At 48.9% G+C, this 268,545-nt stretch overlaps 41 protein-coding genes and 1 long non-coding RNA gene across 54 annotated transcripts; 23 read left to right on the forward strand and 19 right to left on the reverse strand.

Annotated features, from left to right (window-relative positions):
- The first annotated feature begins 2,319 nt into the window (after window positions 1-2,319).
- LOC112893490 (GDSL esterase/lipase At5g45910-like) lies at window positions 2,320-5,225 on the forward strand. Its single transcript, XM_025960856.1, has 3 exons — window positions 2,320-2,904; window positions 3,054-3,692; window positions 4,671-5,225. Exons 1-3 carry the CDS (start codon window positions 2,667-2,669, stop codon window positions 4,904-4,906), a joined length of 1,113 nt encoding a protein of 370 aa, XP_025816641.1. The 5' UTR covers window positions 2,320-2,666; the 3' UTR covers window positions 4,907-5,225.
- Window positions 5,226-8,052: 2,827 nt separating this feature from the next.
- On the forward strand, window positions 8,053-9,529 carry LOC112893491 (GDSL esterase/lipase At5g45910-like). The gene is made up of 4 exons (XM_025960857.1): window positions 8,053-8,305; window positions 8,390-8,751; window positions 8,854-9,130; window positions 9,236-9,529. Exons 1-4 carry the CDS (start codon window positions 8,074-8,076, stop codon window positions 9,448-9,450), a joined length of 1,086 nt encoding a protein of 361 aa, XP_025816642.1. The 5' UTR covers window positions 8,053-8,073; the 3' UTR covers window positions 9,451-9,529.
- A 3,528-nt stretch (window positions 9,530-13,057) lies between these two features.
- On the forward strand, window positions 13,058-18,859 carry LOC112893723 (ABC transporter D family member 2, chloroplastic-like). 2 transcript variants are annotated; one of them, XM_025961186.1, is made up of 10 exons: window positions 13,058-13,568; window positions 14,195-14,381; window positions 14,461-14,528; window positions 15,034-15,360; window positions 15,470-15,634; window positions 16,148-16,376; window positions 16,452-16,693; window positions 16,767-17,088; window positions 17,815-18,062; window positions 18,290-18,859. In XM_025961186.1, exons 1-10 carry the CDS (start codon window positions 13,305-13,307, stop codon window positions 18,482-18,484), a joined length of 2,247 nt encoding a protein of 748 aa, XP_025816971.1. In that variant the 5' UTR covers window positions 13,058-13,304; the 3' UTR covers window positions 18,485-18,859. The 2 variants fall into 2 exon arrangements, with proteins under 2 accessions (XP_025816971.1, XP_025816972.1); XM_025961187.1 differs by lacking the exon at window positions 13,058-13,568 and having other exon boundaries at window positions 14,232-14,381; window positions 14,466-14,528.
- A 3,684-nt stretch (window positions 18,860-22,543) lies between these two features.
- LOC112891379 (protein RICE FLOWERING LOCUS T 1-like) lies at window positions 22,544-26,391 on the reverse strand. The gene is made up of 4 exons (XM_025958221.1): window positions 25,689-26,391; window positions 25,485-25,546; window positions 23,016-23,056; window positions 22,544-22,902 (listed from the first exon to the last, which is right to left on the reverse strand). The coding sequence occupies exons 1-4, from the start codon at window positions 25,881-25,883 to the stop codon at window positions 22,679-22,681; spliced, it is 522 nt and encodes a 173-aa protein (XP_025814006.1). The 5' UTR covers window positions 25,884-26,391; the 3' UTR covers window positions 22,544-22,678.
- Window positions 26,392-30,122: 3,731 nt separating this feature from the next.
- LOC112893790 (phosphoacetylglucosamine mutase) lies at window positions 30,123-33,068 on the forward strand. Of its 2 annotated transcripts, none has more exons than XM_025961284.1 (9): window positions 30,123-30,256; window positions 30,330-30,595; window positions 30,868-30,987; window positions 31,076-31,218; window positions 31,304-31,558; window positions 31,649-32,067; window positions 32,151-32,326; window positions 32,516-32,612; window positions 32,723-33,068. In XM_025961284.1, exons 1-9 carry the CDS (start codon window positions 30,184-30,186, stop codon window positions 32,863-32,865), a joined length of 1,692 nt encoding a protein of 563 aa, XP_025817069.1. In that variant the 5' UTR covers window positions 30,123-30,183; the 3' UTR covers window positions 32,866-33,068. The 2 variants fall into 2 exon arrangements, with proteins under 2 accessions (XP_025817069.1, XP_025817070.1); XM_025961285.1 differs by having other exon boundaries at window positions 31,307-31,558.
- A 620-nt stretch (window positions 33,069-33,688) lies between these two features.
- LOC112891790 (inactive TPR repeat-containing thioredoxin TTL3-like) lies at window positions 33,689-38,546 on the reverse strand. The gene is made up of 7 exons (XM_025958750.1): window positions 37,536-38,546; window positions 36,658-36,853; window positions 36,389-36,573; window positions 35,723-36,056; window positions 35,418-35,622; window positions 34,338-34,444; window positions 33,689-34,255 (listed from the first exon to the last, which is right to left on the reverse strand). Exons 1-7 carry the CDS (start codon window positions 38,381-38,383, stop codon window positions 34,103-34,105), a joined length of 2,028 nt encoding a protein of 675 aa, XP_025814535.1. The 5' UTR covers window positions 38,384-38,546; the 3' UTR covers window positions 33,689-34,102.
- Window positions 38,547-42,682: 4,136 nt separating this feature from the next.
- Window positions 42,683-45,223, reverse strand: LOC112895007 (transcription factor bHLH30-like). Its single transcript, XM_025962865.1, has 2 exons — window positions 43,699-45,223; window positions 42,683-43,348 (listed from the first exon to the last, which is right to left on the reverse strand). Exons 1-2 carry the CDS (start codon window positions 44,029-44,031, stop codon window positions 42,872-42,874), a joined length of 810 nt encoding a protein of 269 aa, XP_025818650.1. The 5' UTR covers window positions 44,032-45,223; the 3' UTR covers window positions 42,683-42,871.
- A 2,611-nt stretch (window positions 45,224-47,834) lies between these two features.
- LOC112895423 (protein DJ-1 homolog A-like) lies at window positions 47,835-51,404 on the reverse strand. 2 transcript variants are annotated; one of them, XR_003229188.1, is made up of 8 exons: window positions 50,915-51,238; window positions 50,634-50,783; window positions 50,358-50,540; window positions 49,967-50,047; window positions 49,269-49,472; window positions 49,043-49,183; window positions 48,271-48,658; window positions 47,835-48,192 (listed from the first exon to the last, which is right to left on the reverse strand). XR_003229188.1 is itself a non-coding variant. In XM_025963374.1 (7 exons), exons 1-7 carry the CDS (start codon window positions 51,236-51,238, stop codon window positions 48,458-48,460), a joined length of 1,284 nt encoding a protein of 427 aa, XP_025819159.1. In that variant the 5' UTR covers window positions 51,239-51,404; the 3' UTR covers window positions 47,835-48,457. The 2 variants fall into 2 exon arrangements, 1 of the variants encoding a protein (XP_025819159.1); XM_025963374.1 differs by having other exon boundaries at window positions 47,835-48,658; window positions 50,915-51,404.
- Window positions 51,405-53,711: 2,307 nt separating this feature from the next.
- Window positions 53,712-54,576, forward strand: LOC112892873 (transcription factor MUTE). Its single transcript, XM_025959975.1, has 2 exons — window positions 53,712-54,278; window positions 54,439-54,576. Exons 1-2 carry the CDS (start codon window positions 53,712-53,714, stop codon window positions 54,574-54,576), a joined length of 705 nt encoding a protein of 234 aa, XP_025815760.1.
- A 1,189-nt stretch (window positions 54,577-55,765) lies between these two features.
- On the forward strand, window positions 55,766-65,492 carry LOC112893040 (cleavage stimulation factor subunit 77). Its single transcript, XM_025960186.1, has 23 exons — window positions 55,766-56,060; window positions 56,192-56,290; window positions 56,372-56,434; window positions 56,512-56,621; window positions 56,747-56,847; window positions 56,934-56,995; window positions 57,109-57,249; window positions 57,455-57,583; window positions 58,324-58,370; window positions 58,813-58,876; window positions 59,427-59,547; window positions 61,018-61,076; window positions 61,160-61,228; window positions 61,312-61,452; window positions 62,243-62,307; window positions 62,524-62,620; window positions 62,931-62,990; window positions 63,546-63,698; window positions 64,303-64,366; window positions 64,444-64,554; window positions 64,774-64,884; window positions 65,030-65,206; window positions 65,284-65,492. Exons 1-23 carry the CDS (start codon window positions 56,049-56,051, stop codon window positions 65,490-65,492), a joined length of 2,265 nt encoding a protein of 754 aa, XP_025815971.1. The 5' UTR covers window positions 55,766-56,048.
- Window positions 65,493-66,075: 583 nt separating this feature from the next.
- LOC112893041 (protein DJ-1 homolog B-like) lies at window positions 66,076-69,332 on the reverse strand. Its single transcript, XM_025960187.1, has 8 exons — window positions 69,131-69,332; window positions 68,792-68,995; window positions 68,551-68,700; window positions 68,271-68,453; window positions 67,231-67,305; window positions 66,923-67,123; window positions 66,672-66,812; window positions 66,076-66,588 (listed from the first exon to the last, which is right to left on the reverse strand). The coding sequence occupies exons 1-8, from the start codon at window positions 69,155-69,157 to the stop codon at window positions 66,388-66,390; spliced, it is 1,182 nt and encodes a 393-aa protein (XP_025815972.1). The 5' UTR covers window positions 69,158-69,332; the 3' UTR covers window positions 66,076-66,387.
- A 531-nt stretch (window positions 69,333-69,863) lies between these two features.
- On the forward strand, window positions 69,864-71,967 carry LOC112895760 (protein transport protein SEC13 homolog B-like). Of its 2 annotated transcripts, none has more exons than XM_025963751.1 (2): window positions 69,864-70,008; window positions 70,835-71,967. In XM_025963751.1, the coding sequence occupies exon 2, from the start codon at window positions 70,892-70,894 to the stop codon at window positions 71,807-71,809; it is 918 nt and encodes a 305-aa protein (XP_025819536.1). In that variant the 5' UTR covers window positions 69,864-70,008; window positions 70,835-70,891; the 3' UTR covers window positions 71,810-71,967. The 2 variants fall into 2 exon arrangements, with proteins under 2 accessions (XP_025819536.1, XP_025819537.1); XM_025963752.1 differs by having other exon boundaries at window positions 70,003-70,132.
- Window positions 71,968-74,462: 2,495 nt separating this feature from the next.
- LOC112894876 lies at window positions 74,463-79,089 on the forward strand. 2 transcript variants are annotated; one of them, XM_025962707.1, is made up of 12 exons: window positions 74,463-74,786; window positions 75,183-75,332; window positions 75,455-75,743; window positions 75,968-76,027; window positions 76,196-76,288; window positions 76,384-76,491; window positions 77,024-77,110; window positions 77,220-77,402; window positions 77,509-77,691; window positions 77,797-77,916; window positions 78,299-78,477; window positions 78,718-79,089. In XM_025962707.1, the coding sequence occupies exons 2-12, from the start codon at window positions 75,222-75,224 to the stop codon at window positions 78,874-78,876; spliced, it is 1,572 nt and encodes a 523-aa protein (XP_025818492.1). In that variant the 5' UTR covers window positions 74,463-74,786; window positions 75,183-75,221; the 3' UTR covers window positions 78,877-79,089. The 2 variants fall into 2 exon arrangements, with proteins under 2 accessions (XP_025818492.1, XP_025818491.1); XM_025962706.1 differs by having other exon boundaries at window positions 75,183-75,329; window positions 77,024-77,164; window positions 77,232-77,402.
- A 3,105-nt stretch (window positions 79,090-82,194) lies between these two features.
- Window positions 82,195-86,273, forward strand: LOC112895583 (protein trichome birefringence-like 38). Its single transcript, XM_025963544.1, has 5 exons — window positions 82,195-82,557; window positions 83,004-83,327; window positions 83,483-83,666; window positions 85,019-85,353; window positions 85,606-86,273. The coding sequence occupies exons 1-5, from the start codon at window positions 82,442-82,444 to the stop codon at window positions 85,907-85,909; spliced, it is 1,263 nt and encodes a 420-aa protein (XP_025819329.1). The 5' UTR covers window positions 82,195-82,441; the 3' UTR covers window positions 85,910-86,273.
- A 1,006-nt stretch (window positions 86,274-87,279) lies between these two features.
- Window positions 87,280-89,281, reverse strand: LOC112894617 (GDSL esterase/lipase At5g45910-like). Of its 2 annotated transcripts, none has more exons than XM_025962382.1 (5): window positions 88,883-89,281; window positions 88,552-88,767; window positions 88,302-88,450; window positions 87,899-88,172; window positions 87,280-87,805 (listed from the first exon to the last, which is right to left on the reverse strand). In XM_025962382.1, exons 1-5 carry the CDS (start codon window positions 89,139-89,141, stop codon window positions 87,579-87,581), a joined length of 1,125 nt encoding a protein of 374 aa, XP_025818167.1. In that variant the 5' UTR covers window positions 89,142-89,281; the 3' UTR covers window positions 87,280-87,578. The 2 variants fall into 2 exon arrangements, with proteins under 2 accessions (XP_025818167.1, XP_025818166.1); XM_025962381.1 differs by having other exon boundaries at window positions 88,302-88,468.
- Window positions 89,282-91,490: 2,209 nt separating this feature from the next.
- On the reverse strand, window positions 91,491-93,125 carry LOC112894971 (GDSL esterase/lipase At1g28600-like). The gene is made up of 4 exons (XM_025962826.1): window positions 92,800-93,125; window positions 92,329-92,696; window positions 91,979-92,252; window positions 91,491-91,892 (listed from the first exon to the last, which is right to left on the reverse strand). The coding sequence occupies exons 1-4, from the start codon at window positions 93,059-93,061 to the stop codon at window positions 91,681-91,683; spliced, it is 1,116 nt and encodes a 371-aa protein (XP_025818611.1). The 5' UTR covers window positions 93,062-93,125; the 3' UTR covers window positions 91,491-91,680.
- A 2,796-nt stretch (window positions 93,126-95,921) lies between these two features.
- Window positions 95,922-102,874, reverse strand: LOC112892874. The gene is made up of 9 exons (XM_025959976.1): window positions 102,368-102,874; window positions 102,050-102,268; window positions 101,753-101,901; window positions 101,396-101,669; window positions 100,013-100,222; window positions 97,334-97,708; window positions 96,847-97,223; window positions 96,435-96,708; window positions 95,922-96,277 (listed from the first exon to the last, which is right to left on the reverse strand). Exons 1-9 carry the CDS (start codon window positions 102,633-102,635, stop codon window positions 96,054-96,056), a joined length of 2,370 nt encoding a protein of 789 aa, XP_025815761.1. The 5' UTR covers window positions 102,636-102,874; the 3' UTR covers window positions 95,922-96,053.
- Window positions 102,875-108,414: 5,540 nt separating this feature from the next.
- LOC112892155 (GDSL esterase/lipase At5g45910-like) lies at window positions 108,415-110,399 on the reverse strand. Its single transcript, XM_025959261.1, has 4 exons — window positions 110,117-110,399; window positions 109,771-109,986; window positions 109,242-109,664; window positions 108,415-108,969 (listed from the first exon to the last, which is right to left on the reverse strand). Exons 1-4 carry the CDS (start codon window positions 110,352-110,354, stop codon window positions 108,734-108,736), a joined length of 1,113 nt encoding a protein of 370 aa, XP_025815046.1. The 5' UTR covers window positions 110,355-110,399; the 3' UTR covers window positions 108,415-108,733.
- A 145-nt stretch (window positions 110,400-110,544) lies between these two features.
- Window positions 110,545-118,648, reverse strand: LOC112892154 (histone-lysine N-methyltransferase ATX4-like). Its single transcript, XM_025959260.1, has 23 exons — window positions 117,592-118,648; window positions 117,275-117,330; window positions 116,990-117,197; window positions 116,780-116,893; window positions 116,599-116,667; window positions 116,447-116,512; window positions 116,248-116,342; window positions 116,074-116,163; window positions 115,539-115,674; window positions 115,366-115,441; window positions 115,179-115,281; window positions 114,928-115,052; window positions 114,523-114,668; window positions 114,242-114,346; window positions 113,764-113,828; window positions 113,238-113,442; window positions 112,759-112,845; window positions 112,615-112,671; window positions 112,446-112,535; window positions 111,710-111,796; window positions 111,269-111,343; window positions 111,071-111,171; window positions 110,545-110,955 (listed from the first exon to the last, which is right to left on the reverse strand). Exons 1-23 carry the CDS (start codon window positions 118,291-118,293, stop codon window positions 110,865-110,867), a joined length of 2,949 nt encoding a protein of 982 aa, XP_025815045.1. The 5' UTR covers window positions 118,294-118,648; the 3' UTR covers window positions 110,545-110,864.
- Window positions 118,649-119,513: 865 nt separating this feature from the next.
- Window positions 119,514-120,783, forward strand: LOC112892156. The gene has a single exon (XM_025959262.1). It carries the CDS (start codon window positions 119,656-119,658, stop codon window positions 120,370-120,372), a length of 717 nt encoding a protein of 238 aa, XP_025815047.1. The 5' UTR covers window positions 119,514-119,655; the 3' UTR covers window positions 120,373-120,783.
- Window positions 120,784-130,716: 9,933 nt separating this feature from the next.
- On the forward strand, window positions 130,717-152,151 carry LOC112892875 (probable N-acetyltransferase HLS1). Its single transcript, XM_025959977.1, has 4 exons — window positions 130,717-130,800; window positions 131,224-131,472; window positions 150,724-150,981; window positions 151,074-152,151. The coding sequence occupies exons 1-4, from the start codon at window positions 130,717-130,719 to the stop codon at window positions 152,052-152,054; spliced, it is 1,572 nt and encodes a 523-aa protein (XP_025815762.1). The 3' UTR covers window positions 152,055-152,151.
- A 5,424-nt stretch (window positions 152,152-157,575) lies between these two features.
- LOC112893097 (vesicle transport protein SFT2B) lies at window positions 157,576-160,589 on the forward strand. Its single transcript, XM_025960262.1, has 6 exons — window positions 157,576-157,829; window positions 157,931-157,984; window positions 158,362-158,435; window positions 158,632-158,749; window positions 158,882-158,940; window positions 160,233-160,589. Exons 1-6 carry the CDS (start codon window positions 157,707-157,709, stop codon window positions 160,309-160,311), a joined length of 507 nt encoding a protein of 168 aa, XP_025816047.1. The 5' UTR covers window positions 157,576-157,706; the 3' UTR covers window positions 160,312-160,589.
- Window positions 160,590-161,307: 718 nt separating this feature from the next.
- On the forward strand, window positions 161,308-169,527 carry LOC112893096 (probable F-box protein At5g36000). Of its 5 annotated transcripts, XM_025960258.1 has the most exons (14): window positions 161,308-161,602; window positions 161,701-161,753; window positions 162,643-163,464; window positions 164,263-164,316; window positions 164,420-165,972; window positions 166,087-166,229; window positions 166,332-166,687; window positions 167,700-167,914; window positions 168,004-168,048; window positions 168,136-168,303; window positions 168,404-168,451; window positions 168,537-168,707; window positions 168,850-168,954; window positions 169,061-169,527. In XM_025960258.1, exons 7-14 carry the CDS (start codon window positions 166,362-166,364, stop codon window positions 169,144-169,146), a joined length of 1,164 nt encoding a protein of 387 aa, XP_025816043.1. In that variant the 5' UTR covers window positions 161,308-161,602; window positions 161,701-161,753; window positions 162,643-163,464; window positions 164,263-164,316; window positions 164,420-165,972; window positions 166,087-166,229; window positions 166,332-166,361; the 3' UTR covers window positions 169,147-169,527. The 5 variants fall into 5 exon arrangements, with proteins under 5 accessions (XP_025816043.1, XP_025816044.1, XP_025816045.1 ...); XM_025960259.1 differs by lacking the exons at window positions 162,643-163,464; window positions 164,263-164,316 and having other exon boundaries at window positions 165,586-165,972; XM_025960260.1 differs by lacking the exons at window positions 161,308-161,602; window positions 161,701-161,753; window positions 162,643-163,464 and adding an exon at window positions 164,038-164,104.
- A 1,090-nt stretch (window positions 169,528-170,617) lies between these two features.
- LOC112895521 lies at window positions 170,618-171,496 on the forward strand. The gene has a single exon (XM_025963473.1). It carries the CDS (start codon window positions 170,636-170,638, stop codon window positions 171,146-171,148), a length of 513 nt encoding a protein of 170 aa, XP_025819258.1. The 5' UTR covers window positions 170,618-170,635; the 3' UTR covers window positions 171,149-171,496.
- A 1,628-nt stretch (window positions 171,497-173,124) lies between these two features.
- LOC112892876 (non-specific lipid-transfer protein 1-like) lies at window positions 173,125-173,616 on the forward strand. The gene is made up of 2 exons (XM_025959978.1): window positions 173,125-173,495; window positions 173,595-173,616. The coding sequence occupies exons 1-2, from the start codon at window positions 173,125-173,127 to the stop codon at window positions 173,614-173,616; spliced, it is 393 nt and encodes a 130-aa protein (XP_025815763.1).
- Window positions 173,617-174,119: 503 nt separating this feature from the next.
- On the reverse strand, window positions 174,120-175,703 carry LOC112892878 (probable protein phosphatase 2C 8). Its single transcript, XM_025959979.1, has 3 exons — window positions 175,167-175,703; window positions 174,573-174,687; window positions 174,120-174,478 (listed from the first exon to the last, which is right to left on the reverse strand). Exons 1-3 carry the CDS (start codon window positions 175,701-175,703, stop codon window positions 174,120-174,122), a joined length of 1,011 nt encoding a protein of 336 aa, XP_025815764.1.
- A 9,780-nt stretch (window positions 175,704-185,483) lies between these two features.
- Window positions 185,484-186,876, forward strand: LOC112892879 (protein ALP1-like). The gene is made up of 2 exons (XM_025959980.1): window positions 185,484-185,731; window positions 185,814-186,876. Exons 1-2 carry the CDS (start codon window positions 185,484-185,486, stop codon window positions 186,874-186,876), a joined length of 1,311 nt encoding a protein of 436 aa, XP_025815765.1.
- Window positions 186,877-187,847: 971 nt separating this feature from the next.
- On the forward strand, window positions 187,848-188,996 carry LOC112892880 (alpha-L-arabinofuranosidase 1-like). The gene is made up of 4 exons (XM_025959981.1): window positions 187,848-188,045; window positions 188,241-188,297; window positions 188,394-188,539; window positions 188,941-188,996. Exons 1-4 carry the CDS (start codon window positions 187,915-187,917, stop codon window positions 188,994-188,996), a joined length of 390 nt encoding a protein of 129 aa, XP_025815766.1. The 5' UTR covers window positions 187,848-187,914.
- A 533-nt stretch (window positions 188,997-189,529) lies between these two features.
- On the reverse strand, window positions 189,530-190,866 carry LOC112892882 (glutathione S-transferase T3-like). The gene is made up of 2 exons (XM_025959983.1): window positions 190,327-190,866; window positions 189,530-190,195 (listed from the first exon to the last, which is right to left on the reverse strand). The coding sequence occupies exons 1-2, from the start codon at window positions 190,864-190,866 to the stop codon at window positions 189,530-189,532; spliced, it is 1,206 nt and encodes a 401-aa protein (XP_025815768.1).
- A 4,658-nt stretch (window positions 190,867-195,524) lies between these two features.
- Window positions 195,525-198,578, forward strand: LOC112892883. The gene has a single exon (XM_025959984.1). The coding sequence runs from the start codon at window positions 195,525-195,527 to the stop codon at window positions 198,576-198,578; it is 3,054 nt and encodes a 1,017-aa protein (XP_025815769.1).
- Window positions 198,579-199,691: 1,113 nt separating this feature from the next.
- On the forward strand, window positions 199,692-201,998 carry LOC112892884. The gene is made up of 3 exons (XM_025959985.1): window positions 199,692-199,724; window positions 199,893-201,471; window positions 201,784-201,998. The coding sequence occupies exons 1-3, from the start codon at window positions 199,722-199,724 to the stop codon at window positions 201,996-201,998; spliced, it is 1,797 nt and encodes a 598-aa protein (XP_025815770.1). The 5' UTR covers window positions 199,692-199,721.
- Window positions 201,999-205,080: 3,082 nt separating this feature from the next.
- On the reverse strand, window positions 205,081-208,238 carry LOC112893967 (endoglucanase 2-like). The gene is made up of 7 exons (XM_025961510.1): window positions 208,005-208,238; window positions 207,619-207,831; window positions 207,045-207,245; window positions 206,858-206,947; window positions 205,934-206,756; window positions 205,780-205,839; window positions 205,081-205,684 (listed from the first exon to the last, which is right to left on the reverse strand). The coding sequence occupies exons 1-7, from the start codon at window positions 208,236-208,238 to the stop codon at window positions 205,383-205,385; spliced, it is 1,923 nt and encodes a 640-aa protein (XP_025817295.1). The 3' UTR covers window positions 205,081-205,382.
- A 3,273-nt stretch (window positions 208,239-211,511) lies between these two features.
- LOC112893403 lies at window positions 211,512-216,654 on the reverse strand. Its single transcript, XM_025960711.1, has 9 exons — window positions 216,206-216,654; window positions 215,678-215,729; window positions 214,946-215,110; window positions 214,753-214,858; window positions 214,118-214,300; window positions 213,425-213,590; window positions 212,407-212,714; window positions 211,908-211,997; window positions 211,512-211,812 (listed from the first exon to the last, which is right to left on the reverse strand). The coding sequence occupies exons 2-9, from the start codon at window positions 215,690-215,692 to the stop codon at window positions 211,757-211,759; spliced, it is 1,089 nt and encodes a 362-aa protein (XP_025816496.1). The 5' UTR covers window positions 215,693-215,729; window positions 216,206-216,654; the 3' UTR covers window positions 211,512-211,756.
- A 4,883-nt stretch (window positions 216,655-221,537) lies between these two features.
- On the forward strand, window positions 221,538-224,614 carry LOC112895384. Its single transcript, XM_025963335.1, has 2 exons — window positions 221,538-221,877; window positions 224,055-224,614. The coding sequence occupies exons 1-2, from the start codon at window positions 221,695-221,697 to the stop codon at window positions 224,352-224,354; spliced, it is 483 nt and encodes a 160-aa protein (XP_025819120.1). The 5' UTR covers window positions 221,538-221,694; the 3' UTR covers window positions 224,355-224,614.
- Window positions 224,615-224,648: 34 nt separating this feature from the next.
- On the reverse strand, window positions 224,649-225,586 carry LOC112895382. Its single transcript, XM_025963334.1, has one exon. It carries the CDS (start codon window positions 225,342-225,344, stop codon window positions 224,859-224,861), a length of 486 nt encoding a protein of 161 aa, XP_025819119.1. The 5' UTR covers window positions 225,345-225,586; the 3' UTR covers window positions 224,649-224,858.
- A 1,719-nt stretch (window positions 225,587-227,305) lies between these two features.
- On the reverse strand, window positions 227,306-228,375 carry LOC112895219. The gene is made up of 3 exons (XM_025963152.1): window positions 228,131-228,375; window positions 227,906-228,053; window positions 227,306-227,774 (listed from the first exon to the last, which is right to left on the reverse strand). Exons 1-3 carry the CDS (start codon window positions 228,205-228,207, stop codon window positions 227,712-227,714), a joined length of 288 nt encoding a protein of 95 aa, XP_025818937.1. The 5' UTR covers window positions 228,208-228,375; the 3' UTR covers window positions 227,306-227,711.
- Window positions 228,376-238,916: 10,541 nt separating this feature from the next.
- Window positions 238,917-240,603, reverse strand: LOC112895041 (bidirectional sugar transporter SWEET3b-like). The gene is made up of 6 exons (XM_025962906.1): window positions 240,499-240,603; window positions 240,383-240,419; window positions 240,058-240,280; window positions 239,807-239,968; window positions 239,462-239,581; window positions 238,917-239,353 (listed from the first exon to the last, which is right to left on the reverse strand). Exons 1-6 carry the CDS (start codon window positions 240,536-240,538, stop codon window positions 239,162-239,164), a joined length of 774 nt encoding a protein of 257 aa, XP_025818691.1. The 5' UTR covers window positions 240,539-240,603; the 3' UTR covers window positions 238,917-239,161.
- Window positions 240,604-244,672: 4,069 nt separating this feature from the next.
- Window positions 244,673-250,156, forward strand: LOC112895055 (probable indole-3-acetic acid-amido synthetase GH3.12). Its single transcript, XM_025962925.1, has 4 exons — window positions 244,673-244,965; window positions 245,058-245,159; window positions 248,384-249,198; window positions 249,310-250,156. The coding sequence occupies exons 1-4, from the start codon at window positions 244,673-244,675 to the stop codon at window positions 249,846-249,848; spliced, it is 1,749 nt and encodes a 582-aa protein (XP_025818710.1). The 3' UTR covers window positions 249,849-250,156.
- Window positions 250,157-251,827: 1,671 nt separating this feature from the next.
- Window positions 251,828-254,204, forward strand: LOC112895329 (probable indole-3-acetic acid-amido synthetase GH3.12). Its single transcript, XM_025963277.1, has 3 exons — window positions 251,828-252,228; window positions 252,300-253,114; window positions 253,657-254,204. Exons 1-3 carry the CDS (start codon window positions 251,828-251,830, stop codon window positions 254,202-254,204), a joined length of 1,764 nt encoding a protein of 587 aa, XP_025819062.1.
- Window positions 254,205-256,913: 2,709 nt separating this feature from the next.
- Window positions 256,914-259,617, reverse strand: LOC112891822 (proteasome assembly chaperone 3-like). 3 transcript variants are annotated; one of them, XM_025958792.1, is made up of 8 exons: window positions 259,456-259,617; window positions 259,258-259,335; window positions 258,952-258,999; window positions 258,824-258,870; window positions 258,188-258,254; window positions 258,062-258,105; window positions 257,535-257,592; window positions 256,914-257,261 (listed from the first exon to the last, which is right to left on the reverse strand). In XM_025958792.1, the coding sequence occupies exons 1-8, from the start codon at window positions 259,612-259,614 to the stop codon at window positions 257,211-257,213; spliced, it is 552 nt and encodes a 183-aa protein (XP_025814577.1). In that variant the 5' UTR covers window positions 259,615-259,617; the 3' UTR covers window positions 256,914-257,210. The 3 variants fall into 3 exon arrangements, 2 of the variants coding, with proteins under 2 accessions (XP_025814577.1, XP_025814578.1); XR_003228611.1 differs by having other exon boundaries at window positions 257,245-257,261; window positions 257,535-257,651; XM_025958793.1 differs by lacking the exon at window positions 256,914-257,261 and having other exon boundaries at window positions 257,560-257,673.
- Window positions 259,618-261,383: 1,766 nt separating this feature from the next.
- LOC112894293 (jasmonic acid-amido synthetase JAR2-like) lies at window positions 261,384-266,805 on the reverse strand. The gene is made up of 4 exons (XM_025961951.1): window positions 266,630-266,805; window positions 265,411-265,859; window positions 264,293-265,110; window positions 261,384-262,222 (listed from the first exon to the last, which is right to left on the reverse strand). Exons 2-4 carry the CDS (start codon window positions 265,818-265,820, stop codon window positions 261,681-261,683), a joined length of 1,770 nt encoding a protein of 589 aa, XP_025817736.1. The 5' UTR covers window positions 265,821-265,859; window positions 266,630-266,805; the 3' UTR covers window positions 261,384-261,680.
- Window positions 262,129-262,992, forward strand: LOC112894294. The gene is made up of 2 exons (XR_003228974.1): window positions 262,129-262,245; window positions 262,423-262,992. It is a non-coding gene; the product is annotated as an uncharacterized LOC112894294 (long non-coding RNA).
- Window positions 266,806-268,545: the final 1,740 nt, after the last annotated feature.

The raw sequence follows: 268,545 nt of genomic DNA on the forward strand, positions 1-268,545 counted from the left end.
AGAGCGACAGAGGAAGCACTGCACAGCTCCAACCATACGAACCAACTAGCTCTGGGCACATTTTCTTTTCCGTCGTATTCGTTTTTGGGAGGAATCTCGTGCCGGTTTCTTTTTGTCCTTTGCTCCCTTATGCTGTTGCAGTCGCAGTCCGTCAGTCGCCATTCAGAAACTGAAAGTTCATTGCAGGGACCTCGACTTCCAATCGACAGCACCCGTGCGCCCGCCAGCCAAGCCAAGCTAGTGCTGCAACTTGCAAGCGTGAATCTTTCGTACCTGCCCACAGGTTAAAAAATCAAACGGTTTACTGACTTGTCAGCTTCACTTTTGTCTTCGAAGTTTCGTCACTAGCGTAACCACACAGCGCGCTTAGACGACCGAGCATCCTACTTATTGTTCGCAGGCCCAATCGTCCATGGCTGTCTCTCTCCCTCCTCTGCGTCTGCACCAAGCAGGCGGCACACGCAACAGATCGTGAACAGTCGCGCAGCTTGATTGCTGAATGGCCTCATCGATCAGTGCCGCTCCAGCGACCAGCAGCTGCAATCATGCGAGTTATTTAAGGGCAGGCAAAGAGGGACACGGCGAGGTCACTCACGGGCCTGTCTACCTGCACACGCTACGTATTCGTCCATCGACTCTTTGTATAACCACCACCAGGAGCAGGTCGATCGATCGTTGGCAACCACCACCAGCACTGATTGAACGAGCGAGCTACTAGTAAGCTAATCCTTTCTTTAACACGCATGTTGATCAACGCGACAGATGGACTGAAACCGACCTGTCTGTAGGGACTGTTTACAGGACACTACTGTAGCCGTGGCTTGTCAGCATGGCATGCAGCATCCAGCATCCATCCAGGAACCTGGAGCTTAGCCGCCGTGCAGGGCCTAGTTGCACTCGTATCTTTCTGCAGGAACAGAACGCTCGAGAGAGCTGAACTGGGGCGTGCCTGCCTACCTACAAGCGCACGGATGCATGGTCATCTCTGCAACACTTAACATCGCCAGTCCGATCATGCCCTTGTTAGTTATTCCTTTTCATTATTGTAACAGAGAAAAGAAAGAAGTAATTCCCCTGCTCTAGTCTAGAGACCATCAGCACAGATTCTTGCTCCATTCATGTCTCTGTCACTCAACTCTTGAAGTTGAAGCTTTGTTTAAGCGTAGCGAGTTTTAAAATTTTTGGGTAGCTGCCCAACACCACCCAGCTAGATAAGAGTCATGTACGATAAGCAGGCCGAGTATTCAACCTCTTTAATTCGTATTCATCACTGGCTGTACACTAGCACGATGTATATATATGAATAAATAATTTGCCGCCCACATGGCCTGCCACTCTTTCAGGACGGAGAGACGGAGGATGTTGAGAGCGAGGGAGCTGTACACTTGCAGGACGTGCAGAAACACAGAGAGAGGATAGAATACAGAGGATTCCATGAGCTACGCCAAGCAAACGATCGATGCCGCACGCGGCTCCGGTCCTCATCAGGGTCAATCCATCCCGTATGATGGAACGGATCAAACGTGGCATACTGTACCCCTGTTGCATATGGCCAGCTCGGAGGAGGCATCGTCATCCCTGACAGGAACGGCGCAACCACCGCCATGAACCCCTTTCCTTCCGGGGCCTCGTGTGCTGGTCGATCGTCAGACGTGCGCGAGCAGACTTCTTCCAGGCGGCGGCATGCGCGAGCAGACTTCTTCTAGGCGACGCGATGCCGCCGCCCCGCTTCCATTGGCTGCGCCGCGTGCGATTTAGAGGGAGCTTCCCCCCCTCGTCGATAGCGAGTCGCCTGTCAATTGTCATACAGGCTGCGAATTCACTCGCCAGCTTGCGCGAGTCGGCTTCCGGGTCCGGAACAGATGCTGCCTCTGACGAGGGGCACTAGTACAGAGTACACTTTCTTACATCAACTTGTACATGAGTACATCGACTAAGAAATATTCCAATGCGAAATTTTCTTTCTTCTTCTTCTTCTCTTAATCTTAATTAAGGAGGTTCGAAATGTTTTGGGCGAAGATAGGCTGGCAAAGTAAAACCCCCATGGCTTTGCAGGCCGAGATGCGATCGATCCATCCGAGCACCAATCGCAAGACATCCCTGACAACAGCTCAGAATGTCAACTCTTGAAATGAAGGTCAGCTCGATCATCCCTACAGACTAGAGAGAGAGAGAGAGAGAGAGAGAGAGAGAGAGAGAGAATAATTCAGTGCATGTTCTTGCCTCCCGTTCTCCCTCGCCACCACCGTAGATTCCTCCATGCATGTGTGCAAATCATCCATCCATCCATCCGTCCGTCCGTCCGTTCCTCAAATCGGATGACGTCGTGCTCACGACTGAATCCTTTGAGACTATTGACCCGGCAGCTATGGCATCGTGCTCATGACTGAATCGTCTCGCCACCACTCCGTCCCCGTCAAGACCTGATCAAACTAGCAAGCCCAGTTGCAGTAACCTAAACCTTCTTGCACTCCAACCAGCTCATTAGTTTAATTTGGCGCGCCGTACGCCCGGCGACCCAGCTCCGCGCGGGGATTTAAACGCTCGCGCAGGCGGGGCGAGCAGCAGACACGCGCTGGCCGGCACAGCTCTGCAACGCGCGCGGGCACGCAGCTGCGCGCCACCGTGCCGTGCCGTGCCGTGTGTGTCTCCGAGTTCCGTTCGCCATGGGGTGCCGGCGGCTGTCGTGCTTCGTCGCTCTCCTCCTCGTCGCGGCGGCGCCGGCCGCGGCGCGGGAGTACGCGGCCATCTTCAATTTCGGGGACTCCCTGGTGGACGCCGGCAACCTCGTTGTGGACGGCATCCCGGACTACCTCGCCACGGCGCGCCTGCCCTACGGCATGACCTACTTCGGATACCCCACCGGGCGGTGCTCCGACGGCCGCCTCGTCGTCGACTTCATCGGTAATTCATACAGTAATTAATTGTGCACGCCTACGCATTCATCGTTCGACCGAGCTGGCTGCTGATGACCGGCCGTCAGTTCTCGCTCGCTCGCTCGCGCGCGATCAAGTAGTCGTTCTCTCACTGACCTTTGTCTTCGTGATGAGCAGCCCAGGAGCTCGGGCTGCCTCTGCTGCCGCCGTCCAAGGCGAAGAACGCGACGTTCCACCGCGGCGCCAACTTCGCCATCACGGGCGCCACGTCGCTGGACACGCCCTTCTTCGTGGCGCGCGGCCTCGGGAAGACGGTCTGGAACTCGGGCTCCCTGCACACCCAGATCAAGTGGTTCCAGGACATGAAGCCCAAGATCTGCAGCTCCCCGGAAGAGTGCCGTGAGCTGTTCCGGCGGTCGCTGTTCATCGTGGGCGAGTTCGGCGGCAACGACTACAACTCGCCGCTGTTCGCGTTCCGGCCGCTGTCGGAGGCGCACGACTTCGTCCCGCACGTCGTGGACTCCATCGGCGAGGGCGTGGAGAAGCTCATCGCGGAGGGCGCCGTGGAGCTGGTGGTCCCGGGGGTCCTCCCCATCGGCTGCTTCCCCGTGTACCTGTCCATCTTCCGGAAGCAGCCGGAGGGGTACGGCGGGCGGAGCGGGTGCATCAAGGAGATGAACACGCTGTCGTGGGTGCACAACGCGGCGCTGCAGCGCAAGATCGCGGAGCTCCGGGCCAAGCACCCCGGCGTGCGCATCATGTACGCCGACTACTACACGCCGGCCATCCAGTTCGTCCTCCACGCCGAGAAATACGGTGAGCCTGCCTGCCTGATCGATGGTTTGGTTGTTTGGTTTTTCTCTCGTCCTGGTCGTGCGGTCGATTGATTCGATTCTTCCCGGGCGGGCGGCGGCCTGTTGGTCACGGCAGCAGTTTGCGTCTAAGGTTGTTGCAGCAGGCTAAGCTGGGTAGTTGGGTTCGTTACGGCAACGTGGACGGGCGCTGACACCTGGGGCCCGCCACCCGTCCACCTCACCTTCTCCTTTTCTCCTCCTCCTCGTTCCTGTTTTAAAACCCAAACAGAGACAAAGTTGAGTTGAAAATTAGCAGTCCATTCTAGAACTAGTTACGTTTTGTCTGGCCGATTTGATTGCGCTGAAATACAACTCAGCGAGAAAGCAACATCTATTTGATCCGGTCATGGATGTAGCTGAGAAAGATGGAGTTGAGCCTATCACTATCAGGCCTGGCCCGTCGACACGGGGGCGAGCGGATCCAAGGGGAAAACCAGCGCGGATGACGGGGGCCGTGCTGCGAGACCTGTACTAAGCTGTAGCCCCATGGGAGGTGCGTGGCGTTGACCTTTCATGGGCGACGTGCTGTCCAATGTAGAGCCAGGGACGACGAAGAAGAGCCAGGTTATAATTCGGAGGGAGTTTGTTCCAACGATCAGTCACCGGTCGAGGGACGGCTCTTAAACCTTCTTTACTGGTATAGGAAAAAATGCGGCCCATCTGTCTACTGGATACCGAACAAGCGAGACAGGCTGCTGCGATCCGGGCAATCCGGGTTTGGGAATGGAATCTTCTTCTCATGGCACATGCCAACAATCTTATCCACCACGCACTGACACACATGCACGTCAGGCATTGGCACGTCGCCGTCGACTACAGAAGACCGGCCCAATTCTCTCTGGGCCCGTCCCTGCTCTGGTTGGGCTTTTCAGCAATCCTCTCCTTCCCGCCGGTCGCAACAATGCTGATGCTTTCTCCTGTGCCTCTTCTTTCGTCGCAGGGTTCCTGAAGCAGACGCCGCGCGCGTGCTGCGGGGCGCCGGGCGTGGGCGAGTACAACTTCAACCTGACGGCCAAGTGCGGCGACCCGGGGGCGTACGCCTGCGACGACCCCTCCAACCACTGGAGCTGGGACGGCATCCACCTCACCGAGGCTTCCTACGGCCACATCGCCAAGGGATGGCTCTACGGGCCCTTCGCCGACCCGCCCATCCTCGACAACAAGCACCTCGGCTAACCTCCGGCCGGCAAGTACAGAGCTGTCTGCACGCCGGGAACGGGACAGGGCACGCACGCCTGCAAAATTCATGATCGCTGTAGAGGAAAGGAACGGAGACGACAAGGACAAATAAGGATGGCCCTCTGTTCAGATTAATTGGTTTAGATTCTGTTGTTTCTTTGCGTTGTTTTGGTCGGTATACATGCATACATCTGCTCGGTGTGTGATTTTTTCCCTGTTGATATTACTGTAGCTTTTGCGTAGCCTGTGTGCTGCTTCTCATAGTCAAGAAAATCGAGCAGGAAGGGGATCGGGCGCAATTTTGTTGCTTGCTTTTGCTTTGTCTTGCTCTGATCTGCTCTGGCTCAAATCCTGCTGGGTTTTATTTTGTCTGGGCCTAGTCACACGATTACTGGGCTTATCTGTTGGTTCTAAGCTGCCCAATACTCGTGCTGGGTTTTATCTGTCCCAAGTTCCACCCACAAGAGTGCCGGGCGATTATTGGGCTTATTGGGAGAGTATAAGTTGTATGCTAAAAATTTCTTAGCATACTTAAATTTAGAAAATATTAACTATACAAGGGGTTTGGCCAGTTATAAATTTTGAACGTATATATTGGTTAGAGAGATCCGATGCCAAATATGCACAGAAGAATTTTATTCTGAATTTTTTTTAGTGCTATATATACCATTAGCACAAACAGTAGCAAGCCAATGCCGATGTAAAATTGTCTCTACAAATGCTGACGTACCAGGCTCGGAATCATACAACTAGAATTTTTCTTGAGAGGGATTAAAACTGAATGCTCTGTTCTTCAGGACCTACAATGAAGCGCATAGTTTTTTGCCTGCAGATCGATGTGTTGCTCTCCAGCTTACTTCTCTTATCCGCCGCAAGCCCAGTACACCTCGATTTTTAGCTTCGGTGATTCCTACACTGACGCCGGCAACAAAGGCATCATCTCCGGGCCGGCGACACCCGATCTGTGGATAACCAAACCGCCGTACGGGATGACCTTCTTTGGGCATCCAACGGGCCGCCTCTCCGACGGCAGACGGATCATAGATTTCATTGGTAGGTTTACTTTGTTTTTTGCGGTTCCCACTGGATTATGCTAAGTTTAAATTTGTAAATATTCGTGTTGTAATTCTATTTGTTTCAATGGCCCTGGCGCGGCTCGGCGGCAGGCACCCCGGCGCGCGGGTCGCCTACGCGGACCTGTACGCGCCTGTCATCGGCTTCGCCGGCGCGGACGGCGCGCTGCGGGTCGGCGGCGGCCGCGGGAGGTACAGCTTCAACCTGAGCGCGGCGTGCGGGATGCCGGGGGTGGGCGCCTGCGGGACCCGGCGGCGTATGTGAACTGGGACGGCTTCCACCTCACCGAGGCCGCGTACCGCCGCGTCGCCGACGGCTGGCTCCGGGGATTTGGATTTGTGAGATGCGCGCCTGTTGGCTGTTGTTAGATGATCAGTAGAATTTGTGAGGCTGCCTAATTTCTCTCATCGCAGGTGACTTAATAAGGAAGTCTGGGCTGAGCTAGTCCATTTAACTAGACCGTAGGCCCACTCATGTAGTCATCTTAGATTGGAGGACCCATCCTTAGATATAAGATGGGCCATAAGCTCCTGCATATGAAACCCCAATGGGCCTTGTTGCCCGTATGTACGAATCTTAGCCCAACCCGGGGCTCTTGGCGGGCGCGCAGGCGTCGGGCCCGCACGGCGGCGGGGTCGCCGACGCCGGCCACCGGTACGTGTTCTGGCTCGTGTCGGACACCTTGGCCCGCGCGGCCGCACCCGCGGCCCCGGGCCTCCTCTTCTCCGGCGCGGCCGCCGGCACCACCGCGGGCGACGCGGACCTCGCCCTGCTTGTCTCCAAAGATATGCCGGGCTCTGCAACGCGACCGCGAGCGTCCGCGTCGTCGTGGTGGCGCTCCCGCCGGCATCGGTAGTGGCGACGGCGCTGGGCTGGGCCGGACGCGGCCGCTCGGCGGAGGCAGACGGCCTCGGGGCAGGGGACTTGGCGGCGGAAGGGGTGAGGTAGCGGGAGGCGACGGTCTTGGCCTTGGGCTTGCTGGGCGCCACGGCGACGGCGTTGGCGTTGGAGAGCGCGGCGGCGGGCGGTGAGGTCGAGCGGAGGCGCCGCGAGGGTGGCGTCCACCATTGCGGATGGCATCCTTGCTGCCGGGCGGCCATGCTGTGCTGTGGGTGGAAGGCGGCAATGCGCGCGCGCGCGAGTGGGACGCGACCAACTGAAAGTCTGAACCCAACCGGCGTCGATGGCGAGTGGCTTTGCTTGTTTGTAGGTGAAGGTGAAGTGAAGTGAAGCTACTATTTATGCTCTGCTGCGTGTATCAGTGTACGCATCTCTCGATCTTTCACTGCTTCGAATCTTTCGTCGCAGGGTTCCTGAAGCAGACGCCGCGCGCGTGCTGCGGGGCGCCGGGCGTGGGCGAGTACAACTTCAACCTGACGGCCAAGTGCGGCGACCCGGGGGCGTACGCCTGCGACGACCCCTCCAACCACTGGAGCTGGGACGGCATCCACCTCACCGAGGCTTCCTACGGCCACATCGCCAAGGGATGGCTCTACGGGCCCTTCGCCGACCCGCCCATCCTCGACAACAAGCACCTCGGCTAACCTGCAGCCATCCATCCACCATCCGCTCTGTACAGATATGTGGGCACACGGGCGGAAAATATTGATGTTGTTTCATGCTCTTTGATGTTATATAGATGAACCGAACATGAAACATAATGTTGCAGCTAGCTCCCACGTAATTAAGCTACCTATGTATAGGAAAATAAGTGGCCATTATTGTTATTGAGGAGTGGTGGCACAATGTCGGTCAGCTCGTCACTATTACCTTGCCATGATTCTTCCTGCACCCCAGATGCCGCCTGATGTAGATTCACACGGGACCATGGAAGGATAGAACCGTCCCTTCGTCTTTGTTAATTCGGCAATGGCCCGGTCACTGCTCAAAACCAGCCTGTTGTCCTGGCTTCGTCAATGGCGGCCAACCACCCCGCGCGCCGGTCCCATGTCGAGTTGTTTACGGCAGCGCTGGAATACCATAGCAAGGCAACAAACTCGATCGACGTCGACGTGCCCAGCTCCAATCTCTCCCTACCAACGATGAAGCTCCTCTGCGTCTTCTCGGTTCTCTTGCTCACGACGCCGTCCATGGTGGTGGGGGCGGCGGAGCCGGCCGAGCCGGCCTCCTTCGTTCCCATCACCCGGCGCTACGACTCCATCTTCAGCTTCGGCGACTGCTACGCCGACACTGGCAACGACGTCGTCGTCTTCGCCGCGCTCTCGCTCGATAACCCACTGGCCCGGGCCCCCTACGGCATGACGTTCTTCGGCCGCCCCACGGGCCGCAACTCCGACGGCCGCCTCATCGTCGACTTCATCGGTAAGCGCGCCCGCCCGGCTCGTGTCTAGCTAGTGTGCCGTGATGTCCTCAATCGCCTCGCTCGCCATGCGTGCGCGCGCGCAGCGGAGAAGCTGGGGCTCCCGTTCGTGCCGCCGGCCCTGCAGGCGCACGCCGGCAGCTTCCGGCAGGGCGCCAACTTCGCCGTGGCGGGCGCATTCGCCCGCGACGCCGGCCTCTACCGGGACATCCCCGTCGTCGGGCCGTTCGCCCTCAACACCAGCTCCGGTGTGCAGCTGCGCTGGTTCGAGTCGCTCAAGCAGACGCTGTGCCGCCCCGCGGAGTGCGGGGGCTTCTTCCGCAGGTCGCTCTTCTTCATGGGCGTGTTCGGGGTCAGCGACTACAGCTTCTCCGTGTTCGGGAAGACCCTGCCGCAGATCAGATCCTTCGTCCCCGATGTGGTCAACACCATCTCCGCCGCCACCGAGGTAACAACAATCCACTCAATCGCCTATGATCCTTTGCCCGGGGAACTGATCAGCAAGGCCGAACTGAACCACAAGCCTGGATCAACAAACAATTCTTGGCAGCGGCTGATCAAGCATGGGGCGAGCACCGTGGTCGTCCCCGGGGTCCCGCCGTTGGGGTGCTTGCCGCCGAACCTCGCCTTCTTCCCGAGCGCCGACCCGGCGGCCTACGACTCCCGGACGGGCTGCCTGGCAGAGCTCAACGACCTGGCCGCCTACCACAACTCGCTGCTGCAGGAGGCGCTCCAGAGTGTCCGGACAGCGCACCCGGATGCCAGGGTCATCTACGCCGATTTCTTCAGCCCAGTCATTGAGATGGTCGAGTCCCCCGACAAACTTGGTCAGTTTTTTTTTGTCAGTTCAATTATGGCATTACGACTAATCTCTTCTTGAAATTTTGTTATTGAAACATTAAAAATAGACAATCTGTTTATGACAATTGCAGGGTTCAGGAGAGATGTCCTGAGGTGCTGCTGCGGCGGAGGTGGGAGGTACAACATGAACGCCAGCGCCGGGTGCGGCATGCCAGGGGCGACGGTGTGCCGGGATCCATCAACCTATTTGTTTTGGGATGGACACCTCACAGAGGCAGCCTACCGCTACATTGCCGATGCCTGGCTTAGCAGCATAAACGATGGCAGGGGCAAACAAACTTACTGAGAACATCATCTCTATAGCAGTTCCTCAATAAATATCTTCCAATAAAATAATATAGAAACGTCCAAATACCATTTTTATAGATTACTAACAAATATATCCGCGCGTTGCTACAGGAAACCATATAAATATATTAGTTAGCATAGAAAAATATATATATTATACACCATATGTATTTTATAAAAATATAGTACATTTCGGTTGAGGATTTCAATCTTTTTCTATTTTACTTGACAATCGCTAATTTAAATGGTTTTACAGCCACCCGGATACCGATTACAACTCTGATTAACAGAGCAAGGAATCATTGCTTATTATTAATAGTAGATAGAGATAAAGATTGAGAGATATACTTTTACAGTTCTCCAATAACCTCATCCTAATACAAATAACATATTGAGAGAGTCAAAATTCTACATTTATTTGAGGGAAGTTGGGATAAAATATTAGGACAACCCAATAATTCTCAGGGAAAGGGAAAGGTTTTAGGAAACTGTTGTAGTATATCTTCTTTCTAAGTTTATTGGGGAAAGAGAGACAGCTGGAGATTGTCTAACATGTAGAAAAATATCCGAGTCGTTGCAAAAATTTCCATGGGTTGCATTCTAGCCTCGCTGAGGTCTAAGATTCACCGACATTTTCCTTACCTTTTCTATGTTTCCTGCCCCTCATTGCTCAGCTTGAGTTTGTTAGTCAAGAGAACTGCATTTGATGCATCAAAGTACAGAGGACTGGTAGCTGGGGGAAAACGGGGGGCTACTTCTGTATCTGCATGTGCTGGAAGCCGGATGACGATCAAACCAAAGCAATGCAGAGAATTTTTAGCATTCAGATACTGATCCGAGTTCTTCGGTTTGCCGCACTCGGGACGACGGTGAGAGACCGCAGAGCCTCCCGCTCTAATCGCGTCGCCTGCCTGAGTGCCAGGCTACTCTGCTCTGTTCGAAACGACCTCGACGCAGTGGAGACATGTGCGGTGGGGGAGCAAATCGAGCGTGCCCCTGAACCCCGACGGTGGCTGTAGTGAGGGTCGGCGCATCGGCCGCCATCCGCAGCCGCTGTCCTCGTCCTCCACGAGTCCACGGCGCCGCCGGCACCCGTGCACTGCACCCTGCCTCTCCACCCCTGGCCTCAACACGGCCGGCGGCAGCGGCACTGGGACAAGACAGCCCTCGCCGGAGGCCCGAGCGGCGAACGCACTTCCACGAACACGCCTGGCCGCTCCTCGAGCCACGGTTTGGCGCCTCCCGCCGCCGCCGCCGCCGCATCTCTGAGCCACCGGACCCGGACCACGACCACCGGCTGCCCCGCGCGCGCCTGATGTGGAAGACGCCTTCCGCCGTGCGCCGATCCTGGCCGCGCGATGACGATCGGACGGCTGGTAGCTACCCATGGGTGGACGGTCGTGGAAATACCGTCCACCCGGTCGGTATTCAAATGCGGTCCACCTGGGGTGTATCGATCGGGGCATCCACGCGACGGCGCTCCGGTCGCCGGAGCAGCGCCGGCCGCACTCAGCCCGTCCCCTATCTTCCATCTCCTTCCTCGTGGGCACCTTGCCGCCGGCCGATGTGGAGGCGGAGGGACCGACGGGATGCTGGGCGCGTCGCGCGGGACCGCATGGCAGACATGGCGCGAGCACTGAAACTCTGCCGCGACGTCGTGCTCCGTGCGCCAGTAATCTAATCTGAACACCCAGTGCAAAAGTCTTCTTGTTTTTGACTCGTCACAGTTAAGCGCGACAGGGAGTGGAGGGTGAACGCAGTGCTGCGACAACAGCGCGAGGTAGGCGTTGGCCGCGTCGTCGAGCAGCGCCCACCGCGGCCAGCAGCCGCCGCGCGGCGGCGACGAGGCTTGGGTCGGCGCGCCGCGTCGGCTTGGCCGCGGTCGTGGTTGCCGCACCTGTTCCGGCAGGCGCGCCGGTTGCCACCGCGCAGGAGAAGATGCGGTGGCCGGTGAGCACCTGCGGGGGCCCGCGACGGACACCCCCGGCCTCCGCGCGTGCTCAGCCCGCGGCTGCTGGTCCATGTCTGGTCTTATCTGAGGGAGCCGAAGGGGCTTCGTGAATTCCGGCCGGGAACACGGCGGCGGCCAGGAAGCCAGTAAGATATACCGAGATAGGGGGGTGTTTGCAAACTATAAGGGGCAATTTGCACATAGTCGGGTTGCGATCTATAATCGCGATCCATGAAAGGGGTCTATATGTAAATATAAGGGGGCCATATGCAAATAATCGCGATCCAAATCAGGGGGTATTTGCAATTATCAAGGGGCGGTTCTGCAAAACATCCGGTGCCGGGCTGGCAGAGGCGGAGGGGCACCCGCTGAAGCCGCACGCCCCGCCCTCCTCGCTCTGCTCGCCTCCGGCTGCTCCGGCCACCGGGGGTCGAGGAGAGCCCGCGGTTCTCCCGCGCGGTCGTCTCGCCGCCAGCTTGCTCTTGCTTCTCGTCGCGCTCCCCGCATGTTCCATGCTGCCACAGGGAGGTGGACGAACGGGTGATGCTTCGGTGAAGGATCGCTCGTTCCGTCGCTTCTCTCAAGACTCGGAGATCCCAAGAAAGCATGAGCCATGGCCATGGCCGTGAGCAAATTCTCCTGCCTCCTCTTTGAACAGATACATATACATCGGATGGATGGATCGTCTGATTATCCTCCAAGTGCAACGCCTGGCGCTTCGCTTCAGGCCGTTGCTTCCTTCTTCTGCTCTAGTCTACATACAGGAAGTACAGAAGCACTAGTAGTACTAGTACAGGGGAGGAGGAGAGGAACTGGACATTTTTTTCCATCTCAGCAGACGTGTCAAATTAGGAGCAGCAAAACAAAATCTCTATGCTGACAAAACCAAGCTATGCTGACTGAACCAAGCATTTTTTTTCCCACAACTATAACGGTTTGCCACACCTTCATTCAGTTTGAAGAGTGGAACTGCACGGCAAAATTCACTTCATTTACTTGTTAGCATTCTACTAGAAACACTCAGAAGGGCGAACTTGTCCAAATGATCGAGCAGCTTCCGGACACTGCTTGCATTGTTCAGACACAAGATTCGCATGATGACAAGAGACGCAAGTTTGAGCTGCAGATGAAGATATTGAGGGTGCCTTCAGGCTTCTACTCCCCCATATGTGGAAGGATATTGAGGGTGTTAGGCTGTTACAGTAACACTAACAGGATTCAAAGATCTTTTTTCCCCATGGGATATGGAAGGACTAAATAGGTGGAAGGATCTTCTTTCTTTTTTCAAAGATCTACGCCCCCAAAGGGTGTCTTCAGACATCTACGACCTAAAATTGGCTGTGACACCAGAAGTTCCTAGATCCTAGTTCTTGAAACACAAACATCGAGGAGCAGCAGCAGCAGCAGCCCATCTTTTCTCTTCATTTTTCTTCCTTGGCATCTCTGGGCTTTGTGTTCTGATTTGATTTCAAAATCCACCAACCTGTAAACCGGGCCGCAGACGGTCCTCTGATGACCTGATCCAGCCCAACCTCGAGCACTTTGCAGCCCAACTCGCTCCGCAGCGGCGAGGTGTTGGATAGGTTACGTGTGGTGCAGCTGGCACCTTCGTCCCCGGCGCGACACGAGGCCGTCCTGGCCACTACGACCTGAGGCCCCGTTCCGTCGGGGACCCACGCGCCAGCGACGCATCGGTCGACGGATCAAACAGCCGCAGCCCGGTAGCCGTAGCGTCTCGCGGTGGAGCTGCCGACCTGGTCCCCCGCCTCCGCCGCGGCGTTCCGCCATTGCTCCCCCGCGGCAAGGAGCACGCGAGCGAGCTTTCCCTGCAAGACACGGAAGCAAAGCAATCCTGAAGCGACCAGACAGACAGCAGAGGGTGGGAAAGCGAGGCGAAAAAGATGCGGTTGTCTACTCCGATATGCTATTGCTTCCCCTCCACCTCCACTAAACCTCCGCAACTGCCAGCACTAACGCTGCTGCCGCGGCCGTCCCCTCGCCTCGCCTCCGCCTCCGGCCCTGGCTCCGCGGCGTGGCGCCTCGGACCCCCGCCCCCTCCGTCCGTGGCCTCCGCCATGCGCCGGCGCGGTCGCCGCAGGGCCGCGCCGCCTCCGGGCGCTGCCGCCGGCGGCGGGGAGGCCGCTGCCCCCGGTTCCCAAGAAAAGGTGATGCTCTGGTGCTGACGCTTCTCTTCCCCGGGGCGGGCGGTCTGCACTTTTCTCTGCGTGATCTGCTCGGTGCTCCCTTTGTGTAGAGCTCAGTTTGATTTTTAGAGTTCCTAGTACTGGAGTATTGATGCCACCGGCTTGTAGTTTTAGAGTTGCACAGTTCCACTGCATTGGTAGATTTCGCGGTCGGCTGTTCGGCTGTGATGCCAGGTGTGAGGTTGGAGTTGTGTGCTACATGCAAATAAACCTGTTGGATGTCATTTTGGACCACTTGTTAGATACGGAATTAATCTAGGTTCAAATTTTGATGCGTCATTGTTGTGATGTCGTCTTAATGCGCTTCAACTTTGTTGGATTAATGACAAACTTCACAAGCTCAATCCATGATCCTATTCTGAATGCGACTCTAGCTTGTGCATATGTTTTAATGCTCTGCGAATATTTATGGTTTTTTTTTGTGGAGAGGATGTCAAAATTTAGAAACCATCACTCCATCAATTCATGTAAATGCATGTTTAGTGATCATAGATTTAACTTTGATGTTATTTCTTTGCTGGGTTGCCATTTCCCTGTGGGCTGATGAATGTGCATTTATCTTTTTGGTGCCATGCTGGTACTTGTAGAGGGCTGGTACAGATCTCAAGACACTAGCTACAAGATTTTGGAAAGTTGCCGCCCCCTACTGGTGGTCGGAGGACAAAACCCAAGCAAGGCTGAGGCTTGCTGCGGTGTTTGCCCTCACATTGGGAACCACAGGGATTAGTGTTGGATTTAACTTCTTGGGTCGTGACTTCTACAATGCCCTTGCTGGTATGTTTTGGTGTTCTGTAGTAATGACATTTTCAGGCTACTTGCTAACACACATTCCGGGGTTCTTCTCTTTTGCAAGATAAGGATCAAGAAAAATTTACCCAGCAACTGCTCTACTACCTGGGTGCTTTTGCTGGAGGAATTCCGGTGAGCATATTGCTGCTCTTTTGTAGGTATTGCTCTTCATGCTGTTAGCCTAATTTCAACTGTTTGTATCACATGGATAAGACTTCATTTCACTTTTGGTGACCAAAAGGAAAAAGAATTCCTGCCAAAAGGATATCTAGATTCAAAGTTTTGATGATTTCCTAGCTGTGCCAAAGACACCTGCACATCGCTCGTCATTTTTCTTATCTGAAATTAACATTTCTTTCTCTTCCTTCAACAATTTGTCCCAGTAAAAGTCATACAAGTGAACATTTTGTATTTACCACACTGAATGGCTAAACTGCCAGTTTCTTTAACTTCGTTCCCGGTTTCCAGCATTTGTTCCGGGGAGATGTTTCTGCTAGTATTAACACCAATCAATAGACAAACATACTTTCTTCGCTTTATGTCTCATTTTACATGGTGTGCAACTGTGTTCTCTGTAGACTTGATATTATAATTTTTCAATTCAGCTTGTCACATTCCTGCTTCCACTATTCTGCAGTTCTTTGTATTGAGAGATTATGCAAAAGAAACCCTTTCATTGAGATGGCGATCTTGGATGACAAGTTATTACATGAAGCGTTACTTCAACAACAGAACTTTCTATAAGATTCAGTCTCAATCAATAATTGATAATCCGGACCAAAGGATAAACGATGATCTCAGTGCATTCACTGGAACAGCACTTGCATTTTCTCTCACATTTTTCAATGCTGCTGTGGACTTGATATCATTTAGCAACATCCTTTACGGAATCTACCCACCATTATTCATTGTTCTTGTTGTGTACTCTCTGGGGGGCACTGCTATTAGTGTTTTCCTTGGTAAGGTAAGATACTAGTAAGCATTATTTATCTCTAACTTGCATTGGATTTATTACATCATTCAACTATTTTCTTTCTTCACAGAATTGATACTTCTTATGCTTTAATCAACAGAATTTGGTCAACCTCAACTTCATGCAAGAGAAGAAAGAAGCTGATTTTCGGTATGGACTTGTCCGTGTTAGAGAAAATGCTGAATCAATTGCTTTTTACGGAGGTGAGGAAAATGAATTGCAACTGTTGTTGGATCGATTCAGGAGGGCTTTTGACAACCTAAGTGTAAGCCACTGATGTCCTTTCACCATATGCGGTTGTTCATTATTTCTTTGTTTGTTGTTCCGGCACTCTCAAAATCACATCTGAACCAGTTACCATCAGGTGATGGTTCCAGCCTATTGAAAGTTGGATTAGAGTGTGAAACTTGGAAACCAACCACAATCAGATCACATAGAACTTGCTCATTTTCAATGTTTCCTTCAATCAGGTTACATTTTGGCATTAAAATGCTGCTGCATAAATTGAGTAAGTTTCTTAATAATATATTATATTACCATGCTGCAGTAGTAAAATTCTTATTCATACTACTACTGTATTAAAATACTGAGTAAGCTAGATTTTAGATCTCAAAACCAGTTAATGATTGTATGCCCAGTCGCTCACCAGAGTAATTGGCTCTGTATTTCTATTATTCTTGAAGTGGCACTCTCTGCAGCTCCTTATTTCTTTTTTTTTGGCAGAAACATTCAATACAGATTTTTCATGTATTTCATATGTGTTTATGTTATGTTGCAGGAATTGTTGATAGCTTCTCGGAATCTGGAATTTTTCACCAATGGTTATCGGTATTTAATTCAGATCCTGCCAGCTGCAGTTGTAGCTCCAATGTACTTTTCAGGGAAAATCGAGTTTGGAGTAATAAACCAATCAGTGTCTGCTTTCAATCATATCCTTAGTGATTTTTCTCTCATTGTCTTCCAATTCCAGTCAATTAGTGCATTCTCAGCAGTTATCGATCGTCTAGGTGACCTCTCTATCTCCCTCCCTCCCTCCCTACCTACCTTTGGTAACTTGAATGACATTAAATTCTTCATTGTAGGTGAATTCGATGATCTATTGGATGGAAATGAGTCCTCTCTATCATCCCAAAATGATAGCATTGATGGAATCAACATTATTTTCAAGAGCAGCAGGTCTTCTGTTAGTTCTAATGGATCACTAACACAATCTGATCCATGCATGGTTCTAGAGATCCGCAATTTGACATTGATAACGCCAAGGAGCAGAAATGTTCTTATTACTGACCTCACTTTGGAACTAAAAGACAAGGACCACCTACTGGTATCAGTTTCTTTAACTATTTGTATATCACCAGAATAAATGTTAGTGCTGACATGCTTATCTTTACCTTTAGGTGATGGGCCCTAGTGGAAGTGGGAAAACCTCGCTCTTGCGTGCTCTGGCCGGCCTCTGGACTAGTGGTAATGGGGACATCATATACCATGTGAGAGGTTCTATGCAGCTTCAAAAATCAAATGTAAGTTCTGATGAGCCATCCGATATGAAGTTAGAGGTTGAAGAAGTACTACAAAATTCCAAGCAAAGAAGAGATAATGGCATATTCTTTGTCCCACAAAGACCATATATGGTCCTGGGCACACTTCGTCAGCAATTACTCTATCCTACATGGAGTGAAGATGTTCACCATTCGCCAAATAATGATGCTGAAAGTACAGGTAACTATCCTTATGCTGCTGGAAACAGTGATTTTCTCATAAATAAAGAAAGATAACATAAAAAGAAAAACATTACTCAGGTGATAATATCAATCTTCCTTTCTATTGTTTGCGCCAGCATAAGTTGTAGTTTTTAATTTGAACTCAATTGGATATCATTGGGCATGTTTGGCAGAGCTCCAGCTTCAAGAAGTTTTGGAACTGCCCATCCCTTGCTCCAAATATTCTTAGAATATTGAGGGTATTTGGTTGAGCCATTTTGTTCTTGTTTTGGATTAAACACAGTGGTTTAAACTACTTCATTTTATTCTACAAACAATATATTCTGACAGTGGATCTCAGAATTGTAGCACTGAAGACTCCTAATTTCCACGTTTTGAGGCTTGAGGGAGCCTGCACATGAGGGGGAGTGTTGAAGTATAAGTGAATTGCCCACCTCTCCCCATCAGCTTAAGCTTTTGGGTTGAATTGGTTGGTGCATGCAACTCAATACAAAAACTCAATTGGATGTTTCTTCTGCCTTTCCTTATTCATATTGTTTTGCACGGACCATTCTGTTCCTAATATTGGTGCATGAGTACTACAATTTTTCCTTTTTGTTAGTGGATGTGTGGAAGAAAGCAATCGTTGCAAATTTTGCTATCCCCAGTTCCTAAAATATGCATGTGAAGCTAAGTTGAAGTTCTTTCTGTAAAATACCTGATCCTCTTCCGTTTCTATCTGAAGTTTCCACATCAGATGGAGTCGGTGCCAAGCCAGAGATGCCCTCAACTGCTGAACTGATCAGAGTGCTTGAGGCTGTCAAGCTGGGCTATATATTGCCTCGTTTCAATGGCTTGGACAGTATGCATGATTGGGCCAGTGTTCTTTCTCTTGGGGAGCAGCAGCGTCTTGCATTCGCTCGGTTATTGCTTGCTAAACCCACTTTGGTCTTACTGGATGAATCAACAAGTGCACTAGATGAAACAAATGAGGTTATGATTCTCATCCTGCTGCTATACTCGTTTTACTTTAATTATGGAAAATGCTAGGCTTAGATTTACAACCACTGAACTGCAGACACGGTTTCACCCTGTTACAGAGGATAAAAAGGGGAAGGGATTGGTATTCTAGAACATCTTTTTTATGGGGGAGCATATCCTGTGCAAATAGTGGACACCTACTTTGATGTCAATTCTGACTGGTTTTATTTGTTCCACAGGCTCATCTATACAGTCAGATCGAAGCTGCAGGCATTACTTACATAAGCATCGGTCACCGGAAAACACTTCACAAGTTCCACAACAAGGCCCTGTACATTTCGAAGTCCGAGGCGACAGATAGCAGTCTACGCAACTGGGAGCTAAAGCCCACAAGCCAGATTTCAGTTGAAGAGTCATCTCCATTCTCTTCATAGTATCTTCAGCTTTTGTCCCCTGTTTGCCCCTTCCTCAGTTTTCGTCCTAAGGTTTGGCCCAAATCAGAAATATGTCCCACGACAAGCTGAAGTTGGACTGTCTGGGGGCAGGGGGCGTTACTATTCAGTTGGAATCTTGGATCGTCAAAATTGCTGCCATGCTACGATCCTACGACTGCGGGCCCGGGCTGCAGGGCAGGACCGCAGGATAGCTACCTTCCCTTGTGCACGCAGACATTAGAGGTCATTATCGGATGTACATAATACGGATGCAAGTACTTATGATCTTGGTGTGACCACTTCTTTGATCTGTATCTGAACTTCCTCTGAGTTTAGAAGTTGCAATGGAGTTGCTGAGCTGGTTTTTACAATCAATTTACTTGTTTCGAGCATGCAATAGGAACTTCAAGATTGGAGTGACAATGTACTTTTGGAATACATGAAGCTAGTAAGTAGATGATGAATTTAATCACATGGATTATTAGAAGGGAAAGAAAGTATGCTCTGACCTCCCCGTGTTCTTCCGCAAGTTGGGCTGACATGGGCCTATCAACGCTCCCCACACGCATGAAACAAATCCGCCGGCCCCGCATCCCGAGGGGAGCTCGGTGGGCAGGTGACCGGCGGCCTGAAGAGGAGAGGGAGGCGGCGGCGCAAGCGAGGAGCGGGCGAGCGTGTGGGAGAGGGGCAGCGGTGGGGAAGGAGGGACGCTTATCTGGTAAGCAAGCAGAAGACCGCGCGGGAGAAAGTCGAAGCTCACGTTGTTTCCTTGCTGCTGGGACAAGCGGCGAAAATTAATCGAGACGTTTGGATGGGATTCTCACTTATTTCGATCGGCAAGCGGATTATAATCGTATCCAAACAGGGCCTATCTCCCTCGAAGAGAAAAAGGAAGTTACGGCGGCGGGAGTGACGACGATAGACTGATAGATCGAAACGCTTCTCATCTGATGCGCCGTGACATGACTTTTTTCGTTTCCTATTAATGCACGAACAAGGATTGGAATCCTCAGTCCCATCCCTCTACTTATTCGTCTACTTCTCCGGCAACGGCGGCGGCAAGACGGGCGACGCGAAACGATCGTGCTGCGCTGAGTAGCCCAATCTCGACATGTTCGACTGTTCGAGTATGAGCTTCGACACAAATTGAGACCGTGAGTACATAATCCACAATTAAACGACCAATCATTTTTACGTAAAGCCTTCTTCTTTGTCCACATTCAAGGTGTTAGATTTATTCTAAGACATGATGTTCAAGAACGTACTCAAAATACTTTTGAGATGAAGTGAAGATTTTTGGAAAGGTGTATTGAGATAGAAACGTCATAGTATGGCTTGCTTCACACCGCTTTTAGCTCCGACGAACCGAGCCCTCCCTGGCGGTACGGGGGCGATTCTGTATCTCCACCCCTCCCCTCACCCAGGCTGTCGCCGCCGTCAGCTGGGCGGCGGCAGCGACCCGTGGCTGAGCCGAAGTCGGTCCAGCTCGCCTCCTTCCTCCTCCTCCCTTTTTCCCCTCCGTTCCTCAGTCCTAAACCAAGGTCGTCTTCCCTGGTGCCGTTCTTGATCGCCGCCAGTAGTCGGAAGCCGGATCCACCGGTCCTTTCGCTGGATCCGGCCGCCCCTTGCCCGGATCTGCTTGTAGTGGCGCTCCTTGGGCAGTGTGCGGTGTGTTTGGCCACCGGGTGCTGTTCTGCCCCCGCTGGCCTCTGCATTCCAGTCCCGACCTCCTAGCGCTCCCACCTGGCCGCTGGCCTCAGGGGCCCGCTCCCTGGGTGCGGGGTCGCCGCGCCTTCTGGCCAGCCTGGCTCTGCGATGGGCCCCATTGCCGCTCTTGGTGGCGGTGACTGCCCCATCCGCCAATTCCGCGTCGGGCCATGGTCGTCATGGTCGTTCAGCCTCCACTGCCACCGCCATGGTCGTTATTGTTGCTGCTGCTCACTGCTTCAGATTGTGGGATATGCTTCCTTTTGTCGTCGTTATACTTGGTGTTGCGCTCCTCCGCATCTACCATGCTTTGCTTTAGCTTGTCAGATTTGTCGATTGGTACTCGTTGCTCGCCGACGGCATTGTCCAGCATGGAGATGGGTCTTTGGGTCTTGGTGAAAGCCTTGCACAGCTTTGGTTCGTGCTAACAACGGCGACACCTTTGGGTGCTGTTATCCTCGCTGGAGGCATTGTTCGACCCTAATCCTATTCTTCGGGTGAAAATCTCGTTTGGTTGTCAGGCATGCGGTGATGGCACTTTGCATTATGTCCTTCCAGGAGGCGTCGTCTTGAAGTTCTATCCGTGCTGCTGTGTCGCTGGCATCACTCTTGGTGTTTCAGCATTTCTCTATTCTTAGTTTGCAGGGTGGTTGCTGCTGGAATTTGCTTTGGGCTGGCCGCTAATGTGGCGGTGGTGGAGTTTTACTTTTTTTTCTTTGTTGTGTTTAGGGCGGAGGTGGTCGCTTTCTCTTTGTGTTGTAGGCTTGTATTGCCACTATCTGCGTGGTGCGTGGTTTGTTTGTACTCTACACTTCGGGAACTTTCCCGAAGTTGCGTCGCAAAATTCTCTTCCTTTTAATGAAATACGTACTAAGGCACGTTTGTAAGAAAAAAAAGAAACATCATAGTACGAAGGTTACAGGAACGATATTGTTATGGTAACTGGATTTAAACCTTTATAAGAATGTTGTTGCATGTTAGTGGTCAACATATTGTTATAGTGATTGCAAAAGGAGCAACATAAGAGTTTGCTCTTTATGGATTTATCCCCAAGACAAATGTTATCAGTCTTGTCTCATTGGAATCTCCAAATTATTTGATCAGTATCTGAACTCTTATTTTAGAATTGAAGTGGCATTGGAGTCTTTGTTCTTATTTTTAATCGATTCATTGTTTCAAGCAAGCATGATAAATTTAAGTTCTTAGACTCCAAGCGGTGTAGCTCATCTACAGTTGCTAGATGAGAATCTTCGGATAAATTGACAAACCTTTCCTCGTTCTTGTGTTCAGTTGTTCACTTCAAGCAAATTTTTGCCAGGGCTACTAGGGAGGATCCTAGTTATGACGAAACTGTCTTAGGGAGGAATACAAATTTGAATATTTGAATTCAAATCAGTGAGGAGAAAATTGGAAACAGATGTTAACTACATTATATTTCCCTGGTGACAACTGAAAGCCAATCAAATTCTAGTTCGGAGTTAGTCTTAGAGAACCAAACTGCAAGACAAAAGTGCAGTTTTCGGCGTGTTTATTGTTCAAACACCTATACCATCTGGATTACGAAATTTTATTTTGCAAAAGTGAATCTGAAACCTACATGCATGCTCGTAGTTGTTCAATTGTCCTTATATATATGTTAATTTGAATCCCTAAATAACACTGGTCTTGAGGTTCCATTTTTAGTGCGGGAATTCTGAGCCAGGTTTATTGGGTTACTGTGACTTCTTATGCCATGATGCAGCTTATAATATAAGTACTGAGGATATATGCTCATCAACACAAATCAGGGTTGCTTGGTCACACCATAGTAGTGTTATACAGCAAACAACATGCATGAATTTGAGCTAACCCAATTCTGCCCATCTGATATGTTCCCTGCATCCAGCAGCTCGGCTAGTCATCTAGAACTGTCATAAAATTTGGATTTCAGATTTCCTGTCTTTATCAAATTAAAAGTTTCAGCCCCGTACTAGGAATTTAACATCATATCTACGCTTCAAGTCCTCGCCAAACTCACGCACGCGCACGCACACACAAAAAAAGAATATGCAATTCAACTGATGATCTAAATAAACAGTAGCATAAGGAGACAGACATCTTTGGCGAGGGAGAGTAGTCATGCTGACTCATCAGGCTGGACCCTCTTTTGCTAGTCATGTTCGCTTGCTTTATAGTCATAACCATGCCAATCTGCCAAAACTATCAAATATACTCCTCCCAAATGTTTCTTTTTTGAAAAGAAAAATTTATTAATTTCAAGTAGCGTTACATCAAGATGATACAACAGTGCTTGAAAAAATTCCCGACCTCTACCTAAATGGCATACTCCTCCCAAATGTAAATGAAGGCTAGCATATTGATCAACTAATTGGACAATATATATATATATAGTCCATCTCGCAGTTATTTTTCTCCATGTTGTCACAGTTTTGTATATAATATACCCAATCATATCAATCATCAATCATATTTCACCCCCCGACGAGTTCACATTCTCCTGCCACCAGTTCCGGACTCCCTTTGGCAATTGAAGTAGACGGCGGCGACCGGCGGGCCGAGGTTGTAGAGCTCAGCGTAGTCGCGGGTGCTGAAGTTCTGCCGCCACCCTGGGGCGTAGACCGTCTGCCGGCCGAGCTGTTGGAAGAGCACAAACACCAGCCGGTGGATTCCGAGCACCGGCCGTGGGCTCTCGTAGCACACAATCTCAGTCCCTGTGCGTTCAAGTATGAATGAATGCTCAGATTAACAGGGACTGAATCGATCTGAAGTCTGAACTTTTTCAGGTTGGTCAAACACGAAAAAAAAAATCTCGAGTAGAACATACCAAAAGAAACTCCTGTCGTCGCCGGGATATCAGTGACCAGCCTGCAATACCAGATCAAAGTAATTTCGATTCAGAACATCTCCGTGCATAAAAGACTATATCATCATCATCGAGGAATAAGGTCAAGTTGGCGGTTTTCTTTCTGAACTGAAAATTGATGTGTCTGAACTTTGAAGTGGCCTGACCGTCCAAGGCAAGGCAATCTATAGTAGTACATGTGACAAAGCATAATACTTTTTTGCATACCAGTATACGTATGGATGATTTTGCAGTTACACAAATGCATTCCCAGACCCAGGTTGTGAGACAGAAGATATTGACCCACTGATTAAAAAGGGCTTGTGTTTCAGGTGATTAGTATCGTTAGCAGTTGCCCCTTCGTCTCAAACAGATAGAATTCAAACTAGCTAGTGGTGTCAAGACCAAAGGAAGCGTGCATGGGGTATCTTGAAATAATTCGTATGCTAGTGCATTGCAGGTTATGAGTTTGAAAAAAAAACAGAAACTTGAAGACATATCGTCTGCTTGGCTACCTGTTCTAAAGGGGAAAAAATTACAAATCTTGATGCAAAGTTTATAGGAAGGTCATCTAGATTTCCCATTAACTAGTCCCTGACCTTTTGCTTCCTACCCCTGGAAGTTTCCACTTTTCATCTCTGCCACGCTGTTAACCTGGTGTAGCTTATCTGTTTCATTTTCTTCACTACCATTGGTTATCTGCAAGTCAGATTGTATGAAAAATGGAAAAAAAATCCGCCTATGAAACAAGACTTTAGGTGGAGAAATGATCACTTTACCTATAGATTTATGTTGTAAACTTGTAATTTATGGAATTAGGCCAGGATGGCAAAAATGATCGAGCAAAAAAATGTACTGCTAGATTTAATGGTAAGATGAGGGCTCTCCTTAATAGCAGAACAAAGATAAAGTAATTATTTCTTTAAGAAATGTCCTCTAGCTAATGCATAAGTAAGCAACTCTATAATTCCCTGTTTATTCTTATAGCTCTTGTTTTTACCAATCAAAGCTTTTTTTTCAACGGAGCCTGAAGGCTGTAGTGGAACTCTACCTTCTTCCATACATCTACTTTCTTGGCTGCATAGCTTGTAGTTCTCTGGAATTTTATAAATAGAAAGAATTCATTCACACAACGTAAAGTATCCACTAGGTTCAGTTGAATACAAATTTGTTGGGACCAAAAGTTGATGTCAACGAATTAATAAAACTATATATTGTCTGTAGGTCTCAATCTTGTGTATTTAGATTTGATTTAAGAGTTCGATATTGCATTTAAGAGTCCAATGCTATTAAGTTCAGTTCATGCTGCACAAATAAAGGCTCAGATCACATATATTTGGACATCTACACAATGGCGGCACATGGGATATCTGAGGATGCTACATTATTTTTATTCACACTCAACTGAAAAAAGGGTACGGTCAATCATAAGTCATTATTATCGGGTTAAGTGTGAATATAATGCCTAGGAGTAGTGCAGCTGATAGTTGTTTTGCTAATTGCCAAAATTTAATTTCCAAGGTATAGTAGTAACATATTTTTCAGGATCCTGATCGTCAGAAGGCTTTTGCTGGTAGGAGATCTAGGACCCAATCTCTCGGAAGCGTTCATATATAGAGGGTTAAGTGTGTGTGCTGCGTTTATAAGGGTGAGCATGCGCGCTCCTTTGCCTATCAAAATTGTGATTTTAGCGATTTAGCGATGACCTCGTCACTGTGTTTACAATGGTCCCACCTAATTAATTTATCCTCCAAAGTTATCAACAAAACCGTACGCTGCTCCCTTTGTTTTTATTTACACATCGTATTTCGTATTAGGTTTGTACTAAGTCAAATTTAGCCAACTTCGACCAAATTTATAGAAAAGAATAATAATATTTACAATACCAAATTTGTTTCATTAAATCCATCATGAAATATATGTTGATAGTGCATAGGTTGGGCAGTACATTTATTGCTATATTTTTTTTATAGACTTAGTTAAAGTTAGCCAAGTTTGATTTAGAATAAATCTAATACGATATGTAAATAAAAACGGATGGTTAATAAATATATGTTTGATCTAACTAGCGAATGGAGAGCAACCGTACGAGGTGGACATGGATAAGATCCTGACAGTACGTGCCATGTGCCTTCCCACGAAAGAGACGGGAATGCAGAAGGACAAGAGATCACATGGTGTGATCTTAACATGCAAGCAGATCTCTCTATCTGCGCAAAGAATTCGAGTCCTGCACGAAGCTTCGGATTTGCTCGGACGTACTCGCTCTGATGGAATTAGCTATAGCTAGATCGATCGATCTGCCTCGGTTTAACTGTTGTGGCGTGTCATCAGTTTGGTTGATCTATCTGAGAGCATTAGCAGCTCGTGCATGCGTGCGCGATGGCGATCTGATGAAGCTGGTCGGCCGGAACAGGGATATACATATACAATTAGAATTAGATTAGATACCAGTGCAAGTACTCCCTGAGGTTGGGATCGCTGGGGCTTGGCGCGTCCGGATCCACCATCACCTGATGCAAATAAATCACGCGCGCGAGCTCTCAGAACAATGGACGGAGTACATACATGAGCTGCTGCAATTAATAATACATGATGATCCTACTGTACTTAGTACAGATCTAGTGGAGATTAGTGAGTTCCGGCGCGGCGTACCAGGGTGTAGAAGGTGCGCATGTCGGGGCCGCCGACCTCGACGCGCGGCTGCTCGGCGATGGCGGAGGGCCGGAGCTCGCAGCCGTTGGAGACCTCCCGCGCGGTGTAGGCCACGCGCAGCGGCACGCGGCGCACGAAGGGGTCCACCACGTCGCCGATCACCCGCCCCACCACCAGCGGATCCCCACGCTGCATGCTGCTCTCGCCTGGCTCTGGCTCGCTCTGGCTCTTGTTCCCCTCGTCGTCGTCCTCCTCCTCCTCGATCCGCCGGGCCAAGACCAGATCACCTGCCCACCAATAATGAATCGCCTCGCCTACGTTGCACCACCACCAGCTTGCTTCTGCTTCTACTTATAGAGCGGGCCGGAAAGCGAGCTGATGAGCGAGGAGCTCTGGCTGCGCTGCAGCTGCAGGTCGCTCGCTATATATGGAGCTGGTGGCGTGCGGAAGCAGCGGGGCGGCAGACGGGGCACGGGCGCGGTGCTGAACTGCTGACTGGACAGGCGCTGTCCATCCCCACCCGGCTGGGCGGGGCGGGTTGGAATCGGGCGGCCGGCGCGGCGCGCGTCCATCCGCCTGCGGTGGCTGCCGAGGCGAGGAGAGGAGACGACGCGTTTGGCGGTTTGGGAAAGGGAAGGGGCCGGCCGGCTGCTGTTTGCTAGCTCGTCTAGGAAGGACGACAGCTACTGCAGCAGCGTAGTAGGAGAGGATAGATAGGCTAGGCAGGCTAGGGGATCCATCCGGCACCAGCTAGCAGACACATCAGATCATCAAAGCCTCTAGCTCCATGGCCAAAGCTATGATCCGGCTACTGTTTCATAGAGCCGGGACGGCCGGCCAAGACGCTACTGATCGATGAGCGAGTGATTCCCTGTGCCGTACGTTTACATCAGGATATTCCTTTTCTTTTACCTTCCTTGGAACTTACTGCGTGTGCAAGTGTGCAACAAGAGGGTGACGATGGCAGCCAACTAACAACAAGTGTACAACGCGTCCAGGTGCATACATCCTCGTTGGAGGTTGCATTGTTTCTCTACCATTTTGACTAGTCTCGCCGCTTGGAGGTTGCATTGTTTCTCTACCATTTTGACTAGTCTCGCCGCTGGATGCCTCTTTGTAACTTTCCACAAGTTCTACCAGGCACGTACAGTAAAGAAAGAGTCTTGGGGGGTCCAAAAAAAAAGTAGAAAGCGGAAGAGATTCAGAGTTTCAGAGAGAGCAGCCGTGAGCGAGGAAGGCAAGGCCTTTGTGTGCAAGATGCAAGGACGAGGAGTGACGGCTGAGGAGACGGTGGATTGGTGGGTGCATGGGAGGGAAGAGAAGAGTGGGGGTAGGCCCCGGCAAGGTCCTTTTTGTCACCCGCACGTAGCTCTCAGCCCCATCATGTCACCCCGCTCTGTCGAGTTCCCATTGGCTGCCCGTCGGACTCGCTGCTGCCTTCTCTCTCTCTCTCTCCTCTCCACGTCCACGCCACAATTACCCAACCCGTCCCTGGTTTTGATCTCTCGTCTAACTCGGCACCAACCAACAACGTACGGTCACAGCGACTGATCGATCGAGGCCGTTCAATTTGTCCCTTCAACTGGGTTCCTCTTAAATTCCATCACCAGATGGTGTTTGACATTATGTGCGAGAAAAGCTTCAATTTTGCAAACAAAAACTAGAGATGTATAGTAGGCACTTAATTGATCGAGCTCTGGGATAATGGCGATCCATGTACGTGGTGGAATTTAACTCCCCCTAGGAAAGGAAAGTTAGTTATAACATCGTCGACCTCTTTATTATTACTAATATACAAGCATTGAGGATTGGTGGATTCAGTCACTGCAAAATCTGCCAAAGGATCAACGAAGAACCAAAACGGCAGCGATCACGTACACTGCCTGGAACCTTTGGCAGAAGAACTTTTGAAGCAAAGGAGGCTCCGCCACCGACCGTGTTGCAACTGGTTAGGGAGGAGGCCAATCTTCAGTTTATTCTTTTAATGTAATCGCAAGTTTGTAAGACCTGAACTCTCTCTTCTCCTTACATGATTTGGCAGCGCCCCTGCCCTTCTTTCTTTTTCCTTTTTTTTAAAAAAAAGAGTGGCGATTTGGAGGAGGGTAACTCCATGGACAATTACCAATGCAAGTTTATACGCTACCTGATAATGAATTGAAAGGGTGTTTGGTTTGACAAATTAAATCATACGGCTAGTTTCTGGAGGGATGAGACAATAATGTATCGCATCATTCAGTTACTCATAAACTAGCGATCCTATATATAAATCTTTAACATTACTCGATCACGCATGCATGTACATGTTGCGGCCGCGTGCTGTGCAGCGCAGAGGGAGTAGCTAACCTGTCCCGCCGGCCTTTCACTGGTCCTATCAGAATCTCAACAGTAAAAATAAAATAAAAAACGTGTAGCAGCTGTGGTGGCCACGCTGCCCGTACGTCGGCAAACTCAGAGCCACTCGTGCCGTGCAGAGGCTGGCCTGGACTCTAGCTAGCGGCGGCAGAACCTGAGCTTTACATAGTGGAAGCGTCACGCCCGCTCTGCACCTGCACGCGGCCTTTTTTTCTCTGCGGCTGCGAGTATCGGTCGGTCAGAAGAGAGCCAGATCAGATCAGACGGATGCGACCTCGACTCGAGTGTGCGTGCGTGCGCGTACGGGTCGACGTCGTCCTAGTCGTGCGCAGGCCGGCCGGCAGCACGGCACGGGTGGGCAGGCTTCTAGCTGGGGCTAGGAAACAAGAGAGCCCTGGCACTGGCAGGCCACGTCCTTGCTTGGGAGATGAGAGGCTCTCGAGCTCGCTTTTAGAAAAGCTACTGTTCCATTCCGTACAGCCGATGGCGATGGCGTTGGTCCGTGTGATTTACATCACCATAGCTGTCGAGGCAAAAAATAAAAGATCATACTTACAGCGTAGAGGCTAGATAGAGAGGGCCTAAGTTTGAGCAAGGGTAGGTGCATGTTACTCGGTACTCACAGTTTAGCAGATTTGCAGTCCCCACTGTTCTGAAGAAAGCCTCCTTGACCCCACGCACATCTGCATCACCTTGGAGCCCTTCAGTGCACATCCAGACAGTAACATACTAACATCACGAAGGCAACGCGGGGAGCGTGCGAGTCCACAGAAACGCTGCGCTACTGTTACCTCAGGCACTTGGATCAGACAAGGATGGCTCGAGCCAGCGTCAAACTCCGCACTGTTTGCGTCTTGAGGCCGGCCAGGCGGCCAGGCCAACGCCTAGGTATGGAACGTTGTTTTCTCTGGCATACTTGGCAGCAATGATTTTGCCTTCGACTCCTCCGTCACCAAAGCCTCCTGGAACCAGGACTCCATCTGCACCCTGAGAGGATTGGTGTGCCTTAGAAACTGTTACACTGAACGTACAATGCTCTGTGATGTAGGCTCGCCATGCCTTCTCCTGGAGGTCGGGTGACTGAAACAGCACATTCAGACAGCGTAAGGATTAGATCACGACAGCACCCTCTAGTGATGGTGAAAGCAAGATCGAGTATAACAGAGTTCGGGAAACCTGATTTGCAGTCTCTTCATCGAGGTCAGAAGCTGGGACCCAATCGACCGCAAGTCTTCTCCGGCACGCAACCGATGCATGAAGCAAAGCCTGAAGAAGAAAAGAATAGATCTTGATCGATGTATAATGATTCTTCTTACCCGCAATGAAAATTGTGTAATGATCATTGTGGAGTCTTGAGACTTAGAAGTACTACGTCATTACTAGAATCGGTCGGTATCAAGGGGTCTTGTCCATTATCCGAAGAGACCTGACGAGTCTAAGCATGTTCTAAGATAACGTGAAAGAGACACCGCAGCAGACTAGTCGCCCGAGTTCGTCATTCACCTCGAGGATGGAGTGGTATGCGTTGGAAACATTGGTCTGTTTACCAACTACTGCTATTCTGATCGACCTGCATGGATTTGTTCCCCGATCAAATGGCGAAGAAAGAGAGAAACATGACAAGTATGGTGTCGCGAACTGGAGACTGACGAAAGCGCTGCGAAATATGGAAGATGCAGTGGGTTGGAGCATACTGGAACATGCAATTGGTCACATGGTGTAGCTGTGTTTTGAGCCAGTGACAGTGATGATGCCTCTTTTGTAGTTGAGCCCTCTCCTTCACCGGAAGGAAATTCGAGAAGAGCTCGCTAGCATATTCCTGACTCTGAGTCTGAACTTTCTGAAGATCCTATTCGTCCATGAGGAAGCAGGAGCAGCCGGAGGGAGGAATTCAGAATTCCAGCTCTACCAGTAATGCAGCTTCGTTGTTGTGCGATCCTGGATGGTTGAACTGAACTGATCTGTGATCGCACCTCCGATCTCTGAGCCGGATCAGATCCCGACGAATTGGCAGACCGCTTCGTTTTCTCTAGTCGAGTCGGTCGCCGCACCCCCCCCCCCCCCCCCCTCCCCCGGCGGCAAGTGGTGTTCAAATCGCGTCAGATCCGAGCCAACGACCGATAACGAAGCGGAGGAGGACAGCATGGCCGCCAACCAGGAGCGGGAGCAGCGCCGCCGCCTCCTCGACGTCGCGTCCCGCTTCCCTCTCCCAAGCGGTAGGTGCTGCTTCCCTCTGCTGCCTCAGCAACGCAACTAGTATGAGAGAATGAGATGGGATCGGGGGCGCAGGCTGCAGGTTCTCCTATGGCACGGCGGGTTTCCGCGCCGACGGCGCCACCATGGCGCCCGCCGTCTGCCGCGCCGGCATCCTGGCCGCGCTCCGCTCCGTCAAGCTCGCCGGCGCCGCCGTCGGGATCGTCATCACCGCCTCCCACAACCCCGTCGGCGACAACGGCGTCAAGATCGCCGACCCCGACGGAGGCATGATGGCCCAGCACTGGGAGCCCTTCGCCGACGCCCTCGCCAACGCCCCCGACCCCGATGCCCTCCTGCAGGTAAGGAATCCGTCCTCTTCGACTCCTAACCTTCGTTCTACTAGGTACGTAATTAAGCTGCAGGATCTATTTTCACAAACTGACTCTCACACAAATAAATACTAGCGCTTGTCTTCCGAAGTAACAAATCAAACTAGGACTTCAAGCTAGCATCCAAATCCTGAACTACAACCACACACTTGAGGCATCAATTCAACAACAACAACAACCAAAACAACGCCTGTTTTTTTTATGCAAAATGCGAATGCTAATACCATTTCTTCTCTCCGCAGCTGGTGCTTCAGTTTGCCAAGGACGAGGGAATTCCATTGGGGGGCCACCACACGGCGCAAGTGCTGCTTGGCAGAGATACTAGGCCAACAGGAGAGTACCTGCTCGATGCCGCACTGCAGGTATGCCATGTGGATCTGTTTCTTCGCTATATTTATACTGATATCACCTTGCAGATTCAGTCTAATTGGATTTCTCTTCAAACTGAAGGGGATAAATGCAATAGTTGGCGCACACGCAATTGATATGGGAATTTTGACCACCCCTCAATTGCATTGGATGGTCCGGAGCAAAAACAAAGGCATCAAGGTTTCAGAGTCAGATTATTTTACGCAACTTATCGACTCATTCAGGTTATTTTCAAGTTATTGTCCTGCTGCTTTAGCTCTCACAAGTTATGACTATTATTTATGGTGAGATTCTAACATCAAATTTCAGCAGGCATATGTTGGAATTAGTGCCAAAAGATAAAGGTGGGGATGAGCTTGCCAAGAAACTAATTGTTGATGGAGCAAATGGTATTGGTGGGGTGAAGCTTGAAGAAATAAAGGCTGAGCTTTCAGGCATAGATATTATTGTGAGGAATTCAGGTAAGGAAGGAGAAGGCATACTAAACCACATGTGTGGTGCAGACTTTGTTCAAAAGGAGCGAGTTACTCCTCATGGGTTTAGCCCTGAAGATGTTGGTGTCAGGTGAGATACTCGGTTGTTACTCATGTTTGACGCTTGTCTATCATTTTTTTTTCTTTTAAGTCAACTTACCATTCTCTTCTAGCATTTCAGGTGTGCAAGTTTGGATGGCGATGCTGATCGACTTGTCTATTTCCGCATGTCATCGGCTAGCGACAATAAGGTTGATCTTGTTGATGGTGACAAGATACTATCTCTGTTTGCTCTGTTTATCAGAGAGCAGCTAGATATTATCAATAACAATGGTAGTCAAGTTAACAAATCAATGCCTGCAAGGCTTGGCATAGTTCAGACAGCTTATGCAAATGGGGCATCAACCCAATTTCTCAAGAACCATGGCCTTGAAGTGGTATTCACTCCTACAGGAGTGAAATATCTGCACAAAAAGGCTTTGGAGTATGATATTGGTATATATTTTGAAGCCAATGGACATGGTACTATAGTATTCTCGGAGGATTTTCTCTCTCAACTACAGTCATTAAGCAATGAGCTCTCCTCTGACGCTGCCAATGGTAAGCTCTAGCCATCGGTTCTTTCTCCTTATGCTCCCTCTTAACATTTTGTTTGATGTGGTCGATCTTAATGCCCTTCCTAGGTTCAGCACAGTATCATGCTGCAATGAGACTGATGGCTGCTAGTCAGCTGATCAATCAGGCAGTAGGAGATGCTCTGAGTGGTTTGCTTTTAGTAGAGGCTATTTTGCAGTATAAGGGATGGTCATTTCAGAATTGGTGCGAACTATATAGTGATTTGCCCAGTAGACAGCTGAAGGTACGTACTTCCAGTCTTCAGTGACTTTTTACTTTCCTTGTGTTCACTGAAGATGATGATACTACAAATATTTGGCTCCTTTTTTTTCATTCAACTACTCGTTTCTCATGGTAGGGAATTTAGTTACTGAGATAATGGGACAGACGAGTGTTCCTAATGCAATTAGTTAACTTTGTTACTATTTTTCAGGTGAAAGTTATAGATCGAAGTTCAATTGTGACAACAGAAGCGGAGACAAAAGTTAGTCAACCTTCTAGTTTGCAAGAATTGATAGATAAGGAGACTGGTAAGCGCCAACTTAATAGAATGCAGTGTAACGGTTCTGTATCACATTCGTTGAAGTTTAAGTTGCTTCGTGTTAGTGTGTTTGATATTCAAATTGTGATGTCACTGCAGCCAACTGTGCCCACGGGCGATGCTTTGTGCGGCCATCTGGTACAGAAGATGTGGTACGGGTGTATGCTGAGGCATCTACGCAGGTGGAAGCTGATAGTCTTGCAAGATCTGTGGCACACCATGTGGAACACCACCTTGGATAACCATTTACAGTCTTGCTTGCGATTTTGACTAGACTAAATTTTCTAGGGCTATCCCCCCTGCGTTTGTACTTGCAACTTTTGCACCTGGGAGTCCAAACTTTTGAATTTCACTGTTTATATGCACAGAATTCACTGTCATCTCCCTTACTGCCTTCTCTAAATGACACGTCGGTCCTTGTTAAATTAACTGGATTGACACTCTAGTCCCTTTTCCTCAATATGCCATTTTTTTTCCCTTGCGATTCTCTCCCCTGTTCTTTTTGAAAATTCATCCTTTCCATTATTTGCAACATGCATCATAGAACAGCTAAAGGTGCGCCCTGTTCCGAGATCTACAAGAAACGACTGCAAGTCCGCATATGGGCATGGAGATGGTGATGGGACAGAAATGCATGCCCATCTGGACGAGAGGCAAATGCCAATGCAACCAGTCCTCAACACGCCAGGCCTCGATGTTGACATGTCGGCCTCGTGGACTCCGGGCCCACGTGTCCGTAGCAAAAAGTACAGAGAACAACGAACTAAACGGTCAACAACCGCAGAAGGAATGATTTTAACGAGAACGCAATTGCAGGAACGGCATCAAAAAGATGCGAAAACTTGAGAATATGCCAAAAATTCTGTGCTCCAAACGTGGTCATCCGATGGAATGGTGAGGGCACTTGAAACCAAAGGAATTTCTTCAGAGTAACAACTTAATCTGACAGTTCATTTGTCCAGTATAATAGTCATAGAGATGTAATGCGTAGACAACTCCATGCTAGTAATATGGGACTTGGGGTTATTTCAATATGTCAGCGCTTCCACCAGGCACGATAAGAACTGTGAAAGACAATGGGGCCCCTATACTTCCATATCACATGACTGAATTTAGAGAGTACAAAATGCAATCTATACCTTTCTTTCCTTGGCTGTCTGGTAAACATGGAAGTAAAAATTTACAGTCGTTCTTCACATGATGAATCAGGAGACGATGTTTTTGTTCTAAGGAATTTTGCAACAATGATGTACGGACGAGACAGATTAAATGAATAAATTGGGTAATGAACAAACGGAGAAATGGGTGGAAATGTAAGGGGTGCGGGGTGGAAAATTTCGGGGAAAGTTGCTCTTTGCTTTTCATGCTTGCGCTCATCAAGATGAACTTCAGTATTCACCGGTTCTGCTCCAGCTAAGCCTGCGCTTGCTCCAGAGAAGCTGGAGGAGGAAGGAAACATCAAATCATCGGCTTCATGGCCTAAATCCCATAATGCCTCACTGAGTATTCCAGCAGCTGTTGGCTGGGGCAGATCATCTCTTTCACTCTCATACCATTTTTGTAGATTTTGAATGTTGGAATTGTCCTCACATTTTCGGCACGTGCAACAGCAGGGCTCTCGTTCACGTCGACCTGGAGTCAAGAGCAAAATGGCATGTTAATGTAGTCCAGATATGGTACAATGAGGTGGATGGCCGTGTATGGTGCTAGTTACCTTGAGGAAATTAACAGATGGGTATCTGGTACACAGTGTGTTCACAAATGGGGAAATCTTGCAACATTGCTGATTTGAAGGCGTCATGAAATGGACGACTGAAACACCTGTAAATTTCAAACAGACCAATAAAATACATCAAACAAAGAAAGGCTAAGAAGTACTACTACAGCTAGAAGCTAGAGCACAAGACTGATAGAGAGCAAGTAACCAGATAGTAAAAGACAAAAGAGTGACCGAACTATGTACTTCCAACCAGCATTACAACAATGACAGGAAAACAAATGCCATGTGAAGATTGCTTGCACGTCAGAAAACAGTAAAAAGTACTGACAACCTGTGGTGCAACCTCATGCCTATTAGAAAAGGTCAAGATTGTCGTACTACTGTTCTGTTCAATAATTACTCATGTGCAAGTCAACATCAGCGGCTGCATGTGCAAGGAATGAGCGGTAGGCGAAGCAAAACATTTTGAAATTCATGTTAACAGAAATAGTTAAATGGGACTGCCTATTCTTGACTCTTGAGTAGCAATACAAACTAGTAATATGGTTCTGTTATCTGTGCCAAGGTAAATCTAATAAAAACAGAAGATAAAATAGAGGAGGGTGCTTGTGTAGTTCAGTTGCACTGCACCTACGTCAATACTATCGCTCAATTTAAACTGAACAGGAATGATAAGTTAAGGATCCTGAACCCACTATTATGTATCAGCCCTTTTGCATCTGCCAAAGATTAGCCAAAACTCACTGACTTTTGGTTGGGATCAGCTCGATTAGATTCTGGTAATATCAGGTTGGTGAGCAGTTCATAAGTTGAGCATCAAATGTAAGGCTAAGCTCTCAATCAGATACTGCTCTCTATGGAAGGTTATTACTTGATAGGTTGAAGTTCTTATTTGCTATCAGAACTAAAGGAATGGATACATGTTTTAGTGAATTGTAGCTATGCATGGAGCCATGGATACATGAAAAATGATCTTTTAACATTTTGTGTTATTATAGGTAATATAAGATTTCTAAGAAGCTTGTTCGCAGTATCAACAAAAAAGAAGACATGAATCAACATTATAAGACTAACCTGGCAAAGATATAGCCATCTGGAATTGTTCCATTCCTGTAATTGCTTCAACCTCACCTCCAAACTTCATGTTGGATACCTCCTCACCACGAGATGACTTGAGAGCAACCTGGGCGTGGAAATAGGCCTCAGCAACCTCCGTGTCACTCGGAAGTTCCTTTCTGAGAACCTCATAATCCTTCACAGATTCTACCCATCGCTCCATCTAACCACCAAAAGAGCGATAAATGAAGTTGTTTTTGAGTCCCAAACTATAAATCAGGAAAAGGGGAAAAATAGAAAGTTTTAAGAAAAAAATGTGCTACCTTGCCGTACGATGCTGCTCGCCTGAGCAAAGCCTTGGTATAATTGGGATGAATCTTGAGAGCTTCATTGCAGTCCTCAATGGACTTCTCCCACTGCCCAAGCTTAAATCTACAAGCTGCCCTATTACAGTACAGGACTTTATTCACAGGGTGTTGTTTGAGCCCTTCACCATAAGCAAGGCAAGCTTCTGAAAATTTTCCAGAATTGAAGAGCTCGTTCCCTAGAGATCGTGCTCTAGCCACAGATTTCACTTTGTTATGCATCGCTACCACTTCGCTATTTCCTGGATCTATTATCCTTGCCTTATCTATGGAGGAGACAGCATGGTCAAACCTGCAAAATGTTCACGAGATTCAAATCATATGATATCAAGCTATAGCAGGTGACCTGCAGGTACCAGCTAAGTCAAAATACTTTTGAGTATGGTTGTCGAGCTTCTCTGTTCTCTCTCATAGCTAAGCCCAAAGGCAACCGAGTGTTATTTGACTACAGTTTGTTACAATAGGAAAAATGTATATATAAAAAAAGGAAGAATGAGTTCCGTAGACATGATAACTTGGTAACGTAGAATTTGCACGTTAGTCAAGTCGGAAGAATAGGAGCGTATTAACCAGTCAACTTATTTGTGTGCATGTAGTGGGAAGCAGGTAAAGTTGCAGAATTACCTTCCCAATGCCATGTCAACTTGGGCATGTACATAGAAGAGGTAAGCGTTGGCGAGGAACCCACAAAATTTGGTGTCTGAGGAGCATGAAGAAGAATAATCCAATTTGGAGGCACTAGAGATAGCCAGATCAGCCTCATCAAGTAGGTTGAGCAACAGAAGGGCTTCTGCTCTAGCAGCCAAGAGCTGAAAATGTAAATTAGATAAGCGGTACGCCTTTTAACCAAGAGATGGCTACCATATCGAGTTAGGTGAGGGGTAGAATCTAACCAGAGCAGAGGAGTCAGCTCCAGCCGCAATAGCAGCATCACTTTCTCTTAGCGCACTCTTCCAGTCCCCTGCCTTTCGTGCATCCAAGCATCTACCCAAGTGCTTCTCCACTGTTTGCAATTTGTGCAACTCTAGGAGGTCAGGCTGTGGGGCTGCAAGGGATAGGTGTTTCAGAGCATCCTCAATGTGTCCTAGCCTGAAGTTCAGTAAGATCCGATTAAAAACAAAAGTGGCATGAGTGAATAATTCAAGAATCACTTAATCAATTAGTCCAACTCATGAGAACGATACAAAGGATTGATGATGGATGCAGAAAAAAAAGGTCACGAACAGTATACCAAACAAGGAAAACAGGTTGAAAAAAACTAGCAAATAGGACTGCATTGACCGTCTATAGGCTTACTATTTGTGGTTTTGTACCAAACAAGCTTTTTCAAGTTCTCTGGAAACCAGAAAAGCAACTAATTTCGAAGTACGAAGGGAATGGGGAGCGACATACAAGGCAGTGTTCAATAATCATATGAACCCAGATCCACATGGATGCCTAGTACTCACAAATGCATTGAGCCTATTGTGGAAATAGTCCCCCATGAGCAACCAATCCTGAACCAACATGCCCCATGACCGTTGTGTAAGCTCTACTAAAAATAGCAAAGTTTAGATTCGAACTGGAGGTACATTATCATGGCAAATCACTCTAGTATGTGATTTTCTTTAGCTGAGCGCCTGAGACAGATCGTCAGAGCAAAGCACGGTCCATGGCTGTAAAAGAAGCTGACTTTACCGACAATGCCGAAAGGGAAAGGAAAATGGCACGAAAACCACAGATCCGAGAAGCGATCTTTGTGCCGCCCACCCAGCCCAAGCAATCCACTCACCTTATATGCAGGGACGCGAGGCGGTGGTGCGCGCGGCCGTACGACGGATCAATCCGGAGCGCCTCCTCGCACTCCTTGACGGCCTCCCCGAGGCGTCGTAGCCCAATGAGCGCGGCGGCGCGGTTTCCCCGGCAGGCGGCATTGTCGGGGCAGAGTGCGAGCGCGCGGTCGTAGAGCCTGAGGGCCTCCTCGAAGCAGCCCTTCCTGTACTGCTCGTTCCCTGCCCTCTTGACCTCCTCGGGGTCGGCGGCCGCCATGGCGCGCCTGACCATGGCGTCGTCCTCGGAGGCCGGCGCGCCGCCGCTGCGCGAGCGCACGATGCTCCCGTGGCCGTAGTTGGCGGTGCCGGAGCCGAGGACGTCGTGGCGGGCGGCCCGCGGCGGGGGCGGGGGCGGCGGTGTGGCGGCGGAGCAGGAGGATGGCAGCGGCTTGGCGAGGCGGCCGGAGGGGCAGATGTTGCCCGCCGGGAGCGCGTTGGTGAGCGGGGAGGTTGCGGAGCTGGAGCACGCGCTGGCGCCGGAGGTGAAGATGAGGGGCCCGGAGCCGGTGCGTCGGTGGCCCGGGCGCGCCCCGCGCGGGGGCGCGTCGGAGGGGAGCGGGATCTCGCCGGAGTGGCTCCGCCGCGAGGCGAGGCCCGAGGCGTGCGCGGGCGGGGCGCGGGAGACGGAGCCGGAGGAGCCCGAGGAGGAGCTCGGGGTGGGGTGCTTGGAGGAGTGCGGGAGCGGGGAGACCGGCGAGAGCCTGCCCGGCGGGAGCGTGTCGGGCTTGTCGGTGGAGGAGAGGAGGACGGCGGCGGCGAAGGCGTCGGAGAGGGTGTCCGGCATTGGCGCCGGCGGGCGGTGGGACATTCCGCCGGGCGCCTGGCGGATCTCGCGGCGGCTGGCGGGGTGGCCGGGTGGGGGTGGCTCGCTCGCCCGCTAGTGCGGCGGCATGGGGGAGGAAGAGGGAGGGGATGGGGATCTCGTGAAGGGGAGGGGAGGGGCGAGCGGGCGAGCGAGGGAGGGAGGGAGGGAGCAAGGAATGATGAAGGCTAGGGAAGGGAGGGAGGAGGTGAGGTGGTGTGGGGGTAGATTTGCTTCCTCTCCCTCGCTCGGGGTCGGGCGGGGAGAGGCGGGCGGGCGGCCGTGGTGGCTGGGCAGTGGGCGGCGGCGGCGGCGGCAGTAACACGCCGTAACAACTGGCTGGGGCTGGGGCTGGGTTGGTTGACGTCTTGCCGAGCGAAGCGATTGATTGCGCGCGCTGGCTCTCGTTTCCCCCCGAAACAAAAGGGGGACTTGCCCTTTCCATTCCGTTCCGTCCCGTTCCTTGGCCCAACGCCGCGTGCCCGCCTGGCTGCCTCTTCCTCCCTGGACGTGCGCCGGCGGCCGGCGGGTGAATTCCGCTTCCTTTGTGGCGGTCGCCGCCGGCGGGCTCTGCTCGGAGACCTGGTCGGTTTTGCTGCGTTTGCCGGTGCCGTCCCGGTGTGTTTTTTTTTTTGGGTGTGAAAAGGGGAGCGCGGTAAAAACTCGATGTTTGATTTTTACTACGAAAAAGGAAAAAAAAAACAAGGCTAGCGCGTTTTGTCCAGAGTCAGCACTCGTATTTTTTTCTGGCCCCTTTTCACACACGTTAAGAAGCTTCTTCTCCATCTCGGATGAGAAGTTAGGGCTTGGAATCTAGGGTTCGAGTTCAACGCTGAGATTCTAGTGTAAACCATTCCTCAAAACAATTACAGGCATGTACCGTTACCTTCTCTTTGCGAGGATGTATGTACCTTTACATTTCCAAATGTTGAACCTGAAAATGGGAGCAAAATAATACTCCGTGATCAAAATTTAAAGCATCATTTGTTCGTGGCTAGCGGGACCACGGACGGGATTACTTTGCTTCCCTATTTTATCTGCTCGATCATCCGGACTCCCTATCCATTCACACTCGATCGTCGTGAAGACTGCATGCACGGGGCTTTTTATGCAGATTCTTGCTTGCGCACCACTCTTCTTCTACTATCTGGCCAGCCTCTCAGAGCCAGAGTGGAGTGCCCCACAGGCAGGCAGGCAGAGGCTACACCAATATGATTCATTTTCTTCATTAGGACCTGTATTTCCATGAGAGACAAAAATGGGAGGAAACGGAATCGACCTATTCTCTCTTCTTCCGAGAGATCGCTCGCTGCAATGGAGAGTAAGGTATTTCAGTTTGAATGCAGAGGAGGACAAAAACCAAAAGAATGCCAACCTTCCAATCAGACACCACGTGAATCCTTGCTAGCTAGCTACTCGCTGTTTATTTGTGAATATATAATAGTCATTATTGTAACCAATGGAATTTGTTCCGAGCTTGCAATATTAAACAAGCACAACTTGAGCACTGATCAACCATCATCGTTCAGCTCTTGCACCTAGCTAGTTTATCATCCAGTGGTGCCTAGCTAGGATTCACATGCGGGCCGGGGCTGCCCCTTTATCCGGCTACTGGCGTTGTTAATTTGCTACTGTAGTAGGCACCAATTAATAGAAAGCAGAACACGTATGTTCTTAGCTAGGTCGATCCAAACAGCAAAACGATGGCGCGGCGGATTAGACCGACCGACGACCGTTTAGCTAGCTAGGTCGTCCCAGAAGGCTCCGAGTTAGTATTCCACAAGCTAGAACCCTAACTGCCGTATGTAGCTGTTGCTGCTGCTGATGAAAGAGCAACCAATGGATGTTTGGTTTCTGATCACACTTTGCCACACCCAACCTTAGATAAATTTGACCAAGTTGGTAGTGTTTGGTTGGTAACCAAGCTTAGACAAGATTCTTTTGGACTCCACATATCATAGAAATTAAAAGTGTAGCGAGATTCTCTTACGCTTCCAAATTCTTTGCCACACTTGCTTAACCTTAAGTATGGCAAAGTGTGGCTAGCGACCAAATATGCTCCTAATTTAAGATGTGTTATGCGTGTGCATGCATGTCAGCAGCAGCATCCGTGCGTGGGCGACGGCGATCCGTCCTAAAAAGACTCAAACGATCTGCAAAACAACTCGGCGGCGCTGCCGCTGCTTGCTCCACCGCTCATTTTTATCAATCTTGTATCCTTGTTGGGTGGATGGTGTCACCACTCGCCAGCATTAGTCATTGCTAATGCTGAACTGGGAGCTGGGAAGTGAGAGCTCGTCTTTCAGATCTCATCAGCTGAAGCTGGGTGGTGGGTTCCGATTCCAATCGGTTCCATTCCAGCGTGGCGGTGCCAGGTGGGATTGCTGGTTCGGGCAAGAAAAGCCGGGAGCGCGGCGGCGGCTTTCCGGAAACATGGTGCTGTCCAGTCCTCGCGGGTAGGGAATATTTGGTGGCGTCAGGCGACGTCACGCACGCGGCCCCTGCAGCCCGCTTTTCTTGTCAGTCAGTCAGTCAGTCCACCACTACGTGATGAGGGAGGGACTAGTGTGCCAAATCATGACCCCAGCACGCTTCTTGGCCGGCCTATTGTATTAGTTTAGAATTTACGGTTAATCATCTGAACAAAAGGGTAGGGTAACTAGAGTCAGTCAGTTAGAGGTTAGTCGGTCAATGTGGCCAAGGCATGCATGCTGCGCCAATGCTGACATTAACTAGACCTGATAACATGCATGATACAGTAATAATCTCCTTCAGGAGCTCGATCTATCCAGTTGGCATGGCAGCAGGAATAGTTTATTAATCAGGTCCCTAGACTCCAGGTATAATTATTGCCACTAGTTTACGGTTACAACAATAGTGAGTATGTGTGTTGTGTAGGGGAATCTAATGTCCAGCCAGCCACGCGAGATCTCGACGAAGGTATTAGCGCCACATGTGGCCGGGTCGCTCGCCAAGACGATGCAGGAGTAGTGTGCATGCCAGACTGTTTGTTAATCGACATCATGCGTGCGTGCAGCAACCCTCCTAGCTAAATACAAAGAGAACCTCCTCCTGCTGCTGCTGCTGCTGCAGGGTCGAAGCACATCAGAGTTCAGACTGCTAGCTATATATGTCATCGACCAATTATTCGGATTTTTTATTGTTCATTCTTTGGGATCGTCGGCAACTAATTAACCCCTGGCCTGCGCCGCATTGCATTACTGATTACTCGACTCTACTCTACTCTACTCCTTGGGGATCTGAAGAGAACCTAGCGAGTCCACAACTCATTCCCTTGCCCCCCGCACCATTTTCCTATTCACTCACTAGGATATGTTTCTCTATTCGCGAATAAGTTGTTTACTGCTACTGACTGCTCGATCTGCCTTCTTCCTGTGCTAGTAATAGTAGTAGCATTATGTCGCTAAGCTGCATGCATGATGCATCTATATATACATGCACCTTGCCTGCTTTATTTCTGCATTGCTTTTCTTCTTCTCACATGCATGCAAGGACTTGTGATTCACGGGCAATGGCCCTAACAGTAGTCATCAGAGGGAGCTCGAGCTAGCACTGGACCAATGCATCCTGTAATAAGGTGTATGTGAACAGTAGGCTCATGCATGTTCATCAGCTACCTGAGAGCAGATTGCATCGAGACTGCATGCATGCAGCAGGTTAAAGTGGGGAGCCTGAGACGATAGCTGGGGGATCTCATCGTCTTCAGATGCGAACAGTATACCTACCCAAGTTTAAAAGTGCCTGCACGAGGTTAGCAGCGATCCATCGACGGATAGACAGATTCCTAGAACGGCCGGGTCAAGCAGGAGCAGCAGCAGCGGTCCGGGGTGTGGACGACGACTGGCCGGCCGGCCCAGCAGATTCGATGGTCTCTGACGCATGCGTGCGTGCTGTGGTGCGATTTGACTGTTGCAACACATGGGATGATGGGAGCAATAACCTCTCTCTTTGCTCCTGCATCTTGGCCTGCAACGCTTATTTACGAGGTGACAAAACTATTCTGGAGAATTTAAGATGGCAGAGAGATCCCTGGCTGTCCTCAACTCATGGAGGGCACAGTGGAGATCACTGATTGAGTGGTTGTTCGTTCTCCTACCCTCAGCATCCGACTCCGTGTCCATATAGGGCGCTTTCGACTGACCTGATGGTACACGTAGGGCTACTGTTGCAGCAGCAAGGTAGTAGCAGATGCATGTTAGTGCAGCAGTGTCTACATCAGATGCGCCTAGTGTCACAACACATGTGGCTAGAGACTGCTCAGTCGTTTAATTTGCAAGATTCGAATTTGAAAATGAGCGTCGTTATTAATCAGTCCTACCATACCAACACAATTAAGCAGTCTCTCTCTTGTGATGCTCTTACAAAGTAAATCAAATCAAATTACACAAGCACTGCAAACCCAAGTTAATTTGAGAAACCACTTCAGTTTGGAGTAGTACTAACTACGTGACGCCTGTTAAGCACTGCAAGCCGTCAAGAAGAGGAGCTTGACGACTCGAACGTGGAGACCCTCCGGCGCTTGTTCAGGAGCGACGCCCTCGGCGCGAACTCGAGCGCGGAGTTGGCCTTGTCGAGCACTGACTGGAGCGCCTGGCGCACGGACTCGGCGAGCCCCGCGTCGTCGCCCGGCGGCGGCGAGATGAGGAAGGTCAAGCGGACGCGGCCGCCCAGCGTGGTGACCTCGGACCCGACGACCCTCAGCCTCAGCGGCCGCAGCGCGCTCCTGACGTCCGCGAAGACGTCGGCGCCGTCGTCGCAGCTGAGCGTCGCCTTCACGAGGAGGCCGCCGCCGTGGGACGGTGGCGGTGACGCCGCGTCCGGGGACACCAGCTCGACGGCGACGTCGTCCGCGTCGGCCGGGACGGCGCAGTGGCTCCTGATGCGCGCCGCGCTGGTCTTGAGCTTCTTCACGTGCGTTATTACTTCGGCGAGGAGCGCGGCCTTGTCCATCTGCGCAGCATGCAAAGGGCAAAAAGGGAATCAAAGCGTCAGGCCCGGTCGCCTCAGCTTGGGCTCGGGTTGGGCTTTGCTTGTGTGGCCCGCAAAGACAGCAAACAGCCCAGGTAGAAGAATTAGGCCTGGTTCCGTGGTCAGTTAACCCTGGGCCCAGGGCTGGATACCAATAGGCCTTTCCTCGACTGGGTGTCACCCCCTCGCCGGCCGGCACGCCGCTGGCAACCGGCAGCCCGGAGCGCCGGTGCAACGACCCTCGCCACCGCACAGAGCGTTCGTGCGCGGAGACAAGTTAATCCGCTCTACTAGCTAGAGGAAGGTTGCCGGGAGGAGGAGGAAGAACTCACCTTGTCGGTGCAGGGCACCATGGTCCGGAGCGTGGCGAGGTGCGCGTTGATCCTCTCCCGCCGCCGCCGCTCCGCCTCGCTGTGGCTCTTGAGCGCCATCGCCGCCTTCTCGGACCGGCGGTCTCCCTTCCGCTTCGGCGCCTCCAGCAGCTCCGTGGAGGCAGCAGCGCCGTCCGCCTCCTCCGTTCCGCCGTCCGCAAGGACAGGCGACGTCGACGCGCCCAGCTGGCCAAGTCCATACTCATCATATCCATGGCCACAGCCGCCGCCGCCGCCGAAACCACCGTAGAACCCGTCGAAGAGCTCCGTGTCACTAAAGGGTACAGAGCCCATGCCGTCGTGAAAAGCTTCCAGGATGACGACGACGATCCACGGCCACGGGGCACAAGAACATAACAGTGCAGCTGCAGCTCTGGACCGACTTTTGCCGGCGAAGAAAAATGCAGTGCCAGGAGCTCAGAAGTCAGAGAGCACAGCTTCTTGAGCTGACACGCCACAGGAGAAGGCGATCAGGATCAGGATATAAAGATCAAGGCCCCCAAGGCTCCTGTTTCCTCGCAATCCCAACAAGGCACTGCAAGAGCAGTTGCTTGTCCCAAGGGATCAGCAGGGACAAGACAGCTCTCGCACCCAAGAACTTGCGGTCACAAGAGCCAAGAACACGCGACAGGATCGGAGGGAGCCAAGTCCAAGCACCCCTGTTCCCCAAGGCCCCGCAAGCTCCGGCAAGGAACGGCGGCGAGACTGACAGGGGGGCAAGGCAAGGCAAGCGGCGGCAGCACCAACGCCCTGGTTCCCGAGGACACGGCCCGGACACGAGCCCTCCTCCCGAGGCCGCCGCCCCGGCACGGCAGGGACCGTGGGAACAGGCTCGCGACGAGATCACACGAAAAGCAGAGCCATGCCGTCGTTCCAGAGCGGGAGCGGCTAGTAGACCGAGGAACTTGTTGGAGAACTGGATGGAGAATTGGAGATCGCTTTGGAAATAGGAGGGAGATGGAGAGGGAGAGGGAGACACGAGGCAGCAGGGCGCTCAGGTGCCTGGAGGCCGGTTCGGGGGGCAGGACCAGAAGGGGAGCCTGACGCGCCGCAGCTTCCTCCGCTCCGACTCCGCCTTGCCGCCGCCGGTGCCGGACCGCCGCGCCCCGCCCCCGCGTTGCAGATCCATCGGTGCCTTCGGCGAGCTCCCGCTGCAGAGCATCTAGTGGAGGGAGCGTTTCATCTTCGTGAACGGGATCATCTTCTCGTCCACGCAGGTGCGGGTGATGAGTTCAGGCCTTCAGGGTCGGTCGACCTCTGAGCTTCCTCCTCTCGGTTTGGTTCGTGGTGGTTGGTGTTTTGGTCTCGCGGCTTTCAGGAGCTTCTTCTACTCTGCGAGGAGAGGACAAGGCAAACTTGAGCTCTCCGAATGCTCTACAACCTGGCCTGGAGGAGGAAGATGACCAGCTCTAGCTCGTTGTGAGTGGAAGGGTTTGAGAGCGAGGGAGAATATATGTAACTTGTGCGTGTTCTTGTCTGATTTGAGATGGTTTTCCCAGCGATTGACGTAGAGGATAAGGACCTGTTGCTTGCTGGGCTTGCTTTTGGTTTGCTTGCTTGGCTCCTTGCACTTCGTTTGGATTTCCTTTTTCTGTCCTGATAGTGCCACAAGAATTTCTTGATGTACACATGCCTTGACGGTTACCATTTAGTTTTCTCTAGACAAGAAGTATGCAAACTGCTGTTGTTCGATCAGTAGGTCCTCGCAATCTGATGTCAGAGCTGTTGAGCTAATGCAAGTATGCAACTGGTGCAAGGACTCACGCAAGTACAGCGCAGCAGCATGGATGATGTAACGTCTGGAACCAATGACAAGATGAGGGAGTTTGCATCCGGAATTTCTAGGCTTCACTTCGAATTTGAACAAAATTCTGAAACTTCTACGTTCTACCCAACATCTAAGCTTTGACTTCCAACGGTCCAGTTTTACTGAGAAGTTCACCATATCGTTCACAAGTTTTACACGGTGACATGATCTGATTCATGATGGATACCTTACTTAGGTAAGCCATTCTTACATCGAACTAGAGAAAAAAAAAACATAGGTTCAGGTCCTTGTGTTGATCTACAATACTTTGGGAATTTCATGTCACTGCCAGCCTTTTTGGAGAGAACATGCTATTTGGATAACTTTTTGTAGAGAAAACACACACACACACACACACACACACACAAAAGAGAATAAATATCCTTGGCAGCTCAACCAATTGCGCGTATTTGAATGCCCTACACGTATTTATTTATTTGTTTATTGTGATGCCAACATATCTCGGGGTACCTTGATGTTGCCATTTCAACCATCCTCTTTGGCTCTATATAAGCTATGGCATCAAGTGGTCTATATACGACTCTGCTTCTCAAGTCGCCAACATAAGCTTGTAAATAATTCATGGCATGACGTTTGGGTTGGATACCTTCAATCTTTTCATATTGGCCAATAAGTTCATGGATGCCAACACCTGTCCTGGAATTTAAATTTAAATAAACAGAGGTGCTATCAACCTTTTCTTTTTGTTTGACTTGTAACCCTCAACAAGTCTGATTATATAAGTATTACAACATGGTTGACAACTCTTTTTAAGTTAATATATGCATGAACCTTACATGACAAGAACTATCAAAACAAATCACAGAGCGAAAACAGCCAAATGATTTGATGCTGGGACACATCAGACAATTAAGCAGATGTGCCACCTCTCTGGCCTGAAATCTACTCCAGGAAATATTAAGAACTGGATGTCAATATTTATTAAATTAAAAAAGGCAGCAAATCAGTCACCCTCTTTGAAGAGTTCATTATTGGAGGCTCTAGTGAGGTGCCCCTCTAGTCTAGATTAGGTACATTAGTGAAAAAAACATTTAGATGCTGCCTGATTGGGATCTTTAGTATATACTTGTTCTCTCTATCTGAAGGAAGCAAAAGTGATTTGCTAGGCAACTCAAAGGTGATAGCAACAAGGCTTAGCTAATTACTTCAGGGGCCAATGAGGAACTAGGGACAATCTTGAACACCCGGAGCTTAGAGAGCATTGCGTTTTTTAATTAAATAATTCGAGCATCTCTGTCTTGAATTAAATTTTGCATTTTGATTAAGTACAAGGAGTCTAGTTTTTTCCTCTTAAACTAAGGGGTGTAGTACTTAATCTCTTTGTAGCGAGATTTGTTTCAGTAAGAAATCTTGCTTTTCTGATGACCAAACGATTGTTCACTATGTCTTGCAATGAACATTTTGAGGGGAAAAAAACTGTCTTACAATGAAAATTTTGAGAAAAAACTAAATACGCTCTGACGGCAGCAACATTTTTCTCGCACGAGTTGGTAGCATTTCTGCTCTCAGTGTCATCAATAATCTCTACATGATAGCGTGATATTGATACACACAAACAAAGGATATGCAAAAGGCACAGTGAAATTAAGCACCAATGCACTTCAACAAAAGGGAACTTCAGGTAAGAGCATAAAGCTAATACCATCACAATATTCGAGCAGTAGATATAAAACTACTCACTGGTTAGTCGTTGTGGGCAACACTGCATGGGAAGGCAACAATACACAAGTGCTGGCTAAACATATCCATAACGAAGTTTCCATGAAGCTTCCAAAAGTTACTTAAACGATTCCTGCCTTTTCCATAACCTACTCTCTCCACAGATGGCGCTAAAAACACCTTAAAAACTAGGCTGTTGCATAAAAGGTACCGGGGACACATGTTTCCAAACCGAACTTAGGCCGATCAGAACTAAGAGGGATGCTAAACCACTTATATATGTCGAAGTGATATGTAGCTACAATCAACTAGAGAGTTATCATATTGTGTGATAGAGAAGCTCCAACCACTTCAAGATGAATGGGACAGGCATCTATTGCAGGGATCAAGTCATAGATTGGTTTAGAACATCACATTTTCTTCTACTTACCAAAAGTAAAAGTGCTCCACGTCCACTTATGGCTCTCGAATCATGGACAAAGAGAAAGATGCTATTTTTCTATTGCTTTATGCTTATGTTATTTCCATCCACAAATTGGTATTCCTGATGCGAAAGTGACAATCATAACCCACCTAGGCTTTTCTCAACAGTTCTGGAGGATGCAGCAGATTCCAAAACCAGAAATGCGCTGCATAGAATGCTTTATTTGATTCTATAAACATATTCATTCCCTAGTCTTTTCTATCTGAATCCGAGATCTCAAGCATTCACAAAAACAAAAGAACTGAAATAGAAAAGAGTATGCTTATAAAAGCGATAGCTTATACATACAGTTTACTATGACATGAAGACCAGATTGCTGGCACTGTAGAGCACTTGCTATCGATCAAGCAAACAGCTTCCCAGTATTTGAGAGTCCAAACCCATAGCAGACACTGGATCAGGCTGCAATCTACGCAGTGATCCATGATGACCAGAGCAGGTGAAAGGTGGGATGGCATGCAACTCCACATCAAGTTTCTTTGATCTGACAGAATCACAGAAGTAATTACAAGTTGTTCTTCATATCCTCTTCCTTTGTTAAGTAAAAGAACTGCACAGTAACCTTTCGAATATTTTCCCATGATGTATGTTCCTGGCTTGCAGTTTACAGTGTGATGTAACAGTACTACTGAATTGGAGTGCTCAGGCAGCTCCTACCGGTCTACGCATATAGATAGAAGTATCACTAACAGATTCCGACATGTTTATCCACATGATTGTACAGTCCATACTGCCAGATCAGTGTAAAATCACATAAAGATCAACTCCTTTGCTATGCTGATGGCTTTATCTCCACCAAGCAGCTTCTCAACAATGGCTAGCGAAAATTCTGTTGCAGTTCCTGGGGCTTGACTAGTGATAAGGTTACCGTCGACAACAACTCTTTGATCACATGCACTCTGATCTGTGAGCAGGTGTGACATGGGTGGAAATGCTGTTGCCTTCTTGCCCTACATACAACAGCAGAGAGAATTCAGAGTTGGTACACCTTGCAACCAGGGACAAAGCCAGGAAATGACAAAGCCAGGAAATTTTCACATAGGATGCCAAATAGCAACAATTAATTATTCAGAGGTGCCAATAGAGATCTTTTACTATTTTTCATAAGGAATTTAGTGCAAATTAGAAGAAAACATCAAGGATAAGGATCCAGGGCTTCTCCTAGCCCCCAGTCTCCATCCCTGCTTACAACTTTCTGTACATTGTACACTATCACCGTTTCAACGAAACAATAGGTCTTCTGCACAGTTTTATGTATCAATGTGCATGGTATGGAACCGAGGATATAGGAATAATTTTGAAAAGTGCATGAATTCTGAGGCAGAGAAAAGTACCTTCAGTAAACCGTGGGGTTCAAGGACATGGGCAGGAGAGGCACATATTGCACCATATGGTTTATTTGATTCTGCTTGTTTTTTGAGTAAGTCAACAAGTTTCTTTGTACTAGCAAACTTCTGAGCACCCTGCAGACCACCCTATATACATATAAATCTCTAGTGTCAGTGCGAGGCCCTTAAGAACTATACCTGGGTAATAGAAAGTAACTCAACAGCCATGTACCGGCATGACTATCAAATCAAATTGCATTTCAGAAGCTTCATCCAACATCATATCAGCTATTAGATTAAACTTGTGGCGACGGGTCACAATTTGTAACTTTTCCTCCACTGATGCAACAGTAACATTTACTCCTGCTCTACGCAACACATCTATCAAATTGATAGCTTCCATTTCCTCCGAGCCATTAGCAACTGGCACAAGAACCTGGAGGAGGCATAAAAGGGAAACAATCAGCAAATGTGAAACTAATTCAGGCTAATAAAAAATATTGGAAAGCATGAGTATTCTATCAAAATTTTAAAATTGGCAGCAGCCTAGGTGCTGCTGTTTGAAATATAAATCTATTATCCTTTTAATGAATGGCAGAGCTCCGGCACATTTTTTTAAAGCATGATATCAACAATCTACCAAAGACTCAATGATCACCCATAACTGATAATGAACAACATTTTCAGGGCAGTAGATTTGCTACATTGTTAATGAGAAATATGAACAGTCAGAAGTGAACGGAAACAAGGTTGCGGAGAACATGCACACCATGTTTCGAGGGAGGCAGCAATAAGTTACTCCTATCACTATCAGAAGCAGTGGAATAAATTGCAGAAATTCCAACATAAGGAAGAATACCAGAAAGCAACCTAAATGAATAAGATTATCTTTTATTTTGTTAAAAAATGGAGTTCATTTTCAGTTCATACCTGAGGTGTATCACTGCACTTCCATTCAACTGAATTAAGCTCTTCTATGGTATATTCAACTCCATGTTGAGGATGCACATACTGAAAACAAGTCATTTAGATTATTGAAATATGCCAAGAAAAAAATGGAAAACAACTGAATAAATCGCAATTGAATGTGCAGGAAAACCATCAGGTAACTTGCTTCAGGGGAGTGGGAAAAAAGGTGTCACTAAGCCACAGATGACAGCACTAACACAACTGCTTGATACCAATTTATCATAGGTGTAAATAAACAAAATTCAGCTTCCTTGTGAACAATAATCATTAAGGCATACAATCAGCTATTTGCAACCATCATGTTCTTAACACAGCAAATAGAAACAGAGGAGTGTTATGGCTTATAGCTTACCAAAGGCCCAGCAACCTCCTCCATCTTCTCTTTGCCATATAGCCGCTCCACCAAAGCGAGAGCAAACTCAATTGCTGTTCCTGGACCCTGGCTGGTCACGGCATTCCGATCCACCACCACCCTTGAGTTCACAGGGATCACCTCTGCAGTGAACTTCTCCATGAATGATGGATAACAGGTTGCCTGCAATAGCAAATTAAGCGATCGATTTCTCAGCATTGTACATACAGTATTTGTTAGCAAAACAACAGCACAGAATGTTGATCAATGTTGCACCTTTAAGCCTTTCAGCATTCCCCAATAAGCCAGAGTCACCGCGGGCGCAGCGCAGATGGCACCATAGAGGCCCCCATTATCGGCATGGTTCTTGACCATCTTCTCGAGTGCTTTGCAATCTCTAAGGTTAACTGATCCCGGCATTCCTCCCTGCACCAAACTAACAATCAACACCAGAAGAGCAGGCCATGCATCAACCTCCTCCTTGAATAAAACAGCCCAGCAGTTTCGTTCAAGAAAGGCGGTTAATTTGGAGTGGGGGACTGAGGGGGTGAACGCACCGGCAGGGCGATGAGGTCAAAGGCCTCGCCCTCCAGGTCGGCGACGCGGCCGTCGGCGACGAGCTTGACCCCGTAGGCGGCCTCCACGACGAGGCCATCGTCCCCCGCCGGGTCGGCGGTGGCGACCGTGACCCGCGCGCCGGCACGGTTGAGGACGTCAGCGGTGGCCGCCGCCTCGATCGGCTCGGTGCCGGCGGCAACCGGCACCAGCACCCGCTTGGCCGTCTCGCCGCCGCCGCCCGAGGCGAAGGCGCGGGCGTGGAGCAGGCCGCGGGAAGCGGCGGCGGCGGCACGCCTCACCAACGAAGACGCGGCGGCGGCCATCCGGAACTGCGAGCCCTCGCGCTGCGGGATTCTTGCCTTGCTCGCCGGGAAGATGGCGAAAGACTGGGAGGTGGGTCTGATGGACCGCCGCTTTGGCTTTCCTTCCCGAGAGATCAGGCTACTCGATTACGATTACGACTGGTTTGGTTCTTGGCTTCTTGCCGCCGTAGGAGTAGGACAAGGCCGCTGCGGCTTTTGCTTCGGCGCCGAGCAGCCGAGCTGAGTCAGGGGCGCGCGGCGGGCGTCACTGCGCCCAGGTGTCAACGAGTCGTCGCCATCGCCGTTGTTTTCTGGCGTAAACTATGCCCGTGAGGCCGTGAGCCGCGGCCGCGTGGGGTTTGCGCTGTACTCAACTCAACTGCTGCTCACTCCATCAGCCATCACTCCATCACTATTTCGCTTGCAGTAGTAGGAGTGCTCTCTCTACCGAGTTTGATATCTGAAACTCCTCTTTCTTTCGACGAACGATACCTGAAAGTGTTCAAAATATCCTTTCTGAAGTTTATACATTTGAAGCTGATCCCGAAAGCTTGCTTTTGTGGTTTTTTGAAAAAAAAAGAGTTTGTTTTTGATCCAGGTTTTTTTTGGCAACAAACAATGTCTTGGACTGCTACGCTAAAGTTTTAATCGTCAGTTTTCCCCCTTCCTTTTGATATAAATTCAAGGGCGTTTTTTTTGCCATGTAACATGTTCGTGACAAAATTTGGTTTTCTTAGATGAAAAATTTCCCCTTCCGCCAGGCACCTTCCACGCCGCCTCTCGCTGCCGATCGAGCAGTAGCCTCCTCTCCACGATGGCCACGGCGAACTCCATGGCGTCCAGCAGTTGAAGCGAGGAAACGACAGGAAATTTTCAGCGACGTGAGCTTGCGCGTCCAGTTCAGGGAGGACGAGACATCGAGCACTAGCTAGTAAACCCGATGGCACGAGATAAAGTTGATCTTGTTTTTTTTTTTGGACGTTGTGTGGTTGTGTGCGTGTGCGTTCAATGCAGATGCAGGCGCAGGCTACGTGCACTCAGTGAATGGATTGAGGCACGTAACGCGGCCGGTCGCGAGTAAATGCGGCGCACGCCGGGTGGGCTGCTGTTTCATTGCTAGCCCAGTTGTTGCATGGTTTCCTGCTGTTTTTTTCTCTCTCCCGCTCCCTGCAACTTCTATTCATTTTCATTTTTATACTAAGAGTGTGTTTAGATGAGCTAAAGTTGAATGCTAAATTTTAGCATATATTAACACTCATGCACATGCAAAGATTCTATTCGAATCCAAGTGCTAATGGATGAAAGTGTTAAACTCCAGTACTAGCTTATCCAAACAGAAGTGCTAATAGAGTTAGCTAAACTTTTAGCCAGAACTTAAAAACTTTACCATGTGCATGAATGCTAACATATACTTAAAGTTTAATACTCAATTTTAGCTCCTCGTTTAGATTCATATAAAACTCTTGGCAAGTAGTATACTTTAACCTTTTGATTTCTTTTATGATGTTTGGACATTTAGTTCTGTACTACTAACGCTCGCGTTAACTCTGTTTGGATTCTGGATTCGGATAACTAATTTAGTCCCGTCACGTCGGATGTTTGAACACCAATTAGGAGTATTAAATATAGATTAATTATAAAACCAATTGCACAAATGAAGGCTAATTCACGAGATGAATCTATTAAACCTAATTAATCCATCATTAGCATATATTTATTTACTGTACTACAACAGTGTCAAATCATGGACTAATTAGGCTCAATGGATTCGTCTTGTGAATTACCCTCCATCTGTGCAATTAGTTTCGTAATTAGTCTATATTTAGTATTTCTAATTAGCATCAAATATTCGATGTGATGGGTATAAAAGTTTAGTCGGGATGACATCCAAACATACGCTAAGTTGTTTCCCATCGGTCGGGTGGTCATGCATGCAGGCAGTGCAAGCATGGCCGGCCGGCGTGGTACACAGTACAGTGTTGCACCCAGGTTGCACACGTACTCCATTATTTATCCGTGTGCCGCGCTCCATCCGCGCGTGCATCCTCCGTCCATGCAATGCACCGATCCAACACCAGCTAGCTGGCTTGGCTGGCAACGTACTAACTCCGGCACGCGCACGGTCACGACGGGCACATGCGTGCATTGCATCGACGCTGTGGAGAAGACAAGGAAGCCGGCCATGGCACAAAGAGATCGAGATGAAGGAATTAATATTTAGTAGTAGTAAGGCGATCACACATACGACACCGCTGCAGCATGTACGTTCCATGCATGCGTGGTCCCCACCCCGCGCATCGTACGTGCAGAGATCGATCAGAGATGCAGCGTCGAACCTTCGCTTCTTCCAGCAGCAGCTGGGACCGTACCGACCATGGATGCTACGTACTGGAGTACACATATATATAGCTGGGTAGTGTCGTTCTTGTGTTTGCAGCTATCTACATCACATCGATCATCTCGAGCAGTTGACCTATCGATCTCGATCAGCAGCATGTCGCACATCGCGGTGGAGCGCAACCGGCGGCGGCAGATGAACGACCACCTCAAGGTGCTCCGCTCGCTGACGCCGGCGCTCTACATCAAGCGTGGCGACCAGGCCTCCGTCATCGGCGGCGCCATCGACTTCATCCGGGAGCTGCAGCAGGTGCTCGAGTCCCTCGAGGCCCGCAAGAAGCGCCGCAGCAGCGCCAGCGGCGGCTTCAGCCCCAGCCCCACGCCCAGCCCGCGCTCCCACCTCGCCCTCTCCTCCTCCTCCGGCGGCCGCGGCGCCGCCACCAGCAGCGCCGGGAGCAGCACCCCGTCCCCGCCCGTACTGGTGGTCGGCAACAAGCACCAGCAGGCCCTGGCGGTGAAGGAGCTCGCCGCCTGCTGCAACTCCCCCGTGGCCGACGTGGAGGCCAGGATCTCCGGCGCCAACGTCCTGCTGCGCACGCTCTCCCGCCGCGCCCCCGGCCAGGCCGCCAGGATGGTCGCCCTGCTCGAGGCGCTCCACCTGGAGGTGCTCCACCTCAACATCAGCACCATGGAGGACACCGTCCTCCACTCCTTCGTCCTCAAGGCACGCCGCCGCCCCTCATGCAATACTGTTCATTTTTGCTATAATAATTAATCGGCCTGCTCAAATCCTCCCTTGCCCTACTACTAGATTATACATTGTGGAAACACGTACTGATGAAGCGAGCTAGCTGATTATCGATATCATTGCATGTGTTGTGCAGATCGGGCTCGAGTGCCAGCTCAGCGTCGAGGATCTCGCCTACGAGGTGCAGCAGACCTTCGTCTGCTTCCGGGAGCAAGAAGAGCAGCAGGGCCACCAGCTGCAGGAGAATCTCATGTACTCAGCCATGGCCATATAATGATCAACTGCTGCAGCCAGCTAGCTATTAGACTTGATCGTCGATCTCCTTGCTTCCTTGCTCTGATCTATAGCTGCCTTTACATGTGTGTGCTCTCCATCTGTGATCTGTATGAAAAACCTTGTACTGCCTTCTATGCTTTTGCAAGTCAACCTTTAATTTGTTTGTAAATGCTCGCAAGCTGTACGACATCATATTTGCCCAGATTTAATTAGTACAAATATACATGCATTATGTGCTGGTTTCAGTTTATTTCAGGCCTGGAAAACAGGACATGATTAGGCATCTCACTTCTGATTGTTTTTGGTCTCTTTCGGACTTCCTTGCATGCGCACAGTACGGTAACACTTCCTACAATGGCGTCATGGCGACGTGAGGAATTTCAGCTCCTGATCCTAGTTCCATGCAGATTAAACTCGCGCTACGGTCTGGACCATATTTCCTACGGTCTGGACAGCGTGCCCTTCTTTGGTTCCGCTTATAGGGTAAAAAAAAAATCACGCTCAAATGCTTTGCTTATTCCCGCTTACCATGGAAGCCGCTTAGCACAGAAGTAAGAAAGCAACAAGCGCCCCCGCTCAAGAATATAATGATCAGTCCACCATAAAAGTTTTACCATAATTGGACCACGGAAACTATAGCTATGAATTAATTATAGAAAAATATATATATCTAAAAGTATAATAAATTTTTACTAAATTATATCATATCATATATTCACTGCATAGATCTAATCACGTAGAGTCCAACAAAGTTGGATTTTCCATTCTATAATTTTGTTGTGATTTACTTTGATTTTTCAAACATCTAGCCAAAATAAACATAAAAGAAAAGAAGAAAAATCACTTAGAAATTTTATGATTTGCTATGTTTTTTGAGTCCGAAAAGTACAATCGGATGGTTTTATTGTTTATGGAGGAAGCACAAATTCGGCCCAAAGTTCAGTAACATAAAAAGGACTTTTTCCTATTCCAAAATTTCGAAATAACTTCTGTGGGCCAGCACTGCAGGCCCGATCCCCATGCGCATGGCTCTGCGGCCTGCCGGGAACATGTGGGCTCGCTAACGCAAATAACAGAGTAGTAGGGAGGGCAGTACTGCAGGCCCAATCCCCATGTGCAACAATGAATTCGACCGGCCCACAAGTGCTGTAATCGGACCGGCCCATATGGTCTCTCCTTCCTCCTCCGTCCGTCTGTCCGTCGTCTTCGAGCTCCAGCCTCCTCCCTCGCTCTCCTGAGTCTCCACCGAGGCTCCTCCGACCGCGCCTACTAGTCTTGTCTACTGCTGTGCTAGGGCCTAGGGGAGGGACGGAGGGGGAGACGACCGAGCAGGGCCGCCGGACCGGCGTTTCAGCTTTAGAAGCCCTATTCCCTCCCCTCCTCTCCCTCAAGCAGTCAAGTTCAATCCCCACCGGCGCCGCGGCGTAACTGAACCGCGGTCGCTCGGCTCGACGGCCACCCGATAGCTAGATGCCTGAAGAGGTAAGTGCCTTGGCTTATTCCTCCCGCCTCCCTCCTTCCATCCCTCCCTCCTCCTCACAGTTAGGGCCTGGCCTTTGTTGGGGGCCTCGGTGAATCAATCGCTTTACTGAATCACCTGTGGGTGGGTGCAGAAATCAGGAGGAGGAGGAGGAGGCGGAGGCGGCGGCCATGGCGATGGCGGCGACATCTACAACGTCCAGGCCGCCGAGATCCTCGCCAAGGAGGCCCTCGTCAGTTCTCTACTCTCAACTCTGCTTTACTCCCCCCTCAACTGAATTTCACCTAACACAATCCAATCCTATCGATTTCAGCTGCTCCCCATCAACGAGGCCGCCCCCATCTACGAGAAGCTTCTCGCCACCTTCCCCACAGCTGTCAGTATACTCTCGTTGATCCCTTTCGCTTCCTCATTCGTTCTGCCAAAGTGCTGACACATAATATGAATGTGCAGGCCAAATACTGGAAGCAGTATGTCGAAGCCTACATGGCCACCAACAATGACGAAGCCACCAAGCAGATTTTCAGCAGATGCCTGCTCAACTGCCTCCACATTAGCCTTTGGTCTGTGCTCAACTCACCTACCTTGCACACACAAGCTCTATCTATCTGAATTGACATGCATGAATATCCGCTCTGATGCAAGCACATTGGATCATTGATTCTCTCTGGTCGGATCTAACTTGCAGGCGCTGTTACATCAACTTCATCAGGAGAATTAATGATAAAAGGGGCTCCGAGGGTCTTGATGAGACAAAAAAGGCCTTTGACTTCATGCTGAACTATGTTGGTAAGCAGAAGATTCTCATTCCAAGCATTTTTTTGGTGATGAAGCCACTTTTGATTAGAATGAACAAATTAGCCTTAAATATCCAGGGAATGATGCCGCTTCTGGCCCTGTTTGGATGGAGTATATTACATTCTTGAAGTCAATGCCTGTCAGTTATGCTACTTCTTATTTCCTGTTCGATTCCCCATCTTAACAAGTTAACATTATGGCCTTATATTTGTGTTTGTGTTCTGGGTCATTGCTGGCTTGCAAACTCTTTAGGCTGTGACGCCCCAGGAAGAGTCGCATCGCATGACTACTGTACGTAAAGTGTACCAGAAAGCAATTTTAGTTCCAACTAATCATGTAGAACAGCTATGGAAGGATTATGAGAACTTCGAGAATTCTGTCAGCCGCACCTTGGTAATTGGAATTTCTGTCTGGAGTTTAATATTTCTGCAATGCAGCATGCAAATAAGTCTAGAAGTTATGTTGTAAAAAACTTGGTTCTTATATGATTTCTTGCTGTTTTAATTTTATTAACCTTTTGGCAATGTAAACTTGACTTACCTTTATTTCATAATTTTACAGCTGTACTTGAGCTGATGATTACTTATGCATTTTCCAGGCAAAAGGTTTGTTATCTGAATATCAACCAAAATTTAACAGTGCTAAAGCTGTATATAGAGAGCGAAAAAAATACATAGATGATATTGATTGGAATGTGCTGGCCATCCCCCCTACAGGCTCTTACAAGGTAAGCCATTTCTCAGGTCCTAATGTTGATTCATATTAGGTGATTAGGTATGGAACATATGGTGCAAACTGTCGTTGTTGTATGGATGATTGTTTACCATGTTTTAGTTGGAAATGTGTTTTAGTGCTAATACCTTTTACTTTATATCCTCATTGTTGGTGGTTCTTATTGCATATCATCTCTAGCCTACCCCAACCTACTTCAGACTAAAAGGCTTAGTTGTGTTGTGGTGCTGTTGCTGTTGTCTTAGTTTGAAGTTTGTTCTGCCCCTAGAAAGGTAGCTTAAATTGTATGGCATGGAAGTTTCTCTCCCCCCTTGTTGCATCTCAATTGCTTCTGCAGTACTACAAAAAATAAGAAATTGAACGTGCTAAGAAATTGCAACCTGTATAGCTAGATTGCTGAAGTCCATTCATCAGCCTTCCAGTATTCCACAGAAGTTTATTATGTATTTCAGAAATTAGAATGCATCTGCTTAATGTGAACTTCAGATTGAGTTTGGGCTGTTGTGTTCCGCTTCAAGTTTAGGCTGTTACTGTCAGATTAAATTTAATACAGATACAAATACCCTTCCCTATAAAGCGTAATTTTCTTGTTTGATTTACTGATCTTGCTTTGAATTATTGAAGCTTTTCCTGACAATTTTTTCAATACTGGAAAATTATGTTCACTTTCTTCTCAGTCTGTTAGGTCCAAATGACCAGTATGACTGACAGGTAACTTCTTAACTTATTTCACAGGAAGAGCAACAGTCTATGGCATGGAAAAGACTCTTGGCATTTGAAAAGTGAGTAAACATCTGTGTCACAAATGCTATGTTGCCATGAGTGAAAAATCAACGATGCTTTTTTTTTTCTCCACTTAATTTAATTTTATAGAGGGGTGCTTAATAGCTAATTCTGTTCTTCATATTCTTCCCCTCTTACTTCCACCTTAACCAAACGATTATATATTTTATTTTCTCTGGAATTTAGAGAGTACGGCGAACATGTGCAGTTGATTGTTCCTTCTGAACTTAGTGTAGCATTTTTGTCTTCTGTGGTTAACTGTAATAATTGGTAACTTGTCTTTATGTTCTATACCTTTTCTTTTCTTTATGGTCATTCTGTGGGGGCAAGTTATGCATTAAACATTTATTCTAACTTGTCCAGTTTCTCACTTTCTGTCACTTACATATACGATAAGTCCCTGCATCTTTGCTAACTGCAAAAAATTCTGTTTCACTTTAGGGGTAATCCTCAAAGGATAGATGTTACAACAGCTAATAAGCGTGTTACGTTTACTTATGAGCAAGTAAGCTTATTTCTATCTGTGTACTTAGATGCTAGATACTTATGAATGAGATGATGATGCCAGTATCATTTTTTTAAATCTAGTCATGCTGCCTTATACATTATGATCATATTTTAACATGTGTAAGTCTCTTGTTTAGGACATTTGTAAACATATCTGTCCATACACTATGGATAAATAGTTTATAGGCTGGAGTTTTTATTTTCATCCTAACCTGTCTCTTTCTTTCCTTTCTTGTACAAATGCTCAGTATGCCTCTGTTCTATTTATACACTGTGAGGATCCCCGCAGTTCATGGTCAAAGAGAAAGAAAAGAAAAAACCATCTTCTTTGTGCTATTACTTTATGGAAGCAAATCAAAGTTTTCAGAATTGTTTCTCTTCTTTAATGGAGTGATACGCAGCTCTCCTGCATATTTGAGTTTTTTTTTCCAGAGTTGCTATGCAGTTCTTTCTTCTATTCCTGTAGTTTATCCAAGACAATTGAAAGTCACTGAAAGATTTGATCAATGGATTGATTGATTGATTTAACTATTACATTTTTTTGCCAGTGCCTGATGTATCTATATCATCATCCTGATATATGGTATGATTATGCTATGTGGCATGCGAAGAACGGTTCTATGGATTCAGCAGCTAAAATATTTCAGCGTGCTCTAAAAGCGATCCCTGGTAACATATTTTAGAATTCGTTTGGTCAATTCATTTATGGATATTCGCTCCACTAGGCAATGAGTTATTGTGGAAGTATGCATCTTGTACTCTGTCTGGTCTATTGAAATAACTCAGAAACATGCTCTGAGATGTGGAAGAATTGTTGGGGAAAAACAACAGAGTTTCAAATAGGTTTATCTGCTGTCAAGAGAGATGTCTTACAGCCTTTACCTGGTAGAATTAAATGACTGGTTTACTTAAATAAATTTATTAGATGAATTGGAATATTCCCTGAGATACGTCTCCAGGGGGATATACAGTATCATTTACCACTGGGAGATGACATCTTTGAGGAGATTATTCAAGGTGCTGCATACTTCCTAGGAGAATGCCTCTACTAGTCTGTGTATCCACATGTTAGCCATGTCCTGGGCAGTTCAGTTTGTGTTCCAAGAGCAAGCTATCAGTTCAATCTGTCAACCCAAAGGAGCAGTGAGCCAGTGACTGGGTCCTGCAGGTCAAACATTGTTGAGAGGTCTGTATGTAAGACTAAGAACTTGGTCATAGTTCAAGTTAACGAAGATGATAGAGCCACATTATTTTACATTCGACCATATAGTTGAAATTAAAAAGCTAGCAAAAAGTTGGTGTAGTAGAGATGGCTATTTGACCTGTGTACCCCCATTTTTGAGGCAAAGACTTTTACAGTTTTAATTTCACAGGATTTTGGGTTCCCTACAAATCCTCATGATAATCCTACAGTCTGAACGGTTTACCTTTGTCTAGCCTTTCTGCATTCAACGAAGAACACTGGCACATGAGTTTATGGCTTTATGCATGAGTGCAGTGATGATTTCTGCTCCAAGTCAATATATCCAAAGATATATATTTATATTTGGATAGGAGTGTGAGGAAATTGTCAATCCACATGCACTGGACTGTGACCTAGGATATTTAACCTTATGTTAATATTACTATTGCTGATTCTGTTTTACCTTTTTTGCATATTTTCTTTTGTTTTTGTCTCTAGCTACCCCAACATGTTTGGAACATAAGATATTGTTGCGTTATTTTTGTAGCAAATATATTGTTAAACGAGATGTTTATTAGTACATTTCATCGATAAACACTAGTATATGGAGTTGTTAAGAGTTGAGCAAGAATGTGCTTATTGGATTGCTAATTGTTACTTATTCATCGCTTGGTACCAACATGTTGAAGTAGATTTCTTGCTTACACTAAAATTGTACTACTGGTGGCCTCATGAATTCTTTATTGTGGTATATGTATTATATACTTAAATAACTTAAGAACTGTCCTGCTTAAATCATGTTGAGTATTACAGATATCAGAAAATGACATGTAGTTCTTTACTCTAATCATGTTGCATGCAGACCTGGGACATTTCTTTTATTCATTTTTAGTTATATTGTTACATCAGGAGCAGCATTTCTGGCCTATTTTGACCCCTGAAATTCTCTGTTTTAGATTCTGAAGTACTTAAGTATGCTTTTGCTGAAATGGAAGAGTCCAGAGGAGTAATACAGGTCCATTACCTGCCCTTCACCACTAATAAGCCACAATCTCTCTTAGGACAATTTTTATTTCTCATATACGCTTTCCCGTGCAGACTGCGAAGACAATATACGAGTCTCTTCTAGGTGAAAATGCTAGCGTGACCTCACTTGCACACATTCAGGCGAGCTGGCATTATCTTTTGATGTACTTGTTCTATTGTTGAGCGCTTTGTGATAAATTTTGTGCTGTGGTTTCCTATTGTAGTTTATTCGGTTTCTAAGGAGAACTGAAGGCATTGAAGCAGCTCGTAAGTACTTTTTGGATGCTCGAAAGTCACCAAGCTGCACTTATCATGTGTATGTTGCTTATGCTACAATGGCATTCTGCCTCGACAAGGATGCAAAGGTTGTGAAAGTGATGGCATCCTATATATTTGTTTTCTTTTGTTTTCCATAGGTTCAATATCGGTTTGTACAGTAGTGGTGAAGACAACTCAAAATAGATGTGTAAGTTTTATAGGGTCTAATATGTAGCTCACGTTTCAAAAATCATCACAAAATCAGATCTTCAATACCGTTTATAGATTCTCCTGGTAGCATCTTTCACTTAGCATTCATCCTTTTCGAACCTTGTATCTTGTAATCTGCCATGCAGCAACAAAACCCTCATGTACTTTCTGGGCAGTTACATAAAATCTGTCCATCCTAGTGAGTAATTTGGGTCATGCAGAGAGGATTTGAATGCATCCCATGATAGTTCTTTGGGTCGTCCTGTTGTATGCCATCTATTTTAAGCTGCACAAGATTGGCAAATAAAGTCTAGGAATTGAAACCACTTTAGAGTGGTGAAGTTTGCTTTTAATAGGCCAATGATGGTGCACTGAGGTTTTTTCACTAGCCATCTTGTTTCTATATACATTTTCTTGAAGCAAATAGGCCAGAGGATATGTTTTTCATAAAGTTGTGCAGGTCTTGAACAGAAAATTGATCCATAAAAGTTGCATTTAGATATGATAAAGAAGTTGATATTGTGAACTATTAATAGTACTTTAGTTAGCATTCTACACTGAACTCAATTCTAGTTAGTTCTGAAGACAGAACATTTATACTATATACATACTGATTCTTGATTTCATTTCTTCCTTCAGTTTGCTATAGTTAATTCATTATAACATATGGTAAGTATTCTCTTATAGGTGGCACAAAGTGTGTTTGAAGCAGGTTTAAAGAGATTTATGCAAGAGCCAGGATACATCCTTGAGTAAGTGTTTTTAGCCTTTTCTTTGACTCAATTGGCAATTCTTCCTAGAATGATCCGGTGTTTTATGGTCTGTCATGCTCTCATTCATATACCGAAAAGCTCTTGGTCCACTGATTAATGTATGTCAAATGTTATATTCGTATATTGGGTATTGAGAAGGGTTTGCACTCTCTGTCATACGATAGTAAGATTACTGAAACTGATGCTATTGTTCAGATATGCGGACTTCCTGTGTCGTTTAAATGATGATAGAAATGTGCGTGCTTTGTTTGAGAGAGCACTAAGCTTACTTCCTCCTGAGAAATCCATAGAGGTAAGTCTTTTGTTTTTTTGAGATGTCCTTTCAGCATCACTTTGCATTTTCTTAAGCAAGATCTTAATCAGCATTGAAACTTTGACTGTACCAATAAGAATTAGCTCATAATTTGACTATTTCCACCTTTTAGTGGAATTCTTAGTTGCTTTGGGAACATGTAGTCATCTTGTTGGATATTTGTTATAGAGGAGCAAAATGCATATAGATAGGTATATACAATGTAGTTTACGCCAGTCTGTAATTAGCGCAAATACATCCATCAACCTGTTTGTTATCTGAACTAATAGATGTTGCTATTCTCTTGCAGGTATGGAAGCGGTTTGTTCAGTTTGAGCAGACTTATGGGGACTTGTCAAGCATGCTTAAGGTATGAGCTCTGTTTATTGGTTCTGTAAATCTGGGCAAAGTTCATGTTGAGGTTGTCACTGGCCACTGCGCAATGAAATATGGCCTTTTTTTTTTCAGTGCATACTTGTGGTTAAAATTGACTGGTTCTCTGTATTTGTGGTTTGAATGTGCCACCCCTGGTGTATCTTACAGCATATTTTTTGTAAGCTTCCCAATGGATTACATTAGAAGTTTAAAACCGTACTGCCCATTCATAGTTTATGAAACAGTGTTGGCAGGCAGGATAGATAACATTAAATCGCGGTGTATGGTTCAGTTAGCTTTATGCTCTTTCCTTTAATTGTCCAACCCATTATACGGTCAATTGCATGTTTGTTGCTAAGTAGCATGTGTGCCATACTGCTTTCTCAATATCATTTCCACTTCCTTCTCTCCATCTTTCAGTGTTCCCTTCTGAGTCATGATCTTCTCTTTTAGCTTTTTCATATTCCCCAGTTTTATAAGTATTTTCATATTTTCTCTGGAGAACTACATTTTTTGCCCGTGTTATACCTAAAAAATTGTGTATTCTCAGGTTGAACAAAGAAGGAAGGAGGCTCTATCTAGGACATCAGAAGATGTCCTATCTGCATCAGAAAACACACTTCATGACGTAGTTTCTCGATACAGTTTTATGGATCTTTGGCCATGTTCATCAAAAGAATTGGATTATCTAGTGAGACAAGAGGTTTGCGCTATCCAACTTATACTTAAGCTTGTGCGATTTATACATAAGCGATTGTGTTTGCATTCTTGTATCGGCTGTGATGTTAATGTGCTAAATGACCAGATTAAATTATCTGCTTGTGAGTCTGAACTCGGTCATATTTGGAATCGACTCCCAAGCTAAACTATTATTTAAGTAAAAGAAAATTAACATTCACTGATCTTAGTTTAATGTTCATTATTAAAAAATTTGAGCACAATCGACATGCGCAACTGTTTGGACTAAGTTCTTGATATAAGTTGAATTAACGAGTTTGCCTAAAGTATATATATCTGTATGTGTGGCCTCAGCAGTGATTCTGCAAGTTTCTTGGAACAATCGGAAGGTACAGACTAGTGATTCTAGGTGCTAGAGTGTGTGAGTTCCCATAAATTAAAAATATTTGAGTATATTTGATGTACCAATAATATGATACAACTTGGATGCAACCCTTGAATTCTCTGTTAATTTGGGCCAGAAATGAAATATTTTGCTGGTTGATATTTCTGATGCAGTTTTTTCACAGAGTTACTGATTGGTTTCCATGGAGAAGCTCACTTATGCTTTCTTAATTTTACTATTGCAGTGGCTTGCAAAAAACACTGTTAAGGTTGACAGATCAGCTACGCTAAATACCGGTAGTATGCTAGGTGAGTCGCTTTCTTTTAGATGACGTCTTAGCATCATATGGCAAAGTTACTGAATGTGTACGCTGTTTCTTGTGCAGATAAAGGTACTGTGGGAATTAGTGCAAGTGCGAGGTCGCTACCACGATCTGGAAAAGTTGTTCGTCCTGAGACTTCCCAAATGGTTATTTATGATCCAAGACAGATGAAAGGTATTTGCATGGAAGAATTTACATTATTCCAAAAATTTTGTGTGTGAGCTCATTTTCCTTGTGACAAAGATAAGCAGGACTCAATTCCTTTCTGTGTTTTAGATGTCCTACCTGTTTGTGGTTGGATTGTCCATGTGACATTGCTTTTTAGACTACTCCAACCCCTTGGTTGGCAAGAGTGGAAAATCATTGTTGAGGACATCATTGTTGATTTGTCAGGCCCAGAGTTTTCGGCGGCTACCAGTGGGTACACGAAGGAGGTTGAAGACATGCTCAAAATGCTATCTCCGTCGACTATGTCTTTCATCAAGAATTTGCCTGCTATTGAAGGTCGTCACACCTCACTGTCTCAGTTAGACTATTGCCTTCGGTGTGGGCTGTTGAGTGCTGAGGGCTTCCTATTTGCATGACACGTATAGCTGGATGATCTGTTTTGAATAAACCGTAAACGCTGAATATATGAACATCTTGGCAGGACCATCGCCGGATATTGATGTGGTGCTCAGCGTGCTGCTTCAGAGCACATTGCCAGTCGCACAGAATGCTGGGAAAGCAGGTGGCGCGAGTGAGCTCTCGGGCGTCGGCAAATCTGGACTAAACCAGAATGGATCTGTTCATAGACCTCCAAGAGAGAGGAGGAAGGATGCCGGAAGTAAGCAATCCCTCTCTATCTGTCTGTGTGATGAAATGGAATCTTTTGTGATCTAAGCTTGATGGAATGGAATGCAGGGCACGGGGTGCAGGAGGAAGAGGATGCGGCGACGGTACAGAGCCAAGCTGCAGCGCCGAGGGACATATTCAGGCTTCGGCAGATCCAGAGGAGCCGCGGGTTGGGCGTGGGTGGTGCCGCTGCTGCCTCGCAGTCTGGATCCTCGGCATTCTCCTTCTCCGGCGGTGGAAGCGCCTTCTCCGGGGACCACTCTGCGGGCACAGACTAGTAGTTACTAATATATTTTTTTTAACAAATCAGAGTACAGACGTAGATATTGCGTTTTAGTGGAATGTATCTAGTGGTTCACTTGCTGTATTTCAGAATTTACATTGCTGTAGAGTACTGTAAGAACCAAACCAAACCAAACCAAACTAAACTGTTGATGCTAACTTGCTAAGCTTTGAGTTAGGCCAATCCCCATGGGGTGTTTCATTTAGTTGTTTCTAGGAGTGCTTTGAGTTGATTATTGAAACGACCCCACCAATGCAGTGTCAAAGCTGGGGGCCTAAGGGTCGGCAACTTTTAAAAATCGTTGTTCTGGTCCTCCAAATCGACGAAAATATTAATTCCATAAAATTTCTTGGATTTGAGGAATTTCGTAAGTGTCATGAAAATGTATTAAAAAGCTTAAGAAGTTCCACGTCACTTCATCACTGTTTCGTATTCAGAGACTAGCTAGTGCTACCGTGCCCTCTGTTCTCTGGACAGTGACAAGGACTTGCACGTTTTTGAAGGTTTCAGACTTTCAGTGCGTGGGCCGAGCATGAGCGACCACTAAAGTCTTCAAAATCGGCCCATTCAAGTGCTTGTTTCCGTTTGAAAATGATGTGGCCATTAAATTCTTTTCACAGGTTTCTGGTTGAAAATGATGTCGAAAGTCTTTGTTTGAACCATCATTTTCGCCATAAGCAATGTGTTGTACTACTCCATTCAAGTGCCCAACGGCAGGTTGGTTTGTTCGTCGAGGAATTCAGGGGCAGTTTCGACGCGTAGCGTGCTCGCGGCAAAATTCGTTTTATGGATGGAATTAGATGTAGTTCGTTCACACGGGCACAGGCGCAGAGCTTCCAGCCAGCCGTCCTGTCAGGGCGCCGAGCCCCCGCTTCCGCCTCGCTCCGGGCTCAGACGAAGAGCAAGCCTTCCGCCACCTCCCGTGCCGCCTCGCGCCCCATCAGCTTCTCCACGACGGCCACCGCGAACTCCATGGCCGTCCCGGGGCTCCTGCTCGTGATCAGGTTCCCGTCGATGAGCACTCTGTTCTCGCACTCGCTGGCGTCCGCCAGCAGGCCCGCCATGGACGTACCCGTCGTCGCCTTCTTGCCCTGCGATCGCGCAGCAATTCGGAATGCCGAGCAGGTCAGACAAACCGAGATCGATCTTTGTCCGGCGATGCACTGAGGTGTACCTTGAGGAGGCCGTGCGGCTCGAGCACCTGAGCCGTCGCGGCGCCGATGGCGGCGTACGGCCTGTTCGCCTCCACCTGCTTCTTCAGCAAGGCGACGAGCTTCTCCTTGCCGGCGAGCGTCTTCGCGCCGGGCATGCCGCCCTGATCAAGCGAGTAACGGGAGGAGATTTTTTATCAGTGACAGACTGATTGAAATCCAGTTCGCCAGGATGCATGTATGCATCGAGCAGTAGCGAAAGCTTGCGACTTGCCGGGACGATGATCAGGTCGAACCGCTGGCCGGCGGCGGCGTCGAGCAGCACGTCGGTGACGATCCTCGTGTTGTGGCGCGCGACGATCTCGACGCCTTCCTCGGCCGACGCCACCACGACGTCCGCGTTGGCCCGCCGCAGCGCGTCGATGATCGTTATCGCCTCCACCTCCTCGTTCGCGTTGGCGAGAGGGATCAGAACCTGAACAGACCGAGAAGAAGGTTTCAGGAACTTCTGATGGATGTAGCATGTTTCAGATCAGGCCTGGCACTTAGATTAGATATGTTTCATCTTGGAAACGCGAGTACCTTGGGCGTGCCGCTGCACTGCCATCGGATCGGGTTGAGCTCCTTGAAGGTATACCCAGGTTCATATCTGACAAGCTGAAGAAGAGCAGGTACGGTGAAGGATCAATAGCTAGCTCATCTGTTCTGTAATTCACTAGCAAATTCAAGAAAATTCAAAACTTGTTAATTTAAAAATTTGTTCATTTTGTGGTGGTGCGACAGAAATATACTGTAAACTTGGCGTTTGCAGATAAGCATCATTTCCGAGAGTAATGATTTTGTGGATAAACTTCACATGATGAAAGCATGGGCAATCAACAATCACACCAACGCCCAACAGCTGCGAGGCCCCATAAGGACTCATGCCGACCAATGATTGTGTCTTGGGCTTTCCACATGCTCTATCCCTAGCTATAGGCAAAAGTTTTCACTGAAAAATGGTGCTCGTGATCTCACAACCCTTTTCTCAAGGAACCCCACAAATTATGCCTTCCTGTCCTCTTCAAAGTTCAATCTTTTTTCTTTGGACGAATCGTTCATGTGCTCCACACCTTTTTTCATGTCCAAACTTGGAACGCAGAATGTTTTCCGTTTCCGGTAAAAGTTGAGCATTTCCGTATGAAATTGTACTCAAATGCTTGTTAAATCTACGTGCTTGAAGCGAAGCGAGCTTACCTTGGTTAGTTTTATTGTGATTGAATACGTCCATTTTGTTTCAAGTCCTCGACTTAGCACAATAGTTAAGGGGTGTTTGGCGGAACTTCTCATGAGAGGCTCCAAAGTAGGAGCCGGAGCTGTTTTGGAGGACCCATAAATTATGACTCATCCAAAACAGCTTCGGCTTCTCTATTTTTTACTTTTTACTGAAAACAGCTCCTCAGACAAAATGTTTGGTAGAACTGCCGCAGAAGCAGGAGCCACCGGAGCCATTGCAGAAGCCCTACCAAACATGCCCTTGGCTAATTCTGAACAATCCTCCGTTTTTCTCCGTTTCTTGGGGGAATCGAAATCGAAGTACACGTTTGGCAGGATTTCTCCGGGTCAGGTAGACAGGTACGTACCATTGGTTTGGCAATCTGGTCAACCTTCTCCTTCCCGTAGAGCTGTTCCACCAAGGCGAGAGCGAACTCCATCGCCATCGCCGGCCCACGGGCTGTGACGACCTTGCCGTCGACCACCACGTTGGCGTTCACGGCGGTCACCTCGCCCGGGAACTTGTCGACGAACGCCGGATGAGCAGTTGCCTGCAGAAAGCAGATTAAAAATCACACTTTTTGTGCGCACTTGGGTGTAAAACAAAAGTGATCCAACGGGAGACAGATCAGGCGTGCCATCGATTACCTTGACGCCGTTGAGCAGGCCCCAGCGCGCCAAGGCGAGCGGCGGCGCCGCGCAGATGGCGGCGTAGAGGTCCCCCTTGAGCGCGTGCCTCCTCAGGACGCTCTCCAGCGCGGTGCAGCCGCCGAGGTTGGCCGCGCCGGGGATCCCTCCCTGCACAACCGCCGAGCGAATCAGCGCGAAGCGAAACGGGAGCACGGGCCGGGCGCCACCGCGCGCGGTGGAGAAATTTGCTTCGTCTTACGGGGAGAGCGACGAGGTCGTAGGACGCGTCGGCACAGTCGGCGACGCTGGCGTCCGCGACGATCTTGACGCCGTACATGGCGTCGACGAGCAGGCCGCCGCCGCCCGCGGCCGCGACGGTGACGTCGGCGCCCGCGCGGCGGAGGACGTCGATGGGGACGGTCGCCTCCACGGGCTCGGAGCCGGCGGCGATCGGCACCAGCACCTGCACAGCGCGGCAGCGGCAGCAACGCACACCACATGTTACGCCGCGCGACGGGACATACATGACGGCAGGAAGCGCCGGGAGACCGGAGATCGTACTAGTAGGGCGGACAATCAGGCCGGAGAAGAGACTTACCTTCTTGACGGGCGCAGGAGACGCCATTAACGGATCGGGACGCTCGACTGCGGATGGAGTAATGGAGCGGAGTGATGGGCGGCGGGCACCAGCCCGGCGGCCTTAAATACGGCGCGGTAGCGTGTCGGCCAGGGAGTGGGGGAGCAGAGCTAGGGAGGGATCGAGGTGGCGCGGGCGAGACGAGGCCAGCGCGACATGGCGGCGTGCGGCGCATTTGACTTGACGATGCAGCAGGCCCGCGATGATTGACCCATGCTCCCTCCCTCCAGCTCCAAGGCGTGGCCCGGCCTGCTCCACGCGTCAAATCCTCAAATTTCATGGAGTCACTTCACTTCCTCCTGCGGCCGATGCCCATCCAGCCAGAGAGAGGAGATGATGATGGAGCTCGCTTTGCTTGGGGTGGTTGGAGCTTGGAAACATGGCCAAGGTGGTCCTGCGCCTCCGCCCACCCCTCGTCGACGTCGTACCATGGCACATCCACGTGGGAATCGCTCGTCTCATTGGTCAGAGGTTGACTGAATAATTGTTGTCTTCAATTTCTGCGAACTGAACTTGCGGCTCTCCGTACCCCGAATTCATAACCAGACTCATCATCATCTTGGACTACGAGTAGATTGGGCCAGCCCAACAGAGTTGTTAGGCCTGTTGGGCCTACAACTGGTTCGCACCCCGGCCTGAGAAAGGCGGCATGGACCCAACCCGCCGAGAGTTTGGCGAGCTTGATGGGCTTGGCCCCAGCCCATATAGACCGAGGAGGCGACGACAAGTTGGGTGGGGTGCTCGCCGTCGTCGCCTGTTTCTTTCCGCCGCGGCGGCCGCAGCGGCGATCTCCATCTCGGCCTCGCTCCTCCAGTCCTCCTCGTCCCCTCCGTCCGCGGGTAAGCAAGACCTGGTTCTCCGTCCCCTCCAGTGGCCTGTGGTTTGCTACTTGTGCTCTGCGCCGGAATGAATCCGAGGAACGGCGATTGGTTTGCGCGTCCGGCCGGGGTACCCTAGGTCCTGGTGAGGAATTCTTCCGGGGATTCTGGCGTTAGGGAGGGATTTAGGGATGGCGCGTTTGGTTTGATATCTTGGGGTTTCTTACACCGACTCCTTTGGTCCGTCAAGTTTGTTTAAGCTCTTGAGGATCTCTCCTTTCTTTTTCTATCTGTTTCAGAGCTTAATTATGAGCATACGTGGTCTCGAGCGGGTTGCAAAATACTAAATATGAAAAATTGAAAACGATGTTGTTGTACCAAATGTGTTGCACTTTATGTATCTGCTGGACTATGTCTTTTTAATTTGAATCCAAAATTCTTCCCAGTCACCAGTCATGCTACATGATGAATTGGTTTTATTTTCCTGATGCTGTGATAGGCCGCTGTATTCTGAGCTCATTAAGCTGATTTCTATCAAAGGGATCGGTCAGAGGTGTATCCTTAACCAACCTATTTCCTTAGTTAATCTGATGAATTATGAATTTTGCCTTTTTGTGAAAAAGGAACTGCAATCACAAACTAGCAGTTGTATTGGACCATCAGTGTTATTAAAGCTGTTTTAACTGCAATATTTTTTTCTTGAGGGCTGTTGTGATTGTAACTGTAATATTGCATACTAATGAACTATCAACTCCATGTGATGTATAACTTGGCCTTATTTTTCAGTTAATTGTACACGCATTATATTATCTTTGACTGATGCCCTCACATTTGTTCTGTCAAATAGGAGTCTAACGTGGCCAACACCAAAGAGTTGGTTGTCGTGTCTTCAAGCTGAGGAACAATGCCGCCCCATAAGATTGAGACTGGGCATCAAGATGTGGTGCATGATATCGCCATGGATTACTACGGGAAGCGTCTTGCTACAGCCTCCTCTGACAATACGATAAAGATCATTGGCATAAGTGGCACGTCGCATCAGCAGCTTGCAACTTTGAGTGGACACCAGGGCCCAGTTTGGCAAGTTGCATGGGCACATCCTAAGTTTGGTTCCATGCTTGCATCCTGCAGCTATGATGGCCAGGTTATCATCTGGAAAGAAGGGAGCAAGCCCGACGAATGGGCACAGGTGCACACCTTTGTTGAGCACAAGTCCTCAGTGAATTCCATCGCATGGGCACCTCACGAGCTGGGTCTCAGCTTGGCCTGTGGTTCATCTGATGGGAACATTTCAGTCTTCACTGCTCGTTCTGATGGAGGTTGGGACACGACTCGCATTGATCAGGCGCATCCAGTAGGAGTGACCTCAGTCTCTTGGGCTCCTGCGATGGCACCCGGTGCTCTAATCACTGCAGGACCTTCTGGCCAGTATGAATATGTTCAGAAACTCACGTCTGGTGGCTGCGACAACACGGTCAAGGTGTGGAAGCTCACCAACGGAAGCTGGAGGATGGATTGTTTCCCCGCACTGCAGATGCACAAGGACTGGGTGAGAGATGTTGCGTGGGCGCCAAATCTTGGCCTCCCAAAGTCCACCATCGCAAGCGCCTCTCAGGATGGAACAGTGGTTATCTGGACATCAGCGAAAGAAGGTGAGCAGTGGGAAGGTCGGACCCTGTATGATTTCAGAACCCCTGTGTGGAGGCTGTCGTGGTCGCTTACCGGGAATATACTGGCAGTGTCTGATGGCAACAACAATGTGACCCTGTGGAAGGAAGCTGTGGATGGTGAATGGCAGCAAGTTACTACTGTTGAGCCATAGATTTCTTGAACTCTTCCTCTTATATTATTGCAATAATGTAGTTTTCCTGTAAATTGAGTCTATGGTTGTTCACAGTAGCAGTTAGCAAGGCACAGACATGGTGTGAGAGATGGTTTTGGCTCGGACCAAAGTGATAAATTGACTTCTTATCTGGATCATTCTGTGTCTTTATTCCAAGTTTTCTCGTATGTTTGTTATTCTATACAGGATATAGGTACCTGCTAACAACCGGTTTGGTTTGTCATTATTTCACCTATCAATTAAAAAAACACAAATCCAGATTTTTTTTCTCCAAAAGTTTGGCAGAATGAATGCTTCACGCACTGCGGCATTGGTGATGCTCTATGTTCTGGTTCTTTGCTGCTGTATGTAAAAGCATCTCCAAGAGTACCTGAAAAACAGAGGCTAAAAAAAAATCTGGTTTTCGGACCTTGCCAAAATTTATTGGGAGGAAAGAATTCCTGACCCGAAAGTTCCCAAAAAATTGGTTCAAAAAAAACTTGGAAGTTCTGCGCAATAGCCTGCTGACATCACTTTACTAAACTTGTTTTACGCAATAGCATTCCAATGTCCATTCACCACAATACTTTAATGTTACCAATAACCTTCGACTCAATGCGAGGTTGTCTAAAGACACCCTTCCAAATGATCTTCACGTGCAGCCTGTAAGTGCCTAGGTTGCAAGTACGTTCATCCACACCATTGCCTATAACAAACTTAAGGCGTCTAGATTTATTGTAACTATCACGAACAGAAAAATATAGCAGCAGGTCTTCACCCCTCCGGACAGATAATACATGACGACTTAACGAAACAGATCCATCACTTCCAAATTCTGTCTTGGTGCCAGGCACTTGACTGTCATACATAACCATTTTACTTGTATCACTTTCAGAAGTCGCAGCAAATATTTTGCCAGCGAAGTAGATTTCCCATTCAAAAAGTTGACTCCAATAGAAGCTTCCAAGGCCTGATGAACAGGCACACACACCATATCCACAGTCCTTAGGTAACTTTGTAGTGAAGATGTGCAAGGTACACCGGAAGTATGCATAAAGGCATGGAGCTCCAATAAACCTTTGCTGAAATCTTCGTCAACTGCCCCTAATCTTGAGATCAAACTCAAAATACATATGACTTGTGCCACCAAGTGCTCGATATGGACCTGTCAAAGCTAGCATATGGTTCTGCACAGGGATTTAGGGGAGGAAACATGTAAGAACAATTACACAGAAAATTAAAGGAATTAAACTCAATAAGCCAAATGTAAATTCAGACCATATCAAATGTTATGTCACGAGAAATTTGGGTAGATACAACACAACGATGAGCTCACGAAAATCAGGGTTCACTTAAACACCACCTGGAGATCCAAGACTTCACAGATTACTTTGACAACTTCAGTCTCATCCCGCTAATCAGGAATTGCGAGGAATAAGAACACCTATGTGTCTCGTTATATGCGATTGCTCCTTTTTTCTTCTTCTTTTTGCAGAACGACAGAGAGCATAGTGTATGTGTGAAAAATATTCTCACGTGTATTGAGCACCAAGTCAAGCCAACAGAACAGAGTAAAAGTCTTTTAGGTTGGTGGCTTAACGCAACCAAGCCAGTGTCGACTGATGGTCTATATATATTATATACCTGAAGCTTTAGGATCTTTGGGCCCAGCTCTGATTTCAAATAAGGGCAGAACCTCTTCTGTTACTGCAGTTATGTGAACATCCTATGACTTGCAAGAAACAGGCATGCGTAACTCCTATGTTCAAATGGAAAAGTTTGTATTTCACTTCGTAAGCAGTCACATTTTAGAAACAGATAGCTACCAGACAAACTTCTTAGTAACAATGATCAAAAAGTTTGTATCCATAATGATCTCGATACTGACAATCTTGATAATAATAATCTAGCAATAGCCAATAGAGAGGAATTAAATGGATACAGACCTTCCTAGTAATGACTTGGGGTTCATCCCTTCCACGCTTGAATAAGTAGACGCATCTGTAATCGTTCTTATCCCTTGCCAATACGGTACCATATATATGGATGGGGTAACGAACGTCAGACTCAGCAACCTTGATTGAGATTACATTGAAAGATGTATCCAACCGCTCATAACCGGAGGGAGTGATATCGCGGAACAGCGGTCCATGCACAACCTCAGCTGAAAAGTTCCAGAGACCAAATCAAACTAAGAAAACTAAGCACTAAGCAGATCACATGTATAGGAACTATTGCTCGTATACAGTACTCTTTTTTTAAATCATCGGCTAAGGCGTTTAGCGGCAGCGCTGCCGGTACATAAAGCTGCTCGTGACAAGACGTGTGTTCTGGCGTTGAGCGGCAGGGCTGCCGTTACAGCATTTAGCGAGCTATAGCCGGTATTTAACGGACTACAGCTTGCTAAATGTCACAGTGGCTGCCCTTCCTAGCAGCTAGCGGCAGCTGTAGCCGGCTATTTAAAACTTGGTTACAGTCGAAGTGCCTTGTGGGCCGGGCCAAACACACACAGCTGAGCCGCCTCTTTGCTGGCCCTTATTAAGCTTTCCTTCCTTCCAGGTTAAATTTCTTAAACCCCACCCTCTAAAAAAACAAAAAAAAAAACCATAAACCCGCAACACGTTGGAGGGCCATTGACGAGACGAGACCCGACCGCACGCGCTGGACTGGACTCTTCCGAGTCCGGTTGCCGTACGACGCGGCGGGTGCCGCCGCCGGGTGTATATCGGCGTGTGCGCCAAGAACACGTGCGACGCGCCTCTAAAGTTGCCCCTACCTACGCGCGCCCCCGCAGCCCTACCGACAGACTCGAGCCACCGTCTTCAACCGCGGCAACCATCGGCGTGCGGATCCGCCGTTTCTCGTCACTGCCGGCGAAGCCCGCTGCCAAGAGGACACCTCGCCGTCGTCTTCCCGTGTCTGCAATTTGCCTGCCAGGTGAAGGCCCATCGCCGCCAGCTTTCGTTTTTCGCCGCCGGTGAGCACGTCTGCGCTTTTAAGACTAGAGTTTGAATAAACCCAACTGCAACGAGGTCATATCAAACATACATTTAGCGTTCAGTTCTGGCGTTAAAATCAGGATTGAAAAAATCACGCGGAAGATTAAAAACAGAACGTGAATTGTCATGTGTTAGTATTTGACTTTAGTTATGTACGATCCGATTATGTGTAAACTTGGATTTATACAACTCAGTGTCGTAGATAATTTAATGCAAATCTAGTAAATATACAATTCAAGAGCGGCCCTGAATCAGATGTCTGGATCTTATTTCGAGAATCTTGTTAGAAATTGTATATGACACTGAAACGATATTGCAAAATTAGTGTTTTCTGGTACTTGATTTTGAACTTCCACTGTGCAACTCTGAAACAGGCTATTTCCATCCTTCTATTGGCAGAAAGAAAAAGGCTAATGGCGAGAAGCATTGATTCGGATTATATTGACTTCTCACATATGAGTGGATTCGACATGGGCATCGATTTTGATGGATTTGAGGAAAATGTGAGAAAGTTCATGGAGGTAGTAGTAGTTGATGCAAACACGATTTTTTTAATCTTGTTTTCATCCTATATTTAGATATCTAAGATAAGATAGGATTTTCTTGACCGTGCTTTGTATCTGTTTTTCTCGCATTTTTTTTACAGCTCCCGGCCAAGTATCTGGATTCAGCTCATGATAAGGCTGTTGAGTTCATTGAAGATGTCCAGGCAATAATTTTTGCCCCCTTTACTGACGATGAGGTGCCAAATGAGGAGGATCAATCTAGTAGCAGTGTCATCACTGAATCTTCACCAACATCTGTTGAGACTGCGCTAGTTGGACCAAATACTGAAGCCTCTACTCCTGCATCTCTCATAACAGTGGAAAACAGATCTACTGGCTGTGTAGATACTGATGCTCATGGAACTGAATCATTTTCAAGAAAAAGTACAGGTTTGTCCTTGATGAATCATGTGTACCCAGAAAATACTTCTTCTGAAGGAGGTCGCATTGAAGCAAATGATCTGTGTCTTTTGCCAGAGGCAGAGGACGCCTCGCCAAGTGGAATATGTGGTTACTATTTTTTTTTCTGATAGACGCTCTATTTCTCTTTATCGACACCTTGTCACCTAACTAGCTATTTTTCTGTACCGTTTTCTCACTTTTCCCCCTTTCAGACAGCTCCGAGGAAGTTATTCTATGGAATCCAGAGACTTCTGTAAAACCACGACCACTTGGTTCGTGTTTTCTCATGAGATCATTGCCACCTTGTAATATAAATAGTGTAATTTTTTATTTTGCGAAATTACACTTGAATTCCATAGTCAGATCATTGACTATTGCATCCAATAATTTTGAACTGTCTTTACATTTGTCTTAATGGAAAGTTTTAATTGACCTGATAGGACTTACCGCCATACCCCAAGATGACCATGCACCTCATGCTCTGGAAACAGATCAAGTGGCAGAGCAAGCCGGACACTGTTCTGGACATTCAGGCAAATTCCTTACCTCAGCTTATTCTTATCCATAAGAGTGATAAAGGCACATCCTAAATTTATGTTACTTACCGTGCTTTTCATATTCTTGGCAGATTCTTCTGTTTGTGATAGAGAAATTCCGCTAGAAAATTTTAGAGCAGATTATGAAGAGGAAGCGGTATTACACAGTGCAAATGACCCTGTCGAAGTAACAATTCATGGTTTGGACCTTTTCATCACCTTTTCAATGTGACATAATTTCTTGTTACCTCTCCCCTTGTATTTAAAAGAGCTTCAATGCAAGAATGCATATAACATGTAAACTGTCCTGAATCATATCAACTTCATTGGTTTACTACTTTAGTAAATACAAGAATACATACAAGATTCTTTTGTAATTAAATTTGTCTGGCAGCAGCTTGTCCTAATTGGTGAAAAGTAATTTGACATGAGATCTTAAAACTTCTAGGATGGTTTAGTGAACCAGATGATGGTCGTACTCGTTGTGAAGGCTCAGTTTTTCCACATTCTTAAGTTTGAGTACTGAGATGAGCGAGTGAAATGTAAACATGCTGAATATTTGATCTTAAAAGATTAAAAGTGTGCCCTATAATGATTTTGATTGCTCACTTGGAAAAGAAAACTTAGCAAGTGATTGAGCTGGCTTATTGAACCCATTATCCACCAACCATCAATATGTTGATCTATTTTTAAATTTATTTTCATTGAAAAATGATGTACATGTCCTGACAGATTCCACTACAATTACCCAAGATGATTATGTACCACACATATTGCACAAGGATCAACAAGCTGGGCTTGACTGTTCTGTACATTCAGGCAAGCTGCTTATAATTATAACCTCACCTTACTTTCTCCATAAGAATGATAAAGGTACATAATTTAATTTTATGTTACTTACTGTGCCTTCAAATACTGATTTTGACAGATACTCTGGTAGATTCTGCTGCTTTTTTTCAAGCATTGCTGCTAGAAGATTCTAGTGCAAATTATGAAGATGAAAGGGTATCGTACAGTGCAAACGGCCCTGTGGAAGCAACCCAAGATAATTATGTACCTCAAGCATTGAACAAGGAGGAAAAAGCTGGACTTCACTGTTCGGGATATTCAGGCAAGCTGCTTATAGCCTCAGTTGTATTTATCGATAAGAATGATAAAGGCACATATAATTTATTTTTATGTTACTTATTGTGCCTTCATATACTGAATTTTCACAGATATTCTGGTAGATTCTGCTGTTTTTTTTCAAGCACTGCTGCAAGAAGATTATAGTGCAAATTGTGAAGATGAAAGGGTATCATACAGTGCAAACGGCTCTGTGGAAGCAACCCAAGATAATTATGTACCTCAGGCATTGAACAAGGAGGAACAAGCTGGACTTCACTGTTCTGGACATTCAGGCACGCTGCTTATAGCCACAGCTGTATTTATCAATAAGAACGATAAAGGCACATATAATTTATTTTATGTTACTTATTGTGCCTTCATATACTGAATTTTCACAGATATTCTGGTAGATTCTGCTGTTTTTTTTGAAGCACTGCTGCTAGAAGATTCTAGTGCTAATTCTGAAGAGCAAATGGTATCACACGGTGCAAACGGCCCTGTGGAAGCAACTACGCATGGTTTGTATCTCTACACTTTCGAAATATGACATGCAGTTCTGTTCTTTCCTGTTGTCTGAATCTTCCCAACTTCATAGCGTTTGGTCATAAAGTTTGCCTGGCTTGTTCACCCAAATAATAAAAAATAATTTTATGTGATACAAACTTCTATAGTTCAGTAAACTAGATGACGATCTTACTTGGGATAGTGTTTAGTAATTTAATATATTTTAAGGCCCATTAAAGGCATTATTTTGATTGTTCATAATAAAATTACTTAGCTAGTGCCTTTAATCAATTCTGGTATTTAATCATGGTTTAAGCATTTCTTTGATATATTTATTTAATCATGGTTTAAGCATTTCTTAGATATATTTTTATGCTTGCTACTTGATCTTGGCAGGAACTAGCATTTCGCATGAATCAAGCTCAGATGTGCCTAGCTGTGCTGATGTTCCAAATATGCCAACTGACACTATGGTTAAGTCTGTTGATATAGAGGACCTAAGGGATGGCCAGGAGCACATGGAAAACGATGAAATTGTGCCCCCGGTCCCTCAGCGAAACAATGCATCATTTCAGGTAATATTATTTGAAACATGGTGATGCTGTTGTTGTAATGGAAAATGAATTATGTTGGTGAATTACATCATAATGTCCGCTTCATGTAATTCTAGCTAGTGAGAGCAAGTTTCAGCTCATGATTAATGTTTTCTGAAACTTACTTCAAAGAGATGCTTGGGGAAATTTAAAAGAGAATAATGTCATATTACCAATTGTCTCAGAAGAAATATGACAACTGATATTTCTTGCTGCTTGCAGAAAATGTTTATGAGGAGCTTGTCGAGTAAACTCCGGTGGTCAAAGAAGCAGGTGAGTACACGTCAGGCCATGCCTGCTGGATCACAGGACTCAGAAAACATTGGATATCAACTAGTTTCTTCATCAGCCGATCTGGAGCATGACTGGGAGGTCTTGTAAAACTGCAAGAAGCTGCTCCATGTCTCTGGTTCCAGGGGAAAGCTTGTGTAAATTACAAATCTCCTCACTGAAGCTGTGTCTAGTTGCTGCATATAATCTTACAGAAGGATGAGAGCGTGAGGTGTTTGCGTCTCTAAGTCTCTATACATCCACCGGCATAACTGTAAATTCCACTTGAGGCTGTGTTGTTCAAATTTTCTCTTACTGATCCGAAGGAGGGGTGGTAACGGATCATGACTCTAGTGCTCTCTTCATAATTTAACTTGGCCTTTATATATTTTTAGCTCAAAATTAAATAAGATCAGAACCCAGCTCTTTTAGGGCCCGCAGCACTTAGATTATCTAAACTAAAATTTGAGACCCTTACCACTGAAGTGCATGCAGACAAATACACACTTGATTTTGAACCGTTCGAAAAATTTTAGTCTTCTTCGTGGCAGTGCTTACGGGTAATAGTGGTATTGTTAATTGGACATGCTGAGCATGGCATGGTCATTACTAACGCCGATGCCGGCTAAGGATCCGACGGATGGTCTTATTTGCGTTGTAAGCCATCCAATATTACAATGAGACAACTCTCAAGCACGAATCAACTACTTCTCAAAGAAAAACCATCCAAGCAAATGTTACATCTTGCATATGCATCACAATATTACACTCACATCACAATAGTCACACCTTCCGTCTTGGGTCCGTGCAGCAGAAGCACAGGAGTTGATGTTGTACTCCACGCATATAACAAGGTCCTCGTTCTTTCTCTCATCGTACAATGCCGTCGAGGCGTTGGCATCGGCCAACAGCTGATGAGGACGACCTGCATGCGGATCGGAATTGAATCTCTTTCAGTGCTAGCTCATCAAACATCAGTACTCACTTTCACAAATTATTCCAAGTTAATACTAAAATACATGAATCATACAGTAAACAAATAGCTAGCTGATCTGAGCGAGTATGTCTACTTACAGTGTGCTTGCATTGCTAGGGTTCCAGAAAGCACTGATGCGCCTCATGCTGGATCGATACGATCTTTTCTGCAGCAGCTGAACTGTACGTATCGATGGTAGTCGCAGGAAGTGGGCAATGAGGAGGCCGGGAGGATCAGGAATTCAGGATGGACGACTTGAGCAAGGAGGAGGATGACTGCTACTGGACGAGGGATTATTCATTCCTTGATCGCCCTTGGCTAGCTTAATTATATAGAGGTACGCGTACGTAGAACATGCCTGCAGGGCAGTGATTGATTAGGGTTATATCGATGAGCTCGATCCTGACAGCTATTGGCAATTGATTTGTTTGGATTGCTTTCCAATGCAATTTCCGTTGCATGCAGCAAATCAATAGGCTACTAATTGATAGGAGTAACTGCTGAAATTAGCACTGGATCCAAACGCCCTACAGTACTAGTAAGCTAATAGCCCAAATATTTTCCCAACGAAAAGGCCATTAGCTACAGTAGCAGGTAACAATTAGCATCGATTGGGCCTTCTGGGCCGGAACACGGGGGCAGTGAGGGGGTAGGGCGGCAGGCCGATTGGGCCCGGGAGCGGAGGGGAAAGGGCACAGCAGATTGGGTCCAAAACCGATTCTACAAATTGATTTAGCATTTGCCTTTTAGATCCTACAAATTCAAACTTGAGTGCCTAGTCGTCGCCCAGACTCGCTTGACCGGGTGACGACTGACAACGGTGGTGCCGTGCAGGAGGTAGCCAATGCAGATTGCAATGAGGAGCGGCCGGGAGGGAGGCGCCCGCCAGGCCAGAACGCCGATAGGCCATGAGCGACGGCATCAACGTCATCGGATTGAATGATTGATCCTCTCAGCACGTACGCCATCAACTCCAGGCCGGGCGGTCACGGGATAGATAGATAGCGCAGGCTAGGGCGGCGTGGGCTCCGCTCATGGCTAGCGGACGCCGCCGCCGCCGCCCACGTCGCTTCAGGTCACTTGAGGAGACCACTGACACCAGCAGGTTTTGGTCTCTGTTCGAGCGCAGCAGCAGCCACCACTGCCAAAGGCAGAAGCGTTGACAAGCTCGCTCAGCCCAGGACGATGGTCGCAGATTAGTTTCTTCCCTTAATCAAGACAAGGATTGCTTGCATTCATAATGAGCTGCATGCCATGATTAATCAGTATGTGCGGAGGTGGTTCAAGCGGCCAACCCAAAGGCCGGCCTTGGCTGGTTGCCTGGTTGGTACAAGTATTTCCTGATGGAGAAAACAAGCCGTCACCCTCAGCTTTTCCAGTCTCCGTCTCTTTCCCCTCTTTTTTTTCTTCTCTCTCGAAAGTGGCGTGGAGTACCGTATTCGTTACTGCAATCAGAGGGCCGCGAACAAGACGAAAAGCAGAGGGTTTTCCAACTCTGCTTGTAGGCCGGCCGACCCGGTTGTGGTTTTTTCTAAATCTGCAAAGCTGCTTTCTAAAGGTTTTTTCTACTTACTGCGTGTAGGAGGATCGCAGTCCCAGCAACGCGACGCTTCTGGTGCAAGTTCTCGCCGTTAGCTATTAGCTAGCAGCTTCTGCAACTTGGGAACTTGGCTGGGACCATGCATACCCAAGCTTCGGCCATGCGGTGTCCCGGTGATTGGCTCCAGCATGTGGTCGTCGGAGCTGATGACAAGTGCGCTTGACCGCCCTGGATTGGATCCAGAGACGAGGGAGGACGAGGAGCAGACGAGACGACCAACATGTGACTCACCATTGCACCTGCATGTTTCTCTGAAACCAGATCTCCTCGGTCTGGCCTCCTGTGCTGCACCCTCCCAATCTAGCCCTATACTATAAACTATAAAGCCGACCCGATCCTCTTGCCCACCTGCATTGCATCCGTTTCTTTTCCTGCTCGAGATGGATGCTGTTCAAGAGCATTTTTTTAGAACCCTTTCCATCAGCTGACGATTGCATGCTCAAGTAGTAGCAGGAGCGTGAAAAAGGGCGGGAACAGTGAGAGACAGAAAGCCGAGCTCTTTCCAATGCTAAAGCAGAGAGATCTCTTCATTCGTTCTTCGCCCCTGACCCTGAAAGAAAGAAAGAATCTCCACACGCACACCCTTTTGCCGGCCACAAAAGGCAAGGAATGAACAACTGGTAGTGCCCAGCTGCCGAATAACTTGTGCAAGGGTATAACACTAACATTCTGCCCCGCCCTGCACGCCCGGTTATCATCTCCCATCTTATACCATTCCATTTCGACACCATTTTTTTCTCCCTTCCCCATTGGACGTCGACAGGTCCCGGAGGCAAAGAATCTCGAGAGGATTGATTGCCGCATCAAATCAGTGCACAGATCTTCTCCTCCTCCTGGGCCCTAACTCCAACTAAGATAGACCGGCCAGGAGGAGAAGATACTACACGAGCGAGCGAGAGAGCTCGCAAATAGGAGTGCATCGTCGTGCCAAGCCGCCTCCTTGTCTTGCTCGCACAAGCGTCCCTGTCGGGAGTCCAGATTGGCTCCTCGCCGGAATCGCGTGCGGCCGCACGGAACGGACCTGCAGTAAAGCTAGCGCCGCGCCGAACCCAATCAATCATACCTCCGCTCGTCAGGCGGTTGCCGCCGCCGTACTCGTCATGAAGAACCAGCCGGCGCCACCGCCAGATGCTCCAGGAGACGCCGCCGCCGGCGGGCGCGGGGCAGGAGGAGCGCATGAGCCGCCGGGCGCCAAACCCACCGCGCCTCTGCCAAGGTTCGTTTCGTTTGGTTCCGGTCACTCCATACGGTTCGGTTCGGTTCGTTCAGCCAGGGCCCATGCACGCACGGATGCTGCACCGAAAGGAAAGCAATCAAACCAATCCATGAATGGTCAGTGAATCCGATCCCAGGTTGTTACTCCCAGCCAACTGTACGTCCTGCTATGCGCTATCTCCTGGACCTACGGTCCTACGCGTGCAGGCAGGCAGGCAGCATCCGGATCCAGCCAGCCAAGGCATCCATGGCGCAGGGGCAGTGGCCGCCCACCATTAAAGAAGCAGCAGAGAGAGAAACCGCATGACGCTACTACATATACCGCTCCTGCCTCTCCCTCGCACCTCTCGCTTGCTCGCTCCCCCCTCCCCCGGCCCGTTTCCCCTCGCGCCTACCGGCCGGCGGCGCTCACCCAAGTCCGTGTGGTCTGTTTTGCAAGGAGAGCAGGGCGGGGATGATGAGGCAGCGGCCGGCCGCGCTGTGGGCGGGCGCCCTGGTGGCGGTGCTGGCGCTGCTTGCGGCGTGCACGGCGGCGGCGGCGGTGACCATCACGCGTCGGCAGCACCAGCGCGGCGCGTCGGCGGCATCGGCGCGGTCGTCGTGCGACGCGTTCGCGGCGGGGCGGTGGGTGGCGGACGCGTCGTACCCGCTGTACGACTCGTCGCGGTGCCCCTTCATCCGCGACGAGTTCGCGTGCGCCCGCTTCGGCCGCCCCGACACCGCGTACCTCAAGTACCGGTGGCAGCCCGACCCGCCGTGCGCGCAGCCCAGGTAATGCGTGTTCTTCTTCTGATCTTCTTGCTCTTCCCGATCGGAATTCGCACGCCCTGGCGAATGAGTGCGATGCGAGACGTGTTTTACGTTGGAAAGAGATTGTGACTGCGACTGCTCACCGCTGGTGTGGATTTTGAATGGGTGAACTGAAGGTTCGACGGGTTGGCGCTGCTCCGGATGTGGGGCGGCAAGACGGTGATGTTCGTGGGCGACTCGCTGGCGCTGAACCAGTACGAGTCGCTGCTCTGCCTCCTCCACGCCGCCGCGCCGGGCGCCCGGACCACCGTGTCGCCGGCGTCCGGGAAGATCGACCCCTCCTACACCGTCCGCTTCGAGGTACGTAGTACGCAGCACAATGCCCATCGCGCCCGTGCGATCGGATTCCCTCTGCCCGTGCCCCGTGCCTTCTTCTTTAAATTATTCGCCCACGGCCCACGCCGCGCGGGGCAAAGCTTGTTGGTTGGATCCTGGTCCGGTGAAAAGCTGGCGGTTGGGTTGGTGGGAGCTCTGCGGCCTGGGCATCATGAGGTGATTGATCACCGGGACGTGACGCCAAGGGAAGGGATGGTGGCCGGTGGGTTAAACAAACAGGCCGCGGCCGCGTAGGCGAAGGCGAAGAGAGCCCGGGAGGATGGCTGGTGGTGTCGAGCGAGGGCGCGGTGGCCATCTACCCCCTTGGTGCGCGGGCGGGGCCTGGCCGCCGGGGTGTTCGCTGGCACGAGCGGCGGGTGATCTCGGGCTCTCGTGCGGTGGCCGGGCCCTCGCGCGGCAAAAGTCAACAGAAAAGCCTTTGGACCCCGGTCTCGTGCCAGCAGCCGCTGCTGCCTATCGGCGCGGTGATCTTGGGGATTGCCCTTGGTGCCCGTATCTGCAGTGCCTAGTCTACGCGTCTTGCTAGTTTTGGTCTCGTTTCGGAGCGACGGTAGTTCCTATTCGAAAACTGCGCGTGTACTTTAGTACCGGTAGAGTACTGAAACTGTAGAAATCGAGAAGGGTGGATCAGTGGATGGAGAGCAGAGCAAGACGCCAAACTGAGCTGAGCTGGGCTGCAATGGCCGGATCTCCCTCCCGCCGCCGATGACAGAACCGCCGCGACATGTTGGCGGTGGTTGGTGACAACATGGTCCGGCTAGGCCTCGTCCGCTTCGGGCTCGGTTCATTGGAAAGTTTTACCTGCCCTCGTTACTTGCCGTGTTTCTTTTTTATTTTGTGTCAGTCCGTCAGGTGGTCAGAGCCACGAAAATTGGTCTGACACTGACGGTGAGTGGGCGCGACTTGGCCGTTTGCCGGCGGCCAGCTCGGCATGGCAGTGGCAGCTCTGCTCGGTGCAGAGGCCGGCACGCCGCCTCTTTTGAGCTCTGGCAGTACGCTCGCGGCGTGTTCCTTCCCTGGCGCCATTGAGCGCCGACACGCCGGCGCACGGACAGTCGCACGTTTCTTTTCTTTTTCTTTTTTTTTGAAGAAATACGTTTCTTTTCAGTGGCTGCCAGAGTGCCAGTGGCCTTGTTACCACCGACTAGACTGTCCGGCCCGGTGATAGAGCTATCAGATCGATCTCAGGGCCCTCTCCTGAAAGAAGCGAAACGGAGACTGAAAAATGCTGTAGCACCAGTAGTAGTACTCTCATGGCTTCCATAGTTAAAGGAAGCAAGCTAGCTGACGGGTTGTGATGCTGGTTTGCATTGCAGGACTACAACGTGACGGTGGTGTACTACCTGACGCACTACCTGGTGGACCTGGTGCCCGAGAAGGCCGGGCGCGTCCTCAAGCTTGACGCCATCGACCAGGCCAGCAACTGGCTCGGCGCCGACGTCCTCGTCTTCGACTCGTGGCACTGGTGGCCGCGCACCGGCCCCACGCAGCCCTGGGACTTCATCCAGGAGGGGAGCACGGTGGTGAGGGACATGGACCGCACCAGGGCCTTCGCCAGGGCGCTCCGCACCTGGGCCACCTGGGTCGACGCCAACCTCCTCCACACCGACACCAAGGTCTTCTTCCAGGGGATCTCGCCATCGCACTACAGGTACCATTCCTTCTTTCTCCTCCTCCGGCTTCAATTCCATCCAGCTCACAAAGAAAGGGGCAAGCTACATAAAATTCATCAGAATCCAGAGGCCCCATGCATGTCCCTGCCATCGACTGCAACAATTAACCGAACCGCATTTATGAACCACACAGACACAGGGTTCGCATCTTGCCAGCATCGTGCATAACGATGTGGCCGCTGCCATGCCATGCCATTGCCATGGCGGCCGCGTCCATTGTTTGTCTGCAGGGGCCAGGACTGGGGCGCGTCGCCGAAGAAGACGTGCATGGGGGAGACGCGGCCGCTCAACGGCACGGGGCCCTACCCCGGCGGGCCGATCCCGCAGCAGGCCATCCTGCGGAGCGTGCTGGCCGGGATGGCCAAGCCCGTCTACCTGCTCGACTTCACCTACCTCTCGCAGCTCCGGAAGGACGCGCACCCCACCAAGTACGACGGCGGCATCTTCGCCGGCGACTGCACGCACTGGTGCGTCGCCGGACTGCCCGACACCTGGAACGTCCTCTTCTACGCCGCGCTCACCGGACAGATCTGATCACGCAACACCGTACCTTTACTGGTATTGGTATTGGTTATAAGCTAGGCTGTACGTAGCTCAATATATAACTGAGTAAAGGAAAAAAGATAGCAGAGATTGCTTGATTTACTATTACAGGGGGTAAAAGATTTTCCACACAAAAGGAATATAATAGAAAGAACGTCAAAGGAAAAGTTAGCGATTACTTTCTCTTGAATTTAGTTGCAAAAATGTTTCAATTGCCAACTTGTGGGGGATAGGGGCGTGATCGCGAGTGATTTGTATGCAAAGGAGAATTCATTATTCCTTAGGTGAACTTTTGACTCTGAAAAATTGTAATTTAGGTCCTTTTGTTTTTTTTTCTTTTCATTTTCGTGACATACTACTTTGTTCAAGTACTACATGAAAAAAAAAACTACTAGATCAGAGGATATTAGGTGGGCCACCATTCCAAGTGGAGTTTTCACGATTTACATGTTGCGAGCGGCCTTTTTCATGTCACGCTCCACAAAGTGGGCCAAAAATGATCGGACAAGAAATCAGGCCTATTGGTCTTCTTATAAAGTGAGTCAACTGTGCTGTATTATGGGATCCTCTAATTCGGACCATTCATTTATTTCGCTCGACCTACTATGATGAGGAGGCATTCAGCCCATGAGAAGTAGTACTATGATTGTTAAAATTATTTGTTTGTTTGCAGGTTTAGCTGTTCGACTATAAGAATATTTTATTCTCCATGTAAAATAATTTTTCTATATAGACTAATTTATTTGCACGTTAAATTATCTGTTTGTTTTGTAAAAAAAGATGTCGCATGCTGAATGGCTGGGAGCCTTGTCCTTGAACCCGATTTTAGATAGAGGGAAATTTCTATTATTGTTACATCAACGGTGGTGGTGCAATGGTAGTGTGTGGATTTACTTACTATTTTGGAGACCTAGGTTCGAACCTTCTCTTGTTACATCTCTAATTTTACTTTTCCAATTTAATTACCAGCCTAGGGTCCATTAGAGATGGGCTGACAGCACGGAAAAAGATGCTAGCTAGCCCATGCTTGCCACGTCGGCCCACACAGTCCAAAATGAAATCGGCCCACCGTCATCTGTGAAAGAAATCCGCTGGCCCATGCAATCTCACGCTGTGATGGGCTGCGCTGCTTGTGGGCAGGCCGGGCCGATTCTTCGGGTGACATGAGATAATTTATCGCCTCATGTCGTCGCATCTTATTTACCACAATTAGAGGCAGGATCTATCCATTTATTCACTAGACTGCAAAAATTGGAAGTTTCCATTTTAAAAGAATAGAAATTGATTTTTATTGCGCCATGTTTTTGTTTTCTTTCGTTGCCTCAGTGGATAGTGGTGATCTTCCGGACTCTACCAAGACAAGAGGCTGGAAAAATTGATTGCTTCATCCAAATGTGTAAAAGATCAGGCAAGATAAATAAATAGTCCCGTTTGAAGGGATAACCGAGCCCGAAGATTGTACACTCATCACAGTTATTAGTACAAGAAAAAAAACAGAATAAACATGTGCCCAAAACGCCTTTCTTTTCTTCTTCAAAGGAAAATTTCCAATAAACAGGAAATCAACATGCATATCCAGTCAGAACCATGCAATTCAGTTTGCTTGGATGACCCATCCATTATTCCATGACGAAACAGTTGAGATGAAGCAATCGATGGATCAATACGCCAGATTCCGTATGGGTGGCTCCGCGAACGGGCCGTGCAGCCATGTCCCGGCGACGGTCCTGTACGCCGCCTCCGTGAGGTGGATGCCGTCCCAGTTCACCGCCGTGGACGGGTCCGCGCACGCCGTCGCGCCGGGGAAGCCGCAGGCCGCGATGGGGTTGTAGTTGTACTCGCCGCCCGCGCCGCAGCATGCCACCAGCGTCGAGCTGCCGTCAAACCCTGCGTCGTCGTCATAGGTTTTCAGTTGGACCATCAGTTCATTCGTTCGGTGCCAATGCTGAAGCAGCAAGGAAGCTATGTGATCGATCTCACCGAAAATGGCCGGCCTGTGCAGGAAGGTGAGGACGGGGGTGTAGTAGTCGGCGAACGCGATCTTTGCGTACGGGTACTCCTTCTGGAGCGCCTTGACCTGGCTCCGGAGGAGGTCGTTGTGGTAGCGCGACAAGCCGTTGTACTTGGTGAGGCACCCGTAGCGGTCGTAGTCTGCCTTGTTGGGGCTCGCGTAGAGCGTCAGCATGATGGGGGTGCAGCCCGTCGGCAGGATCCCCGGCACCACGATGCGCCTGGCGCCGAGCAGGATCAGCCTCTGCATGCGCCGCCGTTCAGTTTGGTCAACATAGACTACGAGTGTTAGCTAAAACGGCGGGCCGGAGAACGCAAGAAGCAGCCGGCCGGCCAGCCTGCGGAATATGGTAGTCAAGAACGATCGAAGTACCTCGACACCGATGGTGATGGCGTTGACAACGGTTGGAACGTAGGCTTTGGTTTCGTCCACGGTCTTGCTGGCAGACAGGAGGAAGACGTAGTCGTTGCCGCCGAACTCTCCCATGAAGAAGAGGGACTTGCCCAAGTAATGCTCGCATCCTGTACATTTTGCACTAACTGTATACTAGTAAGCTTTTGACGGCTAGCTAGCTAGCTAGCTATACAAGCAGTTAATTATTCGGTCGATCTCTGCTGCTTACCTTTCGTGGTGCTACAGAGTGAAGGCCTGAGCTGCTCGAACCACCCCAGCTGGACACTGAGAGAGCTGTTGAACGGAGGCACCGAGGTGATGTTCTGCTGCTGGAAGTAGGCCAGGTCCAGGGCCGTCGCCCCCACGACGGCGAAGTTTGCGCCGTTGCTGAAGTCTTGCCCTTGCGCCAGGAACGGCGGCACCAAGGGCAAACCGAAAGCATCGGCTGCACATGCGTTCCATGTCAGTTTAAACATTCACCAACAGCATGCGATTGAACACCGCACCATTCAGATTTCAGAGTTTGATCGAGGCAGATCTACTAGCGCGTGTGTGCGTACCAATGAAGTCTAGGATGATGCGGCCGTCGCTCGCCCGGCCGGTGGGGTGGCCGAAGAACGTCTCGCCGTAGGGGAGGTTGTTGAACGGGATCAACGGGACGAACGGCGCGGCCAGGTTGACTAAGTTGCCGGTGTCGGCATAAGAATCTCCGAAGCTGAATATGGAGGTGAAGGACTTGTGTGGGTGGCCGGCGTATGCGCCGCCAGGGAGAAGGTACGGGACGAGGAGGAAGAGCACGGCGACGGCGAGGATCTTCATGCCTGCTTCAGAAACGTGAAACGATTGCAGCCAGAGGCCGTGCTGCTTCACACCTCCATCGACCTCTGCTTATATATAGAAAAAGAAAATCAGTGGATAGTTTTTTGCTCGAAACAAGACCACTCGTTCGCATACAGGGATGCACACTCATTCCTATGAGTATCAGTCTAGTTACGTAACTCTGTCCCGAGATACTGAGCCGGCAGATCCAAAATCATCATGCGCGTCTCGCCGTCTAACATTGAAAGAAGTCACCGTAGACGTCTCGCGGTCGCCTACCACTGGCAGAATGGTGCTAGTTAAATCCAAAATAAATTTTTTAAAAATGAGAGCACCCGTGCCGGGTTCAAAACTTAAATCCGGATGGGTAGATTCCACCGTAAGAAATTTTAACAGCTGGGCTATGCTCACTTAGCAAAAAGTATTAAATTTTAACAGCTGAGCTATGCTCACTTTTGAATCGCCGACAACTTGTGTCACATCCCATTTAAACTCAACCCTACAAGCACTAACACCTTGTACAGTAGATGCAATATTATTGGCCACTTGGCCAGTGATGTCGACGCACCTTTATTTTATTGTACTTTGTGTATCGCGTGTTGCAGCATTTGAATAATTTATTCCTTCATATATGTTCGTAGTTTGTAGACTCAAACTTGTTAGCCTTTGGCCAACAATTACCCTAAAAATTTGCAGAGTACAAATTTACTAATACATTAGGTCCATATAATACTTTCATATTATGTTAATTTTGCATCCATCTATATGATGGCCATCATTATTTTGTAATCCACATCGACGTATGTATCTAGCATATCAGTGACAGTTCGACACTGTCGACGTACTTCCTCTATCCAAAACTAGTGTTCCTTTTGCTTTGTGCTGAGTCAATATATCTTAAGTTTAACTAAAAGTTATTAAGAAGAGTATCAAAATAAATAATGCCAAATACATATACTAGAAAAAAAAAGTCTAAATAGTACTTATTAGGTATGAGTTCCTTTTCTATACAAACATAGGTGGTATAATCTAGAACAAAACTAAGAGAGCGCTCTAGAATCTAGAATAGAGGAAGTTAGCACTAACCTTAATACTATCGACAATATTGTTGGTACTTAGTGGGACCTATCATTATTAGATGGGTGAACAAATTGAGCCTTCTGTGGTTGGTACGGTACAGCTCGGCCACAAAATGACTGTCGGGAACACCTCATAACACGGAATTTATGACGGATTATTTTGATTGACAGTTATGTTAGACTTATTGCGTACTTACTTCGTACTAAATTATAGTTCACTTTAGGTTTATCTACATCAAATTTGTATAATTTCTGTAAGGAAAAAAATACATCTTTAGATAGCATGATGATAATCTAATCTAACTATGAGTCTCACATGCTCGAGGAGAGCAACATGAAGAATATTTACTTCAATCTTTCCAAATTGACATTTTGGCGGTGTCAATCTTGACCTCTTACTCTGTAACACACAGATCTTCCATTATTAGGCAAACATAACCAACTAATGCTTCTTTACTGGATGATGTTGATGATAGACCTGGACTGGCCCAATCTAGAAAAGGCCTTGGTTTTATGGAGGAGAATCAAACAAGCCTTTTCTCTCTATGCGCAAAGAACATGGGCTAAAAGTGCACTCTTAAAGGGCCAAGAAAGATGGGCCGCATACTCTCGGTACTAGGCCACAAGGGCCAGGTCGTGATCCAGGCTCTATTTTTTTGTACTTATCCAGGCTCAGTTATGAATTATGATGGTTGTTCTAAAGAAAAAGGTTACATCCCCTAAAAAAAGAAAAAAAAGGTTAAAATTACGATGGCCTTTGGCCTTTCCATCCAAAAAAAAATTATGGCGCCGATCATGCCACCTTGGTTTGGAATTTGGATTTTAGTGGTTGGTATAACTGTATACGCAAAAGGTGCTGAAACAAGGCGCTTCTAAAAGCAACTCAGCAGACCCTTTAAATTTCCTATCTTAAATTTGAAGGGTGGAATAAAAAAATACACTCCAACAAATCCTCTACTAACTCCCCATTCTGGAAAGACCTTCAAATCTCTTCCTCCACTCTCTATTCTTGGAGGGTCTCTAATGAGCCTCTAGCCAATAACAAAGGAGTCATACCTTTTAGATTAAAAAAAAGAGGGTAAGATTAAAATGAGTCCTACCCTTGAGATTAAAAGAAGAGGGTAAGATTTAGAAACTACTGCTGGAGTTGAGATTAAAAAAACTAACCTAAAAAAATAGAAGAAGTCCTTAGTCCCTTGCTCAAGTAGAAGGTCTGATTTGAGCAGAGCTATTGCAGTAGATGGTCTAGGATATCAATTCAGTCGAAGTCTTGAAAAGGCCACATTTTATTTTTAACGACAGTTGAAATATGCACAATAGATAAACACACAGGTCAAACGAAGAAAAAACACTTTGCAATCCGGTGTACGCAACGCCTACACCAGGTCAAAGGCGCGCGTAGACTGCTGACAGAGAGAGGGCCTGTTCCCTCGAGGCTCAGTCCTCCAAACGAAAATGCTTCAGCGTGCGAGACCCGCGAGCGGGCCGTGCAGCCATGTCCCGGCGATGGTCCTGTACGCCGCCTCCGTGAGGTGGATGCCGTCCCAGTTCACCGCCCTGGACGGGTCCGCGCACGCCGTCGCGCCGGGGAGCCCGCACGCCGCCGTGGCGTTGTAGTTGTACCTGCCGCCGGTGCCGCAGCACGCCACCAGCGCCGTGCGGCCGTCGAAACCTGCATTCCGATCCGACGGCTTTAGTTTCCCAGGTTAGAATGAACGGCGTGCAAGCGAATTAAAACTGACGATCGATCGATCTCACCGAAGTTGGCCGGGTTCTCGAGGAATCCGACGACGGGCCGGAAGTAGTCGGCGGCGGCGATCTTGGTGCCCGGGTACTTGGCCCGGAGCGCCCGGACCTCGCGCCGGAGGAGGATGTTGTGGTAGCGCGCCAGGCCGTTGAACTTGTCGAGGCACCCGTACCTGTCGTAGTCTGCCTTGTCGGGGCTCGCGTACAGCGTCAGGATGATCGGGATGCAGCCCGTCGGCAGGTTCCCCGGCACCACGATGCGCTTGGCGCCCAGCTTGATCAGCCTCTGCACGCACGCGTTGGTCGTCAGGTCATCATCAGAGGGCGAAGATCGGGGCCCGTGAGTATTCATTGTTCAGTACCTCGACGCCGTCGGCGATGGCCTTGACGATGGCAGCGACGTAGGTCCTGGTCTGCTCCAGGGTCTTGTTGGCGGCCAGGAGGAAGACGTAGTCGTTCCCTCCGAACTCGCCCATGACGAAGAGAGACCTGTCCAGGTAGTCGTCGCATTCCTTGGCGGTGGTGTTGCAGAGCGACGGCTTGAGCTGCTCGAACCACCCGACCTGGACGCCGAAGGAGGTGTTGAACGGGGGGACGGAGGTGATGTTGCGCTCCATGAAGTAGGACAGGTCCAGGGCCGTCGCCCCCACCACAGCGAAGTTCGCGCCCTTGCTGAAGTTCTGCGTCTTGTCCAACGACGGCGGCACGAACGGCAGGCCAAAAGCTTCGGCTGCATGCACATACACACAGACACGCGTTGATCCATGGATGTCAGAGAGCACACGTTTGTTCACAGCAGCGGCGGCAACATCGTCGGTGGCGTAGGAGCGTACCGATGAAGTCGAGGATGATGCGGCCGTTGCTCGCCCGGCCGGTAGGCTTGCGGAAGAAGGTCTCGCCGTAGGGGAGGTTGTTGAAAGGAATGACGGGGATGACGGGCGCGGCCAGCCTGACGAAGTTGCCGGTGTCGGCGTACGAGTTGCCGAAGCTGAATATGGCGGTGAACAAGGGCTTGGTCCCGGTGCCGGCGTCCGCGCCGTGGAGCTGGCACGAGACGAGGACGAGCAGTACGGCGGCGATGATGGAACTCCTCATGGCTGTGGATACAATCAGTTGATGACGGTAACGAAACAATTACCGAATTCCACTCGAGACCTTGGCCGGCATTCCAGGTTATAAGCCGATCATGTTGGACCTTTCAGAGTAGCGGTATTGGGATTTGCATATTCAGATTTCAACAGTGCACCGCCCGCTGACCTGATACTAAACAAATTGGAGCATGACTTTCGTGTGCACATGGTCTGGTGCCCACGCATCTTGCTTGACGTCGATGGAAAGGTAATGGTGAAGATTCATCCTGAGAAAATTAACAACATCTAACGGAGGCAAACAGCATGCAAGAGCATATTTCTGATTGGATCACGGGCACATATCACCGTCTCGATTCTCCCTCCCATCTCATCATCTCACTGGCCCTCTCACCTCTCCTCATGATTCTCTCCTCCCTTGCTACAGCTCCTAATCTTCGGTTTCCTCTCCTCTCAGATAGATATATATAGCAGGGCAGGCACAACACGGAGGCTAGAGGCCAGCGGCTACGCAGTGCGGTGGAGTGGCAGCCGGGATCGGCGGCGCACTGACGAGGGTCACGAGGCCACAATTCTCCTTCTACTGGTACTTCCTGGGACATGCAGCTTCTTGTGCTGGATCCCTTCTCATTGAGACATGCAACTGACTCTCCTACTAACTAGGATCTTATTCTTGTGCTAGGACATTGAGCTTCTATATTTATGGTTGGGATGAGATCTTCTTCTGGCGTTCAATTTTTTGGAATATTTTTTCATCTAATTCCCAGTTGCATCTAGCAAGAGCATCAACCCAATCCAATCAGATTGATTCATAGTCAAATCAACATGTAGCTTTTCACACACTTTGCCAGCACTTTTCACATGAACTCTTTCCTTTGATAAAATGCTAGAAACAAAAGAAAAGGCAATATTGGAAAAGCTTCTTAAGTTGGACAAAATGTTATACATCAATAAAAAATGCTAGAAATCAATTTGGACAGAAACTATTTTTAGAATAAAAATGCTATAATTCACTATGAAATTTGGACATAATAAGCTATTTTCTAGGTAAATCGATACTAGTCGATATAAAAACAACAACTTAGAGCGTGCTCAGCTCATAGAATAGCACCAGGAGAAGAGAGAATGGAACAAAAAACAAGACAACAAAACGCCATGAGTGCACTAACGCAAAGAAAGCTAATGGAGCCTAACGGTGCAGGGTGAGGGCACCTGCCCCCACGCGGGCACGAAGTATTTTCGAACAAGTTGTAGGAAAGAATAATGTTGAGGCCGTTGAGCAGTGAGATGGACTGGGTTGATGTTTATTTTCTTGAGCTGCAAGGGGAAATGAATGACTGTGCCGCTAGTACTTTTTTTACTTTTGTAAGTTGTCCTCGAGGGTTAGTGTCCACTCGCTTGTCGCTGAAGAATGAAGCTTCAGTGTCTTAGATTACAGCACACGACGACGTGGCGCCAAGTACTCGGGCCATGTTCCGGCAATCGGCGAGATGAACCAGCTTGATCGTCTCGATCGCGAGGCTGCGCCCCAGGATCGCGATCGTTCTTCAGAGTGCAATCAACCAATGGACTACTGAACCGTAAATCCTATTACACGTTGCTGTCTTTGCTGTGTGCTTGTAGCAAACCGGTGCGTCTCAGCAGAGATCACAGTGAAGCGATGTCATATTTTCCCTAGGCTTATACATTGAAACATCGATGCATTGAAGGCGACAAGTTTGAACATTTAGATGCAGTGTCTCTTAACTGCATTTCTGATTGCATGTCTGACAGCAGTAAGCTGTGACAGCCTCGTCCTCGTTTGCTGCTGCTGAGATGTTTTCAAGCATCGAGAACCTGCAGGGAGGTAGAGTCGTCTTACCGTCTAAAAATCGGACGTCGTTCCTCACCTCAAGGGCACTAGTCTGCTGCCTGAAGGTGCCATCGGCTTCTGCAGGGGGCCGCGGGCGCGGTCAGCGTGCATCGTCACAGCTCCAAGTCCACGCGGCGGCGCCGGTTGCTGGAACACCTCGACGCGGCGGAGCTACGGGCGGAGAAAGTGCGCGGGACGGGGCTGGGCGGTGTCGTCCCGGGCGGCGCTGGCCGCGGGCACGACGGCGCCGGAAGATGCCGGGCCCCTCCACGGAGCTCGATGCGGCGAGTGGAGGCGCGCGTTCAACGGCGGAGGCATCGCCGGAGTCCGCAGAGATGACATTAGGGGAGGGTCCCGTGACGTTTTGGGCGCCGGCGATGCCGAGCGCGACGGCGCGGCGAGCACGAGAGCGCGCGCCAGGAGGGTTCGGGGTGGACGGTATTTCGTTTACCGTCCAGGCCTGGAGTATTTAGAGCCGTTGGATCGGGAGGCTGCGGTCAGGATTCGTTGTGCTGAAGTGAAGCGGCAGCGTTGCTGGGCCAATCGGGGGCCCAGTTGCTCGAGCCCTTTGTTACTGAGGCCCATTTTCACTCGAATGCCGGCCTCCGTGAGGTGGATGCCGTCCCAGTTCGCCGGGGGGACCTGGACGGGTCCGCGCACGCCGCCGTGGCGCGCTGGGTTGTTCAACGATTCGTTTGACGAACCCGCGGTTTGGCGATGCTACAAAATAAAAAGGTTCTATAAATAAAAAAAATTCTACCTATACACACAGTACAAAAATAAAAAAGATTTTATACGAGAAATTTGTCTACAGGGCTATGGGTTGGCCTCCGCTGCTCCCCACTCTTTGACTTACTTGTGGGACGCTGCAAGCATTCCATTTTGTCTGCAGGCCCTGGCGATAAAAGGAAAAGAATCACGTTAAGCGTTTTTCTTTTCTCTACTAGCGACAAAAAAAGTCATGTGTCCCAACCAATAATGTTGCATCATTTATTTATTTATTTCTTGTAGCAGTATAGTCGAGAAAAGTCCCATGCATGCTGCACGTAGCGATACGAACGAAACCAAGGACGGTATGCAGCATGGGCGTGCACAAATGCATCTGCACGGCCCGTTAATTCCTTGCAATTCAAACCAAACACGTGGATCAAGGCGCGAGAGCGAGGGTCAGTATCGGCGGCTCCGCGAACGGGCCGAGCAGCCACGAGCCGGCGATGCTCCTGTACGCCGCCTCCGTCATGTGGATGCCGTCCCAGCTCACCGCCCTGGCCGGGTCCGCGCACGCCGTCGCCGGGGGGAAGCCGCAGAACGCGGCGGGGCTGAAGTTGTACCTGCCGCAGCACGCCACCAGCGTCGCGCTGCCGTTGAACCCTGCGCCGCCGTGCCCATCGCTCGTCATTAGTCTGTCTCAACTTGGCTCCAAGAAGCTTCAACAAGCTACTAGCAGGACAACGTGCGAGGAAGAAATAAGATGGGCGGCTACTAGCTATAGCTAGGGTACAGTACACTCGTGGACTCGCGATCTCACCGAAGAAGCCCGGCGTCGTGAGGAACGCGAGGACGGAATCGTAGTAGTTCGCGTAGGCGATCGCGGCGTGCGGGTGCTTGGCCCGGAGCGCCTGGACCGAGCCCTGGAGGAGCTCGTTGTGGTAGCGTGCCAGGGCGTTGAACTTCCGGAGGCACCTGTAGCCGTCGTAGTCCGCCGCGTCCGGGCTCGCGTACAGCGTCAGGATGGCAGGGAGGCACCCCATGGGTATGTTCCCCGGCAACACGAGGCGCCTGGCGCCGTGCCGGATCAGCCTCTGCGCGGCGAAGCATGCATTCTTCGAGTTAATTCTTGAAGAATGCGCTTTCTGGCTCCGAATGATGCATCAGGACTGGTGATGCATGCGTGAATGCGTTCTCCAAAGAAACCTAGCTAGAAAGTTCTGAATGGAGACCTCTGCGCCGGCGGCGATGGTGTCAATAACGACGGGGACGTAGGCTCGTGTGGTTTGCTCCACGCCCTTGGCGGTCAGGAAGGCGAGGTAGTCGTTGCCGCCGAACTCTCCCAGGACGAAGAGGGACCTGCCGAGGTAGTCACGGCAGCCGCCGCCTTTGGTGGCGTTGTTGCAGAGCGACGGCTTGAGCTCCTCGAACCACCGCAGCTGGACGCCGAGAGAACTGTTCATCATCGGAGCCGGCGAGGTGACGTTCTGCTCCAGGAAGTAGGCCTGGTCCAGCGCCCTCGCCCCGATGACCGCGAAGTTGGCGCCCTCGCTGAAGTTCTGGCCCTTGGCCAGGTACGGCGGCACGAACGGCAGACCCACACCTTTCGCTGCGCTTGAATTAACGAACGGACTGTCAGAATGTCAGGAAGATCACTGTGTCATCGAAGGTATACAAGACATTGATGTTATCAAGGCGGCGGCGGCGGAACGTACGTACCGACGTAGTCGATGACGAGGAGGCCGTCGCTGGCGCGGCCGGTGGGGCGGCCGAAGGTCTCGCCGTAGGGGGAGTAGTTGAACGGCCTGCCCCCCTCCAGAATGATGTAGTTGCCGGTGTCGGCGTACGAGTCGCCGAAGCTGAATATGGCCGGGAACAACAAAGGCTTCTTGGGCCAGCGGACGGCGGCGTCCGCGCCGTGGAGCAGGCACGGGAGCACGACGAGGAGGAGCACGGCGACGGGAACCCTCATGGTGGCACGCCGGTACGTGTTGGTGTGCGTATCATGGCGGACATTCGGAGTGCATATATAGAGGGAACCAGGAGAGGGATCGGTGATTCCAAATCTTGGTAACACTTGGTCGCCGTCATCATCTGACGTGAACGATGAGCACAATACCACACGTGCACTTTGCACTAATAGTATAGTATATATGCTAATTAATACTTTGTTCCGTCCATAACAGGACTAAGATGGGTTTCTTTGATACGTGCCAATCTTGTTGTACCATTGTCCATTGCCGTTTTCATAAATCATTGGAGTACTACGACTATACCCATCCTCCAAAAAGAGCGTCATTCTAGTTTTGCCGTTCGACAAGTTCATCGGTCATCGCCTCCGGAAAAGAGTGTCATTCTAGCTTTGCCGTTTGACAAGTTGATCATCGTCTTGATTTATGTCCTCTCCCAAGTCTTGTAACTATAAAGGAGTTCGCTTGGTGTTGATTTTATTTTTATGCTCTTTCATGTGCAGTTTTGACCACTACGTGTGAGAATGAGATTCTAGTAAAGATAAATCTACATATATGATCCTTATGTTTCCAAACTAAACAATTTGAGATCTGTCGATGGTCAAAATTTTAGACATTGATTAGACCTTGGTCAAAGAGTTAAGCACCTCTAACCGGAGGAAGAACACATATGAATTATAGATATTTGGCTTTCTTAGAGCTGTTTTGGAGGATTTTTACCGGATACGATTTCACCTACTTTTCATAAATCGAGGCAAAAATAAATTGTAAATCGAGTGAAAATATTTTTTTATTTAACTGGTAAAACCGTTTCGGAAGATTTCATAAGTCTGCGAGTGAAACTATCCCTAGGTGGTGTTCTCATGTCACCAATAAAGGTGAGCTAAAGGACTATTCAGATTGATATTTGGCTTTCTTACAGCCTGTTGTGAAGGATTTTTACCGGATACGATTTCAACTACTTTTCATAAATCAAGGCAAAAATAAATTTTAAATCGAGTGAAAATATTTTTTTATTTAACCAGTAAAACCGTTTCGGAAGATTTCATAAGCCTACGAGTGAAACTATTCCCTAGGTGGTGTTCTCATGTCACCAATAAAAGGTGAGCTAAAGGACTATTCAGGTTGATATTTGGCTTTCTTAGAGCCTGTTTTGGAGGATTTTTATTGGATACGATTTCACCTACTTTTCATAAATCAAGGCAAAAATAAATTGTAAATTGAGTGAAAATATTTTTTTATTTAACCGGTAAAACCGTTTTGGAAGATTTCATAAGCCTGCGAGTGAAACTATCCCTAGGTGGTGTTCTCATGTCACCAATAAAGGTGAGCTAAAGGACTATTCAGATTGATAGGGATTGAAATGAATTGGAAGCCTGAGTAGAAGGATTCTTGACAAGTTCAAGTTCCCATCAATCTTACTCCATCTATTCTAAATTATTAGTTATTTTATTTTTTTTAAATTTACAGAATTTGCTATGCACTTAGATATAATATATATATTAGATGCATAGTAAAAATTATAAATCTATAAAAGCCAGAACAGCTAACCGGTCTAAAACGGTGCCGTGCTTAACTCTTGTATAGATGATGATGGTGAAGTGGCACACGGCAGGGCCGGCCGGCCGGGACCTCGCTAACGTACGCATGTGCCTGGAAACGTCAAAACGTCATGACCCGAACGCTAGGTTACGAGGCAGGAGTCCACAACTCACGCAGGAGCTAGCCATTTGTGAGCGGTGACAATTAGGATTTTTCATACCGTCGAGAAAAGAAAAGGAGAAGCAAGAAGCCGGTCGTGACGGCCGGCATCATCTCACCTGCCGAATTTAACGAGCACCCAGGTCGTGACGGCCGGCATCATCTCACCTGCCGAATTTAACGAGCACCCAGCAAAAACTTCTCTCACAAATAACTAGAGTGAAGAGAGATACCTTGCGTTTGCTAGTGGCACAGAATAATGTCTTCGAAGTAGGTATAGGTAGGTGCCTGAACACCACGATCTGTCTCCTTTCATTTCCTCATCGGATACACCAGGGCCGGCAGCACCAGAATTCCAGAACCACCTCTTGCCATCTCCTCGCCTTTCCTTTTTTTTCATTTTTTTCCTGCAACGGACCGTCTCCTCTCCTAATGCAAGCAGACGATGACACTCCAAAATAGAGTTTGGAGTATGACTCCCGTGCCATGGCTATGTGTTGCGTCTCACTAAGGAGATGGCCTTACGCCAGCGCCACTCCTCGCAAAAGTTCAGAAACCCAAAACCTCACGATTGAACTCATACAGCGGTCAGAAAGTTCAGAACCCCAAACTCCACCATTTTAATTACGAGTTACCCATTCAGTGTTACGGTAGCACGCACAACAGTTTAATTACCGCTACTAGTCACAGTCTTGGCACAACAGATCAGTTGCTGATCATGACGATCAGAGGAGCCTGGGGCTGGTGTAGGGGCCGTTGAGGATGCTGTCGGCGATGGCGTGGTAGGCGGCCTCCGTCAGGTGCACGCCGTCCCAGTTGGCGTACGCCGACGGGTCCGTGCACACGCTCGACCCCCGCACGCCGCAGCTCGCCTTCGGGTTGAAGTTGTACGGCCCGCCGCCGCCGCAGCACGTCCGCAGCGGACCTTGCGTGAACCCTGCATGCAGAGAGCAGTTCCAGAGAAGCAGGGTCAGTTCACAGAGAGATTCAGAATTCAGAACAGCATATGCAGCAGGGGTATGAACAGAGTTGGAGGTGGTTAGCTGGTGTAGGAATTAGGATGACTTTTTGAGGCCTATAAGGCCAAACCTCGCCTATAAACATGGGCAGAAACTGTTGCTAGCAAGGATAGAAGGGGCTTAAATCCAAATTCTTCAGACTTGGTCCCGATTGGCCGAGTCCATACACCCACCAATTCATATACCATCACGGCTGTGAACTGCGATATCTATTCAAAAACCAACTACACAACTCTGGAACTGTCATTTCAGTGGAAGTTAGCAGTCAAGTCTATAAACACTTGGCAGTTACCCTCCAAATCGACATTGTCATTTCCCCTATCGAACAGAAAAGAACAGATCATGAAGGTTGGTCTAAGTCGAGCTGCTAACGACCTCATCAATATAGACACAAGACTATTATTTTTTTAAGAAAAAAGATAGACAGGATGATAGAATTGACAGTGGCTCTAGCTAAGGGAAGTTCAAATCAATTTAATGGTGTGTGCCTACTCATCAGCTGATTAAGCCCAAGATGCCAGTAGACTTCTCTAGAACGTCAAACAACTATGTATCTGAATTTGCCCTAAAAGACGTTTCTGAATGTTGACGAGTACTATATCAGGTCGGAGCCTCAGAGTCAGGAGTAACTTCAGATGTTAATTTACCAGGATTGAAGGATCACGTCCTAGATCGGCATTGTAAAGGAAAAGGCTTTTAGCACCCCATGGGAAAGATCCGTGTTTTTCCGAGTGTCACATCCATGTGTTTGCAACTGCAGATGACTGATCAAAAGGACCATATGTCTTTGCAGTGTAGCAAAAGCCAGCAATAAGCAAGACATGGCTCCCCTTTCTCGAAAGGAGATTGCCGAGTAAGAGGCTTAGATCCCCCAACCTTTTTCGAAAGAGCCCTACAATTTGCACCCCATTCTGATGCCAGACCGTGGCGGGCCAATCCTCTCTAGCCAAGCATAGTGACCATTTCATGTCACTTTCAGTCTAGCTGATCAGTTGTGTGACCGTCAGATTGATGTAAAATTTATCTGTTCATTCAATTGGAAAAGCTCCGAATTCAGATTTGACATCAGTTGGCTGAGCAATTGCACTCACCGAACTGCTTGGGGTCCTTGGCGAAGGACATGGCGGCGCCGTAGTAGTCGGCGTACATGATCCTGGCCTGCGGGTACTTGGCCCGGAGCGCCTGTAGCTTCTGCTGGAGCACGGCGTTGTGGTGCTGCGCGAAGTCGTTGTACGTCTTGAGGCAGCCGGCGGAGTCGTAGTCGCTGCCGTTCCGGCCGGGGTGCAGGGTCAGGTACGCCGACGAGCAGCCCATCGGCAGGTTCCCCGGCACCACCAGGTGCGTCGCGCCGGCCTTGATCAGCCTCTGTTGGGAGTTGCAGTTGTTTAGTGGCGATCGAATCGTGCGAGGAAATAAACAATGGGGAGCATGCGGCTAGATTTGGTGACCTCAGTGGCATCGGTGACCGCGCCGGCGACCGTGGGAACGTAAGTTTTGGCGTCGTCCAGGGTCTTGCCCTTGAAGAACGCGTAGTTGTAGTCGTTTCCCCCAATCTCTCCGACGAGGAACAGGGACTTGCTGAAGTACTCCTTGCACTCTGTTTCGATTCAAGAACAGAAATCAAATCAGCCCTGCAGTTTTCTTGTCGGAGAATTTCCTTTCCTTTTTGTTAACAAAAACAAGCTGTACTGGGGAATCCCAAATGCAAAATCTGACTGAAAGCGACGAAAAAAGTGTGAACAGACTCTTTGGTGAGCTGCAGAGCGACGGCTTGAGCTGCTCGAACCATCCGAGCTGGACGCTGAGGGAGAGGTTGGTCCATAGCTTGTCAGACGCGCCGATCTCCTGGAAGAAGGGCGGATCCATGGCGGTGGCGCCGCCGACGGCGAAGTTGACGCCGCAGCGGAGATCCTTCCCCTTGGACTGCAGGTACGGCGGCAGCAGCGGCAGGCCGAACGCTTGCGCTGCACGCGTGCGGCCGGCCGTCGCGGGGAAACACCATCAGGACTGCCACAGAGAAATCAACAAGGCGGCAATAATGCCCGCCGGGCAGCGGCACGCACCTAGGAAGTCGACGACGAGGCGGCCGTCGGAGCAGCGGCCGGTGGGGCGGTGGAAGTAGGTCATGCCGTAGGGGTAGCGGCCGACGATGTGGTTGGAGAGCGGGCTGGACACGAGCAGGTTGCCGGTGTCGGTGAGCGAGTCGCCGAAGCTGAACATGGAGGTGTAGTTCTGCGGGGCGCCGCCGCCGCATTGGGCGACCCGCGCCAGGGCGCAGCAGAGCAAGGCGGCGGCGAGCGCGGGCAGCAGCTTGTCGGAGGCCGCCGCCATGGGAACGAGCGTCCGGTGGTGGCACACTGCAGGTACAGCAGCGCAGGTGCAGCAGGCGAATGGTAGCTTGCGAGAGACAGTGGTGTCACTGGTACTAGCTACGAGTGGTAGCTGTCGAGCTATGGCGCGCTACTCGCAGCAGGGCAGGGTAGGCCGGGAGCGGCATGAGGTGGTGGCGCTTCCGCGTTGCGATGGGCTCGGCAGCTCAGTAATGGCGGCCTGCCTGATATTGTAGGTGGGGGGGGGGGGGGGGGGGGTGGGGGGGGGGGGGAGTAAATGCCGAGGGCAAATCTGAGTGAGCAGGAGGTGGGTGGAGGGGGAGAGCTCCAGTAATTGTGCTGTCCGCCCCGCCCGCCTCAAGCCCTGAACCAAAGGAGCTCTGAGCTCGGCCTGGGCCTCGATGGGAGGACGATTGATGGATCACACGTGATTCTGTTCCGGAGCCTGAACCCCAATTATTCTGGCCAGTGGCCACACCAGCCAGGGAGCAGAGCAGCAATATCTTTCTCCTCTCTTCTACCGCTCATCAGTCATCGCTCGGGACATTCCTTGTTTTTGCGAGATTCCTGGACCTTTATTATCGGGAAAGAAAAACAAGATTCCTAGATGGGCATGGATTTTCTTTCCTGCTAGCACTCCGTTGGATGAATTGATGGACGTTTCATTTGATACAACTGCTGTCATGGAACCATTCATGACCTACATTACTGCTCATTTATGGAGCATTCAGGGCTCGTAAATGTCAGTTTCGTATGTTGTGCGACACTCTGTCAGCTAGTAGGAGTACCGGCAGGAAACAGCTTAGCAGTCTCTCACCAGCGTAGAGGACATCGCAGCCAGCAGCAGGGCTCGAATGCTCCATGTTCAGACTTCAGACATGCTGAAACTGAACGAGCATTGCCCCACTCTATCTCCGGATCGCCATGCCGATGGCTGTTCAGCATTCAGCAAGCAAATGTCAGAGGCCAGCAAGATCCAAGCGCCTAACACTATAGTCGAGCAGATCAACCTGGCCGTGCGCAAGATTACCAAAAGGATCCTGATCCTGATGCTAAACTGCGATCAAGGTTGTCCTTTTCGCCAGCCGGGCGATGCGCGGAGGATTGTCTTATCATTTCTGGGCCTTTTCCCCACGCTAGGGAGGCCCCAGCGGCCCAGGCCAGCCATGCCTGTCGTCCTGATCGGTGGGGATGCGCTGCATGGAGGACAAGTCGGGTCTCACTCGCCCGGTCAGCAGACATCGCCATCCAGCACCAGCACCATGCGCGGCGCCACTCGCTCATGAACAGTACGGCCGGAATGCTACAGCGTGGCGTGGAATCCCGGGGCTCCTTTATATACCTTCCGCACAGTGGATAAAACTTTCGTATGGAGTGCATGTTTGGAAGCACTCCACTCCACTAAAATTAACTCCACTCCACCAGCTCCACCTTTTGGCAGCTTCACTCCATCTTTTCTACGAAAACTTGGAGCTGATGTACGTGTTTGGGAGATTGTGGTGCTCCAGCTCTAGATGTATGAGAACTCGGTAGTAATAGTCTATTTTGCCCATGGTGGTTGGCTGAAGGGTTGGGTTGTTCTTTCGCTGCTACAGTCTGCTACAGTATCCGTGCACTGTTCATTCAAAAAACTAGCCCAACAATAATGTTCCAATGTCATTGTTGAACCAAATAATGTTAAAAGATCGCAATAATTATGGTACAAAAGCAACATTTTCATTATAAACTAATTTCGAGCGATAGAGAGTGATGTGGCCAACTTATCACGAAAGACATCCATAGTTGAGGCGTTGACTGCGGAAGTTGAACCATCGGGTGCCGCTTGTGAAACGACTTATTTGTTGTATCTTTCCGATATTGTAGTAATAAAATTAGGATCATGATCAAATCGAGCAAAGTGTTTATCTTCACCTCCATGCTCATGAATGAAATTGTGAAGGATCATAGTAGCCACAACAATCTTTTTTTTGCATGTACATGGCTGCCAAGGCCATCCACATCTTCGCCTGCCTGGCTGCCAAGATCGGGCATGCCCTGGCCGGCGCCCAGGGCACCACGACCACACCCGGCGCCTAGGGCAGCATGGCCACGACCGGCGCCCAACGCAGCCCGATCCAGCCCGGCCACGGATGTCGCTTGCCCCGCCCATGGAGCCACGGCCGCCCATGGAGCTTAGCTCCTCTACTTCGTCGCCAAGGTCGCCGCTGCCAAGGCCGGCCGCAGGAGCCGACGGAACAAATGGAGAGCGAGCACCGGCAGAGCCTTCCATTTTCGCCGGAGGAGCACCGGGAGGGAAGGGGCAGGGGGCGGTGCTTGGGGAGGAGAGCAGGTGGCGGCGGCGGGGCTAGGGGAGGAGAGCAGGGGCGGCGGCAACGCTAGGGGAGGGGAGCCAGGGGTTGGCGTCGCTAGGGGAGGGGGGGCAAGGGGCGGCGGCGGCGGCGGCGCTAGGGGAGGGGGGCAGGGGGGCGGCGCTTGGGGAGAGGGGGCAGGGGGCGGCGGCAGCGCTAGGGAGGACAGCAGGGGGCGGCGGCGGCGCGAGGGGAGGGGGCAGGGTGCGGCGACGGCCCCTGGGGAGGGAGGGCAGGAAGCGGCGGCGGCGCTAGGGGAGGAGCAGGAGGTTGGGCCGGCGGTGGTGGCGATAGGGGAGGGGAGGAGCGTCGGGAGGGGAGGGGGCAGGTGGCGACGGGATGAGGGGAGGAGCAGGAGATCGAACCGGTACGTTGTAACGAGTGGTATGGTGGGTAATTACCCCGTAGCTCCATGAGTTGGTACGAAACTAGTGTTTTTGGAGCACCTCTTAAGGTACACAAAAAAACGCGGATTTGGTCCTCAACTTCACTTTTTTCTGGAGCTGAAGTTGGTGAAGCTGTACATGTTTGGATGGTAATTTTGTAAAGTTGGTGGAGTGGAGCATTTTTTTTGGAAGTGGAGTGCTCCCAAACATGCTCTTAAAGCCTACCAAGATCCAAGACCTCATCTTCTTCCTCCCACCCTCCGCTCCCCCACGCGCCGCCATCCTCCGCCTCGCTGGCACCGTCCTCGGCGCCCGCGAGGCTCGCCCTCCCTCCTCCTCCTCCTCCTCTCCCCTCCGTCGTTCGCCCCCGCCACCGCCGCCGCCCTGCCCGTCTTTGGCGCCGACACCGCCGTCTTGACCGCGCCAAGTCGCCCTCGCTCCTTCTTCTTCCTCCTCCTCCCCTCCGCCGTTCGTCCCCGCCACCACCGCCTTCTCGACCGCGCCGATGCTTCCGTGGCAAATCGCCGCCAACGCTCGCCCCCGCCTCTACACAGCCCGACCGGGGGTCCCCCGCCGCCTCGGCCGGCGGCTCCCACCACCACCCCCATCGCTGTCTCGTCCGCCACCACTGCCGGGCCAACCGGCCAGCCCCCAGCTCCTTCTAAGGCGGCGGACACCGGAGAGCTTCCAGCCCCTAACTTCGAACCCTAACCCTAACCCTAACACCTCAACGGTGGCGGACGCCGCTGGCGGCGCTCGGCAGAGGAAGGAATCCAACGAGAGGAAAGGAGAAAGAAGGAGGAGATCGTGCGGTCTCTGTGGACGGCACGAATCTCACCTTTCGGAAGATGTATATGATTGGCGTGGAATCCCTGTCCTGTCACGAGCGGAGCAGACTGGCCTGGCTCCACCACCACCCCAGCCGAGTTGGGCTAAGATTCGTACATACGGGCAACAAGGCCCATTGGGGTTTCATATGCAGGAGCTTACGGCCCATCTTATATCTAAGGATGGGTCCTCCAATCTAAGATGACTACATGAGTGGGCCTACGGCCTAGTTAAATGGACTAGCTCAGCCCAGACTTCCTTATTAATGGTCCGTTTGGTTGGTGGAACGGAACGGAGCGGTTCCATTTTTGCATACGTTTGGTTGAGGGATGGTGGAGCGGAGTGGCTCGCATAGGGGAATATACCCCCGAGATCCGGAACGAAGCGGCTCGGTAAAAACGGGCGGACGCGAGCGCTCGCGAGCCACGCGCGCGCGAGCCCCGGTGCCCATCACCGCCCGCCCCTCTCCCCACCGGCCCTCTCCCTTCCCTCTGGCGCGCGGCGCCGCTCCCCCGCCCCCGGCCGGCGACCGGCGAGCGCCCGCCCCCGCGCGGCCTGCCCCCCGCGCGGCCTGCTCCCCGCGCCGCCGGGCCCGCCGCGCCGCCTGGCCCCCCGCGCCCCCCGCGCGCCGCCCCGCGGCCACCGGCCCCCGCGCGCCGCCTGCCCCCCGCGCGCCGCCCCGCGGCCACCGGCCCCCGCGCGCCGCCTGCTCCCCGCGCCGCCGCGCCCCCCGCGCACCCCCCGCGGCCATCGGCCCCCGCGCTGCCTGCCCCCCGCGGCGCGCCCCATCGGCCGCTCCTCTGTTTTCGTTGATGATAAAATAGGTGGTAAGCTCACCCTTACAAATTGAGAGTAACCATACTCACCTGGCTCTCCAACCAAACACAGAATGGAACGGTTCTACTCTAGCGTACTCTCCAACCAAACAAAAAATGGAGCGGCTCCATTCTTCTTACCAAACGTAGAACGGAGCGGCTCTATTCTCAGAAATTGGAACGGAACCATTCCATTCAAGTTGGCTCCCGAACCAAACGCAACCTAAGTCACCTGCGATGAGAGAAATTAGGCAGCCTCACAAATTCTACTGATCATCTAACAACAGCCAACAGGCGCGCATCTCACAAATCCAAATCCCCGGAGCCAGCCGTCGGCGACGCGGCGGTACGCGGCCTCGGTGAGGTGGAAGCCGTCCCAGTTCACATACGCCGCCGGGTCCCGCAGGCGCCCACCCCCGGCATCCCGCACGCCGCGCTCAGGTTGAAGCTGTACCTCCCGCGGCCGCCGCCGACCCGCAGCGCGCCGTCCGCGCCGGCGAAGCCGATGACAGGCGCGTACAGGTCCGCGTAGGCGACCCGCGCGCCGGGGTGCCTGCCGCCGAGCCGCGCCAGGGCCATTGAAACAAATAGAATTACAACACGAATATTTACAAATTTAAACTTAGCATAATCCAGTGGGAACCGCAAAAAACAAAGTAAACCTACCAATGAAATCTATGATCCGTCTGCCGTCGGAGAGGCGGCCCGTTGGATGCCCAAAGAAGGTCATCCCGTACGGCGGTTTGGTTATCCACAGATCGGGTGTCGCCGGCCCGGAGATGATGCCTTTGTTGCCGGCGTCAGTGTAGGAATCACCGAAGCTAAAAATCGAGGTGTACTGGGCTTGCGGCGGATAAGAGAAGTAAGCTGGAGAGCAACACATCGATCTGCAGGCAAAAAACTATGCGCTTCATTGTAGGTCCTGAAGAACAGAGCATTCAGTTTTAATCCCTCTCAAGAAAAATTCTAGTTGTATGATTCCGAGCCTGGTACGTCAGCATTTGTAGAGACAATTTTACATCGGCATTGGCTTGCTACTGTTTGTGCTAATGGTATATATAGCACTAAAAAAAATTCAGAATAAAATTCTTCTGTGCATATTTGGCATCGGATCTCTCTAACCAATATATACGTTCAAAATTTATAACTGGCCAAACCCCTTGTATAGTTAATATTTTCTAAATTTAAGTATGCTAAGAAATTTTTAGCATACAACTTATACTCTCCCAATAAGCCCAATAATCGCCCGGCACTCTTGTGGGTGGAACTTGGGACAGATAAAACCCAGCACGAGTATTGGGCAGCTTAGAACCAACAGATAAGCCCAGTAATCGTGTGACTAGGCCCAGACAAAATAAAACCCAGCAGGATTTGAGCCAGAGCAGATCAGAGCAAGACAAAGCAAAAGCAAGCAACAAAATTGCGCCCGATCCCCTTCCTGCTCGATTTTCTTGACTATGAGAAGCAGCACACAGGCTACGCAAAAGCTACAGTAATATCAACAGGGAAAAAATCACACACCGAGCAGATGTATGCATGTATACCGACCAAAACAACGCAAAGAAACAACAGAATCTAAACCAATTAATCTGAACAGAGGGCCATCCTTATTTGTCCTTGTCGTCTCCGTTCCTTTCCTCTACAGCGATCATGAATTTTGCAGGCGTGCGTGCCCTGTCCCGTTCCCGGCGTGCAGACAGCTCTGTACTTGCCGGCCGGAGGTTAGCCGAGGTGCTTGTTGTCGAGGATGGGCGGGTCGGCGAAGGGCCCGTAGAGCCATCCCTTGGCGATGTGGCCGTAGGAAGCCTCGGTGAGGTGGATGCCGTCCCAGCTCCAGTGGTTGGAGGGGTCGTCGCAGGCGTACGCCCCCGGGTCGCCGCACTTGGCCGTCAGGTTGAAGTTGTACTCGCCCACGCCCGGCGCCCCGCAGCACGCGCGCGGCGTCTGCTTCAGGAACCCTGCGACGAAAGATCAGGCTCTCTGAGATCCTCCCTGCTGTTAGCAGGAACGGTTCAAAGCAAGACGTTGCCCACATCTCACAAGGAAAGGAAACCTTTTAATTAAGAAACTGTCAAATTGTATACGAGCACGCATCTGATTGTTCGCTGCTTCGCTCCCGTCACTTGATTGACTTGTCCTTTAGACCTTTACAGTTACTTTGACACCTTTTTCTTGAGGTAGTATCAGTGAACTACCCAATTTCTTCGACCCATCGCGACAAGCGACTCACCATATCTCTCGGCGTGGAGGACGAACTGGATCGCCGGCGTGTAGTAGTCGGCGTACACGATGCGCACGCCGGGGTGCTCGGCCCGGAGCTGCGCGATCCTGCGCTGCAGCGCGGCGTTGTGCACCCACGACAGCGTGTTCAGGTCCCTGATGCACCCGCTCCGGGCGCCGTACATCCCCGGCGGCCTGGGGAACATGGACAGGTACAGCGGGAAGCAGCCGGTGGGCGGCAGCCCCGGCACCACCAGCTCCGCGGCGCCCTCCGCGATCAGCCTCTCGACGCCCCGCCCGATGGAGTCGACGACGTCCGGGACCAGGGTGTGCACCTCCGGCAGCGGCCGCGACGCGAAGAGCGTCGAGCCGTAGTCGTTGCCGCCGAACGCGCCCACGATGAACAGCGACCGCCGGAAAAAGTCCCGGCACTCTGGAAGATGATCAAGAATTATAATCATCATGTACTACTATAAGGATCGAAGGATCATCGAGAATTTGAGATGCGTTGTGGCGTCGTGCTATATGCAAGTATGGACCTTGCGGGGAGCTGCAGATCTTGGGCTTCAAGTCCTGGAACCACTTGATCTGGGTGTGCAGGGAGCCCGAGCTCCAGACGGCGTGCTCGAGGCCGCGCGCCTCGAAGAAGGGCATGTCCAGCGACGTGGCGCCCGTGATGGCGAAGTTGGCGCCGCGGTGGAATGTCGCGTTCTTCGCCTTGGACGGCGGCAGCAGCGGCAGACCCAACTCCTGCGCTGCTCATCACGCAGACAAGGTCAGTGAGAAGGCGTACTTGATCGCATCGCACGCGCGAGCGAGAACTGACGGCCGGTCATCAGCAGCCAGCTCGATCGAACGATGAATGCTTAATTAATTATGGATTACCGATGAAGTCGACGACGACGCGGCCGTCGGAGACGCGGCCGGTGGGGTAGCCGAAGTAGGTCGCGCCGTACGGCGGGCGCGCCGTGGCGAGGTAGTCCGGGATGCCGTCCGCGCAGAGGTTGCCGGTGTCCGTCAGGGAGTCCCCGAAGTTGAAGACGGCCGCGTACTCCCGCGCCACGGCCGCCGGCGGCCCCGCGTGCGCGAGGAGAACCAAGCACACCAGCAGCCGGCACCTCATGCTGGACTGGACGCGCCACCACGTACTTGTTCGACGCCTGCCTGCTCCGCTCGTTTAAATTCTCACGTAATGTTGGATGGGAGAGGAAGATTACTACCAGTTCGACGGTTTGATCAAGTCCTGGTCCAGCCATGAACAGGACGGGAAATCTGAGAAAGGTCGATACAGGTAGTTTCACAGGAAATCAGTATAGCGTTGAATTGATCCCTTTTTTCCATTTATAAATAGGCACTCTTCTTATTAGTTATTACACCAATGGAAGAATATACAATGGCTGGCTATGGCTGCAAGTATTCTTGTCCTAACACTGTAGGACCTAACTACCTACATTTCAATCTAAATAAACTACTGTGGCAAAAACATAATCTTGATTGCCACGAATCAATTGAGCAAAACCAGACAAACAAACAAAAGAATCTGGCTGAATCTGGGAAAAATGGCCGGCCTTTGGCACCTGTAAGGGGTTAGTCCTTAGTCCTTGTGCGCTGTGAGATGGTTGTTTATACTCTTCTAGTTCATGTATCCACGACAGTTAGGTGCTTTGCACAGGCATGGAACCTTGCAATCTTCCGACTCGTCAGGGTCAAACAAGTAGTCATATCTGTGCATTTAAGAGAGGTAAAAGGGATCAGAAAACACAGTGTCATTCAGGGTTTCATGTTAATGGAATTGCAAAACTTGTGTACATCAGAAAATGGCAGGTCAAAAGGCATTACGTCAGTTCTTCTCCAGCAGAGACATCTCTCTTGGCAATAAGAATGATCTGGCTTCTGTCGTCACTGACACTCATGATCCGTGCATAGCAGTTAGGCATACACTGCAAGGCCAAGGATGAGGAAAAGGAATCCAGTTGTCATTTTGGTGGACTGTTGCACATGGCAAGAAGACTCAAAATATGAATTATGAAGGTTTACCGAGTGATTAATTAGACGCGCTATGTTTCCTTTCTCTGTTGCATCGATTACAACATCTTCACTTATCTTGAAAAGCTGCAGCACAGAAGGAAAAAGGAGTCAATGTGACGTGCCAGGAAACCAAATGATCGATCGGATAGCATGCGACCAATGGAAATGGCAAAAGAAAGGGCATATCATGTATTTAACAGGTGATTAGCACTGGTAAGAGTAATTCATGCTCTAGGAGAATAATGCTTCAAGTTTTAATTGCACAACAAAATAACAAATATATACTATGAGATTGTGGAGTTGCCATTTGGGATGAAGGCAAAGACACGTGGTGACATTGTGTCCTAGGACAGAACACTTTTGGTGGGGCAAGTAAAGCACTTTGTGCAGACAGATTGAACGTGGAAAACAAGAGGATCATAGAAGATAAGCACAATAAATGTAACTCACATAGCAATCCTTTTTTTCTCTATGGTATCGTGCTTCCCTCAAATCAGCAACACTTCTTCTAACTTGTTCACCACGATATTCGATAACCTGACACAGTATGAGGATTAGATGCACAGTGAATGTAGCTTAAGTAATTCTAGAAAATAGGCATACAGTTAAAGTTGTAGTGCAGAAACAAATGTTAAAATCATCTATATGGAAACCAATATTATTATTTGCAGAGGAATAGGATTTTTTTTTGTGTTATTAAGTAGCTTAGTTGGGGGGGGGGGGGGGGCAGTAAAGTGAGGATACAGTTCAACTCAATTAGGGACTTATGCGGGAAGGTTTTATTTGGACCATCACCCTAGGATCTCCAGATTACTGAATTCCTAAAAATAATACCAAGACCCAACCCCTCTACAAATAATAATAAATAAAAAAGCAGCCCATAAGAGATATTATGCAGCTGGATATATATTCATTTTATGTAATTTTGTGCAACAGAAAATAAATATTAATTAGATGGAATAAAAGCTTGCTGATTACTAACTGTTGTATCTGTTGTCTAGAAACATGAATAAATTTGCATGGACATGGAACCAATCTATTGCTGCTTCCATATATTTTCAGGCCACAGCAATATATGTCCATGCATGCTCTTGGAAATGCCATCATAGATACTTAACTAAATAAGTCAGCAATGCAAATACTTTTACTTAACACAGATAGCTCAGTGCAGGTTGACATGATATACCATTTGCCCCTCCTGAATATTCCTAGCAGCGAACAGCCCCCATCCATGTATTCCAGATAGACCACAGGAGACCCTCTTGTTTTCAGTTTTCTGCAACCATCAAACAGTTTGATTATCAGTGTGCTAGCACAACTTTTTATGGTATGGACCAGTCACTCAGAAACTTAACCTGTAAATAACAAAGCCGTTCTTTGAACGTTGAAAAAGATTGATCGTCCTTACAATCCTGTTAACAAGGGAATATGGTAAATAAATTCGTCTGTGCCTGATAGTTGCTGAAGAGAAGAAAGTGCTAGTACAATGAAACAGTTACCATGCACGCATTAAGGCCGTCAATGAAATCCTGGGAATGGTGTCGAGGTCCCATTATCCGGTGGGCAATAGCCTCTCGTGGTTCTTTCTGAAAAAATCCAGATAACTTAGCAGCTAGTATTTAGTACAGCAGCGCTAGAGGCAAGAAAAATAATGAGATCTAAACGAAGATCCATAGGATACGACAAATAGTAATTAAACTGAAACAAGTGAATCACAAGATAACTAGAAATTGATGAAAGTAATAGCACCAACGCTCAATAATAAGAAAGCACACATGATACAAGTAAATGTAATTGATCTTGATGTGAGAGAACCAGTTGTTCCAGATACAAGCAGTATAGAAAACTAATTGACACTAAAGAGTCTCATTCTTGAAATACCAAATTCATCCATAAAAATAGGCACCATGTTTTCTCAAAAATTAGGACTAATGAAAAAGAATTAATTAAGTACAATAAAAAGATGCAAGAAAACTACCTTGTATTTCAATATTTCATAGGTCTGGCACCTTGCAGATAGACAGTCAGAAACTTTAGCAGGAACAGGAAGCACCTTCTCCTGGTGATTTTCCTTCCTGACAAGCCTTGCAGCTGTCTGTTTCTCACCATCTTGGAGAAAAAATTTGGTAGAGAAAACTCCTTCAGGTGTCTTCACTATTAACACATTGTCTGGGTCGGGAGTACTACAGAGGGGAAAACAACTGCATATCAGGCGCCATCCACATAAATTTGTGGCAATTACTACTGGGTAAATTACCACTTCCACAAATAACAACTTAAGATAATAAAACTGGACTTCGTTCCAAGATCCTCTAAAGCTTGGGATCTGAAAAAACATTAATTTCGTCTGTTTCATTTATTTTAAGGCCAATGTGAAAAGGGATGAAAGAGCACATTTACTAAGGGTCATGACCTTACATTAGAATTACTTTCTATTATATAATTTGAACTGATATAATTTGACCAGAATGAAAACAGAAATTAGGATCAAAAGAAAATATTACCTGTGAAGATTACAGTAGGAAACCATTTTTGTAATGTGCCTCCCATTTCTTTCAGAATATTGCAACTACAAGAATAAAAATTGATGGTTTAATGAAACTATCTAAAAATATGGATACGAAAAAATAATTCCAATTAGCCCATCAAACATGGACAGTTTAAACAAATGTACAAGTCATGATTAGATAACAATACATACTAGCTGCACTGGAACTATTTGGGCAATAATACAATGAAACATGGAATAAGAAAGCGTAGATTTTTCACAAAACAAAATAATGCTGGTTAAAAATAGCACTACGCTGCTGTGAAGATTATCTGATAATGAAATAAGATCAACCTAGTAAGTGGTCAATGCTAGAACAAACAACTGATAATGAAAGTTGTTCTTTAGGGTTTTGCACTGGTTACAATAATAAAAAAAAGGAGAGCAAACATTTATTTATAAAAATATTAAATACAAAATGTGAAGGATTCAACCTCCATGCGATATCCAGCTCTTGATGCACACATTGCGTGGTAATATGTAGAGCACTTGTAGCATTGGGTACAGGCACCATGTATTTGCTTGCATATAATACATGTCTGCATTTAACATGAAGACAAATGTTAACGTAGATTAAGTGAAATTTGAACAAGAAACAGAAATTTCATCATTTTGGAGGCAATTTTGAAAATTTCAAACTGTGTAACTTGCTTTATGGAAAAGCAGGGAATATCCTTGATTAAAAAATGTCAAAATATCAATAAAAGATCTCAACCTTCTTAAAGTACTCTGCAGGAATACTCAATATTCCCATAGCTGGCTCCATCGTCTCCTCAACCGGAAAAGAGACTTTAGGTTGAAACCAGGCACATGTAATATGAACCCACAGTCCATTAATATCTGTTGGCTTGAGAGCACCCCCTGCGAGATAATGTAAAAAAGGTATAGAAGTTAAGAGCCTGAAACACGATAAACAGCCAGGACAGCTGAATAAGCTTAAAGCACCAATAGTTAAACAAAAGGTAAAACGTTTTATTTTATCATGGTATGAGTTTCACTAAAAAGCATCAGCAACAATATAAGATCATTTGAAAAAAATAATGGTTGATGAAACTATGGAGCGCATGTAGCAAAATAGGAAAGTGCATTGCGGGCTAAAAATTGCAATAATAGCCTATACCTTTGATAGGACATAAGCAGCATTCTCTTTTCCGTTGGGAGGATTCGCATGCTCGACAAAGCCATGTTGTAAGATCTTGTACAGCTCGTGCTCCATAGCACTCTTGGTGGACAGCTATTTGGCATCTGAACAAATAAATATTGGAGTGGTAATTCAGTCAATTATCGGTCCATTTACATGAAGGTCATCTTAGAACATACAGTGAGATATAAAATTAAGGGTGCTAAACAAAGCCATGACAGCAAGAATACCTGTTGCAAATGATAATTTTATTGTAGTCCCAATCCTCAACCCATCGACAAACAGCACACCGTTCAGTTGTCCATTTAGCACAGACAGGACTGTAAGCATTAGCTGCAGACATCAAGACAATCAATCGCATGAGCTCATGCTGCAACTGCCAGATACACAACCAACAAAAGTCAAGCACCATTGTACCTTGCAATTGTAGCAGCTCTTCTTTCTTAATGCCTGGGGTAGAAGACTTTGAAGTTCCACAGGGAATATCATCCAGCTGCAGGTGGTCATTATAAGTTGGAGGATACCATGTGTCAATTTTACAGTCAGGTTATTTGATTTAAAAAAGGTTAATGAAGGTCTCATGGGCATACCAAATTAATGAGTGGCTCGCCAGTGCTCTTGAGTTTAATACTCATCTTCCAATTCTTTTTCCTTGAGCCAGTATGTTTCTCCCACTCATTCAGACTCATCATCCTTTCCTTGCAAGACTTGCATTGACATAGTATCCTGCCAGCAATAAATTAACTCAAATCGGCTTACAGCTAGTAGCTTGTGGAATCAATGTAACACACAGATTGCTAATAAGCAAGAATTGGTTGGTGTTTCTGATCTATATACTCAACATAATAACAACAATAATCCTTTAGAGGTGAGCGTTTTAATGCGAACATCACAGAATGAATCTGAGCCCACAGGCCAATTATCATGCACAATTGAGTGATCTGCACTAGAAATATATTGCTTCAAGAATGAATAGCCTCTCACATATAAACACATTGGATAGTGTTCTGCAATGTGCGGGAGCAGAATTGAGCAAAAATAAAACACAGTAAAATACTGACAATTAAACAGATTTAAACTAAAATGTTATGCTAACATTCATAGCAAATACCACCACATACTTACATGTGCTTCTCAGGTATGTACAGAGCCTCCTCCCCATTGCAACAAACAGGTATCATTCCAGACAGTTTTTCCTTTGAAGTGCTAGCACATCTGTGCAGAAACACAGTAGACATTGGCATCCTTATTTATTCAAGTAGCATTGTATCCATAGGTTAGAGAGCAGTAATGACTTACTCTGAATTGTTGGAAGTATTCATTTTTTCAGTTGCTACAACTGTTTTGCGTTTTGATTTGCAGTCCGGACAGAAATAATCAGTATTTTCTAAATCCTATAACATAATGACAAGTCAGTGAAGGATATCAGTAGAATAATTGCATATCAAACATTAAGGACATTAAAATATCAACATAAAAAACAAGGTGAGGAAATAACCTCCATGTTGTTGCATGTCAAGTCACATTCAACATGAACCCAAATGTGGCACTCATCACAACAAACCTGGCAAGAAGTGCCTTTGCATGTCAGTACATAGAATACCCAAGAGGACATAAACAAACAAAATATGTATTCTTCTAAGCTCTTACCCAGTTTCCACCATCTGTGTGGTGCCAAATTTTCTTGCATATGCCACAGTATTGTTTCGACTGCAATAGCTGCAGAGTAGTAATGCTTATACACATAAGTAACTGAAAGGAAGGAAAGATGGGGAAGAAGATGAGGACTGAAAGATGAAGTATCCCAAAACTCGCATGGCTAGCCACATACCTTTTCACAGTGTTTACAAAGTAGCTGCTCACCATCTTGCTTCTTTTTCTTAGAACCCTTAGATGGTAGGCGATTACCACAGCTATCACAACATGATGCTGATTTACTAGCAACCTGCAATTCAGCAAGTTACATTGCAGCCAGCTCAAAATATGTATTAAGGGAAGTATCTTCACGCTCAACTTGTACAATTCCACTGTATTCAGTTACCTGAGCCTCGGATTGGCACTCTTGCTCATTATTTGAAGCAGCCTCTTCCTGAAAGCCATTAGGGTCAGACTGGTCGTTGACAGACTTTGGCTGTGAGCACACCCCATCCATTTCAAGATAAAAAAAGCCACGTTCAGCGAGGAAAGCCTCCTCAATTGCTGCACGGAATTTGCTTGGTCTTAGCTTATACAGAGGCTGTCCTTGAAACCTGAGAGAACAGAGGAGCCTCAGATACAGCCAAAGTTAGGACACAACGTTCATCTCCCTCCGGATTCCAGAATTTACCTGTCTAGGTAGTCCACAAAGGGAAAGATCATCCCCTGCTTAATCCATCCGTAGTCCTGCAAAGGAATGTGGCATGGTAAGGCCACGCCAAAAAAAAAAAGAAGAAGAAAAGAAAACAGAACCGTTTGGCTGAAGCCCACAAATCTAGTACCCCGTCTCAGTTGCATCTCGTGAGTAGAAACTTTGGTGGTATTTTGTAAAAGTTCTAAATTTTACATGTTTGGTGGTATTTTCTATCTTAGGCTGTGGATTCGTCAACCAAATAGCCAACAAAATGGGACACCCAGAAATGCATTAAGCAAGAAATGATTAATTACCCTGCTATGTCCGCCACCAGAGTAACCGAAGAACATGACGCAGAGAGCGCCGGGGATGCAGGAGTTAAGCACGACCTCCGGTGCGTGCAGCAGTGGGTCAATCACCAGCGCGGGCCACGCCGGGCACTTCCTCCCCGACCTCGCCCACACGACGTCCCCCAGCACGAAATCCTCAGGCCAGTAGAAACCCTCTTTCTCTTTCTTCTCGACGCCCTCCCTCTTGGGCTTGCACTCCACCACCGCAGGCCTCCCCTCCAGCCCGCCATTGCCAGTTGCACCGCCGTCCGAGCCAGCATTGCTCACGGACGTGAGCACACTGCCGCTGGCAGAACCCCCGCAGCTGCCGCTCTTGTTGATGTTCCGGCACGCCCGGTACACATCGGCGTCCGAGGCCGGCGGCTGCTCAGGCGCCCACACCGCGGTCTCCACGGGGCCAAAGGAGTCGCCTTTGGGCTCGACCACGCGCACCTCGACATCGTACACTTCCCCGTCCCTGTCCTCCCCCTCCCCGGCCGGCGCGGGCGCGGGAGCTACGACCGCTCCGCGCTTCTTGGCGGGCGGCAGGCCCGAGTCCTCGAGCCGCGACGGAGCGACGCGCTCGCGGCGGCGCTTGGCGGGCGGCATGGTCTCGGCGGGGCCCGGCTCCCCCTCGCCCGGGACGGCGGCGGTGCAGCGCTTGAGCGGGATGCGGGACGCGGGCATGGCACCAGCACCACCGGCGGGCGGGGGGCTAGGGCATGGGAAACCCTAGAATCTGGAATCGGGCGGACGGATTGGGGGATCGACGCGGGTAGGGTTCCGCCTCCGCGGGCGCCGAATTGGGATTTAAGCGCGGGGGATTCGGGGCCTCGAGCAGGGGATTGGGGGATTTGGAGATTTGCGGGGGCAGCGGGAGGCGGGCGGCGGGCGGGGTGGGAGGGTAGACGAGGCGACGCGCGCCGACGCGGGGCCGAAAAAATTGGGTTCCCTCCGAGTGTCCGACTCCGAGGGATTGGGGGGTTTTGAAAATTTCGAACGCGATGCGATGGTCCGAGGGGGGCGGGGTGGGGGTGGGGGCGGGGGGAGGCGAGGTCAGGTGAGGAAGACGACTCGGCGGCGCGGGGGTGAGGAGGCTTGGGAGTGAAGCGAGGCGCGCCAGGTGGGGGAGCAAAGGAAAGTTTTCGCGCGGATCTGGATCCGGAGCGGGCTCTGCTGTCCTCAACGCGGCTTCGGATTCACCCCGTTTGGATGTGCCAGGTCATGCAAACTATAGTAGTACTGCTCTCAGAAAAGTGTGCGTCAATCTCAGAAAGGCACACTGGTATTTACCTCTCAAATCTTGATGTCCATAACACTTCATCATTGGTATTTCAAAAAAAAAACACTTCATCATTTTTTTAAAAAAATATGTCGGTTTTGAAGAGAGAACGCATAATGATCAGTTTTGAGTTCAGACAAGGGTCGCAGAGCTATTATAAGCAAACTGCAATTAAAATTCTATTTTACGTCTCACCTTTAAATTCTTTTTATGGTGATTTATCGATAATATAGTATGCTCGTGGTGACAATCTCAATTCTAAACTGTACTTGTACTCTTCCACTTGGACAAACTTCATAGAAAAATAATGTTGTGTGTCCCACAATCCTTGAATTTCCATCTCCCATTCATTCTTTTCCTTCCTACGCTTCGTATCCTTTCACGTGGTAATGTTAATGTTTAGCTAGGAATCAAACACATCAACAGTAGTAAATGTATCAACATAAGCGATGACGTGTGGTTTTTGGAGTCGTTATTTTTTATCTTTTTTTTGCTGGGGCCACATCCAAACTACAATTTAGAACCCATCTAAGCTTTTGCGATGGTTACATTGTTTTTCCAGCGATAAATTTTGGTGCAAAACGCAAGTAGAACCTCCATTGGTCGGTCAGAGACTCTCATCAGTTGTCGCCAATCCTTACCTGAAGCCCAAGAAAGAAAAAAGCCCATTAACCCCACCAAGCCGGGCAAGCCACCGCGCAAGCTGCTGCAGATCTTCCCCCAAACCCCCACCGCCGCCGCAAGCACCGCCGATCGAGCCGCGCGCCATGGAGGACGTCGTCACCGACGTGCCGCCGCCGTCCCGCTTCTCCCCCGACGACCTTGACAACTTCGCCGCGCCGCCACCGCAGCCCACCCCGATCCTCGTCGTCTCCCCCAGCCCCAGCCCGCCGGCCCCGCGCCTCCTCATCGTCCTCATCTCCCCCACCTCCCTCGCGCTCCTCGCCTCCCCGCCCCCGCTCCACGCGTCCCTCCTCCTCCCCGACCTGCCCCTGCAGCCCCACGCGCCGATCCGCGTGTACCTCCACCCCTCCGGCGCGCTCCTCGCCGCCGCGCACGGCGCCGTCCCCGCCCACCGCGCGCGCGCCGCCGCCAAGGCCCTCGTCTCCAAGCTCCAGCCGGAGGAGGTGCTGGTCCTGGACGTGGTCCGGAGCGCGTCGTACAGGGGCCGGCTCGCGGCCGACGAGCCCGTGGAGGGGAAGCTGGAGACCCGCGCGGCGCGCGCGCAAGGAGGCGTGGGCGCGGCCAGGGGCGTGGCGGCGCTGTCCCCGCCGGGGAGCGTGGTGGACGGGCTCGGCGCGGCGGTGCTCGCGGAGTGCGAGATCCGGGGCAAGGCGGCCAGCATGGTGGTGACGTGGCCGGCGGGCGCGAGGCCCGCGGAGTTCGCGGTCATGCGGCGCGTGGCGGCGGAGCTCGGCGTGGACACCAAGAAGATCGCCGCCAGGGTCTCCGGCCGGGCCGAGCTGGATGCCTTGTACACTTGAGATGTTCTCTGCTACTGCTTCCATTTCGTTGGCTGTGTCGTTGAGTTGTCTGACGAATTGGGTTTATGACAATTTGGGGAGAAATCTGAGATGTATCGGGCGAGTTGGTTTTGTGATTTGATATACGATGATGAATCTTCGAGATGCGGATGAACAAATACTGATCTCAATCGTGTCATCGCTGCAGTGGTGTACTGCTGAGTCGGAAGCTGCCTTGCTTTGCTTGTACCATGAGAATGGATTAAGCTAGTCCCTGATCTATGGTCACTGCCTGTCAGCCACTTCAGTTCTATGGATTAGTGCTGGACTTCCCTTCCTCACGGGAATGTGTCTCTGCCTATTGAGCTGCGTGTTTCTTCTCTTGCTAACTTGTCAGTGTGCAAGCATGAATATAAACTTTGATTTGCGTGAGATTGACATCCACAACGTGCAACCAAATTTTGCACATTGTACTTCTGCATGGCAGAATTACCTGTCGGTCATCCACGGTGAAGATTTGAAATTACCTGCAGATTGAGCTGCCTGTGACGCTGTGGAGGCCAGGGCATGAAACTCGGTCCGACTGCGACCTGATTCTTCTGACCTGCCTGCCGCCTGTGACCTGTCCAAAGAAGAAGCCTGAGCAAACCCAGTCTCTTTCCTTGCAAGACTTGCAGATAATAGCATACGAATCAGTGTAATAAGGGAGTTTTGGTTGGGTGTTTCTGTCTCTATACTCAACACAACAATGTCCACCACCGACCCACTGAATAATCCTTTAGAGGGGCGTGTGTGTGTGTGTGTGTGTGTTACAATAAGAACATCACATAACACAGAATCTGAGCCTACTTTAAAGCCCAGAAGCATCATGTGCAGTTGAGTGATCTACACTGCTACAACAATAAAAATACTCTCTCACACACAAACACATTGGATAGTGTTCTGCAATTTGTATGAGTGGAATTCATTCATTGCCCAGAAAATATCAAAGTCAGCCAGAAATTCTTAGATTGCACCATTTTACAACCCTCATAACATTTATTAAGAGCAACGTTGATAATAGTAAAGCCAATCTAATTAACACATCATCTGCAGTCAATCTAGTAACACTTATACAATAGTTGGATATAGATACTGAGTAAACCGATAATAGAGGACCCATCTTCATCCTCTCGCCCAACTTTCTTGGAGTCCATGTTGCAGCTGGCTGCTGGCTAATAATATCCTGGACCTCGCTTTGTTCTCATCCAACTCATCAAAAATCTGATGCGATAGCTCGCTGACATCACTTTATTAAACTTGCTCTTAGACGGAATAGCATCCCAATATCCTGTCACCATAGCACACAGTGATCACCAATGAACCTCAAACTAGCGCGTTGCTGATTGAAAACACCCTTCCAAATGATCTTCACCTGCAACTTATAAGTGCCTAGGTTGCAAGTACGCTCATCCACACCGTTCCCTATAACAAACTTAAGGCGTCTAGATTTATTGTAACTATCATGAACACAAAAATATAGCAGCAGGTTTTCACCCCTTTGGACAGCTACTACATTACGACGTAGCGACACAGGTCTTCACCCCTTTGGACAGTACCTTAAAAAGAAATACACATAAGAGCTTAGAGCTGTGTATCATTAATTGAAAAGAGAGACACAACACGCAAGATATAAAGTGTGGAAAACTAGCAATGCACACGACAGACAAGTACATGAAAAGAACCAATGCTAGTATAACATCAATCAACCATGTAAATTCTAAATACATAGCACAAGAAAGAAGTAAACCAAGACCTCAGAACGGGAGACCGGCCACTCTAGCATCCTTCCAAGCACACACTTAGAGTAATATAAAACCACTAAAGCAAACCACAGAGATAGATTAAGATATGTAACAGTTTACACAGTGAAGAACTATGCAGGACAATATGAGCTTCAGGCCAGTATTGATATTTCTGGAATAAAGATACAGAGCTTTTTCCTGAAATCTGCAAGTTCAAAAGTAAACAAGCTCAGTAACAATATATGTGACTAAACATAAGGCACTTCTTGTCCCTAAGTGCATAGATATTTTTGCTGCTATAGTATTTATTGGTGTAACATGGCATGCTATAGAAAAAGGATTTAAAAACAGCCACTTCAAATGCAATATGGAATATACAAAACTCAATACTGTAAAATAGCAGAGAGAGACACACGACTTACAGTTCACACAATTTCCACTCGTGGCTGGTTATTCCTGGAGCTGCTTGCAGTAAAATCGTAGTTGCCTTGAGCAGGCAAATTAGGGAAATCACCATTGCCATGAACAAGTGCCTCCCTGTCAGCTTCTTGGCTACCTGCAGTAGAGGTTTCTTCTTCAATCCCGTGATGGTTCACGGGGTTTTGTGTATCTTCATTGTGATGCTGGTCAGGCTGAAGACCTTGTGCATGCTCTTGACGTGGCTGGTGAGCTCCTGCACTTTGTATGTTGACGACGTTCTGTTGAGCCCTCTCTAGAATGCCTGCGTGGGTGAGCAGTGCCCACAAGTGTGTTAGGAACTCCCCTCCATTTGCCAGATGCTGTATATGATCTCTTGCATTGTTGGATGGAGCGATGTATAGTGTCATCTCAGTCCAGAAATCAGCCAGTATCTTCCATCGTCTGCCATCATCTGTAATACCTTCAAGCCTCTTTCCTAGCTGAATGCCCTTCTCAAAAATATTCACATCCTGTGAAGCTAGCTGGGCACCATTTATATTCCTGTTTTGCGCAGGTAGCTGGCCATCGCTCATAGGCCCTGTTTGGCACAGCTGAAACTTATTCAGAAGCCAGCTGGTGGGTAGCTGGCTAGAGAAGCGGCTGGTTAAAGAAGCAGCTGGTCAAAGGTCCTGTTTGGCACAGCTGAAACTTGTTCATAATTTATTAACAATTAATATATCATAAAATTAATCATATTTTAATTTTAATTGCTGCTCAGCCAACTAATGATCTGACTAGTTGGGGGGCGGAGGCGGAGGCGGGAGGCCGGGGGCGGAGGCCGGGGGCGGGGAGCGGAGGCCGGGGGCGCCGGGGGCGGGGGGCGGAGGCGGAGGCGGCGGGGGGCGGAGGCGGGCGGCGGAGGCGCCGAGGGCGGGGGCGGGCGGCGGAGGCGGAGGCCGGGGGCGGGGAACGGAGGCTGGGGGCGGAGGCCGGCGCCGGAGGCGGAGGCCGGAGGCGGGGAGCGGAGGCCGGGGGCGCCGGGGGCGGGGGGCGGAGGCGGAGGCGGCGGGGGGCGGAGGCGGGCGGCGGAGGCGGAGGCCGGGGCGGGGAGCGGAGGCTGGGGGCGGAGGCGGAGGCTGGGGGCGCCGGGCGGAGGTGGAGGCGCCGGGGGCGGAGACGGAGACGGAGGCGCGGGGGCGGGGGGCGGGGGCGGGCGGCGGAGGCGCCGAGGGCGGGGGCGGCGGCGGAGGCGGAGGCCGGGGCGGGGAGCGGGGAGCGGAGGCCGGGGGCGGGGAGCGGAGGCCGGGGGCGCGGGGGCGGGGGGCGGAGGCGGAGGCGGAGGCGCCGGGGGCGGAGACGGAGACGGAGGCGCGGGGGCGGGGGGGGGGGGCGGGCGCCGGCGCGTGGGGCGGAAGCCGCAGAGAAGCTGGTCCGCTCCCGCTGCTCCCCGACGCGCGTTTTGTGAAGGAGATGGGTAAGCGCTGCTGCGGGAAGCGATCCAGAAGCGAACCGTTTGGGCAGCCGACCGCTTAAAATTGATGAGAAGCTGTGGCACAAGCGGTGCCAAACAGGGTCATATTCTCATTTTGTTGAGGAGACTGGCCATGATTTATAATCCCATTTTGTAGAGGTGGCTGGTCATTTATATTCCCACTGACCTTTCCATATTTTTGTTCCAATGTCTTTTCTTTCTGCAAATGTCGCATTGCTTCCTTCCTGGTTCGATGAAACATTGCCGTGGTCTCTAGTTGGTGATCTGGGAGCAGCTCCGGGACGAATGCCATCAAATAGGCGCAGTAGCTCGATAGTCTTGTAGCAACATCTCGGTTGGATAATGCAAAATCATCTTGTCTTACTGCTGTCTGACGAGATTGTGCGATGTCGCAATGCTCCGTTGTAGTATGCCATATCAACATATCGCCAGCATGGCTTCCCAACAGAAATTCCTTTGAAAGTTGAACCTGACCATTCCGTTGCAGCGATGATGTCCCGTTGGACGGATGACCGTCACTGGATTTGAGAGTATGAGCTATCGCTTTCTTGACGCGACAGGTCAGCCTGGTGTGATGTGGACCCTTGACACCAGGGTTGCAGATTCCTCTGGGGAAAGCTGACTGCAGACGTTGATGATTGCGAAAGATAATACATTGGATATTAAAAAGAAGCTGATCGAAACAAAAAAACAACAAGCGCAATACCATCTGGTAATTAAGGTGATTACTTTGTGTTGAGTTTACCTGTATCCTATTACTGCCAAGTGCGCGTGCTACATGCCTACGAGTATACAGCGACTTGCTTGCTAGTTAGTGGTACGCCTTTGAGTAGTACTATGGGGGTGTTTGGCGCAGCTTCTCAACCAGCTTTTCAACATCTTTAAGCGCTTAGGCAGCCAAACACCACGCTTCTATCCGCACTTAACAAACCAGCTCTACTCTGTGCCTTCGTAAAACCAGCGCAGAGGAAAAAAGAAAAGCTGAGACCACCCCGCTTCCCACCGCTTATGCGGTCTCAATGCCCTCAAAGTTACAATAAATTACCCGCAATTGCCACCGTATAAAAAGAATCACCCAACCCACCCGCGCCCCTCTCCCGACTCCCCACGACGCTGCGCCCCTCTCTCATCCCGTTCCTCCCTCCTGCGCCCCCCTCTCTGCTCCATGGAGAGCTAGGGTTCTGCCCCGCCCCCTGCTCCACCAAGCCCCCCCAGAACAACGCCCGGCGACGCATCTGAGCCCCGGGCCGCGCCGCCCCGCCCCGCCCGCGGCCGCCCCGCGCCGCCCCGCTGCGGCCTCCGTCGCCCTGCCCCGGGCCCGCGCCGCCCCGCCCCGGGCCGCGCCGCCCCGCCCCCGAATTATCTAATATATAATTATGAATTATATAATATATAATTATTTAATTTATGTTGTTAATTATTTTATTATTAGTTTGTTATTATAAATATATAAATATATATCTATACATACTAAATACATGTATTCAGACAACAGGGAGAGTATTTCAGTCATTTCCCACTTCTGACAGGGTTTCAGCCCATTCAATAAGCAGTCTGCCAAACATCTAACTTCTGTGACCAGCTGCTTCTTCAACCAGCTGCTTCTCTGGCCAGCTGGCTACCAGCTGGCTTCTGAACAAGTTCCAGCTGTCCCAAATAGGGCCTATAGTACTAGCAGCCAATTACACGTTCTATACCTCATCAGCCCAGGTACACCGACTACGTTAGAGTTATAAAATTATACCAACTCCAACTATAGATGGTTTGATATATATTTTTACCGACTGACATATTTTTACCGACTAACCGTTTGACACGCCACGGAGTTTTGCTGACCAACATATATATGCTAGATGCTAGCAAACACTTTTTACTCACTGACAAATTGATTGTATTAAGAGCTTTGCCGACTCATGATTCAACAGGGTCATTTAGATATATAAAAAAAGAAAGCTACTACAGCCTCAAAATTAAATGTTAACGACTAATGCTTTGTCAGTAATACTTTGTCACCGACTAATACTTTGCCAGTAAGCTTTACCGACTAACATCCCAACGTTAATATTGTATGTTTACCGACCGACCATCGCTAATTCGGTGTCGTGGTACAGTGCAACCACGGATAAAAAAAAGGCTGCTAATGCTAACCATGTACGGTGGCGCTCTGGCGCATGCATGCAGTCGGCATAGAACTTCCGTCCTAAAAAATGAATACAATTTTAAATTTGAGTTGAGTCAAACTTCCTTAAATTTGACTAAGTTTGTTAAAATTATTGTTATCATTTCTAACAACCTAATTTTTAATTTAGGAGCCTAAAATAATTTTGCTAGATTATCGCAGGGTCCATAAGATTTTTATTCAATTTATTTTGATTCTAGAACATTTATCATGAATTAAATGAATTACCTAGCCACAAAAATAAATATAAGCAAATATAGATCTTGTGCATTTCATGCTGCATTGCATTGTTTTATTGTTTGTCTTTCAGTTAAATTTAAATTCAATTTGAATTCAAATAAATTTGCTTGTTTTCTTTTTCCTTCCTCCCTCTTTTCCCCTTTTGGGCCAATCTAAATCTTCCTCTCTCTTTTCCCCTTTCTTTTCTCTCCCACGTGGCCCAACTAAGGATGGCAACGGGTATGAAATACCCGCGTACCCGCGGATACTAAACCCGGTGGGCGCGGGTACGGGTTTAGATATGTGCCCGCGGGTACGGGTGCGGGTACAGATCTAAACCCGACGGATAGTTTGTAACGGATTTGAAAAATTAATACCCGAACCCGCAAACCCGACAGACCCGCTGACATGTGGGCCCCGCATGGTTATATATATATATATATACATTTTAGGGTTTCATCCGGCCATCCCCGATTCCCAGGCTCCCAGCGACCCAGCCGCCAGCCGCCCCCGTCCTCACCGGACCCGACCTCCCAAAGTCCCAGTTCTTTGTCGGTCAAAACCCGCCGGCGGGCAGCAACAGGCAAACGAGGAGCCGGGAGGCTTCCGGACGGCTGGTGGGCCCCGTCCCTCGGTCAACGGCCCAGTGATCTGGCGCGCGCCCTGGCTGAGAGTCGCTAGGCGTGCCACCTGATCCTACACCGATCAGGAAGGTGTGACGTGTCGAACTCCTGCATACACAGACATGTGTAAATTAATCCGAGCCGTGATCGGCTCATTACCCTCCTCCCCGGTATCGGCTATGAAGAGCCGATTGCGTCAATACCGGATCGGATCTTTGGAACAGGCAATATAGAAACTGGTACGTACATATATTTAAATAAAACTTGCCTCATAAATAACAATCTAATCCAATCCACAACAACTAAGCCCTCACTACCGATCGGAACATCCTACACTAATTGAGCCTAATATACACAAAAGCATCGACAAGATGATCTAAACAGAGAGCAGAGAACAACTAAAGCCGATTCCCGAACAACCTCTTTCAGGCAAAAGCCGATACAGAGCATTCTATCGGATCATTCAACTCGTTTGCAAGGCCTAATCGTGCACATATTGAACCAAGCTTCTAAATACATAGAAACCAGCCATAACAGATTGGATCTACTGACAACTACGAAACGAGATAAAACCATCATACCCACGAACGGGTACGATGATCAAACATGCGAGAGCAACGCATAAAGCACAATGAAAGCACCAAAAGAAAAGATTACTCAACGCATGCCAGGATAACTAACGCTACTCGCCATCTACAAGGCTTCAGCACGAGCAACGTATAAGCGAACGAGCAAGGGTGACGCTACCCCGATCATGCAAGACGTGATCGGGTCGCGTGGCACTTACCCGATGAAAAACCCTAAAACAGGGGAGGCGATACGCCGAGAGTTGATGATGATTGATTCTGTTTCTTGTTTATTCATGGTACATATTTATAGTCCGTAGACTTGTTCTCTTTAACTAACCCTAACCTAACACGACACGAATCTTAACTGTTTATTCCTAATTTACACGGCCTTATGGCCTCCATCTTCCACACGGGCCCGATTCGCAAGCTTTGTCACGACCGCCTTCCAAGCCCATCTTGCTCCGTGGCCCACTTCTGACCTGGTCAAAATACGGTGATAACACATGCCCCCCTGGTTTCGGTAATGGAAATTCCGAAATCATCACTACCTTGACCTTCGTCTTCCGATCCGTACGACCGTGCCCTTTCGGCTCCCGATGGACGTGACTGCTCTGCATCGGCCTCCTGGGGAACCGTTACGGTGCCGATTCATTTCATCCACTCGTTGGCTTTATAAACTTGTTTCCAGCACCTTTTTTACCCACTTTCTCTCACAACCATCGCCGACTCCCTTTCTTCCTTCGCCATGGCCTCTGCTTCCTCTGCTTCCTCTGTTATCTCTTACGAGTCCGGAACAACACGAGAACCTACTCCAGAATATGACCCAATCGCTGCTTATGAGGTCCGTGCCCCCCTGCATTGGGACGCAGTGGGTGGGACTTCGACTACCAGTCTGAAGACGACGACTCTCTGACTGACGGCGAGGATCTCACTCTCCTCCTCGGAGCCGAGCTGGAGGAAGAGGAAGATGATGTCCTTTGGGGAGAAGACCTTTCTTTCTCAGAGGAAGAATCCGACTCCTTCTCCTCCGAAGAAGATCCGATGGCAGGTAACTTTCTCTTTGACAGGTCATCGGACGACACTTCCGATAGCCGCGGAGGAACCGACGATGATGACGGCTTCACTAGTGGCAGCGATGGGAACGATGCTGACGATGATGGCCGCGACGGTAGCAGCAGCAGCGGCGCCAGCATTGCTCCACCGTCCAAGCGCCGCAAAGCCTCTGATGTGCACTGGTGGTAGATTGTAGTCCCCCCGTTAGGTTATCTCCAGGAGTAGTTAGCTCCTCTTTTGTTCTTACTGCCTTGCTATGAATACACTCTGCTTTTGTATTAATCCCTCTTATTATGCACAACAATTTATTCAAGAGCCGACGGCATCGCATCGTCTTTAGAGTATACCACCCCGGATCTGAAACCGCTCTTCAATTTACTTTACCTTCTGCCAATCAATCCAGCGCAAACCTCTATAGGTCGATTCCGATCCCCTTTTCGCTCGCAAACCCTAGCCGCAAGATCTCCCCTAGTCCTTGAGACACACACTCGATCTTGCGCCACCAACCCTAGATTCATTCTCCAAGGTTTTGATCCAAATTTTCCGATGGCAGGATCTTCGCGTACCGCCGCCGCCGCCTTTGGTCTGAAGGTAAACTCCGACCCCCATTAATCTAACACTGCATCCGCACATTTCTTACTGCGCAGTTAAATGACTTTTCCCCCGGCGATCTTGATTTTTTTTTCTTTTTGGGTTTTTTCAGGCTTCCGATATCTTCCTGCCACATCCTTCTTCCCCCGATTCCTTTTGCCTTGGACCTCGCTCCTATGAGAAACCCGTAGATCTGATCTCGTGTGAGGCCAACCGGATCCCCTTTGTGAGCCAGGATGTAGACCTAGAATCTTGGTCGGATAGCCTCCGCGCCTGGCCAAACCCTCCTGAAGGCTGGATGGCTTGGTATAATAGGGTAGCGAACACCTATCAGCCCTTATGGGAATCAATTGGAATAGCCGATGCCTTGTCTTTGTCACTCTCCCCTCTTGAGAAAGATGAAAACCTTCTGAAGACCATCGGCTATTTCTGGTCTGATGCCTTGAATTGTTTCCTCTTTGGGCATAGCCCATTAGCACCAACACTGTTAGATGTTGTGATGATTACTGGCCTGAACATATCTTCAGCCTGTCCTTCTGCTTACAGTCTCCATGTGGTCCCTTACAAATTGTCTTCAAAAACTGAATGCACTAACTGGAGCACATACCTGAGCCAACACCAGAAAAGCAAAGGCCCTGTGTCGGAAAAGGAGCATACGGCCTTCCTGAACTTATGGCTTGAACACTTCCTCTTCTGTGGCCCTTCCCTTGCCCCGACCAAAAACTATCTTTCCTTGGCTTATGAATTGGTCAAGGGTCAACCCATTGGCCTCGGCAGACTATTTCTGGGGGAACTCTACCGTTATCTTCATCTGATGACTTCCAGCCTCCTTACCCAGAAGAAGATTAGAACTGGTGGCCCATGGTGGTTCATTCAGTTGTGGGCTCGTCTTTACTTCCACAATTCTGATCCTGATTTCCCTTCTTTGGTCGGTAATTCCTTCCCTGATCTGAGCGGGAGACAAATTAGATGTACTAACTTTGGGCAGGCCCTATACAGTCTCCCTGGCGGGAAACTGAATCCCCCGGATGCTTCCCGTTGGTTCAAGATTTTTTACAAAGGCCTCGATAACCCAGACTTCCTTCCTTATGCCGACTCTGAGCTCTTTGAGAACCCAGCTACCTTCCGTTTGGCTGATATTGCCGATGATGCTGACACCAGGCATCTTTATTCCATCATGGTTCGGCCTTGCCTTCTCCCAGTCGGCATGAGCACCTCTAACCGGATTCTTAAACCCGGTTATGAGTTTTACCAGCCGGTCGTAGCAGCCCGGCAATTTGGCCTTGCGCAGGTGCCTCCCCACTTCCTTCTCCATCTGCTAACATCCAGCAGGGTGGACCTCCCCGATGCTCTGACCGCCCAGAGGTGCTACAGTCTGTTCGCAGACCTTCCCCTGTCTGTTCCTGCCAACTTCACCTTCACCTCCTCGGCTGTTGACTTCGATGAATGGTGGACGATGTGGAAAACTCATGTTTTCCGAGGAGCCCTGGGTCCGATGCTTCAACAGATCGACCCTAAATATGACATCCCCAATGGAGAGGTACCCCCTTTCTGGACTAGCATTCTTTCTTTAAATTGTATTGGATCCCTCCTGAGTCCACCTTACGGCTGCAGCAAGAAGATGGCCCAGAGCCAATAAACGAGGATGGATCCCCTTTTTGCTTCCGGGCGGTCGCTCCCGTGGTTCTTTTTGGCAGGAACGCACCCCCTCCCTCGAAGAGTGTAATGCAGATCCAGCCGAGTACCGCCAAGTTGACCCCCAAGCGGAAACGGCTTTCTGAGGCTGCTGCCCCCCGTGTCTGTGCTAAGACGAGGAAGACCCTTGTCAGAAAGGTCCGGAAGGAAACTGCGCCGTCTTCTCCTAATCCACCACCTCCAGTCGCCGACCAGGTTTGGCCCCTCTTCCCGCTTCGCAATCGGGTTTTGTTCATCCCCCTTCTAGTGACACTCTCTTTTCCTGCAGCCTGCTGTTGTAGAAGTCTCCAGCGGGGAGGAGCCCCCATGTCAGAAAGGTTCGTCTGTGGAGACGCCGGAGGGCGTGGACGTACCCATCAGGGCCCTGATCACCCTTTGCAATCCTGGTGTGACAGACTCGGGGAGCCCTTCTGCATCGGCTGCTGCCTCAACTGCTCCGCTAGGTCTGCAGGTCATTGACTCCTGTCTGGAAGGGCCCTTCCCCGCCTTGGCTATTGCTGATTCCCCTGTACGAGAGGTACGCCCAACGGAGCCGATCGCCGTTTCATCGGCTGTTGCTGATTCCCCTGTACGAGAAGTACACCCAACGGAGCCGCTCGCCGTTTCATCGGCTGTTGCTGATTCCCCTGTACGAGAAGTACGCCCAACGGAGCCGATCGCCGTTTCATCGGCTGCTGCTTCTGTAAAGCCGACTGCTGCTCCATCGGCTGCCGCTCCTCCCTCTGGAGGTGCAATCCATGCGGCCTCTACCGCCACCGCTCATTCCTCGGGAGAGACACCTTCCCGGAAGCCGATCACCCCTTCATTGGCCATCGCTGCTTCCTCCTCGAGACAGGTATATCTTCTCTTTGTAACTATTTTGGTCTTTTTCGTAATGCCTGTCTCACTCTCTTCTCCTTCAGAACCTGGATCTTTCAGAGCTCCTTGCGTTTGACCCTGCCACGATCGGGTCAACCATACTGGAGGCCGATGATTCTTCCTCAGGCCCAACCAGCGCTGCTGATCAACTTCTCCGTGTGAAGGATCTTCTGTCGGGCCCTATCTCTGCTTTGATCCAGGATTCTAGTGCGATCAAGCAGATCCTCGACGAGGTTAGCTCCCAGCTCCCTGTCAGCCTCCAGGTCAAGCTTTTGCCAGCAGGGTACCTTTCTTCCTTTCAAGCGAAAGTAGCAGAGGCTCGCCGCAGGATCGAGACCCGGCGTTCCCAATCGCTCTTGAGGACCATTATCGCCGAATGTGTCAGTCGATCAACAAGAAGAAAGCCGCACTCGATGCCAAGATCGATACATCTGCTTCCGCCCATCGGCTCCACCTCTTGGAGAAAGAATTGGAAGACCTTGAAGCTAGGGTCCAGGCCACCAAACAGCGTATCCAAGAGGAGAAGAATCTCATCGCGGGTTCCAAGCAGGAGGCAGAAATCCTAACCACTGTACTGAAGACGGACTTGGCCCAGCTGAACAGCTTGAAACAAACAGGTGGTGCCGGGGCAGACGAAGAGGACGAAGCAGTGCTTGATGAGGTTGACCACATCCGTCTTGATGCTATCGCCGCTATCGACGCCTTCCTTCTGCAGCCCTGTCCGAGATTAACTTTGTGTTTATGTGGTAAACCTGTGGTGTTTTTATGTAGCGAATCTAAAGTCGATGGTGGCACATCGGCTGTTTGGTAACCTGTGACGCCTGATTACCATAAGCACAATTCTAGAGCCGGTGGCACCGCATCGGCTGTTCTAATCTGATCGGGTCGATCAATACTTGTTGTTCTTTCTTCGTCTCCTATACTTGGCTTACTGGTCGCATCGGCTCGTGGCCTGATGGGTATCATCGGCTTCATTGTTCATTAGCCCACATACTTGGGAAGTACCTCTTAAGGTGTTGGCCATTGACTGCTACTGGGAACTTAACGCCGTCCAATTCTTCCAGCATGTACGCATTCCCTGGTAGACCTGGTCGACCTTGTACGGCCCATGCCAATTTGGAGACCATTTGCCATAAGCCGCGTCTTTAGTTCCCAATGGCAATACTGCTTCCCAAACCAAATCTCCCACCTGAAACTCCTTCGGCTTAACCTTTTTATTATATGCACGGGCCACTTTAGCCTTATTTTCCTTGATTTTCTCTAGGGACCATAGTCTGAGTTCCGTGAGATCTTCCACATTGTCGCTCATCAGGGTAGCATACTCTTCAGCGGACAAATCATTCTGGAATTCTACACGCCTTGATCCGGCCGTAACCTCCCACGGCAAACGGCCTCCTGCCCATAGACCAAGTGGTAAGGAGAAGTTTTTGTCGCTCCGTGACATGATATGCGGTACGCCCAAAGTGCTTCTGATAGGACCTCGTGCCAACGTCTAGGTACTCATCAATCTTCCTTTTGATCAACTTGATAAGACTCTGGTTGGACGCTTCGGCCTGTCCATTTGCCTGAGCATAATATGGAGATGATCTAATCAGCTTGATTCCCATATCAGCAGCAAACTTCTTGAATTCTTCTGAAATGAAAACCGAGCCACCATCCATTGTAATAGTCTGTGGAATTCTGAATCTGTGAATGACGTGCTCCTTGACAAACTGAATAACGTCCCTGGACGTCACTGACTTCATCGGAACCGCTTCCACCCATTTGGTAAAATAATCTGTGATAGCTAGGATGAACTGATGACCCTTGCTAGATGGGGGATTAATTTTGCCAATCATGTCCATACCCCAGCCTCTGAACGGCCATGGTTTAATGATGGGGTTCATAACGGACGCTGTACCATCTGGATTTTTCCAAACCTCTGACATGCCTGACACCCTTTATAGTATTTAAAACAATCTTCAAGCATGGTGGGCCAGTAATATCCTGATCGCCTAATTAGCCATTTCATTTTGTGTGCCGATTGATGGGTCCCACACGTTCCTTCATGAACTTCATGCAGGAGCCGATTGGACTCCACTGGCCCCAAACACTTAAGCAGTAACCCCTCTAAGGTCCTGTAGAACATATCATCCCCTATGAGAACATACTTCATAGCTTTGTATCGTATCCTCTTGGGTGCCCCCCGAGCCGAATCCTTCAAGTAATTGAAGATATCGGCTCTCCAATCTCCCTGATCCAGAAATCATACCTGATGAACTGACCCATCGGCTTTGTACCCTGAAGCCAACTGTGCTAGATCATTGGCTTCGGCATTCCGAGCCCTGGGTATCCAATAAAAATTAATGTACCTGAACTGGGCTATCAGCTCCTGGCATTGGACCCACATTGGGAACAGCAGCTCGCTTTCGCACCTGTATTCTTCTGTAAGCTGGGAAACTACCAATTTTGAATCCCCAAAAACTTCCACTGCTTCAGCTCCGGCCTCTAAAAGCAATTCCATACCTTTTCGTACCGCCTCATATTCTGCAAGATTGTTGGTACAGGCGACAGGTAATCTGATCGAAAAAGAATACGTTGCCCCCCGAGGCGATACCAGTAAGACGCCGATGCCGCATCCATCCCCACAAACTGATCCGTCGAAGTACATGGCCCAGGCTCGTATAGACAGTGCTGCGATATTGGTGTTAACCCTCTCGGCGATAAGATCCGCTAACGCCTGCCCTTTAACTGCTTTTGCAGGTTGATATCGGATATCAAATTCTGATAACGCGAACATCCACTTCCCCAATCGGCCTTTCAAAACAGGAGCCGATAACATATGTTTTATGACATCCGATTTGCAGATGACGACCACTTCAGCCGATAGCAGGATATGGCGAAGCTTGGTGCATGTAAAGAATAAACATAAACAAAGTTTTTCCATGTCGGGGTACCTTGTTTCCGCATCCAACAATCTTCTGCTGAGATAAAAGACCACCTTTTCTTTGCCATCATACAATTGTACCACCACTGAAGCAATAGAAGTGTTGCCCATTGATAGATATATATAAAACGGTCTATCCTGTTGTGGTGGCACCAGCACAGGCGGATTCGACAAATATTCTTTGATTTCTTCAAATGCCCGCTGTTGGTCTGCCCCCCAGCGGAACTCGTCAGTCGTTCTAGTCTTGACTAACTCCATAAAAGGCTCGATCCGTCCAGACAAATTAGAATAAATCTCCTGACAAAGTTAATCTTACCAATGAGCTGCTGGAGCTCTTTCTTGGTGGTGGGTGGCACCATGGTGCGTACGGCTTCCTGACTTTTTAGGCCAATCTCTATCCCTCTTTCATGAACTAGAAATCCCAGGAACTGCCCAGCCGACACACCAAAAGCACACTTCTTTGGGTTCATCCGGAGCCCGAACTTTCTAGTTCGTTCCAGAACCCGCCGCAGGTCGTCTAAATGTCCCTCGACCGATGCTGACTTTACCACAACGTCGTCGATATAAATTTCTACTAGATTACCGATCAGATCATGGAAAATATGGTTCATAGCCCGCTGATATGTAGCACCAGCATTCTTCAAGCCGAAAGTCATAACCACGTACTCGAACAAGCCCATTGCTCCAGGCACTCTGAACGCAGTTTTGTGTATATCTTCAGAGGCCATGAAGATTTGATTATATCCTGCATTACCATCCATAAAACTCAAAATCTTGTGGCCGGTGGCAGCGTTGATTAGTGTCTCTGCAATGGGCATCGGGTATTCGTCTTTTGGAGTGGCCCTATTAAGATCCCTGAAGTCCACGCACACCCTCCATCGGCCATCTTTCTTCTGTACGGGCACGACGCTCGAAATCCATTCGGCGTACCTGCAAGTCCTGATAAATCCAGCTTCCAGCATCTTTTCTATTTCTTTCTTCACCTCGACCAGAACTTCGGCTTTCATCTGTCGTGCTCGTTGCTGGAACGGTCGAAACCCACTCTTGAGGGGAAGCCGATGCTCTACTATTTTCCTATCTAGTCCAGGCATCTCTGTGTAATCCCATGCGAAGCAATCGGCATATCCCTTTAGCAATGCTATCATCGGCTCTCGTAGTGCTGGGTGTAACTTCCTACTTATGAATGTTGGTCGTGGCTTATCCCCCGGACCGATGTCTATCTCCTCAAGTTCATCAGCCGATGTGAAACCATATCCTAACTTCCCTTCTTCTTCCATTAGATCAACATTGCAAATGGAGAAAGGACACAGCATAAAAAAACTCGGCCGATCGTTAAGATCGGCCGTTCCACACATCCCCTTACTTTCCAAGTTTTTGTAAGAAGAACAGGGCCGGCTGTTAATGCTGGCCATTTTATAACGCCTACGAAACACATTTATATTTACAACTTCGTTCCTTCGGGGCCGATTGCAAGAACCGGCCTTTATGACTCTGCTACCACATGTTGCCTCCTGTTCCTTTACTCTGTGAGGCCGGTGGATAAGACCAGCCTTACTCCGTTTTTTGTAGCTTCGATGCGATCACACCCTTCCAGGCTCATTCCTGAAATCGGCTCTTGATCTTCCGCATCCCAAATGCTCATGGCCGCATGTGAAATTTCGATCGAGTCGTCTGCCTGGACTACTTCCACCTCGTCTCCGTCCCATTGGATCAAACATTGATGCATCGTGGAAGGGATGCAACAGTTGGTGTGGATCCAATCCCTGCCAAGTAAAACATTGTAGGTGCTCTTGCTGTTGACGACGAAGAGCGAGGTCGGGACAGTTTTGTTTCCGACGGTGAGATCCACACTAAGGACACCTTGGGCTTCTGAAGTCTGGCCGTTAAAATCACTTAGGGTGACATTGGTCTTGATCAAGTCTGCGGTGGATCGCCCCAAACGGCGCAGGACTGAGTATGGCATAATGTTGACCGCCGCTCCCGTATCCACCAACATCTTATTTACAGGCTGACCGTTAATAAACCCCTTAAGATATAAAGCTTTCAGGTGTTTGTAATTCTTAGCTTGCGGCTTCTCGAATATCACTGGCCGAGGTCCCAAATCAAGTTGGGCCACCGACGGCTCCTCCTGGGGCCTCGCATGGAACTCTGCAGGAAGCACAAAAACCATGTGTGCATCAGCCGATACCTTCTTATCGGCTTTCGTTGACTTGGGTCGCCATTCCTTCCTGGGCGGGCGCGACTCCTTTTCCTGCACATAGTGAACTTGTTCTGCCAAATCTGGTCGTGCCTTCCTTAAAGTCTCGATGTACTTAGCATCGGCCTCCTCCAAGCTACGCAGCCGTTGAACCCTGCGCTTCTGGGAACGACTAAGTCCATCGGGACACCAACGAGGACGATGATACCTGTCCTCTTCTTCATCTTCCTTTTGTGATGACCGAACCCACGCTTGCCGGAGTGGGGCAGGTCCTATCCGCTGAAAAACCGAATCCCTTGCTTCTGGTCTCCTTGGTCCACACTCTGGGCAATCCTTGATTGTAGGCAATCGGCTCATACCTGAATCCCAACAGTACCTGAAGAACGGGCAGTGCCAATGATCGCGGGCTTCTTCGTGCTTCCTCAAACGCTTCCCGGTCCGGCGCTCATACTCCTCTTCCTCAGATTCCCGATGGAGGCGCTGCTGGAACTGGTACTCGTACTTCCTGAGAAGATCAGAAGAAGTTGGCCGTTGGTTCCTTACGTACCTTACTTGCCTTTCTGTAATATATTCACCCTTTTCATTTTGGGGCCGATCGCTCGAATCAGCCTCTCCATCTTCGATCTGGCGGCGTGATGCCACCCCCGCCATGTTGATGCCCAGTGCGAAATTGAGTTGTCGCCTTGCCGTCCGATCGTTGCTTTCCACCATATTGACACCAGGGAACGGCTGAGTGTCGACTTTCATAGCGGTCTGTCCCAAGATCAATCGGCCCTACTCAATAGCCGATTGGATCTGCCGACGAAGCTCCTTACAATCACTTGTGCTGTGGGTGAAGGAATCATGCCATTTGCAATATGATCTTCCTTTCAAATCTTGCGCCGTAGGGGGTTTGTAACCTTCTGGGAATTTCAACTGTTTTTCTTTCAGCAATAAATCAAAAATTTGTTCCACTTTACTTACATCGAAATCAAACCTCTTTGCCGGTTCTGTTTGCTTTACCCACTTGCACGATACGGGATTCGCACCACGGGCCCATTCCGCAACCGATACTTCCGCTTCTTCCTCGGAGTCATCGGCTTCTTCAGTGTCAGCTAGCGCTACTTGGCGCTTGAACTTTTCCTGGTACAGCTCAGGGTGACGCTGCTCGTACATCGTCAACTTCTGGACCAGATGTGCCAGCGAAGTAAATTCCAATTGAAAAGCCAGATCTCGAATCGGCTTCAACAACCCTAGAGATGCCAATTCCACAGCTTCCTTTTCTGGGATCCGTGTTGAATAACACCTATTTTTCATCTCCCTGAAGCGTCGAACGAATTCCGCCACAGTTTCTCCACGCTTCTGTCGCATTTGGGCCAGATCGGCAATCCCTGCGTCTGCGGCTTCTGAGTGATACTGAATATAAAATTGTTCTTCCAATTGTTTCCACGTACGGATGGAGTCAGGACCCAATGACGTGTACCACCCGAAAGCCGATCCCGTAAGCGATTGTGAGAAGAACCTTACTCGTAGCGGATCCGACACAGAAATCATTCCTAACTGTGCCAAATATCGGCTCACGTGTTCGATAGAACTAGCACCTTCTGCCCCACTGAATTTGGTAAACTCGGGGAGCCGATATTTGGGTGGCAATGGAATTAGGTCATAATCACTCGGATACGGCTTTGTATAGCCGATCGCTCTCCTTTTCGGCAAAATGCCAAACTGATCCCTTAGGACGGCACCAATCTGCTCCGCTGTTTGTAATCCGGGGGCCGAGTGCACACTATCATGACTCGGCCCTGTGGCATAAGTTGCTAACCAAGCTTGCTTATCCGCGTCAGCTCCAGGAACCCCTCCAGCTACTTTCTGTGAGAGATGTATTGGGTTACTGCTATCCGGGATGTATGCGCACATGTAACCATGTGGGATTTCCTTGGGCGGCTCACTGAAGAACTGGTGGTCTGTAGGATCACCTCCCACTTTGTAAACCACGTAAGCTGGAGCACCATGTGATTCCGCTGCTGCAAGCGCATAAGGCAAAGGAGGTCTAGTCTGGAACGGCAATTCTCCCTTATGGCTCCCCAGAGCAGGCCCAGTCGGAGAATGTTGATGCTTCATTATTTCCTGGACCACACGTAAAGCCACACGCTCAAAAGCATTAACCAGACTTTCAGAATGCCGGTGCAACGAATGAGCCACCGCATAATTCACCTCCTGCCGCAAAGCTCTGGTACGATCCTCGGACGGGGTAGACAGATCCACTCCATCAAGAGCACCTTCAGGTGAAAAACCTCTCCACCTGATACCATGGTTGCGAGTTCTTTCGAAAGAGCCGATGAGATCGGCTTCAAACTGAGCCTTGATTTTGTCGTACCTCTGCTTATGCTCAGCAGAGAGCTCCTCATAAGAGATCGGATCCTCCCTTGCCATCTTGTTGACCACCAGTGACGGAGTCGACGAAGATGACGGAGTCGATGAAGAAGATGCCGAAGATGATGACGAAGTCGATGAAGAAGGTCCCACTGGGCGTGCCAGAATGTGTTGTCGGTCAAAACCCGCCGGCGGGCAGCAACAGGCAACACGAGGAGCCGGGAGGCTTCCGGGACGGCTGGTGGGCCCCGGTCCCTCGGTCAACGGCCCAGTGATCTGGCGCGCGCCCTGGCTGAGAGTCGCTAGGCGTGCCACCTGATCCTACACCCGATCAGGAAGGTGTGACGTGTCGAACTCCTGCATACACAGACATGTGTAAAAGTTAATCCGAGCCGTGATCGGCTCATTACCTCCTCCCCGGTATCGGCTATGAAGAGCCGATTGCGTCAATACCGGATCGGATCTTTGGAACAGGCAATATAGAAACTGGTACGTACATATATATTTAAATAAAACTTGCCTCATAAATAACAATCTAATCCAATCCACAACAACTAAGCCCTCACTACACGATCGGAACATCCTACACGTAATTGAGCCTAATAGATACACAAAAGCATCGACAAGATGATCTAAACAGAGAGCAAGAGAACAACTAAAAGCCGATTCCCGAACAACCTCTATTCAGGCAAAAAGCCGATACAGAGCATTCTATCGGATCATTCAACTCGTTTGCAAGGCCTAATCGTGCACATATTGAACCAAGCTTCTAAATACATAGAAACCAGCCATAACAGATTGGATCTACTGACAACTACGAAACGAGATAAAACCATCATACCCACGAACGGGTACGATGATCAAACATGCGAGAGCAACGCATAAAGCACAATGAAAGCACCAAAAGAAAAGATTACTCAACGCATGCCAGGATAACTAACGCTACTCGCCATCTACAAGGCTTCAGCACGAGCAACGTATAAGCGAACGAGCAAGGGTGACGCTACCCCGATCACGCAAGACGTGATCGGGGTCGCGTGGCACTTACCCGATGAAAAACCCTAAAACAGGGGAGGCGATACGCCGAGAGTTGATGATGATTGATTCTGTTTCTTGTTTATTCATGGTACATATTTATAGTCCGTAGACTTGTTCTCTTTAACTAACCCTAACCTAACACGACACGAATCTTAACTGTTTATTCCTAATTTACACGGCCTTATGGCCTCCATCTTCCACACGGGCCCGATTCGCAAGCTTTGTCACGACCGCCTTCCAAGCCCATCTTGCTCCGTGGCCCACTTCTGACCTGGTCAAAATACGGTGATAACAAGTTCCCAGCCGCCCGCCGCCCCCGTCCGCCCTGCCGCCCGCCCCCGTCCGCACCCCCGCCGGCCGCCCGCCCGGCCCCATCCGCCCCGCCGCCGCCCGTCCGCCCGCCCCGCCGCTGGCCCCCCGCCCGCCCGCTCCGCCGCCGGTCGCCCATCCGCCGGTCGCTTCGTCGTGTGGCGGTGTGGGTCGGTGGTTGCGGTTTCTCTGTATTTCTTCTCTACTAATACATAGACAGGCAGTTAACCTTTCAGGCTCCCTTAAAAAAATATGTATGAAAAAGTAAAATAGTATTTGTGTTTCTAGTAGGAAATATCAATTTCATAGTTCATGGATTTATATGTATGAAAATATTGTGTCACTTCCCATGGATTTATATGCAAGGGAAATATTATTCCAAAGGAAAGTTCCTCATGTGCAGCTTAGTTTGAACATAGCTTTGTCATATTTTGTTACTTATGTATACATGTACTTGTGAATTTTAGGTAGCGCAAGCTCTCGTGAAATATATGGCTTGGCTTGCAAAGGTCCAATAGTCACCCAAAGAAAGGCACGGCATCATCACTTGCAGGTTGGATCTTAAAGGTTGAAATATATACTATTGTCATATTTTGTTACTTATGTATTTTGTTACTTATGCAAGGAATGTGAAACTTCTGTAATGCTTCAAGGCTGAAACTATAGCTGTAAATTAACTGTAAAGAGCATCATTCAGAATTATCCCATCAAAATGAGATCTCAAAGTAATGCTTTAATTACTTCTGTAACTATAGCTGTAAACTACTTCTGTACTTGTGTAATGCTGCTTCAAACCTGAAACTATAGCTATTACTTCTTTAATGCTTCAAACCTGAAACTTCTGTAATTACTTCTGTACTTGTGTCTTTATTCTCTAGCTATTTAATTTAAGATCATGTACCTTTATTCTCTAGCTATTTAACTTAAGAACATGTTAATTGTTCTACAATTGCAATGGCTAGTGCTCCTAGTAGCTCCCAAGTTCCAGGTTCCCAAGCATCAGGTGCTGAAGTGGCTGCGGCTGATACAACAGAAGATAATGTTGTGCACATTTCGGATGGGGAGGAAGAAGCTATTGCTCCTCCTGGTAAAAGGAGGAAACTTTATTCTAAAGCGTGGAATGACTTCGTCCAAGTTTGTGTTGATGGAGAATGGAAGGCCAAATGCAATCATTGTGGCAAGAAACTTTCAGCCGTATCAAGAAATGGTACAACCCATCTGAAAACCCATCTGAAATCTTGTCCTTTAAATAATAAGAAGCCAGGAGATAAAATTCAAAGTAATTTGCGGTTTGGAACCACTGAAAAAGGGGCAATTACTGTAGAAAACTATATGTTTGATCAAGAAATAGCTAGGAAAGCTCTTTATTCCATGATCATATTGCATGAGTACCCACTGTCCATTGTTGACCACCATGATTTTCGTAAGTTTGTTACTGCCCTGCAACCTTTGTTTAAAATGGATACTAGAAATACTATTAGAAGGGACATAATACATTTCTATGAGGGTGAGAAAAGGAAAGCTACAATATTCTTGCAAAGGACCAATTGCCGCGTTGCTGTTACACCTGATCTTTGGACAGCTGATAATCAAAAAAGAGGCTATATGGCTGTGACTGGACATTTTATTGATGACTCGTGGACGCTTAAAAGCTGCATTTTGAGGTGATTATCTTGTTTTTCATAAATTGTTGCTTGCTGTTCAGCTTTCAAATTTCTATAAATTATGAACTTTATATATGAACTATTGCTTTGTTATATGTAGGTTTATGTATGTGTCGTGCCCTCATACCGCTGAAGTTATTTGTGATGCATTACACAAGTGCCTCCAGAGCTGGGATATTGATCGGAGGGTATCAAGCGTGACTCTTGACAATTGTAGCACCAATGATAGTATGATTGGCTTAATGGAGACAAGACTTGGTGCAGCTAATATGCTCTTGAGAGGTAAATGGCTGCATATGCGGTGCTGCGCACATATTCTCAACCTCATCGTCAAAGATGGCATGGACATCATTGGAAGTGCCGTTTCAAACATCCGAGACAGTATTGCTTATTGGGTTGCTACACCAAAGAGATATGAAAAGTTTGAGAAAACAGCTTTAGATGAAAATGTTGAATTGGTCAAGAAGTTGCAACTAGATTGCAAAACTAGATGGAACTCAACCTATATCATGCTTAGAATTGCTATACCCTATAGGAAGATTTTTGAACGCTTGGATGAGCTTGATAGGAACTATGTTTGTCCACCACCAAATGATTGGATATTTGCTAGTATAGTTTGTCAGAAATTAGAATTATTCTATGACCTCACTGAGTTGTTTTCTGGGACTAAATATGTGACAGCCAACCTTTTTTTCCCTAAAGTATGTGAGATTAAACTTAAGATCAAATCTTGGGAGCATGATGAGTATGAAACAATTTGGGAAATGTCTGCTGCCATGATAGAAAAGTATGACAAGTATTGGACTGATATATATGGTCTTATGGCTGTTGCTGTCATTCTTGATCCACGTCTTATGATGACAATGTTACATGCTTGCTATATTGCCCTTTTTGGTGAAGAACATGCTGAAATTTATGTGACAGAGGCCCATGAATTGCTATCTGATTTGATGAAACAATACCATGTTAAAGAATAAGACTTTGTTAGTACATCATCTAGTGGTGCTAGTTCTTCAGTTGATGCAGCTGGTGTGTTGTCTATTTTTAAAATTCTTGCTGCAAATAAGAAGACTACTAGCTTTGTTAGAAGTAAGAATGAGCTAGATCGCTATTTGGATGAAGAAACTCTCCCTCATGATGAGAATGAATATTTTGATATCCTTGGTTGGTGGAAGTTGGAGGGGACTCGGTATCCCACTTTGAGGCAAATTGTTCGTGACATCTTAGCTATTCCAATCACAACACAACAGTAGCTTCTGAATCTGCTTTTAGCACTAGTGGAAGGATTTTGAGTGAGCATCGCAGTCGTCTTACTCCTAAAATGTTGGAGGCTTTGATGTGTGGTCAAAGTTGGCTTCGTCATACTCTTAAAGGTAGTACTCTAGAATGTATTTTTGATACAAGACGTGTAAACTGTAGCTACTAATATATGTGAAACTTGTTTGTAGATGATGGTGATAGAAGGGTCAACAGCTTCTGGTCATGTCTTGAAGACATTCAAGAAGAAATGAAGGCAGATTCTTGCATCAGCACTGGTGATTCCGACTAATGATTTCTAATATTTGCTTGGCTCAATTGGACTTTTATGTAATAATGATTTTGAACACGGACTCTTGTATGGTTGTATGCGTTTGTATGCGCTTGTTTCGGTTAATGTGTGATGTATCTGTATTTATGTATGACATTATGAGACTAGTTTATTTATTTGCTCAGATTTATTTATCCTGTTAAATAAATGATGTTTACTTGCTGTTGAAATGTAATATGTGCTTGATTTTCTAAAATTTGCGGGTACACGGGCGTGACCGCGGGCCCGTGGCGGGTTGCGGGCGCGGGCGCGGGCGCGGGTATGGATTTCGGTACGCGGATACGGATATACAAAGTTAATATCCGCGCGGATTTTACCCGTTGCCATCTATAGGCCCAACCCGCTCAGCCCAGGCTGGCCCAACCCCCTTTCCCGGCCTGCTCCGCCCTCTCTCTCTACCGCCGACAGGCGGGCCTCACCTATCGGGGCCTTCCCTCACCCCCCACCCCCCGCGCGAACGAGCCGGACTCGAGCTCGAGTCTAACCCGACCGCGCCGCCTCCCTGCGCGCCTTAGCACGCACGCCAAGACCCCCGCGGTAGCCGCCCCATAAATAGCGCTGCTAGGACCCCTTGATCTCCCATCGACCGTAGCCGCCGCCCTCATGCCCCGCAAAACCCTAGCCCTAGCTCATCGCCGCCGCTCGAGCTCAGCCGAGTCGTGGACCCGCCGCTTCGCAGCCCCCTCTTCGCCAGCCAAGCGCTGCCGGAGCTCCACGTCGTGGTAAGGACCACTGCCGGCCTTTTTCCCCTCTCTCGCGCCTTCTCGCCGAAGTGATTGCTCGCCGGAGCCATCAAGCCGCGCGCCGCCGCCGTACGCCCTGCTCCGCTCGTCAAGGCCCATGTCGAGCCCTCCATCACCTTCCCCGTCACCCTAACATCCTCCGCGGCCTGGCCATGCTCGTTTTCGAGGCCGGGAACACAATTTCGCGTTTCTCCGGCGAGCCTCCGGCCGTCCGCCGCCGGCCCCCCCCCCCCCCCCCCCCCGCCCTCGGATCTAGACCAAAGTCAAAAAACAAGCACCGGTCAACTCTGACCTTTTTGCAAATTAGCCCCTACGTTTTATGAAAATCAACCCGCAGTCCATCCTAGTTCAAAAGTAATTTGATCTAGATCCTTTTTCTTCTATTTTAGCCTCTAGACTTTTCTGAAATAGAATCCGCCGTGAAAACCTCTCTGTTTTCAAAACTAAACTCTAGATTTTAGGTTTATTTATGTTTTAACCCTCGGTTTCTTTGTTCAAAGCCCCTTTTACTTTCAAATCTTTTACAAATAAGCCCCTGGAACCATGTTTTAGCCTACTTCTCCGTTTTAATTCCGTTTTCATCGATTCTTGCACTCACGCGATCCTTGCAATGTGTATGGTAGCTTTATAACCTTGTTTTGTTCTGTTTACCCTGTTTGAAATATTGTTTCTTATTTGTCATACTTGTTTGCTTGTATGAACTTGTGTGGTGCGATAGACGATGCACAGTTCGAGGATCCGCAAGACCAAGTCTTTGAAGATGCCTGTTGGAGGAATTCTCCAGCTGGGTGGCGGAAAGCACCCGCCTAATCCTAGTTAAGGATGGGTTTGGAGGAGACTTAGGAGCGCTCGATCGGTGGACAGATGAACACAGAAAGGACACGAAGATTTAGAGTGGTTCAGGCCGCCGGAGCGTAATACCCTACGTCCACTTGGTAGTTGTATTGACTGTGTAACCTTGGGTCGAAACTTAGCCTGGGCTTATGCTCGTGTATCTGAACCCCTTTTTCTAACGAGTACACTCTCCCTTTTATAGTACAAGGGGAGCGCTTACACTGTGTGGGGTCCCGACAGGTGGGCCCAGCCAACAGGTGCCTGTTCTATGAGAGATGCGGAGATCTTCATCTCCAGCTCCTCTCCGTAGTCTTCTCTATCGGGAAGTTGATGTGCGTATCTACAACCTGGATACGGTCGTGTGCAGCCCTGCAGGCACAGTGACCACCGTCAGCGTCGCCCAACAGCGTAGCCGTGCTGTCACTGTTGGGATGTAACCTCCAGTCAGGCGGTGAAACAGTGCTGACCCGCTGCGTGCGCACTGTTGTAGCGCACGCCTTGGCTCGCCTATTTACAGGCCATCATTGCGCACGCAACGCCGTGACGGGACTGTACACAGTCCGCGCACTGTGCACGGTGATACGACGCGCCACCTTAGAAACAGGCAGTCTTATACCGTGGTGTCAGCCTACCTGCCCCGTGTGTCAGTGGCAGGCCACTCTTTTTGACTTGGGCGCACCCGGCCCAGCTACCGCATTAAATGCTGGTAGGTGGAGAGGTGATCCGCAAGGAGCCTCCAGCACGCGGCAGGGCCAGCCCTGATCCCTCCGCAGGACGGCACCTGGCAGCGCCGGACCCCTTCCCGGGGGGAGGGGGGTCCGGGCCCCCAAGGCCGGTCGGAGCGGGCTGGCCTGCGATGGGCGAACCATCACACGTGGCACCCCCGGACCTCCCTGAGGAGGCCGGGTCCACGGAAGCTACCCGAGGGCTCTTCCAACCTTCCTGGGGACGCGAAGACCCCTGACCCGGGGCAGCACGGGGAGGGTCCGGAGACCACGGTCCCGGCTGTCAGGCCCTGGTCGTATGCCACGCCCCCTAGAAGCCGAGGGGGAGATTACGTATTTGTGAGTTCTTACGCGCCTGGACACCCTAGCAGGAGGTACCCCTGCCTGTATGTACCGACAACGCCCCTGAGCAACAACAGTGCTTTGAGGACGGTAATCGGTCCTTGATCATATTCCAGTCCCAATAATTCTCAATATACACATATTTACTTTATATGCATGCATGAGTTTATAATTTGATAGATCTCAAACTATAGTTGTGCCTAGTTTCTATTGTATTTTCTTGATTAAATCTGAGTTGTTTTACTTTATATTGTAGTTATGCCAGCTACTCATCTATTTAGACTATGGTTGGTTAACTTGGAAACAATACTACACTTGTTTTACTTCATATTCTGAAATACTTTATGTTAATAATTATATGATTATTATCTTAATTGGAATATGAAGAACCATTCATGAAAACAGAGCAACCGCAATACTACATGGCTCTGGTCTTGGCTAATTAATTAGAAATTTTAGCTTATGATAATCTTACTTAAAGGGCAAGAGGGATTGCATCGTCGGGGTATAGCTCGATCTTCTTGAGGTTATGATATGATCTTGGTTAAGATGTCTTAAGGGATAGTTATGACCACTTTGACTTTAAAACCTTAGGAAATCTTTGTAAATGCCTCGTAGTGAATCACTGTCACTCACCTCGGAAGTGTTTAAGGGCCTTGCAAACCTAGGCATCAAGAGAAACACGAGTTGTGGGTAAAGTATACAACCTCTGCAGAGTGAAAACTGATATAACAACTGTGCTCACGGTTAAGAGCGGCTTGGACTCTCACATGATAATTGAACTTGAAGATGATCTAAATTGATGTTCTTTATTTTTGTTGTTGTTACTTATCTCTTTTACTTACTTAAGATTTTATGGTATATACTTACACTTAGTTTGTCGGTACATACAGACAGGGGTATCTCCTACTAGTGTGTCCAGCCCGAGGGGCGCGAGGTTATCCGTAACCTCGCACTAAGCTTGTAGACGACAGGGCGTACGGCCCGGGCCTGACCACTGAGGGCGCGGTCTCCGGACCTCCCCCCACATACTAGCAGGTCCGGCGCCTCCACGTGCCTGCAAGGACGAGGTGCTTAGGAACAACTACCACGGGCCCGGATCACCGCGGAATGGTTTTGGGCCCCCACGTGTGGAAATCGGATCCCCAGGGGGCCTGGGCCAACCAGGCGGCCCGGACCTCCCAGCCCTTCGGGGAGGAGTCCGGTGCCGCCACGTGCCCCTGAGGGAGTGGCCGCTTAATCAGCGCCGCCACGTGTCCGAAGGATTCCAGTCTTCTGCGAGAAGCCAGCCCAACTACCGCATTAAATGCGGGTGGTTGGGGTGCGCGTGCCCGAGACAGGACATGGGCTACCCCTTGACACGTTGGGCAGGTATGGCTGACATCACGGTAAGCCCGCCAGTTACCGAGGCGGTGCGTCACATCACCGCGTGCGTGGGCGAGGGACGAATAGTCACATCATAGCGCCGCGCGCGTGGCAAAGGGTTATTATGACCTGCTACAGGAAGGCCACGGCGTGCACTGCTACCGTGCGCAAAGGCTACAGCACGGCATGTTTGTATAGCCCCTTCGCCTGTCAGCGGGAGCTGACTCTACAGCGACAGCACGACTCCCTCTACGCACGTCAGCGATAGCAGACCCTATGCTAACAAGATGACACAAGACCATATCCGGACGGAGGATACACACAGAGACTAACGAGGAAGATCTCAGGATCTGAGGCATTTAAGGCTCCAATGTGTACGTTATTTAATATGTCGTCAGGTTCACCTGTCGGGACCCCGCTCAGTGTACGCGCTCCCCTTGAGCCTATAAAAGGGAGAGCGCGCACATTAGAACACAAGCTTTTCACATACACACAAGTTCTCACGAACACTGAAGTTTACAAGTTTTCGCAAACTCATAAGCAATACAACACACAGTGGACGTAGGGTTTTACGCTCCAGCGGTCTGAACCACTCTAAACCCTTGTGTGCTTCTCGTGTTCATACGCCTCTCGAACAAGCATTCCTTGACTTGCCCCAAACTCATCCTAAACTAGGATTAGGTGGCCAGTGATGCCGACTGCATGCGCCCACAGCGCCGCCACCCGCCGCCGCTGGTGGGGTCCCCGCGCCACGTGGCGTTTGCCCACCTCCTCCTCCTCCGTCCCGTTCCGTTCGCTAGCTTGCTTGTACACGCGCCACCCCACCAACGACGACGCAATGCAAAGCAAGAGCGCGACCGCCACCTCGATCGAGCACGTCCCCGAATAAATGTTCTTTTTTAGCATATTTTTTAGAGAGAAATAACCCATGCATATACCTCTAACTAAAGGTGTTTGATACTTGGACCGACTTGCTACGTACTAAGGCTAATCACAGTAGGGGGTTTCGTACCCTATTTGCAAGAATGTCACATCAGCTTGGAAGATGAATGAAACAATATACTTTAATAGAGAGTTTCATTTTACTATTTCCAAAGCTAACCAGTTTAATTAAATACTAGTTGATCTAGTGTGGCACAGGATCCCCCATGAAACAACGGCAGTCACAGTGGTCGTTTCACATCATTTCCAACGTCTTGGAAACGAGTTAGCAGAGTGTCGCGGGGATAAAACTGGTTCCTTCTCTTCCCTCACTAAATCAGTGCCACATCATCAAAAATGCTGATGTGTCATGGTAATTAATACCATAGAACTCACCATGAAACCCTATTGTGATTAGCCACCTTGAAAAATGATAACGGATGGTAAAACTGTCGCATGGTAAGGCGTAAGGAAATGAATCAATGGCCTCGAGGACAGCGCATGCGGGTACCTATGGGTCCAATTAGGATACACTTTTTGTAGGATAAAATTTAAACTCTAGAAAGACACTATCCTTATTTTGAGCAAGATCATATCCGCTACAACAATAGAGTGATATGTTTTGACAAGATATTGCCGTGAACCATGTTTGACGTGCATTGGAAACATCAATTTATTACTAACGGTACGTTTTGTTTTTATACATACGGTACATATAAAAAAAGGAATGTGGCCTGCTTCCTAATAACTGTCCTTATTAGAAAACAATGAGCATATATAGTGCTTATATCATTTTGGAAAAGTCAGCCTCAATATATTTTTATCAATATTTAGTCAAATTATAAGTACATTTATTTCGTACCTTGCTATATTATTTTCTAGGCACATATATGAAGTATAACTTAAAGACCATGCCAAAATCAAATATGCCTTGTGTATCCTTAGACAAAGGGTTACTGTACTGCTTGCAAACTCCTCCTTTGTCAAGGAGTAAATTGTAGCCAAATAAAAGAAGAGCGAACTTCTTGTTCCGCGCTCTACACTCCTAGCCACTTTTTTCTGGCAAAGCGTTTTAATTCGGAACGGATCTATTAATGTTTCCATACTTTCAGTACCTTAAATTGGCATACATATTCCTAAAGTGTCTCTGAAACATTTAGCATGTGCTATAAAGTAGTTTGATCTGCAGGAAGAGTCACATGTATTGGGTGTAATTCATGGCACAAATTTAACATGGCATAAGAAAAGTTTGTCCAATAAAGAGAGAAAATAGGCACTACACAAAAGGTATGTGTCCATTTTAGCAGGAAAAAAGAGTACGCAACATGGTAACCGTTGCTCCTTAGCATATATACTCAAACGGAAGTAGCACTAGTTGTAGTACAAGGAAATGTATATATATGCAGCTGCAGGTTCAAATAAACGGCAGAGAAAAAAGAGAAAGCACAAGCCAACTGTGGGCCCCGACGGCCTCCCTGTGGGCCCCACTTGATGAGGGACCTGCCCTATAGGCTGGCTATGGTGACCTGAGGTGGGGTAGGAAGGAGAAGAGAGAGGTGTACACGTAGCAGCCGCACGAGTGCAAGAGTTGCAGGCAGGCCCATCATCCTACCAATTCTCTCGGCATGACCCCCACTACTCGATCGTCGTCGTCGTCTCGCTAACCCGCCGCCTCTCTGTCCTCTCCTCTTCCACCTCCGTTCAGTTGCCGCTGCTCGGCTCCATCGTCGTCCTCCAGACCTGCCTCATAATTGCTCCCCCCACTCACTATCCTCTAGTAGTAAAGAGGAGCTGAATCGCTTGCTGCCCCGGCCGAGCTGCAAGATTCACACCACACCACCTATATATAGAGAGAGCACCAGGCTAGCTGCCTGCTGTCACGTGGAGCGCCAAGGTCCGAGGACAGCGAGAGGCAGCAGCCGGCCAGCAGCTAGCCCAGGATCGAGCGATCGATTCGATGGCCGCGGTGGCGCCGGAAGACGACGGCGGGGCGCCCGTGGCGGTGCGGGAGTTCGACGCCCACAGCGAGCGCGACCGCGCCGCCGTGGAGCGGCTAGAGCGCGCCTGCGAGGTGGGGCCCAGCGGCGGCAAGCTCTGCCTCTTCACCGACCTCCTCGGCGACCCGCTCTGCCGCGTCCGCCACTCCCCGGCCTACCTCATGCTCGTACGTCCTCCATCCAAGGTCCCCGATGACGATGGAATCGGGAATGAATGGTCGATCGGTCACTCACTCATCAAGCGGTGTGTGAATGCCAGGTCGCGGAGGCTGCGGGCGGGTCCCTTGGTGGCGCGGAGGTCGTCGGCATCGTGCGCGGCTGCGTCAAGACCGTGGCGTGCGGCCGCGGCAGCAACATCTTCTCCAAGGTCGCCTACCTCCTTGGCCTCCGCGTGTCCCCGGGCCACCGGCGGCGTGGCATCGGCCGCCGCCTGGTCGAGCGCATGGAGGAGTGGTTCCGGCAGATGGGCGCCGAGTACGCCTATGTCGCCACCGACCGCGACAACGAGCCGTCGCTGCGCCTCTTCACCGCGCGCTGCGGCTACGCCAAGTTCCGCACCCCCTCCGTGCTCGTGCACCCCGTCTCCCGCCACGACCTCGCGCCGTCGCGCTCGCGCCGGATCGCCGTCGTCGAGCTCGCGCCGCGCGACGCCGAGCGCCTCTACCGCGAGCGCCTCGGCGACGTCGAGTTCTTCCCGCGCGACATCGACGCCGTGCTGTCCAACGCCCTCTCGCTCGGCACGTTCCTGGCCGTGCCCGACGGGGCGGCGCGGCCGTGGCGCGGCGTGGACGCGTTCCTGGCCGCGCCGTCGGAGTCGTGGGCGGTGGCCAGCGTGTGGAACTGCAAGGACGCGTTCCGCCTCGAGGTGCGCGGCGCCCCGAGGCTGTGGCGCGCCGCGGCGCGCGCCACCCGCGCCGCCGACCGCGCGCTCTCGCCGTGGCTCCGCGTCCCGTCCGTGCCCAACCTCTTCGAGCCGTTCGGGATGCACTTCCTCTACGGCCTCGGCGGCGCCGGCCCGGCCGCGCCGCGGATGGCGCGCGCCGCCGGGGCGCGCGTCGTGGCCACCGAGGTCGGCGCGTGCGACCCGCTCCGCGCCGGCGTGCCGCACTGGCCGAGGCTCCGCGCTGAGGACCTCTGGTGCATCAAGCGGCTCGCCGACGGGTACGGCGACGGCGCGCTCGGCGACTGGACCAAGGCGCCGCCAGGCGCCTCCATCTTCGTCGACCCGAGGGAGTTCTAGGCGGTGCAACTTATTAGCATAATCAGTTTTGAGTTGTGTCTACCGTGGATCTCGCATCCGACGGCAAGCGGCTTGGCTTTTGAAGGACCTGTCCATAATTTCATCACTTTTTTTTTCATCTTCTCATCTCAGAGTGTAATGATGTAGACAAAAAGAGTTATAAAGTTAATCAAGTATGGTTACTGGAATGGAAAGGGCCTTCTTGTTTTTGCTTATTTTGTGCCCTGCCTCAATTTGCAACCGTTGTCAAAAGAGTGCTCTTTGCTTTTCCATAACCTTTTGGTAACGAACTGGAATGCTCCCAGTGTTTTCCTTGCGTGCTTTGCTCCTTTTACATGGCCGTTCATGCTTCTCACACTATCATTGTTAATAAAATTTTCAGTCTATTGCTAGCTAAGGTGGGCTGCCGTGGCGGTGCGGGGTGCGGTGTGGATGCGCGGCGGCGCGACTACGTTGTGGCAGTGCGGGGGCACGGTATGCAGAGATCTATACCATCGCGTAGTCCCTCTCCATCACGCCTCTCAGTCTGTCTCGGTTCCCCACGGTTAGTTGATGCCCGTCGGGTTGAGAGATGCGTCCCGAGGATGGCTGGCCGCGCGGAGACTGCAGTAGAACGATGTGTGATAAAACTCGGCAGGACGATGCTGACTCTGCACACTCGCGACGGGGCGGAGCGAGGAGAGGGCGCCCGAAAGGGGGGGGGGGTGGGCGGCTGTGGGAGGCGGGTCGGGGAGAGAGGATGGGAGGCTCAGATCGTACCGGGAACGATGGGACGGCGTAGGTTGATGGACGGCGAAATGGCCAAAGGAGGAGGGGTCAAGGTCGCACTAAAAAATTATCCTCTAATAGTTTCTTTTAGTAGTAGAGATTATAGGTTGACACTTACGTACGGTGATTGCATCATTATATTCTTTAATCTATCAATGTAAAGCTTCAAAATAATTACTAAAGTTGTATCTCGAAGATCATGGAAAGCGAACAATGGAGGTAGAATATGCTAAAGAACTCTGCGTGTCAAGATCGTACCGCAACCATTAGGTGATGGTTTCTTATCACTTTCTTCGTGTCCATAAAAAAATTACGGCATATTTTTCATGTAAATGTAGAGTCAAGGAATGCGGAAGTAATAGTTTTGGCCATGAGTACTCCTAAGTAACAAGAAGAAAATTAAGAAGAAGAAGTTACTTAGGAGGTGGATGAGGCTCCTCGATCTATTTGGCTGCTCTACGTCCACTGAGCTAGTAACAGGGCGTGGTGTCTACTGGTTGTTAAGCCCCTGCACAGCGCAATCATGGATCTGAACCTGAAACGGACCCTTGACCATTCGCCATCAAGTGTGATGGATGTGTTGTTGCTGTTACAGGTGGTGTTATCATTGCACAGCACCACTGTTAGCTCATAGCGACGCATTATTGTGTTTATCAGTTACATCAGCGGAGAAGAAGTTTTAGTAGTATGCAGTAGTACCACAAATAATCATCATTTTATCCTCTGTTATTGTGGATATTAACATCTAATTTTTTAATGCACGCTTAAGTGTTTCTAGAGGAATTATAAACACACCCTAGAAGTCACTTCAGATTGAAACGATTTATGCGCAAAAAAAAGGGAAAATTCTCTGCAAGGCCCTCAAACAAATCACGCTTCCTTCTATGGTCGTGCAAAATTGCAACTTCCTTATCTGACCCTGATTTCATTTTCCTTCCCTTCCATGGCCCTGCCGTTAGATCTACAGTTAACTCCCAGTTAAGTGACTGTGAAAAGATAATAGTACCCCTGGCGCACAAACAACAATATATCGTGTGCGTACAAATTCTCCACACTAGATGTACGTGAATGCTGCATAATATCATGCTGTACATCTCCAATATCTATTTTCCATGAGATCTCAATATCTGTTGTTTGTACGCTAGGGGTACTATTATCTTTTCACAGTCACTTAACTGGGAGTTAACTGCAGATGTAACGGCAGGGCTATGGAAGGGAAGGAAAATGAAATCAGGATCAAATAAGGAAGTTGCAATTTTGTAGGGCCATAATTTGTTTGAGGGCCTTGCAGGGAATTTCCTAAAAAAAACTTGTGCGCTTAATTATATATTTAACTTGGTTTTGGATCGCTGTTTATATTAACAGAACTGAGGTGTGCCGCATCACAGTTCTATTGATATACTAATTGTAGACCTTGTGAGTCCCAAGTTGTGATTTTTTGTTTTGAGTCCATCATCATGGTCCATTTCAACATCTCGATCAGGGGAAGAGGCTACTTGATATGGCTTTGATTGGATTGGGCGTGGCAAAGTGAAAAGGTACCGCGAGTAATGACAGGTTATTATGCCAGGAAGATAAGGCATAGCCGTACAATAATCATATTTGCGATCCGACGTTTAGAGGTGTATGATTTGAGGAATCAGCTCATCTAAAATAGAACGGTCTATTATGGAGTCATCCGAATTATGATGGGATGATGAGCCAATTCCTCATTATTAAACTAAGTTAACAATGCACATGCGAATCATGAGGTGTGATGGACCGATCCATTCTATTTCCCAAATCCAACAAGAATATGAGGACTAATTAAGAACATGATCGAGCAACCTATTCCTCAAACCGAACGGCCCTTTAGAGAATCAAATCCCTACACGGAGATAGTCTTAATATAATATACTCTCTCCGTCCCAAAATGTGGCTACGTTTATGTGTGTCGTAAGTTAAAAGTTTTTAACTTTGACTATGAATTACAAATAAATTAGGAAGATTGATAACATAAAAATGATGTTAGCATATTCATCATGAAACCACCTATCGTAATGTGCAATTGTTTCTATTCGAAACAAAAAATATTTTTAGAGATGTTCGTTAAAGTTAAAAGTATTTGACTTAGAATGAAACTAAACACAGCTATATATTCTGAGACGGAAGAAATATTAGATTGGTGGGCAAGACGAGGACTCTTAAGAGAAGCTTTAACGATTCGATTATTGTTATCCTTGTTGTCGCACTCCTATCGTGGGTCCCTTAGCTGCAGTATACGATAAGAGCCCCAAGACAAGAGGAAATCTAGCTCAACGGTCAACACCCAGCATATATTTTCTGTAATAATCACATAGGAAATTTTTCTCCATTAGGTGTGTACACGGCACACCGTACATCTGTTGCTAATCTCTAGCCATCAAAGGGCACCAATCCAGCAACCAATCATCGTGCCTGCAATATAATGTGCAACTCTGCATCCATGATCTATGGTGCTCATGCAAGTCTAGAAGCAACAAAGGCTGTGGCTTAACCCCTTTTGTTTCCTTTTATAAAAGTGGGTCATCCAATTGGAAACCGTAGCTATCTGGCAGCACTGGCAAAAATCCAGCATGGAGTCCATGCCGACACTTTGTCCCTGGCCCTGGCAGACAATCTGCGTCGACCCGAACAAACCCAGGGCTTGTTTAGATTGCAAATTTTTTGCAACAGTGGAACTGTAGTGCTTTCGTTTATATTTGATAAATTTTAACTAATCATGGACTAATTAGGCTCAAAAGATTCGTCTCGTGATGTACAATTAAACTGTGCAATTAGTTATTTTTTTACATACATTTACTGCTCCATGCATGTGTTCCAAAATTGATGTGATGGAGAGAGAACGTAAAAAGTTGGAATTTGGGGTGCATCTAAACAGGGCCCAATCAAGATGTCCTGTACAATGTTGTCGATGGAGCACTGAATCTTTTGTAACAGTTCCTGATGAACACTTCTCTTTTTGTCAGTGCTACTGAAGCTGGACATGAGCACCAGCAGTAGGGATCCGTTAGGCGACTGTTTGCGGTTTCTGTGCTCCCTGCTATCTCTTCTCAAAAGTGGTATCCTCAACAGAAAAATGAAAGCACAGGAACAGGAGGGTAGTACGGTTACTTGTATTGTTACATGTAGCAAGCAGCAGCAACGTGTGACTTGACTTGTATTGTTACGCGCTCTCTCTCTCTCTCTCTCTCTCTCATACAACAAGGACCTGCCGGCTGCCAATCATTGGCTTCCTTTTTGTACGGTGAAGGGCAATGTTCATGGGATGGAATTGCTTCTGCTCATGGAGTACTTCTGTTCCTAGAGTGTACTCCACTACCTGTACAACTGTGGAAGCAGTGTACCTTTTTGCCAAGCAGCTGCTAGAACTGTAGTATAATTTTTTATAACAAGCTGTGGTAAAACAATATAATTTATTATTCTCCGAAGCGGATATTTTGAAAAAAAACCCAGATATTCTCCGCAACTTCCTATTGTGCACACAACCTAATGGTGCCGAAGAATTGAAGGTCCTGCCAGTTGTTGGTCCAGCCAGAGTTGGCAAGAGCACCCTTGTCGCACATGTTTGCAATGATGAAAGAGTCCGCGGTCATTTTTCAGAAATTGTGTTCACCGAGCACTGATCTTACAATAGCTGGATATACAATCTAGTAACACTCATACAATAGCTGGATATAGGATACTGAGTAAACCGTTAATAGAGGACCCATCTCCATCCTTTCACCCAACTTTCTTGGGAGTCCATGCTGCAGCTGGCTAATAATATCCTGGACCTCGCTTTGTTCTCGTCCAACTCATCAAAAATCTGATGCGATAGCTTGGTGACATCACTTTCTTAAACTTGCTCTTAGACGGAATAGCATTCCAATATCCTGTCACCGTAACACACAGTGATCACCAATCTCCCATCAACCTAGCGCTTTGCTGACTGAAAACACCCTTCCAAATGATCTTCACCTGCAGCTTACAAGTGCCTAGGTCGCAAGTACGCTCATCCACACCGTTCCCTATCGCAAGCTTAAGTCGTCTAGGTTTATTGTAACCATCATGAACACAAAAATGTAGCAGCAGGTCGTCACCCCTAAGAACAATGGCACAAAAAAGCAAGGAATTAAGCTCAACAACTCAAATGTAATTTCAGATGATATTGGAGGTTATGTCAGTGTCATTAGAAATTTGGGTAGATTCCAGAACGAGAGATAAGCATTGTTTATGTGTGAAACAGAACTTCTAACTTGTACTGAGCACCGAGCCAACAGAAGAGAGAGTATCAGTCTGGATGGAGCGATGTGGCGAAACAGTGGACCGTTAACAATCCTAGCTGAAAAATCCCAGAGACCAAATCAAGCGATAAGAATCTTAAACGGAGAACTAGTTCGTTCTTGTTGCTCAACACACGTAGCTCGAACAAGGAAGGAAAGTAAATGAAACAAGGAAGGATGCTCACACTCTCTGTCCAAGTCGAAGAAGGCGACGTCGTATCCGCCATCTAGCTAGTTATTTCTCGGCGGCGTACCACGTCAAGAACCGCCACAACCTTGTCCTCCCATGACCAGAACCGGCCACTTGCGGGCAAGGGCAATCCTGTAGAAACCTCCGCCGCAGCATCTGGTGCTCTGGAGTCGAAGACTGCAGCTCCTCCTCCACATCCATAGGTCTCTTTGATTCCCTTGCATAGGCAGCCGTCTGCTCTTGTCGTGTGGGTTAAATTGTTGGGCCAAAACAATCGGATTAGGCCGGCCGTTCGTGGGCCGGGCTAAATTTGATGGGTTCCAGCCCAGGAGGACGGGGCCCCAAGTCTCTCGCTCGGTCACGTCACCTCCTCCCCTGCTTCGACGGCCACCCGGCCCGCCCCCGCCAGCCATGGACGCGCTCACCCGCCTCCACCGCTCCCTTGTCGGCGGCGGCGGCGACGAGGAGGAGGACCTGCCGGAGGAATCCATCCTGGGGGACACCGAGGACCTCTGCTCCCTCTCCCAGCTCCAGGTCAAGCGGATCCCCTCTGAAACCCCGGAATGCCGCATGGATTTCATCCTGGCTCTGGTTTGCATCGATCTGACTCGGTCTTCGCCGTTTGCCTGCTCCAGAGGGTCTACGCGTTCGCGGCGTGCTTGGCGGCTGGACTCGCCCTGATGATCCTGGTACGCTCCCGCAATTCATCCCCCCTGCGGTTCTAAGAGAGTTACACTAGTCGCTACCTTGCTTGCTCTGCAGGTGGAGAATTAATTAGTGTCGGAGATTATGCTATTTTGATCAAGTTTGATGTAGCATTAACTTATGATTTTGGTCATGCGAGTAATGGTGATTTGGCAACAGGAACTTTAGGCTGGTTCTGTTCTTTGTCGGGGTAGAATGCTCTCTGTCAGAGTTAATTGTATCTAGAAGCACATTGTTTAGCTTTTGTTCTACAAGTTGTTGCAAGAATGTCTTCATACCGTATTTGCTAGGTTCTGGTAATGACTTCAAAATTCCTGCTATCATGTGAAATGCACTGCTTACATTTCACTCTCTTGTGCAGTCTTTTATTGTATTCGCTAGACCTATCAAATTCGCAGTCATGTTTACGTTTGGAAACATGTTGGCAGTTGGGAGGTAATAACACAGTTTCTTCACTTGTAACTTTCCATGGTCTTGCTACTTCAATATCTCTACAATTATTAGTACTTTATAAGTGTGCATATCATCAAATACGAAATTAATGCACTGGTTCTCAACATATGTGTTCATTATCTTTCTTGATTGTCGAATATTTGCCATATGCTGATTTCAACCAACCTTTGTTTGGCAGCACAGCCTTTGTTATGGGGCCACAGAAACAGCTAAGGATGATGTTTGATCCAGTTCGTTTGTATGCAACAGCTATTTATGTTGGATGTGTTGTTTTGGCTCTAATCTTTGCTCTTTGGGTTCGTAAAATATTTGAACTGTTCTTGTTTTTTTTTTCCCTCATGGCCTTCTTTCTATAGTTACTAAATTTGAATAGGCATATATCCAAATCCCACATAACCATGCTTTCTGCATTTGGTTTATCTTTGCAGATTCATGACAAGCTGCTAACGCTGATTGCGATCATATGTGAGATCTGTGCCCTGTTTTGGTAATGCTTCTACCTTTACAATAATGCTAGTGACTTGTGAGTCATAGAACCGTATCTGTAGGATGTATGTTGCTTGCAATTAGGCTTTCCTTAAACTGACTGTGCTAAAAGAATGTATGGGATCATGTCTTGAATGTTACCATAACGAATGCTCAATGTTAGTCCCAAGAGCTTCCAATTTTTAAACTGGCATCTCTATTGTCAGGATACTAGAACAAATTGCTATGTCCTCTGCTATTATTCCATGAATCAACCTTTTCAGTTGGTACTCGAGTATTTTTCTGTGTTATACATGGCTTCCTCAATTATTTTTAACCATTATGTATACTTAGCATGTTCAGTCCATGTCAATGAAGCAGTGAAGTATTTAACAGAGAACTAACTTAAATTTATGCACTGCTCGTGGTCTGGGTGTTTTAGCAGTAGCACCATTCTTTCGCGCTCTATTACTCGGCAGTGTTGCCAATTTGCCATGTTTAGAGGAAAAACAATGCTAATTTGTTTATGTACCCCTACATCTGCTGATTATTTTATGTGGTACTGTTATGTGACAATGTGCAATTTGCAGAAACAGCATACTTCTAGTTTTAGTCTCAAAATTTAAATGACTAAACATGATTTTAGAATTGAAACTTTTTTAGCCATCTTCCACATTCTGGAGTGTATTAGGCTGCTCACTGTCTGTTCATAAACATCATGGCCGCCAGTTACTAAACTGAAAGTTGGATTTATAATTTTAGCTTGTCCATCTCAAATGTAGAAACAGTTATGTGCTTCTATGGTTAGATAGCACTGAAGCCACATGTATTCTTGCATAGAATTTTGTTTCCATATCGAATTGGCCATCTTGCGCTCTAGCGATCATGAGTCCTAGAAAACTTCATTGGGAAATCTGTAGCTTGGACAAACTTTTGTCACAATGTAATAGCAACACAGTAGTTCTGACTGTGTTCCATTTGCTTCTTTTTCCTAGACCATGCAATGTGGAATCATTCAATGACATAGGCCAGAATGTTACTTCTTTATTGTACTTTCTATGGCCAGAATGTTACTTCTTTACTGTACTTTCTATTTCGAATTTTACTGAACACCAACAAATATGCTGTATCCAGACTGGCCAGAAGGCGGCACTCTGACACTCCAAATCTTGATCTTAGCAAACACTGTGCTGCTTATTTGCATCTCTCTCCTGTTTTTGGTTTTCAATTGACCGGCCTGTTAAACAGTAAGAGCAAAGGTTTCTGAACAAGTCAACTCACTATAGCTAGCATTATCCGTTTTCTGCACCTCAGGTACAGTTTGAGCTACATACCTTTCGCGCGAAGGATGGTTTCTGACCTGATGGTGAAGTTCTGTGACACTGAACTTTGAGTTTCGGTGGGCTAGGCAGCGCAGCATTCATCGTTGCCTGGAATTAGGGATGGCCGTGGACCCCTTTACCCATTGCCTCTGGGTCTAGTTTTGCCTGATACGAAACAAGCTATCTACTTTTTTATATAAATGCATGTCATTGTTGCAATTATGTGTAATTTGACTGCACCTTTAAATCAGAGTATCAGGTATCTGGGCTTTGTACTGCCGCAGAACAATTTGATTGCGAGCTGTGACTGTAACATGCATTCTGAAGTAACCAGGTGTTTGTTGGGCTACCTGTCGGCGCACTGCGTTCGAGCGTCTTGGACTACACAACTGCGTCGACTCCCGCGAGTGTCTCCGTCCGGTCCGAACTGGATGCGGATCCTGCGATGTTCTCTGTTCTGCTTCTGATTTCGTCACTACTACATTAACATTAGGGAAGCTGCCTTGCCTTGCTTGTACGTAGGGAAAGGACTACGCTGGTCCAGGGCTTGTGTGGTCGGTTTGGTAACTTCCTTACAGTGGAGGGGAAAAAAACAACTATTCACTCGAGTGGATTCTACTCGTAGTACAACTTTCATTTGCTCGAGTAGATAGATTCTCGATTGCTTCTTCCTCTTCTTCTTCTTTTTTTGTACACACTCCCGCCGCAACAAAATTTGGTTGTCATCATCGAGGACGGGAAGCCTTGAAATTAGCGGCACAATGAAGCCCAACGAGAAGCTATTTTTTAGATTAACTTTATAAAAAATAGATTTGAGAGAAACTATTTTTTCTCCGCTCCCAAATTCTTAGTTTATTTCAGAGAATCATTGCATAGAATTAGTATAGAACTATTTCTCTTAAAAAAACTGTTTGTCAGAGCTTTTTATAGATTCAGCCTAAAAGCTGCTTTTAGAGCTCTATCAAATATGAGCTTAATTAGCTCATGTACGTTTCTAGCATTTTAATTTGTTTATATGGGTACTGTTTGGCTAATAATGTAATGTTCTCTGTAGTTCTTCAAAAAAAAATGTAATGTTCTCTCTATATCAAAGGTTAGCATCCCGACTAGTTCCATGCCAAATCTAACAAGGCCTCTGCAGTACTGTACTGTCACTGACGTGCGGGGCCGGACCCACATATCAGCGATCCAACTGCACCATGCCGTACCTGTTCCGCTCGGCGCATCCCTCACTGGCTGGACCTTGGCAACGCCAGCCATGGAGTCCACGACCAGCCTCCACCTCCCCTCGACGGTGGCGAGCAGCCGGAGGACTCCATCCTGGCTGACACCGAGGGTCTATGCATCCTCTCGCCTCTCCAGGTCAAACGGATCCCCTCAGAAATCCCTGAATGCTCGAAGAATTTTTTGACTCTGGTTTGCATCGATCTGATCTGGTCTTCTTTATTTGCCTGGTTCAGCGGATCTACGCCTTCGCGGCATCCTTGGCGGCCGGACTCGCGCTGATGATCTAGTATGCCGTCTCAATTTATCGCCCGTATATTTCCATCACCTGTCTGTACGACACGTGTTTGAGAAAAATAATTGCAGTCGTCCGTCTTGTATTGTTCAGATCAAAATATGCAGTTCGACATTATGGTTGTATTAACTTCTGATTCGGTCATGTGTCTAGTGATAATTTTGGAACAAGAGCATTATGTTGGTTACAATAGGCTGTTTACGTGTACCAAGAACAAGAGGCACATGGTTAGCTTTTGTTCTGCAAGTGTTGGAGAATTGATGCCATTGTAGCTCTAAATTGCATTGCAAAAGAAAAATGGGAAATTGCTAACTCAAAATTGACATTATATCACCAGGAACTTAGGACCTTAAGTCATGACTTACTGTAGGCTATTTAAGATATTTTAGTCATGGCAACCATGTCTGCACACATCACATTTGTCAGGTTCTGGCAGACTTCAAATTTCTGCTATCAAGTGTAGTACACTGCTTACATTCTCTATCTTGTGCAGTCACTTGTTAAGTCTTGTCAGTACTTTTCAGTGTGCTTATTAAAACACCAAATTAGCACACTTTTTATCTACATATGTGTTAGTTATCTTGGTTGATTCTTTGATAATTTGCCAAATGCTGATTTCAACCATTGTTTGGCCGCAGCACAGCCTTGTCATGGGTCCAAAATAGCAGCCAAGGATGATGTTTCATTCAGTTTATTTGTATGCAACAACTACTTATGTTGGATGTGTTGTTTTGGCTCTAAGCTTTGCTCTTTGAGTTCGTCAGTCTGAACTTTTCTTGTTTCTTTCTCTGCCTTATTCTGCAATCACTTTTTAGAATAGGCATATATATATATATCCAGATGTCACATAACCATGATATTTGTATTTGGTTTAACTGTGCAGATTCATGACAAGCTGCTAACACAGATTGCAATAATATGTGAGATCTGTATCCTGTTTTGCTAAGGCTCCTGTCCTTACTATAATAGTTGTGCCTTGCATGTCATTGAACCATCACTGTAGTATCGATGTTGCTTGCAAGAATGGCTTCCTTAAAGTCAAACACTACATGGGAAAATATCTTGAACGTAACCCTTCTGAATGTCCTACGATAGTTCTGGATAGCCAGGAGCTACCAATTTTTAAGACTGATATCTCTACTCTTTCCAATATCTAAATGTTCATGCAAAGCAACAAACGATGTCAGGGTAATAGAAAATTGTTATGTTCTCTGCTGTTTTCCATGAACCAATAAAAGTATTCCATGACTTCCATAATCATTTTATATACTTAGCATGTACTTTCCTCTTTCCAGGTCAAAGAAACAACTGAAGTGTATAACCGAGAACCACCTGAAACTTATTAATTACTCGTGGTCTTGGTAGCGATAGCAGTAGCACAATTCTCTTGTTATCTGTTACTTGGTAGGGTTTGACAATTTGCTTACTTAAATATACATCTGTAGAATATTTTAGGACATACTTGTAGTTTTAATCTCAGAAATTAAATGACTAAAGATGATTTGAAAGTTAAATTTTGTTATCTTCCACATCTGCAGTATATGCTATGCTGCTTACTGTCCATAAACAGCATGGCTGCCAGTTACCGAATGGAAAAGCTGGATTTGTAGACAGCTTGTGATTGGCCATACACTGTGACCACCTTGTTCATAGGATCTACACCTCCGCAGCATGCCTGGTTGTCGGACTCGCCTTGATGATCCTGGTGCGCTCTTGCAATTTGTCGCCCGTCCGGTTCTCAGAGAGTTTGAGTACCTGCTGCTTGCTAGCTTCTCGTGCAGGTGGAGAAATAGTAGATTGTGCTATTCCATCACACATACAGCATGCGCTTAGAAAAATGATTGCAGTTGCCTTGCATTACTCAGTTAGAAAAATGTGATTCAACATTTGGCTTAGCATTTAACTTTGATGTATTAACTTTTGATTGGTCATGTGCGGATTGTAATTGTGGGGCAGGAATTTTAGGTTACCTCTGCTCTTTGTCAGAGTTACTTGTATCAAGAAGCACATTGTTAGCTTTTGTTCTGCAAGCGTTAGAGAGCTAATGCACTGTAGCTCTTAATTTCTGTACAAAAGAAAAATGGGCAATTGCTAACTCCAAATTGGTGCAGAAATCATATCACCAGGAACTTGGGACTTTGTGCTAAGCCTTAAATAATGACTTACCGTATACTATTTTAGATATTTAGTCATCGGAAGAATGCCCTGACATCATATTTGTATAGGTTCTGGTTATGACTTCAAATGTGAACTGCTTACATTTCACACTCTTGTGCAGTCTTTTATTAATATGGTCTATCAAATTCGCTGTCGTGTTTACATTTGGAAACATATTGGCCTGGGAGGTGATTACACAGTTTCCTCACTGTTGTATTTCTAGAACTATTTGTATTTTTAAATGTGCATCCTATCAAATACCAGATTAATATTGTTCTCTACTTATGTTTTAATTTTGTTGATCTTGAATACCTTCCATATGTTGATTTCAACCCTTGTTTGGCAGCACAACCTTCATTATGGGGCCCCAGAGCAGCAGCTAAGGACAATGTTTGATCCAGTTCGTTTATATGCAACAGCTATTTATGTTGGATGTGCTGTTTTGGCTCTAATACTTGCTCTTTGGGTTCGTTATATCTGAAGTATTCTTGTTTCTCTCACAGCTTTATTCTCTTTGGGTTCTGCATTTGGTTTAACTGTGCAGATTCAAGGCAAGCTGCTAATGTTTATTCCAATTATATGCGAGATATGTGCCCTGTTTTGGTATCATATTCCTATAATAATGCTAGTGACTTATAGTACCAGTTTACTATTGATGTTGATTGCAAATATGGGACAAAATATTGAATGCTACCCTTCTGAAAGCCTTATGATAGTCCCAAGAGCTGCTAATTTTTAATACTGATATCTCATTTGTCAGGGTAATAGGGAATTGTTATGTTATGCAAGACTTCCAAAATCATTTTATACAGTTAGCATATTTAAACCATATCAAAGAACTAATTAAACTACTTAACAGAGAACCACCTCCAACTTATGTATTGCTCATGGTCTGGTACTGCTACTGCTAGTAATGGCACAATTATTTTGTTCTTAGTTACCAATGGGTTGACATGTATAAAGGGAAAAAAGCAGTGCTAATTTGTTTACTTATACATCTGTAGATTATTTTATGTGGTAACTTTAAGTGACAATGTGCAATTTGCAGAAAATACTTGTAGTTTTAATATCAGAATGTGGATGACTGGAAAATTGACTATATGCAAGGCTGCTCACTGCCTGTTCATAAAAAGCATGACTGCCAATTACCAAACTGCAAAGATGGATTTGTAGATTGTAGCTTGTGATTGGTCATACCATCCTTTTTATAGAAACAGTTATTTTCTTCTATGGTTAAATATAACTGATATCACCATCTATGCTGGCATGGAATTCTCCTGTGCATATTATATTGATGTCCATCTTGGGCTTTTAGCCATCATGCTTCAATGAACTTTTGTCACTATGTAATAGCAATGCTGTAGTTCGGACTCGTTCCATTTGTTCATCTTCCTTTACCATGCAATGTGGAATCATTCAAAGACATAGCCAGGGATTTTACATCTTTACTGTACTAGTTTGAATTTGACTAAACTTCAGCAAATATACAGACTGGCCAGATCACTCCCTCCTGCCCCCCCCCCCCCCCCCCCCCTCCTCCCTCTCTCTATCTGACTGTAACTGACTACTGCTTTTTTTTGTTTCAATCGACTGACCTCTGACAGTAAGAGCAAAGTTTCTGACCAATGAACTGACTATGCTCCTGTATTCTCCATTTTCTGCACCCCAGGTACAGTTTGAGCTACATACCTTTCGCACGAAGGCTGGTTTCTGACCTGATGGTGAAGTTATGTGACACTGAACTTTGAGCTTGGGTGGGCTGTGCAGCTGCAGCGTTCAAGTCAGGGAAGCCTGTAGAAGTGTAGATGCTTGCTCCTTTACCCGTTTCCTCTGGGTATCTTGTTTGATTAACAAACCAAACTCTGTTTTTAGTATAAATGCGTGCCATGGTGCAATATTTGTAAAACTTTGATTGCATCTGTAAATCAGAGTTCTGGCCTCATGCTGCTGCAAAACGATCTGTTTGTGTAACATACATTTCGACCTCCTTGATTGCTGCTTCTATTTGCATGAACCATGGCACTGCAAACTCCTAGACGTTGCTGACCAACAACATGTAAGTTTCATCTCAAAAGAAAACAGAATGTAAATTCCTTTTCTAAGATTTGATCCTGATTTTTAATCAGAAAGCAAAATTGAATAATATGAATTGTGTATTCTTGTTTTGCAGAATTAACTCTCCACATGTTCAGAATTCTGATTTCTGAAGTAACCTGGGCGTCATGTTGCGACTTGCAAGTCGTGGTGGGCTCTGGGCTCAAAGCCTCCGAAGTCCAACCAGCCGTGAGTGTCTAGCTGGACCCACGTGGCAGTGTAATCACGCTACCCTTCCCCTGCTTCCAGCCTTCCAGCCATTTCAAAATTTGAAATCCCTTTCGTTCCCCGGCGCTTATAAACGCACGCCCTCCTCGCCAGCACGCAGCACGCAGCGCCTCCACCCGCTGCATGGGCAAAGCCATCTCCCTCCTCCGGCCACCGCAACCACCCCAAGAGGACGAGGAGGGGGTGATGGAGCTGCGGAAGCGCCCGAGGCCGCGGCGCGTCGACCCGGACTTCGTCTCGTCCCCGCCACCCGTGCCGCCGAGGAAGCGGGCGCGGAAGCAGGCAGCGGCGACGAAGCGGCAGCCACCGACGAAGAGGGAGAGGCGCCCGGCGGTGGGCATCGGGTGCCCCGTCGCGGGGCTCCATCGCGTGACGTGCGGCCGGCAGCCGCCGCCGCCGCCGCGCATGTCGACGCGCGTCCTCTTCCGCCCTCGCCGCCCCTTCAACTGGTAAGCTGCGTGCGTGCGTTATGCCTGTGTGTTCGTGGGTGGCGTTGGGCGGAATTGAATCGGGGTTTGGCATTCCTGCTACTGCGATTGGAATCGCTTCATGTTCTGAGTTCTCTGTTCGATCCTCTGGTTATGATTGTGCGGCGCTGAATTGGGTTTGGCCTTCATGCTGCTCCGATTAGAAGTTAGAACCAATTCGAGCTCTAGTTACTCTGTTCGATCCTCTGGTTATGGTGCGTGTGCCTGCGGAGGGAATTGGTTCCTATTGACTTGGATTTACTCGAATTTGATTTTCTGCGGTTCCGAATTTGTGCTTGCACTTGCGTTTCGCAAAGGGGTTTGAAATATTTTGCTGTGAATACAGCTTGGTTTTGGAGCGATCGCAATTCAGAGGTTAGACATCCCCGTATGTTTGTAGTTGTAGCTCTGTATGTGGGTAGATTGAAGCTCGGAGGAGATTCGAATTTTGTTCGTTGCATTTCATCGAGTATCTGGCTTGCATTTTCTGCTTAGTGCTTAGAATCCACTGTACGTAGGTTCGTCTGCTAGAAGTGATTTGGACAGCCTTCTTTTGTGCGGGTCTGGTCGAAGCAGTAAAGAGCTCGAATTCGATCGAAGCCTGCATCTCTGTTTAAATCATGAAATAGAAGTTTGGTTGTGCGATTTGATGAATTTTCGTAGCAATTCAATTTGCTTTGAAATTCGAACGTTAGAGCAGAGTGCTTATCCACCAATGCCTGTGAAGTGTGAACAGCTGCAGTTTAGCGCGAATTGCTCGTGATTTCAATGCTTCGGAGAGTTGACACCTGATATTTCAATGCTCACCTTGTATGGGTTTTGGGGTTTAAAGCTTCTCATCTACTTTCGACGATCTGCCTGTAATTTGTCTGCTCCTGCATCTAATTTGATCCGACAGCATTAGCCGCTTGCACCAGCATTACCAATCACTCCAATTTTTTCACTGAATTGAAACCCGAATTTTGAATCCTGAACACTGTATTTCTCGATGCAGGTACGAGCCGGACCTGTGGACGGAGGTGGCCAAGCACCTGTGCGGCTTCGACCTGCTGCGCCTCTCCTTCAGCTGCCGCTGGTTCCACCGCCTCCTCGCCGACGACTCCATCTGGCGCTACGCTTTCTTCCGCGACCTCGACCTCTCTGATGCCAACCCGCGCGTTCATCGCCCGCTCTACCGCTCCTGGCGCCACCTCTACTTTGCCGCCTTCGGTAAGCACCAAATGGCCCCACCCGTAGCTCGCTTTTGCTCTCTGACAGCAGGTCCCACTTACTGACACGTGTGCTCCCCTCTCTCACAGATGGCACCCACGCGTACTCGCTCTGCCAGAGCGGCGAGCACCGCAGTAAGCGCAGCAACTCACAGGATTTATTTGCCAATTTATTTCTTGCGCCATTGCCATTCCCTGTGACAAATCATCGGCGGGAAGCAGGTTCGTGGCGGATCGGGTCGTTCCTGCTGGACTCGCCGCAGATGCTGCTGATGGGGAAGCTGCCGGTGCCGAAGTGGCTGCCGCCGGATCCCGACGACGTGCAGGCCGGCATCGAGATGATGGGCGCCTGCAAGCTCCACAACGCCCGCCCCGGAATCTGGATCACAGGTACGTGTTCACTTCCCCGTGGCCACCTTTGCGACTTTGCCATCCCTCGTTGCTCTGATCATTCATTCACCGTGTGCTTTCCTCCTGTCGAGTGGTGCAGACATGCATGTGATGCGATGCCCAATGTGCAACCGCAACAGCTGCCGAGGTGAGCCTGTGGATGCTGTGAAGTACGTCCACTTACTCTAACATACTTGTTACTGAATGTTACTGGGATGGAATTGGTGGTTCAGGGAACAAGCAGATTTTGGACGCACGCCACTCTGAGCTGTTCCTGGAGGAGGCGTACTGGGATCAGACCTTGCAGTACGAGCACCTTGGCGAGCACTTCCAGGACGAGGAGGTCGCCGACGCCTTCTGCGCCATCGTCAACGCAAAGCGCCTCGCTTCCCCATCCACTGCCTGTACGTTTTCAAAACCATATGATCACCCACATGCTTTCGCTGTCCGGTGATCTATCCGTATGTGCATGGGAATGAAATGGTGGATGACATGCTTGCGTTGACTGATTGACACGGATCGCGTTGGTCTCGTCTGTTTCTTCAGTTATCCTCAGCAAGTCCTGGGCCGGAAAGTGCGACGACCTGCTGACCAAGCAATGTGCCTCCGCGACCGCTGCTGCCATCCACACCAACCTCCAGCCCAACGGAGGTACGCTCATGAGCTGAAGCAAACACTCCTGGTTACAGCCTTCCAGGCTTTGAGCACGGTAGCAGTTCTGAGTTCTGACGTGATGTGTTCTGTTCTTGGATTGCAGGGTTGGCATCGCAGTTCGAGGCGATGCGGGACACGGCCCGGGACGGGCAGATCGTGTCCGTGAGGATCTCGCAGATCCTCTTCTGATTCCTCCCTCAGTTCATCGTTTCTCGCGGTAGACCCCTGCTGCACCGTAGAATGTGTTATTGCCTAGCTGCTGTGAGTTATGCTAGATTAGGCCAGGCCTCTCTGTCACTGCTACGTTCTTGTCTAGACCGTAGAGATAAAATTGATCAGATTTTCCGCTTAACGTAATATCGCGCCTCACTGAGAAGTTCCGCATTTTTTTTTGTATTAACGCGCCGTGCAGAGTTTATAAGTTTAGCATTTGTATGTACATACTGGAATCTACTAGTTTACTTTTTGGTTATCTGATGTTAAACTATATAAGCAAAATACCCTGCTCAGTTCTGAACGTTGTATGGATTGTAGACTGGTCAGGCCTCTCTGTTATTGCAATGCTACATTGAGACTGTAGAGATACGGTTGAACATAATTTTGGGCCTGAAATTGTTTCGTGGTGCAAGTTTTTTTTTTTGACTAGATCCTCATATGCCTGGTTTGCTGACTAGTAGGCTGAATATGTAACGTTGTGAATGTTCCAATATCTGTCAGTTCATTGTATTCGCAACCTGTTCTGTAGCAGAGGCTGTAGGCTTGCAGAATAAGGGGATGGAGAGGACTTGATCGTATAGCCGCCAATCCTCACTGCCATGCTGTAGTTTTCATCAGATCTCTCCTTGTTTCTGAAGATTGGAATCTGAATCCTGTGTACCGTTGGTAGTGCTAATCCATCCCAGGCTGCACCAGTGCTGTTCCTGTTCCTGCCTGAACTCTGAAGCTCTGAGCGCGGCTACTCTGAATCCTGAACATGACGGGAGTTTTCCTTCCCTAGCTCCTGAAACGCCTCATCATGAGATAGGATAGGAAGCTTTAGGTTTGTCTTAATGGCCGGTCGTTAATCACGTGGTCTACTGTACCGCTAAATCCGGGACAGAGCGGCCGAGTTAGGCCAAGTAGCACCAGCACCTGCCACACACACACACACACGTGGAGCTTTAGTTAGCTAGCAGGCTCAGCAGAGCAGTTGCGACCAACTTGTGCTGCGACTAGCAAAGCCTAATCCAACCCAAACGCTGCTGCTCGCTTTGCTTTGGACTACATGGACACGGAAGCGACCGTGCATAACGCAGTGGATGGGCCTACTCCTCCTAGTACTTCTGATGTTCTTTCCTACAGGTACCAGTACTGCCGATACTTCCCCCCTTTCTTTTCCTCCGCCTTTCCCGTCGGAATGCTGCTGACCCACGCCCGCACAGTAACTAACGCGGTGGTGGCCGACTTGGGGGGCCTGGACCGGACAATGGCTAACTGTCCAAGCCCATTTGACCTTAAACTCTCCATTGGGGTTGGGGGCAGCGCGACCTAATCCTCTCTAGTTTAAGCCCCGGGTCTCCCGCGACCGGGGTTATATAAGCACTGTGCCTGTCACCGCCGGGGGGCATTAGCCATCGGCCATCCAGTCCTCTCCCTTTCTTTCCCAGCCAGCTTAGGAAGCAGAGGTTAGAGAGAGAGGATGGGCAACATGGCAGCGTGCTTGGCCCAACAGAGGACCACCACGGCTGTGCCGGCCGTGAGCCCCAAGCGGGGGCGGCTCATCTCCCTCAAGCTCCTCATGAAGGCCATCCGCAGGATGAAGACGAAGAGGGCCAAGATAGATAGCAAATCGTCGTCGTCGTCGTTAACAATGGCAGCAGCAGCAGCAGAAGATGGATCGAAAGGAGGAGGAGGCGGCGGGGTGGAGGAGAAAAGCAAGGTGGCGGTCTCCAACAACCCCAAGGGCGCCGTGCTGCGGTCGAGGCTCCACGGCCGGGGCGGCGGAGGCCTCAGGAAGGGCGCCGTGCGGGTGAAGGTGGTGCTGACCAAGGAGGAGGCCGCGCGGCTGCTGTCGCTGACCGTCGGCGGCCAGAAGGCCGCCGCCACGCAGATCGTGGCCGAGATCAAGAGGATGGAGGCCCGCCGCGCCGCCAATGCCGCCGCCGCCGCGTGGCGCCCGGCGCTGGCCAGCATCCCGGAGGAGTCGGCGTAGGATCGGAGGTCTCATGATGCCTAGGCAGTCGGCGTGGGCGATATATCGTACCGGAGGAGAGGACGAGGACTTGGGTTGAGCGGCGAGGCGACGCCGCGACGACGGCGTACGCTCCCCCACCCATGCACACGCGCGCCCGGCCGGCGCCGATCGGTTGGACGATCCATCCTCGCCGCGCCGCGCCGGTGTACAGCTAGCTAGCTTTTCCCTCTTTTTTTCGAAGCTTGGCTCTCTTCTGTTCTGTTGTGTTGTCGCCCGGCCTGTTATTCGTCTCCATCAGCTAGCAGTGTTCTGCAGTCGCCAGCAACCGAAAGAAATGGAATGGAACTCCGGCTCTTTCTCATGAAATGTTTATTGCGCTGTATGCTTTTGGATCCTCTAACAAACCAAGCTGCATCTATCGAACGTACTGAAAATTCGGCTGCTATACGTACGTACGGACTCACATCTGGACTGTTCGTGACCTATGCCTTCAACGGCAAATAGTTTCAGAAGGGGGAAGAAGAAAGAAAAACAAATGATGGAGGAGCGGTCTCGGAGTTTGTTGGCCGAGCCCGATTTGAATAATGATTGCGATGTGTTCTTGTCGATCCTGAGACTTGAATCATGTAGCTCCTCATCAAAAAAATAAAAAATCACAGGCGACTGATTGGGACATGATGTGCGGGCGCCCCATGTGCAGTGGTTCTGTCGCTTTGCATTGTGCTGGATAAACAAACAATGAGGCCGGGCTAGTAGTGGATTAGGCCTCGGGAAGGCATATAGAAAGGAAACCCCTGCAAATTGCAGTAAACAAAGGGCTTTTGCATTGCATGCGCTAGTGTTGTGGTTGAGTTTGGGGTTCTTCTTTATTGCAAGATATTTTTCACGTTTTTTCCCCTCGCAGATCATAGCACGACATTGAGTTCCAGCAACAATAGGGGAAAATATATATATTTTTTGGGACGTACTATTTAGTTTAATTTTAGGTTGCTGAAAAAACGAGCATGCATTTTGCATGCTTTTCTTTTGCAGACAGAAATATAGCAGTGTACTATTCTATTCGGCATCAATCGAAACATGTATACAGCCTAAATCACCGGGAATCCCTACTCCAATCTTCTTATTTTATTTTTTTCTAAAAAGAGATGAGCCCTTACTAGTAGTAGTAGAAAAAAGAAAGAAAGAAAGAAAGAAACAAGCCTTAATTTCAGCTGGTGATGGAAGACCAGTGCAAGACGAGTCGCTAGCCGCCAAGTGTCGCTGACGCTTCGTCCCCTCAACTAAACCTCCTTGAGCATGAGCTCGCTGGATCAACGCTACAGCCAGAGATCTCGCGTGATTTCGGGTGGTGGTGGTGGTGGTGGTTCCGCTGTTGCGTCGCGTCGATCGCCCCGCAGCGGCGGTTGCATCCAATGCAACACGTCGATCGATTCCTTCTTCAGTTCTTGGCGTACGTACGTGTCTGCTCTCATCTCTGATCTCGTACGTGCTACCGGATCGGAATCGGAATCGTTCGTTCGATCGGGGGCACATGCATGCAATGGTGGGGTCCACACATGTAGGGGTTAGGGTCATCCAGGAAGGTTGTTGATGCCCAGCCCAGGTGAATAGGCCCGCCCAGTGACCACGCCGCGGGCCCTAATATGCCAGGCCCACCGGAGCTGGCTTGCTACTGCCGGGCCTAGTTTTCCGCTGGGCTGCTATGTTTTCTTCTTTTTTTTTTTGACAGAATGGCTGCTACGTTCTCGGCCTCCAGGCCACGGGGCACACACGTGTCTCCTCTCGTTCACGCATTCTGGCGTCCCCAACTGCCCTGCCCAGGGATGGTGTCGTTGGGCGGCGCACCGACGCCATGGCGAGACAACTCTGCGCATGCCCGTAACACCACTCACTGGAACTCACCGTGTATATCTACCCCGCCGCCGTCGCCGTGACAAGCTAAGCTAGCTAGCTCTCACCCGCATCCCCACGCTCCCAGGGTCCCGTGCGCGGGCATGTCGTCCTCCATCAGCTCCACGACTATGGGCCGCGCCAGGGCGGCGCTTCTCCTGGTGGCGGCGCTGGCGGCCGCCCGCGGGGCCTCGGCGGCGGCGCTGCAGTGCGCGCAGGTTGCACAGCTCATGGCGCCGTGCATGCCCTACCTGACGGGCGCGCCCGGGATGACGCCCTACGGCATCTGCTGCAACTGCCTCGGCGTGCTCAACCAGCTCGCCGCCACGCCCGCCGATCGCGTCGCCGCCTGCAGATGCGTCAAGGCCGCCGCCGGGGGGTTCCCGTCCGTCGACTTCGCGCGCGCCGCGGGGCTCCCCGCCGCCTGCGGGCTCTCCATCAGCTTCGCCATCTCACCCAACATGGACTGCATCCGGTACGCACTTACGCACGCGACACCTCCTGCTGCCTACTCGTTTCCTTCTTCTCGTCATCAGTTTGTTTTACCATCCACCATTGATGTCCTTGCGTGCAGAGTTACAGAGGAAGAACCGTGAGATCATCAGACGGAGAAGTTGTTCAAGTCGCATCGCATCTTCCCACGAAATAAAACAAGCAAAGATACACCCATCAAGATCAACGATCTATGCTTGTTACTGCGCATCTCGTGATCTTTTCTTTTTTCCATTCAATTTGATTTAAATGATTCTTGTGTGTTTTTGATCTATATACAGTACTATTTTGTGCGCTAGCTTTTCAATCTAAGTATGCTCGTCGAGTGAACTACGATATGTGTTTCATCAGTGCTTGTAAAAATGCAAAACCGAATTCGTCCCAATATCGATTGCTTGCTACCGATCACACAGTAAAATCGATTCGCAGACAGTGCCAACTTCAGCTAGTTCAAACATCTAGTTCAATAACCTCAATTCTCAAACAGGTCCATCATAACAAACATTAAGCTACCACGATTCAGGAGAACAACATGCACGAACGAAATGAACTATCATCGACAAAATTTCACGATAAATTTGATGCGGCGAGATGAACAACTAACCGATCACTCATCACCCGTTGGCGCGCGCTCGAACTGCGCCCAGAAGTCGCTGAACAGGACGATGGCGACGCTGACGTTGCCCTGGCTGCCGGCGTGCACCGCCTTCTCGGCGAGCTCCCTGGCGAGCAGGGTCCCCGAGACCGCGGCGTCCACCGGCGGCGCCTCCCACGGCACGGCGATCCGCGAGGTCTTCTCCCCCAGCCTCCGCCGCACGAAGGCGCACGCCGACTCCGTCGACACGGCGCCCCAGAGCCCGCCGCTGGCCAGGATCAGGAACTCGTCCCGGTCCTTCCGCTCCACCGCCGCCACGTCCAGCTCCGGGATCACTGCCGGCGGCGGCGGCTTGTGCACCGACGAGCTCCCTGTTATCCGCACGTGCAGTTGAGCATCGTCAGCTAGCATTCATCGGAAGCTAGCCACAAAATCGCAGAATGGAGGATTATGCAGTGTGCGTACCAGATGCCAGAGTAGTCTGCAGAACGTTGTCAAGCTTGGATGTGGAGTCGTCGACCACATGGCCGCCGGCGTGTTCGACGCTCTTGTTCTCATCTTCCTGCTTGTTGGCCTGTGCCTGTACACAGAAATTATGAAACGCAAGCTCTTTATATGTGAAATATTTCCCCACGCGTAATCTGGATCAAAAGGCTTAATTAAAACACTTGGATTTCACAATGCAAGCGGGAGCTTCTACTACCACCATCGTTGTTTGGCTCTATGATTCGTGCGTTTTTGGTGGCCAGTGCATGGGGCATGAACCAAACGGGGGAGAGTTTCGCGCGCCTCTACGAACTACAAAACCAATTCGAAATTCAAAGAGAACAGAATGGTGCAGTAAGAAGCTCACACGCTTAGAGTACAACTAGCTCAGATACCTCTAAAATCTAGTCTACGATCAATCAAAGAGACGTCAATCTGTTCCTAGGAACTACGTACTTCTGATTTCTGAAACCCGATGGATGGCCACCTACACGACACGACACATATGCATGCATCAAAGATCAAACTCTGGACAGAGACGCGTGGACGACGGCAGCAAGAAGGAAGCTTTACCATGCGCTCGGGATCGGGAGTGAGCTGGACGTGCTCGCCGCCGCGGCATAGCACGGCCTTGGCGCCGCCGGAGCTCGCGACCACGAAGTACTTCTCCATGACCAGCGCGACGAGCGCCGTCGGGACGACGGGCGCGCCGCCCTCGCCGGCTACCTCCTCGTGGACGACGCGGAACGCCTCCTCGATGGCCGCCCTCCACCACGCCGCCACGTCGTCGCGCGACGCTGCAAGGAACCGCGGGCTCTCGCTGAGCAGCTCGCCCTCGACCTGCTCGGCGATCGCTTTGCCCAGCCGCGAGGGCAGGCGCTCGGCGACGGCCGCGCCGAGGTGGCGGCCGTCGACCACCGCGAAGTAGTCCAGGCCCATGGGCGGCGACAGCACCGTGAACGACCGCTCGGCCGCCACGGCGTCGGTCAGCTCCGGGCGCCGGCCAGCGAGCGAGACCGTGCCGTACGACAGGTACAGCTCCGGCGACTCGCCCCACTTGAGCGGGTCCTCGGGCGCCGCCCCCTCCGGGTCATTGCTCGCGCTCGACATGGGTCTAGCTAGCTAGCTAGCTGGGGTACGAACAATCGCGTCGCTACCAGCGTGCCATTTATGCGCCGACGGGATCGAAACCTAGCCTGTGAATGAACGATGCATGGCTGCGTGTACGCAGGCTAGCTGCACCAGCACGCCGTCGCGGTGACAGGTGAGAAACAATAGTTTCATTTTGGTCCTCTACACCAAGCGAAATATCACAGAGACCACTTCCCTAGTTCCCTGTTCCATCACCTTTTTCATTTTGCTTGCCGGGTTAAACAAAAAAAAATTTGAGATTGTTTTACAATTTCACGGTAGAATGAGGGCTAATTGGAAAATCAAAACATGGAAAATCGTTTGATTTGGAAGGTTGCTACTCCAGCTCCAGAATCCAGATACGACGCGATCTTGCTGCAAATGGAAAATGAGTCACAACTGGAGCATCGACATCTCATCCGCACAGAAAGATCCCAGGTTAAAAGATTTGCTTACCAATTCCCTTACTCTCATTAATTATTGGGCTTATTTTGGATACGAACAAATCCCCCCAGAATCAATCCAGATTTCAAAGAAATCTCAGAAATTTCGATTTCGAAATCTTTGGATTTATTTCGGAATCTGAAATGATTCTCGGGTTTTCGTTCGTATCAAAAATACGCTCTAACAATTAACAAAAGCAAGGAAATTGGTAAGGAAATCAATTAAGCGGGGATCATCCTATGGGGATCTGATGTGGCACTCCGATTTTATCTCAGTGATTTTTGACACGTTTATATGCTTGACCTTTGAAATTTCTCGTATTGCCTGGTCAATAATGTGGTACAAATCCAGGTTACATCGATCTAAAATCTGAACATGCGTGATAGAAAATTAAAAAAATGAATGGGCAGTGTAAAAAATTTCAAACGCGTTAGCAAGAAACATGAAAGAAATTCTAAGGACGTGACTACTACAGCAAAAATATGTTCGGCACAAAAAAACTTGTTGATATTTTGCCTATATATCATATATATTTTAATTAGATAAATTAATTTTACTCGTGACTCTGAACAGAATATGTAACCGTTCAATATTGACAAGACAACAACAAAGCTACAATAATTCATTCCTATTACATGAAAATATCATCGAGACATCGACAGGCTTAGCACTCACAAGCTGTTGAAGAATTCAGAGTGCTTAACTCACAAAAACTACAAGTAAAAGATAGTAACGAATACATGAAACAAGGGAAGAACTGGCCTAGTTGTGAAGAACTTCAAGCCCTGTTGGAGTATCATAAATCATTTGGTTCTGCGGTATCTTGGAGGCGCCACAGATTGGTGGAGGAGGACAAGATGGTGGTATGTTCTCTGGCGGCGGTGAAATATTGAGCGAGCGATGTTTGAGATTTAGGGTTAGTGAGAACAACATATCGGTATATAAAGGACAACAAAATCATTCCTAGACGTTGGATTCAATCCAACGGTAAAGAGGACGCCGTGTTAGGTGAAAGGTAGGTCATGCACGTGGGCCCTATTCTCGGAGAAATTTCATTTGCGCACAGATATAAGCGGCGTCGATTAAATTTACACTTGTCGTTTTCCAAATAATTTGCATACGTATTACTTTCTTAAAGGAAAAAACGACCACATTCAACATTTAGACAATGCAAGCCTAAAATAGATCCCGGAAATATGGTGGACAAAGTTTTGTTGGGATGGTCTCTAAATTTGTCTGATAGTGCTATCCAAAATCCCTAAAAACATGTTTGGTTACTAGAATCGATAGGAATGGAGTCGGGCTTAGTTCATTTTTCAGATGTGTGGGTAAAATCGTGCTTGAATTGCTTTGAGGGTCCTTTTTTCATGGTTGAAATTTATGGCCGCCCACCACGAGGTGAGAACCCCGAAATGATGCGTACAAGGCTAGCACAACACTTGACATGCCACGTTGCCAATGTGGTAAACCAGAACTGAGTCGTAGGGATGATGGAGATAGGTCACCACGAGAACATATCAGGTGCTCCCATCCTATTAGGTTACTCCCCCGATTAAAAAACAAAAGAAGTGCAGGAATGTTTCAACTAAAAATATAAATAGCTAGATGATGCAATGATCTATGTTCATGAAAAGTTTGGGATTGACGCAAAATGTTGTGCAAGGAGAAACAAAAAGAGAAGAATTGCATGTCAACTCGTTTATGGATCTCGATGAGCGGTGCACCCAATCGAATTACAAGCTGGTTTTCTTTTATTGTTCTTGTTGCGCAAAATTCCTCGAACTTTGCATGAACAAAGATCATAGCATCATCTATCCATTCATATTTTGTTTACATGCATGCCATCAACATCAACTTGGAAAAGTTCAAATGCCCAGTTCAACTAAAATTCATTTTGCTACGTCCGCCCTTGCACACATTCACCTAAAATTCAAATTGTTGGTAAAATTAAACATCCTCATAGATTTCAGCTCGCAGAAATTGGGATCTCTACATCAATTCAAACCAGCTCAAATATCCACCGCAATTACCCAAATCCATTACAACACATAGTACCAGTACCAGGGTTAGTAGTACAATGTTTGAGGCCACAAGACCGAACCAATCACTGGTCACTACTTACCATGCCACGGCGTGCGCGCCCAGAAGTCCCTGAACAGGACGAGGACGACGCTGACGTTGTCCTGGCTGCCCGCGCGCACCGCCTGAACCGCCAGCTCCTTGGCGAGCACGGTCGGCGAGCCCCTGGCGTCCAGCGGCGGCTCCCGCGGCCTGTCGATCCTCGGGGTCGTCACCAGCCTCCGCCGGACGAGACCGCACGCCAACGCCGGCGTCACGGCGTCCCAGAGCCCGTCGCTGGCCAGGATCAGGAAATCGTCCACCACATCGGCCTCCGCGGTCGCCGGCGGCCTGTACTGAGCTCCCTGCGACAAATCACGCAGTCCAAGTTGTAGTTTGCCGGCACGACACATTTGAAATCTCTAGTCCAAAATAATGGCAAGAGATCTGAACCTCTGCTCTGCTCTGAGGGTCATGCACTGCAGGCTGGACAGAGTGACAGGCATATGAATGACGAGAGCAAGAAGAGCTTTACCCTGTGGTCAGAAGTGAGCTCCACGAGCTCACCGCCGCGAGATAGCACGGCGTTGGCCGCGCCGGAGCCGCAGTTGGCGACCACGATGTACTTCTCCAGGACCAGCGCGACGAGGGCCGTCGCAGCTCTACCGGCGCCGCCGCTGGCCACCACCACCTCGCCATTGACTGCCCGGAACGCCTCCCGGATGACCGCCCTCCACCACCCGGCCACGTCGCGCGACGACGCCCCGCCGAACCGAACCGGACGACGTCGCTCTCGCTCGACATGGATCTGGAGGCTGAACACACTCGCTACCAGCGTGGCATCAAACGGCTAAACGATCGAAGCCCAAAGCTTGAATGCGGCGTTCGAGTGCTGCTGAGGCCGTCCATGTCCTCTGCGGCTCTGCCTCTTGAGGCGACGGCAGGCAAGGAAATCGCGTAGCAGCACGCCACGTGTTGAGCAGCAACATTTTCATTGTGGTCCTCTGCACCAAGGGAAATAGCAGAGAGATCTCTTTTGTGTTGTTGTCAGGATAGACTTCACTGTCGTGAGGTCTGTTTCGAGATTCTATATAACTTCTCTGTACGATGAGGACTATTTCGAAAAAGGAACTTGGCGCATCAACGGCAGTATCCTTTCAAACTCCAAGAGATGCGGTGGCCGTCCGATCTGGGAGGTTGCTCCTCGGGATTCGGTGCAATACTGCTGTACTTGGAGAGGGAGTCACCATCGAAGCATGGCCATCACATCTGCTGAAGACGATGGATCCCAGCTTAAAATATCCAAGGAATGGCACTCATTCAATTGTTATGTCCAACGAATTTTGCCATGTTTAATCTCACGTAATTTATTTTCAAAAAAAAGTTTAATCTCACGTGGTGCTCGTTCAGTGTAGTTAGATCGATTAGCAACACACGGACCAAAGAGACCCAAAATCTAATCTCGCACAGAACACAACTCCTAACGGGCCGTACATGCTATTAGCAAGAAACATGAAGAAACCATCTTTTTTTTTCTGCGAAGAACGAAGAAAACAGTTTTGATCACTTAACAAAATATTCTTGGGTTTAAATGACCAACATTTTGCAGTTGTATAGTAGCATATGTAATGGCTCGATCATATCACTACACTTTTACTATTTCAATCACCACACAACCAAACACTAGCCGCTAGTAGTATGCTTAGCCTGAATAGACAACGAGGATGACCGAGAATGTTACTAGCCCCATCACTCTTCGTCCCTCCTGCAACCTAGTAACAAACCTTGACACGTCACTCCTTCCACACACACAACACTACTAGTCCTTCACTTGATAAGTCCTATGGCGGCGTCACGATGGCCTGGCCTCCGGGTGACCGGGTGCCGTCCTAGAGGAGCTTGTAGCCGGTGATGACCCAGACGTCCGCCGGCGGCGCGGCATGGACGTACACGAACTCGGCGCCAGTGGCGGAACCAGGAAATATTTTAAGGGGGGCAACAAGTTAAGGTCGACATGTATACGAAATCTCTCAAAAATTCATCTTCCATTTTGCTGCTAAGTCTTGTGTACGGAAAGATCCACAACTTTGCCTTCAGTCTTCTTGTAAAAGGAAAGAAGTGTCTGTGTCTTTTTTTGGTTTAGCCATGATTTCCTAGATCAGGAGGCCGCGGGGACGGCGAGCTGATAGTCCGCCGCGCGGCGGCGGCGGCGGCGGCCGTGCCTCCGCACAATCTGTCTGCTTGATTCTGTGCTATCGTCTATTGAAGAAACGATTCTGAACATTACTTCTTGTTTGTTGCTTGCTGCTGCTGGGCTATTTACTGGGCCCTAGTTTTGACTGAGAGTGCAACGTGGGAGTATCTGTTGCCACGCTAGACAGAAGAGGGGAGGTCAAACTTTTTTTTGCGATATTGGGGGGTGCCCCGGCCCCCCCTGGCTCCGCCGTTGCTCGGCGCTCTTGCCGGCGGGCAGCGAGGTCAGCCAGCTCGGGAGCACGTAGCCGTAGCGCGCCTTGTCGACCCCCGACACCCCCCCCCCCCCCGCCCACACACACACACACCCCCCTTGCCGTAGATTGGAGATGCCGATGTGGAGCACGTGGACCGTCTTGGGCGACCGGTTGGTCACCGCCACCGCGTACCGGTGGTACGTCCTGCCCCTCTCCGTCCACGACGTCGTCGCGTTCTGCTCGATCTCGATGGGCGAGACGTGTTCAGCAGCTGCCGCTGCACGCACAGGATGAAGCTCTGTTTAGTCGAGATCGTCTTGTCTTAGACAACGGCTAAGTACGAGATGACATGTTCAGGTACCGCATCGATCAACAAGTGGAAAATGCAGGTTTAGTGATTACCCAGAGATGGAGATGACAGTGAGGTCTGGCTGTCGCTCTTGATAGATGTTGCAGAAACCTCTGCAAGCAACGAAACAGAAAACCAAATCCATTGGTAAGCATGCCCACATGGCTCAATCCACGCATGGTCACCGCTGAACTATCGACGAACTAACGAACCATCGGCGAGCGAGTGACCAAACCGGCGGCCAGTCGAGCGAGCACGCCCATCAGCGGCGCGTTGTTGTTGGTGGTGGCCTCCGTCTGCTCGTAGTTGTCCCTCTCGTCGGCGATGTTGTCGTCCTCGTCCGGCCCACCGACGGTGTTGCCGACGAGCAGGTTCGGGTTGCTGCCCCGGCGGTGGTACCAGCTGTTGTAGCCGCCCTGGCAGCTCACGAAGAGGGGTCGGCCTTGATGGACACGATGGACGCGCCGCGGTGGTGCGCCTACGGCGGGTACGTCGCGCCGTAGCCGACCATGTAGCCGCGTGAACGAACTACTGACGATCGAGCCAGCATCGACCAGCGCGCGGCAGGGCCACTGGGCGGGACAGCTATATATCACGCGCGTGATTTTAAAACTTCTATCACCTAAAAAAATCTATGCATGCACACATTGACCAAGGAAAAAATAGAGCACGGTCCAATTTAGGCTATCTCCAGCGATATCCTCTAAATCTCATCCTCTATCCCTTTCCTCCACATCAACTTCATTCTCTATACCAAACTTAACTCCAACAACATCCTCTATTTCCATCTTCTATACCCCACAATCTCAATTTTTTTTTTATTTTTTCCCAACTTCCCTCTCCCCAACCGCAACCGCCAGCGCCGTCGCCGCCTCCCGCCTCCCGCGCCCCTCTGCCGCTGCAGCCCGCGCCCCTCCGCCCTCTGCCGCCTGCGCCCTGCGCCCCTCCGCCCGAGCCCGTCCGCCCGCGGCCCCTCCGCCCTCTGCCGCCTGCGCCCTGCGCCCCTCCGCCCGCGCCCCTCCGCCCTGAAGCGTCCCCCCCATCAGGGAAGACTTAAAAGTGTCACTTTATCAGTCCCAGGAGGCTGATAACACTTTTATTACATCAGATGGTACATCACCGTACAACTCTACGCGGTAATGGGCAGTGAAGCGCCACTATCGCGAGGATTACAACCAGAACCCACACAACTACACTAGCTACGAACAAAGGATCATCAGAGTCTTGCGCCATGCGGAGCTCCAACGGTGACCTCACCCACAGGCAAGACTGGGTGCAGGACGGGACCCTACTCGTCGTTCTCTGGGATGTAGTCGGGATCCTCCACTGTAAAGTAAGAACGGGGTGAGTACAAACGTACTCAGCAAGTCCAATCACACCCACGGGGGGGTTATAACAGAATTAGATGCACAGGATAATCCAAGGATAAAGTTACGGTTCTTTTGCGGAAACACAATTATATGCCAGGGTTCGTTTTAAAAGCATTTTTCAAAACAAGTGTCTAAGAACGCACAATGTCGATCCTCACGGATCCAAGTTTCAAGCCGCTACCGGACTCCCCGTCCATCGTAGCACACAGCACTATTGCCGGATACTTTTCAAACAACTCACACCAGATCAACCCTTCCCAGAGAGAAACGCTAGTTATGTGACCACACCGTAACTTGCCCAGTACCGTGGGCACGGCTATTCGAATAGATTTTAACTCTGCAGAGGTGTGCAACTTTACCCACAGGCGGGGTACCACAGCACGAACACCTTAGTGCCGGTGCAGATCCCATCGAAGCCCTTACCCACCTTAGCTAGACCTGACTAGCCACCACGGGATCTATCAAGGGGTCATTCGACCTATCACCGAGGTTTAACCGGGGCATAAGTCACACAGAGCTTATCCCGTCTCCTTGATCACCCGTCGCTCCCAGCTCTCCCGATGGCTATCAGACTAACTAGTGGGGTTAGGCCAAGCCGTTGCCCATACAACGGTCAAGTGGCTTGCACGACAGGAAGCTAGGTGAGATGTCACAACAACTCGGTCCTTAGGGGTGACAGGACGGACATCTCCCTCCCTTGCCTTACCACACAGGTACGAGCACACCAGCGGCAATCCACACAGAATTGCCGTCCATCCCGTCTAACTCACTTTTCAAAAACACATTTTATCCCTTCCCACACACACACGCGTTTCCTTTATAAAGTCAGGTGTTCAAGGTGTGGTTATCACAACAAGGGTGGCTATCCTACCATGTTTACGGCACGCAAAACCATGCAATTTCATAAAACAGGCCATTGGGTTGTGTTTATAAAAACTAGGACAAAAATATGCATCAAAGGGCGGAATTGAACTTGCCATCGTCAAACCCTTGCGGGAAGTCCTGATCGGAGCACTGTCCTTCGGGTTCGGGGTCGCAGTACTGGTCCTCAGTTGCTTGGTCGCAGTCGGGAACCTCGTCGTTCACTCCGTGTCCTACGACGCAAACAAACAGACATACAATCAAGCGAAAGAACTAAAAGCTCTTACCGATAGGCTTGAATCGGAAATAATTTGGTTACGGAGTTAGGGGCAATATCTCTGGGTGGTTTCTTAATGGCATAGCTAAAACTATACTAGAAGCGGAGTGGTAAAGTTTCGGGTCAATCGGAGGTCGTTTCGCACATAAAATGACGCGCTGAAGGTGGTTTCAGGGCTTAAACGGGGGTCCGGGGCTTGCTCGTAAACTTTCTAGAAACAGAAGGGCCTTTTCGTAAATCTTGGAAATATAAAAGGCATAACAAAAAGTGCGAGGGATCTACTTGAAATTAAATTTATATCATGGGGGGTCTAGTTTTGGAAATAGCAAAAGGAATAGGTTCTTTTCGCAAAGGTGTCAAAGGATGGAGGGGCTTCTAACTAAATAGAGGAGAAGGGGGGGGGGTTTTTGGGCAAAACTGCCCTTTCTTCCTCCTCCCTTCCGCACAGAACAGAGGAGGGGTTGGGGGGGGGCGCCGGCGGCCCAATCCCGGCCGGCAGGGCACGGCGGCGGTCCGGGGGGGTGGGGGAAAAGAGGGAGGGGGGCGCGGGGAACCCATCCCCGGCCTCACCTTGGCTCGGGCTGCAGCGAGGGGGGCTGCCCACGGGGGCTTGCGGCGGCGGGCAGAGGTGCCCGTGGGGGCGGCGCCGGGCTGGGGGAAGGCGAGGGCCGGGTGGTGGAGTGGGTTGTGGGGTGGGTGAGCCGCGCGGGGAGCCAATTTATAGAGGGGGGAAGGCAATGGAGCGGCGGAGCCGTGCGGCGGCCGGTCACCGGCTCGGCGGGCGGCGCGGTACGCCTTAATGGCGGCCGTGTCGTGTTGTGTGTGTCGTCGAGCAGCGGTGCGGCGAGGTTGGGGCGCGGGCACGTGGGGCGGCGCGCGCGGCGAGGCGGGGCAGCGACGGGCGGCGCGGCACAGAGCGCGCGGGGCGTGGCGTGGCGCAGCGGGCGACGCGGCGGCCGTGCGGGCGGCGCGTGCGCGAGCGCGTCGTGGCTCGGCCGTGCGCGTGCGCGTGCGCGCGAGGGTCGGCGGCGCGCGCGCGTACGGCGGCGTGTGCGAGGGCGAGGTGGCGCGCGCGCGAGGGCAGGGGCGCCAGGCGCCGGGGCGGTGTGCGGGTGGCGCTCGGGAGCAGAGGAGCAAGGAGGAGGAAACAGGAAGGAAAAAGGGAGGGGAGAAAAAGGAAAAAGGGAAAAGGAGAATGGAAAAAAAAGAAAAGAAAAGAGAGAAAAGAAAAGAGGGGAAAGGAAAAGGAGAAGTGAGGCGCGCCGGCGGGATTCGCGGCGGCGGCCGCGCGGCGGATTTCACGGCGGTGACCGTGGCTTGGTCGGTTACGTGCGCGCGGCGTTCGCGCGCCACACGAGGGGAAAAAAAATGGCGTGTCTGCGATTTGATTCGGGTGCCGGGAATTTTAGGGTTTCGGTGAAAATGAAAACCTTAGCGCGTGATTTCTGGTAAAATTTTCAGGATGTTACACGCCCGCGGCCCCTCCGCCCGCGGCCCTCCGCCCGCCGCGCCTCCTCCCGCGCCCCTCCGACCTCCGCCCCTCCTCCCGCACCCCTCTGCCGCCTCGGCCCGCGCCCCTCCCCCGGCGCCCCTCCGCACGCCGGCCCTCCCGCGCCCCGGCGCCCGTCCCGCGGGCGGCGCGGCCGCCCCTCCCGCGGCCCGCCGCCCGTCCCGTGCCCCGCCGCCCCTCCCGCGCGCCGCCGCCCCTCCCGCGCGCCGCCGCCCGTCCCGTGCCCCGCCGCCCGTCCCGCGCGCCGCCCCTCCCCCGGCGCCCCTCCGCCCGCCGGCCCTCCCGCGCCCCGGCGCCCGTCCCACGTGCGGCCGCCCCTCCCGCGCGCCGCCGCCCCTCCCGCGCGCCGCCGACCCTCCCGCGCCCCGCCCCGCACTGCTCGGCTGCCGCTGCCCATCATCCCGCGCTTCTCGGCCTGGTGCCGCCCCGCCTCCCGCACTATGGACTTCGACGAGTGGTTACAGCAAACGGAGATGGAGCGAGAAGCACATCAGCGAGAAATGGAGATGGAGCTAGACGATCTGGAGGACTTCACCCTCATGACGATGTGCATGTGGGGTGCCCATGTGCCTCGCGAAAGGGTGCCTCGCCAAATCGTGCCTCGTGATCACCATGATGGTTTCCGTCGGATATGGGCAGACTACGTCGCTCCCCAGCCGGTGTATGGGGACCGGCTGTTTCGAGAACGGTCCGTCGCATGCATGTGTTACATAATGTTGTCTGCGTTTTCATGGCGAGTGGACTAATACTTGTTGTCTTTAACTCCGCAGCTTCCGTATGCGACGGCATGTGTTCCTTCGGATTGTCGACGCGGTGCAGAGGGTGGATCCTTATTTCATCCAGCGTCCGGACTGCACAGGCCTCATGGGAATATCTGCCTTGCAGAAGTGCATCGCCGCCATTCGCATCCTGGCTTACGGATTACCAGCCAATGCGGTCGACGAGTATGTGCGTATCGGTCCCTCGACAGCTCAAGAGGCCTTGAAGCATTTCTGTCGAGCAGTCATCGATGCATTTGGTGGATACTATCTGCGAGCGCCAACTGAAGAGGATGTCCGCCGCCTCGTCGAGGAAGGTGAACAACGGGGATTCCCGGGAATGCTTGGCAGCATAGACTGCATGCATTGGACGTGGCGCAATTGCCCATCATCGTGGAAGGGCATGTTCACCGGCCGTGGGAAGTCACCTTCTATGATTCTAGAGGCTGTGGCGTCCAGGAACCTATGGATTTGGCACGCTTACTTTGGAATGCCAGGTAGCTGCAACGACATCAACGTTCTTCACAGATCGAGTCTCTTTGACCACTTCATGCAGGGGACATCGACGCCGGTGAACTTCACAGTCAATGGGCATTCATACAACATGGGATATTACGTGGCAGATGGAATCTACCCAGACTGGCCCGCATTTGTGAAGACCGTCCGTCATCCGATGGAGATGAAGACTCGCCTCTTCGCCGCAAAACAAGAGGGTGCTCGGAAGGATATTGAGAGAGCATTTGGTGTGCTTCAGGCCCGGTGGGCAGTGATTCGTGGGCCGGCCTATCCATGGGACAGGGATGACGTGCGGGATATGATGACCGCATGCATCATTATGCATAACATGATCATCGAGGACGAGGGTGACAGGGCAACGAACACCATCTTTGAAAATCCCGGGCAGCATGTCGACCTATCAACGGGGAACTTGGGGGACCGACATGCATTTGTTCAAGCACATCACCGGCTACGAGATCGTGATGTCCATTTTCGCCTGCAGTCAGACCTAATTGCGCATAATTGGAACCTACATGGGTCGACGGTTACCAGTGCGACGGATGTGCCACATGTGTGACCCCATGCACGGCACACCCAATTACATGAGCTAAGCAGGTATGTACAACTGGACTTTAATTTTACAATTATGACTATTTCATGGAATATATCAAGCTTGATTTCATACTATATAATTATAAAATGGCCTAGTTATACTGCCTAGTAATACTGTAACAAACAAATCCCTGTTGCCTCCTATGATTGGTTTGTCAATGCTCCTTTTGATTGGCACCTCCAGTTTCCACTGGTGTCTGAATATGCAGTCATGGATCTGCTAAGTACAATTTTTTTAGTTAGTGCCCAGACATAGGTGGAAACTTGGGTGAAAGTTCCTCTCTTAATTTTTGATCTTATGGTGCACTTACCATGTGATAGCATCTTGGGTGTTGTTTTGATATGCTTTAACCACGTGCTAAGGCTTTTAAATATGTATCAATTTCATTGGTCTGAGTGAGAAACATTGGCCATCCTTAATTAATGTTTACTTATGCTCGTGTCAGGTGAAACACCTCTGTTTTTTGCAATACTAGGTCAGGGATCTCGGGCTATTGTACAGTATCTTATCAGCAGTGGTGCCGATCCAAATAAAGCAAACAATCGTGGGATTACTCCACTCCACCTTGCAGCAGGACAAGGTTTTTTCTGCCCATGTTATGTGTGTTTTGGAGTTTTAGCTGTTTCATTGAGCTTTTTTTTAGGTTTATCCTGGCAAATCTGTATTGCTTTGACACAGTGGGTTGCTTCATATTTTTATAGGTCCATGGGAAGAGAGACCTGGACACTTTGGGGATGTTTGGCATTACTGGACTGATGATGGCCTTGGATATTATGAATTTCTTCAGGTACCAGTTTACATTGCTTCATGTTCAGCAATGGCAGGTTGCATGATGCATCCTATGATGTATGCTTGTATTTACAAGGAATATATACGTGGAGCTTGCATGATGCATCCTATGATGTATGCTTTTATTTACATGTTCTGGAGACTCTCAAGAACGTCATTGATTATCTTGCTTATTTAGATTATCATTTCCTGTTTAGAGTTTAGACAGTAAGAATGTTTCTGAATATGATTCCAATGCAGGCTTTTGTGAGTGAGTACGCTGTTTGGAGAAGTGATGCAGGTAGAGGAAGTCTTCTTGCTTCATTGGCAGAAGCTGCTTTCCTTACTGGGTTGGAGAATAATAGGTGAGCTGTCCTTTATTAAAATTTGCATGGTTGTGAGTTTATTGACGATCAGACCTGAGTTGTCATGGATAAATATTGGGTGTTGTCTTTGCTTATTGAATAGACATGCCGGACTTCTGCCTGCTCTAGTTCCACTTCCACTACCAAGATAATATTTTACTGTGAGTTAGATGACCTTTTGTTGGTTATTTGCAGTGACATTGTTCAGATGGCAAGTTACGCTCCACTGTTCGTGAACGACAATGATCAAATGTTAGTATTCATGGTTTTATCCTTTATTTGTTTCTTGTGTTCATGTTGATCTAATCATCTAACATTGCAATTATTTTGTTTGAATAAAACAATCAGCTGGAACCCAGATGCTATCGTCTTTAACTCATGGCAACATTACGGAACTCCTAGTTACTGGATGCAGACACTTTTCCGTGAGTCCAGTGGTGCTATGATTCATCCAAGCAAAATCAGTTCCAGCTACTCTGAAAGATGGATGACGCGTATTCCTACATGTGATCTCACGAAGATGGATGACGCGTATTCCTACATGGATGCCATGACATCATGTTTAAGATTTCTGCAGCTGCATATGAAAAATGGCTGCCTCGCATTGTATGTTTCTGCACATCTTACTTAACCTTGAGATTCAGCACCCCTCCAGGCACAGCATTATGGTCAGGTGGTGCTTTACCAGTGCATTCATGATGCTATGTATTTTGTAAGGTTGATGTTTATGAGAAAATTTTGCACTTCTCATGTATAAATGCGACCTCGTAGTGTAAATAATCATTTTGAAGAATCGAGATTTGAGTGAAATTCTGTGTTATGTTACTGCTCTTGATTTTTCTTTCTGTCACATGGTTGATGCTTCTTGAACGCATTCACCACTGCCTATGTTCAGGTTCAGCAATGGCAGCTGGTTCTGATATTCTGAATGTTCCTTCTGACTGCATTTGATTCAAATCTAACTTTTTTCAATCCATGTACTGAAGACCAATTTTCTACTATGATTTATGGTTTTTGCCAATTATTGAAGAACGGGTGCATCAAAAAGTATTGACACTGCTTTCTCTGTCTATCTGAAACTTCTTTAGGAGACAATGAAACATGGAACCCACCACCCAGATGCCAAAATCAGAGAAACACTGTTGCTTGCTGGGACACAGGAGCTTATCAACCTTCAAAAAAATAGAGTGCCAGCAGCAACAACCATCGCTTTGCTGATGCAGAGAGCAATAATTTTCATCAAACTAAATGGAGTCCAACACACAGTTCATTTAAACAATAATTCTGGCAGTTCATACAACATTCAGCACTAAAAGTTCTCAAACATGTAACAATATCTCTCGCTGCTCATACAACACTGAGCACTTAAAAGTTCTCAAACATGTAACGATAGTTCTAAGATAAGGAATACACGCAATGTTCCGCAATCGTACACAAAGTTATCAAATAATACAGACAACATCAGTTGGTAAGGCCGATACCAGTCAGGGAGGAGGCAACGAGTACTTCGCAAGGATCTGCTCCTGCTGTCGCTTGTAGAACAGTCGTAGCGCTGGCGAGCACCTGTCGAGATCTATACTAAGAATACGTTCCTCTTCCGCGCGTTCTTCCTTGGCGGCCCGAGACCGCTGCATCTCCATCCGACTCTCCCTGTCACTCTTCTCCATCTCCAGCCGACTCGCCTCCATTGCCAGCCGACTCTCCTCAAGCGCCAGACGACGTTCCTCCAGCTCCCTTTCTGTAGACATCTTCTTCTCCTGCAGCACAGCCATCGTGGCGTGGTGGGTGGCAATCTCAGCATGACTCTCCTTTATTAATGACAGCTTGTTGCCCCACATATCATTCATTTGTGAAATGTATTCCGACGAGGACGACGATGTGGCGGCCTTTTTGCTCGCTGCTTTAGTGGTATCCCTCCCAGCCGGCCTCTTGCTCCCGCTGGAGGCCGGGGGATCAGACTCGGCAGGACCGCCCACTCCGTTGGCACCGCCAGCTGCTGCATCGGAGGAGTCGTCGTCGAGCACATGTACCTTGGAGTGAGCCCCAATGCACGCCTCCCACTTTGGCTCATCCTTCAATAACTTCCAGGAGTGCATCTGGGTGAAAGGCTTCTGCAATGCTGCAGCATACCGAGCCATTGCCTCCGTCGTCTGAACAAGCTCAGAATAGACAAAAATGAGGTGTATCAATTGTATAATTTGGATATCTGTATATAAGTAAAATCCAGGTCCATGTTGTCCATGAATGCAAACGTACAGAAGTTGAGAAGCATGTCAAGTACCTTGTCCGCGTCCGACATGCCGCTGGGATTCAAACGCAGAACGCAACTGTAGAACTCGGAAAACTTGGTGCAGCACTCTTTGATGTAGTCCCAACGAGTCGTGAGCGACTTCTGCGATCTCTCCGGGTAAACCTCTCGAGATGAGTTGTACCCTTTCATGATCCGTAACCAAAACCCTTCTTTCCGCTGCCCGGTGTTGACAACCGGGTCAGTACTTATGTTTAGCCACCACTTTGTCAGGTTTACGTCTTCTTCGGGATTGAAATTTGGAAGCTTAACCTTCGGACCACTTTTCCCAGCATCGGGGTCGCCCCCTCGGACCCTCGGACCTTCACTGACCTGCTGCATTGGGGGTCCTGCTGGAGGCGGCATGGTTGGTGGAGCAGGGTAAAAATAAGGAGGTACTGGTGGCGGCATTCCGCATGGGTGGAAGGATCCCATCCAATGCGGCCGAGAGGCAGCATTGGCAGCAGCTTCAACCTCCACTCTCTCGTCATTGTTGCTGCATCCTTGCATGGCGTAATTGGTCACGCGGTCCATGACCCTACAAATCACAAAGCACAAAAAGTTGTGTGACTTACAGTACAAACGAGATATATGGTTAATGTTCAGTTGAAATTGCCTATTTAAATACATTGTTCTGCTTAATCATTACATTTGAGATGATGCACTCTGAAATTAATGAAATAAAGAAGAGGGGGAAAAAATATGGTCTGAAAATGCAACAGGACAGCGGCTACGGCAATATCCAACACTGTCACACTCTAATCTGCCTGTTGGTACAGCTGCATCAACTATCCATAATGCAGTATTATTGGTTATCTTAAAAAGTACCTATTGCGAACCATATTATTGTCTATCTAGAACAATATTATTGCATGATCCCTACCTACCTTCAGGCTGAATACACAAAAAAGACAGCAAAACTAAAAGATACAACAAGCTCAACACAAGTATTGTTAAAAGAGTGCCTAGATACAACTGCAAAATTGCTAATGCATAATAAAGAATCAGCTTAACCATTACGTAAAAAATGCTAGTACATAATAGAAAAATTGCTTAACTGAAAGGAAAAGGAATGCTAGATAACTCAATCATCAGAAAACAATCAGGTAACTCCACAGTGTCAAACCAACTGCTCATCCTATTCAAAATAAATACTACTCCAACAAACAAACGATCAGAAAACCTATGACATAAATTGCTACTTGAACAGCAAACAATCAGGTAACTTGCAGTATAAAAATTCAACGCATTTTCGATTAGATCATGGCAGGAAGGATGTTGCTCAACCTTGGGTCAAATGCACAAAAGAACCTGCACATGATCACTCAGCAATGTCAGGAATGTCAAAGCCAACAACAAATCGCTCAATCTCAACTACCAATATTTTCCCCATTAATGTCAGTTGAACTATTGCTAAAAAAATGACCAAAATGAATCTTCTGTATGAATCTTCATACAGAATGCAGAACATGCTACTGAGCAGATGCAGAACATGGCTCAAATCGATCTTGAAATCCGCCACCTAGACTACCCTGCACACCAGCAACCCCAAGCAGCTGAGAGCCGCGTGCCTCCACTCTTCCAATCCCGCACCGAGAACCCCCGAATCAACCTTAACCCGCAGCCGCGACCGCGGTGGCCGGCGGCGATCTGAATACCGAGCAGCTAGCAACCTACCCGCAGCTTGCTCGAGTCAATAAATAAACAACGAAATCGAACAGCATACCTTCCCCTCCGGCGCCGCTTCGAGGAAGACGGGATGTCGGCGGATCTGGAGATGCTCCGCCGTCGAGCGCGTGCCGACCGCCGCCTCTTTCGTCTCCCTTCGCCGCTGCCCCCTCCCTTTGCAGATGACGGCCGAGAGTCACTCTCGCCTTCCCCTCGGCCGGCCCCGAAGGACGAACTGCCGCAGTCCTCCAGATCCGCCGCGCCGGGGACCCCGCTCGGCTGCTTCCTCCTGCGCCCGCGCAGAAGGGGATGGAGGACGCCGGCCGGGACTTCCTTCTCCCCGTGCGCAGGCCCCAGACGCCCCCGGCGGTCCTCCAGCGCAAGGCCGCTGCCGACCGAGACGCGCCCGCCGCTCCTGCGCGTCCTACCGATCTGGCCCCGCCGCCCCTCTTCCAGATCTGCTCGCCCGCGGCCCGCCGCACCTGCTAGGCCCTCCCCACCGGCGACCCAACGGCGGCCGTCGCTTTCCCCTCCCCGGCAGTTTCTTCCCGCGGCCGCGCGAAAGGCGCTGGCGGAGATGCGCTGGAGCGCGAGGCGAATGGAGGACGACGCTCCTCACTCCCTCTGTGCGGGACGCTGTCCCCCTCCCCCATTTTACCGCACGATTTGGAGAAGACCGCTGGAGCGCCCGCTTGCTACAGTATCCTCCGATAATACGGTAGCGAACCGTTTACCGGGTCTCGCTGGAGACAGCCTTAGAAGGTCATAATTACCTGCACACCTAAAACATTTTGCATGTGCACGTGAACCAAGGAAGAAAATATTAGGGTCCAATTTGGCAGATCATTATGGCCTGCATACGGATAGACATAGGTTCATGTGTCATTGCATATGCAGATTTAGCGGGAGAAAAAATTTGTTCTCTGTTTTTTCTTCTTCTTTTCCGTTCCTTGTCTCAGAGCTTCGAGCAAGTGAGTTTGGCTGAAATTTTTTTCTTCTTTAGATTTCTTTATCCTTTTTATTTTCTTCTCCTTCCCTATCTGTTTATTATCACATTTTTATCATTTTTTTTCTTTCTTTTTTTCCCTTCTAACTCTCTCTATACATATTCGTTTAATTTTCCCTTTCTTTCCTTTTTTCTATTTTTTTCTAACCTTAGATAGATATTCTTACGTAATTTAATATTTACATTAGGACTATTTGTAGCTGAAAAATAATTCATGTTAGTTTTCATTTGATATGCAGATTCATTTGTTCATGATTCAAACATGATAAGGCATTTTTTTCTTTTTTCCTTTTCTATTCATTTCAGTAATACTAAATTTTTTTCTTTTCCTTAATTTTTAATTTTTTAACTAACTTGTTAATTATATTATAGAATTATGAAAGGTGTGGATGTGTCGTGTAGAGTTCTTTAATAATTTATTTTTTTATATACTAACTTGTTTAGCACGTGTATACATGCTAATAAGAATATTTTTTAACGATGTAGATATATTTGTTCTTCGTGAACAATCATTTGACTATGGTCACTAGTTTGTTCGCAATGCCAAGTTGTTTGTTCATTTTGAAGATTAAATTGTTCCGTGATGTTGACCTATTTGTTCACGATATTCACTTTTTATTATTTATCTCATAAAATTAAATGTTCACGATGTTAATTGTTTTATTCGTTGTATATTATTATTTGTTCATCATGTTTAACTTTTTATTCGCAAAAAATAATTATTTATTTGTGTTCTTAAAATATTTGCTCCCAGTAGCCAAAAATAATTATTTAGTATTAGAAAATATCGTGCAAACATAGATAAGAGCGATCTTATTTTGAAGATCCTATAATAAAAAAAGATAATGGTGCAATCCAAATTTAATCTGAATACTCGGTTTAATAGTTATAGCTTTATAGTTTCGAATTTGCATGCATGTGACTAACTTCAGCACTTTTATTTACTTCTTTACTTTTGGCAACATGCATGCAAATAGTCCGCATGCTTTATTATTGGACTGGCCACCGATCTAAGTTTTGCGTAAATTAATCTTTTTAGTTGATGGTTGGCGGAACTATCATCCTGAAGCCATGCATGGCCGCACCCGCCACTGAGCCAGCACGTATTGGCGAGCACTATAAAAAAGAAGGCATGCAGGACGACGAGTAAGGCGAACTGGAGAACGAAGAAAGAAACCAGCTGCTCGATCGATCGCTGCATCCACTGCCACCTGCCAGGGACACGGTCCAACTCTGCAACATCGTGGAGCCTGCCGTTTCGGCAGTGCTGACTACCACTACGTGAAAACCTCAAATAGGTCACGCAGCATTTGTAACGGACACTTGTAGCCCGTTACAACCCGCGACATCTGTAACGGTTGTTGTTTGGCACCCGTTACCCATAAGCGCTGCAGGCTTGACCCCGAACTCGCCACCACAACGCCCGTTACCGATGATGTCTTCTGGTATCGGCCGTGATGAAGGACCGTTACACCAAAACTTTGTAACGGGCGTTAAAGTGTGTCCGTTACGAAAAGTGTACTATCGGTAACGGTCCCTTAATGTCCGTTACCGATCACTGTCTTATCGGTAACGGTCGTTTAAGGACCGTTACGACCTGTCGCCTTTCGTAACGCGCGTTACCGATGACCATTTGATGCCCGTTACCGATAGAGCGGTGTTACTTGTGTGATCCGTTGATGCCCATTACCGAAGTGACAGGCGCAGCAGCCGGGGGGCGTCCTCCCGCGCCGTCGCCGCGACCGGCGCTTCCTCGGCCGCGCTCCTCCACCGCCGTCAAGCTGGAGCGCGGCGGCGCTGCTGCTGGACGTGTCCTGCTGCTGCTGCCTCCGCGCCGGCGTCACCGAAGGTGCCGGCGGACGTCGACCGCGGTGTCCTCCGCGCCGTCGCCGTCGTCCAAAGCAGCAGCCCTTCTTCCACTCCATCGCCGCGGCCGCGGCCGCGACGCCGCCTCCTCCTCGGGCGCGCTCGTAAACGGTCCTCCTCAAGGTGGAAATTGCCCCGTTTTATTGAAGTTTGCTGTCCTAATCCTCTTACTCATCGGTTTTGGTGATGAATTATGCTCATTTGATATGGAAATTGCCCTTGTTCATTGAACTTGTAGATGGCAGCTGCTGATCGGGTTTGGATGTACAGACAGCCCCGAGATTGGGACAATTTCATAACCGGGGTCAATGGTTTTCTAGGTCAAGCAGAGGCGGATATGAGAAACCGTGGTGTTCAGGCAATGTATTGCCCCTGTATAGATTGTCTCAACCAGAAGAAGTTCGGACAACGGGACAACATTTTTCATCATTTGATCACACGTGGTTTCACAAAAAATTACACGTGTTGGAACAAACATGGTGAGGAAGGCCTTAATGAAGTCGAAGCAGGATGCCTAAATGAAGGTGAAGCGCGACACCATGGTCAAGGCCTTAATGAAGGGGCAGCGCGATGCCATCATGAAGCCCTTGTTGAAGGTGGAGTTTTTGAGGAAAATGAACCATTCCCACCCTTTGTTAGGAGGCCTGATGATATGACTGATCAAGAAGTTACGGGCTTCGATGATGGTGAGGTGTTGCAACGTGTGCACAATGTTGATCAAATGGTGCGGGATGTTGAGTTTCAAGGAGTGTACACAACTTCTGAATTAGCGAGGCTGAAGCAGTTCATTGAAGATTCAAAGAAACCCCTCTATCCTGGTTGCCAGAAGTACTCTCGCCTTTCTGGTGATCTAAAACTTCTGCAGCTTAAGGCAGATCATGGTTGGAGCAACAAAAGTTTCAAACAACTATTGGATCTGCTTAGAGACATGCTACCTGAGGGAAACCAAGTAGCCGAGTCTGTCTATGAGGCAAAGAAGATAATCTGTCCTCTGGGAATAGAGGTTGAAAAAATTCATGCATGCAAGAACAGTTGTGTATTGTTCCATGGAGACTATGCAGACCTTGACAAGTGCCCCAAGTGTGGGTGTGATCGGTACAAGAGGAAAAAAGATGGTGGAGACGATAATGCTGATGACGGGAACGTGCCCGTGGAGATCGGAGGCAAGAAGAAGGTTAACAGAGGGGGTCCTGTGAGGGTGGCATGGTATTTTCCCATCATTCCCCGGTTGAAAAGATGGTTCGCCACAAGAAAGGAGGCCCAACTCTTGCGTTGGCATAAGGAAGGCCGAAAGAAGGAAAATGACAAGCTTAGGCACCCCGCAGATGCAGCACAATGGGGTAACATTGATTCCCACTTTAAGTGGTTTGCTGATGATTGCAGAAACCTTCGGTTCGCTATGAGCACAGATGGCGTTAACCCTTTCGGTAACCAGAGTTCAACACATAGCACCTGGCCTGTCGTGCTGTCAATGTGCAACCTTCCACCCTGGCTATGCAAGAAACGGAAATACATGATGCTGACAATATTGATCTCTGGGCCAAAGCAACCTGGCGACCGTATTGATGTCTACTTGAGGCCACTAGTTGATGACTTGAAGACACTTTGGAAGCCTGGTGTGAAGGAGGTTTGGGATGAGTTCGGGCGTGAGGAGTTCACATTGCACGCCATGTTGTTCACCACCATCAACGACAACCCGGCTCATCGCAACCTCTCCGGCCAGAGTAAAAGGAAAGGTGCAGCTTGCCCGCACTGCTTGGAAGAAACTTGCTCATTGTGGCTAAGAAATTCAAAGAAATTCGCATTTATGGGGCACCGTCGTTTCCTCAGCAAGAAACATCCCTACCGGGAGATGGATTGTCAGTTTAATGGGGAAAAGGAGCATGGAGCGGCGCCTCTGCATGTGACTGGAGATCTGATCCTCTTGCAAGTCAAGGACATCAAAACTATCGAGGAGTTACCCAAAATGACTGAAAAAATCCTTGTCAAAAGAAAGAAACGAGATGGTGAAGAAGAAGAAGATGGGAAAGGAATTTGGAACAAGAAATCAATTCTATGGGAGCTAGAGTATTGGGAGCTGTTGGATGTGCGTCATTCGATTGACAACATGCACGTCAAGAAGAATGTGTGTGAAAGCATTTGTGGAACATTGCTACAACAGAAGTTGAAAGGAAAAGATCATAAAAATGCAAGGGAGGATCTTAAAGATATGGGCATTAGGCCGGAGCTCTATGCAGAGGAAACAGACACGGGGACGGACCTTCCCGTCGCTGCAACCACCTTGTCAAAGACAGAGAGAAAAGAATTCTGTGAGTTTTTGCATGGTTTGAAAGTACCTTCAGGCTACTCATCGAACTTCAAGAGGCTAGTGTCGGTGAAGGACATGAAAATGAATTTCAACTTGATGAAATCTCATGATTGCCATGTGTTGATGACAGCTCTTCTTCCTGTTGCACTTAGAGGTATCAAGATAGTACAGGTTCGCGACACGGTCACGAGCTTGTGTTTATTCTTCAATGCAATAGAACAGAAGGTGATTGATGAGGAAGAACTATTGAAGTTAGAGAGGAGGCATTTCGAGACCCTATGCATGCTTGAAGCTACCTTCCCACCAACATTCTTTGATCTCATGATCCATCTAACAGCACACCTCGCGAGGGAGATTTGGTTCCTTGGCCCATCTTACCTTCATCAGATGTTTCCATATGAGAGGTACTTTGGATTCCTCAAATCATTGGTACATAACCGGTCATTTCCGGAGGGAGCCATGGTTCGTGGCTATGGGACCATCGAAGCAGTGGAGTGGGCCATGGGTTATATGGACCCCCAAAACCCCATTGGTGTGCCTCATTCGCGGCATGAAGGTAGGCTTGCAGGTGTTGGGACCATGGGGAAAAAGTCAATCACTCCGGATCCAGATGCCTTCAACATGGCTCATTTCACCGTGATACAACAGATTGACCTGATTACACCATTTGCCAACGAGCACATGCAACAACTACGTGAAGAAAACCCTGCCCGTAGTGAGGCTTGGGTTGCAAAGAAGCACATGCAATGCTTCAGCTGGTGGCTCCGAGATTATGTCCAGAGATGCAGCGCAGCTGTAACCGACAATCTGATAACGAAACTAGCAGTGGGGCCATTATTCACTGTTACAACATACCAAGCAATGGATATCAATGGATACACGTTCTACACCATGGCCCAGGATGCCAAGAGCGTCTATCAAAACAGTGGTGTGCGTGTACGGGCCGTCGACAATGACATGCAGGCAGCCACATACTATGGTCAAATAGAGGAGATATGGGAGCTTGATTATGTAGGTTTCAAGGTAGCCTTGTTTCGGTGCAGATGGGTCAATGGGAAGAGAGGTGTGAGCAAGGATAAATATGGGTTTGTTAGTGTTGATCTGCGGGTCTTTGGTTACAAAGACGAACCGTTTGTTTTCGCCAAGGATGTTGAGCAAGTGTTCTATGTACCTGACCTTGCAAGGAAGAACTGGTGTGTGGTTATGCCTGGAAAAAAAAGGATTGTTGGGATTGCCAATGTTGTTGACGAGGAGGAATACAACCAGTTTGATGAAATTCCATCCTTTGACACTTCATACATGCCCCGACTCGTGGCAACTGACAAAACACCGTACTTGCGAACCGACCATCATGAAAAAATCCATATCCAGAAATCAAAGAAAAAGCCATCAGAGTGATGTCTGCTGAATCCTAATTTTGTAATGTAGGATGTGTGTAGGTGGAAGTTCAATCCTTTTTGTAATATAGGTTGTGTATTGGTGGAATTTGAATCCTTTTTGTAATATATGATGTCTATATATTCTCCAGACATACTATACATGTTCTGCACCAGTTATATATATATTCTGTACATATTCTGCATCAGTTCAGCAATTCTGCATCAGTAACGGACGTTAACTCAAAGCCCGTTACTAGTTATACGTCAGTAACGGACTTTACTACAACGACCGTTACTTACTGTCTGACATCAGTAACGGGCTTTACCACAAAGCCCGTTACAAAGTGGTCATCAGGGGACAATACATATTTCAAAGAAATCCCTTTCGCCGCTCTTTCTCCTGCCCTAGCCCGCCGCCACTCTCCTCGCTCGCCGTCGCCGCCATTCTCCTCGCTCGCCGTCGCCGCCATTCTCCTGCCCTAGCCCGCCTCCGCCAGTCTCCTCGCTCGCCGTCGCCGCCATTCTCCTCGCTCGCCGTCGCCGCCATCATCCTACCCTCGCCCGCCGCCGCCACTCTCCTCGCCCGCCGTCGCCGCCAGTCTCCTCGCCCGCCGTCGCCGCCATTGTCCTCGCTCGCCTTCGCCGCGACGGTCCTGCCCTAGCCCGCCGCCGCCACTGTCCTCGCTCGCCGTCGCCGCCATTCTCCTCGCTCGGCAACGAGGCGACGCGGATCCAGCCCCTCCCAACCGCCATTCGCGACAGAGGTTACTGCTGCTTCAACCCCCAACGCCCTCTCTCTGCTCGGCCACCCAATGTGCTCTTCCTGTCAAGTTCGATTAGGGAGATATGCTACTTTGCTGTTGTTTAGAGTCAATGCACATAGAATTATTCTCCTGGAATTACCTGCATTAGTTCAGCATGCCTTAATAGTTCATTTTTATTTGATGGATGATTGTTGATGGCCACATTCAGTCAGCCATGGAATTGTTTGAAGCTTATTTACAGTGTACATTGTTTTTTGCTGTGATAATCATACTAAGTGATTGCTTTATCCTCTTGTTGCATGTACACATGGAACCCACAATTCATTGGATCTGAAGTTGGACAAGGAAGCAGTTGAAGGAACTTGCTTCATACATAAGCATTGCTCCACCCTGTCAAAATGGTTTGCACCTATCCCCAACCTCTATACTAAGTAAAATTTTACCTGTATGTCTATGCTGATTTTATTTAGGACCTGTACTGATTTCTAGTGTAATATTAGCTTTTTTGGTTTACAGTTTTTGTCTAGTTTATGTTGCTCTACTGACAACCTGACATATCATCTATGCAGTCTCCCACACCAACAAACTCCTGTAGTGACAGTAGTGCATCATCACAGCGCAACGACGGTGAACGTTCTTCACAGGCTCACTCAGCGCAGACTGCTGCGAGTAGTACTCGAACCCGCGGGTCAAGGACACAAACCAAATGGCCAGAAGACAAGTTGACTGCAACTGGACTTGATGAAAAATTTTGGCCTACCCCAGATGCTGCAAGGGAAAGATTTGTATTGGTCTGTGGCCTCATTGCTCGGGAGAGGGTGTCAATCAACAGGAAGCTTGAGGATCTGTCACCAGTTGAGAAGGAACAGCTATTCGAAGCATTGCTGGAAAAGCTAGAGTACCCAGCCAATCTGGAACCAACTGTTCGCAACAAGGCAATTAAGGCAGCTATGTCAGAGATTGCAACCTTGCAACGGCGGTTCAAGGCCCATTTAAGAAGAAATTATGTGAGGCAGGAGGAGTCTCCCTTTGAGAAGCATGGCTTTTTGAAGCCAGAAGACTGGGAGGTGTTTGTGCAGGAAACCAATTCTCCTTTTTTTCAGCGAGTGAGCCAGGAGATGAAAGATAAGAGAGCATTGCATAATAAGCCACACAAGACGGGAAGAAAAGGTTATCATGGTAAAAGGAAAGAGTGGGAGGAGGAGGATGCAAAGCTAGCTAGAGAAGGAAAAGAGAACCCTTGGGACCAATTTCCTGGACGTTCGAGGTCATATCTGCGGGCAAGGGCGGCGAAGAGGATGACCACTAGTGAAGGCACTAGTGAAGGAAGCGGGGACATAACATTCAGTAACCCTGCGGTGGTGGGGCTAGCAAATAAGGTGAAAGACCTTGCATCTAAGGCTAGTGATGGTTCTTTCACTGGGGTTAGGGAGAATGATATCCTCACCGCGGCACTTGAGAATCCAGAGCATCGAGGTCGGGTCCGAGGCGTGTCTAGTTCAGTTGGCTGGGGTAAAGGGTTTGGTGAAGAGTTTGCTGGAATGTACAGGAAGAAGAGGAAGAAGACGAAGGAGAGGTCTGATGCGGAGAAGGAAAAGATAGTTGGTGAAACAGCCATCAGAGTAATCAACATGCTAAGACAAGCAGGCGTGGTTATACCGGATGCTTTGTGTCCTACCCAACCAACACACACCGGTAGCAGCGAGCAAGAAGATGCGAGTGTCAGTGCGGAAGAAGATGTGCGTGGCAGCGGGGAAGACCATGGGCCATTCAACGAGAACGAAGCTGACAGTCGATCATCTATGCTGGACACAATAGATAAGCTGACAGAGCCAACCAAGTGCAGCCTTTTGGATGGCACCGGGCATAACTTGGAGCTCGCAGTAGCCACTGTCTATCCATATCAAGAGACTTGCCATTGTGTACCGGTGCAGGAAGGGTATGCAGTGGTGCAACCTACTTATGTGTGGTCCAATACGAGTCACTTCCGTCTGCCTGTGCCAGTAGGGGGGGATGAGATAACAACCTTAGGTGAGGCTCTCGGTACAAGGATCCAATGGTCAAAGCATAGGATCCTTATACCACCCAGGACGAGACAGCCCAACTCTGGAACCGCATCAGGTAGCAGGGGTACAGCATCAGATGCAGGTACTGCAGCTCAGCGTCCGCAAGAGAAGGCTCAGCCGCAGCAGCAGCAGATCTGCAAAAAAAAGGAGCAGCAGCAGCAGCAGCAGCAGCAGGAGGAGAAGCAGCAGCAGCAGCAGCAGCAATCTCCGCCTAAGCATCAGCCACAACCGGAGCCTCTACAACAGGAGGGAGAGCGCAGCCAATCTCAGCCTGAGCAGCAGTCACCACGGGAGGAGAAGGAGGCCAGGAAACCTCTGCCTAAAGATGAGCTTGTTAACGCTATTTGGACAACACAGAATCCAAAATACAAGCCTGGTGTGCCTATGTTGTCAGAAGCGGATTTAGATGCTGCTGGACCAAATTGTGCCAGGTTGCATGCTTACGTCATGGAAAACAGTAAGGATAAACTTGGCTTTCCAGCAAAGGTGCCTCAAGCCTACTTTGAAGGTGATGGTGATTTAATGTTAAACATTGCATTCGATGACGTGTACGACCTTATAACCCTAGGTGCTCTGGATGTTAGCTTCTTGAGGTTGTGGACATTGTAAGTCCCTTCAAAGCAAAAAAATATATTTCTTTAATTTTGACCACAAAGTTCATGCATGCTAACAATTGGATTATTTGTAGGAAAATGATGCAGAATGCAGCAGAGATGCAGTGCAGTGTTGCGTTTTTGGACCCACAGGTTTTCACCGCCACAGTGATTTCTCACCAGCCTAGCACTGTAACACAAGCAATTAAAAATGCTATGAAGAACGACTATGTGGTGGGTGCCTACAACACCGGTGGCCACTGGGTAACAGTGATCATCTCTATGAAGTACAAAGAGGTTTGGTATTTAGATTCTGCTAAACTATTTCCCGGTCGAAAGTTCACGGACGTCCGACATATTGTGAACTGGTCAGTATATTGTAGGTTTTGTTCACGAAATATCGATCTCTTACTGTTTCTAATCGGTATTGCTGATCATGCAGGGCCTTTGATGCGCGCATGGAAGAAATGATGAAAGCAAATAAGAAAAGGCCAAAAACCAAACCTAAACTCACGCACAGGATAGATGTTAAAGTAAGATTGAGGTTTTTTTATGGTGCCTTCCTACCTATTTGGTTACTGCATTAACTTGTCATATTGGTACCTTCTTGCAGTGCGCTCAACAGCCATCGGGGACCTTTTTATGTGGATTCTATGTGGCATTCAATATGCTAAAACTAGTCGGTGACATACCTATAATGAAAAAGGCTGCTGTAAGTATATACTGCTCAGCCTTGTCTCTGCTCATATTGTTCATTTGATTTTAGAAACTGATTTGTACTTGTATGAGCTCATAATGATTGTATTTTGCAGGATTTCAACGCTGCCCTAACAGTTTCTATAGAAGATCTAAAGCCGGTCCGGGAGATGCTGTGCGAGTTCATTCTTAAGGAGACCCTCGACCCAAAGGGCAACTTCTATAGCGCCTTCTAAATTTATGATGCACCGTGAGTTCATTGTTAGCCACACACTTGAAACTTGTTGCATTCAGGGCTTCAAACTTGTTGCATGTCTGATGAGGAATGATGTGATCTTGTGTATATTCATGATATCTACTTGCTTGTGTATATATGCGATGAGAATGTGTTTGTGATGTGTACTTGCTGGTGGCTGCCAAATCCTGGCTGGTTCCAGGATGCAGCCAGAAAAGAACTGGTTACTGTAGGGGTGGCCTACGTATAGGTAACGGGCGTTAACTAAAGTGCGTTACAACAACTGATCAGAGAGTAACGGGCGTTAACTAAAGCACGATACATAGTGAGATCCGAGAGTAACGGGCGTTAACTAATGAACGAACGTTACATACTGAAAGAACCGTTACAGATATGGTCCAAAGGTAACGGGCCCCGATTCAGGCCACGTTACGTATAACATTTGTAACGGGCTTAGCTTAAGGACGTTACGGATACTTCTTAAAGGTAACGGTCATTACTTACAGACCGTTACAAATACTGACCAGTGGGCCCAGAAAGAGACGTGGAAAAATGTATTTGTAACGGGTAGCATGCAAAAGACTGTTACGTTTCTTCGGTTTCTGTAACGGGCTGTGTGTCTCTGCCCGTTACAAAAAGTCCCTGTGGGCCCAGAGAAACAGCCATTTAGGATGACCGGTAACTACATCTGGTAACGGTCTTTGTTAGATGACCGTTACAAACACGTGTTATCAGTAACGGGCTGTTGCCCGTTACCTTTGTTCGATCATTTGTAACGTCAGATCGGTAACGGCTGTTTGCCCGTGACCAAAGGTCATCTATGCCCGTTACCAATATACATGTTTTCACGTAGTGTACGTTTGTAGGGTTTGGCATGGGGTTGGAGTACCTTCGTCGCCGCCGTTCCTCCGGTGGCCAGCAGCAGGCGGCACCGCGCAGTAGTAGCGGGGATTCGTCCAGTGGTGAATATAGAAGAAGTGGCTTATCTCCTTTCACTTCTTCTTTCTCTTCTTTTTTTTCCTCCTCAATTCTTCTTCATTCTTTTTTCTAAAAATAAAAGAGGGAGTGGGGTATCCATTGGTCTTGAGAAAGATAGGAGGCTTTGAGCCCCCTAGCCCCCCACGCATCACCTAGATCCGCCCCCTCATCGACAGGCTGCCACCGCTGATAGTCAGCATGGTCGGTGCGGCACTAGGCTATGGCTCGATGAGCACCAACGGTGATGTCTTTCCCATCCTCGCTGTCCTGGTGCCTGGTCGCCGTCATCCTGCTGCCCATGTTTGCCCACCTGAAGAAGCACACCAGTAGGGATGGAAATGAAAATGGTAATTTTTGATTTTTGAGGATTGTTTTCAAGATTTTATCGATTTTTAAGGCTAAACGAAAATAAAAACAATTATCGAAAAAGTAAAAACGAAAATGGTTAGAAACTATGAAAGTGAAAACGAAATGATTTGAGCGTCTTCCGATTGTTTTCGAGAAATATCAAATTTTTACGGTATTCTACCATATTTTACCGATAAAAATATCGTATTCACGTAAAATGCCAGCACACCCTGCTATCTATATACTTTAGAATATCATATGTATACTTTTAGAGAGTCATGGCTCATTTATCCTAACCCTAAATCACAACCTAACGACCTTAATTCATATGACTATGGATAATTTTATGGATGGTGGAATTAATGTTTAAATTTTTAGTACTATCAAATGAGATACATGTCATGGATGGATGGATAGTGAGATTAATATCTTAACATCAGTACTTGTGTATGAAATGTGTGATGGTTAGTGTTGTGCTCTATGGTTTGACATATTTATTATTTTTGAAAATATGTTTCGATGGGTTCCGATCGTTACTGATGTATTATCGATCCTATATTTTCGTTTCCGAAATTACCTTAATACAGATACCGTTTTCGTTTATGATAATATCATATCATTTTTGTTTCTGATGGAAAAATATGAAAGTAAAAGTGATGGAGCCTTTCGTCGATCATTTCCGACCGTTTTTATCCCTACTCACGCACCAGGCCTGCAGAAAACATTTTTTTTCTCTGCGGAGATCAACGAAGAAAACAATTTTGATCACTTAACAAAATATTCTTGGGTAGCAAAGAAATAGTACACGTGCAAGAAATGGACAGAGATGGAATGTTGCTCATATCCATACCCAATCTATTTGGAACCCCAAATGTATAGTTTCCAACATTTTGCAGTTGTATAGTAGCATAATAATGGCTCAATCATATCTCTACACTTTTACTATTTCAATCACCACACAAGCAAACACTAGCTGAAGGGACAACGAGGATGACCGAGAATATTACTAGCCCCATCACTCTTTGTCCCTCTTCCAACCTAACAAACCTTGACACTTCACTCACACACACGCACGCGAACACTACTAGTTCATCACTTGATAAGTCGCATGGCGTGACGATCCCGTGGCCTCCGGGTGCCGTTCTAGAGGAGCTTGTAGCCGGTGACCCAGACGTCCGCCGGCGGCGCGGCCTGGATGTACACGAACGCGGCGCTCTTGCCGGCGGGAAGCGACGGCAGCCAGCTCGGGAGCACGTAGCCGTAGCGCGCCTTGTCGACCCCCCACACCTTGCCGTAGAGCTTGGAGATGCCGATGTGGAGCTCGTGGACCGTCTTGAGGGACCGGTTGGTCACCGTCACCGCGTACCGGTGGTACATCCTGTCCCTCTCCGTCCACGACGCCGTCGCGTTCTGCTCGATTTCGATGGGCGAGGCGTGTTCAGCAGCTGCTACATGCACAGAATGAAACACCAATGTTTGTCTTGAGAACGGCTAAGTAGAATGCAAGATGACATGTAGAAAATGCATGTTGAATGATTACCAAGTGAAGGAGATGGCAGTGAGGTTTGGTTGTCGCTCTTGATGGATGTTGCAGAAACCTCTGCAAGCAAAGAAACATAAACCAAATTGGTAAGCCTGCCCACATGGCTCAATTCACGCATGGTCACCACTGAATTTTCGACGAGCTTACTGACCATCGGCGAGCGAGTGGCCAAACCGGCGGCCGCCGCCATGGCCGGCGGCCAGTCGAGCGAGCACGCCCATCAGCGGCGCATTGTTGTAGGTGGTGGCTTCCGTCTGCTCGTAGTTGTCCCTTTCGTCGGCGAAGTTGTCGTACTCGTCCGGCCCGCCGACGGTGGCGCCGACGAGCAGGTTCGGGTTGCTGCCCCGGCGGTGGTACCAGCTGTTGTAGCCGGCCTGGCAGCTCACGAAGGAGGGGTCAGCCTTGATGGACACGATGGACGCGCCGCGGTGGTGCGCCTGCCGCGGGTACGTCGCGCCGTAGCCAACCATGTAGCTCGTCGCCCTCGGGTTGCTCCCCAGGATGTAGTCCACCTGCGACCTGGCGAACGCGAGGAGCTCCGCCGGCTGCGCCGCCGCCCCGGACGGGCACTGCGCCGCCTGCCGCGCCGCGGCGAGGTGGTCGCCGTACGCCGCCAGCAGGAACGACGCGCTGGTGACGAACTGCACGTTGTTCCAGCTCTGGTGGTAGATCATGCCGCCGGGTGTGCGCCGGACGTTGTTGGCGCCGGCCCTGCCGAGGCAGGAGCACGCGAAGAGGTCCGCCTTCTGCTTGTACCGCCGCAGCACGTCGGCGTGCGCACCGCCGCCGGCCTTGCCCCGCAGGAGAACCATGGCGGCCAGGACCTGCACGCCGGGGTACTTGACGTCCCAGCCGAACTGGTTGATGGACCAGCCGGTGCCGCCCAGCGCGTCGGCGTTGTTGGTCAGGTAGTTCAGGTACCGCCGGTCGCCGGACGCCTGGTACAGCCACGCCGCCGCCCACAGCAGCTCGTCCTGCGCCACCACCACATGACCAGAACGAAATGTTTAGGCCCTAACTGATTTGCATCAAGGATTGCTAATTAGTTCATGGCGATCGAGAACATTCATCATACCCCGTATCCGCTGGAGGAGGCATAGTAGTTGCGCGCGACGGTGATGCTGCTGTCGTACCGGCCCCGGTACTTGTCGGCGAAATCAAACAACTGCACGCAACCAAACAAGCGATGAACATGTCGATCCATGGCTGTCAATCTTGAGAAGATAGTGTCATCGCCAGGTTCAGGTTTGCGATGGGCGTACCTGCTTCGAGTGTTGGAGTAGCTGGTTGGCGTATCCGGAGTTGGAGCTGCGGAAGACGAGCGACGCCGCCGCCATTGCTGCGGCGGTTTCCCCGGCGAGCTCGGACCCGGGGTGCTGGGGGTCGAGCCGGTACGCCTGCCGGCTCGTCGTCATGTCCTCCGGCCGCTGCCAGCAATCATGGTCCGAGTCACCGTCGCCGACCTGCATGCATGCGGGAGAACGATCCAACAGTAATTCCTCAGTAACTCTGCACAGATAGACCAATCTGCAGTAATTTTTCGTGATAATTTATTTGCGGAATTTTAAATTGTCTAACAAAGCCAAGTTCACCGTTTAATCAGTTTTCAAATTCTAATTTGACGCGCGTTTACTGCGTCCCGTACGGTAAATCTTATCTGCCTCGGTCTGACCAGGTAAAAAAGGTAGTAAAAGCCAACGGCTGCTGCATGTCCATGCAGCCATGCAGGTAAGGTGCGGCGCACTCAAGTGGAGTTGACAAGAGGAGAGGGACATGGGGCAGCCAGCCAGCGGAGCGAGGCGACGCGGCGGGGGGTGTAGCGGGGGACCAACCGACCTCTCCGTACAGCACCTCGGCCTCCGGGTGCGCCTTGACGAAGTAGTCCGTGCCCCACTTGACGGCCTCCAGGGCGTGGCCCAGCTCGCCGGCCGCCGCCATCTGCTCGCCGTACTCGAGGACGCTCCACGACATCATGGTCACCGTGAACGCCATCGGCAGGCCGAACTTGACGTTGTCGCCGGCGTCGTAGTAGCCGCCCACCAGATCCACCTGCAGGGATCAAGCAAAAAACATGGCAGGCGTAAATGCTGGCTCCGAATCATTCCGCCCGAAGATTTGATTCTGTTGAACAGATGCGGAACGTTCATGCAAAGATGGCAGCAGGATCCCAAGAGGAGCAGGTCGGGATCGGGATCGATCGAGTCCGAATTCTCGCCGCGTACCCCGTTGGCCTTGCCGTCGAGAAGGCCGGAGTTGGCGCGCCAGGCGATCCGCTGGCCGCCGGGGAGCCGCCCGGAGCGCTGCGCCTCGAAGTAGAGGATGCTCTTGCTCAGCGCCGTGCCGTAGTCGTGACCGGCGGCGGCAACCTGCGCCGCGGCGGCGAGCACGAACAGGGCGAGGCCGAGGACGGCCATTCTGCCGGCCACGCCGCGCGCTCCTCCTCGTCCCCTGGCCATGCCCGAGGGCACAGAGAGAAGCTAGCCGAGGAAGGAAGGAATGAAGGAAAGCGATGGCACGGTGCGCGATAGGAAGGAAAGGTAGCGCCGGGAGTGATCTGCTCCGTGTCGCCTTGGATGGAAGCCGAGGAGGCTCAGAATTTATAGCGCCCGGGGAAGGGGAAGAGGCCAAGAATTCATCAGGGAGGGAACGAGGCAGGCTCAAAGATTAAGGGAGGGAGTAGTAAACGCTAGGGTGACTGCGTCTGCATTTTCTTTCAGGAAACTTTGCACTATTCATGGACTGGACGAGTCCGCTTGTCACCTTCTGCATGCTTGTTGCGAAAATGTTGTCAGGTGATCACTGTTCATTGAGAAATGCCATCTCAGATTAAAGAATATCCTATCGCTGAGCCTGAGGTGACACGCACGTCTGATGACCATTTTCTGGCGTGAAAAGCGCTCTGCACACAATCCTAACCGTCCCCGTTAGGATAGGCCATTTGAAAATGGAAACGGTCGGTAACCCACGTTAACGTTAGAGAATAATCAATCAACGTTCCAAATTCCGGATTTGCAGCTAATTGGACTGAAAGTAAACTTGCGGTAGTGTTCGCAGCTGCGTTTGTGGAATTTCAGTTCAGCTAACAGGTTTCAGTTCATCATCTGGCAAGAGATAAGCCTGAGCCCATGTGCTTGTTCTCTACCATTCCATTCCCATCTGGGCAAGCCCATTTCTGAGAAACTGATGAAAGTTTCCTGGTTTCAGGTGCCGAGGGAATCAGAGGTTGTTTTCGGAGCAATGAAGTGGATGTAGGAAAGCGACAGGCCTTGCTTGGTCCACATATTGCTGCACATTTCCTCTGTCTTCATTTCTTTCAAGTCTCCAAGAGCCAACAACTCTGGGTTCGGGTGTCGGATACAGGCGTGCTAGACTGCTAGCGGTGTTGCATCCCATGCTGAGATTGCTGCTGGTGTCTCATATGCTGACTCGAACTGAACTAGTCGATCTTCAGATTAGCGCCTAAACCTTAAGATGTGTTTTTGATAGTAGAGTAGAGAAAAGCTGTGCATATAAAGCGATCTTGTTTGCAGAGACATGTATCTGAAGTCTGAATTTTTCGAGTCAAATCAGTCCCATATCCTTAACGATCGGAGCAGCAGCCTGCCAAGTGCCAACCTACTGGAATTGGAAGAAAGAAACAAAACAAAACAAAAACCCTCCCCTTGGGTTTCGCGAAGTGCTCCCGTATTTTCGTCGGAAGAACAAGGCAGGCCATTCGTTGAGACGAAGCGTCTGCAAGGTGAAGTAAGCCAGCAGCAGCAGGAGTAATGGCCACATCTACGACTTGTTGGTTTCTTCTGCAAGGCTCCTTCCTGAAACCAAAACTTGTAGGCGGAGTGCTTGGACGTAACCAAAACTTTGACCGGTGGCAGTGGGCAGTCCTGGACTCCTGGGTGGTCCAATGCCCAAGAAAAGAAATGATTCGGCCGCAAACGCAGCGATGAGCTCCTCTCTCTCTCTCTCTCTCTCTCTCTCTCTCTCTCAAAAAAGATAACTCCTCCATCTCTCGGTCTCATCCTGCGAGCCAAACAACACTAAACAATCTGAAGCGATTCCTGGCAGAAATGCGTCGGTTGGGTTGACCACGTCACCAGTCGGTCTCTGAAGACGCAGTACGTGGCGAGGCAGGCCGGTCGATGGCTGCTTGAATCGCGCTGCGGACCTGCAGCGATTCCTGGCGATCGCGGAGTCAGGCCCTGATGAAAGATGCTGGCGACGGGAGGAAGTGAGACACAGACAACAGAGGGGAGCCGTATTTACGGGCGGTTACGGCGCCCGGCGGACAAGGCCCCGGTAGCTCGCGCCACAGACAACACGCCAGGTGAACCAAGTCTCGCACCTCGCCGTCGCCGTCCCACAGCTCCGCCGGCGCCAGCCACATCGGTCGTCTCGTCCGTTGCCTCCTCCGACTAGTGTTGCTGGAGCTGCGCGCCACGCGACCTGGTGAGGGCAGCTGGTGGCTGAGCTTCTGCTCAAGCGGCAAGACCAAGTGCTCAAGTGACACGAGGCGCCCCCGGTTCACAGTGGCATGCACGTGACTCTGAATTTTCGATTCCGGGTGTAGCGCCCGGAAGCACAGCGGGCAGGCCACGATTTCCGGCGCGGCCGTCGTCACGGACTCACATTACCTGCACTTTCCGGTACTTCAATTCAGGTAGACAAGCAGAAGAAGGCTGAAACTGTTTTTCGTTTCTTTTTTTTTTCCCTCTCTTTGCCCATCATTCAACTACTGACGACGCCATTCTTCTACTACTACTACACGTATCCGTTGCCGTTGCACAAGAGAGAGAATTCACGTCGTGTATCTGCACCAGTCGACTCGAATTCAGCGCCGCTTGATTTGCCAGTACGCTCGCCCTGGAACGGAGTTGGATGGAGCCCACGGGTCGCTTGGATCGTCCGACTAAACTAAACTTTAATCCCTATTACATTAGATATTAAGACGTTAATTAAATGTACTAAATATAGACCAGTTATAAAACTAACTATACAGATGTAGACTAATTCGCGAGACGAATCCATTAAATCTGATTAGTCCATGATTTCACCAGCCGCTGACGCTGCTAGCCCAGACAAACCCCCTGATTTGTGCGCGAGCGCATCTCCTCAACGCCGCCCGGAGCCGCGGCCGATCGGTTTCGTTTCATCCCATCATCCTCCGCGGTGAATCCGGCGCCCTTTTGACCTCGCTGCTGCGACGAAGCACGAGCCCCGTGCCCTGCCGCCCCCATGATTTCTGCCCGCGCCCCGTAAACGGACGCAGAAATTTTGCTCCCCAATGCCGTCTCGTCTGCTCCTCCCTCTGTTTCAGGAACCACAACCGCCAGGCGCCAAGGCCACAAAAGAATACGCTAAAGCAGAGAGTATCAGTCTATCAGAGAACCAAGGCACCACGCCGCTGGCACTGCGGCCTGCAAATACATCAGCGAGAACCTTGCAGATCCCAGACTTGTGCCCCTTGCAGGCTTGCAGCACACCTCTCGAGTTACCTCTCCAACCACTAAACGTATGCTAAACGCTCAGCATCTTGCCTTAGAATTTTACATAAAACAAGCCCCCCAAATTTCGGCTCAAACCCCGTGCAAAGCACTGACGAAACGCCTTCCAAACCAGGAGCCACGGTTCTGCACCGGGCCATCGACCGTGCAAGCGCAAGATAATCCAAGAGGCAAGGAAAAGAGATTAACCCGTACCAGCTGCTCACTTCTGTAGCAGACACAGAGAGTTCCTGGGGGTAAGGTCTGACAGTCGCCAACTGCATGTAAACTTTTCATCCACCGTTCACAGCCAAAGGCTACACCAACCAACTATTCATTCCAAAGAATTAGGATTTTAACCACTACTAAAAAAATTCTCTAGTGGCAAAGGCCAATTACGGAATTAGATACACAGTTAGATTTGCCGCAGCATTGCAGCAAACTTACACTACACGAGAGAACCTGAACGGGTCTAATGATATGAAACTAGAGCATCACTATGGTTTCTCTTCATCTGATTGAGATCCGTTGATGGCATCAGCAAAATACTCAACTGGAAAAAAAAAGGATTAAACAAGAAAACTGATGGTTCAGTAAGGATGCTACATTTTAGCTGATGAAAGAGATACATCAGAGGAGAACAATTACCTATGTCGTCCTGATCTGGGGAATCGAGTAATATGTCAGAATCCGAAGGCAGGAAAGGGGTACCGGTGTAGTTCTCAAGAGCTTCCAAATCTGATGTGAATAGCAGCAGACATTTCATTGACCAGGTGAGGAACACACGAAGAATCTTCTACTGACTAAATTACAATGTTCCGGAACATATCATTGCTAACTTATTCAGCGCACTAGATGTGTTTAGGTTTAAGATTCTACCAATAACATATGTAGCGCATGAAAACAACGAAGCGCCTTTACAACACAACACAATTGCATTTTCTGCCTATTGCTGTTTCCCTTTTCATTTTCTTCGCACACAATGACTATATTTCTTTACTACAATCGGTAGCACATATCTGGTCAAATTGGAGTATATCTTTTAGTTTTCAATCTAGTACCAGTAATGCTATCTTCATAGTTCAATGATGGAAGTGAAGATTAATAAAAACAAAACATAAGGTAAATTTCTCAACTAGAACATTACCTCCCAAGCTCGTCAAATCTGCTGTTAGATCAGAAAGGCTGAAATTCCAGATCTGCCCTAAGGATCTAATGGAGTCTCTTGACGAGCCATCTGGTCCTAATTGCAGAGGTCCAGCATTTCCTACATCAGATCCAAACGTTGAATCTAGTGCTGATACATCCATGGTCATCCCTGGTATCTCAGATGGCGTAAAAGGAGCATGGTTGCTTGACGCCGCTGATGAGGGACTCACAGCCATCTCAGATGACATAGCACTGCCAGTAGCACCGGCATGTGGTGCTTCAGTCACACCATTGTCAACAACCATGCTGCAGCAACATTAGACCAATATGGAGAGTCAGCAATGTGAACAGAGCACCCAACACCAAAAAGGGGGGGGGGGGGGGGGGGACTGTGCCACTGTGGACATAAGGCCAGTCCCAATGGGAGTTTCATAGCATTAAATTCTATGCCACGTCATCAATTTTGCTGACATGGCGAGAAGAGAGAAGGAGGAAGTTTCATAGGATGAGAGAGAAGTTTCATCCCCATGAAACTCAGCCGGCACAGTTACCTAGTTCTCAGTTTTAGTAATTGTGCCATAAAACTACGCACTGGGACTGGCCTAATTTTCCAGAAGTTCATAGGGAAACAAAGCCATACTAGGGATGCCAAATGTAGTCCCAGACTCCCAGAAAAGAATTAATGTCTAATTTATTTAGAAGACACTAAACCAGGGATAGCAAAATAAGTAAACAGGACAATAGCCCGACAAGAAAATGATGTAGTCAAAGTCAAACTGCGCGTATTAAGCATGTGTTCTGTAGCAATTTGATGTGCAGTAATAGCAAATAACTAATATATCACTCCTAAAAGTAGGCTTAGAAACTGTACAGGCCTTCTATTCCAGCATGTGCAAAAAGCTAAATGCATGGCATGCTTTAACTATTCCAGCATGTATACTCAGGAACATGACTAAATAGGCATGACTCATAAAAGTCCAGAATTTTGGAACACAAAAGATAATGGTAATACTCACTCATTTCCAGAGTTCATGCGAATTGGATGATAACCACCTGGCGCAGGGATTCCGTTCACTACATGACCACTGGACATACCACAGGCCATTGGGTCTATGTGAGGCTGGCCTGGAGCAGGCATTATAGGCTGCTGAAGTACTGGATACCCCATTGGTAAATTGCTAACTGCACATAAACCAGGTTTTCATTAAATAAGTACTTCTTGATTGAGAAAAACAGTCAATATATAAGCTGCACTTGGACTATTGCTAAACCATGACGAAGAGTTGCTAGAAGCAAGGTGTTTTTGTGCGGGAACCTATATCTTAATAACACAGGTTACTAAATGAAATAGGAACAGAAGTATTATTCTGTTAAGCAGGGATAAAAGTATTAATCTGAAATGAATATGAATTTAACTAGCATACAGCAACCAGAGTCTGAACAGTAAATGTTTGTTTATCAACAGTGCAAGCCAAAACACATTCTCGAATAACAGATAAAGTAGCATGACGATTGCCGATGTTGAGCCAACGTTGCCCGATTGGTGAGACCAAGAAAGAGAAGGAAATCATCTAACAAAAAATGTGCACACTTCAAATCGAAGGCAAAGGCAGTATAGTAAAGCTAAGGAGAACAGAAAAATATAAATCTTAGGCTGAAGCCTATTAATTCGGCCACTTCTTGGATAGACTAAGAAACATGGACAGTACCTGGCATATGTTGAATCCCGTTTTGCATTGGAGCCAATGGAACACTTGAAGGTACTGGATATTTCATTAAATTGTACTGGTGTTGCAATAAATGATTAAACAAGATGATCTGCCTTTTCAATTTCAATCGTATATAGTAAGCCCTAAAGAACTCAGAGTTCTCTTCTTCGAGTTTCTGCCATACTGAACATAAAGAAAACATTAAACAAAATGAGCACTAGAACTTGAGAACTCAAATGGGTACAACTAGACGTTTAATAATCACAATACACCATATAACAGAAGTTGAGCTCAGAATAAAATTTTTCATTTGTACTGAGCATTTCCAGTAAATAACGATCATAATTGATCAATAGGGCAAATGAATGTGCAAATCAAGGAGAAGCTATGCATTTATACTGAAATGAAAAAAATTCTGGTCATTAACATGATTGAGCATGGTTATTTAACACTGAGTAAGATGAAAGGTTGATGCTTCAAGCAGTGGTACAGTATTTCCCTTTCCTATTCTTAAGCGTGTGAAAACAAAACAAAGCTCAACATAAATATACCGCCAGAAGCCCATTGACGAAACTAGTAAATATAAAAGATAAGTATACATGAATATCATCACCAACAGAATGTGAGAACATTACCTAAGGTAGTGAAGCCAGGTTCTATTCTTGCACGAGTAGATAGAGTCCTAACAACCTCTCCTTTGTTCATGTATAGCTGTAGACAGCGTTCTATCAAATTCTGTACCTGCAACAGGACGTAAAGTTCAGTTAGTTGGCCAAAGCGTAAAACTGTCATTGTAGAGGGATGCCATTCGGTATCTAGAGAGCTTACAAGTTCAATGTCTTCACGAGAGACCTTCTTATTGTCATTACTTGCTACTGACAAGGAACCAGAATCTCCTGCAGGAGCATCAGTGGCCATTGCATTTGGTTGTTGACTCTGCACTTCATTAGTACCTTGTGCTGATGACTGCAACTCTGTTGTGCTCTGAATATCCTGTAGAAAAAGTCCGTAAGTAACATAATTCAACTGCCTGATGAAGGAAAAAAGTGGGTAAATGGCACCGTTGAAAGCAACATCAGTCCATTGTGAGTATATGAGCAAGAAATAAAAATGGAGGCCTCTGCATTAAAGAAAAAAATGTCCAGGAAGGGAAGGGAAAAAAAACTGAGGCCTAGGCATTAAAGAATGAATCATTCAAAAAAATGACAGCAATCTCATTATTGGTACCACAATTGCTAAATACATAGATCCATAGCATATAAGTGCAATACCATTTTCTTTAGATTTAAGTGCAGATTCTGTGTAATTGCTCCTGTTGACATCTAGCTACCCCACAGAAATATCCAAATATCCATCAAATTGGACAAAAGGCTTATAGAATATCCAATTACCAAAAACTTAAAGAAAATGAACTGTTTAGCATCCAATACAAATTCCATATAGCACATCATTTGCAGTCTGCTTAAGGGAAAAAATATGCACTTACGCTGTACAAAATCTACCAGCAATCATATTTATTCTAAAGAATGAATGACTGAAGGCAAAAGCGAGCAAACTCACCTGAGCATCCTTCATTGCAGCTTATGACATAAAAAGGCCTAGTCCTATGAGCCTGACAAGAAAAATATAACAATGGTTATGCTTGGGTTCATGCAAATATAACAGGGAGAAAATAGCCATAAAACCACCATATAACTTCATCAAATTCGTGAAAGTAAAATGTATATTCCTAACACAGCATCACAATATTCTTGGAATCAGAGAGATGTTTAAAAACACAGTAACCCTTAGAGTAACGGACAACAATGCATCACCAAGTTTAATAATAGTTATTCTGTCAGTTCGAAATTAGCACTAGCTGTGCTCAACATCCAATAAAAAATCAGATTATAATAACACCCCTCAAAGCAGGGGCGGACCCAGCATAGGACACGGGTGTACACATGTACACCCGATAATTCTTGCAAACGAAATCGGAGTTAGTAGGTAATATATTGTAACCGGATGCAGATCCGAATACAAATAGTTTTGTTAGGGTTGGGGTGCTCCGTCTCGCACAGCAGAAGGAAAGAGAAGGGGCGGGCATACCTGGAGGATGCGCTCGGCCGGCAAAGGGCTGGGCGAAGACAGGACAAATGGCGCCGCCGCTCGCCCAGTCGTCGCCGCCAGGGAAGGAAGAGCAAGGGAGGAGAGAAAGGTCTAAGAAACAGAGGGAGGAGATGAACCTGAGGCCCTGAGCGGACCTGGGCACCTGGCGTAGGGCGGCGCTGGCGCTCGCCCAGTCGTCGCGGCCAGAAAGAAAGGCCAGGGGAGAGAGCGGGGTGAACGGGAGAAGAGAACGGGTCGGTGTGCGCCCGGCGATGCAGGAGAGCGGACGGCGGCGGGGGTGACACGAACAGCAAAGGAACAACTGGGAACTGACGGGAGCCCTGCGGGCTGCGGTGCTCCTCGGCGCGGCTGCTCCCCGTCTCCTACAACTCGCCGCCCAGCGAGAGTGGCGACTGGCGCGACCGCGTGAGCCCTGCACCGTTTGGTTGTGTGGCCGGGGTGTTTATTGGAAGGGAGATGGCAATTTTAAGATGAAATAGAAGGCTATTATTGGTGCATATGACCTGCGTAAAAGATTAAAAACCGTAGCTAAAATGCTTGCTTTTTGATCAGCTGTGGATAGGGAGGTTGCATGATTCAACTACACAATTTGAAGTGGAAGGCTGCATAAAAAGAGATCCTGAGAGATTCGATGATCAAAATTTGGTTTATGGTTCAAATAGGGATAAAGTGGCGTGTACCAAATAGGTGAAAGGGGTAAAGAGAGTATGCATGCAATCGACGAGTAATTGTAAATGTGTGTGGTTATCATCAATAATCGTGGCTCCTATTACAATATGCACGCAAAGTTTCATCTTGATACGCATGGGGTCCTCTTCTGCTAGAATAACTAGTATTAGTATGTTTGCTTTTTGTCTCTAAATTTAGCCAAACGGAACTCCACGTCTCCGTGACTTGTACCAAGAAGACTAATGCGACAGAAGAGGAGATAATTAGGAGGCGATTGGTGAAGTTTATAAGATGGTGTGTTGTAACTTTTTTAACATGGCAGTAATTAAATCAATACTAGAAGAAACAAATGCAAGTATATATACACACACATGTAGGAGTAGCTACATGTGCACGTAGAATGGATTTATCCTATATATATGACGAGTTTTATCTACACTCGCGTGTAGATACTCTCACCATCAGTATATCATCGTGCGTATGTTCACATACTCATTGATCACTTTGAGTATGTTTATAAACTTATTCTAAGATACTTCAAAGGGATATATACGAAAAATTTCAAAAGCATCCCTATTTTTTAAATATATATTATTATACCTTAGTACTAATATATAAAATTGAGTATGTCCACATGCTCTATGTATGGCACATACCCAACGTATATACCATCACAGATGGTTCAGTGTGATCACCTACACCTCACAGATACGTTCTACATTATAAGATATATATGTAGCAGTAGCTACGAGCGTGTGTAAAATAGATTTTATATATATATACACACACTCGAGCCTCGACGTATAGAGAGAGCCTACCACTTCTCCTGAGTCATGAAACCAACCTAGGAGCGAGCTGGCTAGAAAGTGCCGTGCCTGCCCACGTCACGTGCATCTCACAATTTTCCCCTTTCGATCCGCGACTTTTCTGATCGCCGGCCAACCAAGCTAAGACGTGCGTGGCGACGGTGCGCGCGCACACACACAAAGCTGTTGAGCGAAAAGGAATATGCCTGCAGCTGAAACCAGTTTCGCAAGAGGCCCAGTGCCACCAAAAAAGCCCGGTCCTGTGACTGTGAGCGTGACAAACCCACCCCTCTGCTGTGAGCTTGTAGCTGGACGGATCTGTCTGCCGCTCGCCATTGGCGAAGAAGTTAAGCCAGCGGAAAGAGATAGATGCCTCCATGGACACGCTCCAGCTACTCCCTGATCAGTGTTCGGTGTCGCAGGCCGGTCAGTGAGCAGTGCCCGTGCCCAACAACCAAGTGTCTCGGCAGATCAAAGTGGCCGCGACAGCTGACGAGCCATCGCCCTGTAGGACGGTAGGCGGGGTACGTCTCTCGCCGGCGCCCGGCCGGGAAAGCTAGCTGCAGGCGGCGCCCACTGAAAATCCCGGCGGACGGAGCAGGCGCGAGCGCGAGCGACTGCAACCGCGGCCACGACAGCGCTTGCTGTCGTTTTCGGGGAGTCGAGACGAGCAGCTAGCTAGCGCTGGCCGGATAACCATGCATGGAAGAAGCTGTTTTGTTCTGGCCTGGCCTGCTAGCTGCAGGTCAAGGTCAATTTTATTTCTAGCTGTCGGATAGCAGAGGCACATCTGTCTAAACGAATGAATGATATTTTCTTTCTGACTGAAAACAGATGTGAGGCTCATATATACTGACCAAGAAGACATGTACGTACGTACTGTTTCATTCATCAGCTAGACGTCAGAGGATTGCTTCTGCAGATTACACTGACTTTTTTCCCCTAGTACCATGGGCATTCTTGTGTCGTAAAAATGGAAGAAGAGTGATGTAGTGTTTGGATCCTAGGTTAAATTTTAGCCCATGTCATATCGAATATTCATTTCTAATTACGAGTATTAAACGTAGACTAATTATAATTGTACAGTGGAGGCTAATTTGCGAGACGAACCTATTAAGCCTAATTAGTCTGACAATATGGTGTTACAGTAAATATAAGCTAATAATGGATTAATTAGGCTTAATGGATCCATCTCGCGAAATAGCCTCCATCTATGTAATTAGTTTTATAATTACTACTCTTAATTAGTGATGAAATATTCAAGGTGATATGGATTAAAGCATAAGTTTAGTCCTCCTCGGATTCAAACACCTCCTAACTTTGAGCGCCCGAAGAACTCGGTGGCAGTAGCTCAAAAACAATAAAAGACTTGAAACGAAGGCATCATTCAGAGTTTTTAAATGTTATGGCCCCCCAAAAGAATCAGAAACAATGATTTCGCAACAAACCTAGTACCGACAGAGAGATGCCTGGCAGCGTCATCCGTCCGGCTAGTCGAGCGAGCCAGTGGTCCTGCTACATGTTCACATGACCTCTACTCTCCCCAGCTTCAATTATTGGAAAAGTGCGAGCCAGTACTCCATTGCACAAGTTGAGAATGATATATGTCGACACATTTTTTCTGTTCTTTTTTGCAGTTGGGGGGGGGGGGGGGGGGGAGGGGGGAGAGACTTGAGACATATTACTGTACTTTAAAAAACAAGAGTTCAGAAAGAACAGGAAAGGGGACATATCACTGTACTGCAGGACAGAAGATCCTGTGCTTCAGCCTTCATCAATTCCTTGTTCTCCTGAAAGATTTGATCTGAGGAAGCCCAGTGGAAATGGGGTCTCAATTTTGAATCCATGGACATTTCCTTCAGTTCATAGAATGAAATGACAGCATCTTTCAAACAGAAAGAATGAAATGGCAGAACTGAGTATTAACATTGAATTAAGTAACTTTTGGGAAATCAAATAGTGATCAGCAAGAGGCTCGGTCAAGAAAAAGCTAGGATCCAAAGCTTTATTTCATCATGGGTGTTCCTGAATGCGAACAAGCTTTCTCTGGAAACAAGCAGAGAAGGACGTGATCATGGATTCATGGTGGCTCCCGGGCACACAGAGCTAGAGCTAGCCTCTAAAGTCAACCTACTAACCCTAGCGACGCAGATCGACACTGTCACCATCCAACAGCAAGCTAGCATAGCACCCGTGCACGATTCACCCATGGCCCGCATCCGCATCTGGGTTCACGCAGTGCCGTGACAGCGCTCGCGCTGTGCCCGGCCGTCTGGCCCGCCGCCGGCTGGCCGGCCGGGCGGGACGTGGCGCACAGGAGCAGTTTCGTTCCACGCTTGGGCAACCGGAGGAGGCGCGGTGAACCGGCGGCCGATCTACCCCGCTGCTCAGCCCTTGCGACTCGTCAAGGGGCCATCGCGAGAGCGACGGCGAGGCCGACAGGGCTTGTTCCTTTCCTCACCGGTGCTCGCTCTCGGCGTCGCTCTCTGTTGCCCCGGCGAGGCGGCGTCCCGGCGCGAGATATTTTCGTGGTCGTGGCCGCTCCGACGTCGGGGCGGGCCATGTATGCGCCGTGCGCGCGCGTGCCAGGCCGTGCGCAGGCATGTGGCCGCGGCACACGACGACGGCGGCCGGGATCCGATCTGCCAGAGCGTGACGCGAGCGAGAAGTGAGAACAGTATCGCGCGCGTCGACCGGGACCTTGCCCGCCACTGCCGCTGGGCCCTGCTCCGTCCGGCGAGCCGTTGCCCTCGTCCATCTATCTTCCCGGCCGGCGACGACGATGCTCTTGCCCTGTCATCTCACTCAATGGTACGGTGCCCCAGGCCCAGGGCTGGCCCGGCCTGGCGAAACAACGTGCGCCGGCCGCGGTATCTGAGCAGCACCATTCATAGTCGTCTCGTCTGTCTGACACGGCGGATTCGGACGTAAGCACAAGCAGGAAGACGATGGGTCTGTCTGATGGCCCATTTATTCGTCGTCCATGCACCATTCAGATTCCGCACCGTCGGATTGAGCTAGAAGACGGCGACAGTTGACACCAGAGGCGCTCCACACAGGCCAGGCAGGAGGGCAGCGAGGAGTGCGCGCCGGCCCCGCCGCACAGGCGGCACAGCGACGGTTAGCTCGACGGGCGGGCAGGCGGGCGCGACACGCGGCGGCCCGGCGGCGAGCGAGCGTGGCCACCGCGGGCGTCACTCGTCGGAACGGTGGACGGATCCGGCGGGTGGGGCCCGGAGATATGCTCGCCACGGTGCCCCCCGGGCCCCAGGGATCGGAGCAGGGCTTGACGGCCCCGTCCCCGTTGCCAAAACCGCCGCCCGAACGCGACGGCTTTTGTTGCCTAGCAAGGTAGCGTTGCTCTGGGTTAGCGTCACCCGATAGCTCCCGTGTCGCATTCCTGTCCCTAGTGATCCGACGATCTAGATACCCTAGGCCACTTACTACACTTGAATGAGAATAGAGAGTTGACGAGTTAAGACAAGCAGGTTCAGCTGAGTCTGCACGGCAAGATTTGGCACAGTTTTGAAGCGTCACAATTCACAAACCATGCTCCTCAACTTTTTTCTAATGGAACGCACACAATCTCGATGGTGGTCGCACGGCGCGTAGGGGTGAGTACACGTTATTTGTTTGGGAGAAAAATTATAACAAAAAAGCCCAATCGAAGAATACCACCATCGCTTAGCGGCGAGTCCCAACTCAAAAGCCCAACCAAAAAGGAATGGGCCTTTCTCGGGGTCGGCCCACCCAACAGTCAGGCCCTAAGAAGCCCATATCTTCAGGGCGACGACGGACGGGACCTCCCATGAACAACATCTCAAGGCCCAACTGGCAAAACCCCAAGCGACCTCCGCCTCCCCACACCACCAGTCGGATCGTCGGGCACAAGCTCAAGCGGCGGCGGCGGCGAAGAGCGAGCGCCAGGCGCGGGGTCGCATCGGGCGGGAGGACGGAGAATAGTTCGGCTTCCGCCCTCTTCCGGGAACAGAGATGCCGCTGTACGACTGCATGCTGCTGGTGAAGCCGCTGGTGACCAGGGAGGCCATGTCGGAGCTGGTGGCGCGGGTGGCGCGCCGCGCGTACCAGCGCAACGGGGTCGTCACCGACGTCAAGTCCTTCGGCAAGGTGCATCTCGGGTACGGCATCAAGAAGCTCGACGGCCGCCACTACCAGGTCCGCCCCCGCCCCCCGCGATTCGCCGCTGTTCTTTAACTCCGATCCTCTTCTCTCATTCGCTCACCGTTGCGGAGCGGCCAAGCTCTGGTGTGCCCGGCTAGATGGACGTTCTGCTTCTGCTGGAATGGTGTTCGACGAAATGCCTAAGCGGGCTGTGGGTTCTGGGGTTTCGAAATTACCATTTGGCAGTGGATGGTGCCTCTGACGTGTTCGATGAAATGGCCAAATAGATTTCACCGTAGGATTCATCAATGTTGGAGGGCCTTAGCTTTAGCATTCCTATTGGAATTGTTCTTTAGCGAAGATGTTAGTGTTGTTGTGATTGTTTGCTTGCTTGGAGCTAGTGTTCTGTAGTCCAAGTTTATGATCGCCCTGATGGTGTGCTTCAGATAACAATACCTAACTCAAAACACTTCTTTTTCCCTCGTATATATTGTATGTAACTATGAACTACCTTAATAAAACATGTTCCTAAAGCCATATTACATGTGGAATGATGGGCATTCATCAAGGTTTTTTTTTTTGCCTAGTTCATGTTTTGGTACTCTGTTCGTAGAATTCTTTTGACCAGGCCTTTTTTCACAAAAGGTTTATTAAGCTAAAGTATAAAGATCTTTTAATTTGCTGGACAGAAGTATTTCTTGGTAGTACAAAGTGCAAATATTGCAGATGATAAACAGTTCATGTGTTCCAAGTATGTTTAGGTTTTTACTTTGCATTAAGAGCTATATTTCTCAGCCTGCAAACGTTTTTTCAGACCAAAGCCCCAAACTTGGACCTGCTTTTGTTGGAAGTGAACAAACTAACTGTTGCATACAACAATTAGGTCTTATGAAGTTCAGAACAGTATCCAGAAAGCATTGTCTCACATGACAGTATACCATTTCAACTATGTCTCGAGTACACACTACATAGCTTTGGAATTTAAGTTTGGACCTTATGTGCCACTCTTTAGCGCTGTATGCCAAAACTGTACATTGGCTTTTGAGCTAGGCACATCAATTTGATTATCTGTATCTTTTAGCAAAGGTTTGGGATATTACATCTCCCTTGTAATTCTCTCCCTCTGCTAGGTTGCCATAATGGCATAACCAATCATAATAGTGGTTCCACTTTTCTCGCTGACTTACGGTATCCTTTTCCACTTCCTTGATGTGAGACCATTTTTTTGCTACAGCATTTTTTTTTAAAAAATCATATCAACATTGTGGTCGAAAGTTCGAGTATCGCTTCACAGCTTGGCACAAGATAACGATTAATCAGTTATAGCATACTGCATATAGCTTTCTATTCGATATTCCAAGATCGGGCGATTGTTTTTTTAGAAAGCTTTCCCTGCTTTTATAGAAAGCATATAGAGTTTTGTCACTACCGATTCAGCTACTAGATACTTCAGAGCTACATGAAGTCTTCCTGCGAATCATCCCTTGGCATCTTTCAGAATTTCTTCAGTATGCCTCTCTGACTTTGTTCTTGGTCCCTGTGAGCTTTGTATAATGAAGTCCTTAGTTCTCCTCTTTAAACACACATATGATAATAGTAAGGCAGGACCGCTGGAACCGATTTGGTTGTTTTGATCAAAAAGGAAAATTATGCTGTTATAACTTTAGAGAATGTCAGGCCTGATTTTTTTTTTGGATTCTGCAAAGAATGCTTAATTTTCAAATGGATTGCCGATAACATAACTGTGGCAAAAAAAAAACCCAATAAGGCAACAAAAAATGCTTCTAAGAATCATTGGGTGGTAATAAGTGGAGTTGACACGTAATCTCAATTTTAGTGTTTCTGCTTCATGCATGATTGATGGAAGTACTTTGTGATGAGCTGATTTACTATTAGCAAAAAGAAATAAACATGTAGCTGCTTTAGGGAGAACTATAGACTTTGTTGTGACTTTACCCGCATGGGTTAATCTATCAATCCTCTTCTAAGGATTGCTGAACAGTAGAGCAGATAATTAGAATGGTTAAAGCGTTGATAGAGGCACAATGAATGCTTTCAGTTACCTGCCAACGATGAAGCTTAAACCATTTCCAAGTTTTTTTTAACCTATTGCCTGGATGGGATAGCGAAAAGTGATACCTACATATATATATTTCTTTTGTTGAGCACATATTCATTTACGTGAACCTGCCCTTGTGTTGGTGTCTTAAAGACTGTTTTCCCATTTACAGGGCCAGCTTATGCAAATGACCATGATGGTTCCACCTTCCTTCACTCAAGAACTTCACTATCTGAACAAGGAGGACAGGCTGCTTCGCTGGCTGGTTGTGAAGCATAGAGATGCAGTATACGGTCTGGAGTTCATCAACGAGGATGATGGGAGGAACGAGATGAGCGGTTTCAGTCTTGCTCATAAGAAAGCTGACTACGATATCGAAGAATGCTCCGATGACTCTGAGTCTGAGTTCCTGTCATCCTCCGACGAGGATTCTGAGGAATACAAGTATGAGGGCGAGGAGGAGGAGAAGTAGAATTGCTTCTCCAGATTTCTGCAGTTTCAGTCTGTATTGGCAGATATCTTTTCTTACAAACCATATGTTGTCTTCCTAATATCACTCGCTATAGTAGGATGAGAATTGACAAGCAGAACCTCTGAACTTGATTGCCACATATTTTTGCATCCCAGAGTATGCCTGTAATATGAAGTTTCTGGCGTGCTCTTGTTCTGGCAAAGCATGTTGTATGACCCTGTACGGTAGGTTTGAATAAGCTACAAATCTTTTAGTGCTAACAGTTGCTACAAGGTTCTTTCTTACACCGCTCTCTGATGAGTTTAATCATGTGACAGCAGCAGTTTCATTGATCCATTCCATACGATTGCAACAACACAGGTGTATCATTTATTTCATCTATACAGAAATAATTTGTACAAAGAAGTGTGTTGCTGCTATGATCTGCTCCTAGTAGGTTCCGGTATACAGAACATGCGCCAGACAAGGATCAAACCATCGGCGGCCATGGCCGGCGAGGATCGATCAGAAGCGATCCGCCAGCCTCCAGAGCCACCCCAAGATGCCGTCGTCGCCCTCGTCGTCGGAGTCGGAGTCGCTATCAGAGTCCGAGTCCGTCTCGTACGGCCGCTCCTTCACGTCGTCCGCTTCCTCTTCCTGCGCCTCCGCCTCCGCCTCCCCCGCAAGCGGCTCCTCGGAGCTGCCCCGGGCCACTAACGCGCTGCCCGCGTGCGCCGGCTCGCCGCCGCACCGAAAGACGAGGCACAGCAGGGAGGACCGCTGCCGGGGCTCCTCCTCGGGCACGGCGAGCGCGGTGCCCTGCTCAGCCGCCTCGTCGCAGTTCGCGCCCCCCGCCGGCTTGGGCAGCAGCGGCTCCGCGGCCGCCTCGCGGTCGACGATGGCGTGGAGCGCCCGTGGTGGAAGGTCGACGGGGCGGCGCGCCGGCGCGGGGGCCACCAGGAGGCAGCAGACGGCGAAGGCGAGGACGACGGCTGCGCCGGCGCGAGCCATGTACCTGTTCGTCGCGGTGGCCCAAGCTCAACGGGCGGTCGGGGGATCGGGACGGGAGCTAAAGCGAGGCGATGAAATGAGACTCGGACGAGCATGGGATTAGCATCAGCTTTAATAATGGAGAATTTGGCGCTTGATTAGTCGCTAAGGAAGCTTCCCTCGTCGTTTTCGTGTTACTGCTTACGAGAGGGGGAGACGAGTGCAGAGATCGAGCAGAGTGACCGAGCAAGCAAGCTAGGTTTTTGGCAACAACATCATGGAACCAAATGGATGCCAAGTCATGCCATGTTTCATTTATCGACTACTTGATCCATGTGAATGGTTTAATTTGATCCTTGTAGAGAAAGTTTTGTGCTAACCGTTTTGAAGTGAAAGAATTTCTGAATTGTTAATGAAAGTGGGTTTACTTTGTCCTATTTTTTTCCTTGCAGGCGTACATAGATGTTTTCCCCCGAAAAGATGCGTAGGACGGGGTTGGTATATATGCTAAGGGAGGACAAAGTCAAAAAAAAAAAGAAAAAAGAATGGAGATGGTAATATACAAGTACTAGTAGCAGCTTGGTGACAGCATTCTTCAGACTTGCAGAGCTTGGACATGATGCAGGTTCTGGCTACATTGTCAATGAAGTTGTTTTAATTTAATACCCCCATCACAGTTGCACGTATCTATTTCTTATTGGTTTGAGATTAACTTGTCATCCGTATCATTGGATCTTTACAGAGAGCACTTGTCACCGTCGACGTACGTGTCATCTGTATGTTGGATGAATTCAAACTTCGCTCTGAGTAACTCAAAAGAAGTCATCCATCAAAAGCTGATGGGTACCATCTCGATCGAAACTATGCAAAGTTCGTACCAAGGGGACTTGTAAAAATACCCCTCTAGATATAAATAAGTAACCTTTTTTTATTTCTGAATCTTGAGTTTGGATATTTAAAAATGTAAGTGCTGCTATTATATTTTTGTCAAAAATTTATAACCAAACTGAAGATAGTAGGAATTTCACGGAAAGCAGCATATATAATTCCTTGAGGAGAATGGGATAATTAGTTCTGGAGTTCCAAACGAGACCTATGCCTTCTTCGATTAGAGTCCTGCTGAAGCTTGGACATCCGTCCAGGAGCCCTGTGCCGGCTACAGCTCCGGCAGCCGGATGCCTCTACATACTAAGCTAGAGATGCCCTTGTATGTTTTTCCTAATCGCACACGCTGTGCATCGTCATACATACATAAGCATGACGTGACCTAGCTAGCTAGGGAAGAAGATCGAGTTCTATCTTTTTGCTTCAAGCTAAGTGGATTACCTCAAAGACGCCTGTTCCAGCTTTATGAATCTCAAGATGCATTGGTCAGTCAGTCAGTAGTCTCTCCCGTTGCATTGGTGTTTATTGAGCTGAGTGTAAATGCTAACACATTTGTAATATGCGCTTAATAAATAAATTAAATACATACAGTTTGTCAAGCAGATTTCGCCAGATGGCATGTATGGTCGCGGGCACCTAGTAGCTACCAGCTGAAGGCAGCATCGTACTGCTCCCATCATCGTCGCCATTCTCCCCAGACACACAAGTTATTTCAGGTTTATTAATCCGCATCACGAAGCAGAGGGAGATGCATGCGCGTGCGGCTAGCTTTTCCATCGTATCCATGCATGCATGCGATCGAGGTTTTCCGTTCTCCGATATATATATACCTCGCTCGAAATTAAACCTTACTAGGAATCATATATATCTGACCATCTTCTCAAGATCAGGCTCGCTAGCTCTTCAATATCATCGTCAAGACCTCAAACCACTCCATCACATTTTGCTATGGCCTGGCTATATATATGTATCGATCGGCACCCAAATTAAGCTAGCATCCCCGGCCCTGTACTGTAGACTGTAGTGAAGCATGCAACACCCAGAATTACAGTAGTCACTGAAGCCACACAATCACAATCCCAGAATTACTGCGCTAATTAGCAATGTTCTGACAGAAATATATATATATATATAGCCACAACATTACAGGGTTCAGTCTTAAAGTCGTTGATCGTCCTCTGATGATCATCATTATTAGACCCTAAGAACTACTCCTCCTCCAGTATGTATATGATATATTACTACGTTACTACATTACATACTAAGCAAGCAGCAGCTAAGTTTGACCTGGGAGTCAACAAAAGCCATGCGAGTTCACACAGCATGCAGCTGCACACGCGCAGAGGCGATAGACTAGCTAGCTAGGGAGAACTCAACGACTCTCCTTTGCCTTAGTCTATCGCCAATAGCGGCCATAGCTGATGCCAAAGCAGCACCTATATATGCATAAAAACTAGTCCGTCCGATCCCTGCCGTTTGACTGGCGTGGTAGCTAGTAGGCCGTCAAGCGAGCTCCTGGTTCTTCTCCACCACCCTCACCTCCTTGGCCGATCTCAGAACGCTCGCCTGCACCATTGTTTGTTGCCATTGTTGTCAATGTCATGATCGTTCACACAACAGCGGCTGATCAGACCGACAAGACAGCAAATCATGCATGTTGTAAAAGGAGGATGCTTTAAGGATAGGCATGCAGTCACCTGAGCCTCAGTGATCTCGACGGCGAACCCGTCGACGATGGCGAGAGACGACCTCTTCCGGTAGGAGTCGGGCTGGAGGAGCTTGGCGAGGAGCTTGTCGTGCTTGTGGCTCAGGTACGCGTCCAGGGTGGCGGACCCCTCCTTGGACCTGAATGAAAAACCAGATCGAGCATAACAATGTATGTAGAGTTGTCGCATTACGATGATTGATCGATGGCTGCTTACCGATCTGCTCGGAGGCGCTCGTAGACGGGGTCAAAGTTCATGAACACGAAGTACACCTCCTGCTGCTGCTTCGCCATTATATTGCTCGATCGAACCAACGGCGGCCTTCTTCTTGCCGGCCTCGATCTGCAGCTAGCTGATGGTACTGCAGCTTTATAGTAGTGGAGCACTAGCTAGAGTGAGCTGCCTATAGCTGTATTAGGGAGGAAGAGACAGAGAGCAACTTGTGTGTGCCTGCTTTGCTTGGTTGGCTCTCCATATCATTGCAATGGGCCGCTATTATTTATAGGCGGCTGGCAGTGGAGAGATCGAGTTGCAAAGAAGGTTAGTCTGCTAACTGCACCCAGATTAGCCTAGATCTAGAGCGAGTTAACTAACTAAGCACGCAGTGCAAGCAAGCAACAGACAAACCGTTGTTCAAGGGTTGATTTGGTCAAGGCCGCGCCGCGAGCGGTGATGAGAGCGAGCATCTCGCGCCAATATAATAAGCGCTCGCACATGTGTCGTCCGTCCCTAGCTAGCAGCAGTCAGATCACTTGCTTGCTGTGTCGATCGAGAGAGAGATGATCTGTGTGTGTACAGTGAATTGAAGTCCATGCATTCCCATGTATATTTTTATGCGTCTTGCTGCAGAAGCCAGATAAAGATGGATGTACATGCATGCATGTTTTGAATTTGTTCGCTCAGTCGTAGTGAACGACGACGATGCAGCATGCCCAAAAGAAAGAATGTCTTGGATGGAATCTTGCACAGGGCGAGAAGAGGTCAAGGACTCGAGATCTCTGCACGTACTGCAAGCACCTGCAGGCAAGCTGATCGATCGACCAGCTATAGCAGAGAGTCTGAGGCTGAGAGTGAGAGTGAGAGGTGACGACGACGCCATAGCTAGTAGGCAGCTGCTGCTGCCTGCTGGAGCCTGCATGCCTGCGTGCATGCATGGCATGCATGTGTGCATCATGTAGTTGATCGGAATCGGATCGACCCATCGTCTCGCCAGGGCGCCGGGCAGAGCAGAGATGGCCGGCCGATGCGATGCCGCTGCCAGAGTGCCAGAGGCCCAGAGCGCGCGCGAGAGGGCACGGACGACGACGCATGCGCGCAAGGACAGGGGGGGGGGGGGGGGGGGGTCTCTGCCTCTCCCTGCGACCGATATGCCGTGTCGTGCGCGCATGCGCCGGCCTTCAGATCCGTCCCGGCCGGCCGGCCTCTAATTTTGGTATACTGTGCCAGTACTTAGCTAGCCTGCTTCTTCATTCGGCCATGCATGTCGTCAAAGGTACCATTCCATCTTTCCTTGTGTGCGCATGTATTGCTGCTTGCTAGGGTTTAATAACTCTGTGGTACATGTGTTTACAGTGGCACACGGTACAAAAGTGCAGTGTACCGTGCACAGTAAACTGAATGCACGAGTTCTGAGAACCAGAAACACATCACTGCCTATGTCACGACATGCAGAGATGTCGCCGCATGCATGCATGTCTCTCCCTGTGCTTGTGGAGAGGTTTTGGATGTACGCGTAGACCAGTAGACATACTCCGAAGACGATCCTCTTAGTATGCACGCCACTGCATGGATGAGCAGAGATAACTCTGGAAACATACGTAGCGTGTCTCCTTGTCCTCTTCTTTAATTTCTCCTCTCTGAGATGATCTGTGTGTATTATATGCATGGCAGCACAGGATGTGAGCATTACTATTTTATATTTCTTCTTTTGTCGTGTAGAGCGTCAAATGGAGTCATGCAATAATCAATTTAGTATGTGTGACATGACACTTGTAGCTGCTATTGACACTGATCTTGGAATCACTGTGAGGATAGATACAAACACACCCACTATGGTATGTTCATGCACGGATAGAGCCCATGCATACATACTCGCCTTGAGTTTTACTAAACCATACTGATCTTCCATAAGAGACTACTATACATACTAAACTTTGCATGTACAAGCTAGGTACAAATGCATGGGACCTACAATACATCATACACGTTAGCAAAGCAAACAGAGATTATTAAGTGTGTGTGTGTGTGTGTGTGTGTGCAAATAAAGCAGACCTATTGGTTTCTGTAGGTGGAGTAGGATTCTTTTGGCCGTTTTGATGAGGCCCCCCGGAGATTGAGATGAGGATCACATGCACAACCATCCAATGTGAGAGCGAGCTGAGCGTCGTCGGAGATGTGGGGGACTGGTTTCCTCCCGGGGAATCACATGCTTGCTGGTACACCTTCCATTTGGCTGGTCTCCCCCGCTTCCAACTTTGGGGTCATAGCCAGGGTCCCAGCTCCACAAGATAGGGTTTGCATGCATAGCTCTTCTCTCGTCGTCGTCGTCGGCACTTGGCTCCATGGACTATGGATGCGTCCAACCCAACAAAATCTGTGCCCATGCAGAGGCAGGGACAATATCTCTGGTTATATTCTAGACCATACTTTCTATAAATAAATCTTATTCTCCCAATTCATGATTTTCATATTACTAGTTTTGACGCTACATACAACGTACAACTTATAGTTCATCTGGAGACAACTACAGACTTCAAGTTTTTTCAACTTATAGGTCATATAGAGTACTACTGTTGTAATAATTTAATGAAATTAATGTCCAAGAAAATCTCGCTATGTTGGCCAAAGTTTAGATAGTATATATGACCGTAATAATAATCGCTCTACAAATGATGATACTTAGCTTATTTCTGACTCAGCTCGGACCGAGAGAGGCTTTGCACATTTCATTTGCAAGGCTTCGCCTCTTCTCAAAATATAGTATGTCGTATTGTACCTATATGCAAAAGAGCCTTAGGAGGTCCATACTTTTTCTACTACCTATATATGCTGTATATGCCACCGGCCGGGGTCATGCTCGAACATAACTAATGCCTGATTATTATCTGCTTTGAAGCAGAGGGATTTGCTAGTCTTGGAGATAAACTTGTACTACAAATTGAAAGGGCTTTGAAGAGAAAATGTAGGAGGAAGTAGCTAGGAAGTTACTGGCCGCCAGATCTCTACCCTAGCTTGCCTTGCTAGCTCAAAAGGTCCATGGTCAGGGCTGTGTAAAAAGCTATATATGCATGGATCAGCGGATGTGGCACCATGCGTGCATAGGGCCGGCACAAAGGGTTCACATACCGTGTAACCTCCCACAGTGAAGGCCGGTACGGTGCGGCATATAATTGCCTTTCGGCACTTAGCTTCTTCGCCGCAGGCACTTGTGTGTCACCTTTCGTCCATCGTCGTCTTTCTCGGATCAATCACCACCGCAGCACAGTGCCACCACTGCATCACCATGAAATTCTTCTCCGAGTTTCGGCTAACACTAATCCATGCATGTATTGGATGAGGACATGGTGCCAAGACTGATGGATTGTGATTCTACAGTTATGTTCTCGCAATTCATTTTTATTTAATGGTGGTTTCAGGTGGCAAACACTAACCGAACATGTACTCCAATATAGTCAACGAGTATATAATTATTATTTTTTTTAAAAAATAAGAGATAGGTATCAGAAGTTCGTGGAAAAAATCTGATTGCCTCGTGTGTCTCTCATTTACATTCAAGCAATTTAATTCAGTTTTACCTGTTCTTGCTCTTGTTTGCTTGTTTGTTGCCTAGGTGATATTCTTGCTAGTGTGTGCTCCTTTGACTAGGTGAAAAGCTTGTCAGTGTGATATTTTACTAGAAAAATGAGCATGTTAGTGTGTGGTTACCTACCTAGGATCATGATGCTATAGTGTGCTCTAGTTGCTAGGTTGAAAATTCATAGTTTAGGTAATACTAGTGTTAGGCTAAGGATCGCGTAGAAATTGAAAAAGATCCAATTCATCTCTCTTTCTTGAGCCATGATCCTTTCAGGAGTATTACTACAATCCAACATGGATTGTTATTATGATCCGTTGTATGTGACACATTAAGAAAATATCTTTTGTCATTGTTAAAACATGGAAATTGATGTTGCTGTGATGGTATAGCCTTGCGGGTGATTTGGCTTGTCCCAAGAAAGCTTCCTACGGAGTTCTACATGATGCAAGTTGGTGTGTGGTAGTACGTTCGTTCATGGTGGCGCATGTAGCTCGAGCACGCCTGGTAGCGACGGGACACATGCATTAGCCAACAATCAAACGCACGCGCGCATAAGTGGCCAACGCGTCCACGTGGCCTCTGCGACCTTGCCAGGGCCTACACCCCCAACAGCGAGCAGACGATCGAGCGCGACGGCCAGTGTGCGAGCGCAACAGTACGTGCCCTATCATCCAGAGAATTCGTCAATGATGAGCTGAAAACCCTAGCTAGGATGCCTTCAGAAACCCACGCAGGGGTGCTCGCTGTTTGCCGACATGCAGGGGAACCACTGTGCAGTGCTCGCTCGCACAATCACACCCCCGTTCATGCATATCCGATCCAAACAGGGTAGCAGCTAGCTTCGAGCATGCAGACGCAGGCAGTGCACAACTGTAGACAGTGGCGGCATGCTGGATACTTAGCATGCACTGTAGGTGCGCGAACCTTGTCTGATCTACCGTCGTGGTCGATCGAACCGACCCCAGGGCTTTGGATACTACTTTAATCTCCATCTTGGTGACGAGGAGTCAAGGGTCATCGGCTCTTCCAGCACGAGCAGTGCCGCAGACTGTTGCATTGGGCCATGGATGGATGCTCTAGATCGATAGGTAGAGAGATAGATAACCTTGCACGCTGGGTGCGAGCAGCGGTGAGCACGTGCGCGCGTGCGCAAAGGTCAACAATGGCAGTGCCCAGTGCGGGAGCAGGTCGAATGCGGAGGGCGGCACGCAACCGCGCCGCCTCGATCCGCCCTCGCGCATCGAGATACAGTCCGGTCCATTGGCCGCCAGATCGATCCACTGGTCCGTCGATCGATCGTCCAAGGTGCATCAGGAATCTGCGTGGTAAAGTCCGTCGCCGGCCGGCGGCGACAACCAATGATATCCGCACGCAGACGGCAGACCCAATCATGGAGGCTGGATCAGGTTAGGTAATTGGTTTCGCACTTTCACATGGCGTAAATTAAGGCAGCGGCGACCGGAGTTGATCGAGATAACACGAGAGCTTCGCCAGAGGAGGTAAAGGTAATTTCCCTTGTGGCCTTGTTGTTGATACGGTCTTCATCCAGCTTCGTTCAGCTAGCAGTCGGATAATGTGACGATGGACCCGTGACCTACCGTGAGCCACATCTATCAAACGTCTGCAGGCATTCAGGAGGCTGCCATGCCAACAATACATTTTTTTTTCTGAACTCTGATGAAGGCAACTTGCTTGGTTCTGCGCTCCTGCTACCGTTCCAGAGAAAACACATCAATCCTGCGGGCTCTGAATGACCTCTCTGATCTCCTCCCAGTTATCGCCTGCGGAGGCATATGGTTACCACTACTACTTTCAGACCGTTCCCCTGATCGGTGTCATGGCGCAGCTAGCTGCACCCCCGTCGCTTCCCCTGACCCTTTAGGAGCAGTGCTGCAGGCGGCATGCAGCAGCTGAAACCTGAAAGATACCCGGGCCTTGTTTAGATTCCAAATCTTTCTAACCCAAATTCCAACTTTTTCACTCTCTCTCCATCACATCAATTTTGGGACACATGCATGAAGCAGTAAATGTATGTAAAAAAATAACTAATTGCACAGTTTAATTGTACATCACGAGACGAATCTTTTAAGCCTAGTTAGTCCATGATTAGATAAAATTTGTCAAATACAAACGAAAACGCTACAGTATCCCGATTTATAACATTTGCAATTTTGACTGCATCTAAACGGGGCCCCACTGGGGGCAAACCTTGCAACAAAGTTGAAAAGATAAGACATGCTCTATCAGTGTGTAATCTGAGATATCATGAACCATTATCATTGTTTGACTGACGAACTGATCAGACATGGCGTAAACCGTGATGGAAACATCACTTCTTTTTTTTAGATAATGGGAAAGAAGTTCCCGACCTACCCCCAACCGGGTGACAGCCGTCCACACCAAACTGCAAAATCAACTCCTGCCACAGATGGCAACACAAACCCAAACGCAGTTGGGGCAACATCAAAAATAGGACACCTCTCAAAAAGTTATTCTATTACTAAACTGCCATCCATATTGAGCGAAGATTTGCATCACCGATGTTTCCAGCATCCTGCATGCGGCCTTCATTTCATTGGCGTCTTCTTCACGCTTTTGGAGTAGAGCCCAAAAACGACACCAGTAAGTTCCTCTGAAGAGTACCTGCATATAGGATTTAATAGGACTTTTATCAAAAACAACATCATTCCTAGTTAACCAAATTGCCCAACATATAGCTGTGGCGCCCACAAGAATTTTCGACCTAGTCCTAGCACTAACATTGAGGAGCCATAGGGAATATAGATCCGTAATGCTAGTCGGTACTCCTAAGCCAAAAGTGAGACTGACCACCCGCCATATAAACTTAGCAACATGACAGTCAAAGAAAAGATGTTGAATTGTTTCCTCTCTTGAGCAAAATACGCATTTCTTATTACCATTCCAATTCCTTTTGGCCAAATTATCCTTTGTCAAGATCACTCCCCTTCTTAAATACCAAGAGAAGATCTTGATTTTGAGCGGGAGTTTTAATCTCCACATGATTTGGTCTTGTCTAATTTGTCCATTGCTAATCAACAAAGCATACATAGAATGGACAGTAAACAAGCCGTTTTGGTGCAGGTTCCATTTAAAAGTGTCTCTAGAGTCATTCAACGACACACTCACAATCATATGCCATTTTTGGAGGTTAATCCCGTGAAGACCTCTCCGAAACGAGACATTCAAAGGGATTGTTCTACAAACGTTGGCGACCACATCGTTTTTACGTCGGACAATGTTATACAAAGCTGGGAATCTTTGCTTAAGGGTAAAATTACCTAGCCATTTATCCTCCCAGAATCGTATCTCCTTGCCGTCATTAACGATGAACCTTCCATTTTCCAGGAAGGTGTCTCGCACTTTCATTAAACCTGTCCAAAAATGCGAGTCACCAGGCTTTCTGCTGACTTGACCAATGGACTTGTTTAAGAGGTATTTTTTTCCTAATAACCTCTTGCCAGACTCCATCCTCATTGATCAGCTTGAACAACCACTTGCTTAGCAAGCATTTGTTCTGAATATCAATATTCTTAATTCCTAACCCTCCGATATCCTTTGGTTGACACAAAATCTCCCACTTAGCAAGTCTATACTTCTTCTTTTGGTCATCAGCTTGCCAAAAGAACCTAGACCTCAAGTAATCCAATTTATGAAGTACCTCACGCGGTACTTCAAAAAAGGATAACATATACATAGGGAGACTAGTAAGAACCGAATTAATCAAAACTAAGCGCCCGCCTACCGAAAGGTGCTTTCCTTTCCAACTGCTTAGTTTCTTTTCAATTCTTTCTATCAACCCTTGCCAATCGGCATTCCTCAACTTCCTAAAATGCATAGGAATACCAAGGTATCGAAAAGGAAAGGTCCCGGATTTGCACCCAAAAAGCTGGGAGTACATATTCTCGCACTCCTTTGCCTCCCCAAAGCAGAAGATTTCACTTTTATGGAAATTAATCTTCAAGCCCGATAGCTCTTCAAAAGCACACAAAATTAGTTTCATGTTTCGGGCTTTCTCGATATCATGTTCCATAAAAAGAATTGTATCATCCGCATACTGCAAAATTGACAGGCCATCCTCCACTAGGTGAGGCACCACCCCCTCAAAATGACCCTCTCTTTTAGCTCGATTAATCAGGATTGCCAGCATGTCCACCACGATGTTAAACAACACCGGAGAGAGTGGATCCCCTTGTCGCAGTCCTTTCCTAGTTTGGAAGTTATTGCTAAGATGATCATTAATCTTTACATTAACATGACCTTTTTGGGTGAAAGCCTCAATCCAATCACACCACTTGTCACAAAAGCCCTTCATCTTCAAGGTTTGTCTCACAAAAGACCATCGAATTTTATCGTAAGCCTTCTCAAAGTCTATTTTGAAAACAACCCCACTTTGTTTTTTCCTATGTAACTCGTGCATAGTTTCATGTAAGATAACCACACCTTCCATAACGTTACGCCCTGGCAAGAAAGCCGTTTGGGTCGAGCTGATCACTTTATGAGCCACTTTCACTAGTCTGTTCATAGCTGTCTTAGTGAAGATCTTGAAGCTCACATTTAGCAAACATATCGGCCTGTATTGCTCAATCCTAATAGCCTCGTTCAACTTTGGGAGTAAAATTAAGGTTCCAAAGTTGAGGCTATGTAACCTCAAGCAACCAGCACTAAAGTCTGCAAATAGGGCCATCAAGTCTTCTTTTACTAGATCCCAAAAGACCTGGTAAAATTCAACCGGGAAGCCATCCGGGCCTGGGGCTTTGTTACATTCCATATGAAATATTGCCTCTTTCACCTCCTCTATAGTGAAATCCGCAGTTAGACGGTCATTCTCCTCACTTGATATTTGGGGAATGTCTTCCACATTCGCCATATCAAGCTGAATGGTTGATTCATTAGTCGGTCCAAATAGGGATTTGTAATACGAGGTGATATATTGCTTTAGCTCTACATCACCTGTGATTAATCTTTCCCCATCCAGCAACTTATAAATTCGCGTCTTCCTGTGCTTACCGTTAGCAACCAGATGGAAATACTTAGTGTTAGCATCCCCCTCCAACAGCCCTTTAGTTTTTGCTCGTTGGTACCATCTAATTTCTTCTTCCCTTAACATCGCCGCTAATCTATTCTGGAGAAAGTTCTTAGTGTCGATCTCCTGGCTAGACAGCTCGTTAGATTCGGCTTTCCTATCAAGGATGTCTAATTTTTGTAGAATCTCTTTCTTTTCTTTTTTGTTAGATCCACTAGTATTTTTAGCCCATCCTCTTAAGAATTGCCGCACCCTCCGAATTTTATTCTGCCATCTTTCTAGCACGGACGATCCACCATATTCTGGAGACCAAATTTGTGACACCTTCTCTCGAAACCCTTCCCTCATGAGCCAGCCCAATTCAAATTTAAAATTGGGTTGTCCCACATTGGATTGAGCTTCGCCAGTATTCAACATCAACGGAGTATGATCCGAAATGTCTCTGGAGTGCGCTACCACTGTAGATTTTGGGAAGTGAAGTTCCCACTCTGTGGACATCAGGATTCGGTCTAATCTCTCATACGTAGGGTTAGCCCTTGAGTTTGCCCAGGTGAATTGTCTGCCCGTCAACTCTAATTCACGCAGGTTTAACCCATCAATAACTGCGTTGAACAGGAAAGGCCACCTCGGGTTAAAGTTATTCTTATTTTTCTCAGATGACTTTCGAAGCAAATTAAAATCTCCTCCGATAAGCAGAGTCCCAGATGGGCTTAAGACTGTGAATCACTGCATGAACCGTGCTGCAGGCCAAGATTTCCCCGGGAGACAGGAACAGTAGTGAACGCAATGCCATTGACGCCGAGGAGGAGAAACAAAACAAGCTCGATCCTGGGCCTTCAACGGGCCTCTACACAAAGTGGGCTTCTTCCTGCCGAGTGCCGAGCTCAAGCTTATTTTCAGGGATTTGCTGCAGATTTTTGTAGGTGATCGCCTGATCGGGTTGAGTTTCAGAATCTCGACTGACTGTTCACACAGTTCCCGGGTACCGGCTTCCTGCATGCAATCGGCGAGGTGAACTAGGAGACTGACCAAGTCCGGCGACGAGCTTGTGTGCGTGTGATTACTGATTCTGTAGGTGATCTCGGTGAACTAGGAGACACAGAGTCTGAAAAAGTCCGGCGTGCAAAAGGCCTCTCTACCGCCGTGCCGCTCAAGAGGCAGGCTGCGGAAGAGCCCCATGAGACTGACCGACGAGGTACCCTGCCACCGAATACCCCGCTTGACTGCTTGAGTCATCCGCCGGCCGGTGAGAAGCAGAGTGCTTCACTCCACCGACCAACCCGTGCCGACCGATGCTTCGCTTTGCATTGGGAGGGCGAGGCCATGTACGAAGGCGCGGCGATGGTAATGGTGGAGTAGGAGGGCAGGACCATCCGCGGATCCGCCGCGACGAGGTCCGCGGCCGCCGGACGGGAAGAAGAAGGGTGGCGACCCACGGCGAGGGGCTCTGTTGCAAAAACTTGGATACAATATTTACACATAACCCACTAAAGTGGATCGCGATCAATAATCACGATCCAAATTTACACAAAACATCCTAATTCGGATCGCGATCACTAATCGCGATCCGAATCAGGGGGTTTCTGTAAACGTTTGGGTCACGATTATTGCTTCCGATCTAAATCAGGGTGGTCTTTACAAAACGTCTTGGTTGCAGTTAAAACGAGACGGCGGGTGGCAGACGCGGCGGCGGCCATGGATATTGGAGACCCGGCGATGCGCACCGCAACGGACGCCGTTCGTGCCGACGCGCCCAACGACTCTGCCCCGCCGCGGGTTGCTAATTTGGTGGTTCCCGCGCCGGGTTTCGAGGTTATCCGGATGGAGGCGTCAGTGAAGGCGCTAGGCGCGCGATGGAGGGCGGCGGACTGGCGGAGCCGGAGGCCGTCAGCTAGTCCGAGGAGGTGCTCCCAGCCGTCGAGCACGTCGGCGCGATTGGTACGGAGCTCCTGTTCTTCGCTGGGCTTGCTACAGAATTTGTGAAACGCAACGCTTGCTCGCGACACTTGCTGTCCATTTCTGCACAACCTCATTCTTGACAGCGCGTGCATAAACTGAAACAGCTAATGACGTGGTAGAGATCTGAATTTGCAAGCAGTTCATCACATTTTAATTTCCTGGTATAAATCAAATTTCCCAACCTTTAATTTGCATCCACGGGCTGTTCAAATTTCCTTCATTGAATTGAAAGCTGGATCCTGGATCCATGAGCTACTTTGGACTTTGGAATAAAGGCAAAGCTGGATCCTGGATCCAAGATCTGATCCAATAAAGGCAAAGTCTACATGCAAGCAAGTCGGAGGCCCAACCGTTGATGCAGGCTACTAGATTCTGGCAACATTTTCTAGCAGAAGGCAGCTTCGTTCTGCACCTATTGCTATCAGTTTCAGAGAAAAGCACATCACTCTCATTTCTGACCCTCCGCCTCCGGCTTCGTTCCAGCGAGCTCCTGCGGAGGCATGGCTACTACTGCTTTCAGACCCTTCTCCTGATCGATGGCGGTGCCATGGAGCTTTCCAGCTGCCCCGTCGCTTCTCCTGTAGATGCAGTACAGCGCCAGCTGAAGGATGCCCATTGGAACACCGATGAAGTTCGGAGACTGCATGCATTAAACCAAGAAAAACATGTGAAGCATCGGAGAGTGATGATCGGTTGAATCGAGTTAGTTCCATTTTTTCAGTGAACTTGATCAGGATCCTGCACTAACCGCGATGAACAGATCCCTCCCAAGGAGCCCGTATATCATCCACAGAGCGCTGGACAGGAAGGAAAACAGTGACAGGTAGAACGGCATGAACTCCACGCTTTTCGTGGTGATGACCTGCTTCTGAAGTTACAAATTCAGTTTGGAAAATCCTTGATTAGAAAAACTGCAGTGCACATACGTTGCTGAATTGAAAATTAATGCTTTTTAGTTAGTTAATCTGATTTGGTTTCTGCACTACTACTTTGGTGTGAGTTGTTGGTGGATTGGAGTTTTTACAAAACAGGTTCATAATGAATCATCAACTGCTGTCTAATTGTGGAGGTAATGTATATACTTGGTACTCACTGCAGCTACCATTGGAGAGCTGTACATGGATATAGAAGCCACCAAACCAACACTACCCACAAAAACCTTGCGCATATGGTGCGTATGGACCATGAAGCTTGATAAATACGCTGTCAAGCCAAATAACGTCAGAACAGGAAGCACCAATCCCAAGGCAAACCTCTGCAAAGAAGACCATCAGATAGCATGTTAACAGTATTCAGCAGTTTATACACAATATGAAAGAGGATAATGCGCCACAGATCGCTTGCCTTCTTCTCTCGTGGTGCAAACCATACGTATATGCTGATGAATGTGATCTCAAGCAGTATGCCCAATCCATTGATGGTAGATACTGTCATGTTCTCCCATCCGGAGCTCACTACAGGAAGCCCGTACCAAGTGTAGAGGAGGCAGTTGAACAGAGCTAGTATGTACGGCACGCATGAGAACTCCTCTACATTGCCCTTCTTTATGACCCTTCTGAATGTCAATCTGTCAAATATCAGTTGAAGCACAGGGTTTTAAGTAAGATTATTGCATAGGTTGTATCAATTTCTGATCATTCATAGTAGTACTTCTGAATACGACACGTACATTGGTGCTGCATAGAGGAGCATAGAAGCAGCATTTCCTGCAACAGAGAGAGGCTGGTTTTACAGCCATATTCATGGAAACAAATGGCTTCGAAAGGACATGCAGATGAGGAGTACCTAGAATTCCAACTGCTACACGGACTGTATTAGGAACCATTCTTGCTGTCCAGCCAAGTTCTCAGTCTTCAGATGGACAAATGCTATGTCTGACAAAGACTGCTTGAATGGTTTTGCTTGCCTGAAGTGTAGGCTGGCTATTTATACTCCCTGACTGAGGCATAACTGAATTGCACAATGAGTGGGTACAGCACAAGAAGCAAAAGCACTGGCTGCATGAAATGGTAGCCTGAGAAAGTTACCAATGTCCTCGTTCAACAGCTCAGATCATTTGTCCACAAAGATACTCCCGCCTGCAGCTGACATTGACGACAACCTATGTTCGTAACTTTTGTTTCTCCGCACCATGCGCAAAGGTAAAATCTTTATAAACTTTGCTAGAATTGAAGGAAGGTGATTGTTGCGTCAGTCACCAACTGTGAAAACCAGCTCCATCGATGAGTGTCATGCCTTTGGAAAAAGCTGACGATCTGAACTCAGCCAGCACACACAGACATGCCTAGTCTGAATCCACATCAGGCCACTTGCGTCCTTAGCGATGAGCCACCAAATAATTCCCAAAAAAATTCGCAGTTGGTGGCACACGCCGCAGATTGGCCTCTGTGGATTCAGGATGAGAACGTTCAGTCATGGGGCACTGGGATGCACATTGCGCCATGATTCTGCATTATGCGCATTGTTTAGTCGCTGAAGGCGCCAAGTGTAAGTTGGTGTCAGGCTCTGCTCACTAAAGCCAATGTGCGCACCATGACCTCTTATCCATCCTTTAAAATGCTACCTGCACGATCCTCACTATCAGAGGATCACCGTGGGCAGTTTAGGATTTGCTCTAGTTTTGCAATACCGTTGTTTTGGTAATGGGCCTCGCATCAGCTAGCTCTGTTGACCGTCTTAACGCAGACGACTTGTTGCTCTGGTCATCTCTCGCTGATTTTTTCTGCACACTCTTGATGATCATGGCAAGGAAACCAGGCAGTAGTAATTTATTTTATTTACCTTTTTTTGACTGGAGGTAGTAAAGTTTGCATGTCCGTCTCAATGATATACTCCTTTTGGGTGCGAAGAAAACGTCTCCGCGGCCCAACGTACCCCTTTGGAATGGGCCAGCGGCCTACGGCCTAGGCGGGGATGTTGGGGGGCCTTTTGCCGGCCTGCTCCGTGGTTCCCGAACGTGTTTGGTCTCTCCGAATCGGATCCGGGACAGGGGGCATCGTCCGACTAGGAAACCGAACCTGCGAACCAGACGGACGATTTATAGCAGACGACGAGTGCAGAGGTACGCGCCGGTTAATCGCCAATCAAAATCAAAACTGCAAGCAGGCTTCGTAGAAAAAAAAGTTGTAGGTCCATCGATAATAATGTCGTCGATCACGTCGGCCCTGACCGCGCCGGCGAGCCCCGGCGGGGAGGCGGCGGCGGCGCTGAGGGAGGGCCTGCTGCAGCGGGCGTCGCCGCGGCGCGAGGCCATCGAGCAGCTGCGGGAGCGCGTGGACGCGCTGCGGCGGGAGCTGGACGCGGCGCAGGACGGGGCTGAAGCGGCCGAGGCGGGCGCGCGGCACGCCGAGGAGCGGGAGCGCGAGGCGGCGGCGGAGCTCCACGCGGCGGCGAGCACCGGCAGGACGCAGGGCGAGAAGCTGCGGAACCTGGAGGACGAGCTGAGGTACAAGGACGGGCGCATCAAGGTGCTGGAGGCCATCGTCAAGACGATGACGGCCAAGAAGAAGTGAGGAAGAAGCGAACGCGCGAGCCCTGATCGTCTGCCTGTCGCGCGTTAGTTGATCGAAAGAAAAAAAAAAGGGAAAACGTTGGTTGGCACGTGTAATTCTTCACAAGTCCTGCACGACGAACAGAGATTGACTTTTTGACTGATTTATTAATTTGCGTACGTATGACTAGACACATGGACACATGCAATGCTCGATCAGTTAACATGGTAGGTAGGTGCTCGTTTTCGACGTGCTCCACTGCTTAACTCAACCTCGTTTGGCGTACTAGGCACAACGTGCTTTGTATTAATAATTTTTTTGAAGGGAACGGCAAGATACTTTCTGTAATTTTTATTAGAAAAAGAAGTTTAAGGAAATAATACAAATAACTCAAAGCCCCCTTACGACTGAAGCTATTTCAGGCTTAAGACGACTATAAAAGAACAGGAAAAACGGGTGTGGAGAAAAAATAAGGAAGAAGAAGCTCCAGCAGCAACTATGCTATAAAACCACAAAACAAATTAGGACGATGGTGCTTAGATTGCGGTGGCTGCTTGAAAAAGATAGATGTCCTCTTTGATTAGATCTACATTTTACGGTATGTACCTCTACGCATGCTCACCAGAAGTATAGCATGCAAGCAATATTATTGTTAAACCCTTTAATTTGGAGCCAAGAAGACGGCCGGCCAGATGCTACGTACCGTCGATCGGTTTACTTAATGCCACCTCGTTTGTCTCATGGGGCGGGGTACGCATGCAGCGTCCTTAGCCAAATCAAGGAAAATCTCAGCAAATCACACGCACCTCGTCAAGGTTGGAACTGAATACGGACTCACCGGCCGGCTGTGTACCTGGTGAATATTATTAGGGCCTATTTGGAACTTTGGAATTAAATTCCATTCTAATAATTATAATTTAGATATAAATTTACTAAGCTAATATAATTATCACCGGCCAGCTGTGTATCCGGTGAATATTATTATATTTTTGCATCTTAGCTCATGTGGTTTCTAAAAATTTGAGGGCAGGAGTCTAATAGTGCACATGCATGTGCATGCGCCTAGTAGCTTGAGCATCTGGCACAAATAACTGTCCATGTTAGAAAGATTTAGATCCGATACGTACGTCCCAACATAACATAAATATATGTGAACGATCGAGCTCCTCAAAATGTAAATGAAACATGATACGTTTTGTCTCTTGCAATACGTACGTACCTGTCGGAACATTCACATGTAAATTCTTCTCGTACGAGCACACGCATTGAGCGCCACATTATAATTTGAGATAACTTCGAATGTATTAATAATATGTGAGACCGTAGACTCGGATTTATTTCATACTTCCTCCGTCTCAAAATATAGCTACTTCTAGTATTTATGAGAGGTCGAAAATGCTCTTCCTTGCGTGCAAATTAATTATGGCATGCATATGCATGCAAGCTAAATAGGAAAGTCATAATTATTCTTTTGGTTAGTGCATGGTAAGTAAAGAAGGGTAATATAGATTTTTTTCTCTCCATTCTTAATTTGTCTAAAAAATTCTAGAAGTAGCTATATTATAAGTTAGAGGGAGTACTACAATTTCTAAAAGCACGTGCATTGCGTGCAGGCCATCTCAATAACATTTTGAAACTAGTCGATATAAAAAGTATCAAGAGCATGTGATTCGCGAGACCGAGTAAGTAACTCTAACTCTCTCTACTAATATAATTGGCTGCGCGCTGGCACCGGCTGGCTCAAGGTCAATCCGGTGGTACAAATAAGGGTATGTCTATAGTTATATAAGCAAAATGATGATGCCACATGCTCCATCTATCCTGAAATATAAGGTATTTTGTTTTGTCGTAAGTCAAACTGGTCGTTCTAAGTTTGACTATGTTTATAGAAAAACCAATGATATTTTAAATATCAAATAAGAATAATTAGATCCATTATGAAATATATTTTTATAATTTACTTATTTGATTAGTTAGATGTTGATATTTTTCTCTATAAATTTGATCAAACTTACTACTTTGATTTTGAATAAATCAAAATATCTTATATTGTAGGATGGAGGGAGCAGGGTTAAAAAAAGAGAGAGAAGGAAAGTCTATTCCTCTCGTGCATTGTCCCGCCGGCAGAGTCCGATCCCGTACATGCGGTCGCATCCGTCCTCCCGCGCTGATTCTATATCAAAAAGGGGGGGAAAATGTGCCGCGTCGATCTCTCCATTCTATTCCTGACCCTTTTCCAGGACGACGCCCAAGATTTCAGCTACCGGTACGATCGGCATTGACTTTGGATTAAATTTGGATGTAGCCATTGTTTAATCTCCGTGTGCCGCATGCAAACAAGTTATCATCTTTTAAGCGCGGCCACAGTGTCAAACTGTCAATTATTCCAGTTTTCTATAAATAAGCCCGGGCACAGCACAGCTCCAACAACAACCACCTTCTTCGATTATCTTCAAACGATTAGCAAGATGCCGGAGAAGAAGGCCGAGTTCAGCGGGGAGAAGGTGATCGCCGAGTTCGAGCGGCTGTCGCGGGACGCCGCCGCCGCCCAGCGGGAGGCGCTGCGGCGGATCCTCGCCGGCAACGCCGCCGCCGAGTACCTCCAGGGGCGGGGCCTCGCCGGCCGCACCGACCCGGACAGCTTCCGGGCCTGCGTGCCGCTCGCCACGCACGCCGACTTCGAGCCCTACATTGCGCGCATCGCCGACGGCGACACCTCCGCCGTTCTCACCGCCACGCCCGTCACCGCCATCTCCCTCAGGTTTGTCGTCGTCAGCTCCCATTATTATCTACCTGCTGCTGTTCAGCTCACGATGCATTATATGCTCGCCGACATACGACCCATGCATGCAGCTCCGGCACGACGCAGGGGAAGCGCAAGTACCTTCTCTTCAACGACGAGATCTTCAAGTCAGCGATGCAGACGTACCAGACTTCCTTCGCTTTCAGGAACAGGTAGCTAGACTAACGCTAGATCGAACTTCTTGTCTTGTCATTTTCGTGCATGTGCATCATGCTTGTTTCTACTTATGCTGGTGTCAATCCTGGCTGGTGTCTTCCTCCTTTTATTTTTGTTTCGGGATATGGTTGTATTGTATCCTTCAAAATGTACTTGAGCTATTGTTTTAATAGTTCAAGTCAACACCCATCTAAAAAACTGAGTTTACACTTTATACGCTACGATGTGCTTTGCAGCCTAGGACACGTGAGACTACAGTACAATAATGTTAGGGTTAACTCTTAGACTATTGGAAGTGTTATCTCCAAAAACACACTTAGTTATTATCTACTCCGACCTCCATTACAAATTATAGCACTTCAGTTTTATCCTGAATCAAACTTCTGTAACTTTAACATAATTTATATAAAAAATCATTGTCTATAACATCAAATCAAATTTATTGAATACATCATAAAATATATCTCGAAGTGCAAACTTTGTATTAAATGTTATCTGTGATAACAATAGAGCAGCAGTAAACTAACTTCTCACATGCATTTCACCGAACACCTTGTGTGCATGAATAAAAAAAGCCTATGTTTAAAACCACCAAACCACAAGTTGTTCAATGATTCAATAACAAGATACTTGCAGCAGAGAGCTCACTAAGACATCAACTCCATTATCTTATATCAACATATCAAAGAACACACATATGCCTCTCATGCCAACTTATCCATACAAGCAATCACTTGAGATATGGATTGATAGCAAGTAAGATGGTGACTTAACCAACACAAATAGTAAGGAAAGTATCGAATCGAAAGTAGACACTAAAGCCCTGTTTGGTTTCGCTTATCTGAGAATCGCTTATCTGAGAATCAAGATTTTCTGAGAATCCGCTGTCTGAAGAATCCGCTGTCTGAAGAATCTGGGGTGTTTGGCAATCCTGATTATTTCTACTGGATTATCTGTTCTGACTGTAAAATGACCGATGTGCTCCTGAGTCTTGTAATAGCTCATTTTGATCGGATTTCTCTACCATTTTCAATTCTAAGTATATTATTAGTACCAGAATTATGTTATAATATAATTATAGTCATAAAACACACAGTAATAATAAAATAAACTAATAAATAATTGTCATGATGAATATAGATTAATAAATAATACAATTTTACAATGATATTCAAGACATCATAGAGGCAGCAATAGCGTCACGAAAGGCACCCATATCAATATCATCTCTTGGAGCACTAGCATCGATCATGGTAGGTTGGCTGCCACCGGTAGCATTATCTTGCACATCGGAGTTAAAATCTGGATCTTTATTGGTATTTTCTCTAACAAAATTGTGAAGAGCCATACATGCGACTATAATTTTTGCTTGTTTGGTAATAGGATAGCTAGGCAAGTGCAACAAGATACGCCACTTCATCTTCAACACTCCAAATGAACGTTCAATCACATTTCTAAGTGATGAATATGCTTGATTGAACATTTCTTTTTGTCCCACTGGTTGGTGATGTTGCCATTCCGAAACATGATACCTTTGTCCCCTATAAGGTGCAAGATACCCTTTTCTATTAGGATATCCGGAGTCTACAAGATAATACTTTCTATTGGGAGGCTTTGAGAATTGGTTCTGGTATATAAGTAGAGTATCCAAAAATACGCGAGTGTCATGTACGGACCCAGGCCAGCCAGTGACAACAAATGTAAATCTCATATCAAAGTCACAAACAGCCATGACATTTTGTGAAGTATACCCATGCCTACCAATATATTTTGGTTGTTCAGATACCAGAACAGTGACTTCTATATGCGTGGAGTATACCCATGCCTACCAAAGTTGCTCTTTCCCTTTAGCTTTGGTCTCCAAATTATGTAAGTTTTCTTCTAGCTTTCTCAAAGAATCATCCTTAAATCTGCCTTCTTGCTTAGCTCTTTCACGCTAACATTCATTCAGCAGGAAAAATGTAAATTATCAGTGTCAAAAGGCACAGAAAAAAATTAATCATTGGGCTAAGTGGAAAAAAATAAATAGAGGAAATGGTTAGACTTTAATCATGGGAAATGGTTTTCCTTGAGCAAGCAGACCATCTTACCTAGAGAATCTTGGGCGCGGGCGGCGGCGCGTGGGGGCGCGGGGGCGGTAGCGGGGCGCGGGGCCAGCGGCAGCGAGCGGGGGCGGGGCCGCAGCGACGCGCAGGGGTGGCAGCGGGGAGCGGGGCGGCGGCGGCGCACTGGGGCGGCGGCGCGGGGGCCCGGGGCGCGGGGCCGGCGGCGGCGCGTGGGGGCGCGGGGCCGGCGGCTGCGAGCGGGGCGGGGCGGCAGCGGGGCGCGGGGGCGGCAGCGGGGGGCGGGGCCGGCGGCGGCGCGTGGGGGCGCGGGGGCGGCAGTGGGGCGCAGGGCCGGCGGCAGCGAGCGGGGGCGGGGCCGCAGCGACGCGCGGGGGCGGCAGCGGGGAGCGGGGGCGGCGGCGGCGCAAGGGGCGTGAAGAAAATGCAGTCGCTTTCCTGCGAATCGAGGGGAAGGACGCCGACCAGAAAAATCGGCCGCTAGTTGTATTTTGGATTGTGGGAGAAGCGACGGTGGAAAAAATCAAGCTTTCGTTGGAAGCGTTTGGCGGGATTCTCGCGGTTTTCCACCGAGAATCCGATTTTATTCGGAACCAAACAGGCTCTAAGATTCACGTGGAAAACCCTTTCGGGGAAAAACCACGAGCGAGAACGAGCAATCCAAAGAAGCAATACAAGAGGTGGGAGCCAACAAGGATGAAGAGGTTTTAAATTCCCCGCAGAATTCACTTTCTATTGGATGGATTTGGTGGATCTAAGCCTCTCCTCTTCCTAACCCTAGCTCTCTCCAAAAGATAAGAATGGAACACTCTGTCTATTCCTGAGTTGGGGATGAGCCATATAATGACAGAGTTTCAGAATAGCCCTCGGAGCTCCTTAATATTTGCAAACAGCCCCAATTTCAGCATACAACATGTACAGAGCTTGTTTTGCATAACAAATGAGCTAATGTGCTTTCAAATTGGTGAAATTAGGAGCTGCACATCACATTATTGTTATATTTTCCATAAATTTGATCAAAATTATATTAGTTTAAATTAGAACGACAAAGCTAAATAAACGGTAACCTAGAACGGAGGAGGGAGTATATAATAACTGATTGTTTTGTTGAAGATTTCCTAATAATTGCTTATGTTATCTGATCTCTAATAATACAGGGCTTTCCCCGTCGAGGACGGCAAGTCGCTGCAGTTCATCTACGCCAGCGGGCAATTCACGACCAAGGGCGGCCTCACGGCGACCACGGCCACCACCAACTTGTACCGTAACAAGGACTTTATCACCACCATGCGTTACATGCAGTCTGATTCCTGCAGCCCCAAGGAGGTGCTCTTCTCCCCGGACTTCACGGAGTCGCTCTACTGCCACCTCCTCTGCGGCCTGCTCTTCGCCGGCGAGGTCCGCACGGTGTCCGCCACCTTCGCGTACAGCCTCGTGCTCGCCTTCCAGACGTTCGAGCGGGTGTGGGAGGAGCTGTGCGCCGACATCCGCCACGGCGTCCCGTCACCGACGCGGGTCACGAGCCCCGCCGTCCGGCAGGCCGTGTCCGCCCTCCTCGCTCCGAACCCCGCGCTCGCCGACGAGGTGGCGAGCAAATGCCGGGGGCTCGTCAACTGGTACGGCGTGATGCCGGCGCTGTGGCCCAAGGCTAAGTACGTGAGTAGCATCACGACGGGGTCCATGGAGCACTATGTGAAGAAGCTCCGGCACTACGCCGGTGGCCTGCCGCTGGTCGGCTTGGACTACGGCGCGACGGAGGGGATGATCGGGGCCAACGTGGAGCCCCGGGAGCCACCGGAGTCCACCACGTTCGCCGTGCTCCCCAACAACGCCTACTTTGAGTTCATCCCTCTGAAGAGCTGCGCCGCCGGAGTCGACGATGCTGACCCGTGCTACACGGAGGCGGACCCTGTCGGCCTGACAGATGTCGCCGCCGGCGAGCATTACGAGGTTGTCATGACCACCTTCACAGGTGCGTATTACTTCTTTCATGTTGGCTTTGTACTTCCGATCTTTTTGAACACTTGTTGGACTCTTGGATATATGGACATCGATCTAACCAGATCGCTGAAATGGCGAGCAGGGCTGTACAGATACCGGCTGGGGGACGTGGTGAAGGTGACCGGTTTCTACAACTCGATACCCAAGCTCAAGGTCGTGTGCCGACGGAACCTGATGTTGTCCATCAACGTCGACAAGAACAGCGAGCACGACCTCCAGCTCGCCGTCGACAGCGCGTCCAAGATCCTGGCCGCCGGGGCGCTGGAGATCGTGGACTACACCAGCCACGCCGACGTGTCGCGCGACCCGGGTCACTACGTCGTCTTCGTCGAGCTGAACGCCGAGGCCACCGCCGACCAAGTCCTGCAGCGCTGCTGCGACGAGCTGGACCGGGCGTTCACGGATCCCGGGTACGTGGGGTCGAGGAAGGTGAGCGCCATCGGGCCGCTGGAGCTCCGGGTGCTGAGGAGAGGGGCGTTCCAGGAGGTGCTCCGCCACTATCTCTCCCTCGGCTCCGCCGTGAACCAATTTAAGCTGCCCCGGTGTGTCACGCAGTCCAACTCCAGAGTGCTACGCATCCTGGCTGCCAACACCATGAAAGTCTTCTTCAGCGCTGCCTAAGACGAAAGCTCACGCTGTGCTTGCAGTCCATGATCAGGAGTGGGATGCAAATTCAGGTGTTTCTGAATGTAATAGGATTAACGTTAGTTGAGGGCTAGTGGCTTTTCTCTGTTGCCAAGCGGCCGCCGGCCAAACTATCATCTCTATTATCTTGTATTCTGTTTCTGTTTGATGTATGTATAACACCGGTTTGCTTTGCTTGTAAACTAAATGAAACTAGTTGTGCTAGTTCATCTGTCGATCTTCCCATACATATGTGTATCCCAATTTATTTTCTGTAGGAAGTAACGTGAGATATGAGGTCATAAGGATAGAAAGAAGCAGAGTTGGTTAGGTTTCTTGCAGTAGAACTGGCTTATCTAATTTTGAGTCACCGACTCAACATGAGTACTTGCATTTTCGGTCGGTTATTCTTTCAGTGATAATTGACAGTTCCATCGACATTAAGATGTTGGACATTCTCAAAATATACCGGCTCTGCCTCTCAACGATGATGATTTCCCGATGTTTGCCACTTATATCACAACGTGCTAGTGTCTCTAAAGAGTCAAACAACAGTAGTACTCTCAAATTTATAGGGAGACTCAGGGTATTATGCGCTGGATCCTAATAGTTTTGTTTGTATTGGGCACCAATTTACATTTTTACAGATTATCTGTAATCACCAAAATTGTATCAACACCAGTCGCCTTCAAAAAAAAAACTTTTAACGCGAGAATGTTTTCCCTTCTCGAGGATGTCGTCCAAGAACTATTTTTACAGGGCAAGGACAGGAGAAATAAAGGCCGGTTCTTGAACACGTAAGCTAGTGGATGTTGCATGGTTGGCACCCTCTTCCTCTTGTGTCCCAGCATTATTTTTTCAGTGGGATTTGCCTGTTGACGCTGATATCTGCCACAGTGCCACGCTGACGTGGCTGGACTCGGTGGCCATCACACGTTGGCACTAAGGTAGTAGGACCCATAAATATATTAGCCCAATCATCTAGCTAGATCCCTACTCTAAAACCAACCCTGTCTCTATTGACGAGACGTTGTACCTCCCATTGCCTTTAAATTTGAGGTTCTGGATAGCCTAAATGGTCAATGTTCCTAAATTGGGTTCCGGATGACGGCTGCTGCGTGCCCAGACGTGCTACATGGAAATCAGTGTGGCCGATGCAGGTGTATCTTGGCTCAAGAACCCGTATATAGGCCATTTTAAATGGCAACCAGTTCAAAAAAAAAACTTCGAAGAAATCATCTCGGCAGTACATAGGCTTCACTTTGGAGGGGAAAAATAGAGGTTACATTTAGTGAACTTTTAATCGTTTGAATAATGTTTTCAAGAAGAAATAAGTTTGAAAAAAATTTCCTTCAATATGTTATCTTTTTGGGAACCAAAGCATAGTTGAAAAGCTAGCAATAATTTTGAACCTAGCTAGTCCAAAGTTAACTTCTCGCGGCAAAAGTTTGGGACAATATAATCTTCCTACCTTTGCTATTGGAAAATTTGCCATTACCGATGTCTCAGTGACACATGGAGCCCACTTATGTCAAATAAAGAATCTGAGGAAATATACAATGAAAATGGCAGCAAAGATATTAAACCCCAAAAGTTTATGCTGACTGACGTAAGGATGCAGTAGGTGAAGTCCACTCCTGGTCATTTCTTTTCCAACGTAACGATGGAGCACAAGACCTGATCGTTTGTTTTCTTGACCTAAGGATGGAGCACAAGACTTCAACTGTGAACTTGAGCATGTTTACGACTTGAGCTGCTCTGGTCATCATTTGTTTTATCTTCCTATCCATGTTGCATGCACATCAACGAGACAAGATCACGCTACTCTAGGGTTGGAAATGCCAAACGTTACTCTCGAACCTACCGGACTTTTGAACTTCTGCTCCTTCATTCCTGCTATAAATCCAAGGGGAGGATGATCCAGCCACCTTATTGTCCAAAACAAGAAGCGGCATAGTGCTACAAGTGGCAAGACGATGTTGGGGAGGAAGAAGAAGAGTGAGTTCAGCGGTGAGGAGGTGATCGCCGAGTTCGAGCGGCTGACGCTGGACGCCGCCGCCGTCCAGCGGGAGACGCTTCGGCGGATCCTCGACGAGAACGCCGCCGTCGAGTACCTTCAGAGGCTCGGCCTCGCCGGCCGCACCGACGCGGACGCCTTCCGGGCCTGCGTGCCGCTCGCCACGCACGGCGACCTCGAGCCCTACATCGGCCGCGTCGCCGACGGCGACACCTCCCCCGTCCTCACCGCCAAGCCCATCACCTCCATCTCCCTCAGCTCCGGCACGACGCAGGGCAAGCGCAAGTACCTGCCCTTCAACGATGACCTCTTCAAGCTGACGATGCTTGTGTACCGGACTTCCTTCGCATTCAGGAACAGGTAGAGTGGCGCACGCGCTGCAGTACTTCATCTGATCTCTACGTCATCGATCTGATGTCTACGTTCACCAGGGCGTTCCCGGTCGACGACGGCAAGGCGCTGCAGTTCGTCTACGGCAGCCGGCCGTTCACGACCAAGGGCGGCCTCACGGCGACCACGGCCACCACCAACCTGTACCGTAACGAGGAGTACAAGGCCGCGGTGCGCGACATCCAGCTGCCGTGCTGCAGCCCCGAAGAGGTGATCTTCGGTCCGGACTTCGCGGAGTCGCTCTACTGCCACCTCCTCTGCGGCCTGCTCTTCGCCGCCGAGGTCCGGACCGTGTTCGCCATGTTCGGGCACAACCTCGCGCTCGCGTTCGAGACGTTGGAGCAGGTGTGGCAGGAGCTGTGCCACGACATCCGCCGCGGCGTCCCGTCGCCGGCGCGGGTCGCCGATCCGGCCGTCCGGCGGGCCGTGTCGGCCCTCCTGGCGCCGAACCCCGCGCTGGCCGACGAGGTGGCGCGCAGGTGCGCCGGGCTCACCAACTGGTACGGGGTGATCCCGGCGCTGTGGCCTAACGCCAAGTACGTCCACACGATCGTGACGGGGTCCATGGAGCACTATGTCAGGAAGCTCCGGCACTACGCCGGCGGCCTGCCGCTGGTCGCCATGGATTACGGAGCGTCAGAGGGGATGGTCGGGGCCAACGTAGAGCCGGAGATGCCACCGGAGTCAGCCACGTTCACCGTGCTCCCCAACATTGCTTACTTCGAGTTCATCCCTCTAAAGACGAGCGACGGCGGCGACGCCTGTCCTGTCACGAGCTATGCCGAGGCGGAGCCCGTCGGCTTGACGGAAGTCACCGTCGGCGAGCACTACGAAGTTGTCATGACAACCTTCGCAGGTACGTTCTTTCATATCAGCATATATACCATCGGGTCAGTCGACCAGGACGCTTTGTAAGCTAATCCAGCAACTATGACGGTATGACCCCATCAGAAATCCTCCTGCGTGACCCCGGCTGATCCAATTTTTTCACTAGCCTGTCCACGGCTTTTGCTTTCCGTTTTCCCAGCAGCCCCAAGAACACAATAAGAGAGCAAATTACAATTGAGTAAGAAAATAAGATACAAAAACTAGCCACCGTTCAGTGCCCTGCCACTATTTTTCAGGTTGCCAATGAGGGATTTTTTTTTTCTGCCACCAGAATTTTAATCATGGTTGGTGTGTTCCTCAACTGGGAAGCTTACCACTGCACTACAGGAGTGTTGGCAAAATATAGTGATATTGCTTTGCTATAATCCATAACTATGTTTGTAATTGGTATCACTTGATCTAATTTAGTTTAGTGACCATTTCGATAAGTTAAACTCTAGTAATTTGCACGTTTGCTTTTGAATCCAATTTGTTTACAGTTTATACTTCAAGTTTGAGAATGATAAGCAGGGTTATACCGGTACCGTCTCGGAGATGTGGTGAAGGTGGCCGGGTTTCACAACTCCACTCCCAAGCTCAAGTTCGTGTGCCGGGGGATGCTCACGCTGTCCATCAACGTCGACAAGAACAGCGAGCAGGACGTCCAGCTCGCCGTCGACAGTGCGGCCAAGATCCTAGCCACCGCCGAGAGGTTGGAGGTCCTGGACTACACCAGCCACGCCGACGTGTCGTCCGACCCGGGCCACTACGTCATCTTCTGGGAACTCAGCGCCGCCGAGGCTGACGATGACGTGCTGCAGAACTGCTGCGATGAGCTGGACAGAGGCTTCGTCGATGCTGGGTACGTGAGCTCGAGGAAGACGAACGCCATCGGGCCGTTGGAGCTGCGGGTCCTGCAGCCGGGCACCTTCCAAAAGGTGATGGATCATTACCTCTCCCTCGGAGCTCCTGTGAACCAGTTCAAGATGCCACGGTGCGTTGCCGGATCCAACTCGAGCGTCCTCCGTATTCTCTCTAGCAGCACCGTCAAGGTCTTGTTCAGCACGGCCTACGGATAGAGCTTGTCAGTGGGTGTACAACGGCCCATGGTAGCTTAAGCAGTTGTGACAGAAGCATTGATCAGGATTTAGGAGCAGATAGTGAGTGCGTGAATGACAGACTTCTCTATTGACAAGTGACACTTCTGCATGTCTACGTGTTTTTTATATTATTTTTTTCAACCGTGCCTGAGCATGTTTTTCATTAAAAAGGAGCGTATTTTCTGTATCTTATGTGCGGTATTATATTTGCCGTTATTATTTTAGGCGTGTGGCATTTTTTCTTGTAAAAATAAATAGAATCAAATATAATTTTATGGTAAAACTTTTCGAGTAAAATCTAATAAACTTTTTGATCTGCGGATACCAGCAAATAAGAAACATGAGGTGCCACGACGACAAGGCCCAAGATGTAGAAAGGATTTGAATTCGGTTCGTCCGGCTTGCTTCTCCCCCGTCCGACTCGAATACCAGCAATAACCACCATCGAAGTCGGTTGGCGTCGCTACACACCGACGACGACAACGCCGCGGCGGCTTCAACTCCGATCCACGGACCCTCAACTTTCCTCTCCGGCGTCTTGGCTCACCTCGACGAGACGACCTCTCGCTCGCAAAAGCCGTCGGCGATGGCCGCAGACGGGTCCTTGACGAGGCACGGGTTCCCGCGCGGCTACCGCTTCGTGCCCACGCAGCTGGAGCTCATCTACCTCCTCTCCGACCGGATCCACCGCGGCAAGCTCCCTCCGGCGTTCGACCGCATCTTCCACAACCTCCGAATCCTCGACTACCACCCCGAGGAGCTCTACGGTCAGTCCGATCCATGCAACCTCCCCGGCCACCTCTCCTCCGACCACCCCTTCCTCCTCCGGCCCCTCTCCTGATTTCTCTCTCTGACGTTCCATCCGCCATTGCGGCCGAGCACATCCTTGCAGAGATGTACAGGGAGGACGCAGAGCACCGCTACATCTACTTCTTCAGCTGGCGGGAGTTCCAGAAGAAGGGAGCCGGCGGCGCGGCCCCCGGGGACAAGGACCAGAAGGAGCCGCGGCTGGTGCGCGCGGCCAGGGGCGGTGGGTGGAAGGCCTCGGGCGGCGGCGAGGACCTGCGGTGGCCGCGAAGGAAGGGCGGCTTCTTCGCCGGGAGGAGGATCACCCTGGTGTTTTATGATCGCGGGGTTGACAAGAGCAACTGGGGCATGCACGAGTTCGTCGTCCCCGTACACGAGTTTGAGAACCTGACCTCCCCGCCTACACATGTCAGCAAAGCATCCCTCTCTTGTCCTTGTCGTCACACAAAAATATACTATATATCTCAACCTGGGAGATTCAAAATTAAGCTAAAATAAGTAAAAATTTTGGTGGAATTGGATGTTTCTTAGTCTTGTTTGATAGATCATAAACTGTTCATCCATCTACATAATGTGCGGTCTTGATTTGCAGTTCAAGGACCTGGCCTTGTACCGCCTCTACATCCTCAGGAGCGGCGACATGGAAAGTGAGAACGACGGTGCCGGGAGCAGCAGCCAGATGCTGGCAAACGACTACGATGACCACTTCTCGCCGTCGACGGCGGTGGCGCCGTGCCCACCGGTTCAGCCGTGGGGGATCTTCGACGCCGGCGCCTCGACCTCACAGATGCCGCCGCAGCAGCAGCATCGTCCCAGCGTTGAGCACGCCCATTACTACAATTATCAGTTCGCGTTCGGTACCTCGTCGACCGGCGCCGCCACCCTGCAGCAGGCGCACGACATGCCGATGCACGGCACTGGGCTGCCTGGTGACTGGTGCCAGTTAGCGAGCTCGCCGGCGCCAGTGCCCGTGCCGCCAGCCGCTGCGGACCAGGCAGCACACCGGGCTGACACTACGGCGGCGCACGGCGCTGAGCAACAAGCCGGTCACTTCGTGGCCACGCGCTCGCCGTGTTCGCCGCCGGCGGAGCAGCACGTCACCGCCACGACGGAGCCGGCGCACGCCCAGTCTTCAGACTGCGTTAAGCTGGCGAAGGAGGCAGCGCCGCCCCCGCTTGAGGATGTCGTGCCGGCCGCCAAAGACGAGGGCATGGCCGATGCGGACGACTACGACGGGCCCGGGATGCCGGACTGGAACCTCGACTTCGCGGCGTTGGACGATTACAGCTTCCAGTTCACGATGGAGGAGATCCTGGGGTACCCGGCGTTGGACGAACCGCCGGCGATGGAGGGAGATAGCAATTCAGGCGGCGAGAACTACAGCAACCAGGCAGGTGACACGAAGCAGGAGCCACCATCCGCACTCAGTAGCTACTACTAGTTAGTGTTCCTTTTTACGTGCTCGGTTTCGATTAATTGGTTGAGTAATTTTACTTAGGGTCCATCATAGTTGTCTATTTGTGTTTTGCATTTTCACAAAGCTGCCTAGGTAGCAAAAACCTGAGGCAGACTGGAGCTTCTCTCCTACATCTGAAAATCCCTGTCGTCTCATGTTGTGGTTTTCAAATAGACGCTTCAGAAAAATTTTAAAAAACTAATCACTGTATAAATATGGTACTTCAATTTCTGGAAAAACGCTTGAAAGTAAATAAAGGGGAGCAATGAGCTTGTTTTTCTAGCATGGCCTCGATGGGAAACTAGATGGGAGCTTATTCTTACTTGGCTAGGGAAAGTGACATTCATTTGTTGGTCCGATGAATGTAGGGTCCAATGTGTTGGATGGTAACAAATCGCTTGCAACATGAGACAAAAAACACAAGATGTTCCCCCAAAAGTAATTATGTTTAGCTTGAGACTCAAATCTTGGCAATAGGAGATTACAACCATGCAGGAACACAAATCGGAAGCCTCAACCAACCACCTCGCCCATGGTAGGACAACATAGATCACGGAACAGCTTAAAATCACCTCTTTGTTAAAGTAGAAACAAATTCTAACTACAGAAGTTCTAGAATTACGTACATGATAAAACGAGGGTTCATCTGTTTTATGTTCATGTCAGCATCTTCTGTCGATGGGCTCAATATGCCCGTCCCAACGCTCAACTAATCAAAACCATCACCAAAGACGATTCTCAATCACAGCTGCAATTATATCTTTCAATGTTCCCTGCAAAGTTTAAAATTGGTATCGCATTAGGCATACGTTGTCACCAGACTATACAGAGTGACGCGTAGTACTCATTTCACTAAGGATAAATGTTAAAGTTTCATCTGACCATTTCCAGGATTTTGGAAAATTGAACTAAAATCAACTGTAATCAACATTGTGCTCGTGCTCTGGTTCAGCAATCAGCACTTATTTGGAGAAAAACAACATTGGCTTGAAATCACCAAATCAATTAGTAAGAACAGTCACACAAAGTGAATTTTCGTATCTGACCTGAGAATGATCTTTCAGACCTAGAGAGATCACCAACGACCGGGCTGAGCCACTGCCACTACAAAAATTAATGTACAATGTTGTGTAAGCTCTCAATGTATGCTGTTTCTCTGTACCCTATAGTATGAAAATGGTGTATCTACAGTCAGCCAAAGGAGCAGTTAAAAGTGGTGTTAGAGATAATAATAGCACTAAATTTTGAGATACTAGCGGCAAAGAAGTTATATGGAAAACACAGACAAAAAAATTATAATCGAAGAGCCACTTTGCTGGAGAATATTTGCATAGATGTCCATGAACAGTATAAAAGAGGAACCCCTTGGTAGCTGCTGCTGACTGTTTTAAAATGGTTATCACTACTTCAACTAATGATCATGTACAGACATGGTCTGTCACGCAGCATAGGGTCATAAATTGCATGCAGTTTGCCCTGACATGTAGATGTACATATGAAAAGTTCTATTCAAAGATGTGGAGACTGGAGAAAAAAAATCAGACGGCCGAAGTAGATGGTGAAGGAAGCAAACCTTATGTGCTCAATAAGTTGGCGTGCACAAGCTAGTAGGAGTGGCTGCAGTCACAAAATTTTGTACAGTCATTAGTCTTTGCATGTTCAGATGATATTTTGATGGCTGATGGTCTAACGAGCTTACCTCATCTCTCTTCCCAAAAAGAACAGACACATTGTAGGTTGGGTCTGAGAAAACACTTTCATCTTTACTATTGAGGGAGGTTAAAGATTAATAAAAATACAGTCCAGAAATTTCAAAATAAAAGGAAAATAACAATGACTGCCTATATTCAACATGTCCTTTATAAGGCCGGCCAATATTCTTAAGCTAGGAATCTCCAGAGACACTAACTTTCCACCTCCTGTAGAAAGGTCATTCAATAAAATCTTACAAGTAGCCAAGTAGTAACTGGTAAGAAATCATCTAGCTTATTGAGGTAGTAAAGGCTTCATCTTACTTTCAACCAAAAAAAGGCATTATCTTGCATGAAGATTCAAGCATGTGAACAATATAGAAGTTGTGTACTATTTGCATATGGATGCAGTGTTTTGCTGATTTTGATTCTAGATTTTAATTCTAGATGATCAAGACAGTGAGAAAGTATTTGTGGAGGGAGCCTGAGTACTTTTTCAGAAGACTTCAACAAAATTACAATCTCAAAACAATGTGAAAGAAATAGCATTGAGGAAGCTACTTATACAGAACTCATAATGCAAATAACAAAATTGAGTTTCAAATGTTCAGGAGAATGAAATTGAATAAGAATAGAAAGCATACTTGGCAGCTAGTATGGTTCCCATGCAGCCAATTTGTGTCACAATCACCTGCAGATTTCCTAAAGATGAACATCTTTGACATGTGAGAATCAGGACTCAACTGAATAAGAACTGAGACCTGCAGCTTACCAGAAAGGTATCTTCATATGTACTGATAACAATGTCTGTCTTAGTTCCCTAGAAAACCCAAAAGGGGAAAGTAAGAATCAAAGCTATCTTTATATAGTCAGAAAACTCTAAAAACGCAAATCATACTCTCTCCAATACCAAATGATACTAATAAGAGAATAACTATACAAAGCAAATGTTATCAGACCTTCACTCTAGTAACAAACTGTTATATTGTACTACACAATATGTTAATCATATTCGCTTAATCTGACTGAAATTTGACACAATTTGAAATCTTGCCGCAGCAAGACAGTAGACAGGTACCTTGATTTCTAACGAGACGGACCGATGCTGCACCGGGAAGTGAGCACCGGATTGCGCAGAGTTCATCGGCACCTCCAACTACCCAATCAGCATGTATAAGTAGGTAAAATACATGGTCAGATCCGAATACAAGTAGCGTCATTCAGGTTTGGGTGTTCGATTTGCACAACAGGAAGGGAAGGGAACGGGCGGGCATACCTGTCGAATGCTCGCGCCGGGGAAGAGCCCGACGGAGAACTGGCCAAGGTTGGCGCCGCTAGCCCCGTCGTCGCCGCTAGGAAAGGAAGGCCGAGAGACGGAGAGAGAGAGAAGATAGAGGGAGGCGGAGCGGCCGCCGCGGCAGTTGCCTTGCCGCATCTCTCTAAGCCTCTGGGAGGGTGGAATGGCATGGGCCGTAGTCACCGTTGGATTCAATCCCGACGGCCGAGATGGCCTTTAGTTATCATCAGAGCACTCGTAATACTACTCGCAAATACAGCAATGTTTTGAAAAGCTTCTTAATTTTCTTTTTTGAAAAGCACAAATACAGAAATGTAACAAGGTTCAAAAATTGTATATGAGTATTATCAATGTTTTATCTGAAACTCGGCATATGCGATCCCTGCTAACAAGATTCAGTTGTAATTTGCATGTGACAACAATCAGAACATCTTGTTGGAAATAGTCTATTTTCCTACAACGAACAAATCACTTTATCCATATGGACCCCTAAATATAATTTGGGTTCAACTTACCCCTCAAGTTATCTTAATCGGTCTAATTTACCCCTAGGGAGACATGTTATTTTTCTTTGTCGGTGTACGAATTGATTTTAGGTTCTATTTTTCTGAGGTGATAAAGGACACGATATCCTAAGTTAGAAAAAATACTTCAAGAAGTTTCAGCATGCAACTTTGTATCTCAAGGGTTAATTTAGTATTAAGTGCTCTAGCCTATTAAAATAATTATAAAAAAATCTTAATGCATTTTTCTACCATATCTACATAAGTTATGATGCTGAAAATAGCATTAGCAGCGCTAAAAAATTTTGCTGCTAAGCCAACTAGGGTGTTTAGCGGAGCTAAAGCATCATTAGTTACAGTAGCAAGAACAATCCACAATATCATGGCTATAGTATCTGCGGAGCATTGGATACTACCTCAAGAAAAAGAAATAGAAACTTGGATGAGATACATACTCCTTCCGTCTTATAATATTTCCGTCTTGTAACATAAGGTATCATAGTATTTTTACGATAGATTAAGAAGATAAGCAAATGATGCATGTATCTCTATTTAATTACCTTGTTTGGTTGTTATTTTGCTGGTTTAATGATCAATTACGAATAATAGGTTTTCAAAACATTCTAAGATGCTTTATATTTGGGTTGCCTTATATCTTACATATCTTAGGAATAGGGCGGAGGGAGTACGCTGTATTGCTGTGCATCATGAGCTGTCATACGAACCTGCTTTACTCAGAGATTCAGAGGACTGTTCTTGTCGACGTCCCTTGAATAATACCACCGGATCGAATCCATCCGGGGTCCAAGAGATACGCTTGTTCATCCACCAGCTGCACACACTCCGACGCCTTCGCATCTGCACGTGCTGGAAACAAGTTGCTAGCACAGTCGTAGCACTCCTTTTCAAGAAAAAACAAGTTGCTAGCACCAATCTAGCAGCCCAAAGGCAAGAACACGTGAACTTTCCTTGGCAGGAGCTAGTTAGCTCCATGCCATGGCCATGGTCCATGCCTCCATGGCGTACGTGACCAGTCGATCACTGACCAGCTCGAACAAGCATATCGATCAGCAAGTGTCGCCCTGGCCCCCCTCCGGTTCTCTTGTCCCGTCGGCCGTCGCTGCCGCCTGTCGCCTACTTGCTAGTGTGTGTGTGTGCAGCCGGCCGGCCATGTGGCCGGCGAGCTGCAGGGTGATCGTCGGCCTGCAGGCAGAAAGGATGTCAGGCTTTGTCTCTTGCGGTTTGCACCCTTGCTTCCTGTCCAGACGTCGAGTGAGAGACTTTGCTTCTCGTCGATCACATGGCATGCTGGCAGATTAAAAGGGAAATCCTATGGTCGCCCCGGCAAAGTAGCGGTCAGGTCACCGAGCTAGCAAACTGCACCAGTGGATGAACATTCAGAGCTCAGGAAAAATTAACAGGTTTATTTCATTCGATTCAACACTGCTTGCTTGTTACAAACAGGCCAAATGCGATGCGTCATGCAGAACTGGTAGTTACAGAACACTACACTTGGCCGGCAGGCGGCTACTTGGCTACAGATAGATCACTGCATCCATATCCTGCTGAACGGCAACAGCCTGATGTCTTGATCAGTCGCTGCTCACTGCGTCGCCGTCTGTCACATGCACGGATGCACCACCAGGAGAGTGTGGCGTCGCCGGCCGTCCTCCTCCTCCTCCCGGGCGCCCGTCAGCGTCGTCAGTCGTAGGCGGCGCTGAAGAACACCTTGACGACGTTGCCGGAGAGGATCTGGAGGACGCCGGCGTTGTTCCGGCCGACGCACCGCGGCGACTTGAACTGGCTCACGGGGGCGCCGTGGGAGAGGTAGTGGCGGAGCACCTTCTGGAACGTGCCCCGCTGCAGCACCCGCAGCTCCAGCGGCCCGATGGCGCTCGCCTTCCTCGACCCGACGTACCCGGGGTCCATGAACGCCCGGTCCAGCTCGTCGCAGCAGCTCTGCAGCACGTCGTCGTTGCCGTCCGCGTTCAGCTCCCAGAAGACGACGTAGTGGCCCGGGTCGCGCGACACGTCGGCGTGGCTGCTGTAGTCGACCACCTCCAGCTTCTCCGCAGCCAGGATCTTGGCCGCGCTGTCCACCGCGAGCTGCAGGTCGTGCTCGCTGTTCTTGTCGATGTTGATGGTCAGCATCAGGTTTCGCCGGCACACGAACTTGAGCTTGGGCGTCGAGTTGTAGAACCCGGCCACCTTCACCACGTCCCCCAGACGGTACCGGTACAGCCCTGCCAATTTCCATTTACCTCAGGTAAGTACTATTTACAGTTAGTAATTTTTCAATAATTATTTACTGCGATTCCACATTGTAGATCACACACTTCTTTCACAAGAGCAATGGTCACAACACTGCTTCTGACTTGTGAGCAATTCTTATCCGATTCAGTGACTGGGTCACTCACAGCACACATCATCTCCTCTCCTGTAGGCCCTACATGACGTGCCCATGCTCATCCATGGAGTCATGGAGTGGAAGCCTCTAGCCTACACCGCGGCAAAGTCTACCGACTGATGGGCTGCTGGAAAACATACAAAATCCTCATAGCCGCAGCCTACAAAGTAAAGAAAGCGAAATGTTCTTGTCTAGTAGCTGCTAGGAGCCTTGGACTGGCAAGACAGCCTGAAAACTCAGCTGCTTCTGAATAAGATGCAAAGAAGCCCAGAAGTTTGACAGTTCTCAGCCGTTGCATTCAGATGTGAATGCACGCGACCTGCTGGTCAGATTCAGTTAGACTATGGTTAAGGCTCGGCGACAGAAGTTCCAAGCTGCAAAGGGCCAGGAACAATGATCGGCCGGCAAACCGACAAATCGTCATAGAAGCAGCCTTTTGTCTTTTAACATATTACTGGGTGATCTACTATTTCCACACCTAATCCATAGTTCACTGATACTGATTTAATAGGATTATTAGTTGCTAGAAGCTCCAGAATTGTTTGATCCGGTCAGCGTTTTTTTTCTTCTTGAAAATAATACAGCAAGCAAGCATCTCACATCAAATGATTAATTTTCAGACTAGAAATGCTGAATAAGTCTCTGCAGTTGTCTCTGCAGTTGCATCACCCTTGTCTCTTGTCTTTTTTTTTTTGAGGGCAACCCTTGTCTCTTGTCAGGCAGTGGACAGTGTGGGTTCCAAGAAGAAGAGCACTGCCACGGCAAATTATGATGGATTTATATGTATACATATATAGGAAAATATTGTAGTCATTTTCAAGATTGTATTATAACTCATTTTGTGTTTTCATCCACGTGTTTATCTCGGTTAAATACATATCCGTATCGTAGAAGATTGTGCAACTTCCACGTGTTTATTCTCGGTTAAATACATAGGATCTGTATCGTAGAAGATTGTGCAATTATACGTATGCCACTGTCTACAACTCACATGGCGTAGAAAATCGATGGACTTTTGGATGATCAGTCTACTCATTGCAGTTTCTGATTGTTCATAACCTACTCCGACATATAATGTTCCCCACTTCTGATCTAGTACAGGATTGATCATAACCTGCTCCCCTAACACGATGTCCTGTTCTTGCTGACCTACCAATCTGACGCAAAAGAAAAAAAATAAAAGGAAGAGAGATTTCGAAACAGAAAAACTAACGTCGTCTTCAGATCTCCTGATGGCGTTTTTTCAAATGGAATCCCATCTGCGACGGTCGCAACGTACCAAAAAGCCATCTGCTTTCTTTAAAAAGGAGATCTCCGTGCATTGTTCAGGACCAGAGCGATCGCAAAAGCCCAAGGGTTGGGACGACGGACAGCGGAAGGAACGGCGACTGCCGACTGCCGGCCGGAGTCAATCCCTCCTTCGGCGGTCGTCAGAGGTGAAGTCAACAAAGAGGAAAGCATGAGAGGAAACCAAAGCTCTCTCTCTCTCTCTCTCTCTCTCTCTCTCTCCACTCTCTCTCACTGTGCCCACAGATTTGTAGTACCACTGTTACGTCCACAAAGCAAAGCAAAGGTCTCTAGCGAGAGTCTAGACAAACAAGCTAGGTTGCTGTTGCTGAGAAAGCAACAGCCTACGTGTTCTTCCCCGTTGTACAAGCAACTGTTCGTACTATCCGAACCTGAATCTCTAAAATGATGGTGTCCTTTTCTTCAAAATAAAATGATGATGTATCTTGAAATGGGCATTGTTCAAGTAAATCCAGAATAGTACGTCTACTAGCAGATGTTTTAATGATTTTTGGTCAAAATTTAGAAGTCGTCTGACAAGCAAATTTGTACGGAAGCATCATACGTCGTGCATGACAACGAACGCGGGAGGAGGGGGGACAAGTGTGTAATAATGTACCTGCGAATGTGGTCATGACGACCTCGTAGTGCTCGCCGACGGTGACTTCCGTCAGGCCGACGGGCTCCGCCTCGGCGAAGGAGGTGTCAGCGGCGGCGGCGCCGCCGTCGCTGGCCTTGAGCGGGATGAACTCGAAGTAGCCGATGTTGGGGAGCACGGTGAACGTGGCGGACTCCGGCGGCGTCTCCGGCTCGACGTTGGCGCCGACCCAGCCTTCGGAGGCGCCGTACTCCGCGGCGACGAGGGGCAGCCCCCCCGCGTAGTGGCGGAGCTTCTTGACGTAGTGCTCCATGGACCCCGTCATGATGCCGTGCACGTACCTGGCGTTGGGGAACAGCGCCGGGATGACGCCGTACCAGTTGCTGAGCGCGGCGCACCTGCGCGCCACCTCGTCGGCGAGCGCGGGGTTGGGCGCGGCGAGGAGCGCCGAGACGGCCTTCCGGACGGCGGGTGCGGTAACCCGCGTCGGGGACAGCGCGCCGGCGCGGATGTCGGCGCAGATCTCCTCCCAGACGCGCTCGAAGGTCTGGAAGGCGAGCACGACGCTGTGCGCGAAGGTGGCGGACACGATGCGGACCTCGTCGGCGAAGAGCAGGCCGCAGAGGAGGTGGCAGTAGAGCGACTGCGCGAAGTCCGGGCCGAAGATCACCGCGTCCGGGCTGCACACCTGCGACTGGATGGCGCGCATGGTGGGCATGAACTCCTCGCTCCGGTACACGTTGGTGGTGGCCGTCGTCGCCGTCAGCCCGCCCTTGGTGGTGAACTGCCGGCTGCCGTAGATGAACTGCAGCGCCTTGCCGTCCTCCACGGGGAACGCCCTGCCGATCATCAGGATTCAGATCATCGTCCTGACAGAGACGAGGCACTAGCAATCGGCGACACGTTCGTCAGCAGCAATTATGTTCTTGCTGCTGGGTCCTGCAACTACCGGCAAACAGTGACCTGATGACCATCCGGGAATGGACCTGAGGCCTGGAAACCGGAGCAGGAAACGAGACGCATCGATCATGGGGCTAAGACTAAGCTCCTGGTCGTTGGAGCGTCGTCGACGGGCAGCGCCAGGGAAGAAGCTCATTACTGATTTTGACGTACAGGGGTAGAGGGAGATGTTGTTGTACCTGTTCCTGAAGGCGTAGGAAGTCCGGTATATCTGCATCGTGGACTTGACGAGCTCCTGGTTGAAGGGCAGGTACTTGCGCTTCCCCTGCGTGGTGCCGGAGCTGAGGGAGATGGAGGTGATGGGCACGGCGGTGAGCACGGCGGAGGCGTCGCCGTCGGCGATGCGCGCAATGTAGGGCTCGACGTCGGCGTGCGTGGCGAGCGGCACGCAGGCCCGGAAGCTGGCGGCGTCGGTGCGGCCGGCGAGGCCCCGGCCCCGGAGGTACTCGGTGCCGGCGTTCTCCGAGAGAATCCGGCGCAGCGTCTCCCGCTGCACGGCGGCGGCGTCCCGCGTGAGCGCCTCGAACTCGGCGATCACCGCCTCGCCGCAGAACGCGCCGCCCTCCTCGTTGCTCTTCTTCTCCGGCATCTTGTCAGACCGCTGGCTCCCGGGATCCTCTGCTTGCACCTGCGAGAGAGGATAAACACAAGAAGCACCCGAGCGAGTGAGTGAGAGTGAGGTCACGGCTCACCCGGAGCACGCGGGTGGGTTGTTGGAAGGCTTTGGCATTTCTGGCGTGCGCCGCGCTCCAATCCAAGGCCGCATCACCCTCCACGCCCGGCCAGCTTTGTTTTGGGCGGGCGATCGAGGAAAATGACGGCAGCAATGGTGGCTTGAGTGCACGTCCCACTTTGCCATTTGCAGCCAGGGGATAAAAAGGCCGGGCTTTGGGCAGGCTCAAAGCTAGAGGACGAAACGGCAGAGAGAAAGAAGCGGCGGAGCAGACGACGGAGGGCGGCGGGCGAGGAGGAGAGCGCGTCCCGACGAGGAAGGCAACGGCGATCGGCAAGGCAGCGAGCGAGACTAAAGCAGAGGAGCAGGAAACTGGAGCCCCAGGTGTACTTGTCCCGTCCGTGAGGGTGGTGCGGTGGTGGTGGTGGCGCAAAAGGCCAAACGGTAACTCAACTCGGGGACGGAACGGCAGGAGACAGAGAAACACCTCGAGATTTGCTAATTTTGCACAAACAATCCGGAGGGGAATCGAAAGCGCTCCCTCCTCCCCATGACCACAAGACACCGCGGCAGCAGCAGCCAGCAGCGCACGGCGCCGCCGCGCCGGTGATCGAGACAGGCGGCGAGCGAGCTAGCCAGCCAGAGCCCGGCCGCCGGCCGAGGAGCAAGCAACAGCGCAAGGGACAAGACCAGCGGTGAGCAGGATGAGGGAGAAAACAAAGCACCTGCCGGGGGGATGGATGGAATGAGGGATATGGATGCCGCCGCGGGGCCGGACAACGGCGGTGGCCTTCCTTCCTCCCTCCCTCGCCCTGCTCGGCGTGAAGAGCTGACGACTGGCTTGGCCGGCCACACGACGACTGCAGCGGCGACGAGCCCCCGGAGCTGCATATATAGAGCGTCGGTCCAAAACCAAAGCGTCCGTCCCTCCTCCCGCGAAGAAGGGGCCCAGGCCCAACTGCCAAGCGTCGGTAAAAAGCAATTAGTGAGTTCACCGGGCCCGTGACCGCTGCTGATTAGTGTTTCGCGGTAATCCAATCCCGCTCCAGGGCAGAGGAATTATTACTGCTCTTTTTAATTATTATTATTACCTTGTTGCTGCTAGTGCTAGGTACCGGCTGGAAAGGAGGTGGGTTCGCTGACGGCGAGTCGGCGACTAGTCACCCGCAACCAGCGACGGCGACGGACAGCGACGCCGTGAATATTGTGGTGATCGATCGGGTGAGGAAGCCAGCCCGGCGAGGGTGGGTGCCCCGCTGACAGCTACCTCGCCGGCGGTCGATTCGTGACCTGCTGCTGCTCTACTGTATATTCTGCCAGGATTAACCAACCAGCGGTTAATTACGCAAGAGCTACATGCAGCATGGCAGCTTGCTACCGTCACCGTCTTGATGAGAAGTGAAGTGATGTATGTAGACGGCATTCTCCCCTCGCGACTTTTCTAATCTACGGCGCTACTTTATGAATATATGAATATGGGCACGCAACTGTATACCTTTGAGTATGTATTGAGCCGGCATATTTTCGAGATCGACGAAAACACAACAGACATCTATCATCTATCAACGAGTACGTCACCTGCCACTGAAAAATAGCGCCGGTTAAATTCTGTAATTAAATCTAGAAAAATATGAGTACCTGTGCTGAGTCTAAAATTTGAATCTAGATGGACAGATTCCACCATAAAAAATCTTATCAGCTGAGCTACACTCAGTTCGCTGTTAGTTATAGATCTTGATGTACATGATTTTTTTTAAACGATTGATGCATATGAATTTTGGCGTAACCATGCCGACTTCAACAAGTTTTTTCTCTTTTTTCTGCTTGAAAGACCGAGTTCGTGTCAGTAGTCTCTGGAGTTCTCCTTAAGATCAAGTCACGTGCTCGTAAGGTGGTACATATACACAATACAATGTCTAATGAGGAAAACAAAAATAAAACTTACGTGTCCAAGAAATAAACAAAACTTTATGCACTGTGTTAATTTTTTCTGAGTACAGTCGAAGCTCCCTCAAATGACAGGGCTTACTCTGACTCATTTTTTTAAAAAAGAATTATTAAATGTTGCGATGGCGATGCATTCCAAAATAGAAGAGTACTATGCATGGTCCAGCCGGGTCAAATTCATTCATATTTTCTTTGTTGCATTGGACTCGGTCGTACTTAAATCCTCCCGACGTGGCACCACTAGTCCTAGAGAAACAGGCGGCAAGAACCCAAGAGAGAGATTTGCCGGCCTTGTTTCGCGCAATCCTGCACAGTGACACGCCCCCTCCTTGACATCTAACCAACTCGTTGTCTGGCCGCTTTCCAACAGTTGCAGGCTTGCAGCGTCAGTTAAGGAGAGAGGCCGTGCAGACTGCAGAAGCAAAAGAAAAATGCTCTCGATCAGGAATCAGGAAGGGCGCAGCTGGATGGGCGCAACAGCGACGGCCATGCACGTCCCAACCAGGAAAGGACTGGCTGAGGCTGCCTGGCTGCCTGCCCTAATGGCGTCGATGGAGCAAGGTCAAGCTCCGACGTCGACGCCGAGCTGATGAGCATCGCATCGCTTGGGTATGGATGGTGATGCAGCCAGCTAACCACTGCAATTCTGTCCGCTCTGGTGTGCACGCCGCAGCCTGAATCCCGGTTGGGGGGA

Source organism: Panicum hallii, chromosome 5 (genome assembly GCF_002211085.1).
Source record: "Panicum hallii strain FIL2 chromosome 5, PHallii_v3.1, whole genome shotgun sequence".
Taxonomy (NCBI): domain Eukaryota; kingdom Viridiplantae; phylum Streptophyta; class Magnoliopsida; order Poales; family Poaceae; genus Panicum; species Panicum hallii.

Excerpts from the sequence above, each read along its gene's own strand:
- LOC112893490 (XM_025960856.1), top strand. The coding sequence starts at position 2,667 with ATGGGGTGCCGGCGGCTGTCGTGCTTCGTCGCTCTCCTCCTCGTCGCG. Across the intron at positions 2,905-3,053 it reads CCTCGTCGTCGACTTCATCG|CCCAGGAGCTCGGGCTGCCT; the intron begins GTAATTCATACA and ends CGTGATGAGCAG. Across the intron at positions 3,693-4,670 it reads CCTCCACGCCGAGAAATACG|GGTTCCTGAAGCAGACGCCG; the intron begins GTGAGCCTGCCT and ends CTTTCGTCGCAG.
- LOC112893491 (XM_025960857.1), top strand. The coding sequence starts at position 8,074 with ATGGTGGTGGGGGCGGCGGAGCCGGCCGAGCCGGCCTCCTTCGTTCCC. Across the intron at positions 8,306-8,389 it reads CCTCATCGTCGACTTCATCG|CGGAGAAGCTGGGGCTCCCG; the intron begins GTAAGCGCGCCC and ends GCGCGCGCGCAG. Across the intron at positions 9,131-9,235 it reads CGAGTCCCCCGACAAACTTG|GGTTCAGGAGAGATGTCCTG; the intron begins GTCAGTTTTTTT and ends TGACAATTGCAG.
- LOC112893723 (XM_025961186.1), top strand. The coding sequence starts at position 13,305 with ATGCGGTTGTCTACTCCGATATGCTATTGCTTCCCCTCCACCTCCACT. Across the intron at positions 15,635-16,147 it reads GGGCTTTTGACAACCTAAGT|GAATTGTTGATAGCTTCTCG; the intron begins GTAAGCCACTGA and ends GTTATGTTGCAG. Across the intron at positions 16,377-16,451 it reads AGCAGTTATCGATCGTCTAG|GTGAATTCGATGATCTATTG; the intron begins GTGACCTCTCTA and ends TCTTCATTGTAG.
- LOC112891379 (XM_025958221.1), bottom strand. The coding sequence starts at position 25,883 with ATGCAGCGTGGGGATCCGCTGGTGGTGGGGCGGGTGATCGGCGACGTG. Across the intron at positions 25,547-25,688 it reads TGCGCACCTTCTACACCCTG|GTGATGGTGGATCCGGACGC; the intron begins GTACGCCGCGCC and ends TATTTGCATCAG. Across the intron at positions 22,903-23,015 it reads GACGACAGGAGTTTCTTTTG|GGACTGAGATTGTGTGCTAC; the intron begins GTATGTTCTACT and ends TTGAACGCACAG.
- LOC112893790 (XM_025961284.1), top strand. The coding sequence starts at position 30,184 with ATGGCCGCCAACCAGGAGCGGGAGCAGCGCCGCCGCCTCCTCGACGTC. Across the intron at positions 30,596-30,867 it reads ACCCCGATGCCCTCCTGCAG|CTGGTGCTTCAGTTTGCCAA; the intron begins GTAAGGAATCCG and ends TTCTCTCCGCAG. Across the intron at positions 30,988-31,075 it reads TGCTCGATGCCGCACTGCAG|GGGATAAATGCAATAGTTGG; the intron begins GTATGCCATGTG and ends TTCAAACTGAAG.
- LOC112891790 (XM_025958750.1), bottom strand. The coding sequence starts at position 38,383 with ATGTCCCACCGCCCGCCGGCGCCAATGCCGGACACCCTCTCCGACGCC. Across the intron at positions 35,623-35,722 it reads GAGCAGCATCGTACGGCAAG|ATGGAGCGATGGGTAGAATC; the intron begins GTAGCACATTTT and ends TTTGGTGGTTAG. Across the intron at positions 34,445-35,417 it reads GATGGCTATATCTTTGCCAG|GTGTTTCAGTCGTCCATTTC; the intron begins GTTAGTCTTATA and ends TGAAATTTACAG.
- LOC112895007 (XM_025962865.1), bottom strand. The coding sequence starts at position 44,031 with ATGGGCTCTGTACCCTTTAGTGACACGGAGCTCTTCGACGGGTTCTAC. Across the intron at positions 43,349-43,698 it reads TGGTGCCCTGCACCGACAAG|ATGGACAAGGCCGCGCTCCT; the intron begins GTGAGTTCTTCC and ends CATGCTGCGCAG.
- LOC112895423 (XM_025963374.1), bottom strand. The coding sequence starts at position 51,238 with ATGGCCGCCGCCGCGTCTTCGTTGGTGAGGCGTGCCGCCGCCGCCGCT. Across the intron at positions 49,184-49,268 it reads TTGATTTGATAGTCATGCCG|GGTGGTCTGCAGGGTGCTCA; the intron begins GTACATGGCTGT and ends ATATGTATATAG. Across the intron at positions 48,659-49,042 it reads AACCCCACGGTTTACTGAAG|GGCAAGAAGGCAACAGCATT; the intron begins GTACTTTTCTCT and ends TGTTGTATGTAG.
- LOC112892873 (XM_025959975.1), top strand. The coding sequence starts at position 53,712 with ATGTCGCACATCGCGGTGGAGCGCAACCGGCGGCGGCAGATGAACGAC. Across the intron at positions 54,279-54,438 it reads TCCACTCCTTCGTCCTCAAG|ATCGGGCTCGAGTGCCAGCT; the intron begins GCACGCCGCCGC and ends TGTGTTGTGCAG.
- LOC112893040 (XM_025960186.1), top strand. Across the intron at positions 62,621-62,930 it reads CTCCTGAGAAATCCATAGAG|GTATGGAAGCGGTTTGTTCA; the intron begins GTAAGTCTTTTG and ends ATTCTCTTGCAG. Across the intron at positions 64,555-64,773 it reads TGATCCAAGACAGATGAAAG|GCCCAGAGTTTTCGGCGGCT; the intron begins GTATTTGCATGG and ends TTGATTTGTCAG.
- LOC112893041 (XM_025960187.1), bottom strand. The coding sequence starts at position 69,157 with ATGGCGTCTCCTGCGCCCGTCAAGAAG. Across the intron at positions 68,701-68,791 it reads ACGACCTCGTCGCTCTCCCC|GGAGGGATCCCCGGCGCGGC; the intron begins GTAAGACGAAGC and ends GCGGTTGTGCAG. Across the intron at positions 67,124-67,230 it reads AGTGCAGCGGCACGCCCAAG|GTTCTGATCCCTCTCGCCAA; the intron begins GTACTCGCGTTT and ends CGGTCTGTTCAG.
- LOC112895760 (XM_025963751.1), top strand. The coding sequence starts at position 70,892 with ATGCCGCCCCATAAGATTGAGACTGGGCATCAAGATGTGGTGCATGAT.
- LOC112894876 (XM_025962706.1), top strand. The coding sequence starts at position 75,222 with ATGGCGAGAAGCATTGATTCGGATTATATTGACTTCTCACATATGAGT. Across the intron at positions 75,330-75,454 it reads ATGTGAGAAAGTTCATGGAG|CTCCCGGCCAAGTATCTGGA; the intron begins GTAGTAGTAGTT and ends TTTTTTTTACAG. Across the intron at positions 76,492-77,023 it reads TGTCGAAGTAACAATTCATG|ATTCCACTACAATTACCCAA; the intron begins GTTTGGACCTTT and ends ATGTCCTGACAG.
- LOC112895583 (XM_025963544.1), top strand. The coding sequence starts at position 82,442 with ATGAAGAACCAGCCGGCGCCACCGCCAGATGCTCCAGGAGACGCCGCC. Across the intron at positions 83,328-83,482 it reads CCGCCGTGCGCGCAGCCCAG|GTTCGACGGGTTGGCGCTGC; the intron begins GTAATGCGTGTT and ends GGTGAACTGAAG. Across the intron at positions 85,354-85,605 it reads ATCTCGCCATCGCACTACAG|GGGCCAGGACTGGGGCGCGT; the intron begins GTACCATTCCTT and ends GTTTGTCTGCAG.
- LOC112894617 (XM_025962381.1), bottom strand. The coding sequence starts at position 89,141 with ATGAAGATCCTCGCCGTCGCCGTGCTCTTCCTCCTCGTCCCGTACCTT. Across the intron at positions 88,768-88,882 it reads CATCATCCTAGACTTCATTG|CCGATGCTTTCGGTTTGCCC; the intron begins GTACGCACACAC and ends ACGCATGTGCAG. Across the intron at positions 87,806-87,898 it reads GCACAGGCCGGCCATTTTCG|GGTTTGACGGCAGCTCGACG; the intron begins GTGAGATCGATC and ends ACGACGACGCAG.
- LOC112894971 (XM_025962826.1), bottom strand. The coding sequence starts at position 93,061 with ATGAGGAGTTCCATCATCGCCGCCGTACTGCTCGTCCTCGTCTCGTGC. Across the intron at positions 92,697-92,799 it reads CATCATCCTCGACTTCATCG|CCGAAGCTTTTGGCCTGCCG; the intron begins GTACGCTCCTAC and ends ATGTGCATGCAG. Across the intron at positions 92,253-92,328 it reads CCATCGCCGACGGCGTCGAG|AGGCTGATCAAGCTGGGCGC; the intron begins GTACTGAACAAT and ends GCGTGCGTGCAG.
- LOC112892874 (XM_025959976.1), bottom strand. The coding sequence starts at position 102,635 with ATGGCGGCGGCCTCCGACAAGCTGCTGCCCGCGCTCGCCGCCGCCTTG. Across the intron at positions 101,670-101,752 it reads CGGTCACCGATGCCACTGAG|AGGCTGATCAAGGCCGGCGC; the intron begins GTCACCAAATCT and ends AACTCCCAACAG. Across the intron at positions 97,224-97,333 it reads CCTCGTCATCGACTACGTCG|CGAAAGGTGTGGGTCTGCCG; the intron begins GTACGTACGTTC and ends ATTCAAGCGCAG.
- LOC112892155 (XM_025959261.1), bottom strand. The coding sequence starts at position 110,354 with ATGAGGTGCCGGCTGCTGGTGTGCTTGGTTCTCCTCGCGCACGCGGGG. Across the intron at positions 109,987-110,116 it reads CGTCGTCGTCGACTTCATCG|CGCAGGAGTTGGGTCTGCCG; the intron begins GTAATCCATAAT and ends CGTGATGAGCAG. Across the intron at positions 109,665-109,770 it reads GATCTGCAGCTCCCCGCAAG|AGTGCCGGGACTTTTTCCGG; the intron begins GTCCATACTTGC and ends ATCATCTTCCAG.
- LOC112892154 (XM_025959260.1), bottom strand. The coding sequence starts at position 118,293 with ATGCCCGCGTCCCGCATCCCGCTCAAGCGCTGCACCGCCGCCGTCCCG. Across the intron at positions 116,513-116,598 it reads ACACAGATGGTGGAAACTGG|GTTTGTTGTGATGAGTGCCA; the intron begins GTAAGAGCTTAG and ends ACTTCTTGCCAG. Across the intron at positions 113,443-113,763 it reads TCCTACTGTAATCTTCACAG|TACTCCCGACCCAGACAATG; the intron begins GTAATATTTTCT and ends TCCCCTCTGTAG.
- LOC112892156 (XM_025959262.1), top strand. The coding sequence starts at position 119,656 with ATGGAGGACGTCGTCACCGACGTGCCGCCGCCGTCCCGCTTCTCCCCC.
- LOC112892875 (XM_025959977.1), top strand. The coding sequence starts at position 130,717 with ATGTGGAAAACTCATGTTTTCCGAGGAGCCCTGGGTCCGATGCTTCAA. Across the intron at positions 130,801-131,223 it reads ATGACATCCCCAATGGAGAG|CCTGCTGTTGTAGAAGTCTC; the intron begins GTACCCCCTTTC and ends CTTTTCCTGCAG. Across the intron at positions 131,473-150,723 it reads CTGATTCCCCTGTACGAGAG|CGAGAGGCAGCAGCCGGCCA; the intron begins GTACGCCCAACG and ends GTCCGAGGACAG.
- LOC112893097 (XM_025960262.1), top strand. The coding sequence starts at position 157,707 with ATGGACGCGCTCACCCGCCTCCACCGCTCCCTTGTCGGCGGCGGCGGC. Across the intron at positions 157,985-158,361 it reads GACTCGCCCTGATGATCCTG|TCTTTTATTGTATTCGCTAG; the intron begins GTACGCTCCCGC and ends TCTCTTGTGCAG. Across the intron at positions 158,941-160,232 it reads GAGATCTGTGCCCTGTTTTG|GTACAGTTTGAGCTACATAC; the intron begins GTAATGCTTCTA and ends TCTGCACCTCAG.
- LOC112893096 (XM_025960258.1), top strand. The coding sequence starts at position 166,362 with ATGGGCAAAGCCATCTCCCTCCTCCGGCCACCGCAACCACCCCAAGAG. Across the intron at positions 166,688-167,699 it reads CCTCGCCGCCCCTTCAACTG|GTACGAGCCGGACCTGTGGA; the intron begins GTAAGCTGCGTG and ends TTCTCGATGCAG. Across the intron at positions 168,708-168,849 it reads CGCTTCCCCATCCACTGCCT|TTATCCTCAGCAAGTCCTGG; the intron begins GTACGTTTTCAA and ends CTGTTTCTTCAG.
- LOC112895521 (XM_025963473.1), top strand. The coding sequence starts at position 170,636 with ATGGGCAACATGGCAGCGTGCTTGGCCCAACAGAGGACCACCACGGCT.
- LOC112892876 (XM_025959978.1), top strand. The coding sequence starts at position 173,125 with ATGTCGTCCTCCATCAGCTCCACGACTATGGGCCGCGCCAGGGCGGCG. Across the intron at positions 173,496-173,594 it reads CCCAACATGGACTGCATCCG|AGTTACAGAGGAAGAACCGT; the intron begins GTACGCACTTAC and ends CCTTGCGTGCAG.
- LOC112892878 (XM_025959979.1), bottom strand. The coding sequence starts at position 175,703 with ATGTCGAGCGCGAGCAATGACCCGGAGGGGGCGGCGCCCGAGGACCCG. Across the intron at positions 174,688-175,166 it reads CTCCCGATCCCGAGCGCATG|GCACAGGCCAACAAGCAGGA; the intron begins GTAAAGCTTCCT and ends TTCTGTGTACAG. Across the intron at positions 174,479-174,572 it reads GCAGACTACTCTGGCATCTG|GGAGCTCGTCGGTGCACAAG; the intron begins GTACGCACACTG and ends TGCGGATAACAG.
- LOC112892879 (XM_025959980.1), top strand. The coding sequence starts at position 185,484 with ATGGACTTCGACGAGTGGTTACAGCAAACGGAGATGGAGCGAGAAGCA. Across the intron at positions 185,732-185,813 it reads GACCGGCTGTTTCGAGAACG|CTTCCGTATGCGACGGCATG; the intron begins GTCCGTCGCATG and ends TTAACTCCGCAG.
- LOC112892880 (XM_025959981.1), top strand. The coding sequence starts at position 187,915 with ATGTTTCTGAATATGATTCCAATGCAGGCTTTTGTGAGTGAGTACGCT. Across the intron at positions 188,298-188,393 it reads GTGAACGACAATGATCAAAT|CTGGAACCCAGATGCTATCG; the intron begins GTTAGTATTCAT and ends TAAAACAATCAG. Across the intron at positions 188,540-188,940 it reads CTCTGAAAGATGGATGACGC|GTTCAGCAATGGCAGCTGGT; the intron begins GTATTCCTACAT and ends GCCTATGTTCAG.
- LOC112892882 (XM_025959983.1), bottom strand. The coding sequence starts at position 190,866 with ATGGACCGCGTGACCAATTACGCCATGCAAGGATGCAGCAACAATGAC. Across the intron at positions 190,196-190,326 it reads GCATGTCGGACGCGGACAAG|ACGACGGAGGCAATGGCTCG; the intron begins GTACTTGACATG and ends GAGCTTGTTCAG.
- LOC112892883 (XM_025959984.1), top strand. The coding sequence starts at position 195,525 with ATGACTGATCAAGAAGTTACGGGCTTCGATGATGGTGAGGTGTTGCAA.
- LOC112892884 (XM_025959985.1), top strand. Across the intron at positions 201,472-201,783 it reads GGGTACAGCATCAGATGCAG|AAGCGGATTTAGATGCTGCT; the intron begins GTACTGCAGCTC and ends CTATGTTGTCAG.
- LOC112893967 (XM_025961510.1), bottom strand. The coding sequence starts at position 208,238 with ATGGCCAGGGGACGAGGAGGAGCGCGCGGCGTGGCCGGCAGAATGGCC. Across the intron at positions 207,832-208,004 it reads TCGACGGCAAGGCCAACGGG|GTGGATCTGGTGGGCGGCTA; the intron begins GTACGCGGCGAG and ends TGATCCCTGCAG. Across the intron at positions 205,840-205,933 it reads TGGCCACTCGCTCGCCGATG|AGGTTTCTGCAACATCCATC; the intron begins GTCAGTAAGCTC and ends CTTTGCTTGCAG.
- LOC112893403 (XM_025960711.1), bottom strand. Across the intron at positions 214,301-214,752 it reads ACCTGGCTTCACTACCTTAG|TATGGCAGAAACTCGAAGAA; the intron begins GTAATGTTCTCA and ends CTTTATGTTCAG. Across the intron at positions 213,591-214,117 it reads CGGGATTCAACATATGCCAG|TTAGCAATTTACCAATGGGG; the intron begins GTACTGTCCATG and ends GTTTATGTGCAG.
- LOC112895384 (XM_025963335.1), top strand. The coding sequence starts at position 221,695 with ATGCCGCTGTACGACTGCATGCTGCTGGTGAAGCCGCTGGTGACCAGG. Across the intron at positions 221,878-224,054 it reads TCGACGGCCGCCACTACCAG|GGCCAGCTTATGCAAATGAC; the intron begins GTCCGCCCCCGC and ends TCCCATTTACAG.
- LOC112895382 (XM_025963334.1), bottom strand. The coding sequence starts at position 225,344 with ATGGCTCGCGCCGGCGCAGCCGTCGTCCTCGCCTTCGCCGTCTGCTGC.
- LOC112895219 (XM_025963152.1), bottom strand. The coding sequence starts at position 228,207 with ATGGCGAAGCAGCAGCAGGAGGTGTACTTCGTGTTCATGAACTTTGAC. Across the intron at positions 228,054-228,130 it reads GAGCGCCTCCGAGCAGATCG|GTCCAAGGAGGGGTCCGCCA; the intron begins GTAAGCAGCCAT and ends TTTTTCATTCAG. Across the intron at positions 227,775-227,905 it reads TCGAGATCACTGAGGCTCAG|GCGAGCGTTCTGAGATCGGC; the intron begins GTGACTGCATGC and ends ACAATGGTGCAG.
- LOC112895041 (XM_025962906.1), bottom strand. The coding sequence starts at position 240,538 with ATGGTTCCTAATACAGTCCGTGTAGCAGTTGGAATTCTAG. Across the intron at positions 240,420-240,498 it reads TGTAGCAGTTGGAATTCTAG|GAAATGCTGCTTCTATGCTC; the intron begins GTACTCCTCATC and ends TCTCTGTTGCAG. Across the intron at positions 239,582-239,806 it reads GCTCTCCAATGGTAGCTGCA|AAGCAGGTCATCACCACGAA; the intron begins GTGAGTACCAAG and ends TTGTAACTTCAG.
- LOC112895055 (XM_025962925.1), top strand. The coding sequence starts at position 244,673 with ATGCCGGAGAAGAAGGCCGAGTTCAGCGGGGAGAAGGTGATCGCCGAG. Across the intron at positions 245,160-248,383 it reads TCCTTCGCTTTCAGGAACAG|GGCTTTCCCCGTCGAGGACG; the intron begins GTAGCTAGACTA and ends CTAATAATACAG. Across the intron at positions 249,199-249,309 it reads TGTCATGACCACCTTCACAG|GGCTGTACAGATACCGGCTG; the intron begins GTGCGTATTACT and ends AATGGCGAGCAG.
- LOC112895329 (XM_025963277.1), top strand. The coding sequence starts at position 251,828 with ATGTTGGGGAGGAAGAAGAAGAGTGAGTTCAGCGGTGAGGAGGTGATC. Across the intron at positions 252,229-252,299 it reads TCCTTCGCATTCAGGAACAG|GGCGTTCCCGGTCGACGACG; the intron begins GTAGAGTGGCGC and ends TACGTTCACCAG. Across the intron at positions 253,115-253,656 it reads TGTCATGACAACCTTCGCAG|GGTTATACCGGTACCGTCTC; the intron begins GTACGTTCTTTC and ends AATGATAAGCAG.
- LOC112891822 (XM_025958792.1), bottom strand. The coding sequence starts at position 259,614 with ATGCGGCAAGGCAACTGCCGCGGCGGCCGCTCCGCCTCCCTCTATCTT. Across the intron at positions 259,336-259,455 it reads CCGGCGCGAGCATTCGACAG|TTGGAGGTGCCGATGAACTC; the intron begins GTATGCCCGCCC and ends CTGATTGGGTAG. Across the intron at positions 258,871-258,951 it reads CATATGAAGATACCTTTCTG|GTGATTGTGACACAAATTGG; the intron begins GTAAGCTGCAGG and ends GGAAATCTGCAG.
- LOC112894293 (XM_025961951.1), bottom strand. The coding sequence starts at position 265,820 with ATGCCGGAGAAGAAGAGCAACGAGGAGGGCGGCGCGTTCTGCGGCGAG. Across the intron at positions 265,111-265,410 it reads TCCTACGCCTTCAGGAACAG|GGCGTTCCCCGTGGAGGACG; the intron begins GTACAACAACAT and ends GATGATCGGCAG. Across the intron at positions 262,223-264,292 it reads CGTCATGACCACATTCGCAG|GGCTGTACCGGTACCGTCTG; the intron begins GTACATTATTAC and ends GGAAATTGGCAG.